The sequence below is a fragment of the Lethenteron reissneri genome, chromosome 7 (assembly GCF_015708825.2).
Source record: "Lethenteron reissneri isolate LAM-NWPU_2019-01 chromosome 7, ASM1570882v1, whole genome shotgun sequence".
Classification (NCBI taxonomy): Eukaryota; Metazoa; Chordata; class Hyperoartia; order Petromyzontiformes; family Petromyzontidae; genus Lethenteron; species Lethenteron reissneri.
This window is the reverse complement of record NC_083785.1, coordinates 10864670-11153027: the sequence shown is the minus strand read 5'-3', so window position 1 is coordinate 11153027 and position 288358 is coordinate 10864670. Positions and strand designations below refer to the sequence as shown.

Here is a 288358-nt window from a genome sequence, read left to right as displayed (position 1 = left end):
GTAGAAGGGAAATAATAAAATAATAATAAACCAATTCTCACGACGTTTCGGCCACAACGCAAGCAGCCGTCCTCAGGTGAAGAACAGGTCTGTGGGAAAGACAGCGTCTTTTATTATTTTATTATTTCCCTTCTACGTGACTTTACCCAAATAACCAAGAAGATGAATCCCTGCAGTCACGAAAGCTTTAAATCGAGATGGCCCAATATGTCCGCGTTTACTGGCCGTGTTGACTTTCCCCCCACAAAGGTTGTACGCTGTTTTATCGACCCCCGTAAGGGCATGATGGGCCGAGTCGACCCGTAAACAGGATTGTAACTCGTGATCTAAACGGGGGGAGATGAGCACAGCGTGAGTGATCTCACGAGCGGGAAATCACGTTGACCTTTTTGTTTTAATTAAAGGGTTCACATCGAGGGAGGATACAAACGAGACAGTGGGAACAAAAAAAAAACACAACAACCCGGCAGATAATCATATCGATTATTTGACACATCGATTATTTAATCGAAGGGCGTTGTGATAAACTTGACGACGAATCGAATCGCTGGAGGGGTAAATCTTCGCACGCTTACTTCGTAAGTAATTGCAATTGATGAAGGTTATGGATATACTTTTTATTTTATTTCGCAGCCACAGAAATGTTCTCACCAGTTCAATTCCCTGGCCAGGGCCGTCTAGAAGCCAACATTACCAAGAGCAGCAAAATGATCATCATCAATAGCAGCATCATCATCATCAGCAGCAGCAGCATCATCATCAGCAGCAGCATATTGAGCATCATCAGCAGCAGCATCATCATCATCAGCAGCAGCAGCAGCATCATCATCAGCAGCAGCAACATCATCATCAGCAACAGTATCCGCAGCAGCATCAGCAGCAGCATCTTGATCATCATCATCAGCAGCAGCATCATCATCATCAGCAGCAGCATCTTGATCACCATCAGCAGCATCATCATCATCAGCAGCAACATCTTGAGCATCATCATCAGCAGCATTATCATCAGAAGCAGCAGCATCAGCAGCAGCGTATGTATATACAGCATAGCACAATGTGTAACATTACCATTAAATGTGGCATAAGAATCGATATATAATGTTCATAAATAACTCATCTCTGCAGTGTGTACTGTGAGCGTAAACAACGATCGTTGCGATAATTCGCTTGTGTCATTCACACCAAACGAGCACGACACTGTGTGTGTGTCTGTGTATCAACCTCCGATTAGCACGGCTTGGCCACGTACGGCGCGAAAGAAGTTCAACGTACACACAAGCCATTATATAATTAACATATCCATAGATCACCCCACAAGCCGGGGGGCGGGTGGGGGGGTGGGTGACGCCGTGCGGTGTGGGTGCGACTCCTCCTGAAAGTGGCTGTCGCCGCTGCTGCTGCCGCTGCCGCTTCACGACGCACGCCTTGCCGGAGCGACCAACCCACGGCGCCATCAAGTCTGTACCTGGGGCTCTCTCACCCCCCCCACCCCACTAACACGCACCCCTCCCTTACACCCCCCCCCAACACACACCCCTCCCCTCCGCCCCCTTACACCCCCCCCCCCCCACTAACACACACCCCTCCCTTACACCCCCTTACACCCCCCCCCCCCACTAACACACACCCCTCCCCTCCCTTACACCCCCCCCCCTACTAACACACACCCCTCCCCTCCGCCCCCTTACACCCCCCCCCCCAACACCCCCTCCCTCCCATCCCCTGAGGTGGAGAGTGCTGCCTGCCCCTCGCTACCCGCCACCCCTCCCCTACAACTACCTGCCCCTACACCCCCCTCCCCTACAGCTCCCCTACAGCTCCCCTCCCCTACAGCTCCCCTCCCCTACAGCTCTCATCCCCTACAACTCCCCTCCCCTACAGCTCTCATCCCCTACAGCTCCCCTCCCCTACAGCTCTCATCCCCTACAGCTCTCATCCCCTACAACTCCCCTCTCCTACAGCTCCCCTCCCCTACAGCCCCCCTCCCCTACAGCTCCCCTCCCCTACAGCTCCCCTCCCCTACAGCTCCCCTCCCCTACAGCCCCCCTCCCCTACAGCCTCCCTCCCCTACAGCTCCCCTCCCCTACAGCTCCCCCCCCTACAGCTCCATCCCCTACAGCTCCCCTCCCCTACAGCTCCCCTCCCCTACAGCTCCCCTCCCCTACAGGTCCCTTCCCATACAGCTCCCCTCCCCTACAGCTCACCTCCCCTACAGCTCCCATCCCCTACAGCTCCCCTCCCATACAGCTCCCCTCCCCTACAGCTCCCCTCCCCTACAGCTCCCCTCCCATACAGCTCCCCTCCCCTACAGCTCCCCTACCCTACAGCTCTCCTCCCCTACAGCTCTCCTCCCGTACAGCTCCCCTCCCCTACAGTCAGGTGACGGAAGAGGAAGGTGGAGTCAGCGTCCAGAGTCAGCGAGAATGATCGAGAATGGGGGCGTGGCCTCGTGTCGGTATATAAAAGGGGAGATGCGCCGGAGACTCGGGGCTGTTGCGGTGGGGGTCTCCTCCGCCTGATGTCAAGTGAACGTGCCTTCAGTAAAGTGCCATCTCACGAGAAGTGCGTCACGGCGTCATTACACATCGACTAATCGATGACGCGTTCCACGCCACGAATGTCCATCGTGCCGATACCAAAGGTGGAGATGGACAGAGGGTGGGGGGGGGGGCGAAGATGAAGAGAGAGGGGGGGTCGTAGGGGAGCAGAGGGGATAAAAATAGAAGATAAAGTAGATGCACGCAAAGGTAAACATTCCTCGTGTAGCTCTTGCAAGCTGTTGGGGCAAGTGCTGCTAGAAAGCCTGAAATGGAATTCAAGATGGTCAACACGACGCACGGCCGCCTTTGTCTCTCTAGTTTTCAGTGACAAAACGTAACAAGGCTGAGTCGAACTCGAGAAGTCTGAGAACCCATTCAGATATTCGCCACCGATGTTGACAGTGGCCGTGAGCCGAACTCACGGATTGCCGGCCCAGGGATTGACAGCGCGGCGCCTGCGCTAACCGCTGCGGTCACGTGTTCCGTCACCTGTTGCGGAGATTCGCGCGGTTCGAACTCCAGCGGCCGCACCGATTACTCCCGCGGCTTGTGATGACCGCAATAAGTGACGACGACGATGATGACGATGGTAGCAATATTGATACATCGGTACTTCGCGCTACCCGCGCTTCACCTTGGACTTTAAATATTCCGTGACGTCATTCGCAAGAGTATGGCCGTCGCTGTTGTCCAAAAGTTTGTTTTATGAAAATGAGAAAAACTTACCACGCCGAACAATCAATTCGGATGTCTCTACGCAGCACTGGCATGCGGCTAGAACAAGTCTCGTCATCCTTTCGAATAAGAAAACGAAGACGATACATTTTTTTTTGTCTTTTACTAACGTAGTTGGAAGTGCCGCATCACATGCAGAGCCACCTGTACACAAACACAGCAGTGGGTATACAGCAGACGACGAACACATTCTGACTTAAATATAAACAATATAGGCGATGGAATAAATAGCGTCTAGTTCCCCCCCCCCCCCCCCCCCCCCGAGTTATTATTTCACGATACAGGTCGACTGTTGTGCATTGGTTATTTTTTATTCACAGTGACTCCATTCCCTGACATATTTAATCAATTATCTTGTCGTTAAATCACGTTTAAGTTTTACATCCCGAAGGTTGTCGATCCCTGCGCTAGAACTCGACAGGACCTTTTTGAAAATTAGTCTGGAGGCTGGGTGAGGTTTCACTGTTACAGGCGGCCCCCATCACCCACCCATCCTCCTCCCCACAGCGGCGAATTCACATTTAGGCGATTCATCTTCAAGGGACACAACTACAACTAAAAACTATTTTTTTCAGAAGCGGCCTGGCTTCTAGCTAAACTTTATTCTCTTACATCACACGAGTCTACACCATACTATATACTGCCAAAGACAAACCCAACATTAAATTATATACTGTATTGCTATACCACCTTATACATTGTAATATTACACTATGTATCATTCTACCTACCCTATTGTATATCACACTGCAGTATATTCACTATACAATTACGATACTATATATTACTTTTTACATTGTATAAAACATTACAATTGTATACTATTTATTATTATACAAACAGATATACACTATACCATTGACCGTCGCGTGAAAGATACTAAGAGGAAGCAACGAAATATGTCAATGGGAGAGTGGTGATAGGAAACTTGCAGCGGAGCAAAGAATCCATTCCCTGCGGAGAGGAATTTAGCATATTTATGGGAAACGCAGATATGCGATTAGTACTACTTGTTTAGCTGGAAGCATATTCTATTTTTTGCGACAGAGAATTGTAATGTATTACTTACTGTTAGTAGCTCGGCTTATTGAAGAGTATATTTAGTATACTGATGATACTATGTAGTTTATACTTTAGTCGTTTACGTGGTGGTTTAGTTACTGCAGCTACATACTATTAACATTCCTTCCCTTTATTAATGTTACCCCTATCCCCTCCCTTTGATACTGCTAATCCTGCATAATGCACGGGTATAATGACTTTAAACCCCTCGCCAAACCTCCTACGCATTTCACAAGTAGTACTAATCGCATATCTGCATTTCCCATAAATATGCTAAATTCCTCTTGATATGCAAATTATTTTGTCAAGACGCTCTTCGCCCCTCCAACCCAGCTTAAATAGTCGCTCCAAGCCTGGGGCGTGTCATTCAGACTGTCTTCTCGACAGACCTGTTCTACACCTGAGGACGGCTGCTTGCGTTGTGGCCAAAACGTCGTGAGAATTATTTTATTTTGTTTTATTTTTATTATTTTATTATTTACATTCTACGTGACTTTACCGAAAGAACCAAGAAGATGTTAACATTGTTACAAAGAGTTGCGTTCACGCGTATTTTGTAAAGCCAAGGGCTACGATAATGCACTGAAGTGTTACTTCAATGTTCTAGGGGAACGTAGAACATCGTACGCCCGTGGGGAGCAGCGGTGTTGCGTGCGTCGCGATTCGACCAACGCGCGGCTTTTCAAGAACGCGCGATGGCGAACAGAAGCCTGCCACGTGCTTTTGGTAAACGAGCGTGATGATTCAACTTTCGATTTAAAGCTTTCGTGACTGCAGGGATTCATATTCTTCGTTCTTTTGGTAAAGTCACGCAGAAGGGAAATAATAAAATAATAAAAATAAAACATAATAAAATAAAATTCTCACGACGTTTCGGCCACAAGGCAAGCAGCCGTCCTCAGGTGAAGAAACAGAGCTGTCGGAAAGACAGCGTCCTAATAAACACTGCTAAGCTTGGCAGCGTATTTAAACTGGGTGGGAGGAGGAGAGCGCCTTGACAAAGGAGTTTACATATCAACAGAGGCATTTAGCGTGATGATAATGTAATAAAGGACTCGACCACGAAGTCTGGCTTGGTGTCCTTTATTCGGTCCTTCCTCGTAACCCACACGGCTGTCCTTTTATTAGACTTCTATCCCGACACTGATACTGCTGTTAACTCCGTCACGCCAACAGTTCCTCTGTTGGTCTCCCGTCGTCGTTGTAGCCTTGCTGGCTGTTATCCTCACGCAGCCCCCACTGGCTGTTCTCTCTGCAGTTTCTCCTCTCGTCGCTCTCGTAGCCTCTCTCTCTCCTCTCGTCGCTCTCGTAGCCTTTCCCTCACACACAGCCTCGCCGGCTGTGTTCACTGCGGCTCCTCGACCGCCTTCTCTCCAGCAGCCCCACTGCTGTCTCTCTCTCTCAGCTCCGCTGGCTGTTCCCTTAGCTGGCCACCGCTGGCCGCCGTGCCACCCCTCCTGGCTTTGCCCACGTGGCCTTACTCTGGTCCAGTCTCACTCGTTCTCCCCTCCTCTTCCGGTCTCATCTCTTAAGAACCTTAACCTTGCTCCCACGTCACCTAACTCCACCTCTCCGTGACGTCACATCCGGGAGGTCGCCCGCGCCCGCATTACACCACCCTCCCCCGTGGAGAAAAACCCAGCCGACCTCGGCTGAACAACACCAACAGTAATGCGGGCGAACCCGAGCGTAACACACCAAAGGACACCAAGCATGCAATATAACAGTAAGAACAATCAACACAACTCAACAATCAAATAACGTAGCAGAAGCAGGCAATAAATACACAGTAAGAACAACGCAACATAACAATCAATGAAACACAAGGGATTTAGAGCGTGTGCGGGTCGCCGGCCCGTCCCGGACGGTCGGCGGCCCATCCGCGGAACGGGAACGTGATTGAGTTTGAGGAGCGACAGGGTGAAATCCGCCTGTCGCTGTTGGAAGTCCACCAACGTCCCGTGTCCCTAAAGGATCAGTCTTGGGCGTGTCCCGCGGATGTGTCTGCAGCGGGGTCGGAAGGGCTGCAGGGCTCGAAGGACCCGCAGATCTGGCAGGCACCCTCCGAGCAGGGCGCCTCGTCCCCTCCGGTGTCAAGGCCGGCCTGCCTGGAACAGGTACGACAGGCGCTCTAGCAAGATCAATGGACGCAGGCGGGGGAGAGTCGGCAGCAACAGACCCCGGCAAGGCAAGATTGGGAGATGAAGCATCATGTAGGGGAGCAACATACGGTTTCAAGCGCGACGTGTGAACAAACCAGCGGCGAGAACCAATCTGAACACGCGCCGACTGAGGGTTAGGAACCTCAATGAGGCGGACGGGCCCTTGCCAAGGTTTGTGAAATTTGGGAGAGGTACCCGGCCGCACCTGCGGGCAATGGAGCCAGGCCAGGTCCCCAACCTTCCAGGGGCACTCCCCCTTGGAACGCCATGCATACCTCTCATTCCGGGCCTGAGCTTTGGCCGTAGCCACACGGGCACTCTCCCGCACCTCCGAGACCCGGCGAACAGTGTCCCGAATGTAGTCAGGAAGCGGTTTACAAGGTCCCCTTACACCGGTTCCCATCTGCACATCCATCGGCGGCACGTTTTCCCGACCATACATAAGGTAAAATGGCGAATAACCCGTAGCCGCATGAGGAGTCATCCTGTACGCCGAAAGCACCCCCGGGATGTGCAGGTCCCAATCCGATTGTTGCTCACTCACCGTGTGGCACAGCATGGCAGACAATGTCCGGTTTAGCCGCTCAACCATACCATCCGTTTGCGGATGGTATGGGGATGTCCGGACCTTCTTAGTCCCTAGGCCCGCGCATACTTCCGCCAATAACTTAGAAGAAAAATTTCGGCCCTGATCCGTAAGGAGTCTCTCCGGCGCACCCTTGTCCATAACATATCCGAACAAAAAGGCGTCGGTAATGGCCGCGGCCGATTGGTCGGGCAACGGCCAGGCCATCGGCCAACGGGAGAGGTACTCAACCCCGACCAGCAAATATTTATTACCCCTCGCCGAAGGTGGGAAAGGTCCCAAAATGTCCAGTGCCACCAATTCATTGACCCGAGACACCTGAATTGACTGTAAGGGTGGCACATAAGGATGTTTAGGTGGCTTACGCCGGGCATAGTCAGGGCACGCGCGGACGTGCCCCACGACATCCGTCGCCATGCCGTGCCAAAAATAATGACGTTGCAACATCAACAAGGTCTTCTGCACACCCAGATGTAATAGCGTGTCACAATGGAGAGTTCTAATCAATTCGTATCGTAGGGACGCAGGCACTACTAGACGCCAGCGTTCCTGGAGACTTTCCCTCCACATAAGCAGACCATCTCGGACCGCGGTTTCCGGCGCACCCTCCGTAACCGGACCCCCAATCTCCACTTTGGATCGCTTCCGCAAGGACACTAACGACTCATCCATCATCTGCTCCCTTATCCAAACAGACCGTGGCAGATTCAAAACCCCATCAGTCGGCCCCGGTTCCACAGGAGCATCCGACTTCTCCACAGCCAATACCACCGGCTGAGGGGGGGGTAGGCTGGGCGCACATCTCTGCGTCCCCGACGCACATTTGCAAGGGGAGCGCTGCGGCAATCTAGAAAGTGCGTCTGCGTTCGCATGGCGCACCCCTTTACGATGGTGAATTTGAAATGAAAATTCTTGTAGCGTGTCCAACCAACGCGACAGCTGGCCAGAAGGTTGATCCATTTTAAGGGCATATTGCAAGGCCGCATGATCCGTACGTACAATAAAGGAACGGCCGTACAGGTACGGTCGAAACTGACATAGAAAAAAAACAACGGCTAGGAGTTCCCTGCGAGTGACACAGTAGCGGGTTTCCGCGGGCGACAAGACCCGGCTACCATACGCAACGACGCGCTCTACGCCCCCTTTAGACTGAGACAACACCGCGCCAATACCTGTGTCGCTCGCATCCGTATCAAGAATGAACGGTTGATTGAAATCCGGATAATCCAATGTTGGGGCGGTAGCCAACAGATTACGCAGACTCTGAAAGGCCGCCTCTTCTGGCGGTCCCCACGCAAACTTACGTCCCTTACCCGTAAGGAGGTGCAAGGGCCTCGCGATGGTCGCAAAATTCGGTACAAATCTTCGATAATACGAGGCAAATCCCAGAAAGCGACGTACATCCCCCACGGTGGCCGGAGTTGGCCAATCTCGGACGCACGCCGTTTTTTCCGGGTCCGTAGACACCCCCTCAGCACTCACGATGTGCCCCAAATAACGGACGGACCGTTGCAGTAGGTGACATTTCTTTGGTTTAAATTTCAAGTTCGCGGAGCGCATCCTCGCGAACACCATCTCCAGCCGCCTTAAATGTTCATCAAATGTGCGGCTGAAGACGATAATATCGTCCAAATATATGAGACATGTCTCCCACTGCAACCCCGTCAAAACGAGCTCCATGAGCCTTTGAAATGTGGCAGGGGCCGCATTCAGCCCCATCGGAAGGCAGTTAAATTGAAATAACCCCTGCGGCGTACGGAATGCGGTCTTCTCCCGTGAGGGCTCGTCAAGGGGAAGCTGCCAAAATCCCGAAGAGAGGTCCAGTGTAGAGAAAAACTTAGCCCCCGACAATGCGTCGAGGGAGTCGTCCATACGCGGCAGGGGATACGCATCTGCCACCGATATCTTATTCAATTTTCGAAAGTCAACACAGAATCGCAATTTGCCATCCTTTTTCTTAACCAAAACCCCAGGCGCGCCCCATGGGCTGTTTGACGGCGATATAATATCCGCAGCCAACATATCTTCCACTGCCCCCCGAACGTGTTCTCGCTCGGCGGGACTCATTCGGTGCGAATTCAACCGAATAGGGGCAGCGTCGCCTGTATCAATGTGATGGTGAAGCAACGAGGTGCGTCCCAAATCCAAATCATTGGAGCTGAACACATCGGAATACGTCAATAACAATTTGTGAAGCGCACCCCGTTGATCCACAGACAGGGAAGAATTTCCGTCACATAAGCTAGCAATCCAGCGGTCATCCGAAGCCACAGGCTCGGAAACACCAGCAACCACTCCCTGGCTATGCGAACAATCGTGAGCCGTAAATGCCGTGGTGGCATGTGCCACAACCGTGCCGGCCGGGACGCAAACATTTTCAGTACCCGCATTGAGCACCTGCAAAAACGGTAATTGATCTGGCCGGACGATGGTCTGCGCTCCAACCAGCGCCAACCCGGCCGTTATCGAGGCTGAAGGTGACAACAAGATCCCAACCGCTCCCAGCCGACCAGGCAGGGGCTTCCGATACCGCAGGGGAATAAGCATCTGTGAACCAGGTGGAATGTCAACAGATGCCACGGATAGCGCCTGCACTTGTACGGCCGAAGCAGGTCGCCCCCAGGGCGACGGCAGAAACGAAATTTGACGGCCACCCGGCAGTTCAATACAATTCTCATTAATTTTGATCAAAATAGGCATCTTAGCCAGAAAATCAGTGCCCAATAAACAAGGAACTGCCAAGGATCTTGAAATCAACACAACGCCCGAGGCCGACACATCCCCAATAGATATTTTAGCGTCCACCTGGCCCACGATGCCCATACTACCCCCGTTCGCAGCGACGCACGACCCGTAAACCGGACGCACGGCCCCGGGTGGGATGCCTAACAGATGAAAAATGACATCCGAAATAATAGTCGCGGACGCCCCGGAATCGACCAAAATGCGCACGTCCACCCCTTGTATAGACCCCGGCACGGTGGACGAACCCGTAGCGGCCGCGACAACCCTCCGTGCCAATTTGCGCCACTGCGTCACAGAGCGACAAGGCCCCGTCGAAGGTCTCTCTTTAACAACAACACTATGACCGCACAACGAAGGTGATGGGTGAGGTGTAAAGCCTTGCCGGGTGTCTGGTGCGTGCCGACTTGCCTGTTTCGGTGGATCCTTGGGCGGCTTGGCCGGTAATGAGGCCTCCTGTTGCGGCGGACCCGGGATGCGGGCCCAGCAGTCCTTTGCGTAGTGGCCCCTCCGTCCGCAGCGGAAACAATCGGCGTCGTTGCGCCGAAGCGCAGGCCTTGCATCGCGCCGGCCTCGTATCGGTGGTGCAGCACGAGAGGCCGGTCCACCGCGGCTTGACCATGGCCCCGAGGCGGCCGTCAGCTCCTGAGGGCCCCTCCCATCCGGCACGTATACCGACTTCGTAGGGTCCCATCCCAGAGCGCCACCCTCTGCAACGGGCCCCCCTGTCCACGCCGCAACTTGTTTCCACCGTCGTAGGTTGAATTGCGCATCGAGACATTTCGCCGCCGCCCGGGAGGTGAGCTTCTCATGCCCGCACACCGGCATGGGAATCCCAAGATCCCGCGACAGCTCGAGCATCTTGCCCAAGATGAGAGGCTCGAGCAGGTCAGGTGTTGTATCTGGATACGCGGCCATAGCCAAATCAAGCACCGCACCCCTGTACGCCACAGGCGACTCCTCGGGCGCTCGTTGTCGTTGAGCGAATCGCCGATGCGCGTCGTCAGGTGGCTCGTAGGCGTCGGCCATTTCTTGAAAAACTCCGTATAATGTCCTCTTCTTCTCGGCCTTAATGGAGCGAAAAAAACGAACAGATTCGTCGTCCAGAAGAGTCGGTAACACTTCTAAGGCCTCAGCATCGGTCCATCTCGCAGAACGGACCGCCGCCAAAAATCTGCAGGCGAAAGCGCTCCAGTCGCCCCCAATGGCGAATTCTTTGACCGTGGTGAGATGGCGACTCCGACTCCGCTTTACTCCGCCCTCCGCCGATGGTTCCTCCGGAGGCAAATTCAAAATGGCGTCGAACCGCGGCGTGGTCAAGATGGCGGTTTCCCGCCGCGGAACGCGCAAGATGGCGGCCTCCTGCCGCGTGGCCAATGGCGCCGGGAGTGAAGATACCGTGGCGGCCTGTGGAGCACTCTCCGCTCTCTCCGTCGCCGTCCTTGGGGTGACGAGATGACACAATTGGCCCAGGACATCCTTGAGAGTCTCCAGTTGCTCCGCCACCTGCAGCCATCGCAGATCAGCGTCTGATGTTGTCGGCGGCCCTGACACTGCGGCTACATCTTCAACTCCCGTCCCCGCACTCGTTTCAGCAGGGCACTCCTCCACCACCCCGGCAGGATCCATGTTTGGAGGGAAGTCTTCGTCTTCGGACGAAGAAGCCGATGCTGGCGCTGGAACATTTTTCTTTCTCACTTGTTTCGACATGCCGTTGCACTTCCGACACCAATGTAATAAAGGACTCGACCACGAAGTCTGGCTTGGTGTCCTTTATTCGGTCCTTCCTCGTAACCCACACGGCTGTCCTTTTATTAGACTTCTATCCCGACACTGATACTGCTGTTAACTCCGTCACGCCAACAGTTCCTCTGTTGGTCTCCCGTCGTCGTTGTAGCCTTGCTGGCTGTTATCCTCACGCAGCCCCCACTGGCTGTTCTCTCTGCAGTTTCTCCTCTCGTCGCTCTCGTAGCCTCTCTCTCTCCTCTCGTCGCTCTCGTAGCCTTTCCCTCACACACAGCCTCGCCGGCTGTGTTCACTGCGGCTCCTCGACCGCCTTCTCTCCAGCAGCCCCACTGCTGTCTCTCTCTCTCAGCTCCGCTGGCTGTTCCTTTAGCTGGCCACCGCTGGCCGCCGTGCCACCCCTCCTGGCTTTGCCCACGTGGCCTTACTCTGGTCCAGTCTCACTCGTTCTCCCCTCCTCTTCCGGTCTCATCTCTTAAGAACCTTAACCTTGCTCCCACGTCACCTAACTCCACCTCTTCGTGACGTCACATCCGGGAGGTCGCCCGCGCCCGCATTACAATAACAAGGGGCCGCCCATAAATGACGTCACGCACCTAGGGGGGGGGGGGGGGTCAGACATTTGTGACGATGTGACGACGGTGGGGGGTGGGTTGAGAAATGTGACGTCACATCAAAATGCGCAACTTTACATAAATAGAAAATTGTTATAACAACACTAATTGTTGTAACAACACTCCTACAACATCAGAGTTCATCACCACATTAAATACGCACTACAATGACAATAGTTTAAAGCGATTTGAAGCATGTTTTATTTGGGGGGGGGAGCAGAGCTTTGTGACGTCATATTTGAGGGGGGGGGGTCTGACTTTTTGTGACGCCGTGTGACGATGGGGGGGAGGGGTCAAAAATCGTCCAAAATCGCGTGACGTCATTTATGGACAGCCCCCAACAACAACAGCAGCAACAACAACACATCACGTGAACATAACACAATTCTCTCTCTCGGCAGCTCCGTGCACCACTCTCGCCTCGTTATGTCACAGCCCACCCCCCTCTCCCCACCCCCCCAGATGTTGGCGGACGTTCACACGACGACCGTTGCCTAACTCCGACAATTGCTGCTCGACACGGCCATTATGAACGCGCTCGTGCGATTACATCATCATCATCATCACCATCATGACCACCACGACCCTCATCATCATCATCATGGTCGCGTCTCTATCGCTCTGCCACTATTGATAGTGGCGTGGGGATAACCGTAGAGAGGCCCCCCTCTCCCCATCCCCTCTTGAGTAACAGTTACATAATTGCGTTTCCACGTTTTGAGTTCCCACCTCTGTACCCCCGCCACCCCCCTCTATGCCGCTTACCCAACATCTCTGCAACGTGCGTAATTTGCCCTCTGGCTCTAAATGACACAGAATTCGCCCGATGGTATCACCATCTCGGAAGTCTAAGCGGTGTCGTGTCTGGCTCGTACAATACTTACAACTCAACTATTCACTTCCACCAGGCAATGCCCACTCAAAAGTGTGCTACAAGGTGTGGAGAGATGCGTGCTTTGGAATTTACACTGAGAGACGGAGAGACTTTTGACTTTTCAACAACTTTTAGTACCGCCAGCAGCAACAGCACTGGAGGCGATTTCGATTGGAAATACACAGTCACCAGCAAACAAATGAAAAAATCTCTACAAATCCACGCGCTGTGGCGCTACAAGCACCGCGCACAACACGAAAGAAAAGTCACGTGGTGGTGGTTGTGGTGGTCATCGCGCACGCCACGGTGACGAGCGAGCGCTTCAGAAGATGAACACGAGGGTGCCGTCCACACTGGTACAGAGGGGGGCCTTGTCCGGCTCCCCAGCGTTCGAAGAAGACGTACACATCACCGACACGTGTGTGGTATGCTTGCTCCAGAGAGACAGCGAGAGATGAGGAAAACGTGGATTACTATTCTTTTTTAGTTTATATCATGCGGTTCTGCCATCCGGGAATACTTTTCGCACAACGTGCAATGTGCAACGTTGTGACGTGGAACGTGCATAGTTGTGACGTGGAACGTGCAGCGTTGTGACGTGGAACGAGCAGCGTTGTGACGTGGAGCGTGCAGCGTTGTGACGTGGAACGTGCAGCGTTGTGACGTGGAACGTGCAGCGTTGTGACGTGGAATGTGCAGCGTTGTGACGTGGAACGTGCAGCGTTGTGACGTGGAACGAGCAGCGTTGTGATGTGGAACGTGCAGCGTTGTGACGTGGAGCGTGCAGCGTTGTGACGTGGAACGTGCAGCGTTGTGACGTGGAACGAGCGGCGTTGTGACGTGGAACGAGCAGCGTTGTGACATGGAACGTGCAGCGTTGTGACGTGGAACGAGCAGCGTTGTGACGTGGAGCGTGCAGCGTTGTGACGTGGAACGTGCAGCATTGTGACATGGAACGAGCAGCGTTGTGACGTGGAACGAGCAGCGTTGTGACGTGGAACGAGCAGCGTTGTGACGTGGAGCGTGCAGCGTTGTGACGTGGAATGTGCAGCGTTGTGACGTGGAACGTGCAGCGTTGTGACGTGGAATGTGCAGCGTTGTGACGTGGAACGAGCAGCGTTGTGACGTGGAATGTGCAGCGTTGTGACGTGGAACGAGCAGCGTTGTGATGTGGAACGAGCAGCGTTGTGACGTGGAACGAGCAGCGTTGTGACGTGGAGCGTGCAGCGTTGTGACGTGGAACGAGCAACGTTGTGACGTGGAATGTGCAGCGTTGTGACATGGAACGTGCAGCGTTGTGACGTGGAACGAGCAGCGTGATGACGTGGAACGAGCAGCGTCGTGACGTTGAACGTGCAGCGTTGTGACGTGAAAGGTGCAGCGTTGTGACGTGGAACAAGCAGCGTTGTGAAGTGGAATGAGCAGCTTTGTGACGTGGAACGTGCGGCGTTGTGACGTGGAACTGCAGCGTCGTGACGTGGAACTGCAGCGTCGTGACGTGGAACGTGCAGCGTTGTGACGTGGAGCGTGCAGTGTTGTGACGTGGAGCGTGCAGCGTTGTGACGCGGTTCCCGAGCGGTCGACGACGAACCACTTTATTGAGCTGCGTGGCTGAGCGGTACGATGGAGTACGCGGAATGATGCAGCAACGTGTCGCGTACCCTCAGTTACTTGTCCCCGCCACCTTACCGTGTGTCTCCGTAGGTTTCATCGTATCTCGCCAAACTTCATCATTGCATCATTAATTATGGAGAATTGGTTTTCACTTAATGCGCTTTTCACTTAACTCGGCACTTTATAGGAACGCATCTACCGCGTTAAATGAGAACTGACCGTATGATCGTCGTCCTTATCACGCACGGCACCTGAGACGTTTTTGATGAAGGCCCTTCATAAATGAAAGTGATTATCATTATTATTCTGGAGATTGTGAGATTGATCCGTTCGCGCCATCACCTCACACCTCGTCCCATGCTCCATTGTGGATAAAGCAAAACACCGCTACTGCTGATCGATATAATTAATTTCCTTTTCCCATTACGCTCAAAGCTTAGCGACTCAAAAAGAAAATTCCAAGAATGAGCGTTAAACCAAAACAACAACAACGACAACAGCAAAAATCAGGACGTAATTTTTTTTCCCCATGATCAAATGTGAGCACACGTTTACCGACACATTTGCTCGATTTATTTTGATGGGGCCCTAAGACACGCAGAGCACAGTGCAGTTCTTCAGGAACTGCTGATGGTTCTTGCATAATGCACAAAGGCCGAGTGTCGTTGTAGAAGACGTTGCTTGCTGCGTGTTGTTTGAAACGTACCCTTAGCTGGCCCGCACTGATTCTTCTGCACGAATTGAGGCGGGGGGGGGGGGTATCGTCATTTACAGATTAGATTATTTTTTTGTTATCTGATGGAGCAATATCGCTTCTCATAAAGGCGGCGGGAGATGTAAGAATTTGTTTGGCTCGTTGACCACAGGGACCGCCTTTGTCTCTTCGGTGCAATTTGTGCGGTGGTGGTGATGATGTGGTGTGACCTGGGCGTCATCGTCAGAGTCGGTCAACCCAGCGGTGACCTCTTCATTTGAGTCTGACCCCGAGGCGCCTCCACGCTCACGGTGCGAAGGGGAGTGGGGGGGTGAGTTCGGCGGGGGATGGTGATGGGGGAGGGGGGTACAGAGATACGTGGAGAGAGACGCATCTGGAGGGATCGAGAGACAGGCAGACATGGAGATAGAGACAAAGAGAATGACTTGGAGACACAGAGAGAGAGAGAGACAAGATGAGCGATACGTGATGTTTATAGGGTTAGAGTAGGGGGGCGGATGTACAGGTGAAGGCGGAGAAAATGGTTGTTACCGGTGGTGACAATTCCACGTTCCTATTACGGGGCCGAGTTGATAGCACAGGACAAACCAGTGTTGACTTCGCCACGAAGACCCCCCCCCCCCCCCCGGGAGGGATAATGGGCTCAGTCGTCACCTTTCCCAGACCAGGGATTGGAACTCGTCAATCTTGCGACTGTGACCTGGGATTTGAACTCATCATCCTTGCGACCATGACCTGGGATTTGAACTCGTCTCCTTTGCGACCGTGACCTGGGACTTGAACTCGTCAACCTTGCGACCGTGACCTGGGATTTGAACTCGTCATCCTTGCGACCATGACCTGGGATTTGAACTCGTCATCCTTGCGACTGTGACCTGAGATTTGAACTCGTCATCCTTGCGACCGTGACCTGAGATTTGAACTCGTCATCCTTGCGACTGTGACCTGGGATTTGAACTCGTCATCCTTGCGACCGTGACCTGGGATTTGAACTCGTCATCCTTGCGACCGTGACCTGAGATTTGAACTCGTCATCCTTGCGACTGTGACCTGGGATTTGAACTCGTCATCCTTGCGACTGTGACCTGAGATTTGAACTCGTCATCCTTGTGACCGTGACCTGAGATTTGAACTCGTCATCCTTGCGACTGTGACCTGGGATTTGAACTCGTCATCCTTGCGACTGTGACCTGAGATTTGAACTCGTCATCCTTGCGACCGTGACCTGAGATTTGAACTCGTCATCCTTGCGACTGTGACCTGGGATTTGAACTCGTCATCCTTGCGACCGTGACCTGAGATTTGAACTCGTCATCCTTGCGACTGTGACCTGAGATTTGAACTCGTCATCCTTGCGACCGTGACCTGAGATTTGAACTCGTCATCCTTGCGACCGTGACCTGGGATTTGAACTCGTCATCCTTGCGACCGTGACCTGGGATTTGAACTCGTCATCCTTGCGACTGTGACCTGGGACTTGAACTCGTCTCCCTTGCGACCGTGACCTGGGACTTGAACTCGTCATCCTTGCGACCGTGACCTGGGATTTGAACTCGTCAACCTTGCGACCATGACCTGGGATTTGAATTCGTCAACCTTGCGACCATGACCTGGGACTTGAACTCGTCATCCTTGCGACTGTGACCTGGGATTTGAACTCGTCATCCTTGCGACTGTGACCTGGGATTTGAACTCGTCATCCTTGCGACTGTGACCTGGGATTTGAACTCGTCATCCTTGCGACTGTGACCTGGGATTTGAACTCGTCATCCTTGCGACCATGACCTGGGATTTGAACTTGTCATCCTTGCGACCATGACCTGGGACTTGAACTCGTCATCCTTGCGACCGTGACCTGGGATTTGAACTCATCATCCTTGCGACGGTGACCTGGAATTTGAACTTGTCATCCTTGCGACTGTGACCTGAGATTTGAACTCGTCAACCTTGCGACTGTGACATGGGATTTGAACTCGTCATCCTTGCGACTGTGACCTGGGATTTGAACTCGTCATCCTTGCGACTTTGACCTGGGATTTGAACTCGTCATCCTTGCGACCGTGACCTGGGATTTGAACTCGTCATCCTTGCGACTGTGACCTGGGATTTGAACTCGTCATCCTTGCGACGGTGACCTGAGATTTGAACTCGTCATCCTTGCGACCGTGACCTGGGATTTGAACTCGTCATCCTTGCGACTGTGACCTGGGATTTGAACTCGTCATCCTTGCGACGGTGACCTGGGATTTGAACTCGTCATCCTTGCGACTGTGACCTGAGATTTGAACTCGTCATTCTTGCGACTGTGACCTGGGATTTGAACTCATCATCCTTGCGACGGTGACCTGGGATTTGAACTCGTCATCCTTGCGACTGTGACCTGAGATTTGAACTCGTCATCCTTGCGACGGTGACCTGAGATTTGAACTCGTCATCCTTGCGACCGTGACCTGGGATTTGAACTCGTCATCCTTGCGACTGTGACCTGGGATTTGAACTCGTCATCCTTGCGACGGTGACCTGGGATTTGAACTCGTCATCCTTGCGACCGTGACCTGAGATTTGAACTCGTCATCCTTGCGACCGTGACCTGGGATTTGAACTCGTCATCCTTGCGACCGTGACCTGGGATTTGAATTCGTCATCCTTGCGACTGTGACCTGGGATTTGAACTCGTCATCCTTGCGACTGTGACATGGGATTTGAACTCGTCATCCTTGCGACTGTGACATGGGATTTGAACTCGTCATCCTTGCGACTGTGACCTGGAATTTGAACTTGTCATCCTTGCGACTGTGACCTGGGATTTGAACTCGTCATTCTTGCGACTGTGACATGAGATTTGAACTCGTCATTCTTGCGACTGTGACCTGGAATTTGAACTTGTCATCCTTGCGACCGTGACCTGGGATTTGAACTCGTCATCCTTGCGACTGTGACATGGGATTTGAACTCGTCATCCTTGCGACTGTGACCTGGGATTTGAACTCGTCATCCTTGCGACTGTGACCTGAGATTTGAACTCATCATCCTTGCGACTGTGACCTGGGATTTGAACTCATCATCCTTGCGACTGTGACCTGGGATTTGAACTCGTCATCCTTGCGACTGCGACCTGGGATTTGAACTCGTCTCCCTTGCGACCGTGACCTGGAATTTGAACTCGTCATCCTTGCGACTGTGACCTGGGATTTGAACTCATCATCCTTGCGACTGTGACCTGGGATTTGAACTCGTCATCCTTGCGACTGCGACCTGGGATTTGAACTCGTCTCCCTTGCGACCGTGACCTGGGATTTGAACTCGTCATCCTTGCGACTGTGACCTGGGATTTGAACTCGTCATCCTTGCGACTGTGACCTGAGATTTGAACTCGTCATCCTTGCGACTGTGACCTGGGATTTGAACTCGTCTCCCTTGCGACCGTGACCTGGGATTTGAACTCGTCATCCTTGCGACTGTGACCTGAGATTTGAACTCGTCATCCTTGCGACTGTGACCTGGGATTTGAACTCGTCTCCCTTGCGACCGTGACCTGGGATTTGAACTCGTCATCCTTGCGACCGTGACCTGGGATTTGAACTCGTCATCCTTGCGACCGTGACCTGGGATTTGAACTCGTCTCCCTTGCGACCGTGACCTGGGACTTGAACTCGTCATCCTTGCGACTGTGACCTGGGATTTGAACTCGTCATCCTTGCGACCGTGACCTGGGACTTGAACTCGTCATCCTTGCGACCGTGACCTGGGACTTGAACTCGTCATCCTTGCGACTGTGACCTGGGATTTGAACTCGTCATCCTTGCGACTGTGACCTGGGATTTGAACTCGTCATCCTTGCGACCGTGACCTGGGATTTGAACTCGTCATCCTTGCGACTGTGACCTGGGATTTGAACTCGTCTCCCTTGCGACCGTGACCTGGGATTTGAACTCGTCATCCTTGCGACCGTGACCTGGGATTTGAACTCGTCTCCCTTGCGACCGTGACCTGGGACTTGAACTCGTCATCCTTGCGACTGTGACCTGGGATTTGAACTCGTCATCCTTGCGACTGTGACCTGGGACTTGAACTCGTCATCCTTGCGACCGTGACCTGGGATTTAAACTCGTCATCCTTGCGACTGTGACCTGGGACTTGAACTCGTCATCCTTGCGACTGTGACCTGGGACTTGAACTCGTCATCCTTGCGACCGTGACCTGGGATTTGAACTCGTCAATCTTGCGACCGTGACCTGGGATTTGAACTCGTCATCCTTGCGACCGTGACCTGGGATTTGAACTCGTCATCCTTGCGACTGTGACCTGAGATTTGAACTCGTCATCCTTGCGACCGTGACCTGGGATTTGAACTCGTCATCCTTGCGACCGTGACCTGGGACTTGAACTCGTCATCCTTGCGACCGTGACCTGAGATTTGAACTCGTCATCCTTGCGACCGTGACCTGAGATTTGAACTCGTCATCCTTGCGACCGTGACATGGTATTTGAACTCGTCATCCTTGCGACCGTGACCTGAGATTTGAACTCGTCATCCTTGCGACCGTGACCTGGGATTTGAACTCGTCATCCTTGCGACCGTGACATGGGATTTGAACTCGTCATCCTTGCGACCGTGACCTGAGATTTGAACTCGTCATCCTTGCGACAGTGACCTGGGATTTGAACTCGTCATCCTTGCGACTGTGACCTGGGATTTGAACTCGTCATCCTTGCGACTGTGACCTGGGATTTGAACTCGTCATTCTTGCGACCGTGACCTGGGATTTGAACTCGTCATCCTTGCGACTGTGACCTGGGATTTGAACTCGTCATCCTTGCGACGGTGACCTGGGATTTGAACTCGTCATTCTTGCGACCGTGACCTGGGATTTGAACTCGTCATCCTTGCGACTGTGACCTGGGATTTGAACTCGTCATCCTTGCGACTGTGACCTGGGATTTGAACTCGTCATCCTTGCGACTGTGACCTGGGATTTGAACTCTTCATCCTTGCGACTGTGACCTGGGATTTGAACTCGTCATCCTTGCGACTGTGACCTGGGATTTGAACTCGTCATCCTTGCGACTGTGACCTGGGATTTGAACTCGTCATCCTTGCGACTGTGACCTGAGATTTGAACTCGTCATCCTTGCGACTGTGACCTGGGATTTGAACTCGTCATCCTTGCGACCGTGACCTGGGATTTGAACTCATCATCCTCGCGACCGTGACCTGGGATTTGAACTCGTCATCCTTGCGACCGTGACCTGGGATTTGAACTCGTCATCCTTGCGACCCTGACCTGGGATTTGAAATCGTCATCCTTGTGACCGTGACCTGGGATTTGAACTCGTCAATCTTGCGACGGTGACCTGGGATTTGAACTCGTCATCCTTGCGACCGTGACCTGAGATTTGAACTCTTCATCCTTGCGACTGTGACCTGAGATTTGAACTCGTCTCCCTTGCGACTGTGACCTGAGATTTGAACTCGTCTCCCTTGCGACCATGACCTGGGATTTGAACTCATCAATCTTGCGACGGTGACCTGGGATTTGAACTCGTCATCCTTGCGACCGTGACCTGGGATTTGAACTCGTCATCCTTACGACCGTGACCTGGGATTTGAACTCATCAATCTTGCGACGGTGACCTTGGATTTGAACTCGTCATTTTTGCGACCGTGACCTGAGATTTGAACTCGTCATCCTTGCGACTGTGACCTGGGATTTGAACTCGTCATCCTTGCGACCATGACCTGGGATTTGAAATAGTCATCCTTGCGACAGTGACCTGGGATTTGAAATCGTCATCCTTGCGACCGTGACCTGAGATTTGAACTCGTCATCCTTGCGACCGTGACCTGGGACTTGAACTCGTCATCCTTGCGACCGTGACCTGAGATTTGAACTCGTCATCCTTGCGACCGTGACCTGAGATTTGAACTCGTCATCCTTGCGACCGTGACATGGTATTTGAACTCGTCATCCTTGCGACCGTGACCTGAGATTTGAACTCGTCATCCTTGCGACCGTGACCTGGGATTTGAACTCGTCATCCTTGCGACCGTGACATGGGATTTGAACTCGTCATCCTTGCGACCGTGACCTGAGATTTGAACTCGTCATCCTTGCGACAGTGACCTGGGATTTGAACTCGTCATCCTTGCGACTGTGACCTGGGATTTGAACTCGTCATCCTTGCGACTGTGACCTGGGATTTGAACTCGTCATTCTTGCGACCGTGACCTGGGATTTGAACTCGTCATCCTTGCGACTGTGACCTGGGATTTGAACTCGTCATCCTTGCGACGGTGACCTGGGATTTGAACTCGTCATTCTTGCGACCGTGACCTGGGATTTGAACTCGTCATCCTTGCGACTGTGACCTGGGATTTGAACTCGTCATCCTTGCGACTGTGACCTGGGATTTGAACTCGTCATCCTTGCGACTGTGACCTGGGATTTGAACTCTTCATCCTTGCGACTGTGACCTGGGATTTGAACTCGTCATCCTTGCGACTGTGACCTGGGATTTGAACTCGTCATCCTTGCGACTGTGACCTGGGATTTGAACTCGTCATCCTTGCGACTGTGACCTGAGATTTGAACTCGTCATCCTTGCGACTGTGACCTGGGATTTGAACTCGTCATCCTTGCGACCGTGACCTGGGATTTGAACTCATCATCCTTGCGACCGTGACCTGGGATTTGAACTCGTCATCCTTGCGACCGTGACCTGGGATTTGAACTCGTCATCCTTGCGACCCTGACCTGGGATTTGAAATCGTCATCCTTGTGACCGTGACCTGGGATTTGAACTCGTCAATCTTGCGACGGTGACCTGGGATTTGAACTCGTCATCCTTGCGACCGTGACCTGAGATTTGAACTCTTCATCCTTGCGACTGTGACCTGGGATTTGAACTCGTCTCCCTTGCGACTGTGACCTGGGATTTGAACTCGTCTCCCTTGCGACCATGACCTGGGATTTGAACTCATCAATCTTGCGACGGTGACCTGGGATTTGAACTCGTCATCCTTGCGACCGTGACCTGGGATTTGAACTCGTCATCCTTGCGACCGTGACCTGGGATTTGAACTCATCAATCTTGCGACGGTGACCTTGGATTTGAACTCGTCATTTTTGCGACCGTGACCTGAGATTTGAACTCGTCATCCTTGCGACTGTGACCTGGGATTTGAACTCGTCATCCTTGCGACCATGACCTGGGATTTGAAATAGTCATCCTTGCGACAGTGACCTGGGATTTGAAATCGTCATCCTTGCGACCGTGACCTGAGATTTGAACTCATCAATCTTGCGACGGTGACCTTGGATTTGAACTCGTCATCCTTGCGACCGTGACCTGAGATTTGAACTCGTCATCCTTGCGACTGTGACCTGGGATTTGAACTCATCATCCTTGCGACTGTGACCTGGGATTTGAACTCGTCTCCCTTGCGACCATGACCTGGGATTTGAACTCGTCATCCTTGCGACCGTGACCTGGGATTTGAACTCATCAATCTTGCGACTGTGACCTGGGATTTGAACTCGTCTCCTTTGCGACTGTGACCTGGGATTTGAACTCGTCATCCTTGCGACTGTGACCTGGGATTTGAACTCGTCATCCTTTCGACGTTGACCTGGGATTTGAACTCATCATCCTTGCGACCGTGACCTGAGATTTGAACTCGTCATCCTTGCGACCGTGACCTGGGATTTGAACTCATCATCCTTTCGACGTTGACCTGGGATTTGAACTCATCATCCTTGCGACCGTGACCTGGGATTTGAACTCGTCATCCTTTCGACGTTGACCTGGGATTTGAACTCGTCAACCTTGCGACCGTGACCTGAGATTTGAACTCGTCATCCTTTCGACGTTGACCTGGGATTTGAACTCGTCATCCTTGCGACCGTGACCTGGGATTTGAACTCATCATCCTTGCGACCGTGACCTGAGATTTGAACTCGTCATCCTTGCGACCGTGACCTGGGATTTGAACTCATCATCCTTGCGACCGTGACCTGAGATTTGAACTCGTCATCCTTGCGACCGTGACCTGGGATTTGAACTCGTCATCCTTGCGACTGTGACCTGGGATTTGAACTCGTCATTCTTGCGACTGTGACCTGGGATTTGAACTCGTCATCCTTGCGACGGTGACCTGGGATTTGAACTCGTCATCCTTGCGACCATGACCTGGGATTTGAACTCATCATCCTTGCGACCGTGACCTGGGATTTGAACTCGTCAACCTTGCGACCGTGACCTGGGATTTGAACTCGTCAACCTTGCGACCGTGACCTGGGATTTGAACTCGTCATCCTTGCGACCGTGACCTGGGATTTGAACTCGTCATCCTTGCGACTGTGACCTGAGATTTGAACTCGTCATCCTTGCGACTGTGACCTGGGATTTGAACTCATCATCCTTGCGACTGTGACCTGGGATTTGAACTCGTCATCCTTGCGACTGTGACCTGGGATTTGAACTCATCATCCTTGCGACCGTGACCTGGGATTTGAACTCGTCATCCTTGCGACCGTGACCTGGGATTTGAACTCGTCATTCTTGCGACTGTGACCTGGGATTTGAACTCGTCATTCTTGCGACCGTGAGCCGCTCGCTGTGCCTCTGAGCTGGCTGGCCGGGCCTATACACGAAACTGTACGCCGTGGGCGTGATGAAGCAGGTGCCACTGACTGCTCCGCCGGCAAGGGCAGCTGATCCGCGAGCAGATGTGAGTGACCGTCAAGTGCCCTCGATAGCCACCGGAAGGGCATGGGACCCCGCGGGCAATAGGAGGAGTTTCCCGTGAGAGCCGATTTCAAGCTTTTGGGTGTTTTGTTTCGTTTTTTTTATGTTAAACCAGGTGAGAACTCACACGGCCATGGATGAGTCCCTTTAGCAAGTGAGCGAGCGAGTGGGTTGGGTGAGTAAATGATTGAGTGGATAGGTGAGTGAGTGAGTGAATGAGTGGATAGGTGAGTGAGTGAGTAAGTGAATGAGTGGGTGGGTGGGTGAGATGGTGGGTGAGTAAATGATTGAGTTCGAGGAACGAGAGAGCGAATGAGAACTCAGGAGTTACCTGGATCATGAAACTGACGAAAGCCAAGCAAATAGAAATCAGCACAAACACAACTGCTGCATCTCTCACTCGCAAGAGGAATTGAAAATGGTGTACAAACATTCCTCTGCACTGCAAATCGACTTGGGGGGGGCGGGGTGGGTGGAGGAGGGGGGGGGCATATTTATCTTCAGATAAACATGGCACAATTTACAAAACTAAGCTATAGAAACATTCAACGTGAAACGGACCTTGGGTGACTATTGTACAGACGATGATGCACGAATCAAATGCAATCGCAAATAATGTCATGAAGAAATCGACAGCTCGCCATGTGAATAGCGATCTACGGGTGGTCGTCGTGTCATTTACAACACAACGCGTTTTTTGTAAATCCCGTCGTTAAATCGGACCTTCGTTAAATCGGACCGTCGTGAAATCGGACCGTCGTTAAATCGGACCGTCGTGAAATCGGACCGTCGTTAAATCGGACCGTCGTTAAATCGGACCGTCGTGAAATCGGACCGTCGTTAAATCGGACCGTCGTTAAATCGGACCGTCGTGAAATCGGACCGTCGTGAAATCGGACCGTCGTTAAATTGGACCGTCGTTAAATCGGACTGTCGTTAAACCTAATACGAGAAACATCGCTTGTCGAAACGTGCTTTTACCATTTTTTTTATCGGCCACAGGTAACGGGGTTTAACAAAAGGCAAACATCGACACAAACACTCGAGAATAACAAAAGCTCCATGCCAGTCTGCGTCGGAAACCAGACCGACTCCGTTTGGTCACGTGGGTGGGGGGGAGCGGCGCCTTCCCGGTCGTGTGACGTCACAATAGAAATCTCCCGCACCGCGCACGTGCTCCGCCGCAGCTGTCCTCAGCCCTCTCGGTCACGTGGGAGGGGGGGGGGGGCGTCTTCCCAGTTGTGTGACGTCACAATAGAAATCTCCCGCTCCGCGCACGTGCTCCTCCGCAGCTGTCCTCAGCCCTCTCGGTCACGTGGGGAGGGGGGCGGCGTCTTCACGGTCACGTGACGTCACAATAGAAATGCCAACTCCGTGGCGCTCTTCACGGCTCTTTCCATTCCAGCATTTGCCTGCCATTCCGTCACCATTTCCCCAGCCTCGCGCAGGGTCTTGCCCGCGCCATTAATGGGACCCGCGTGTGTCTCTCTGCGCCGCCAAAGTCGTAGCGCGTGGAATCTTCTCTGGGCCGCGCGCCTCTCGCTCCATCTCTCGACGGAGTGGAATGCGGTAACCCCGCCGACGGGTGAGCGATTCGTCTTGGCGGGAGAGTTTATTATTAAAAGCAAACGTCACTCACTTACACGGAGACCAATTATAATTAAAGTGACCGCCATTCACTTCCATGGGGCTCTATAATTAAAGCTACATTGTGCGCGCGCTCGCTCGCTCGTGTGTGTGTGCGTGTGTGTGTGCGTGTGTGTGCGTGTGAGTGTGTGTGCGTGTGTGTGTGCGTGTGTGTGTGTGCGTGTGTGTGCGTGTGTGTGTGTGCGTGTGTGTGTGTGTGTGCGCGTGTGTGCGTGTGTGTGTGTGCGCGTGCGTGCGTGCGTGTGTGTGCGCGTGTGTGTGTGCGTACGTGTGTGCGTGCGTGTGTGTGCGTGTGAGTGTGTGTGTGCGTGTGTGTGTGCGCGTGTGTGTGTGTGCGTGTGTGTGTGTGCGTGTGTGCGTGTGTGTGCGTGTGAGTGTGTGTGCGTGTGTGTGTGCGTGTGTGTGTGCGTGTGTGCGTGTGTGTGTGTGCGTGCATGGGTGTGTGTGTGCGCGTGTGTGCGTGTGTGCGTGTGTGTGTGTGCGCGTGCGTGCGTGCGTGTGTGTGCGCGTGTGTGTGTGAGTACGTGTGTGCGTGCGTGTGTGTGCGTGTGAGTGTGTGTGTGCGTGTGTGTGTGCGCGTGTGTGTGTGTGCGTGTGTGTGTGTGCGTGTGTGCGTGTGTGTGCGTGTGTGTGTGTGTGCGTGTGTGTGTGCGTGCGTGTGTGTGTGTGCGTGTGTGTGCATGTGTGTGTGTGCGTGCGTGTGCGTGTGTGTGTGCGTGTGTGTGTGTGTGCGTGTGTGTGTGCGTGTGTGCGTGTGTGTGTGTGCGTGTGTGTGCGTGTGTGTGTGCGTGTGTGTGTGCGTGTGTACGTGTCTGTATGTGCGTGTGTGTGTGTGCGTGTGTGTGCGTGTGTGTGTGCGTGTGTGTGTGCGTGCAACTGTGTGTATGTCAGAGGAGGGTGGTGAGTGTGGGGAGCGGTGGTGTAGCAGTTAGCGCTACGCTGCGCTACGAACCTGGCGACCCAGGTTCGATTCTTGCTCACGGCCAACACCGGTGACGATTATCTGAACCGGTCCTGGGCCTCCCCTAGGTCGACTCAGCCTCAAATGAGTACCTGCTGCGGTGTGTAAACAAAAGGCGGCCACCCACCCCCTCGTGTACCGTTCCGGCCTTCATAGGTGCTCGCTAACAGCACTTGCCCCTACAGTCTGTTAAGGCTATATGGGGGGATCTCTGTCTTTGTGTGTATGTGCGTCTGTGAATTCACGCGTTTGAATGTGACTGAATGTGTATGCCTGTGTTGACAGGTGCTCGCTAACAGCACCTGCCCAACAGTCTGTGAAGGCTATACGGGGGATCTCTGTGTTTGTCTTTTGTGTGCCCACAACTGTGTGTCTGCGTGCGCGTGTGTGTGAGAAGCGGTAGCGTAGCGGTTAGCGTTGTGCACCACTACGAACCCGGCCACCTGAATTCGATTCCCGCTCACGGCCACCAAACACCCGGTGACGATGATTTGAACCGGTCCCGAGTCTCTCCCTAGGTCGACTCAGCCTCAAACGAGTACCTGGCGCGGTGTGGTAAACATCGCCACTGGGGAGACAAAGGCGTTCGGGCGTGGTGCCGGCCTTCATAGGTGCTCGCTAAGAGCACTTGCCCCAGGGCTATACGGGGGATCTTTGTCTTTGTGATAGTTACTCTGCGTGCACGAGGAGGGGCGAGGGTATGGATGAAGAGGTGGAGGGAGAGGGGGGGGGCACGTGTAGTGTGGGGTAGACGTAAGGGGGAGGGCTGGGAGTGGTGGTTGTGGCAAGGGGGGGGGGGGAAGAGGGGGAGGGGGGCGGCTGGGTGTATCAGGGGGCAATTTTCTGGCTCCAGTGGTAATTGACAGATGAGTTGTACTGCGCTGAATCGTCTGCTGGAGGGATTGTGGTTTGGAAACTGTCTGCTGGAGAGGTATTATTACCGAGATGACCTCACCTCAAAAGCATGTACGCGGCATGTCCACTTACTCCTTTCCTTCCAGTACACAAGGCGAGCCGGAGGCGGCGGTGGTGGGGGGGGGGGTGAAGATGGGTGGGGTCCTTGTAATCAAAACTGGCTTTGAGACACATTCGTTTAATTGCGGCGGGCCGCTTTAAAACAACAAGAAATGCTTGCGAGGGCGCGAGATCATTAAACGACAATAAAAAAAAACCCTCTCTCCTAACTTCTGTCCCGACGCCTCGAAAGGTGCCGCGTGGAATTCCCCTTCCAACTTGCCCCGAGCGGTCGGATCCACGCTGCCGCTGCTGCTGCTGCTGCCGCTGCCGCGAAGTCTTTAAGTAAATGAATGGTTTCGTGATTGGAGGTGGAGGTGGAAGGGAAGGAGGTAGGGGGGGGGAAGATCCTTTGATATGTCTGTAAGGGTTGGAACTCCATTCGGGATCCCCGCCCTATCCTCGCCCGCTCATCAGTTTACGCCGAAGCCACTCTACGGAGTTTGCGTTTAAAAAAGAAAACTGTTAAAGACAAATCGCCGTGCACCCCGCTTCTGCTGCTGCTGCTGCCCAAACTTAACGACTCTCTACCCCCGCGGGGGGTTGCGTGCGTCCTGCCCGTGTCGACTCAGCCTCAAACGAATGCGGCGTGGAGTGCACATCGCCACTGGGGAGACAAAGGCGGCCGAGCGTGGTTGCTGGCCACCCACCACCTCGTGCGCCGCGCCGGCCTTCGTGGGTGCTGCTCGCTAACAGCACTTGCCCCAATAGTCCGTTGAGGCTACACGGGGGAGGGGGGAGGCTTTGTCTTTGTTGTCTTGTGTGGGTGTGTTGGGGAGTGGTGGTGGAGGAGAGGTGAGCGCCCTGCGTTTCGAACCCGGCGACACGAGTGCCACTCACGCAACACGACCTCATTTACGGCGGCCAATATTCGAACGGGTCCTGGACCCCTCCACTAGGTCGGCTCAGCCTAAAATTAGGAGCGGTGGTGTAGCGGTTAGCGCGTTGCGCTGCTAATCCGGCGACCCGAGTTCAATTCCCGCTCACGGCCAATACCAGGGACGAATATCTGAACCGGTCCTGGGCCTCCCCTAGGTCGACTCGGCCTCAAATGAGTGCCTGGTGCGGTGTGTAGTGAACATCGCCACTGGGGAGACAAAGGCGGCCGGGCGTGGTTCTGGACGCATCACCCCATCGTGTGCGCTGTAAGGTGATATTCGCTAGAAGCACGTACCACAACAGTCTGCATTGCTCTGCGTGTGTGTGCGTGTGCACGTGCGCGTGTGAAAAAAAGAATTGAGTAGGGAAGACAGCGTATTAAGTACATAAGCACATTTGGACAATTGGATGCAACAGGGTAGATCATCAAATGCACGTGCGTATGTTGAACTTCTTTCGCACCGTACGTAGCCAACCGTACTGATCGGATGTGCGTGAAAGTTATTGTCGTTATTAAATGCAAAGTTGTTGATCGGTGCCGTCGTTCCAAAAGAGTCGCGGTACGGAAATCGGGAGAGATGGATGTCAAATGCAACGAACGACCGTTTCGTAGCAAACGATAACACAGAACCGCATCCTCCAATTCGCAAGTTTGTCACTGACATATTTAAACTTATACACGCGCGGAAAATGACGCTTGCAAATCCTCCGAAAATAAAAATATAAATATACATCCCCCAAAATGACTATGAGACGAGGGGCTAAAATTATTAAATAAGAGCGCACGCTGGAGAACAATGAAACATAGAATGGGTTTGGTGGAGCTCTTAAGATTAAAATGCCACCACGAGATCGCTTTGAAATCGGATATTCGGAATTACCGATGCACTAAAGCAAACCGTTTTGACATTCCTCGGTCCTTAAAAAAAAACACACCAATGATAAACGTCCCTCTCTTTCTTTTTTTGGAGTTTGCGTGCGCGTCTCGGGCTCAACGAGTCAACAACAAACCGTGTGTCTTTCGCCACTCTCAATTTAATGTATTTGCGGGGGGGGGTGTGGGTGGTGGGGGCTCATTGCTCCCTCTAGCCCCCCCCCCCCCCCCACCACCAACACCTCCATCACCAACGACAAAGATCCCCCATGATGTAGCCTTCAGGAGAATTGGAGGCTGCTGCTGTGGAGGGCAAGTGCCGTTAGCGAGTGGCACCGATGAAGGTCCCGCCGTTGAACACGAGTGCGGGGTTGGGGGGGGTCAGCACTACGCCCAGCCACCTTTGTCTCCCGAGTGGCGATGTTTAATTGACAGGTCGCTCCAGGTACTAGTTTTAAAGGCCGAGTCTACCTAGGGTACAGGCCCAGCGCTGGCTCTGATTATAATCCGTCACGGGTGTTGGTGGCCGTGAGCGGGAATCTAACTCGGCTCGGCGGGTTCGTAGAGCAGCGTGCTCAACGCTTTACGCCCCATCGCCATCACTGCGACCATCCCCATCACCATCACCACCATCACCACCACCATCACCACCATCTCCACCACCACCATCATTACCACCATCACCACCACCACTATCATCACCCCCATTACCACCACCCCCATCACCACCCAAATCCCCACGTCCATCCCCATCACCACTATCATCCCCATCAGCATCACCACCATATCCACCACCACCATCATTACCACCATCACCACCACTATTACCACCACCACCATCACCACCCAAATCCCCACGACCATCCCCATCACCACTATCATCCCCATCAGCATCACCACTATATCCACCACCACCATCATTACCACCATCACCACCACTATTACCACCACCACCATCACCACCCAAATCCCCACGTCCATCCCATCACCACTATCATCCCCATCAGCATCACCACCATATCCACCACCACCATCATTACCACCATCACCACCACTATTACCACCACCACCATCACCACCCAAATCCCCACGTCCATCCCCATCACCACTATCATCCCCATCAGCATCACCACTATATCCACCACCACCATCATTACCACCATCACCACCACTATTACCACCACCACCATCACCACCCAAATCCCCACGACCATCCCCATCACCACTATCATCCCAATCAGCATCACCGACACCACCACCACGATCTCCACCACCATCACCACCACCATCACCACCCACATCCCCACGACCATCCCCATCACCACTATCATCCCAATCAGCATCACCGACACCACCACCACGATCTCCACCACCATCACCACCACCATCACCACCCACATCCCCACGACCATCCCCATCACCACTATCATCCCAATCAGCATCACCGACACCACCACCACGATCTCCACCACCATCACCAGCGACATCACCACCCCCATCACCACGACCCTCCACATCACCACCACCATCAGCCAATGTTGCCTGGTCGATGGTGCGATGTAAGTGGTTGTCGCATCAATCAATATGAATTCATTTCACCAATTTGAATCATTAATCAAGGGGGGAAACTCTCTCGGTCCTAAATTTATTTGGGGTCCAGTTGGTGGCCCAGTTGCGTGTTGGCGCCGACTGCACATTTAGTTTTGTTCTTTATAAACCGGTGGCTCTGAGTTCGATTCCCTGCCACGGCTATCCTCAGCGTCATCACCACAGCGAGCCAAGCCAGCCCTGACTACTTGGTATATAAGATGATGCCGGCAGACGCTTGCAGTAATAGTGAGCCAATATGAAATAACTCTACTGCGCCTCTTGGCGTCATCTGGTCCAACCCATGTGAGACTAGGCTCTAAGGAAAGCTGTCTCGGGTGTGGAGCAATCAACTTCAAGGACAGTGCATATATTATCAGAGTTATGTTTTTTGTTTGCATTATGGCTGCAGGTATTGTGGTTTATGCAAACATGACTTCTTGTTAAAAAGGTGTCAGTTTTATTGCCAGATAGAAGGGTAAAAAACCAATTGTCATATTTTTTACTGGCAAATGAGGTTCCAATGGTGTAAATGCTTACCCCGAGCTCTCATACTCTGATGGTGCATTGTCTTTGAGTTGTGCACCTTTTGGCGTCATCTGGTCCAACCCATGTGAGACTAGGCTCTAAGGAAAGCTGTCACGGGTGTGGACCAATCAACTTCAAGGACAGTGCATATATCATCAGAGTTATGTTTTGTTTGCATTATGGCTGCAGGTATTGTGGTCTATGCAAACATGACTCCTTGTAAAAAAAGTGTCAGTTTTGTTGCCAGATAGAAGGGTAAAAAAATAATTATCATCTTAACTCTACCGATGTTATATTTTTAATAAGTATGAGTAGTAGTGGTATTAATGAATAGGAAACTTTTTGGGAGTTGGTAAATTGCGCAATTCCGTTTCGCGAGCACCCCCCCCCCCCCTCGTTCCAGTGTCTCTGCGCTTGGCTACCAGTCCACGTATCGAGTGGACCGCGAGACACCGAAATAGACTCGACGGGGTTAGCCCCGCGATGTTGACAGGAACCGATGCCATCGTTATACTCCAACGAGGTTCCCCGAGTTCTTGGGATCGCCTTCTTCTAAAGTGCTCCGAGGTCGAGGACTCTTATTCTTAGGTTTTTTTCGGTAAAGTCACGTAGGTAAAAAAATTAAAATTAATAAAAGTAAAATAAAAATAAAATAAAAATCACGACGTTTCGGAGGCAACACAAGCCTCCGTCTTCAGGTGGAACCGTCACAGCACGATAGCTGTATCAAGTGAGAGGATTTTAATTTTTTTACCTACGTGACTATACCGAAAAAAACCTAAGAATATGAATCCTTGCAGTCACGAAAGCTTCAAATCTCGAGGACTCTGTTCGCGGGGCCATCGCTCTGTTCGTCACCGCGCAGCTGCCAAGCCCTGGGACTGCTTTAACCCCTTGCGTATGTAAAGTAGTAACTCGGCAGGAGACGACTTCACGGGTAGCACACTCTTTATTTTCACCAACTTGTAGTTACACGGATGACTAACACCCTACTTCGTTACACGGGTGACCAACACCCACTTAGCTACACGGGTGACGGACACCCACTCAACTACAACTTCGTTACACGGGTGACCAACACCCACTTAGCTACACGGGTGACCAACACCCACTCAGCTACACGGGTGACCAACACCCACTCAGCTACACGGGTGACTAACACCCACTCAGCTACACGGGTGACCAACACCCACTCAGCTACACGGGTGACTAACACCCACTCAGCTACACGGGTGACCAACACCCACTCAGCTGTACTGACACGGGCTCTTACGCCCTGTAGCCTTCCGGGACACACCCAGCCGGGGTGCCCGTCTCGGCTCTGGGTACCACCGTCCCGACCCACACGGGCGTCGGACTACGGTCCCCCCAGTCTCGGCTCCGAGCCACACAGGGCCCCTACCTCCTCCACCCCGTCTTCGGTCTTCAACTGGTTAACACTGACCACGAGTGCTCTCGCGCGTCCCCCTTTATACCCCTCCTGCGGACGTCGCTGAGAGTACTCACTTATCTGACCAATCACTGCGCACTCGCTACGATCCTCTTTTCCCAGCTTGTGTGAGCGCGCCTCACCACCGGCGCGCGCGTCCATGCCACGCCCACACCGCGTGCCCAACCCCGCGCCCCGTGATCCATCACTGCCGGCGCACGTCAATACCACCACTACATCACCCCCTACCACATAGCTCGCAGCCGACCCGGCTGCTAATAAAACCTACAACACCCCTTCACCCCCATGTGTGCCCCGTAACATAACACAAACCCTAACAACACAACATGAACACCGCAATCCGCAAAACCCAGCAACCGCCACACCCGCAACAAGAACAACATGCACAATCCAGCGAGTGGCAACGATACTGTGTATGCGGAAAGAGTAACAATAAAAAAAATTTCTTTAATCATTTTCTCTTCTTTTCTCTCCGACTCATGCAGCGTCCCAATGTCCGAGCGTCCCTTGAACGGGACATTACCCCGGCAGAGGGGGAAGCCGGCAACGAAGTCGGGCTTTAACAAAAAAAGAATTTTTTTTTTTTTTTTTCATGAAAAGTGTTGCGTCCTTGACCGAGTCCGCCTTGCCGGACCGTCGTACGGCACAGGACGCAGTTGGCCATCCGGCGGCGCCGGCAGTTCAGGAAGGCATGGGCCAGGCATCGGGGCTCCGTGCGAGCCGCGGGGTTCCGGTTCCCGACGGTCAACAGCCGTCAGGTCCGAGACACCTGGGGGTGGGTCAGGTGGAGACACGTGAGGATCAGCCTGCGACACATCCCTCCCCGAGTCGACGGTCACATCACACGCTCGGTCGTCACGGCACAACCCGGGGTCACGCGGCGCCGCGTAGGGTTTCAGTCGGGAGGAGTGCACGTACCAACGGCGTTTTCCCCATTTAATCTGTATACTCTGGGGTCGTGCAACCCGCACAATTTCCACCGGTCCCCTCCATGGTCTCAACAGTTTGGGGGACGTAGCCAACGGTGCGTGTGGACAATGCAGCCAGGCCTTATCGCCCGGTTCCCAATTGTGCGTATGCACCTTCCGTTCATGCAATCGCTCGTTCGCGATCTGCCGAGAGCGTGAATTCAATCTCGCAGCCTCTCGCGCCTCAGCCAATTTGGCGATGTTAAACTTAATGTGGTCTGCCAATTTAGATTTCGCACGTGGCTGTGAAATCCCCAGTTGGACGTCCATGGCCGGATCAGCCTCCCGCCCATACATCAGAAAAAATGGAGAAAACCCCGTCGCCGCATGGGGTGCCATCCGATAGGCCGCTAGTACCCCCGGTACCTGTAAGTCCCAATCCACCTGGTCGTCGCATACCTGTTGGCACAGCATAGACGTAATCGTCCTGTTCAGACGTTCAACCATACCGTCAGTCTGCGGGTGGTACGGGGAGGTACGTACTTTCTTTGTACCCAACAGGTCGCACACCTCGCGCAACAAAACACTCGAAAAGTTTTTCCCTTGATCCGTCAGCAAGCGTTCGGGGGCGCCTTTGTCCAAAACGTAACCTTGGACAAAGGCGTCCGCCACTGCCGCAGCCGACTGGTTGGCGAGTGGCCACGCCATGGGCCAGCGGGTGAAGTACTCTACGCCAACCAGCAGGAACTTATTTCCCCGAGGTGTAGTGGGAAAGGGCCCCAAGATGTCTAGCGCGACCAATTCGTTCGTGCGCGAAACTTGAATGGATTGAAGCGGTGGATTAGCCGCTATTGGTGGCGGTTTTCTTTTAGCGCACCCTACACACCCCTTAAGAATGTTCGCCACGTCACTGACCATCCCAGGCCAATAGTAGTCTCGCTGAATGAGGGCGAGCGTTTTGTGAAACCCCAGATGCATGAGTCGTTCATGGGCAGCCAGGACGACCTTACCCCGTACAGCAACCGGCACCACAAGCATGTGACGCCGGGACATGGAGTCCCACTTCATCAAGAGGCCCTGTCTGCACACCCAGGAACCGACCCGCGTTTCCCCGCCCTCGGGAACGTTAACCTTCCGACGTAGCGCGAGTAGGGAGCTGTCGGCCATTTGCAGACGGCCCCACTCGATGAGAGGCAATGCTAACAGCGAGTCCCTCCCCGTGGGGGCGTCGACCCCCGTAGTATCCGTGGCGGCTAGCACCACTTCCGCGGGGACATCGACAGAAGGTTTACACCGCGCCGATCCCAACTGACATGCGCATTCCGTACGCGTCGGCAACCGTGACAATGCATCCGCATTCGAGTGGCGCAACCCCTTGCGGTAAATCGTCGTGAATTGGTAGTCCTGAAGGACCTCCAACCATCGGGACAATTGGCCGGATGGCTGCGCCACCCGCATAGCGTATTGGAGAGCCGCATGGTCCGTGCGAACCGTAAAGTGACGGCCATACAGATACGGCCTGAATTGCCGTATAAAAAACACAATCGCCAGCAATTCACGCCGTGTCACGCAGTAGCGTTGTTCCGCGGGGGACAGAACCCTGCTACCGTAGGCGACCACCCGTTCGACCCCCCCGACCACCTGTGAGAGCACTCCCCCGATACCCGTGTTACTGGCATCCGTGTCGAGCACAAACGGTTGCGTGAAATCGGGGTAACACAAGGGGGGAGCCTGCACCAAGGCGTCACGAAGGGAGCAGAACGCGGCCTCCTCCTCCGGCCCCCAGTGAAACCGCACCCCTTTAGCCGTCAAGGCGTGCAGGGGCCTGGCTATGGTGGCAAACTGTTTGACAAAACGACGGTAATAGGAGGCAAATCCTATGAAGCTGCGGACTTCAGTAACAGAGGTCGGTGTTGGCCATGAGCCGACGCATTGCGTCTTAGCAGGGTCCGTCGAGATCCCCGAACGGCTAACGATATGGCCCAAATACCTGACCGATTCCCGAAGCAGAAAACATTTAGCCGGTTTAAATTTAAGCTTCGCGGAACGCATCCTGAGAAACACTGCCCTCAGTCGCTGGAGGTGCTCCTCAAAAGTTCGGCTGAAAACGATGATATCATCGAGGTAAATCAAACAGGTGTCCCATTGAAGGCCTGACAAAACCAATTCCATGAGCCTCTGGAACGTGGCAGGAGCGGAATGTAAACCCATGGGCAATCGGTTGAACTCAAATAGGCCTCCCGGTGTCCGGAAAGCGGTTTTAGGTTTTGATTCGTCATCGAGGGGCAATTGCCAAAATCCCGAAAGCAAATCGAGCGTCGAAAAAAACTGTGCTCCTGCCAAGGCATCCAGCGACTCATCCATCCTGGGGAGCGGATACGCATCGGCCATTGATATTTTGTTTAGGCTGGCGGAAATCAACACAGAACCGCAGGGATCCATCCTGTTTTTTAACCAAGACGATAGGAGCACCCCACGGACTGGAAGAGGGCGCAATGATGTCGGCCGCCAACATGTCATTTACTGCCGACTGCACATGCTCCTTCTCGGCTGGACTGAGCCGGAAGGGATTCTGTCGAATAGGGGCCGCGTCCCCAGTCTCTATGTGGTGGCGCAACAGGTCTGTGCAGCCAATGTCGTACTTGTGCCTGCTAAACACGTCAGCGAACTCGAGCAGCAAGCCCCTCAATGCACCCAACTGCACACTGGACAAGGTACTGGACCCGGCACACAACGAGTCCAACCACTCCGTCCCCTCCTCACTTTGGGGATGCGTATCGACATGCGAATCGGCGTGAGCAACGAGCTGTTCCTCGACGGGTAGCGGCGCGGCGTGAGCGAGCACCGTTCCCTGCGTAATCACGGCCGGCCGCGACCCCGTATTCAGGACCACAACGAACGGCTCACTGTCCCCCCTCACCATGGTCTGGGCCACCGCTAAGTCGAGGTCCCCTTTAGCCCTGTTAGACGGCCCCAATAGAACTCCCTGCGCCCCCGCATCCGCCCCAAGGGGTTTTCTCAACCGAAGGGGTACCAACATTTGCGATCCCGGGGGCACCCGTACAGTCCGGGTTGCCAGCGCCTGCACCGTCGCACAAGCCGTGCGTATCTTATTTGGACTCTTCAAAAACTCAACCCGCCGACCCGACGGAAGCTCAATGCAGGCCTGGTCTATGAGAATTTTTATGGGCATTTTAGACAGAAAGTCCGTGCCTAGTAAACAAGGAACGGCCAACGATGATGATACAAAAATAGGACCCGCCAATTTAATGTCGCCAATACAAATATTCGCCCGAATCTGGCCGATGATTCCCAAAGATCCCCCGTTTGCCGCGTAAAATGGTACGTCCACCGGCAGAAGTGGTCGACATTGTACGGGAAGAATATTATAAATAAGGTCCGAAATAATAGTGGCCGACGCACCCGTGTCCACGAGCACCCGGACCTCAACCCCGTCAATGTACCCCGTTACCACGGACGACCCGGCCGACGCAGCCACAATCCTGTGGGCCAATTCGGACCACTCGACTGCCTTCGGGCCGTACGCGGACCCCTCTCGCCGAACCGAACCCCCGGCGCCCATACACGGTCCCCCCACCGCTAAGCGGCGACCCGAACGTGCCGTGCGTGTGGACCGAACGTGTGAGGTGCCGCGACTTGCCGGGTTCAGTTGGGATGTCTTGAGTCCCTGGTCGTCGTCCGGACGTGGTCCCGCGGTGCGTTGACGCGGGGCCCGGCACCCGGACGCGACGTGGCCCCGAAGGCCGCAGTTGTAGCAGACGACGAGGGACGTCGTAGGTTTCGGTTGCTCCAGCTTGCGGGAGGAGCGTGTGGGCGAACGACCTCCCGTTCTCCACTCCCCCGGCCTCGAACCAGCGAAGGCCTCCTCCCGAGGCACAGCAGGCTGAGGTCCGATGATCGTGGCGGCCGGTGCCCCGTTCTCCACCGATGCGCAGACGACCGTCGGCTTCCGCTGTAGGACCTCGTAAGCGTGGATACTCGTGGCAATCCCCAGGGAGCAGATGTCCATCTCGTCCGCCGTATTAATGGGAACTCCCAATCCGTGAGCCAGCGCCAGCAGCTGCTCCGTCACCATGGCGTCCTTCCCCTCCTTGTCCATGCGGGGAAAAGCTGAATCCGCCAGGGCGAGCAGCGCCGTGCGATAGGCGAGCGTTGTTTCTCCAACCACCTTCCGCCGATCGTAGAACTGGTGGCGACAGGTCGAGGGCGGCCCGAACACCTTGGCCAACAGGTGCAGCGCGGCCTGGAGCGTTGAGCGGGACGACCTCGGGGCAGACGTGAAGGCCGCAAGCGCGTCGTCGTCGAGCATCGCTGGCAGCGCGCGCAGGGCAGTGGTGTCGGACCACCCCGACATTTCTTGATGCGCGATGAACCGTCGCTGGAAGGCTCCCCAGTCGCCCCCGTCCGCCTTGAACACCGACAGCGCGGGCAATCGTTGCTGGAGAACTCGATCGTCGTCGTCGTCGTTGGAACGATTTTCCCGCGCGCCGCTGTGGTTGTAGAAAATGTCGGCTCCCTCTGCAGGCGCAAAATGGAGAGCTCCGGCGCTCGCCGATGACGCGGGCTGCGCTGTGTGGAGACCTCTGGCCACGTGGTGTCCGCGTTTCCCGCCAACCGGAGGCGGACCCTCAAAAATGGCGCCAACTCCCAAACTTTTGGCGCGAAACGCCTTATGGCGGGAACCCTCCAGCCGCGCCGCCTCTTCCAACCCCGCAGGCGTTCCACCGGCCGCTGGAACGGAGATCTCCGCCAAGATCGCAGCGGCGGCGAGCAGCAACTCCGCCAGGCGGGAGTGTGCGTCCTGCAGGCTGGTGTCGGAGGCGGGCGGAGCATCGGCCATTTCCGCGAAGTGCTGCATCGGCGGCAACTCCTCGTCCTCTCCTCCCGAGGGTGGTGTCACCGGTACGTCGTCGTCTCCCCGGTCTTGCACGTGGGAACGAGAAGTCTTCCTTGTGTCCATTCTCCTTGAAGACAGGTTTACTTCTGACGCCAGTTGTAAAGTAGTAACTCGGCAGGAGACGACTTCACGGGTAGCACACTCTTTATTTTCACCAACTTGTAGTTACACGGATGACTAACACCCTACTTCGTTACACGGGTGACCAACACCCACTTAGCTACACGGGTGACGGACACCCACTCAACTACAACTTCGTTACACGGGTGACCAACACCCACTTAGCTACACGGGTGACCAACACCCACTCAGCTACACGGGTGACCAACACCCACTCAGCTACACGGGTGACTAACACCCACTCAGCTACACGGGTGACCAACACCCACTCAGCTACACGGGTGACTAACACCCACTCAGCTACACGGGTGACCAACACCCACTCAGCTGTACTGACACGGGCTCTTACGCCCTGTAGCCTTCCGGGACACACCCAGCCGGGGTGCCCGTCTCGGCTCTGGGTACCACCGTCCCGACCCACACGGGCGTCGGACTACGGTCCCCCCAGTCTCGGCTCCGAGCCACACAGGGCCCCTACCTCCTCCACCCCGTCTTCGGTCTTCAACTGGTTAACACTGACCACGAGTGCTCTCGCGCGTCCCCCTTTATACCCCTCCTGCGGACGTCGCTGAGAGTACTCACTTATCTGACCAATCACTGCGCACTCGCTACGATCCTCTTTTCCCAGCTTGTGTGAGCGCGCCTCACCACCGGCGCGCGCGTCCATGCCACGCCCACACCGCGTGCCCAACCCCGCGCCCCGTGATCCATCACTGCCGGCGCACGTCAATACCACCACTACATCACCCCCTACCACATAGCTCGCAGCCGACCCGGCTGCTAATAAAACATACAACACCCCTTCACCCCATGTGTGCCCCGTAACATAACACAAACCCTAACAACACAACATGAACACCGCAATCCGCAAAACCCAGCAACCGCCACACCCGCAACAAGAACAACATGCACAATCCGGCGAGTGGCAACGATACTGTGTATGCGGAAAGAGTAACAATAAAAAAAAATTCTTTAATCATTTTCTCTTCTTTTCTCTCCGACTCATGCAGCGTCCCAATGTCCGAGCGTCCCTTGAACGGGACATTACCCCGGCAGAGGGGGAAGCCGGCAACGAAGTCGGGCTTTAACAAAAAAAGAAATTTTTTTTTTTTTTTTTTTTTCATGAAAAGTGTTGCGTCCTTGACCGAGTCCGCCTTGCCGGACCGTCGTACGGCACAGGACGCAGTTGGCCATCCGGCGGCGCCGGCAGTTCAGGAAGGCATGGGCCAGGCATCGGGGCTCCGTGCGAGCCGCGGGGTTCCGGTTCCCGACGGTCAACAGCCGTCAGGTCCGAGACACCTGGGGGTGGGTCAGGTGGAGACACGTGAGGATCAGCCTGCGACACATCCCTCCCCGAGTCGACGGTCACATCACACGCTCGGTCGTCACGGCACAACCCGGGGTCACGCGGCGCCGCGTAGGGTTTCAGTCGGGAGGGGTGCACGTACCAACGGCGTTTTCCCCATTTAATCTGTATACTCTGGGGTCGTGCAACCCGCACAATTTCCACCGGTCCCCTCCATGGTCTCAACAGTTTGGGGGACGTAGCCAACGGTGCGTGTGGACAATGCAGCCAGGCCTTATCGCCCGGTTCCCAATTGTGCGTATGCACCTTCCGTTCATGCAATCGCTCGTTCGCGATCTGCCGAGAGCGTGAATTCAATCTCGCAGCCTCTCGCGCCTCAGCCAATTTGGCGATGTTAAACTTAATGTGGTCTGCCAATTTAGATTTTGCACGTGGCTGTGAAATCCCCAGTTGGACGTCCATGGCCGGATCAGCCTCCCGCCCATACATCAGAAAAAATGGAGAAAACCCCGTCGCCGCATGGGGTGCCATCCGATAGGCCGCTAGTACCCCCGGTACCTGTAAGTCCCAATCCACCTGGTCGTCGCATACCTGTTGGCACAGCATAGACGTAATCGTCCTGTTCAGACGTTCAACCATACCGTCAGTCTGCGGGTGGTACGGGGAGGTACGTACTTTCTTTGTACCCAACAGGTCGCACACCTCGCGCAACAAAACACTCGAAAAGTTTTTCCCTTGATCCGTCAGCAAGCGTTCGGGGGCGCCTTTGTCCAAAACGTAACCTTGGACAAAGGCGTCCGCCACTGCCGCAGCCGACTGGTTGGCGAGTGGCCACGCCATGGGCCAGCGGGTGAAGTACTCTACGCCAACCAGCAGGAACTTATTTCCCCGAGGTGTAGTGGGAAAGGGCCCCAAGATGTCTAGCGCGACCAATTCGTTCGTGCGCGAAACTTGAATGGATTGAAGCGGTGGATTAGCCGCTATTGGTGGCGGTTTTCTTTTAGCGCACCCTACACACCCCTTAAGAATGTTCGCCACGTCACTGCCCATCCCAGGCCAATAGTAGTCTCGCTGAATGAGGGCGAGCGTTTTGTGAAACCCCAGATGCATGAGTCGTTCATGGGCAGCCAGGACGACCTTACCCCGTACAGCAACCGGCACCACAAGCATGTGACGCCGGGACATGGAGTCCCACTTCATCAAGAGGCCCTGTCTGCACACCCAGGAACCGACCCGCGTTTCCCCGCCCTCGGGAACGTTAACCTTCCGACGTAGCGCGAGTAGGGAGCTGTCGGCCATTTGCAGACGGCCCCACTCGATGAGAGGCAATGCTAACAGCGAGTCCCTCCCCGTGGGGGCGTCGACCCCCGTAGTATCCGTGGCGGCTAGCACCACTTCCGCGGGGACATCGACAGAAGGTTTACACCGCGCCGATCCCAACTGACATGCGCATTCCGTACGCGTCGGCAACCGTGACAATGCATCCGCATTCGAGTGGCGCAACCCCTTGCGGTAAATCGTCGTGAATTGGTAGTCCTGAAGGACCTCCAACCATCGGGACAATTGGCCGGATGGCTGCGCCACCCGCATAGCGTATTGGAGAGCCGCATGGTCCGTGCGAACCGTAAAGTGACGGCCATACAGATACGGCCTGAATTGCTGTATAAAAAACACAATCGCCAGCAATTCACGCCGTGTCACGCAGTAGCGTTGTTCCAGCGGGGGACAGAACCCTGCTACCGTAGGCGACCACCCGTTCGACCCCCCCGACCACCTGTGAGAGCACTCCCCCGATACCCGTGTTACTGGCATCCGTGTCGAGCACAAACGGTTGCGTGAAATCGGGGTAACACAAGGGGGGAGCCTGCACCAAGGCGTCACGAAGGGAGCAGAACGCGGCCTCCTCCTCCGGCCCCCAGTGAAACCGCACCCCTTTAGCCGTCAAGGCGTGCAGGGGCCTGGCTATGGTGGCAAACTGTTTGACAAAACGACGGTAATAGGAGGCAAATCCTATGAAGCTGCGGACTTCAGTAACAGAGGTCGGTGTTGGCCATGAGCCGACGCATTGCGTCTTAGCAGGGTCCGTCGAGATCCCCGAACGGCTAACGATATGGCCCAAATACCTGACCGATTCCCGAAGCAGAAAACATTTAGCCGGTTTAAATTTAAGCTTCGCGGAACGCATCCTGAGAAACACTGCCCTCAGTCGCTGGAGGTGCTCCTCAAAAGTTCGGCTGAAAACGATGATATCATCGAGGTAAATCAAACAGGTGTCCCATTGAAGGCCTGACAAAACCAATTCCATGAGCCTCTGGAACGTGGCAGGAGCGGAATGTAAACCCATGGGCAATCGGTTGAACTCAAATAGGCCTCCCGGTGTCCGGAAAGCGGTTTTAGGTTTTGATTCGTCATCGAGGGGCAATTGCCAAAATCCCGAAAGCAAATCGAGCGTCGAAAAAAACTGTGCTCCTGCCAAGGCATCCAGCGACTCATCCATCCTGGGGAGCGGATACGCATCGGCCATTGATATTTTGTTTAGGCGGCGGAAATCAACACAGAACCGCAGGGATCCATCCTGTTTTTTAACCAAGACGATAGGAGCACCCCACGGACTGGAAGAGGGCGCAATGATGTCGGCCGCCAACATGTCATTTACTGCCGACTGCACATGCTCCTTCTCGGCTGGACTGAGCCGGAAGGGATTCTGTCGAATAGGGGCCGCGTCCCCAGTCTTTATGTGGTGGCGCAACAGGTCTGTGCAGCCAATGTCGTACTTGTGCCTGCTAAACACGTCAGCGAACTCGAGCAGCAAGCCCCTCAATGCACCCAACTGCACACTGGACAAGGTACTGGACCCGGCACACAACGAGTCCAACCACTCCGTCCCCTCCTCACTTTGGGGATGCGTATCGACATGCGAATCGGCGTGAGCAACGAGCTGTTCCTCGACGGGTAGCGGCGCGGCGTGAGCGAGCACCGTTCCCTGCGTAATCACGGCCGGCCGCGACCCCGTATTCAGGACCACAACGAACGGCTCACTGTCCCCTCTCACCATGGTCTGGGCCACCGCTAAGTCGAGGTCCCCTTTAGCCCTGTTAGACGGCCCCAATAGAACTCCCTGCGCCCCCGCATCCGCCCCAAGGGGTTTTCTCAACCGAAGGGGTACCAACATTTGCGATCCCGGGGGCACCCGTACAGTCCGGGTTGCCAGCGCCTGCACCGTCGCACAAGCCGTGCGTATCTTATTTGGACTCTTCAAAAACTCAACCCGCCGACCCGACGGAAGCTCAATGCAGGCCTGGTCTATGAGAATTTTTATGGGCATTTTAGACAGAAAGTCCGTGCCTAGTAACAAGGAACGGCCAACGATGATGATACAAAAATAGGACCCGCCAATTTAATGTCGCCAATACAAATATTCGCCCGAATCTGGCCGATGATTCCCAAAGATCCCCCGTTTGCCGCGTAAAATGGTACGTCCACCGGCAGAAGTGGTCGACATTGTACGGGAAGAATATTATAAATAAGGTCCGAAATAATAGTGGCCGACGCACCCGTGTCCACGAGCACCCGGACCTCAACCCCGTCAATGTACCCCGTTACCACGGACGACCCGGCCGACGCAGCCACAATCCTGTGGGCCAATTCGGACCACTCGACTGCCTTCGGGCCGTACGCGGACCCCTCTCGCCGAACCGAACCCCCGGCGCCCATACACGGTCCCCCCACCGCTAAGCGGCGACCCGAACGTGCCGTGCGTGTGGACCGAACGTGTGAGGTGCCGCGACTTGCCGGGTTCAGTTGGGATGTCTTGAGTCCCTGGTCGTCGTCCGGACGTGGTCCCGCGGTGCGTTGACGCGGGGCCCGGCACCCGGACGCGACGTGGCCCCGAAGGCCGCAGTTGTAGCAGACGACGAGGGACGTCGTAGGTTTCGGTTGCTCCAGCTTGCGGGAGGAGCGTGTGGGCGAACGACCTCCCGTTCTCCACTCCCCCGGCCTCGAACCAGCGAAGGCCTCCTCCCGAGGCACAGCAGGCTGAGGTCCGATGATCGTGGCGGCCGGTGCCCCGTTCTCCACCGATGCGCAGACGACCGTCGGCTTCCGCTGTAGGACCTCGTAAGCGTGGATACTCGTGGCAATCCCCAGGGAGCAGATGTCCATCTCGTCCGCCGTATTAATGGGAACTCCCAATCCGTGAGCCAGCGCCAGCAGCTGCTCCGTCACCATGGCGTCCTTCCCCTCCTTGTCCATGCGGGGAAAAGCTGAATCCGCCAGGGCGAGCAGCGCCGTGCGATAGGCGAGCGTTGTTTCTCCAACCACCTTCCGCCGATCGTAGAACTGGTGGCGACAGGTCGAGGGCGGCCCGAACACCTTGGCCAACAGGTGCAGCGCGGCCTGGAGCGTTGAGCGGGACGACCTCGGGGCAGACGTGAAGGCCGCAAGCGCGTCGTCGTCGAGCATCGCTGGCAGCGCGCGCAGGGCAGTGGTGTCGGACCACCCCGACATTTCTTGATGCGCGATGAACCGTCGCTGGAAGGCTCCCCAGTCGCCCCCGTCCGCCTTGAACACCGACAGCGCGGGCAATCGTTGCTGGAGAACTCGATCGTCGTCGTCGTCGTTGGAACGATTTTCCCGCGCGCCGCTGTGGTTGTAGAAAATGTCGGCTCCCTCTGCAGGCGCAAAATGGAGAGCTCCGGCGCTCGCCGATGACGCGGGCTGCGCTGTGTGGAGACCTCTGGCCACGTGGTGTCCGCGTTTCCCGCCAACCGGAGGCGGACCCTCAAAAATGGCGCCAACTCCCAAACTTTTGGCGCGAAACGCCTTATGGCGGGAACCCTCCAGCCGCGCCGCCTCTTCCAACCCCGCAGGCGTTCCACCGGCCGCTGGAACGGAGATCTCCGCCAAGATCGCAGCAACTCCGCCAGGCGGGAGTGTGCGTCCTGCAGGCTGGTGTCGGAGGCGGGCGGAGCATCGGCCATTTCCGCGAAGTGCTGCATCGGCGGCAACTCCTCGTCCTCTCCTCCCGAGGGTGGTGTCACCGGTACGTCGTCGTCTCCCCGGTCTTGCACGTGGGAACGAGAAGTCTTCCTTGTGTCCATTCTCCTTGAAGACAGGTTTACTTCTGCCGCCAGTTGTAAAGTAGTAACTCGGCAGGAGACGACTTCACGGGTAGCACACTCTTTATTTTCACCAACTTGTAGTTACACGGATGACTAACACCCTACTTCGTTACACGGGTGACCAACACCCACTTAGCTACACGGGTGACGGACACCCACTCAACTACAACTTCGTTACACGGGTGACCAACACCCACTTAGCTACACGGGTGACCAACACCCACTCAGCTACACGGGTGACCAACACCCACTCAGCTACACGGGTGACTAACACCCACTCAGCTACACGGGTGACCAACACCCACTCAGCTACACGGGTGACTAACACCCACTCAGCTACACGGGTGACCAACACCCACTCAGCTGTACTGACACGGGCTCTTACGCCCTGTAGCCTTCCGGGACACACCCAGCCGGGGTGCCCGTCTCGGCTCTGGGTACCACCGTCCCGACCCACACGGGCGTCGGACTACGGTCCCCCCAGTCTCGGCTCCGAGCCACACAGGGCCCCTACCTCCTCCACCCCGTCTTCGGTCTTCAACTGGTTAACACTGACCACGAGTGCTCTCGCGCGTCCCCCTTTATACCCCTCCTGCGGACGTCGCTGAGAGTACTCACTTATCTGACCAATCACTGCGCACTCGCTACGATCCTCTTTTCCCAGCTTGTGTGAGCGCGCCTCACCACCGGCGCGCGCGTCCATGCCACGCCCACACCGCGTGCCCAACCCCGCGCCCCGTGATCCATCACTGCCGGCGCACGTCAATACCACCACTACACGTATAAGACGGAATCGTTCGACATTTAAGTGCTGTCTTGAAAACTCATCTCTCTAAACTGGCCTTCGTTCTTTTAGTTCTGGCCGTTGACACTCCTGGCTCCCCTTCATGTCACGCTCTCCATGTAAATTATTATTACTATTCTTAGGTTTTTTTCGGTAAAGTTACGTAGGTAAAAATTTTAAATTTATTAAAGTAAAATAAAAATATCGTATTATTTTATTTTTATTTTACTTTTTATTTTACTTTTATTAATTTAAATTTTTTACCTACGTGACTTTACCGAAAAAACCTAAGAATATGAATCCTTGCAGTCACGAAAGATTTAAATCTAAAATTATTACTATTAATTTGATGGTGGAGCGGTGGCGCAGTGGTTAGCGCAGTGCAGTCTGTGGATCTGGCGACCCAAGTTATTTTCCCGGCCACGGCTACCACACGTGGCCAGTGAGATCTGCACCGTTCCACGAGCTGGTCCTCTACTCACCAACCCGCACTGACCAGCCTGGTGAGGTATTTTCAAACGACGCCCGTCATCAACACGATGTAGGGAGGTCATCATCTAGCAGTGGATTACCATGGCTTGTTGTAATCCCCCACCCCCCCTCCCCCAAATGTGTTTGTCCTTCCCCCGCCCCTCCCACGAGCACGATTGGCTTACTACGTACGGTGCGAAAGAAGTTCAAGTTACGCATCATCAGCCATATGTATGGCTGATGACACGGGGAGAAAAAGATACTGGCTGATAAATAATTAATGCGTAATCCCTCTGCGTCTGCTCTGAAGACGAGATATTGCTTTAAACGTCTGTTTGATACATACATATGTGCGTGTGTTCCATAAGGCAGTGTTAATTACGAATGTGTGAGATTTCAAACACATTTGCTCCTAAACTTGTACAGCATCCTAGAGATCGATGCGTTACGTGATCGAGAATCGATGCTGGAGACACTGACGCGCAAGAGGCACCGCCGCTCTTGTGAACGATGCCACGGGCTCGCGTGCTCGCTGCTATCGTTGGCGGCGATGGCTGTCGGGTGTGGCTGAGTGAGTCGCGCTGACACGAAACCCGCGTGCGGACACGTGACGCACCCTGCGCCCTCATCCTCGCGACCCCCCCCCCCCCCCCGACTGGCCGACAACCCGACCCCCCCCCCCCCCGCGTACTCCACCCCGTGTTGTCCTCCTCCCAGTGTCCTCCTCCCCCCGTGTCCTCTTCCCCCCGTGTCCTCTCCCCCCATGTCCTCCTCCCCCGTATCCTCTCCCCGTGTCCTCCTCCCCCCGTGTCCTCCTCCCCCCATGTCCTCCTCCCCCGTGTCCTCTCCCCCCCCACCATGTCTTCCTCCCCCCGTGTCCTCTTCCCCCCGTGTCCTCTCCCCCCCATGTCCTCTTCCTCCCCATGTCCTCCTCCCCCCGTGTCCTCTCCCCCCCCCCCCCATGTCCTCCTCCCAGCGTATTCCTCCTCCCCCCGTGTCTTCTACCCCCCGTGTCTTCTCCTCCTCCTCCGAGTGTACTCTTTCTCCTCCCCGTGTCCTCTTGCTCCCAGTGTCTTCATCTCCCCGTGTCCTCCTTCCCCCGTGACCCCCCCCCCCCTTCTACTCCGTGTCCTCCTCCTCCTCCGACCCCCACCCCTCCATGCCCCCCTCCCTCCCGGCCGCAGCAAAGTCTCGGTGCCGCCCGCCCGCGGATGAAGAAAGCGCGCAATGCCCTCAGCGCGAGGAGAGCGCGTCACGCACTTAAGCCCTTACATATGTTGGGTCGCGCACGTTTTTGGCAAAGAGCCCTTGTGCTCTGAGCTCGCGTGGGCTTGTGGATTAAAATCCTTCTCGCGCTCTCTACCACAACCACCCTCCGCCCTGTCCCTAACCCCACCCCACCCCCGCCCGCCCGCCCGCCCGCCACACCAAACCCCAAATCTATCACGGAAAAAAACTTAAATATGCCTGCAATAAACCAGTTCTAACTTGGACTCTCGAAAAAACGAGGTGATTATAAGAATGAAGGGGAATCACAGGTTATCCACCCACCCATCCACCCCTCCGCATCCTCCCCCGCCAAAACCTACACCGTCCTATTGGGGAACGCCCCCCACCCACCCCCTCCCTCCGCGCAGCTGCACCGCCTGCACACCACCGCCACACGAGAGCCGTCGTCGCAATGCGCTGCACGCAGCGCACTTTTGCTATGCGCGTCGCGTCCCCCTGCCGTCTCCCTGGCACGCGGTGCGACTGTTGCACCCCCCACCGCCCCCCCGAGCAATAGCAGCAACGGAAGATTGATTTGCAACCCTCGTATGCAGGTGAGAAGGCGGGATGCCCGTCGCGGACAATATCGGCTGCGAGAATATCCTACCGCTACCCAGCCGCGGTGTCAAGTGCCGGGGGGCGTGCAAGATGTGCAATTTCACGGGAAACGATATATATGTAAATTCCGAGGGCCGCCGCTGCGAGTCCTGTTATGATGATATTGGTTTTTTTTTATTTTATCGTGCCAGACTTTTTCAAGTTTATTTTTTTCTTTCTTTTTCACGCGGTCACGGTTCTTTTGGGATAGGAGCGACGTATTGCTTACCTGTACATTTCTCACGATATTTATCTAATGTGTACGGTATATATATATTTGTTTGGAAGTAAGCAGGTGTTTTGCTGTGGGCGTCACGAGAGAGAAGAATATATTGGGAAATGTTGGAGAGCAGTGCAAACCCCTCCCCCACTCCCGTACGGGTTTTATGGAGAATGGCCCGCGGAAGTGGACACAGCAGAGGTAGAGCTACCTTTAAGTGGCAGAGGCGTGCGATTTCCCACCCGCGCCGCCGCATGAGAGGAATGTTCGTGGTGGTGGTGGTGAAGTATGGTCAAGATGAAACCTCCCATAACCGCCTACGGCGTTGTGAGACCTTCACATTGAGCGGTCCTGCAAATGGATCGACGACAAAGGACTGATAGTGATGATCTTCTTGTTTCTTTCGGTAAAGTCACGTAGAAGGAAAGTAATAAAATAATAAAAATAAAACATAATAAAATAATTCTCACGACGTTTCGGCCACAACACAAGCAGCCGTCGTGAGAATTATTTTATTATGTTTTATTTTTTATTATTTTATTACTTCCCTTCTACGTGACTTTACCGAAAGAACCAAGAAGATGAATCCCTGCAGTCACGAAAGCTTTAAATTGAAATTTGATAGTGATGATGATCAGGACTCCATTTCTCTTCACATGTTTTCCGGAGCCCCCCCCCAATCGGCTAATAACCCCCCCCCTCCCATCCTACTCACTCTCTCTATCGAGAAAAATAAATAACACTATAATTACAAAGCTCAGCCCTGGAACACTCCGGCTACTGAAGCGAAATCCCGTATTTAAAACAGACGAAAAACTATTTTATTTATGTTTGCAGGTAAGGCCGACTGAGCTGTGTAGCTCTTTTCCCGACGCGATTTAGCCACAAATTATCGCTCAACGACGTGGGCTTATCACGTGGAAATGTGCAGCATCCAAATACTCTCAAACGTGGAGGGAAACGCCGGAGGACCCGGAGAAAAATCCACGCGACCACGGGGAGAGAGAGAGACACGCAAACTCCAAATATACAGCAGGCGTCAAGGTCGACAATGGAATCGTCGACCTCCTGTATACCAGGCGAGGGAGTTACGATCTCGCCGCCACCATGATGGTGACGATGGTTGTGATTCATCAATTAAATCCCCCATTAATGGAATGCGATATCCACCGGGGAGATGAAATCAATGGGATTTGTGCTCGAGGGGTTAGTTGCATCGCAAGATCGTGAGCGGAGGTGACTGCGGCGGCATTGGGACGCAATCATCCAGCAGTGGATTAGCCATAGCCGATGTTGCTGCAGCTGCCGTAGCAGCTGCTGCTGATGATAATGTTGTTGACGATTGACCGCGTGACATTCATTTATTGCGTTGTCTCGTCTCGAAATCTTCTTCCAAACTCCACGACAAAGAGAGAAGGGAGCGAGAGCGCGCGCGCGCGAGAGAGAGAGAGAAAGAGACAGAGACACACAACAACAACAAAATACAATATTAATAGCAAGAAATAATTCATCATCACCATCACTTTAATTCTGCCCCTACGTCCGTGGCGGTGGGCGGATCTATCCGGGGCACGCAGATCCCAGCGCCCCGCGCGCGATGAGCGAGTGGGTCTCCAGCGGCGATAATGAACACGCTCCCTGTTAATTCGCGAGACCTTGTGTAATTACAGGCAGCTGCTCGGCAATGAGGCCACTATTTAGGAGCGAGTCCCGCTGCGAGGGGTCCGCGTTCTCTGTATAACCCCCTCACCCCCCCCCCACCCCCCACGCTTCTATTGTAAGGTGGCGGTAGAGAACGACGGATCTGCGGCTGATGGTGATGACGGAGGTGGCTATGCGGTGTTGGCCACCCAGCCAACTTCGTTGTACCGTTCCGACCGTCGTAGGTGTTCGCTCGCTCGCAGTAACCTGCCCCCAACGGTCCATTGAAGGCTGGTGCGTGGTGGGGGGGGGGGGGTCGTTGAGCTTTGATGTGGCGAGGGGAGCGGTGGCGCTGCGGTTAGGTTGGCTGGGGCTTACGAACCCCGGTGACGCGTGTTTGTGTCGCGCTCACAGCAGCCGCTGCCACCACCACCGCGGCCACCACCACCACCACGGCCACCAACACCGCGGCCATCACCACCACCGCTGCCATCACCACCACCACCACCACCACCGCGGCCACCACCACCACCGCGGCCACCACCACCACCACCGCGGCCACCACCACCACCGCGGCCACCACCACCACCGCGGCCACCATCACCACCGCGGCCACCACCACCACCGCGGCTACCACCACCACCACCACCGCGGCCACCACCACCACCATCACCGCTGCCACCACCGCGGCCACCACCACCACCGCGGCCACCACCACCGCCACCACCACCGCGGCCACCACCACCACCGCGGCCACCACCACCACCGCGGCCACCACCACCACCACCGCGGCCACCACCACCACCGCGGCCGCAAACATCAGTGGCGATTGTCTGGACTGGTGCTGGGGCCTGACCCAGGTCGACTGGACTCAAGTGCCCGATGTCACCAGTCGCCGTTCGGGAGACAGAGGCGGCCGCGCGGGCCTGGTGCCGGCCAGCCCACCGTCTGCGATGTGCCGTGACGGCCTCCGTCGTTGCTGCACGCTTTACAACAGATGCACTTGCCCCAGCAGTCCGTGGAGGCTATGTGGGGGATCTTTGTCTTTGGTGGTGGTGGTGGTGGTGGTAATCTAGTGGTCAGTGCGCTGCGCTACGCATCCGGCTACCCGAGTCGATTCCCGCTCACGGCCAACACCCAGTGACGATCATTTGAACCGGTCCTGGGCCTCCCCTAGGTCGACTCGGCCTCAAACGAGTACCGGGAGCGAAGTGTAAACAATCGGCAATGGGGAGACAAAGGCGGGCAGGCGTGGTGCTGGCCCACACACCTCCCTCGATGTGCCGGCCTTCGTAAGCGCTCGCTTACAGCACTTGCCCCTCTAGTCTGTTGAGGCTAGACTGGGGAACTTTGGTGGTGGTTGTGGTGGCGGGTGGTGATCGTAGTAGTGGTGGTGGGCAGGGGAGCACGTGGCAAGAGGCCGTGGGGAACAATACGATGACGAGTCATGGCAGATGATCACGGGGCTTTGTTGTTGTCGGTAGCCACTTCATAAAGCACCTCGACTCCCCCCCCCCCCCCCACCGGGTATTGTCGCATTGCAGCTCCGGAGCGAAACAAACGGCGGCAAGCGATCGGATGCGCCCATGGACGGGTTCTGAATGGAAATGTGGACCGACAGGGAGAGAGGGAGCGAGGAAGGGAGAGAGTGATGGAGGTGGGGGGTAAGAGAGAGAGAGGAAGGGAGAGAGTGATGGAGGTGGGGGGTAAGAGAGAGAGAGGAAGGGGAGAGAGTTTTGGCCGATGCCGTCTTCGTGAGATACAAACGGCGGAGGTGGCCACTGGCCTGTGTGTGGACTGTGGCCTGTGGGGGTGATTGTGTGTGTAGGTGTGATTGTGTGTGTAGGTGTGATTGTGTGTGTGTAGGTGTGATTGTGCGTTGATGTGATTGTATTTAGTGTAGGTGTGATTGTATGTGTGTAGGTGTGATTGTGTATGTGTAGGTGTGATTGTGTATGTGTAGGTGTGATTGTGCGTTGGTGTGATTGTGTGTGTGTAGGTGTGATTGTGTGTGTGAAGGTGTGAATGTGTGTGTGTAGGTGTGATTGTGCATTGGTGTGATTGTATGTGTGTAGGTGTGATTGTGTGTGTGTAGGTGTGATTGTGTGTGTAGGTGTGATTGCGTGTGTGTAGGTGTGCTTGTGTATGTGTAGGTGTGATTGTGCGTTGGTGTGATTGTGTGTGTAGGTGTGATTGTGTGTGTGTAGGTGTGATTGTGCGTTGGTGTGATTGTATGTGTGTAGGTGTGATTGTGTGTGTGTAGGTGTGATTGTGTGTGGGTGTAGGTGTGATTGTGTGTGTGTAGGTGTGATTGTGTGTGTGTAGGTGTGATTGTGTATGTGTAGGTGTGATTGTGTGTGTGTAGGTGTGATTGTGTATGTGTAGGTGTGATTGTGTGTGTGTAGGTGTGATCGTGTGTGTGTAGGTGTGATTGTGCGTGGGTGTAGGTGTGATCGTATGTGTGTAGATGTGATTGTGTGTAGGTGTGTGCGTGTGATTGTATGTGTGTAGGTGTGATTGTATGTGTCTAGGTGTGATTGTGTGTGTAGGTGTGATTGTGTGTGGGTGTAGGTGTGATCGTATGTGTGTAGATGTGATTGTGTGTAGGTGTGTGCGTGTGATTGTATGTGTGTAGGTGTGATTGTGCGTTGGTGTGATTGTGTGTCCGTGTGTGATTGTGCGTGCGTGTGATCGTATGTGTGTAGGTGTGATTGAGTGTGTGTAGGTGTGATTGTATGTGTGTAGGTATGTGTGTGCGTGTGATTGTATTTGTGTGGGTGTGATTGTATGTGTGTAGGTGTGATTGTGTGTGCGTGTGATTCTGCGTTGGTGTGATTGTATGTGGTGTAGGTGTGATTGTGTGTGCGTGTGATTGTATGGGTGTAGTTGTGATTGTGTGTGTAGATGTGATTGTGCGTTGGTGTGATTGTGTGTCCGTGTGTGATTGTGCGTGCGTGTGATTGTATGTGTGGGTGTGATTGTAGGTGCACATGGCCTGGCACAAGCGTCGTGGTAACGTCACCGCCACTTAGTGGTGAATGGCGGTTGTTGTATGTGCGTGGGTTTTATTGTGTGCGGGTGTGATTGTGCGTGAGTGTGATTGTATGTGGATGTGGCACAGTAGGGGGGCACAGGTGGTGCATCGGCCACTCATCTCAGTCAGTCGACCCGTTGCACCTGCTGGGTCTGCCCCGTGACCTCCTGCCAGCGGACGTTCGACACTCCACGTGGCCTCAACGTGCACATGGCCTGGCACAAGCGCCGAGGTGACGTCGCCGATTGTTGTTATTGTTGTTGTGTGACTGTGTGTAGGTTTGTGGGCGTTCTTTGAGTGTGATTGTTAGTGTGGGGAGTGGCAGGGCAAGGGCGAGCGCGTTGCGCTACGAACCCGGCGACCCGAGTTCGATTCCCGCTCACGGACACCACCGGTGACGATTATCTCGAACCGGTCCTGGGCTTCCCCTAGGTCCACTCAGCCTCAAATGAATACCTGGCGCAGTTTGTGAACATCGCCACTAGGGAGACAAAGGCGGCCGGGGGCGTGGTGTTGGTCACCCACCACCTCGTGTGCCGTGCTGGCCTTCGTGGGTGCTGCTCGCTAACAGCACTTGCCCCAATAGTCCGTTGAGGCTATACGGGGGGGAGGGAATCTGCGTCTTTATCTTCGTAGCATCATTGCGCGTGTGTGAATATCTCGCAATGCAGGAAGAGTGGCAGCACCGCATGCGTTAAATGGTGCGCGGCTGCTGCTGCCGCTGCTGCTGCTGTTATTGTTATTACGCAACTGACGAGGCAGTAATCTCTCAAAGGAGGGGACGTCCCGGGAGAATCGGGACAGGTGGCATCCCTCCCTACCTCCGCAACCCCGTGTGTGTACATATATCAACAATGTCCGTCTTGTACGCACTCGCCTTAACGCCAGCCACATTGAGGTAATGTCGTAATTTTAGTATCGCGAGGTTGGTATAATTAAAACCACGACATTGTAGTCGAGAGGCTGAGTGCGGGGTGGGGGTGAGCCCCCTACCCTCCCACGCCCCCCCCTTGGGGCCCCCCACAGTTAAAACAACTTATTTCTCACTGCTACTTATTAGAGAGAGGGTTGGGAATTATACAAAGGATTTTGCCAGATCTGTTTTCATCGCGCTAATCGGAGCGCTGCCGTAAGCCAGCTGTGAGTTGTTGCAACATGAGGTGATATGGAGAAGTTATAAACACTCTCCCTCCCTCTCTCCTCCCTCTCTCTCTCGCTCTGACCTCTCTCCCCTCACCTCTACACCCCGGGTGACTTCTATTGCACGTGTCTGTCGCTCTCACTCCCCTCTCACGTCACACTCACGTCACACTCACTTCACACTCACGTGTCTCTCACGTGTCTCTAGCTCTCACTCCCCTCTCACTTCACTCTCTTTTTTTTACGATCAGAGGAAACAAGAAGATGCTCGGTGTAGTCGGCACTTTGCTTCGTTCATCATTTCGTTTTTTTATGCTTTGCTTTATGTGCCCCCCCCCCCTTTTTAAATGAAAGATTTCACGAAATATTTCACGCTCTACTCTCCTCCTTCTTACCCCTCCCCTCTCTCTCGACCCCCTCTCTCCCTACTCCATGTCTATGTTCCCCCTACGTTTTCTATGTAATATTTGTAACAAACAAAAAATTACTACGACAAGTGCTGCATCTGCACCCAGCCCTTTCTCGCAGTCCTATGGCCTCGCTCATATCTGCATGCAAAGCTCTCCGTCTTCTGCCACTGAGCACACGGCCTCCTCCAGCGCCCACTGCTCCTTGAAGGCCGGCACGGCGTGGGTCAGCCGTGCATGGCGAACTCCAGCCCACACACCCTGGCTCCGACCAGAGCGCGGAAGATGCCCAGGCTGCTGGCCGGACGTTTCCCCCCCACGGCCACCTTCCTCGCCCTGTAAATGGCGAGCTTGGCGTAGCCGACGAGCACGTTGACCAGCCCCTGAAGATGTTGGGATCCGTCGCCCTTCGGGTATCCAAAGATGAGGACCGTCGGGGAGAAGTGGAGGCTGAACTTTAGGAGGATGTTTCTCAGGACCTTGACCAACAAGTCCAGGCTCTTGCATTCCACGTATTGGTGCGCCACCGTCTCCACTTTACCGCAGAACCGGCACTCCGGGGACGTGTCAGTGAAGCGCGCCAGGGAGGCGTTGGTGGTGACGGTGCCGTGGGCGATGCTCCAGCTGAGGTCGCCGATGCGGTTGTACATCGTAGAGTAGCCTCCAGAGAGGCCTCTCCGGAGAGATGCAGGGCAGGGCTTTCCTCCAGGCATGGTCCTTGTGGCTCCTCAGGGGTTCCTGTTGGTGAAACCGGAGCATGTAGGAGTAGAGCACCTTCCTCTTGATGTTTGCGAAGGCCACCTCCGGTAGGTCTTCCAGCCGGCAAAGGTTGTGATCTGCCTTCATTTGTCGGCATTGGCGATGCAGTGGCACGACGGAGAGCTCCGGTGTAGGGGTACCGAGAGGGGCCTCGTCATCCCCAATGCCGATGGGGGACGTTTTCCCTTCTCGCAGTCCTTGGCTTCGGCCAGGATCCAGGCAGCCATCCGGAGCGACTGCAGCCCTGTCGTTGCGGCCATGTTTGCTGGTCCGAGCCACTGGCCTGGTGTTCCAGGCTCCACCAGATCTCCCAACCTGGTGAACCGCGCATTGGCGAGGCGCCTCTCCATGCCGGGGGTGGCAGTGGTGGATGGCAGCTTGTCTGTGGGTTCCTGAGGATCGGTTCGAAGACCAGATCCTCGGCCAATCGCGGCTGGTTCAGCCTCCTGACGGCGAGCGAGTTCCATGTCTGCAGGACGCTCCTGTAGAAAGGTGGCAGCTGTCCCAGTGGGAGACCCTGCAGGTCCATGTAGAATAGTTGTTTGGAGCTCTGCAGACCCCCCAGCTGTTTCAGGAGGAAGGAGGCCGTGACGCACGAGGCCGGTGCAGGGGCAGCGTGCAGGAACTTTTGCGCGGCCTGCAGTTGGAAGGTGGCCAGCTGACTCCGCACACACACCAGCCTGTGACCGCCCTCGTCCCCCATTGACGAGGCTCATGGGGGGTGCAGGGAGAAGAGTCGGTGCCACAGCATGGACGTCACCAGCTGGTTCACCACCAACGTCTTTGTCCTGAAGGTGAGGAACTTGCACAGGCGACTCCAGGTACCCAGCCGCTCCTTCACCTTCTCCTCCAGCTTGACCCAGTTTCTCTGCGGTGGTTCCTCCTCTGGTCCGAGGAACACCCTCAGGTGGTGCAGCGATGCTGTGCTCCAATTGATGGCTTTTGCCTTCTCGGGACACTCGGTCATGTCCCACGCTCCACTCTCACTTCACACTCACTTCACTCTCATGTCACACTCACGTGTCTCTCACTCCCCTCTCACTCCCTCTCACTTCACTCTCACTGCACTCTCCCCTCTCTCATCGTCACTCCCTCCTCCACCTCACCCCTACCCGTGTCCACCCCGGCTCATTAGTGACGACACTCCGTCTGATCACGTGTCACTCTCGCGTGATCACGTGTCACTTTCGCGTGATCACGTGTCACTCACACTTGATCACGTGTCACTCACACTTGATCACGTGTCACTCTCGCGTGATCACGTGTCACTCACACTTGATCACGTGTCACTCTCGCGTGATCACGTGTCACTCTCGCGTGACCACGTGGCATTCACTCGACGCGCATAATAACGCACAACTTAAATTAACCTAAAATGTACCAAATTAATTGTTCGCAAATATTTTTTTAGGGTGAATAAAATCTCCCCCCCCCCCTTTTTTTAGGTAAATGGCGCATTGCGGCTGAATCATAGGGGGCTTCACATCACGGTGTCCTCGAAATCCCGGGGCTGCTTCTTTACAATCCCGTGATGGTACTGGTTGGCTACGTACGGTGCGAAAGAAGTGCAACGCACATACCTCGCACTGGTTCGCTTTGGAATTTCCTCCTCCTCCCATCATCATCATCATCGCCTCTATTCGCAAGTTCTTAGAATAAGCTCGCTCGATTCCAGACACGTGTGGAACGGTTGCATCATTGATCGTTCTACTTGTTGCTGGCCGCATTTTTGGGGGGGGGCTTTTTGTGTTTGTTCTCAGCAAGCGTGACATGCACTTTTTGTGTAATGTGTAAATCCCACCACTCCCACCTGTCTCGAAACCTGGGGTGCACGCACACCTGGGGGGGGGGGCGAGGTGCGGGATGACCTTTCTGGGGATGCAAGACATGACCACGTTTTTTTTATGAAGGCAAATCAACAAAAATACAATGTAAACACGGGCACGTAAGTTACAACTTACTTCGTTTCATCAAAACCTATGTAGGTATTAACATTACACTTTGTTTTTACGATTGAGAACCAGAGGTGAAGCACCACTTTTATAAACCAAGAAGAATATCCCGGTGTATGCGGGACGAGGGTAAATCCGAGGCACCACAAACAGCGACTCGCTGGCCGGTTTAGCTCAGACACGAATTCCACGTGAAGTTCAAATGTTTGGAAATAAATTCGTCCGTAACGCTGCCTTGAAAGAAGATGAAAGTGTCTGTGTTGTGTCTATCTCTGTGTGTGTCTCTGTTATGTCTCTCACTCTCTCTGCTTGTGTGTCTGTCTGTGTCTCCGTGACTGTGTTTTGTCTCTCTAAAATTTAGTTCTACCTGATGACGGTTACTGGTGTTGCAATCGAAACGTCGTATTCTATTATTTAATTTATTTTGTTTCTACGTGACTTTACCGAAAGGACCAAAGAGTAAAATATATATATATAAAATTTTGTATATAAATTTAAAAAAATTCAGAATCTATACATATTGCATATACAATATTTTATGTATTCCATATATTTACAAATTGTAATTTTCGATTTTTTATAATACTATCTTTATTGTATTTATTGTTTATACTTAATATATATAACATTTAAAACCCACAGGTCCCTCTCTTCTGAGAGTCAATCTACAATGTACTATATATTTATTATAATTTTCTTCATTTTAAGGCCAGGCCGTGTTATTGACACGCAACGTATTGAGTGGTGTGGTTATTATTATTGATCGTGCTTGTGCGCCACTGCTAACGCGACGACATCATCATCATCAAATAATCATCATCACCCATTAATAATAATCATCACCAATTCATCATCAGCAAATCATTATCATCAGGAAATCATCATCATCACCACCAAATCATAATCATCACCAAACCATCACCATCGTCATCACCAACACACCATCACCAAATAATAATCATCACCAATTAATAATAATCATCACCAATTCATCATCACCAATTCATCATCACCAATTCATCATCAGCACTACCACCACCAAATAATAATCATCACCAAACCATCACCATCGCCATCGAACACATGACCATCAAATCATCATCATCATCATCACCACATCATCATCACCAAATCATCATCACCACCACCAAATCATCATCATCATAACAATACATTGTTCACGTTCGGAAGGGAGCTCACGAGCTAAACTTTAACATTCACTAGCGAGGGGCGGGAGACAACCTGTGTCGGAGTGGACCCAGTGAAAAAATTCGCTCTTCTATCACCTCCCTCTCGTCTTTTGAAAACAAGAAACCTCCCCCCTCCCTCCCTCCCTCCCTCCCTCCCCCAACCCCCCACAATAAAACTCACGGGGTCCCTCTCTTCTGAGAGGCATTCCACAATTTATTTGCGACTTTAAAAAAAAAACAATCTTTGCTGCTCAGCCAACCATTCCACACCTGCCAGCCACGGAGACACGTGAGAAAGGCTTTGCCATGGGAAGCTGAGAGCAATTTTCTCCTGAACGTTTTATTAGCGCTGGCTTTAAACAATGAGATGGGGAGGGGGGTTTCGCTGCGTCGGTCTCTGTCCCCCTTACCTTGAGAGTAGATTTACTAAAAAGTAGATTTACTTTTTTTTTAAGATCTTAAACAACAACCGATTGGTGTTTTTTTTTCAATGGTTTTGTTTCTGACTGGTCATGCAGTTGTTCTCTGCTGTTGTTGTGTGTGTGTCGGTGCCATCGTGGTTAGGAGATGCTAACTCTCTTGCCTGGTGTGCAGGAGGTTGTGGGTTCGATCCCGGCCCTAACGCCTGCTGTATATTTGGAGTTTGCGTGTCTCTCTTCCCGTGGTCGCACGGATTTTTCTCCGGGTCCTCCGGGGTTTCCCTCCACATTTTGGAACCAACATCACGCGTTTAGACTATTTGACTGCTATACATTGCCATGTGATGATGATGATGGGCCGCATCGTTGAGCTATCATTTGCGGCCAAGTCGCTTCTGAAAAAGTGTTGCATAGTTCAGTGGGCCTTACCTGGTCAAATAAAACATTATTTAATTTAGTTTTTAGTATTGAGGTAAGGGATTTTTTTTGGAGTGGTTAGCACACCCACCGCGTGACCAATTCCGGTGGCCTGAGTTCGATTCCTGGCCACTTGCAACGTCACGAGTTGACGAGTGATCTCTGATTCGGTGTTCGGCATCAACCCGTTGACAAATACCGCACTCACTGACCAGCGTGGTGAAGTATGGTCGAACAACGCTGCCCCCCCCTCCCCCGCTCGACCTCCGATGACAGACACGGCATGGATAAGTCTTCATCCAGCAGTAGATTGACCATGGCTGAGCATTATGATGAGTATGCATACACGAGGATGCCCCTGGCAGGAGGACTAAGTCTACTCAACCGTTTGGCGAGATTGAACTTGCACCACCATCAACAGCGTCATCGTGGTCAGCCATGGTCAATCCACTGCTGGATGAAGGCCTTCCTCTCGAAGCCGGCTCCCTTGGTAACCCTTCCACCTTCTTGGTTCTTTCAGTAAAGTCACGTAGAAGGGAAATAATAAAATAATAAAAATAAAACATAATTAAATAATTATCACGACGTTTCGGCCACAACGCAAGCAGCCGTCCTCAGGTGCAGAAACGTCGTGAGAATTATATTATTATTTTATTACTTTTTTATTTTGTTTTATTTTTATTATTTTATTACTTCCCTTCTACGTGACTTTACCGAAAGAACCAAGAAGATGAATCACCTGCAGTCACGGAAGCTTTAAATCGAAACTCTTCCACCGTCACCATGCCGCACTTACCAGCGTGGTCTAGTATGGTTAAACAACCATGACACTTGATGCGGTGTCGGGGAAGGTGGGGGTGAAGTCTTCAAATACGCGAATCGACAAACGGACTGTGCATGTTGTCGTGTAGTCATAATGTACAGGGCCTCCTCTACTTACGAACATTCGACTTACGAACTTGTAGAGATACGAACAAACCTGGTACGTAAGCCCAGTTGCCTGTTCGGACCTAGATTCGTAAGTTCAACCGCCGCGCAATAGATGGTGGTGGTGGCATCTACATCAGCAGAACGTGAAGAACCAGTGGTATTTACAGGAGATTATACAACTTTTAAAGTCATTCCCCGTATTTAGTGTGCATGCTAAACACAAACATGTTCGGAATGTTCAGGAGTAAAGTTGGACTTACGAACCAATCGACACTTACGAACAAATAGACACTCACGAACAGATCGACGACTCTTACGAACAAATCGACTCTTACGAACAAATCGACTCTTACGAACAAATCGACTCTTACGAATAAATCGACACTTACGAACAGATCAACACTCACATAACACCGCATCAACTTTTAGTTGGCCGCTCGCTCTTAATTGCCCCAATCATTGCCTTAATGTGCCAAAGTATGCCGCCGCACTGGGTTATGGACGCACCGCTCGACTTTGCAACCAACCCAGGAGGGGCCTGGTTCGATTCCATCTCGCGGTTGAAACAAATCGGGTGTGGGTTCCTCGGCTCGCGGGAGAGCAACGCTCGTCTATGTAAAGGGTGCGAAAATAATGTCTACATACAGACTACACATACATGGCCATGATGGTGGGGTAACGTGTGCATGCGTGTTTGTGTGTGTTTTGTGGGTGGGGAGCGGTGGTCTAGCGGTTAGCGCGCTGCGCTACGAACCTGGCGACCCAAGTTCGATTCCCGCTCACGGCCAACACCAGTGACGATTATCTGAACCGGTACCTGGGCCTCCCCTAGGTCGACTCAACCTCAAATAAGTACCTGGTGCGGTGTGTAAACATCGCTACTGGGGAGACAAAGGCGGTCGGGCGTGGAGTTGGCCACCCACCCCCTCGTGTGCCGTTCCGGCCTTCATAGGTGCTCGCTAACAGCACTTACCCCTACAGTCTGTTAAGTCTATAGGGGGAGTCTTTAGTCTTTGTGTGTGTTTGTGCATGCGTCTCGGTCAAAAGTGGAAGAGTAGGCCAAATTACCCGATTCAAAGGAGGCCTCGAAAGCTCCCTTTCAAGCGCGAAGAGGCTCTTCTGCCAGCAAGTGGCGTGAGCGGGCAATTGCAGGGCTGCTCCTTTATCTTCACTGGCGGTTCATCACTCCGGCAGGGCGCTGCGTTTTGTCGCCAACGTCGTCTTTCGCTGGAAGTAATTTCAGGTGTTTCTCAGCCAAGCACAATCACAACAGCGGCAGCGGCGGCAGCAGCAGCCACCGCTATTGTGTGAGGATTAGAACTTTCAAGTCTTTGTTGTGGTGGTTGTTGTTGTCGTTTCGTGAGTGTTTTTTTTATTCACAATCCAGGAAGCTACCGCAAAACGAAAGCACGACAAAAGTAGAATAGGAAGGGGACCCCCCCCCCTTTCTCCCACCACCGTTAATAATCAATCATTTAACACAAATGCGTAATTACGATCATTATCTGTGTAAAGGTGTCACGCCGGGGAGCCCAAATCTGGGATTTCAATTTGCAAGGTGGAGGGGTGGGGGGAGGCGAGGGGGGGGGGATCCACCACGCGCTGCATTTGAATGACCAGGTCGGGCCTTCAGGGGAGGGTGTGGAGGAGAACTCATCCCTCTGAGGTTCCCTGGCCCATTCATCACCCCTCCACTCCCCTCATTAGGGCCTCCATTCTCATGCGGTGCGCCTAATCCGGTTCAAAACACACACACGCACAAACACACACACACACAAACACACACACACACAAACACACAAACACGCATGCACAAACACACACACAAAAACGCATGCACAAACACACACACAAACACGCATGCACAAACACACACACAAACACACACACAAACACACACACAAACACGCATGCACAAACACACACACAAACACACACACACAAACGCGCATGCACAAACACAGACACACTAGCACACACACACAAACACGCATGCACAAACACACACACACACAAACACGCATGCATAAACACACAAACACGCACACACACAAACACGCATGCACAAACACACACACAAACACACACACAAACACACACACAAACACGCATGCACAAAGACGAAGATCCTACCCCCCCCCCCCCCGTAGCCTTTGGATGACTCTTGGGACAGGTGCTGTCACCCAGTAGCACCTGTGAAGGCCGGCGCGGTAAACGAGAGGGTGGGTGTCCAACGCCACGCCCGGCCGCCTTTTGTCTCCACGGTGCTGGTGTTGATGCACAACACGCGAGCTCCTCGTTTAAGGCTGAGTCGACCTAGCGGAGAGATTCGCCGCTGGGTTTTGGGCCGTGAGCTGGGAATGGAACTCGGCCCGCCACGATCGTAGCGCAGCGCGCTAGCAACTCGACTTCCGCTCCCACGATACAAAGACAAAGATCCCCCGTGTAGCCTGTAACAGACCGTCGGGGCCAAGTGCTGTTAGCGAGCACCTACGAAGGCCGGCACGGCACACGAGGGGGTGGGTGGCCAGCACCACGCACGGCCGCCTTTGTCTCCCCAGTGGCGATGTTTACAGCACCGCACCAGGTACTCATTTGAGGCCGAGTCGACCTTGGGGAGGCCCAGAACCGGTTCAGATATTCGTCCCTGATATTGGCCGTGAGCTGGAATTGATACTCGGGTCGCCGGATTCGCAGCGCAGCGCGCTAACCGCTGCACCACCGCTCCCCACACACGCACGCAGACGGACGAGCGGAGCGGCGAGGAAAATTACGAATTCGTTTCTTGACTTCGTGAACTCGTGACGAGCAGGAGATTATGAAGGTGGGCTGAGCGGCTTCGAGGGGAGTGCGCCGTTCCGGCATCCGCTCGGAAGCTCGGTTCCTCTCTGGGTTCCGCGAGTGTGGTGAGGTTACCGGCTCAGCCATGGCCATCAATGACTGCGCGCACTTCAATACATGTGCGCACTTCCTTGCGCTGTACTCCGTCTCTGAGAATTCAGATATGGGATTGACCCTTTCTCGTGTGTTTTTGCAGAGAATCATGTCCGCGTTAGCCACACGCACGCGTGGCAAATCACACGAAACAAACATCCTCCGATCATTAATAAACGCAATCGCGGATAATGATGCTGGTGAGACAAGGCTGTGTCCGGTGTAAGGCTGATACGTTTCACATTCAATGCATATATTATGAGGAATGGCCCATCCTCATAAGACAATATACTACTAAGAAGGGCCATTGCCCGAAACGTCTATTTTTTGTATTCTATTAGTGCCACGCAGTATAACCGACGGATACGTTGGGGTTTTCCCCCCTCGTTAACTTGGGAAAAATGTTTAAAGTCGTCGGAAGCACGTACCACGTGAGATGGCACCAGTGAGAGAGTCAGCTGACGAAACGCGTCCCTCCCGTCACCTCCTCACCCTCCCCTCCCCCTCCACCCCTCCCCCTCCACCCCTCCCCCTCCACCCCTCCCCCTCCCCCTCCACCCCTCCCCCTCCCCCTCCACCCCTCCACCCCTCCTCTGCCCACCTTTTGTGAAGGTAAATCACTCTCGGGGGGGATGAAAGCGTTGAGATGGGTCCCGCCGTGGGCTCCGTTAAAACCAAATTGGTCACGCAAGCCCGGCCCGTGTTCCCGGCAGTTCTTCTTTTTGTTGTTGTTGGTGTCTCTTCGTTCCCAGGGTTGTTATCTGCCAAGTTAATTGATTGAGCGATCTGTCCAGTAATTGTTTTATTTCTGTCATTCCCGTCCCACCAGAGATCCGCGCTTCCGTCATCACGCCCATCTGCACGAGTCAACGGCGCGCGTTTGTTACGTGTGTGCCTTTATTATTCTTTTAAAAGTTAATCCTCTCGTGAGATTCATGTGTATGTACGTGCGTTGGATTTCTTTCGCACCGTACGTAGCCAAGCGTGGTGGTGGTGGTGGGAGGTGGGTGCCGTACTCGTGGTTCGGTCACGAGAAGGCGGTGCAGCAAGGTTTTGCCGACTAATCGACCATCTGTTTCTATCTGTACGGGGTTACAGAGTGTTGCCCTCCCCCCCCCCCCTAATCCTCCTCCCCCTCCTCCTCCTCCCCCTCCTCCTCTTCCTTCGCGCAAGACTTGCGGTTTTCTCCGGCCACTCCGGTTTCCTCCTCCGCACGTGAATGATAAAGTAACAATAATAATAATACTAAAGCTTTAAGTCAAGATTTAATCATACTAAACTCATTCATTGGCTGAAAGGAACTTGTAATAAATAAATAAATAAAAACCCCAATGTGGCAGGACCCTCCTGAAAGAGAGTCATTGGCTCTTCTGAATAAATGTGTAATTATGATAACAGTAAAAATTATATTTTAAAGTGGAACAATGGGGAGCGGTGGCGCAGTGATTAGCGCACCGCGCTATGGAGTCGCCTGCCTTTTGATGTTCGCTAAAAAAAAGATCGGATCATCATTCTGATGATGATGGTTTACTCGTAAGATTACATAATGATAATTGCTCGAATTTGCGATGACGATGATGACGCTGCTGATGTGTGAGAGTTATTTTTCTTCAAATGTGAGGTGGTGATGATGATGATTATGATGATGGGTCTTTGATCAAATCGCGCGGTCATAACAGTTATGAAAGAGATGTTGGCAACGATGAGTTCAGTTCGTGCGCGGAAGCCAAGAAATCAATTGTCGCATCTCAGCACCATGAGTGGCAGCGGCGGCGGTGATGGCTGCAGCGGCCCAGGGGAGGCCTCCATCCAGTAGTCATTTAGTGTATAGTGTAGTGTATAGTGTAGTGTATAGTGTAGTGTATAGTGTAGTGTATAGTGTAGTGTATAGTGCAATGTAACGTGTAGTGTATAGTGTAGTGTGTAGTGTATAGTGCAGTGTAACGTGTAGTGTATAGTGTAGTGTAAAGTGTAGTGTATAGTGTAGTGTAGTGTAACGTGTAGTGTAGTGTGTAGTGTAGTGTGTAGTGTAACGTGTAGTGTATAGTGTAGTGTATAGTGTAGTGTAGTGTGTAGTGTAAAGTTTGTAGTGTAGTGTATAGTGTAGTGTGTAGTGTAGTGTATAGTGTAAAGTGTAGTGTATAGTGTAGCGTAAAGTGTAGTGTATAGTGTAGTGTGTAGTGTAGTGTATAGTGTAGTGTATTGTGTAGTGTATAGTGTAGTGTTGTGTGTAGTGTAATGTGTAGTGTAGTGTATAGTGTTGCGTGTAGTGTAGTGCGTTGTTTAGTGTAGTGTATAGTGTAGTGTATAGTGTAGTGTGTAGTGTAGTGCATAGTGTAGTGTAATGTGCAGTGTATAGTGTAGTGTATAGTGTAGTGTATAGTGTGTAGTGTAGTGTATTGTGTAGTCTTGTGCGGTGGTTCTTAACCTTAATTGCAGCCTTGCACCCCTTTGGTTCTCAATCGTAAATTGAAAATGCTAATAAATAAACCTCGGGTTTCGAAGTCATCATCAACAAAATGTAGATGTAATGAAAGGGGAGTCAGCCTGCAGTGCGAATGGACTGGTGACCACGTGATGTAATGACAGGGGAGCCACCTGCAGTGCGAATGGACGAGTGGCCATGCAAGGTAAGACAGGGGAGTCAGCCTGCAGTGCGAATGGACTAATGGCTACGGGAGGTAATGACAGGGAAGTCAGCCTGCAGTGCGAATGGACTAGTGGCCACGGGAGGTAATAACAGGGGAGTCAGTTCACAGTACGAAGGGACTGGTGGCTACAGGAATGATCGAGAATAGGAGCATGGCCAGGTGATGGAAGAGGATGGTAGAGTCTGCTGGTGGAGCGAGCGGTCTAGAGCCAGCGAGAATGTTCGGGAATGGGGGCGTGGCCTCGGTCCGTCTATAAGGAAGATGCGCGGGAGACTCGGGGCTGTTGCAGTGCGGGTCTCCGCCTGTTCGAGTGAACGTGTCTCCTCACTAAAGAAACCATCTGCAGACAAGTGTGTCAAGTCGTCATTGCATAGAGGAGGTCGTGGGTTCGATCCCGACCCTGACGCCTGATGCTGCATATTTGGAGTTAGCGGTGTCTCTGTCTCTCGCTCTCCCCGTGGTCGCGTGGATTTTCCCCTCCACTTTTAGAATCAACATCAACACACGTTTCGAGTATTTGCCATAAATATCCACGCGATGATGATGATGATGATCCACTTCGTTGAGCTATCAATTGTGATAGCCAGGTCGTTTTTGAAAACAAGAGCTACATAGCTCGGTGGGGCTTTTTCCTGCTGAAATAAAACCTCGTTTAGTTTTTAGAGCGGGGCGGGAGTGGCACGTGCCAGAGAGACAGCGGCTTGTGCAGTCGACGGGGCTGGCAGAAGGAAGGAAGCGATGGGCCAAGTGAGGATCGACCGTGATCCCACACCAGAGGTCGCAACCGGGTACCCGATACCCGTACCCTACCCGATTCCCGGCGACCCTGGTGCGGCCGGGTACGGGTAGGCCGTGAGTCACTGGTGAGTAGCCGTTTGTCACTCATTTCAGGTAGGGTGCGGGTAAGGAACGGGTACCCGTACCCGGCCGGGTACGGATACGGGTACCCATTTGCGACCCTGGTGCGGCCGGGTACGGGTAAGGAATCAAAACCCGTTTGCGACCTCTGTCCCAAACTGCCCACATTCTTCACCGTCACCTGCCCGAGCCTCCAATAGAGGGGTGAGCTCTCGAGTGGCTAAATTAACTCGACGTTCACACGAACAACGTTGCTAATCTTGCCCCCCCCCCCCACCCCGCCCAGAGCCCCCACCTTCTCCATACGAAATAAAGACACCGACTTATTCGTTCCACTCACAGTTATATATTTGATATTTTTTTCGCTTAATGAATGATGATGATGTGGATAGCGGTGGGTCGGTGCTCTAACGTAAGATGATGCTCACCTCTATAGATCATGACAGTTGTGCAAGTCTTTCGATGATGATGATGATGATGATGGTGATTACGATGACATGTTTAGATGATAATACTTGCTAAAATCTAATATGATCACCATCGTCGTTGTTGCTTAAAATATTTTGATGACTCTCAGATATTGATTGTCGTGGTGCCAATCCTCTATCAATACTGTGGCTTTATATAGAGAGAGATAAATAATTGGTGATTCGATGCCAATGGCCCTTCTAAATAGTGCAATAGCCCTGACTTCCATGTGCGGTCAAGAAAAATCTCAAAGTGGCTTCCATCTCAAGAGCGCGTGGTGGTGGTGCCGTGACTGTCGGCCATATAGAGCTCAAGCTGAGTCCATGGTGTTAATTCCACGTTCCCGTGGCGGGAGATAGGTTTCTTTGGAAGACCAACTTATGTTTACGTCCCAACGCTCGCAGGTAAGAAGGGGAGGGGGGTATCTAAGTGATAATCGCAGTCACATGTGCAGTGAGGTTATTCGGTTCCGGACGCTGCCGATGTTTTGTAATGATGGTTACAGTTCGGGATGTTCAGAGATGTGTGCAGTGATGTGTGCAGTGATGGGTGCAGTGATGGGTGCAGTGATGGTGCAGTGATGGGTGCAGTGATGGTGCAGTGATGGGCGCAACAGTGAGTTCAATGATGCTTTCTTGAGTGATGTGTGTAGGTTGAGTCTCGGCGATGGGTGCGGTGATGTCTGCAGTGGTAGGTGCAGCGATGTTCAGTGATGTGTGCAGTGATGGGTGCAGGGATGTTGTTCAGTGATGTTGTTCAGTGTTGTGTGCAGTGATGGGTGCGGAGTTTGGGAGGCCTCAGTGATGTGTGCAGTGATGGGTGTAGTGATGTTGTTCAGTGATGGGCGCAGTGCTGTGTGCAGTGATGGGTGCGGAGTTTTGGAGACCTCAGTGATGTGTGCAGTGATGGGTGCAGTGATGTTGTTCAGTGATGGGCGCAGTGCTGTGTGCAGTGATGGGTGCGGAGTTTGGGAGGCCTCAGTAATGTGTGCAGTGAAGGGAGCAGCGAAGGGTGCAGTAGCAGAATCAGCAGCGCAGTTGACCCTAGGCAGGGCTGCCATCCCCGTGATGGAGGGGGCCGTGGGCTTTGAAGTAGCGGCCGTGTGTTTTGGGCGCGGAAGAGGGCTCATTACCCCACTCCTCTTTCTTGTCTGAGGCTTAAGTGGACACTCAATGCTCCGTGCTTAACGCAGTCGAGCCCTCGGGTCCGTTGTAAACCTTGCAGCTTCAATACATCCTCGCCTTTTATTTTTTTGTGGGTGATTCTTTTTTTCCTACTCCCTTCCCCGAACGTAAAACTTTTACGATGCACAGCAGACAGGTTTTTTTTGTGTGTACGTTTTTCATAATATATTTTTAGATGTCATGGTTTTTTTAGTTTCTGCAGTTGTGTGTGCCTATTAGTTATGTTGAGAGTAGTGGCGCAGTGGATAGCGCATTGCACTTTATTTATACGTGTTTTTTTATCCGAAAAACGTAACTTGCACTCACCACTTGAACTCAAACACCATCGCACCTTCTGGCTGTCACGTTCCTCCTCCTCCTCCTCCTCGAAGATACCGGGAGGTGGAACCACGAACGGGATCAGAGCGTGAACAGCGTGCCTCTGCGCACATTTCATTCATAATTGGAGAAATAAAAGACACAATCCACAGGTCGTGCCATTGTGGCCATGAAAACGAAACTCGACGGACCACAACGGTAGACTCTTAGTGACACGCACAGAGAAACGTAGATGGCCAGAGCGATCCGTAGAGACCAAGATTTCCATATAGCCCCATAGAGATACACAAGGACTCGTATACATACTCAGACTCTTAGGTTTTTTCGGTAAAGTCACGCAGGTAAAAATAAATAATAAAAATTGAAATAAAATTATAAATCACGACGTTTCGGAGGCAACACAAGTCTCCATCATCAGGTGGGACCGTCACAGCTAGATTTACTGTATCAAGTGATATCAAGTGATACAGTAAATCTAGCTGTGACGGTCCCACCTGATGACGAAGACTTGTGTTGCCTCCGAAACGTCGTGATTTATTATTTTCTTTCTATTATTTCTGTTATTTTTCTAATATTTATTATTTCTTTTTACCTACGTGACTTTACCGAAAAAACCTAAGAGTACGAATCCTTGCAGTCACGAAAGCTTCAAATCTAGAATACATACTCAGACACGTAGAGATACATTAACGACCAGCCATCGTGCGTGCGGTTGTGGCCATGCAACCCAAACTACACAGAGTACAACAAAACAAAAACCCTACCATGGTCTGCGCTCGTTCTAAACGACACCAACTCTCTGCTGAAGCCATCCCATTGTGGCCAGCAGACCTCAACATTGCCATCAGCTCCTGAACATCGCTGCTGCCATCATGCGCAGCAGGTGAATATACTCGCGAAGCCCATCACCATTGAACCCCTAAACTACAACCATTAGCATTGTAATTTATATTGATCTGTTGTTGATGTTGTTGGTGGGTTCTTCTTGGAGCAGTGGCGTGCACAGTGGTTAGCACGGTGACCTGTAAACCTGGCCACCCGAGTTCAACCCGGGGCCACGGCCGATAATCACTGGCGAGCAATAGCTGAGCTGGCTGGTCCTTGACTTCCCCTAGGTCGACTCAGGCGGAAATGAGTGCACTGGGGAAACATCGGCGAGGGATATCTGAAACAACTGCAAAAATTATTAATCTTGTACTTTTTTTTATCAAACTTAAATAAGTTCCGATTGAAGAGAGGATAGTTTAAAGGTTTTAAATTTATCAAGTTTTTCATCATCTTCTTGGTTCTTTCGGTAAAGTCACGTAGAAGGGAAGTAATAAAATAATAAAAATAAAACATAATAACATAATTTATTATTTTATTACTTCCCTTCTACGTGACTTTACCGAAAGAACCAAGAAGATGAATCCCTGCAGTCACGAAAGCTTTAAATCGAAAGTTTTTCATCATTTGTATTTTTTGTTCTTTCTATGTATTGCTAGGCACATGTAGTGAACCCAGTGCGCTATAAACCATATCTATGCCGTGTTCTCTCCTATGCCCGCCGATCCATCGTTAGGCTCCCATCACCTGGCCATAATGAAATGTCATCTGTATCTGGTGCTTGTCTATCTATATATGTGGTCATCTGAAAGAGCGGCATTGTCGCGGGTAGGACCCTGCGCTATGAATCCCGGTGGCCCGAGTTCGAATCCCACTCACGATGGCCAACACCAGTAACGATTATCTGCACCGGGCCTGGGCCTCCCCTAGGTCGACTCAGCCTCAAACGAGTACCCGGTGCGGTGTGTAATCATCGCCACTAGGGAGACACAGGCGGCCAGGGCGTGATGCTTGCCACCCGCTGCATCGTACGTGCCTTCATAGGTGCTACTTGCTAACAGCACTTGTCCCAATAGTCTGTGAAGGCTATAATACGGGGAACCTGTGTCTTTGTAGTTCTGTCTCGAGAAGCTACCGAGTGTGCAGGCGGTGCCACTGCACAGGGGCCACACACACACCGCTGAATGTACGACTCGTGACCGCATTTGCGTTAGCAACAGCACCGCGTGTGCGCTGTGTGACCGTTAACAAGACATCATCGGCGACGTTTCGGGCAATGGCCCCTCTTCGCGCACTTTACGTTTCTTTGAGGCCATACACACGGTGGTGTTATTGACAAATGTGTTGAGTTCGTTTTTGTTGTTGTTGTTGTTTATGATTGTACACCACTGTCAACGCAGCAAGTAGCAGCAGCCGGAGCAGCATCAGGGGGGCAGCAGGGGCAGCAGCAGGAACAGCAGCAGGAGCAGCAGCAGCAGAAGCAGCTGCAGGGGCAGCAGCAGCAGGAACAGCAGCAGGGGCAGCAGCAGCAGGGGCAGCAGCAGGAGCAGCAGCAGCAGAAGCAGCTGCAGGGGCAGCAGCAGCAGGAACAGCAGCAGGGGCAGGAGCAGCAGGAGCAGCAGCAGGGGCAGCAGCAGCAGGGGCAGCAGCAGGAACAGCAGCAGGGGCAGCAGCAGGAACAGCAGCAGGGGCAGCAGCAGCAGGAACAGCAGCAGGAGCAGCAGCAGCAGGGACAGCAGCAGGAGCAGCAGCAGCAGAAGCAGCTGCAGGGGCAGCAGCAGCAGGAACAGCAGCAGGGGCAGGAGCAGCAGGAGCAGCAGCAGGAGCAGCAGCAGCAGGGGCAGCAGCAGGAGCAGCAGGGGCAGCAGGAGCAGCAGCAGTAGCAGCAGTAGCAGCAGCAGCAGGAGCAGCAGCAGGAACAGCAGCAGCGGCAGGAACAGCAGCAGCTACAGCAGGAGCAGCAACAGGAACAGCAGGAGCAGCTACAGAGGCAGCAGCAGGAGCAGCAGCAGGAGCAGCAGGAGAAGAAACAGGAATAGCAGCAACAGCAGGAGCAGCAACTGGGGCAGCAGCAGCAGGAGCAGCAGCAGGGGCAGCAGCATGAGCACCAGATAATTTGTATAATTTCTAACCTCGCCCTTTCTCTGCAAAGGCCGCAGCCTTTCTCGTCTTGTCTGTAAGCCCGAGCGCTCCCGACCCTCCTTCCCTACTTTGGCGTTTTTTGTTTAGTTTTTTTCGTGTTTAGTTTTCTTCAACAAATCTCGGCGGATAACTGGGAGAGGGGCCTCTGAGCGTAAACACCGCTTTAGGACGCCTCAAAGCCGCCTTTCATCTCGGGGGCTATAGCACGGGATCACGTGGGATTATTATATTTTTTGTGTGTTTGGGAGGAAAATAAGCGGAGACAAAAAACAAAAGTGGAGTGGACAGAATGATGACGACGACGATGATCATCACCATCCCTCATTGCTGGTGGAGTATTTTATTTATTTGTTATAACCCTGTGAGCCATTCGGCTCTTGAGTCGGGCGCAACCGCAAGAAACAAAAATATGAACAAGAAACATCTTAAAGTGACTACGCGCAAACAGCAAAATCCAGGAAAAAACAGCAAATCCAGGAAAAAACAGTGTCAGTATATGTGTGCGATGTCCTAGGGGGAAGCGGGGGGGAGGTAAAGGTGCAGCCCTGCAAGTGCCAAAAATGCCTCCCCCTTCCGCTCGAGAGGCAACTCGAGTTGAGTTTCGTCGAGAGCAGGGGTCGGCAAGAGTCGAACAAAATTTCTAATTGAGTCACAAAAACAACAACAACAACCCTCCCCAATATTTCAAGGGCCACGCCACAGTGAACACCAGACGGTGGTTCCTGAATAAATAGCGTCGCGAAGTCGTGTGCTTTTTAAAAAGCCCCAAGTCACCGACAACCCTCTCAAATAGAGCAGTGTCCTTCATTGCAAGGCCCCGCGAGGCCAATGGCGGCCTCTGGTGGCCTGTAGTGAGCCCCCCCCCCCCCCCCCCCCACGTGCTACCCCAACAATATTTCTGGTTCTTTCGGTAAAGTCACGTAGATAGAAAACAAAAAATCTAAATTAAAAGCAAAAAAAATCCACGACGTTTCGCTCGCAACACAGGTGGAGAGAAAAAAATTGACAAATGTCAAAACACCCCCACCCCCCCCCCCCCATCATCATCGTGTTGCTGTCAAACTCAAATGGTTTCCAATGTGTGGAGGCCCTCTGATGTTGTCTTGCCGGCGTTAGTGGCTTCCCCCCGCGCCCCCCCCCCCCGTCTTAAAATTAGTGATACCTTTGGTGCCTACCTCGTCTTCTACCCACACTCTACCCCGACCACACGTGACCTGACTTGCCCCTGGCCGTGCCCCTGACGAAGCACCACACTGCCACAGCCTGGCTCAATAAGCCTCGGGTGTCCGTGCTGAGTTCTTTTCTTTTTTGCTAAAGAATCCTAAGAATCTGAAACGGGTCAAGCAATTTGTCCGAGCAGGTTTGACTGGTATGTCTCTCTCTGTCTCTCTCCACTCCTTCCCCTCTTCTCTCTCCATCTCTCTTTTTTTTACGATCAGAGGTAACAAGAAGATGCTCAGTGCAGTCGGCACTTTGCTTCGTTCATCATTTCGTTTTTGTTCATGCTTTGCTTTATGTGCACCCCCCCCCCCTCTTTTTAAATGAAATATTTCACAAAAGATGTCACGCTCTGCTCTCTTTACCCCTCCCTCTCTCTTTACCCCCTCTCTCTACCCCCCCTATCTCTAACCCCCCCTCTATCTCTAGCCCCCCTCTGTCTCTCTACCCTCCCCCTCTATCTCTAACCCCCTCTATCTCTACCCCCCTCCTCTCTCTCTATCCCCCCCCCCTCTCTCTCTACCCCCTCTCTCCCTACTCCATGTCCATGTTCCCCATGTTTTCTATGTAATAATTGTAATTTCTACTACGACAAGTGCTGCATCTGCACCCATCTCTCTTTCTCTCCCCTCTCTCTCCCTCGTTTCATCTCTCTCAAACTCTTTCCGTGTCCTCCTCTTCCTCTCTCCCTCTTTGCCACAATCGCCTGTGCTGGATCGTGCCCACCCACACACACATCCATCCCACACACCCACCCACACACATTCACCCACACACATTCACCCACACACACATCCACCCACACACCATACCCACACACACACACCCACCCACACACATCCACCCACACACATCCACCCACACCATACCCACCCACACACATTCACCCACACACAAAAAACACAGATCCCCCGTATAGCCTTAGCAGACTGTAGGGGCAAGTGCTGTTAGAGAGCGCCTATCAAGGCCAGAACGGTACTCGAGGGGGTCGTTGGCCAGTACCACGCCCGACCGCCTTTGTCTCCCCAGTGTCGATGTTTACACACCGCACCAGGAATTCATTTGAGGCTGAGTCGACCTAGGGGAGGCCCAGGACCGGTTCAAATAATCGTCACTGGTGTTGGCCGTGAGCGGGAATCGATTTTGGGTCGCTGGGTTCGGAGCGCAGCGCGCTAACCGCTACACTATCGCTCCCCACATACCCACCCACACACATCCACCCACACACATACCCACCCACACCATGCTTCACCACGTACGCAAGTCAGTGCCAGGTTGGTGAAGGATGCATAGGTGTGGGGACATAGGAGTACAGTACAATAGAACACAATACATAAATGCGTTTGAAGTTAATTTTCGACGAAAAAATCCCAGACATGACAACTCTTTAACGAGTGGCCTGGAACTCAATAAGATCTTCCGGTCAATTGCAACCTACTCTGCTATCAAATCATCCCAGCTGTGCCGGATCTTGTCGGATCTCGGAAGGTAAAGCCAGTTTCAGCCTGGTTGCTACTTGGGTGAAATTATACCCGTTGGGGGCTTGAACTGCGAGGTGGCTTGGAGCTTCCAGCAAAGCAATAGAAGCTTGGAATCCATCTGTGCGGAGCTGTGGGATCCTTTGGTTTCTGCCGATGAGCACGGTTGGCTGCGTACGGTGCGAAAGAAGTCCAACATACGTACGTACTGTATGTATACACACGAAGCGAGAGTCTCCGTTGATTAAAATGTGCAGACATCCCATTGTCGTAAACACCGTCCTGACAAAAGAGACTCGAGACTCATGTTGTGGCGGATTTAAAAGTATTCTGGGAGGATTAGAAAGATGTGCCACTACATTCTGCCATTTTCATCTTGTCATTGTCGTAAGATGTACGTGGACTATCTATAGTGCTGCATTTTTTTTTCACGAGTTGGGGGTTCTGTGTGTGTGTGGGGAGGGGGGGCCTTGTCCAATAAAAAAAATCCGTGACATTTCGTTTCATCCGAAAGAAAGTCATAAAAGCAAAGTTTCAGAGCGGCATTCGCTTGGGGAGCCGCAGCGGTTGTGGGGGTCTTAATCAGACGGAGAGAGACGGAGGAGAGAGACCCTCTCTCGCTCGGCTCGCTCGCGTCTTCCACTCAAGGGCAGCAAAAGCAGCAATGCAACAGCCGCCGGCCTTTGTTACCAGGGACAGCGCAAATTACGCGAGACAAAAAGAGACAGATTTTAAAACTAAAGAATCCTGCTTTCATTTTAACACGGACAAAAAAAATTCTCACTCCTCCTCCCCCCTCTCTCTCCTCTCTCTCTCTCTCTCCCCCACCCACTCCAGCCCCATACCCATGAGCCAAGTGCGAAGATTTTCTCGCGGAAGACATTTCATTCTCTCCTGCCCCGACAAACGATTTTGTTTCTTCCTGCCTTCCTTTCCTGCCCGGAACAAAATAAAATGTCACTTGAAAATAAAAGTAGCCGTGAAATGTAATGGCAAAAAAAAAAAACTAAATAGGTGAACGACACGACAAGGAGGAGAAGTGCTGGGGTAGGAGGATAAACGGGGGGTGGGGTGGGTGGAGGGGGGGGTTAAGGGAAGAGAGGAGGGGGGAGGAAGGAGGGGGGGGTGTGCATTGGAGGAACGGGAAAGAAATAATGTCGCAGATTTCAATGGCGAAGCGGTAGAGCTTCGCTATGTCACCCGGCGCAGGACAGAGCTGTCATTAGCGCTGTCATCCTCAATAAACGCTCTTCCCGTGTCTGTCACTCACGTGAGCGGCCCCCAAACAGCAGAGCCGCAGCCGATCCCCGGCGCCTTCGAATCCGACAGCCAAAACACCGCCTTGGCGCGCGCCACTTCCTCCTTGGCGCGCTGCGTTCGCTCCGTGGACAGGAGGAGGAGGAGGGAGGAGGGGGAGGGAGGAGAGGGGACCAAAGTGGGGGGTGGAGAAGGGGGGGAGGGCAATGCAGGGAGCGCCAGGCACAGAGCCACTCCGCCACTCACTCAGCACAACCAACCTCCACCATCCCCGACTCGCTCTCATCCCCAGCCGCTTAGCCGCGAGATCCAGACGCCCACCCACACATCCACCCACACAACACATCCACCCAAACACCCACACACACCCACCCACACATCCACCCACACACCCACACACATCCACCCACACACCATGCCCACCCACACACCATGACCACCCACACAACACATCCACCCACACATCCACCCACATCCACCCACACACACCCACACACATCCACACACATCCACCCACACAACACATACACCCACACATCCACCCACATCCACCCACATACACACACCCACACACATCCACACACATCCACCCACACACCACATCCACCCACACATCCACCCACACATCCACCCACACACCCACACACACACACGCACACACATCCACCCACAAAACACATCCACCCACACATCCACCCACACACCACATCCACCCAAACACCCACACACATCCACCCATACACATCCACCCACCCACCATACCCACCCACACACACACCCACCATACCCACACACACACACACCATGCCCACCCACACACACACCCACCCACCATACCCACACACCCACCCACCATACCCACCCACACACATCCACCCACACACCCACCCACCATACCCACCTACACACATCCATCCACACACCATGCCCACCCACACACATCCACCCACACACTATACCCACCCACACACTATACCCACCCACACACATCCACCCACACACCACTTCGCACCTCCGATTGGCACGGTTGGCTACGTACGGTGCGAAAGAAGTTCAACATAGTTTACATACTTCGTCAGGATGTCCGTGGTCACCACGTTCCTCGACATGGGGGGGTCACGGTTGTGTCGCTTACTGACAATGTGGGGGGGTGCTGGTGACTCCCCCCCCCCCCCCATCAAAGACAAAGATCCCCCGTATAGTCATAACAGACTGTTGGGGCAAGTGCTGCAAGCGAGTAGCACCCATGAAGGCCGAAACGGCACGCGAGGGGGTGGGTGGCAAGCTCCACACCCGGCCGCCTTTGTCTCCCTGACGGCGATGTTTACACGTCGCATCATGTGCTCATTCGAGGCTGAGTCGACCTAGGGGAGGCCCAGGACCGATTTAAATAATCGTCGTTGGTCGTCGTCGGCCGCGAGCGTGAATCGAGCCCGGCTCGCTGTGTTCGGAGCGCAGCGCTGCGCTAACCGCTGCACCACCGCTCCCAACACCACCACCGCAAAGCCGTCGCCAACCCCGCCCGCTCCCGTGGTCTCCGTTGCAGTTACACCGCCTGCGCACTCGACAGCTGTGCCGTACGCACTTTGTAGAGCACGATGCCTGCGATCCGCCGATTCGGAGGCTAGGGTTGGTGGCTCGCGTGTTGGTTTGGCACGAGGGGGGGGGGGGGGGGGCTTCTCCGGGAGATGTGCTGCTCAGAAGCTCCCACGCAGCTCGTTGGTGCGAAACGTCGGGCGTCAGGCCACGTGCAAGGGGAACCGGACGCTTGCGCGCGTGGAGCCGAGCAAGCGAGCCGGTGGAGCGGGACCCTCATGATGATCTAAAGAGGAGGCTTTGAGGCTTGCCTGGATCACACAAAAACAATAATTGGCGATATTTACAGTCTCGTACATGGGGGGTCGCGGCGAGCGGTGGTGCAGTGGTTGGCGCGCCGCGCTCACGAAACCCGGTGAGCCGAGTTGAATTCCCGCTCACGGCCAGCATCGGTGAAGACCACGTGAGCCGGTGTCAGGCTTCCCCCGAGGTCGATTCAGCCTCAAGGGAGTACCTGGTGCCGTGAGTAAACATCAGCACCGGGGAGACAAAGGCGGCGTAGTGTTGGCCGCCCAACCCCTCGTGTTCCGTGCCGGCCTTAAGAAGTGTAACTCGATTTCGATTTAAAGCTTTCGTGACTGCAGGGATTCATCTTCTTGGTTCTTTCGGTAAAGTCACGTAGAATGGAAATAATAAAATAATAAAAATAAAACATAATAAAATAATTCTCACGACGTTTTCGGCCACAACGCAAGCAGCCGTCCTCAGGTGAAGCACAGCTCTGTCGAGAAGACTCTGTCTTATTTTATTATGTTTTATTTTTATTATTTTATTATTTCCATTCTACGTGACTTTACCGAAAGAACCAAGAAGAAGTGTAACTCGCTTAAATAGCACTTTGCCACAACAGTCTGTGAAGACTGCGAAGGGGGAGGGGTTCTTCGTCCGTTTAAAAATACCAATTTTTATTTTTTCAAAAAGCGATTTTGGCTTTGGAGATGGGAGTGGCCCAGGCGTTGTACATGAATGCGCGTGGAGCGTTTGTGAGCGTGTTAGTTACATTGGTCAGTGTTAAGCGTTCCCAGGGCTACCGTAACGTATGCAGAGGAGGCCGGTTTCATAGGCTGGACAGATGACTCCACGTGCGTTTGTGTCGGCACCTGATGTGGTTCGTCAATGTACTGGTGAACATCATTATAATGTGCAGCCCTTTGTCGATTAATTGCAGGATGAAAGCCTCCGCTCCCCGTGCCATGTAAGTCATGGTGGCGTTTGGGGGGGAGGGGGGTTTGACCATACTTCACCACACTGGTTAGTGTGAGTTGGTGAAAACTGGAACGGGTGGGAGAGAGGGCACGGGTGGGTTGCCAGGTACGGTTTTGGTTTTACTAACCCTGGCTAGGAATCAAACTCAGGTTGTGTGGGATAATGGCACACAGTGTGCCATAACCTGTACTGTGTTAAGATGTTTGAACATCTGAAGATGCTAACACCTGCTTTATTACCAGAAAGGGTCAACACTCTTCTTGTTTTTTCATACTTTGATACTGACAAAACACATTCCTGCGGAGGGAGCTGGTAGGAACGTTGGGTTGCTCGGTCAATGGCCTGCAGGGTCAACGGCGGCGTGGTGTATTCCGCAAATATGGCCGACTGTGAGGGCGGGCACAAGCCGGCGTGAGTAGGTTAAACGTTGAGTTTTATAAGGGCACCACGTGGTGACCAGCCTCACCCCACCCAGCCCCTCCCCACCCTCCCCACCCAGCCTCTCCCCACCCTCCCCTCTCCACCCAGCCCCACCCCTCCTATTTGTGGATGGACGACGGACGGACGGACACAATAATCCCCTGTGGGCTGGTGTAACCAGGAGGTTCCTACCAGTAAGAGGTCTCCCATGATAAAGCTGCTCAACCCGATGTATGAATTGCTCTGACCGTGCATTGTCTTGGTACTGTCCGCCTGTTGGCGTTCTCTGGTCGGACACTGGCGAGCCAGGGCCGCAACAAAAAAGGCTGGCTCTGGTGTAGACCAATCAGTTTCAGAGACAATGTTATTATATTATCATCAGAGCATGTTTGTTTGCATGTTCGCCACAAGCACTGCGTGTGGCTAATGCAAACCTGATTCCTTGCAAAACGTTTTCCATTTGGTGTCTGGACATCGTAACACCTCCTGTTTGATTGCCAGGAAAGGATCAAACATTTTTATTATTATTTTTGTCATACGCTGGACTTCTTTCTCACCGTACGCAGCCAACCGTTTGCCAACGCGGAGGCGCCAAGGGACAACGAGTGGTGGAACGCCTTGAAGAAGGCGAGTTTTCCACGGTGACTTCAAATGGCACGCCACGCTAAGCCGGCAAGCCGAACCCCTGCGAAGGAATGCTTTGCGGGCCCTTGCTGTTTATTGACATTAGAGTGACGTGTTTTTTTTATGTAATTTTTAAAATGTTTACACGGTTGGTGCGGTGAGCTCCGTGAGATTTACACGAACTCAACGTAAGCCGCGTAAGTATTTGTGTTTTTTGCCCAAGGGGCCGATCATAATTGACGTCACGTGATTTTGTACGATTTTTGACCCCCCCCCCCACCCCCTCGTCACACGGCGTCACAAAAAGTCAGACCCCCCCTCAAATATGACGTCACAAAGCTCTGCCCCCCCCCAAAAAAATTAAAACATGCTTCAAATCGCTTTAAACTATTGTCATTGTAGTGCGTATTTAATGTGGCGCTGCACTCTGATGTTGTAGGAGAAAACGTTTATTTAAAAAGTCTATTTAATTAAGTAGAACGTGTTGTCTATATTTATTTAAAGTTGCGCATTTTGATGTGACGTCACAGTTCTCAACCCCCCCCCCCCTCGTCACACATCGTCACATATGTGTGACCCCCCCCCCCCCTAGGTGCGTGACGTCATTTATGGACGGCCCACAACTTGAAAAGGTGTTCAGCCCACAGGAGATGGGATGCTGGGGGGGGAGGAGGGAGGGCGGCGGGGGGGAGGTACGACACGGGATTTAGAGTTAATTTGTCACGATATTTACCCAAGAATGTCTGTGTGTAACGCGCGTGACGTCACTCCACGTCGACCAGCCCCCTTCATTAATAATCATGAGCAGGTGACGTCCTCCAAATGGACACCCCCCCCCCGCCATTAATAATAATTAGCGGGTGACGTCACTCCACATGGGGGGGGGGGGGGGTGAGGCGCCTCCTCCCCCCTCTTCAGCGTCAACTCACAACCCTCACTGCAAAGGCAGAAACCCTCACTGGCTTGTCCTGCCAGTGTCGTAGCTACGACAACACGTTCCTTCGGAGTGGGCAGGTATGAACTTGGTTGGACAGCGCATTCGTGCACGACAGACAGACAAATAATCCCTGGTGGGCAGTGTGGAACCTGTTGTTCCTATCTGTATGTATAAAAGATAACTTGACTTTAGGTAGCCAGGCAGACAGCCCCCTTAACTATCGCCCCCCCCCCCTCCCTTAGGCCCCTCCGCTGACCCCCCCCCCCCCCCCTCAGGCCCCTCTCCTGACTCCCCCCTTCCTTAGGACCCTCCCCTGACCCTCCTCCCTTAGGCACCTCCCCTCTCCGTACCCGGCAGTAGGTCTCCACCAATCAAAGAGCTGTTTACGTTATATATTTATTTATGCACGACAGACAGTCAGACAGACAAATAATCCCTGGTGGGCAGTGTGGAACATTGTTCCTACCTGTATATGTAGCTACTTCTTCATATGTAGTAGCTACTACGGGCCCCGCACGTTTAAGGGCCCCGCGCTAAATGCTTTCAAGCTATCAATTCCGGTTCAGCGACTCTGCACTAGCTCTATTACTGTAGTACTATACTACCTTCAACTTTTACGAACGACTGGGTGTTTAAGGTTAGCGATTTGTCGTATTGCCTGGCTGTATAGCAAATGAAAAAATACAATTACTTTTACAATGCTAGTAAAAAATCAGTGTTTTTATATTTACGTGTTTTTTATTTTATTTATGGCACCTTCATAACATATGCTACAGGCCCCACACTCGCTTAATCCGGCACTGCTCCGTCGCATGCTATATCCTAAGTTAGATTTTATTTAAAAATCCCGATCGAACACGGTACATTCTTAGCATTGCACTGCCAAAGGAAGCAGCGAACCGCCACGCGTGACGAGTCTGATCGCCCGCTCAGTGCCACCTCCATCACAATGTGTGGGTGTATGCTGAACTTCTTTCGCACCGTACGAAGCCAACCGTGATATGTGTGTATGTGGAACTTTTGTCGCACCGTACGAAGCCAACCATGCTAATCGTAGGTGCGGGGGGACAACAAACACTGAACACAAAAAGCAGTTCTCAGGAAATTAGTTTGTCGATCTAGATGATGATTTAAAAGTGCATAGCTCCCAGTGGCTTCTTGATATCGGAATGAAAAGAATTCCAGACGGCCGCAAAAGCGCACCTGAATTCACGACATGCGAGTTGCCGTCATCTTCGTGTCGATGGCTTAGCAACCTAAAAGCCACCGCTGCTGCGAGGACGACCGCAGTTCGCGTGATGGTTTACGCAGTTGTTGTAGTTGTTGTAGTTGTTGTTGCTAACAACAACAACAACAACGCACCCATCACCAGCAGCTGGGCTGACATCGCGTGCGTGAGGGTACGGGGGCTCGGGGAGGGAGGGGAGAGTTGTGGGGGGGGGCAGCAGGGGACTGGGGTTTGGGGGCATGCAGTCGAAGCCCCCTTTGTGATACCAAAACAATTTACCCGTAAAAACAAAGTTTTTCACTATAAATCCTTTATATGCGTGGCGGCTAGAGTGCTCTCGTCCTCTGGCTTGAGATGGCTGCCACCTATGGGTCAGATGATTGCCTGCCACCATTAAGCAATTGATAATTAAATATCATTTATTTTTTCCTAAAAAGTGTAAAATTTAGGAAAACATTTTTCACGAAAATAAATTGTCACGCACAACGAGTCTGTGTGCAAAATGTCAGCTCGATTGAAAACACAAGAACACGCTGATGGGGACCGAGGCGTGATCTCTACGTAAACAAAACCTCTGCCCGTGCCATTGGCCCCTGTGGGTTACTGCCCGCCACCCAGCAGCCTGACCCCTCTCTCTCTCTCCTCTCTGTCTGTGTTTTGCTTCTTGTTCGGCTGACCGCTACGGTGTGAGCGCGTGTCCGTTCGTCCGTGGGAGCGGTTGTTGCAGCGGTTAGCGCGCCCCGGTACGGAACCCGGCCACCCGAGGTCGGATTCGCGTTCTCGGCGATATCTCTGCATAGGAATCGTAGCTATGCCACGGCGCTAACCCCGCGACTGAACCAGCGTGGTGAACTATGGTCAAACGTACCCCCTTCAGTGGGTGAAGGGCTTCATCATCCAGCAGCGGATTGACAAATTGGGGCTGTATATCATTATAATTATCATCATCATCATCGTCGTTAGAGTAATGATCACAATTACTCGTTGAAGGTGCGTGGATGGTGGCAAGGCTGAGTGTGGAGGGTTCTGTGGTCCGTCTGCGTTTGACGGGACACTTTGCTGCCACGAGTGCTGTTTTTTTCTTCTTTCCCGTCTTCCGTAATTAGAGAACGAACATTATCCATCTGTATATATATAGAACAAAAAAATAAAAAAAATTCGCCGCCACTGCCGCACGAACGGAGTGCACGATGTGGCTGGCGGCGGCGGGGAGGGTGAGTCACGGTTCATCTGGGCGGTCGACTATCCCTCCCGCAGGCCCGCTCGTCTCGCATACCCGGGCCGCCGCTGCTGCTGTTGCCGCCGCTGCTGCTGTTGCCGCCGCTGCTGCTGTTGCCGCCGCTGCTGCTGTTGCCGCCGCTGCTGCTGTTGCCGCCGCTGCTGCTGTTGCCGCCGCTGCTGCTGTTGCCGCCGCTGCTGCTGTTGCCATCGCTGATGTTGCCGCCGCTGCTGCTGTTGCCGCCGCTGCTGCTGTTGCCGCCGCCGCTGTTGTTGCCGCCGCCGCTGTTGTTGCCGCTGCTGTTGCCGTTTGCGTTGTTGCCGCTGTGGCCACTTCTGTTGCCGCTGCTGCCACTGCTGCTGTTGCCACTGCTGTTGCCTTTGCTGCTGCTGTTGCCGCTACCGTTGCCGCTGCTGCTGTTGCTGCTGCTGTTGCCGTTGCCACTGCTGCTGTTGCCACTGCTGCTGCTGTTGCTGCTGCTGTTGCTGTTGCCGCTGCTGCCGTTGCTATCTAGACAGAATGAATTAACAGCGCGTAGCGAGAACTCGGCACATTCATCAAAAGCATTGCCCCCCAAAGACGAACGGAAATATAATCGGCAACGTTTCGGGCACTGCCCCTCTGATAGCGAAAGTTCGTTTCGTGGCCTTTTTTTCCCTTCATATTTCCTCTGCTATGAAGAAGGGTCAGAGACACCCCCCCCCAACCCGCCCGCGAACCGTGCGACATCAGTTCCCGGTGGCTTCCAAGCTTGCCGTGGGCCTCCTCTAGGTAGACTCGGCCTAAAATACTCCGACCGATTGGAAGGTGGGTAACGGCGAATGTCGCGGAACGTGGTCCGTCCCACGCAGTGCTGTCCACAGCACCCCCCCACCCCCTCACCCACCCCAACTCGTGTTCCACTCGCTTCGTGATAGGCGCTCGCCAACCGCGCTCGCTATTGTTCAGTAGCGGGTTTTGGAACCCTTCCTTTTGCTGCGTTTGTTCTAGGGCCGCGCGAGACAAGGAATACGGCCCCACGAATTGAATACAAAGGGAGGGGGGGGTGGGAGCAAAGACACGGACACGCGGCAGCCGGGCGGACAAACACAATTACAGCTACTCGGTAAACACCGCAACTCCCTTTCTCTCTTCTCTCTCTTTTCGTGACTGTGTCCGAGCTCTCAGGATGTCCCCCCACCCACCCCCCCCCCTGGCAGCTGAATTCACTGCCACGCGTGCGAGTGCCTGCGTGTGGCGTCAGCTGAGTAGGTGTCTGGCGCGGTGCGTCAAACGTAGCCACAAAGGCGGCCACGCAACCCGTCTCGTGTGCCGTACGCCGGCCTTCATAGGTTGCTCGCTAACAGCACTTGCCCCAACAGTCTGTCGAGGCAATACGGGGGATCTTTGTCTTTGCGTTTGAGTCAGGCCCCAGTTGAGTACCTGGTGCAGTGTGTAAAACATCGCCACCAGGGAGACAAAGGTGGTCGGGCGTGGTGCTTGCCACCCAAATTCCTCGTGTTTCGTGACAGCCTTCATAGGTGCTCGCTGACAGCACTTGCCCCAACAGTCTGTTAAGGCTATACGGGGGATCTTTGTCTTTGTTGTTAATGATGATGACGACAACGGCCAGGAACGCACCGCTTTGTAGGTACGGGGTTGGTGAACCACCGACAGATTTGTGAACCCCCCCCTCCTAAAAAAAACCCCACCAGAGCTGCTGCTGCTGCTGCTAAGTGCTCGTGACAATGGCAGTACAGCAAATAGGCTCGTGAAGCCGTTTACATTGGCCAACTCACCCTGAGTGTGTTCCATCTCATCAGATGCGAGAAGCTACGAAGGCGTTTTGGGGACCTGGATAACATGAAGCGGATGGGAGAGACTTGCGCTCGGGAACGCCAGGTGTTGTAACATCGGGCTGTGTGCTGGCCAGGATGTGGCAGTACAGCAAGCAGGTTCGCGAGCGTGTTCTCTGCTGTCGCTTTTCTGTCGCGTTCGTGGGCCCTGCTCTCCGGGTTCTACCAGTTTCCTCTCCACGCGAAGCCAAAGTTTAATTAGCGATGGGATTTTGCCAAGCCATCATCATCATCATCACAATCGTCGTCATCACCTCCTCCCTAACGTCCTCTGTCGAGAACGAGCCTTGAGACTCAGCGAGATCCTTGTGGAGTACAGGAACGACATCATCATCATCGTCGCGCACGTACGGTGCAAAAGAAGTTCACCGTACGAGAGAGATAGAGAGCGAGCGAGGGCACTAGTCGTGATTAACTCCACCGTGGGCGAGCGAAGGAGGGGGGGGAGGGGCTGCTGGGGGGTGGGTTGGTTGGGGTGAGGGAGGGGGCTAATTACGCGTGTAATTAAGCGGCGAGGGATCGATGGCAGCCCCCCTCCCCTCTCGCCCCCCCCATCACCACCACTGCACTCTGAGTCAACAATCAGTGCCCTTACATCAGCGTGATCGCCGCTCAAGGCCCAAGGTTCAATTCATTCCGTGGGCTTCGAAGCGCCCACAACGGACGCCCAACGCCATCCCATAAATCGGCGGCCACGCAGTTAAATTAAATGTCCCTGCCTCCCCCCCTCCCCTCCCTCCCCTGCCTCCCCTCCCTCCCCTCCCCTCCCTCCCCTCCCTCCCCTGCCTCCCCTCTCTCCCCTGCCTCCCCTCTCTCCCCTGCCTCCCCTCCTTCCCCTGCCTCCCCCCCTCCCCTGCCTCCCCTCCCTCCCCTCCCCTCCCTCCCCTCCCTCCCCTGCCTCCCCTCCCTCCCCTCCCCTCCCTCCCCTCCCTCCCCTGCCTCCCCTGCCCTGCCTCCCCTCCCTCCCCTCCCCCTCCCTCCCCTCCCCTGTCTCCCCTTCCTCCCCTCCCCTCCCTCCCCTGCCTCACCTCCCTCCCCTCCCTCCCCTCCCCTCCCCTTCCCTCCCTCCCCTCCCCCCTCCCTCCCCTCCCTCCCCTCCCTCCCCTCCCTCCCCTGCCTCCCCTGCCTCCCCTCCCCCCCTCCCTCCCCTCCCCTCCCCCCCTCTCCCTCCCCTCCCCTCCCCCCCTCCCCTCCCCCCCTCCCTCCCCTCCCCTCCCCTCCCCCCCTCCCCTCCCCCCCTCCCTCCCCTCCCCTGCCTCCCCTCCCTCCCCTCCCTCCCCTGCCTCCCCTCCCCTGCCTCCCCTCCTCTCCCTCCCCTGCCTCCCCTCCTCTCCCTCCCCTCCCTCCCCTCCCTCCACCCACAAACACGGCCGTGCTGAATTGGCAAATACAGAGAGGCACAACAATATAAAGATAAAGATACCCCCCCTCCCTCACTGCACCCCGTATAGCCATCACAAGCTGCTGGGCCACGTGCTCTTATTATGATGATTATCACGGGCGGAGTTTGGGTGAGTGGATGGGGGAGGCACGGGGTGGGGGGCATCGCCCCCTAAACCGGACACCTTTATTAATTTATTTTCAGTAGTTTAAAATTAAGATTAAAAATAAAGTATTGTATGCACCCGCGGTTTCTAATGTGAGTGACAAAGCGAACCCCTCCCCTCAAATATAGAAGTCAAACTCCGCCTGTGATTATTATAGAGGCGAGTGCTTATGTTTACACATCGCACCGGTTAGCCTCATCAGTTAAGGCCGAGCCGACCTAGGGGACGGCCAGCAACCGGTTCCGGTTCAGATAATTCGCCGTGGCCGGGAGAGAGGGGGAATAGAACTCGTGCCGTCGGGTTTGTCGGCTGGTGAGCTGCACAGTGTCCTAACCACGAGTACCCCCCCCCCCAGACCGATAATCAATACTCTGCAGGACCCACACACGCACATGTGCGTGTGTGCGGCAGCGCTAATGTTAAGTACAATTTCTCTTTACAGCGTCGTCAATTGCGACCGTCAACCTGCTAATCAGCGGTGACCCGCAAAAACCCACATCGCTCAGCAGGGTTTCATCAGGAAGTGGGAGAGATAAGTCAACTTGTTTTGGATCGTATTTGTCCTGTCTCGGTGTGTGTCGGTGTGTTAGTGCGTGTGTGTGTGTGACTGTGTGTGTGTGTGTGACTGTGCGTGTGTGTGACTGTGTGTGTGTGATTGTGTGTGTGTTTGGGGGAGCGATAGTGCCGCGGTTAGCGGTTAGCGCGCTGCACTATGAACCCGGCGACACGGGTTCGATTCCCGCTCACGGCCAACACCAGTGACAATTTTCTGAACCGGTCCTGGGCCTCCCCTAGGTCGACTCAGCCTCAAATGAGTACCTGGTGCGGTGTGTAAACATCGCCACTAGCGAGACAAAGGCGGTCGGGCGTGGTGCTGGCCACCCACCCCCTCGTGTACCGTCGCGGCCTTCATAGGTGCTCGCTAACAGCACTTGCCCCTACAGTCTGTTAAGGCTATATGGGGAATCTTTGTATCGTTGTGTGTGTGCGAGCGGTGGTGTAGCCGTTAGCGCGCTGCGCTACGAACCCGGCGACCCGAGTTCGATTCCTCCCGTTCAACGGCCGTCACCGGTGACGAATATCTGAACCGGTCCTGGGCCTCCCCGAGGTCGACTCAGCCAAAAAAATCTGAGTGCCTGACACCAGGTGCGGTGTTTAAAAAAGAAACATCTCCACTAGGGATACGAATGTGACCGAGAGTGGTGCTGGCCACCCACCCCATCGTGTGCTTTGCCTCGTGCTGTTAAAGGCTATACGAAGTCTTTGTCTCTGTATGAGTATCCTAAGGTCATCTGCAGGTCATCTGCAGGTCATCTGCAGGTCACCAATGGGACGTAGATGATGATGTGGTCTCACGAGGTTCTGATCCAGCGGTGGATCGAGTGCTGTGTGGTACATGTGCTACCATGCGAGTGTGTTAGGCTGCCGTGTACTGCCACTTTGTCAATCCGCTGCTGGATGAAGGCGGTGGAAGATTGTCTGACAAAGCTGTCGTGGGTTCGTGGAAGGTCGGTGGCGGGTGTGGTGGAGTATTGGCGCGATGGGCGGAAGCCGCATGGCCTGGCTCGGTTATCAAATCGCCACTGATGGAAGCCGTCAGGTACATGAACATATAGAGAGGGGTTCGTAGCGCAGCGTGGTGCATTATCGTCATATCGCGATGAATGTTGATCACGATCAAGTTTTTAAGTATTACATTTTCAGTGCGCTAACTGCAAAGCCACGGACCCCCCCCCCTTCCCTCCACTCCTCCCCCCCACCCCCACCACCACCACCGCCGCCACCTCTAATCAATGCGCGTAATCAATTACACAAGAGTGCAATTGATCAAGCGTGGGTCACTATTATGTGACACGTGGAACACGCCACGTCCTTAACGTGTACAAGGAAGCCACTCACACAATTAACTCGGAGACTAGGGGGGTCGTTGTCGCGATATTGCGATACCGCACGATATATCTCACGATATATCTCACGATATAACTCACGATATGACTCACGATAAGACCACCTCGACCCCCCTCTCCAGCCGCCCCCACGATAATAATCTTATCGCCCCCCGTGTTGTACGATGTCGTCATACGGCGATTAACGCTGATCACGTAACATGTTTTTGTTCATCTTCTTGGTTCTTTCGGTAAAGTCACGTAGAATGGAAATAATAAATAATGAAAATAAAACATAATAAAATAATTCTCACGACGTTTCGGCCATAACGCAAGCAGCCGTCCTCAGGTGAAGACCTGTTCAGACTCTGTCTTCTCAACAGATCTGAAATTCAGACTCTGTCTTCTCGACAAACCTGTTCTCCACCTGAGGACGGCTGCTTGCGTTGTGGCCGAAACGTCGTGAGAATTATTTTATTATGTTTTATTTTTATTATTTTATTATTTCCATTCTACGTGACTTTACCGAAAGAACCAAGAAGATGAATCCCTGCAGTCACGAAAGCTTTAAATCGAAATGTTTTTGTTCATTAAACTATTATATTTCCCCCGCGATATATTTATGAAATAAGAAAAGCACATCAATGAACTGCCTAAGCTAAAAAGAGCTTTCGCTAATTAAATGAGTACAATCAGGTGATTGACTGCTCGAGTGGTTTGTATGACGTCGTCTTTTTGCGTCGCTCTGTAAATTGTTTTTGTTCATCATTTGTTCGTTGTGCCACCCCACATTGCAAAGCCGCGAGCACTGCAGCCTGCGAAGTCGCAGCGGTCAGAAGGTCCGTGGCAGATTCACGTTGCGGCGAGCTGCAGGTTTGAAGGACGTTGAGGCGCTAATCTCTACCTGCCCTGGAAGATGCAGCGGCGCAAACAGGAAGCCCACGAGGCTCCTGTAGACCAGGCGAGGTAACAAACATTCAGTTTTTTTCAGTTTTCAGTTATTTGGTATATCCCTGTGAGCCATTCGGCTCTTGAATCGGGTGCAACCGCAACAAAACAAAAAACATGAACAAGACAACATCTTTAAGTGACTATGCGCAAACAGAAAAATCCAGGGAAATACTGCAGTCTTCCAGAAAAAGCACCGTGCACCAACGCTGTGTGCAAAAATCCCAGTGGGATGCAAGTCAAACAACAACAACAACCACAAGACAACTTAGATCAAAGCCATCAGTCTAACTCCGTACTACAACAAACGAAGCATGACCAAACCAAAAAACTTTTCGAAATCGCCAAAATAAAGCCAATAGCAATGTAATAGTGATCATAGGAACTGTGACCGAATTTCCATAATAAACGACATAAACAACATGTACCAACCAAACCCTGTACCATCCCACCACCGCGGCGACCCCCTGTAACACACCAGTCGCCTGCAACGCGAACTGAGTTCATTGCTTCCGTGGCCTCGGCACGAGAAAAAAAAATTAACCCGTAAAAACAACGTTTTTCACTATAAATCCTTTATATGCGTGGCATCGGTTTTATTTTATTATTCATTTCTGTTTTTCTTGAGTAAGAGTTTCATTTTTATCACATTGGTATTTTAAATGAAATATGAAAAAAAAATCCTAAAATGTGGAAAATTTTGGAAAAAAAATTTCACGAAAATAAATTGTCGCGCACAACGAGTCTGTGTGCAAAATGTCAGCTCGATTGGATCACGGGAAGTGGGTTAAAAAACGATCGAAAGATGTGCACGGTCGTAAGCGCGCAAGCAAGCACGCAAGTGAACTTAATATAAAGGATTTAAAAAGAGTTCGAAATGACCCCGGACGTGTTACTGTGGAGCATCAGCTCGACACGGAGTGGGGAGGCCTTCATCCAGCAGTGGACTGCAACGTGTGATCGTAGAGAGCGCGTCCTCACCATTATTCAGACGCAAGCTGCAGACAGGGCGCTGTACACTTTGTACGGTAGGGCTTCTTTAGCACCGCACGTAGCCAGCCGTGCCAATCGGAGGTGCGGGGAAAGGACAACAACACTACAACGCAGAAAATAGTCGCTCCAAGCCTGGGGCTTGTCATTCAGACTCTGTCTTCTCGACAGACCTGTTCTCCGCCTGAGGACGACTGCTTGCGTTGTGGCCGAAACGTCGTGAGAATTATTTTATTATGTTTTATTTTTATTATTTTATTATTTCCATTCTACGTGACTTTACAAAAAGGAGTTTGTTAATCTAGTCGATTTAAAAGTGCACAGCTCCGGTGGCTTCCTGATATCGGAAGCAAGAGCGTTCCAGACGGCCGGCAGAAGCGCGTCTGACAGCGCGCTAAGGCATTTTTGTTCGACGATTGGTCAAAGCCGCTGCGGCGAAGATGACCGGAGTTCACGTGGTGGTGGTGATGATGATGATGGTGGTTTATGCTGCTTGACGAGATCTGTCGGGCACTTTGTGGCTACCATGGTGAGCAATCTCTAGTGCGAGTCGTGCGATTTATACACATTTGACCTTTTACAATGGTTCAGCGGTTTTTTTTTTTTTACGTGGCTGAATTTAAGTCGCTATATTAATCCAAGTTCCATTGTAGCGACGCGCGCAGAAAGCCCATAGATTCGCATAAGCCACCCGTGGATTAACATAGGAACGCATAGATTTTCATAGATTTAGACTCACACAGAGATCCATTAACCCATATAGAGACTCACAGATTCACATATCCATATATCACATAGACTCAGAGACCTATATAGATTTACAAGAGGCCAATATACCCATATAGTGACCCAGAGACTCACATAGTGACCCAGAGACTCACATAGTGACCCATATATACAGACAGGGACCCATTGTTTAACATAGAGATCAGAATACTCAAATACCCATCGATAAACACAGAGGCACATAGACTTACATAGAGACCCAGAGACTCACATAGCAACCCATATATCCACACAGGGACCCATAGGTTCACATCGAGATCCAAATACTCCATAGACTCATAGATTAGCGCAGAGACACATGGACGTTGAACTTCTTTCGCACCGTACGTAGCCAACTGTGCTAATCAGAGGTGCGGGCCATAGTGACACAGAGACTCGCACAGAGACCCACAGACCCACACAGGGACCCAGGAGACCCGCATAGCGACACATGCCCGGCTCCCCGTTCTTCTGGCTATACGATGACCATGCCCACTGCTTCTGTACAACGTCTTGAGGTGCGTATGCATCGAAGGCGCTACGTACATCCACAGTGCATCGCATTTCCTCTCCTCCAATCGCCACTGCAACGATTGGTTATCGTGTATGTACGCGCTCTTTTTTGTTGTTGTTATTTTTATTTTAACAGGCGAGGCCCACTGAGCTCTACAGCTCTTTTTTTTAGAAGCGACCTGGCCACGAATGATAGCTCAGCGAGCCGGCTTATCGCGTGCACAGCAGCCGCAATGAATCTGAACGCACGTTTCTAAATGCGGAGGGAACACCCGCTCGACCACACAGAGAACATCCACTCGACCACACAGAGAAATCCACTCGACCACGCTGAGAAATACACTCGACCACACAGAGAAATCCACTCGACCACACAGAGAAATCCACTCGACCACACAGAGAAATCCACTCGACCACACAGAGAAATCCACTCGACCACACAGAGAAATCCACTCGACCACGCTGAAAATCCACTCGACCACGCAGAGAAATCCACTCGACCACATAGAGAAATCCACTCGACCACACAGAGAAATCCACTCGACCACACAGAGAAATCCACTTGACCACGCTGAGAAATCTACTCGACCACGCTGAGAAATCCACTCGACCACACAGAGAAATCCACTCGACCACACAGAGAAATCTACTCGACCACACAGAGAAATCCACTCGACCACACAGAGAAATCCACTCGACCACGCAAAGAAATCCACTCGACCACACAGAGAAATCCACTCGACCACACGGAGAAATCCACTCGACCACACAGAGAAATCCACTCGACCACACAGAGAACATCCACTCGACCACACAGAGAAATCCACTCGACCACACAGAGAAATCCACTCGACCACACAGAGAAATCCACTCGACCACACAGAGAAATCCACTCGACCACACAGAGAAATCCACTCGACCACACAGAGAAATCCACTCGACCACACGGAGAAATCCACTCGACCACACAGAGAAATCCACTCGACCACACAGAGAAATCCACTCGACCACGCAGCGAAATCCACTCGACCACACAGAGAAATCCACTCGACCACACAGAGAACATCCACTCGACCACACAGAGAAATCCACTCGACCACACAGAGAAATCCACTCGACCACACAGAGAAATCCACTCGACCACACAGAGAAATCCACTCGGCCACGCAGAGAAATCCACTCGACCACACAGAGAAATCCACTCGATCACGCAGAGAAATCCACTCGACCACACAGAGAAATCCACTCGACCACACAGAGAAATCCACTCGACCACGCAGAGAGAGACACTCGACCACACAGAGAAATCCACTCGACCACGCAGAGAAATCCACTCGACCACACAGAGAAATCCACTCGACCACGCAGAGAAATCCACTCGACCACACAGAGAAATCCAACTCGACCACACAGAGAAATCCACTCGACCACGCAGAGAAATCCACTCGACCACGCAGAGAAATCCACTCGACCACACAGAGAAATCCACTCGACCACACAGAGAAATCCACTCGACCACACAAAGAAATCCACTCGACCACACAGAGAAATCCACTCGACCACGCAGAGAAATCCAACTCGACCACACAGAGAAATCCACTCGACCACACGGAGAAATCCACTCGACCACACAGAGAAATCCACTCGACCACACCGAGAAATCCACTCGACCACACAGAGAAATCCACTCGACCACACAGAGAAATCCACTCGACCTAGCAGAGAAAGACACGCAACCCCCACATATACAGCAGGAGTCAGGAGTCGGGATCGAACCCATTGACCTCCTGCCGACCAGGCGAGGCAGTCAACATCTCGCCACCGCGCCGTCCCATGTATTGTATGTAATGTGTCACGTGACCCCCCCCCCCCCACCTCCTCCAGCTCTACACCCCCCCCCCCCCACCTCTCCAGGCCGCTATATTTAACACCACTCCTAAGAGGAATCAATTCTGGAGTTTAACACAAAAAAAGGAATCCTGACGGTGCCATTGAATGGACACGGCGGTGCGCGCGCGCGCGTGCTCGCAGCCAGAGTTGGAGCACGTGGACCATCGCGCCCTCTGGTGGGATCCGCGTGGAATATTAAAAAAGAACCTCAAACGGCGACGCGGGATTAACGAGCTTTCAAAAGATTATTTGCTTAACCAGCCGATGAGAAACTCGAGAGGACACCAGGATAGGCTCTCATTCGCAGCAGTTACCTAAGGGGGGGGGGGGGAGCAGCCAGGAGGGGCCGATTATTGCCGCTGTGTGTGTGTGGAGCGGTAGGGGAGCGGTAGTGTAGCGGTAGGGGAGCGGTAGTGTAGCGGTAGGGGAGCGGTAGGGGAGCGGTAGGGGAGCGGTAGGGGAGCGGTAGGGGAGCGGTAGGGGAGCGGTAGGGGAGCGGTAGGGGAGCGGTAGGGGAGCGGTTAGCGCGCTGCGCTACAAACCTGGCTTAGCCGGGTTCGATTCCCGCTCACGGACAACACAATTATCGGAACCGGTCCTGGGACTCACCTAGGTCGACGCAGCGGCAAGTGGGTTCCTGGCGCGGTTTCTAAAACATCGCCGCTAGGGAGACAAAGGCGGCCGGGCGCGGTGTTGGCCAACAACCCCCTCGTGTGCCGTGCCGGTCTTCATAGGTGCTCGCTAACAGCACTTGCCCCTACAGTCTGTTTAGTCTGCAGGGGGGGTTATTGTAAATTCCAAATTGCGTAATTTTCGTTGTCATTTTTGAATTTTTGCTCATGTGTATGTATGTAGAACGTCTTTCGCACCGTACGTAGCCAACCGCGCTAATCGGAGGTGCGGGAGAAGGACAACAAACAAAACACAAAAATATCCGTTCTAAAGAAATGAGTACAGCTCCTCCAGTGACTTCCTAATGTCGGAAGGAAGAGCGTTCCAGACGGCTGCAGAAGCAAGTGACCGGTCTCGGCTGCTTGCGTGGATGAGCGGAGTTCGCGTGAAGGTTTTTGCTCCTTGATGAGATCAGCAAAGGGGTACGGGTACATGGGTGGTTCACTTGTGACTGGCACTTTGTGTGTGGAGAGAGCGCGACCTCGCGTGCCAATGACGTGACGCGAACGTCCATTGTGCGTGTTTTTAAATCCTTTATATTAAGTTCACTTGCTTGCTTGCGCGCTTAAGACCGTGCAAATCTTTCGGTCGTTTTTTAACCCATTTCCCGTTATCCAATCGAGCTGACATTTTGCACACAGACTCGTTGTGCGTGACAATTTATTTTCGTGAATTTTTTTTTTCAAAATTTTCCACTTTTTAAGAAAATTTTTTTTTCATATTTAATTTAAAATACCAATGTGATAAAAATGAAACTCTTACTCAAGAAAAACAGAAATGAATAATAAAATAAAACCGATGCCACGCATATAAAGGATTTATAGTAAAAAAAACTTTGTTTTTACGGGTTAATTTTTTAGTGGTATGGTCGGTAAGGCGAGATGTTAACTCCCTCGCCTGGTATGCAGGAGGTCGTGGGTTCGATGCCGATCCTGACGCCTGCTGCTGTATATTTTAAGTCTGCGTGTCTCTCCCTCTCTCTCTCTCTCCCGCGTGGATGTTTCTTCAAATCCTCCGGGTTTTCCCGTCCACATGTAGACTCAACACGCGTTTCGAGTACGTGTCTGCTATACAATTCCACGCGATAAGCCACTTAGTTGAACTATCATTTGTGGCGGCCAGGTTGGAGAGTAAACCCACAACATTTACAATCTGAGTACGACGTTTCGCCAGTAATTACAACTAGAATCGCCTGGCAAAGCGTCGTACTCAGATTGTAAATGTTATGGTTTTACTCTCCAACACACCGGTGTGCTGTACTAGTAACGAGTTGGCACGTTCTGTGTACGTGACAAAGATTACTAATTGGCTGTGTAGGGTGGTGGCGGGTTTAACGACACATTTATATTTACGCGATCTAACCAAAAAAACGAAATCTGTATTATGGAGTATTACAACGGCAGAAATAATCCGGGCGGCCGCTGGATTCGAACCGTGCGCAGAGTAAAAATAAAACACCTGGTTATCGATTTCCGCACATTTATCATACGATCTTTACCTTTTAGACTGCAGAGGGAATCTGCCGTGAAGGAATCGGCAGCACACTGAACTTGCAATTCAAAGCTCGCTGGTTCCATTCCAATTCTGCTAAATCTGCCCAGCGGTGTAAATGGGTTACACCACTGTCAGTCAATCGGCAGGGCACATCGAGTGGGTCAAAGTGTGGGTGCTCCCAACTCTTCCAAGACGCCTGGACAAATCCCCCCTATTAGAGAGCTTCCCCTCTTCCGCCAGCAGTGGCGTGAGCAAGGGAATTGCAGGCCTGCACCTTTATCTTCTAACTGCGTCTTCTGCCGTACGGCTGATGTAGACGGCAGGGCGACAACGACAATTCCAGGTGGTCAGGCCGGATCACAGAGTCGGGGAGTATCGAGGAGCGGGGTAGTATCCCTCTGATGTCTCCTTAGTACGCGTGGATCGTGCGTACGGGGGGGGGGAGGGGGGGTCTGTTCTGGATGACCGCAGTCGCTCTGTAAATGTTCCCCTCTGTGCGTCATCGGGTTCCCGCATCCACTGCCCGAGGTTTGTGCCAAGCGGATGCGGTTCATGGTGAGGAGCGAGGGCGGATCACGCCACGTGGTGACTTAGGCCGCCGTGCGGTTTGTACGTTCGGCGCGTCAATCACTGCACGGCTGGAGGCGGAGTTTCACTTTGACATTTGGCGAGTAGGGGGGTGGGGGTTTGCTTTGTCTCTCGAAATTAGGAATCCCGGGTGCATGTAATTAATGTATTTTTGTTGTTGTATCTTAATTGTAAACTATTGAAAATACATTTAATAAAGGTGCCCTGTTTGCGGGGGGCAATGCCCCCCCCTCTCCCAAACCCCGCACATGCGTGCATGCATTATTCAAATTTCACTGGAGATGGTTAGCGGTCTCTGGCTTTCTGTGGCCCGCGCAGCCTGAGTCGATGAATGGTGAACAATCGACAGGCACGAGTCGACTGCACATGATACATATCTTGGGGTTATTGAATGGATAAGGGGCTGTCCATGAATGATGTCACGCACATAACGGGGGGTCAGCCCTCCCCCCCCTATGTGCGTGAAGGGGGTTCTTTGTCTTTGATGGTGGTGGTTGTGGCGGCCCTGGAAGGACATGTGAACCCGCGTACCAAGATGAAAACTTGAAATCACATGGTGGTGGTGATGAGAGTGTAAGAGCGAATCCTCGATGACTCCATCACCGACTTTTGCAACGACTTTCGGAAGGATGCGATGGCGATGTTCTGCTGACATCGCCACCGACGGGCGCAGTGATCCCCTTCTCCGACTGGGTCACGCATCAGCAATTACCGCTTCGCACGGTGAGAGAGAGCTCTAGAGGGCAGCTTTCATTCGCTCATCGTCAACAGGGGGCAGTGTGGCGTCACGCGTCACCGATGCCGACCACGACGCAAGCGCACGTGGCCGACGATCCAGGTCTGCGTTCGACGGCGGCGAACGCAGACCTCCCTTCCGGTGCTCGAGGGGTTGCCCATACCCTGGCTCGCCGGGAGATGTCGGTACGGCGAAAATTGTGGACACGCCATCTGTTCCGTCTGCACGGGACTGAGTTGATCGGCGTGGATCTCTTAAAATCCCGCCCCCATTCGCCCGCCGCTACCGCCTCTATCCACCCGACCAATTGCAAGCACTCATTTATTTGGGCTGAAAATATATCAATATATTTAGGACCGCGGAAGTTGGCCAATTGTCGGGGTGCCACGATAGCGAGATGTTAACTACCTCGCCTGCTATGCAGGAGGTCGTGGGTTCGATCGCGACCCTGGCGCCTGTTGTATATTTGGAGTTTGCGTGTCTCTCTCCCCGTGGTCGCGTGGATTTCCCCCCCCCCCCTCCACATTTAGACACATACCCTGGGAGTATTCGTCTGTGAGAAATGACCGCATGATAAGTAAGCCCTGAGCTATCATTCGTGGCCCGGGTCGCTTGTGAAACTGCATTGTGTAGCTCAGTGGGTCTTACCTGGCGAAATAAAAAAGAAAATAGTTTAATAGGTGGCGGCGGGTCACCGACTGGCTGTCCGCTTTGTCTGTTCCTCCTCGTGCCTCTGAGTCGTTATATTTCTCTTCGCGGTGGTGTCAAACTTCTGCGGTCCTCTACATATGAAGACGTCATCGGCCAAGGGATGAGTGTTTTACATTAAAGAGACATCTCGTCGCTGGATTGTCACGATTACGTCGTCACGATTCCATGGAATAATTCGATAATTTTTTGGGTCTTTCGGTAAAGTCACGTAGATAGGTTCAAAGAAAATAGCATAAAAACTAAAATTACGACGTTTCGATCGCAACACAAGCGGTCGAAACGTCCTAGTTTTTGTTCTTTTCTTTGAACCTATCTACGTGACTTTACCGAAAGACCCAAAGAATATTAATCACTGCAGTCACGAAAGCTTTAAGTCAATGTTTAATAATCCCATTGTTTTATATTTACATGACGCGTACGTCGTGGACAATTAGAACGCAGGTTGGAATTGATTCGACTTTTGCCCATCAAAAACTCGATCGACTTGATAATCGGGTTTTGAAAATCACGGCACGACGGAGACCCGGATTTCAAACCCAGGGTCTCGCCGTCTCTCGCCAAAATTCACATTGCGAACTCTCCCATGCAAGTCACCGTCCGACAATATATCCTGAACATTTCGCAACGCCGGTTCGCTTGCACGGACTTTAGGGAGAGACATTTCGCCACGCGATTCCGGAGTCAAGATTGGCGTGTGTTGTTCGGACCCGTTTCTTGGATACCGGACTTCAGACCCGTGGGTCAGTTCCAGATCAAAGGCTGATTTTTGTTGTTGTTGGTTTGGGGGGGGTGGGGAACCGTTTTGTGATTGAGCTCGGCTCGTAACTGGTTGGGTTTACACAGCGATAAACACACACCGAGGCCGAGTAACGCTCGCGGTGGTGCTCACAGGCCGTTTGATTTCTCCACGCCAGACGAAAAATCGGCGAATCGCAAATGAGACCTGTAGCCGCAGGGTGGATGTGTTTGATATTCTTAGGTTTTTTCGGTAAAGTCACGTAGGTAAAACATTAAAATTAATAAAAGTAAAATAAAATAAAATAATTTTTATTTTAATGTTTTACCTACGTGACTTTACCGAAAAAAACCTAAGAATATGAATCCTTGCAGTCACGAAAGCTTCAAATCTAGAATGTGTGTTTGATGTTTTCGCTTTCGACGCCCGATGGTTGGCCGTGGAAGCTGCGCAAGTCGACGCTTGCGTACCATCGCAGGCAGCGACGTGTTGAGGAGTTCGATGCGAATGTCGAGGTCTGCTGGCCGCGATGAGAAGGTTTCAGCAGAGAGAGAAAGAGAGCTGGTGTTGTTCTGCTGTTCCTCCTCCGTTGAAGGGGCACAGGCCACCAGTGGGTTTACTGTGCGGTCGATAGCTTGGGTTGCGTGGACACAATCGCACGATTGTGGCTTATCGTGGCATTTCTATAAGTATATCTCTATGAGTCTATCTCTATGGGGATGTATCTCGGTGGAAAGATGTTAACTACCTCGCCTGCTATACAGGAGGTCGTGGGTTCGATCCAACCCTGACCCCCCCCCCCCCCGTGCTGTCTATTTGGAGTGTACGTGTCTCTCTCTTTCTCTCTCTCCCCGTGGTCTCGTACAATTTTCTCCGGCGCCTACGGTTTTTCCCTCCACATTTAAAAAACATGCGTTTAGAATATTTCGCTGCTTTACATTCCGACACGAGCTATCATTTATGGCCAGGTCGCTTCTGAGAAAAGAGGGCTATGGAAGCTGAGCGGCCCTTACCCGGTAAAACTAAAAAAAGTGTTTATATCGTTTGAAATATGTGTCCTGGGGCCGGCCTAGCACAGGCTGGTGGGACTGTCGCTCAGGAATGTACACACGTGTATAGTGTAGTTATATCATGGGACCTCCTTTGCCAGTACCAAAATATAAGAATAGGGTTGTCCACTTTTTTCTGGCAACAAATCTGAAACCTTTTTACAAAGAACTATGTCTGCATTAACCACAATACTTATGGTAAAAGGGTTTAAGTTTTGATGTCAAAAAAAAGGGGGAAACCCTATTGTTATATTTTGGTACTGGAAAAGGAGGTCCCATGATGTAGATGCTCACTCGAGCTCTCATTACTCTGATAGTGCATTGTCTTTGTGTTGTTCGCCTTTTGGAGTCCTCTGGTCTAACACCGTTTGAGACGAGGCTCTAAAGAAAGCTGTCTCTGGTGTGGACCAATCAGTTTAAATGACAATGCATATATTATCAGAGTATGTTTTTTAATTTGCATTCTGACCACAAGTATTGTGGTTAATGCAGACATGATTCTTTGTAAAAAGGTTTCAGTTTTGTTGCCAGAAAAAAGGGGAAAAACCTATTCTTATTTCTTGTATAGTGTAGTGTATAGTAGTATATAGTGTATTGTATAATAGTGTATATCAGTGTAGTGTATAGTGTAGTAGTGTATAGCAGTGTAGTGTATAGTGTAGCAGTGTAGTGTATAGTGTTGTAGTGTATAGTGTAGTAGTGTAGTGTATAGTAGTGTATAGTGTAGTAATGTATAGTGTAGTAATGTATAGTGTAGTAGTGTATAGTGTAGTAATGTATAGTGTAGTGTATAGTGTAGTAGTGTATAGTAGTGTAGTGTATAGTGTAGTAGTGTATAGCAGTGTAGTGAATAGTTTAGTATTGTAGTATATAGTGTAGTAGTGTAGTGTATAGTGTAGTGTATAGTAGTGTATAGTGTAGTCGTGCTGGAATCTATCACCAGGGCAAGGGAGGTGTGTTCTTGATACAGCAATTGTGCTGTGACGGTTCCACCTGAAGGCGGAAGCTTGTGTTGCCTCCGAAACGTCGTGATTTATTATTTTATTTCTATTATTTTTCTATTATTTTTATTATTTTTATTTTTTACCTACGTGACTTTACCGAAAAAAACCTAAGAAAGGTGTGGACCGTCACTTCTCAACACGCTGCTGTAGTGTAGTAGTGTATAGTGTTGTAGTGTATAGTGTAGTAGTGCTGTAGTCTATCACCAGGGCAAGGGAGATGTGGACCGTCACTTCTTAACACGCTGCCGCCGCGACCCTCAGCAGGACAAGCGGCCTGAGAGACGAACGAGCGAACGTGTCTCCATGGGTTTTGCGATATGGCCCGTAGCTTTGGGGTTACATGGACACATCGCTGGCGCTTTACCTCGTTAATTTGCCCCACTCACGATGAAGGCCTGATGTTGATGTACTGATGTTGATGTTCTGATGATCTGATGTTGATGTTCTGATGTTGATGTTCTGATGTTCTGATGTTGATGTTCTGATGTTGATGTTCTGATGTTGATGTTCTGATGTTGATGTTCTGATATTCTGATGTTGATGTTCTGATGTTGATGTTCTGATGTTCTGATGTTGACGTTCTGATGTTGATGTTCTGATGTTTTGATGTTGATGTTCTGATGTTGATGTTCTGATGTTGATGTTATGATGTTGATGTTCTGATGTTCTGATGTTCTGATGTTGATGTTCTGATGTTGATGTTCTGATGTTCTGATGTTGATGTTCTGATGTTGATGTTCTGATTTTGATGTTATGATGTTCTGATGTTGATGTTCTGATGTTGATATTCTGATGTTGATGTTCTGATATTCTGATGTTGATGTTCTGATGTGCTGATGTTGATGTTCTGATGTTGATGTTCTGATGTTCTGATGTCGATGTTCTGATGTTGATGTTCTGATGTTGATGTTCTGATGCTGATGTTCTGATGTTGATGTTCTAATGTTGATGTTCTGATGTTGATGTTCTGATGTTGTTGTTCTGATGTTGATGTTCTGATGTTGATGTTCCGATGCTGATGTTCTGATGTTGATGTTCTGATGTTGATGTTCTGATGTGCTGATGTTGATGTTCTGATGTTGATGTTCTGATGTTGATGTTCCGATGTTGATGTTCCGATGCTGATGGTCTGATGTTGATGGTCTGATGTTGATGGTCTGATGTTGATGTTCTGATGTTGATGTTCTGATGTTGATGTTCTGATGTTGATGTTCTGATGTTGATGTTCTGATGTTAATGTTCTGATGTTGATGTTCTGATGTTGATGTTCTGATGTTGATGTTCTGATGTTGATGTTCTGATGTTGATGGTCTGATGTTGATGGTCTGTTGTTGATGTTCTGATGCTGATGTTCTGATGTTGATGTTCTGATGTTGATGTTCTGATGTTGATGTTCTGATGTTGATGTTCTGATGTTGATGTTCTGATGTTGATGGTCTGATGTTGATGTTCTGATGTTGATGGTCTGATGTTGATGTTCTGATGTTGATGGTCTGTTGTTGATGTTCTGATGCTGATGTTCTGATGTTGATGTTCTCATGTTGATGTTCTGATGTTGTTGTTCCGATGTTCCGATGTTGATGTTCCGATGCTGATGTTCTGATGTTGATGTTCTGATGTTGATGTTCTGATGTGCTGATGTTGATGTTCTGATTTTGATGTTCTGATGTTGATGTTCCGATGCTGATGTTCTGATGTTGATGTTCTGATGTTGATGTTCTGATGTGCTGATGTTGATGTTCTGATGTTGATGTTCTGATGTTGATGTTCCGATGCTGATGTTCTGATGTTGATGTTCTGATGTTGATGTTCTGATGTGTTGATGTTGATGTTCTGATGTTGATGTTCTGATGTTGATGGTCTGATGTTGATGTTCTGATGTTGATGTTCTGATGTTGATGGTCTGATGTTGATGTTCTGATGTTGATGTTCTGATGTTGATGCTCTGATGTTGATGTTCTGATGTTGATGTTCTGATGTTGATTTTCTGATGTTGATGTTCTGATGTTGTTGTTCTGATGTTGATTTTTTGATGTTGATGTTCTGATGTTGATGTTCTGATGTTGTTGTTCTGATGTTGATGTTCTGATGTTGATTTTCTGATGTTGTTGTTCTGATGTTGATGTTCTGATGTTGATGTTCTGATGTTGATGTGCTGATGTTGATGTTCTGATGTTGATGTTCTGATGTTGATGTTCTGATGTTGATGTTCTGATGTTGATATTTTGATGTTGATGTTCTGATGTTGATGATGGGGTTTAACATCACCGCTGTCGACGCCGAAGAGCAGGGATGTCAAACACAGGGGCGATGTTTGTGGCGTTGAGTGGGATGTTTATTGTGGACGTCCGCGTTTTTTTCACATCTAAATTACCCGTGTGTGTGTGGACGCGTTGATATTTCTACTCGTGTGTGCTGTGCAGTTGTATGCACGTGTGCATGTATATAATGTGTGTGTAACTTGTGTGTGTAAAGGGGGAGCGTTTGGGTAGCGGTTAGAGCGCTGCACTACGAATCCAACGATCCTAGTTCGATTCGCGCTCACGACCAACACCAGTCTCGATTATCTGAACCAGGCAAGGGCCTCCCCTAGGTCGACTCAGCCTCGAATGAGTACCTGGCGCGATGTGAGAACATCGCCACCGGGGAGACAAAGGCGGCCGGGCGTGGTGCTGGCCATAGAGACAAATATTTTTGCGTGTGTGTTTAGTGTTGTTGTCCTAACCCCCCACACATCCGATTAGCACGGTTGGCTACGTACGGCGCGAAAGAAATTCAACGTACCCACCCCCTCGTGTGCCGTGCCGGCCTTCAGAGGTGCTCGCTCACAGCACTTGCTCCACCGGTCTGTTGAGGCTATGTAGTTTGGGGGGAGGAGGATATTGAATCTTTGTCAGGTGTGGAGCGTTGTTGGATTCCCCGCTGAAGGCCAACATCCAGTGACGGACTAAGCTAGTGCGGGGCCTGTAGCATATTATGTTATCAAGGGGCCCAAATAAAAAAAAACACGTAAATATTAAAACACTATGGTTTTTTAACTTGCATGGTAAAGTAATTGTATTTTTTCATTTGCAATACAGCCAGATAATACGACAGATCGCTAACCTTAAACACCCAGTCTTTCATAGAGGCTGAAGGCAATATAGTACTATAGTAATAGAGCAAGTGCAGACTCACTAGCGCGGGGCCCTTTGAAAGTGCGGGGCCCGTAGCATATGTAGCTACTCTTGCTACGAGGCTAATCCTGGACTGCCAACATCAGTGACGAATATCTGAACCGCTCTCGGCTCTCCTCCAAGGTCGGCTCTGCGTGAACCGATGAACCCTGGTGCGGTGCGTACAAAAAAACTGCATCAATACTGGGGAGACAAAGGCGGTCGGGCGTGGCCCCATGGCCCCACCACCTCCCATCGAGGTGTTCGCCAACAGCAACTCGCACGGACAGTCTGTAAAGGGCCACACGGGGGAATCTGCGTCTTCGTCTTCGTCTAAAGTATATTTATCTTTCTACACATACAGGTGCGTGGTGGTGCGCGCGCGCGTGTGTGTGTGTGAACGCGCGTTCACGTGCGTCAATATCGGTGCGCGTGTGTGTGGCTTTGCGTGTGCGCCTCTCTGTGTGTGTGTGTGTTTGTGGAGCGGTGGCACAGTGGTTAGCGCGCTGCGCTACCGGCGACACCGAGTTCGATTCCCGCTCACAGCCGCCAACACCGGTGACGATTATCTGAACCGGTCCTGGGCCTCCCCTAGGTCGACTCAGCCTCAAATGGGTACCTGGTGCGGTGTGGAAACATCGTCACTGGGGAGACAAAGGCGGCCGGGCGTGGTGCTGGCCAACCACCCCCTCGTGTGCCGTTCTGGCGTTCATAGGTGCTCGCTAACAGCACTTGCCCCAACAGTCTGTTACAGGCTATACGGGAGATCTTTGTATTTGTTTGTGTGTGGAGCGGTGGCACAGTGGTTAGCGCGCTGCGCTACCGGCGACGCAACTTTGATTTCCGCTCGAAGCCGCCAACACCGGTGGCCTCGTAAGCCCGGTGCGATGTGTGTAAACATCGCTACGAGGGAGACAAAGGCGGCCGGGCGTGCTGCTGGCTACCCCTTCGTTTGCCGTCTCGGGCCTTCACCAGGTGCTACTCGCCAACAGCACTTGCCCCAGCAGTCTGCCGAGGCTATACGGGGAATCTTTGTCTTTGTGTGTGTATGCGTTTCCATGCGCGTTGCGAAGACGCTCAGAGCACGTGGAATGAATCTCTCCCCTCCCCCTCTTCCCCCCCCCATCCTCTCATCCCCTCCCCCTCCCTGAAGCATTCATCACCACTCGACCTCCTCCAGCACCACCACCACCACCCAGCCACCCACCTCCTCCCCTCTCCAAACCCCTGTGGTCACAACTGCCGCCCAGTAGTAGCACAGACACGTTTCAAACTCACGCGGCCACCACCATCAACCACCACAACCAGCACCAACAACAAGAGACGACAACAACAACAACAACTCAAGCGAACTTCAACAACGCACCTTCATCCGGACTTCTTCACATCCTGGTCTTGGCCATCGGGCGCACATCGTTTGTACTCGGGGAGAAACGCTCTGCGAGGTAAAGGCGCGGCCCTGCAAGTGCTTGCTCACTCTGCACTGCCACCGGCAGGGCTTCCAGTGCGAGCGAGCGAGCGACTTCTCTCGCACCCTCTGGAGGGTGCGTTTGGTCTACTCTTCCACGGTGGCCCGGACGTCTTGGCAGAGGTGGGGAATAGCCACTGCTCGTCACAACAACCATTTTGAGCAGAATAAAGACGAGAATCAATCTCACACTTCCAAAGCGCCTTCGCGCGAGGCTTCAGAGGCAGCAGTTAAGACGCCCGCATTGCGTCGATGGAGTTGTCGACCAATGCTGTGGAGCTGTAATCCTACCCCCCCCACGTGCCCGCTGTTGATCCCGGGATCGCTGTGGCTGCAGGCCGTGTCAACGTCTACCAAATTGAATCGACGGCGATATCAATCGATCGACTTCTCATTCGCCGCAGCGACGTTCTTCGAACGCGACAGAGGCAAAGGGAGAGAGAGAGAGGAGACGAATTGAGAGGCGGTGGTAGCAGTTGAGTCGGGGGGGGGGGGGTGAGGGTGTGACCCTCTCTTTGACGTTCGGACAAAAAACAACAACTTCGAAATAAAAACGTGCATTCGCGACGATGTCGGACGAGGAGGAGGATGAAGAGGTTCCGGCGGTCGCGTTCGAGCGGGACGAGAGGGTGGTGTACTTGGAGCGGCGCGTCTCGCTGTGCCTCCGCGTGCGCGCGGACAGCTGGAGCAAGTTCGTCGTCGACGAGGAGAGCCAGAGGACAGTGTCCGCCTTCCTGGAGGATCCCGCACGCCGCGTCCTCGTGTTCCATCTCCTCCCGTCTGGAGCCATCGCCGCGTCCAACGCGGCAAGTGGGAACAGAGGGGGGTGGGTGGGGTGGGAGGGTCGCGGTGGCGATGATCATCGTCGGCATCCTCGTCGCCGCCGTCTTGTAACATCAGCAGCAGCATCATCAGTAGCATCATCAACAGCAGCAACATCATCAACAGGATCATCGTCATCAGCACCATCGTCACCATCAGCATCATCAGCGCCATTGTAATCAGCATTATCAACATCATCAGCAGTGGCAGCAGCAGCATCATCATCGTCATGAGCAGCATTATCAGCATCATCAGCAGTAGCAGCAGCAGCATCATCATCGTCATGAGCAGCATTATCAGCATCATCAGCAGCAGCATCAGCAGTAGCATCATCAACAGCAGCAACATCATCAACAGAATCATCGTCATCAGCACCATCGTCACCAGCAGCATCATCAGCAGCAGCAACAGCAGCAGTGGTAGCGTAATCAGCACCATTGTCATCAGCATTATCAACATCATCAGCAGCAGCAGCATCATCATCGTCATGAGCAGCATTATCAGCATCATCAGCAGTAGCAGTTTCGTCATTGTCACCAGCAACATCAGCAGCAGCTACATGTGCAGCAGCAACAGTACCATCATCATCAACACAGCCATCAGCAGCATCAGCATCACACTCATCATCAACATCAGGACAGCAGTATCATGATCACTATCAGCACTATTAATTATCACAGCATGTGCTGGGGCAAGACATTTGCTGAACCAATGTTTGAAAATTCACCAACTATCTCCTCTGTGAACTTACATCAAATCCGTCGTTTCAGACTTTGGGTGATGCTGGTTGTTTTTTGGGGTCGAGAGGTCATCATTACCGATGGGGGCGAATTCCACCACCCCTCGGCTCTCCGCTTCCCTTTGCCAGAAGGCCGAGTTAGGTGTCTTCCGCTCACGATGCTAATGACAATGTCACATTTATGTATCCATCGAGGAAAGCCTCACCGGGTCTCAAGACCCTTTTTGCCAGTAGGGGTCCTCCCAGAAAACGTGCAACGTTGAATCAGCGTTGGGCCCACCTCAGTCCAGTGGTGACGACTACCCGTGACCACACGTGACCACCGTTGGTGCAACGTGTGGGCATGTTAACTCGGGCTGCTGCGTCCGGATGTTTGGCCGATTCATTGCTGACGAGTGTGTGTTTGTGTGTTTGTGTGTTTGTGTGTTTGCCCTTCATCGTGTTGGAGGCAGCTGGAGAGTGCGGAGGAGAAGCCCAGACATACGAGGGGAGGGGGTGGGAGGCAACGGTAGCGTTGCGTGAATTTTTTAACGGGTTTATTTCGGTGGTTCTCCACCTGGGGTACACGCACACCCTTGGGGGTGCAAGATGCCCTTTCTGGGGGTGCCAGACGTGGTCAGATCTTTTTTATACGCTAAATAATCAAAACGCATATTGAGCACGGACACGTAAGTAACAACTACTTTAATTCTAGATTTGAAGCTTTCGTGACTGCAAAGATTCATATCAGACTGTGGTAAGCTCTCCAACCCCCCCCTCTCCACCTCCCTTCAACTTGCTTATAAGGGATTACATCTTGAATCATTGCTTCACTTGATGCAGCTAATTCGGCTGTGACGGTCCCACCTGATGACGGAGACTTGTGTTGCCTCCGAAACGTCGTGATTTTTATTTTTATTTTTATTTTGATGTTTTACTTACGTGACTTAACCGAAAAAAACCTAATAACAACTACTTTGTTTCATCAAACCCTACGTATTTATTAACACTATTTGTTTACGATTGAGAACCAAAGGGGTGCAAGGCTGCAGTAAAGGTTAGGAACCACCGGTTTAATGTGATCCCAAATCGAGTAATTTGCGGTGGAACCTTTTAAAAGTGTCCGTAAAGTTCGAACCGTGACGCCGGCACGCGTTTCGAACGACATCGCGGGGATCTTTAGCGCTCGCCCGTGAGACGAGAAGCAGAATCGGGAATCTTTATTTACCCTGGAAGATGAACCGATGAGCTACGAGGCTCTGTAGTTCACGGATGTCCATCGGGGGTTAGCGAGGTACATCGGCAAGCGATGCCAAGGAAGCAGAGAGCGCGTGGTGCGGTGCTGTTGTTACGGATCGCACACGCGCCCCGCGATAATGGCCCGTTGGGTTCTAACCGCGAAAGTCCTGGTTGGGGTTGGGGGGGGGGGGGTATGTCACCGACGCCACCCCAGGTCATTTGGATCAACACAGCAAAGTTCTCACCTGGGAGATCGTCGGCTCATGCAGGAAAGATCGGAGGGGGACCTGCTGACGATGACAGCGCCGTACTAATTAAGCACAGCGGCCTCAATTAAGCCTGTCACAACACAGCGCCGTGACACACAGAGAACGAGAGAGAGCGAGAGGCACGCACGCACGCACACGCGGCGTTTGAGACTTGGTCAAAAAAGAAAAAAAAAGATTGCGCGCCTAATTTGAGTGGGGGCCTCCCTGTTGTGCATCGTCTCGTGGTGCTTCTGTTTTCAATGATCTCGTACAAGTCGGAGACACAGGTCCGCGTACTTACATCTATAATTAACACATGTCCGCTTGTCATTATTATTATTTTAAGTTTGACTGGCTGGGGGGAGGGAGGGACCGGCGGTCACGTCCAAAGGATGTGCGTGCAGGCTAGTATTAATACAACTAAATTGGTATACAGTATATGCATCATCTTCTTGGTTCTTTCGGTAAAGTCACGTAGAAGGGAAGTAATAAAATAATGAAAATAAAACATAATAAAATAATTCTCACGACGTTTTGGCCACAACGCAAGCAGCCGTCCTCAGGTGAAGACCAGGTCTGTCGAGGCGACAGCGTGAGGACGGCTGCTTGCGTTGTGGCCGAAACGTCGTGAGAATTATTTTATTATGTTTTATTTTCATTATTTTATTACTTCCCTTCTACGTGACTTTACCGAAAGAACCAAGAAGATGAATCCCTGCAGTCACAAAAGCTTTAAATCGAAATTTATTCACCATGGCAGGACATTTTACAACGTGGCTTTTTTTGTTTGAAGAGTGAATCCACAACATTTAGAATTTGAGTACGACGTTTCGCTGGTAATTACATCCAGCATCTCCGGCCGATTTTGCCAGAATCGTGAAGCCACCCACCTTGGATGGTGCTGGATGTAATTACCAGCGAATCGTCGTACTCAAATTCTAAATGTTGTGGATTCACTCTTCCAACCCACCGGTGGGCTGAAGAAGTAACTAATTGGCGTTTTGTTAACGTGACACATGTTTTACTGATTGGCGGTGACGGGTGGTGGAAGGTTGCGACGCATTTATACTTACGCGATCGAACCCAAAAGCTTTTCATGTGAATAATACCGGTCGCGAAAGCCTACGCGTTAACCAGTGCCATTACACTGGCAAATGCACAGCTATCGAATTACAAGTTGCAAGTCGCAGTTGCCATTGTGGGCTGGAGTAGACATCAGAGGCACGAGTTTAGAACCTTTGGTGCCAAATACGTATGAGTGTTGAACTTCTTCCGCATCGTACGTAGCCAACCGTGCTAATCGGATGTCCTGCCCCCGCCCCTCAATTTTACCAACCCACACTGACAGCGTGATTAAAGGTATCGTTAACAGGGAGGGGAGGGGAGGGGGACCTTCATCCAGCAGTGGATTGACATCAAAGTCCTACAAATAAATCCCTGAGAATACAAACAGCGACACCAACAAATTACAGAGCCCACGGAGCGCTCGGGAGGTGTTTTTTGTTTCTTGGTCAATCGATGCCCGAGACTTGGGATTGGAGCTGAGCCACAGAGCGCGTCCAGTCGAATCGGTCCCCCGCTGTGCGCGGAACCAAAACGGCAACAGCTGGCGCCGGCGACGCATCGTTTTATGAAAAGTACACATTTGTTAAGTCCCAATTAGCGACCCCCTAATTAAACGTGACCTCGTCCATATGACGACGCCCGCTCTGGATTCATAGGCGGGGTTGCTCGTTTCCTTCTATCTCCCACCCAGCCACCGATCACCACCAACCACCCACTACCACTCACCACCACCACTCACCCACCACCACTCACCACCACCACTCACCCACCCACTACCACTCACCACTCACCCACCACCACTCACCCACTCACCACCACTCACCCACTCACCCACTCACCACCACCCACCCACCACCACCTACCCACCACCACCACTCATTCACCCACCCACCACCACCACTCACCCACCCACCACCACTCACCCACCCACTACCACTCACCACCCACCCACCTACCACCCACCTACCACCCACCCACCACCACTCACCCACCACCCACCCACCACCCACCCACCTACCACCCACCCACCACCACTCACCCACCCACCACCACCCACCACCACCCACCCACCACCACCCACCTCCACCCACCACTAGAAGTCAAACTCCGCCTATGCAATCCCCACGTTAAGTCCTCCGCAGACTGGTGATGGAGCGTAACATTGACGCGGGAACGATATAGGAATTTCTTGCGCTCTATTGCCCTCCAGCTTTGTCAGCCTGCGACACGATAACCTGCGGAGACGATCGCCCGGCGCGAATGAAACTTTGCGCGGAGAGTTTCGTGTGCCTTTGTTGACTAAAAGTCTACTCAAAACTCATCCATGCGGGCATGCCGCGTGCGGCTGTGTCGGCAGTGGTGTACAGTGTGGCCTGAAACAAAAAATATTGGGTGACGTTTCGGGCAATGGCCCTTATACAGTGCACTTGTGCCATGGCATTGCAAGAATGTGTTGAGTGGGGTTTTTATTTTTGTACCGTTAGAAACCGGGGCAAATTGATCAAAGCGTCGCCCAAAACTAGGAAACAGAAATTGGAATGCACAACAAAAATTACAATTTAGAAAACGCCTCCAAACGAGATTGGGCTCTGACAGCATCTGCTACGGAGCTAATTCAACACTTTCGAGTACAAAGACAAACATCCCTCGTATAGCCTTAGCAGACTGTAGGGGCAAGTGCTTTTGGCGAGTAGCACCTATGAAGGCCGGAACGGTACACGAGGGGGTGGGTGGCCAGCACCACGCCTGACCGACTTTGTCTCCCCAGTGGCGATGATTTCCAGGTACTCATTTGAGACTGGGTCGACCTAGGGGAGGCAGCAAGACCTGTTCAGATAATCCGTCACTTGGTGGTGGCGTTCATGGGTGGAAATTGAACTCGGGTAGCCGGGTTCGTAGCGCAAGGCGCTAACGACTCAGCCACCGCTCCCACACTTCCGAGGACACAAAATCACCCGACGACCCTTGCTCTAAGCCTCATTTCTCCTAACTCTGTCTTAGGAAACTGCTTTTGACGATGCCTGCGCGCGCGTGATTTCTCTCCGATGACTCTGGATCGTTTTGTGCCCCGCGGGTTGCAGCTGCCGGCGCAGGTGAAGGGCAAGGCGCTGTGCGTTCTGCGGCGCAAGCGCGGGCCCCCCGCGGTGTCCCCCACGGGGCCCCCCGTGGGGCCCCCCACGGGGCCCCCCACGATGCCCCCCACGGTGCCCCCCACGATGCCCACCCCGGCCGAGTGGTGCCGTGCCAGCCTCACGTTCTGCGAGCTCTCCCCCTCCGTCCTCCAGCAGCTCGCCACGCTCATCGAAGAGGTGCGAGGATGTGATGATGATGATAATAATGATGATTGATAATTATAATAATGATGATAATGATAATAATGATGATAATGATGATGATGCTTGATAACTATGATGATAATGATGATTTGGCTGATGAAGACGGCACCGAGGACGGAGATGATGATGATGTTCTATTCCATTCTGTTCTGGCGAACGACAGCTCGATGTTCAGGAGTTGATGCCAATGTCGAGGTCTGCTGCTAGCCATGACGAGAGGGTTTTAGCAGAGAGAGAGAGAGTTCGTGTCATTTTGCTGCTCCTCCTCCTCCTCTGTTGAAGGAGCGACGACTGCCACAGTGGTGTTTACTAAACATAGTTTGGGTTGCATGACAACGATCGCACGCCTGTGGCTTGGTGCCTTTAATTGTCCATTCGTGAAGCAGATGTGTGCATTCGCCTGTGCAGCAAATTCGACTGATGACGTAAATAATATCTATGGGACCAATTTTTTAGTTTCCGGTATCAAAATGATGAAAAAACATCAAGCATGTGTCGTTAATGCAGACGTGATGCCTTGCAATCGGTGTCTATTTGGTGTTTGAGCATCTTAACAACTCCCGTGACGTTGCCCGAAAGGGTAAAGCCAATTCTTTTTTTTCCATCGATGTTGATGATGGTGATGTTGATGATGGTGATGTTGATGATGGTGATGATGGTGATGTTGATGATGGTGATGGTGATGATGGTAATGTTGGTGATGGTGATGGTGATGATGGTGATGTTGATGATGGTGATGATGGTGATGTTGATGATGGTGATGTTGATGATGGTGATGGTGATGATGGTGATGGTGATGATGGTGATGGTGATGATGGTGGTGTTGATGATGGTGATGTTGATGATGGTGATGATGGTGATGTTGATGATGGTGATGGTGATGATGGTGATGATGATGATGGTGATGTTGATGATGATGGTGATGTTGATGATGGTGATGATGGTGATGGTGATGATGGTGATGATGGTGATGTTGATGATGGTGATGATGGTGATGATGGTGATGTTGATGATGGTGATGATGGTGATGATGATGATGGTGGTGGTGTTGATGGTGTTGTTGATGATGATGTTGATGATGGTGATGGTGATGATACTAATGGTGATGGTGATGATGGTGATGGTGATGGTGATGTTGATGATGGTGATGGTGTTGATGGTGATGTTGATGATGGTGATGTTGATGACGGTGATGTTGATGATGGTGATGGTGATGATGGTGGTGTTGATGGTGATGGTGATGATGGTGATGTTGATGATGGTGATGTTGATGATGGTGATGGTGATGATGGTGATGTTGATGATGGTGATGTTGATGATGGTGATGTTGAAGATGGTGATGGTGATGATACTAATGGTGATGTTGATGGTGATGTTGATGATGGTGATGTTGATGATGGTGATGTTGATGATGGTGATGTTGATGATGGTGATGTTGATGGTGATGTTGATGATGGTGATGGTGATGATGGTGATGGTGATGATGGTGATGTTGATGATGGTGATGTTGATGATGGTGATGTTGATGATGGTGATGTTGATGATGGTGATGTTGATGACGGTGGTTGGTCGTTGATCTGAATCTCCCACCGCACACGCTCACCCGGCGGCGGCGGTGGCGGCAACACCTCTTGACACCCAGAACGTTCCACTCGAACCTTGGATACCAAATCGGCCACGGTTCTGTGCGAGCGTTTGCCCGAACCGCAGCGGCAGCGGTAGCCGGCCGGACAGCCGGACCGGTGTGTGGAGGTCTGAGGTCACGGCGGCACCCAGTGGCAGCTGCCGGCCGATGGCTCCGCTGGTTGCTCGCTCGAGGGCTTTTGGCTCGAGTGGGCAAAAGGGCCCTGGGGCGATGAGTCTGGTGGGGTGTGGGGAGGAGTTGGCGTGCGCTCGCCCTGTGATCGCGTCCGCAACGCCGATCTGCTCGTACCATTCCTGTTACGGTGTTGCTTGGAATGTGTGTTTTAGATTTGTGGAATTATTTTAGATTTGAAGTTTTCGTGACTGCAAGGATTCATATTCTTAGGTTTTTTTCGGTAAAGTCACGAAGGTAAAAATTTTAAAGTAATAAAAAGTAAAATAAAATAAAAATGACGACGTTTCGGAGGCAACACAAGCTTCCGTCTTCAGGTGGAACCGTCACAGCACGCTTGCTCTATCAAGCTATCGTGCTGTGACGGTTCCACCTGAAGACAGAAGCTTGTGTTGCCTCCGAAACGTCGTGATTTTTATTTTATTTTTATTTTACTTTTTATTAATTTTATTTTTTTACCTACGTGACTTTACCGAAAAAACCTAAGAATATGAAATTATTTTGTTTGTCGCTTTGGTGCCGAGATGCACTCGCTTGCGACGATGCGTGCGTTGCGGCGGCGGTGGTAGCAGCCAGCGGCGGTGTTGGTGGTTGATTGAAAAAAAAATTGTTCACGGCGCCTTGCGGATCCACGGCTGCTGGATATGAGGGCCTCGGCAAGGCGCGTCGTTCGTGCGACTTCTTTTGCTTTGACTGTGCTGTTTTAGCGCGCATTAGTGACGGGCAGGAGGGCGGGTGGTGTGGAGGACGGGATCAGTTGTAACTCGCCAGCGATGTTCACCGTGGACGGAGAATCAAACCTCGGGTTAATAGGTTCGTAGCTCGGCGCACAAACCACCGCACGACGCCACTTCCAACGCGTGTCCGTGGTGCGTTTGATTAGTGAGATGGAGGGCTGCGGGGGGAGGGGCGCTCTTTATTTAGCGTCAACTGAGAGTCCATTGAGATTACAAGCACCGTTATTTAAAAAAAAAACAATAACATTTTAATACAAGCACCGTTTTTTTTTTATAAACAAGAAAAATAATAGAGATTTTTTTTTGGTGCCACAGCACCAACTGCCCAGCTCTGCGGACGGAAATGGTTGCGGTGGCCGAGGCTCCAAGCGAGCTCGCGTCCGAGGCTCCATGCGACCTCGGGAGCTGGAGCTGGGCGGAGCTGCGTGGAGCTGCGTGGAGCGTTGCAACTCAGACGCCACCCACACCGCTCGCGAGCCGAAGCGACAACGCTTGTAGCCGCGTGCTTCCACAAACAAATACCGCACTCGATTAGCCCCGGAGTGAGTGAGCTTGTGGCTAAGACCGGGCCGTCAATAGGGGGGGAGGAGGGGGGGGATGCGGGGCCCGGGGCACACCCCCCCCCCACTCCATCTGACACCGTGACGTCACAGGCAGGGGGGCGGGGCTTGCTGAAGGGGGCTCTTGAAGGAACGAGGCGAGAGGAATTCTCACCGGAACGGTTCGGAGAAGACAAAAGCTCTGAATTGGGGGGGGGGGGATGGTGGTCACGTTGTGAGAGAGGATGCCTCACTGGAGAGGAGGAGGCTCTTGAAGGAAGCAGGAGATCGATGTCTGATGGTGACAATGGAGACGAGACAAAACCTCAGACTTGTGCATCATTTTTTTGTTGTCCGAGGAGAAGGCTCGCTGATGAAGGGTGCACTAGAAGGACGGATGTTGGTGGGGGGTGGGGGGGGTGGTGGATAGGCCGCCGAGAGAAGGTGGTAGAAGGGGGAGGCTCTGCTCGACAGCGTGACGAGAGAGAGAGGGGGGGGAGAGATTGCCGTGGGGACGAGATGAAGAGCAACTGCACAGAATGGATGGGACTTGAGCCGTGAAACTTTGGCCTTGGGCGGAGAAATCCGAAAAGAGAGTTATTGGGACTGGCATGCAGAGTCTGTGGGTGACGGGGTGAGAACGGTGGGGCCGGGGGTGGGTGATTTTGTATGTGGCGAGATGTTAACTACCTCGCCAGGTATACGCCTGTATATTTGCAGTGTGCATGTTCTTCCCGGAGGTCGCGCGGATTATTTTTTTCTTTCCGGATCCATCCCGGGTTTTTCCCCGCACATTTAGGAACGCGCGTTTAAGGGCCGTCCATAAATGACGTCACGTACCTGGGGGCGGGGGGGGGGGGTCAGACGTTTGTGACGATGTTTGACGAGGGGGGGGGGGGTGAGAAATGTGACGTCACGTAAAAATGCACAACTTTAAATAAATATAGACAACACGTTCTACTTCATTAAGTCGACTTTTTAATAATTTTTTTATCCTACAACGTCAGAGTGCAGCGCCACATTAAATACCCACTACAATGACAATAGTTTAAAGCCATTTAAAGCATGTTTTTTTTTTGGGGGGGGGGGGGCAGAGCTTTGTGACGTCATATTTGAGGGGGGTCTGACTTTTTGTGACGCCGTGTGACGAGGTGGGGGGGGGTCAAAAATCGCCCAAAATCGCGTGACGTCATTTATGGACGGCCCCTTACCTGCTAAAACATTTTTTTTTAAATGGTCGTAGTGGTTAGAATGTTGACCTTATTGCGCATCGCCGTACGTAGCCCAACCGTGCTTATCTGATGTGCGGGAGTGGGTGGTTGTTGGGGGGGGGGTGCGTGGATGGGGGGAGGCCGTGATTGCGTGTGGCCCCGTGGCCTTCGTTTGAAGGCCGGCGTCAGCGAGTCGTTGCCGGGCAGTAACGCCGCCCAACGCTCCCGTCGCAAATCAGCACCGCAACAACCGCAGCAGCAGCAACAACTACAATAACCACCACAACCACCACCACCACCTCTCGCCGCTGCCGCTGCTGCTGCCGCCAGCACTGCCGCCTTCCCCGTATGTGTGTGTGTGTGTACCGTGTGTGTGTGTACCGTGTGTGTGTGTGTGTACCGTGTGTGTGTGTGTACCGTGTGTGTGTGTGTGCCACGCGTGTGTGTGTACCGTGTGTGTGTGTATCGTGTGTGTACGTACCACGCGTGTGTGTGTGCCACGCGTGTGTGTGTGTATCGTGTGTGTGTGTACCGTGTGTGTGTGTACCGCGTGTGTGTGTGTACCGTGTGTGTGTGTGTGTACCGTGTGTGTGTGTACCGTGTGTGTGTGTACCGTGTGTACCGTGTGTGTACCGTGTGTGTGTGTGTACCGTGTGTGTGTGTACCACGCGCGTGTGTGTGTGTACCACGTGTGTATACCACGTGCGTGTGTGTGGTTGCCATGGTGAATGCGTGAGCGATGATGGAGCGCATCGAACCCGGCGACCCGGGTTCGATTCCCGCTCACGGCCACCACCGCCGGTGACGATTATCTGAACCGGTCCTGAGCCTCCTCGTGGTCGACTCAGCCTCAAATAAGTATACGGCGCGATGTGTAAAAAACATCGTCACTCGGGAGACAAAGGCGACCGGGCGTGGTGCTGGCCACCCACCCACCCACTCCCTCGTGTGCCGTGCCAGCCTCCCCGAACAGCACTTGCCCCAACAGTCTGTTAAGGCTACGCTGTACGTGGGGGGATCTTTGTCTTTGTGTACACGCGTGTGTGGGTGGTTGCCGTGGTGAATGTGTGGCGGGTGAAAGATTGCTTCGCTTGTAGGAGGCGGTGTTTTCATAGTCCGTCTTTTTTAGAGACCCCCCCACTCTCTCCCTCGCCTTGTAAATCCTTCAAATACGCAAATCAGAGATGGGGGAGCTTAGCAGGGTTGCGGTGGTGGCGCAACGGATGGCACTGCACCGCAACACCGGCTCACCCGAGTTTGATTCCCGGGTCAAGGCTCGGCTGGCTTCATCAACCCGCGCTCACCAACTCCTATATAAGTACCGATAATAACCTCTTACCACGGCATTCTCTCTCCACTTCAGCAACAACAACAAATGTTTACACCATTGGAACCTCATTTGCCAGAAGAAAAAAAATGAGGTTCCAATGGTGTAAATGCTTACCCCGAGCTCTCATACTCTGATGGTGCATTGTCTTTGAGTTGTGCGCCTTTTGGCGTCATCTGGTCCAACACCATGTGAGACTAGGCTCTAAGGAAAGCTGTCTCGGGTGTGGACCAATCAACTTCAATGACAGTGCATAGCATTATCAGAGTTATGTTTTTTGTTTGCATTACGACTGCAGGTATTGTGGTCTATGCAAACATGACTCCTTGTAAAAAAGAGGTGTCAGTTTTGTTGCCAGATTAAAGGGTAAGAAAACAATTATCAACAACAAATGTCTTGCTGTGGTTTTCCCACCCGGTGATGATGATTGCTTGTGTTGCAATCGAAACGTCGTGATTTTTTTTTATTGGGAACTACGTGGCATTACCAAAAGAACCAAAGGGTATGGTGAAGTATGGTGAAAATAAACGACGCGGTGTCGAAAGGCCACGAAATCATCGCGTACGGGACAGGGCACACGGTTGCGGGTTTGCGTCGATGCAGCATCTAATGTTGTAATATAACTTAGAGAGCTCCCTCCACATTCAGAATGGACACGGGTTTAGAGTATGTGGCTGTTATAAATGGTCCGCGTGATCAGACACTTCGTTGAGATAGTCATTTGTGGTCGCCAGGTCGCTTCTGAAAAAGAGTTATACAGCTCAGTGGGCCTTACCTGGTAAAATACAATAACATAAACAATTTAGTTTTAAAACGTTCTGTACCTTGGGCACTAAACCCAAATATGATACAAATGTTAAAATGGAGAAGCTTAATTTGGTCATTTTTGGGTTTCCTGACCCCCCCCCCCCCCCCCCCCCAAATATTTTGGAATAAAAATCTTGAATGTTGTTATTTCTCAGCCTCGGCCTGAGTAAGGATGGGACTTTGAGATTATGAAGTGTTCTGAATCTCGGTGTAAATTCACATTTTTGCTGAAGATCAGTGGTTTGGGCACTCATTTGAAGAGTGCGACACGAATGCCAATAGAAAGCTGGTGACGGACAAGTCACATGAATCCTCTACGTGTGCCCAAAGGTTGCCACCTGTCCCGGTTTTCCCAGGAACGTTCTCTGGTTGAGAAATAAAACACTCTGTCAGTCTTTCCCAGGAAACATTGAAAGCCACGTTTTTTTTACATTTGCATAATAACATAATAATGCACCACTCACATTGTGAGATATTCTTCTTTTCCCACGACATGCCCCGCATTAAATTGATCTTTGTGGTGGCAACCGTCGGGTGCCTGGATCTTGATAAAATAATAAAATAACTTCAGCTGTTCAGAATCATCCGATGGTTGAAGGAATTCCCCCCCTCTCACCCCCTCCCCCCCCCCCTCATGTGATGCCAGGTGTATTTTTTTAACCATACTTCACCACGCTGGTCAGTGCCGGGGGGTGAAAGTTTGGAGGGGTGGGGGGTGGGTGTGCAGGATTGCCTCTTGTGTCAGTCGCCAGCGACGTTTGCCGTGAACTGGAGTCGAACCCGCGGGTTGGCCAGGTTCTTAAACAAAAACAACAAACGTGCAGGAGATGTTCTGCTCGCGCCACGCGATTAGCCGCGAGGTTATCACGAAGGAGGGCTCTGCTGCGGTTCACAAACGTAGGAAGTCGCGACACGTGTTTGCACAGTAAGGGGCAGTCCGAATCGGGATCTGTACGTATCACGGAGAAATCCGATGAGCTGTGAAGCTCTTTTTCACAGATGTCCAGTGGGGACGGGTTAGAAGGCGACAACAACGAAACAATGCAAAAGCATGATGGGAGTGCAAACGTGTGGGAAAGGTAAGCAAATCGCTAAAAATAATTGCGTGAAACTAGATGAAGAATATCAGTTCAAATCGCTCGATTTCTAGCTAGATTTACTGTATCAAGTGAGGCCTCACTTGAGACAGTAAATCTGGCTGTGACGGTCCCACCTGATGACGGAGACTTGTGTTGCCTCCGAAACGTCGTGATTTTTTTTATTTTATTTTATTCCTATTATTACTTTTATTAATTTTAATTTTATTTTTTACCTACGTGACTTTACAGAAAAAACCTAAGAGTATAGTTCAAATCGCGTTAGTACACCGATTCCGAAGCTTGGGCAAGGCAGCACATCACCAGCAAGAACAGTCCCAGACCAGGCCAAGACAACGCACAGTCCCGCGATAAAATAAAATAAAAACCCAGCAATGTCGCTGCGTGTCGTGTAATCCCAGTCGAGTAATTTGCGAGGCGTCATTCTGAGAAAATTTTGGCAAATTGTAGACCGTGACGCTGACGACGCGACTGGGCCCGCTCTGCGGCACGCTAACCGCTGCGCCACCGCTCCCCACCCCTAGTTTCTTTAAAACATATTCTTTGAAGCATATTCTTTGGGTCTTTCGGAAAAATTACGTAGATAGGGTCAAAGAAAATAACAAAAAAATACAAAAAACTACGACGTTTCGATCGCAACACAAGCGTTCGTCATCAGGAGCGCTTGTGTTGCGATCGAAACGTCGTAGTTTTTTGTTATTTTTTTGTATTTTTTTTGTTATTTTCTTTGAACCTATCTACGTGACTTTACCGAAAGACCCGAGGAACATGAATTCCTGCATTCAAGAAAGCTTTAAGTCAAAGCTTAAACCAAACAAAATCGCAGCGACGATTTCGTTTAAGAACGCTCCTTGGGTGGCTGACCGACTGACCGTCCGTCCTCGCTACCTCCCTCCCTCCCTCGCTACCTCCCTCCCTCCCTCGCTACCTCCCTCCCTCCCTCGCTACCTCCTTCCCTACCTCCCTACCTCCCTCCCTCCCTCTGGCTTGGGCCTCCCCGGGGTACACGCGGGCCGGTCCCCTAACAGCGGGTCGCGTATCGCGCGCGCGCACACGCGCACGTGCGGCCACTTGACGCCACGCGTGAAATATTCATTGTCGCTTTGGCGGACGAAGCCGCCAATGCCGCCAATGCCTCCGCCTCCGCGCGGTGAATTTCGTGTCCGCCCCATTTGTGCTCCGCGTTTGCTTTGGCAACTGTCAGACCGGGGGGGGAAGAGAGAGATAAAAAGAAACACAAACACAAATGGCCTCGGTCCAGACTGCCACCCGAACCCCTATTCGAGACTCGGCCACGCACGACACCCGCGTGCAATTTGTTACGTTCACGAAACGCGCCGAGCGAAACGCGACAACAATTGGTTTGTTGCCGTGAGAAGTGTTGAAAGCTACCCCCTCCCCACCGCCCTGCACCTCGCTCCCCTCCTTCCTCTCGCGTTACAAATGGGTTGTCTTAATCGAGATGTCGTAATCGAGCCGCCAACCGATGGATGCGGCCGTGCCAGGCGAACGCGTGGGTGGCACGGCCGCTGCTGCTGCTGCTGCTAATTCGAAGGTCGATGTTGACTTTCTCGCTGGGTATTCAAGACTCTGCCGTTGGGAACCACCCCCATCACCCCCGCTGCTTTGTTTGTTCGGTTCCTTTTGGCAAGGTCAGTTTAGTTTGCCGAGTGGGTGGGGGGCGGGGGAGGGGGTGCTCGTGGTGGTAGGAATATACAGAGCCTGGCAAGTTCATTTGACGACATGTCTCCCCGCTCCACCCATCCTACCACCCCGGTCGTGTATCCCTCGCAAGTGCAGGGGGTACACAATCATTACGTTTATTAGTTCACAGCTTTGCTGGCTGGCTGGAGGGAGCGAGGGAGGGATGGACAGACGAACGGTCAAGTCCTTATAAGTTGCAGGCTGCCAGTAGGAACAAAGCAATGTCTCAACGATTACAAACACGTGACGACCTTCGTGCGGTCGGGTCATACAGCGCGTCGTTCGGCACGATGACCGACTTTTTGCACCGCGTGCCGGGAGCTTCCTCGAGGGATGCAGAGAGCTGTACGGCACCACCGCTGAAAACCTACGGCAATCGCAAGAGAGTACGACACGATGAATTTCAAAAACAAAACAAAAAAAGTTCTACTCACCACCGTGTATTGTGCAGGTGACACGAGCAGACGCAGGAGGTGACTGCGTTAAACACACCCAGAGGGGCTTATTTAACCCCTTTTCCCTTTCCGAGACGTCTGCAATATGCAGGGTGGGGGTCCCCGTTCACTCACCGTAGAGAACTGTAGCGACACGGCCACACTCTTACGACAGAGCTGGCGTCAACTGATGATGTACACGTACGTCATCGGAACGGAATCGGATGAAAGACTGAGACTGATGATGTTCACGGTACGTCATCGGAAGGGAGAAGGGTTTATTGTCCCCACGGCGGTTGTGTGAGAGGAGAAGGGAGAGGCATAACAAGTGGCTGAGAGCAGCGCACGGCGGCTGTGAGTCGGGTCCTCGTGGGATCGCAGGTGGTGGACGTCGCTGCTGTGTTGAGTTACACCCGGTGGGTGCGATTGCCGGGCAAGGCGAATTCTACTCCGCGTCGTTGTGCCTCATTTGTAATTATTTATAAGGGCAAGGTCAAGAGGTCGTCACGGACAATGACGACGGTGACATCGCACACCCCCCTCCCCCTCACCACCGCTTCGTTCCCTCCTGCCAGAATCTCGTGGCCGATGCACGGTCAGTCGACGCCGACCTCCACGTTCTTCCTCTCGTTGCGCGGTTGACACGGCGCGCCCACCGAAAACTGCTCTGACGGTCTCATCATCATCGGCATCGTCGCCGTCGGGCTTTAGGTCTTCTCTTCCCCGTGTTCGCTGCCCCCCCCCACTTCCACGCCATCCTGCACACCGTGCCGCCCATCACAACCGCCTGCTCTTCCCGATCACACCCAGAACGCTACCTCGCCATGCCCCCCATTGCCAAACTACGAGGTGCTTCTTTACCCTATCGAGTGACATTGATGGGGTAAGCAACGTTGCGTACTGCGCATGCGCCTCTATTGAAAGAGGACGGAGCTTCTTTCCTCTGTAAAAAAAAATTGTTGTTGAATAATTTTCACTCAGAACTGATGTTTTATACACCCCGACCTGGGCTTATGGGTTCATACTCTCAGGTTTTTTCGGTAAAGTCACGTAGGTAAAACATATAAAATTCAAAGTTAATAAAAGTAATAACGGAAATAAAATAAATAATAAATCACGACGTTTCGGAGGCAACACAAGTCTCCGTCATCAGGTGGGACCGTCGCAGCTAAAATTACTGTATCAAGAAAAAACCTGAGAGTATGAATCCTTGCAGTCACGAAAACTTCAAATCTAGAACTTATGGGTTCAGCTGTCGAAGGAACAGTGCGCTAGCCACCCGTCGCGTGAAGACAAGACACAGATCTACGACAATGATTGCCCCGAACAGCTTGCAACAACCTGTGGGGTCAAGTGCTGTGATGGCCGGCCACGGCACACGAGAGGGAGGGGGGGTTGGGTGGCCAGCATCACGCACGCACGCCCGCCTTTGTCCCCGCAGTGGCGATGTTTACACACCGCGCCGGGTACTCATTTGAGGCCGAGTCGACCTAGGGGAGGCCCAGCAACCGGTTCAGATAATCGTCACCGGGTGTTGGTGGCCGTGAGCGGAAATCGACCGGGTTTGATGCGCTTCACCACCGCTCACGCATTCACCATGGTAATCACACACACGTGGCACACACACACACGTGGTACACACACACACACACACGGTATACACACACACACACACGGTACACACACACGCGGTACACACACACGCGGTACACACACACACGGGTATCGTGGCGCAGCGCGCTCACCGCTGCACCACCGCCTCCCATATTGCACAGACACAGATCCCCAGCACCGTATAGCCCCCAACAAACAAACTGTTGGGGGCCAAGTGATGTTAGCGAGTAGCACCGATAGAGGCCGGGCATGGGCACACGAACTGCGTGGGGGTGGCCAACACCACGCCCGCGCATAGCGCACGACTGCGCTCGCTGGACACTGCTTTGTGGGAGGGGAGGGGGGGTCCGTTGTTTGCTCTCACCGCTTGGGGTTGAGAAACAACATGAACAACAAAACAACCACGATTCCTCACCGAGGTCTCGCCTCGCGAGCCGGTCCGGCCCCCTGTTCAAATAAGAGCGACCGTCGTTTCGTTGTTTGCCCATAGGGTCGAGGCGGGCGCTCTCTCGCTCGCTCGCTGTTGACCGGTGTGTGCGCACTGGTGCCGAGGGCAGAAGACAACATCCTCTTCATCATGGGACCTCCTTTGCCAGTACCAAAATATACTGATAGGGTTTTTCCCCTTTTTTCTGGCAACAAATCTGACACCTTTTGCAAGGAATCATGCTTACATTAACCACAATACTTGCAGTCAAATGCAAACAAAAAACAATACTCTGATAATTTATGCATTGTCTTTGAAACTGATTGGTCCACACCAGAGACAGCTTTCTCTTGACTGCAAGTATTGTGGTTAATGTAAGCATGATTCCTTGCAAAAGGTGTCAGTTTTTGTTGCCAGAAAAAAGGGGAAAACCCCTATTAGTAAACCTCCTCTTCGTCGGCTCCACCCGGCGCCTCCAGCGCACTTTGGTCACGTAGCCAAGGAGAGGATTTCGCCACGAATCTGTCCGCCTGATGATGCCGGTTGTCATTAGCGGCGAAACGTCGTGCTCAGATTGTGAATGTTTTGCGGATTTGCTCTTCCAACACACCGGTGTGCTGTGCTAGTAAGGGATTGTCACTTTCTGTTTACGTGACGACCCTTACTAATTGACTGTGTCGGTTAGTGGCGGGTTTAACGGCACATTTATATATTTACGCGATCTAACCCAAACAAAACCTGTATTGCGGATAACCATTTGGTGGTGGTGAGATGTTTGCCTTCCCTCACCCTGGCACGCAGGGGGCAGGTCCGTGGGTTCGATCCCGACCCCATAACGCACGGTATATTTGGAGTTTGCGTGTCTCTCTCTGTCTCTCTCTCCCCTGTGGTCGCGTGGATTTTCCTCTAGTGTTTCCCCTCCACATTTAGAAACGTGCGTTCAGAGTCTTTGGCTGCGATAAACTCGCGCGCGATAAGCCACTTCGGTGAGCTATCATTTGCGGCAGCCAGGTCACTTGTGAAAGAGATGTGTATAGCTCGGTGGGACTTACCTGGTGAAATGAAACATTGTCAAGGTTCTTTTGGTAAAGTCACGTAGAAGGGAAATAATAAAATAATAAAAATAAACATAATAAAATAATTCTCACGACGTCTCGGCCACAACGCAAGCAGCCGTCCTCACGCTGTCGCCTCGACAGACCTGGTCTTCACCTGAGGACGGCTGCTTGCGTTGTGGCCGAAACGTCGTGAGAATTATTTTATTATGTTTTATTTTTATTATTTTATTATTTCCCTTCTACGTGACTTTACCGAAAGAACCAAGAAGATGAATCCCTGCAGTCACGAAAACTTTAAATCGAAAATTAAACATTGTCAAGGTCTGGTTTAGTTTTACCACGCAATGTTGCGAGTCTGTTTAAAAAAAAAAAAACATTAAGTAACAGGTGGTACTATTTTCATTTAAAGCTTTCGTGACTGCAGGGATTCATATTATTGGTTCTTTCAGTAAAGTCACGTAGAAGGGAAATAATAAAATAATACAAATATAAAATATTGTTTAATATTTGTATTATTTTATTATTTCCCTGTAAAATATTGTTTTATATTTGTATTATTTTATTATTTCCCTTCTACGTGACTTTACCGAAAGAACCAAGAATATAAGTGGTACTATTTCTAACTTCAGAAACACAATTTGATAACTATTAACATATTTTTGCTTACGTTTAAATAATTAGTGACATTGAGGTTGATGATGTTTCTTGAGGGAGGGGGGGGGGGAATTGGTGAATTTTCCCAATTCTGTAAATAGGATTCATCATCATCAGGATCATCATCATCGTCACAGATATTCAGTCAGTCGGTCAGTATCTGCTGAATGAAACGCTCACCACCACCATCATCATCCACGGTTGAAGCTTCGAGCAAAGATCATTGTCATCATCTAAAATCTCGGGTGATGATGATGATCATCATTCACGAAAGTCGAGAAAAATAACTGAGTGGCAGCTAAGGAATGGAATGCGTCGGAGAGGACGTCATCCAGTTCGTATGCCACGTACTCGTCAAGGAACATGACCCAGCATCATGCAAACTCCACTCATCCTCGCAGCGGCAGCGACGTTTGACTGACCATCGAACAAAGACGGTCGCTGCATCGCGCGTGCTCAGGTGCGCTTCTGCGGCCGTCTGGAACGCTCTTCCTTCCGATATTAGGAAGCCACTGGAGCTGTACACTTTTCAATAATCTACATCGAAAACTCACTTCTTGAGAACTGCTTTTTGTGTTTGCCGTATTTCCTCCCACGCACCTCCGATTAGCACGGTTGGCTACGTACTGTGCGAAAGAAGTTCAACACACACACATATATACTGCATGCTGGGTAGAGTGGTGCAACGCTGGATCGTGAGAGTTAGTGGTGGCTTGGGGGGGCCATCATCCAGCAGTGGATTGATCATGACTGATGATTATGATTATGGTCACCATCATATCAAGTTTAAAACGACCACTCCATCATCATCATCAAGGGGTGTGCAAACTGAGAACCAACTGCTTTCGGCTGCCCGTACCACGTTGGGAGAAATCTCCAGAACTCTCCGTCTTCACCGGCTCGCAACTTACAGACGTGCTGGTGAAGTATGGTCAGATGGGCTCTCACTCGGCAGCGATATTGACACAATGTCGACACTCCCTGGAAAGCCCCCACCTCCGCACCCCCAGTGACTGCACAGTGATTAATGTTCATTTCGTCTCTCTTGTCTCTCTCTATCTCTGTCCAATGTATAATGCACGAGCGCAACACCTCTCCGTGAAACACGAGAGCCTGGGTTTGTCTCGGTGGGCGCGTTGACGATTGCCGCGTGCATGTTCGTCTCAGTCGAGCCTCCTCCTCCTCCTCCGATGACACGGACGGTGCGTATCATCGGAGCGGTGGAATTTCAGCGGGGCGACGTAACTTGACGCTTCTCCTGCTGCTGCTGTTGCTTTCGAGTGGCGGTTGGCTGCGTACGGTGCGAAAGAAGTTCGACATACACACGAAGACAAAGATCCCCTGTATAGCCTTCAACATACTGTTGGGGCAAGTGCTGTTTGCGAGCACCTATGAAGGCCGTAACGGCACACGAGGGCGTGGGTGGCCAGCACCTTTCTCTCACAGTGGCGATGTTCACACACCGCACCGGGTACTCATTTGAGGCTGAGTCGACCTTGGGCAGGCCCAGGATCGGTTCAGATAATCGTCACTGGTGTTTGCCGTGAGCGGGAATCGAACCCGGGTCGCCAGGTTCGTAGTGCAGCGCGCTAACCGCTACACCACCGCTCCCCATGGCTGATGCGTACACAACAACAACAACCGCCATTCGCCACTAAGTGGCGGTGACGTCACCACGACGCTTGTGCCAGGCCAAGTGCACCTTGAGGCCACGTGAAGTGTCGAACGCCCGCTGGCAGGAGGTCACGGGGCAGACCCAGTTGCCACGGGTCGACTGACCGAGATGACTGAGATGACTGGCTGATGCACCACCTGTGCCCCCTACTGTACCAACTTGCTGTGCTTTAGCCACCCGGCGCTCCGCTCGTTGTTGTGAGCGTCGCTCCTCCGCCCTCCGTTGTTGTTGGAGGGCGACTGCCTCCAACTGCCCAGTAGTAGCGTCCTTCACGAGCCTCCTCCTCCACAGAGGCCGATCTTGACACCGCTGGTACCAGTCATCGGCAAGTCCACTCAGCTCCACGCGTACACACACACACTCTCACGTACATCTCCCCCCCCTCCCGTTCTCTCCGTCCCCAAGGTGGTGGTGCCCGTGCTGTCCAACGAGCAGAACCACGCGTCGTGGCCCGCCGCCGTGGCCCAGGACGTGGAGAGGCACGTGGAGGGCCTGCGGGGCCACGCGCTGGCGGCACGGGGCCAGGCCCAGGGCCGCACGCTGCTGCCGCTGCCCGGCCTGGCCCAGCGGTCGCGCTCGGCACGCAGCCCCTCCGTCCGCGAGATGCCCCACAAGTACGGCCTCCGGCGTGCACGCACGCGCACGCACGCACGCACACGCACAGACGCACGCATACACACATGCATACGCATGCACACACACACACGCACGCATATACACGCACACGCACGCATATACACGCACGCATGCACATGCACGCGCACGCACACACATGCACGCACGCACACGCACGGACGCACACACGCACGCACACACGTATATGCACACGCACGCACACACGCACGCACGCACACACACACGCATGCGCACGCACGCATACACACACATGCACACGCACGCACGCACACGCATGAATAGAAACGTCTCGGGCACTGCCATGGTGACAAGATGTTAACTACCTCGCTTGGTATACAGGAGATCGTGGGTTCGATCCTGACCCTGACGCCTGCTGCTCTATATTTGGAGTTTGCTTCTCTCTCTCTCATCATCACCACGGTGGCTCGGAGATGTTAACTACCTCGCTTGGTACACATGAGTTCGTGGGTTCGATCCCGACCCTGACACCTGCTGTATATTTGTAGTTTGCGTGTCTTTCTACCCGTGGTCGCGTGGATTTTTCTCCGAGTCCTCCAGTTGTTCGCCTCCACACGTTAAGAATCAGCGTCCATTTGGAGTGTTTGTAATACATGTCCACGCAGTTAGCCTCTTCGTTGAGCTATCGCTTGTGGCCAGGTCGCTTCTGATCAAGAGCTACATAGCTCAGTGGGGCCTTACCTGGTGAAATAAAAATCTAGTTACATTCTCTCTCGTCCGTTGCTCTTGCCTCTCGGTCTCTCGCCTGGCACGGTCCGTCCGCGCATCGCTCCGTGCGTCCCACGTTCTCGGTGATGTTCGCCATCGGGGTGCGTCACCCCGCCGCCACCACCTCTGTGTCGCGCGCTTCTCATCTCGTCTTCGAGCGACGAACGTCGTTCGTCGTCGTTCCTCCGATCTTCTCGTTTCTGAGTCTGCCTGCTCTCGCCTTTCCCCAAGCGGCACTTTGCACATTCTCATTTCCGCGGTGTGTGTGTAACATCCGTCTATAATGCCGCAAGAGGAAGAGATATATTAAAAAAAAGATTACCAGTATTAAAGGCTCTTTAAGAAACTGAGTTTGTTCATCATCATCAGCATCACGATCCATGAGCAGATAGCCCCCGTGGGTGTCCACTCCACATTTCGTCTTTTGTTTCCACTTTCCTCCATCCTGTGACATCTTTCTGGCACCAATGCTCTGTTGGGTCTTCCTCTCTTTCCGCTTCAATTTTTCCGAACAACACACCTTTAGTTGTCTTGTTGCTGTCCATCCTACATACTCTTAAATAATAACGCTAAGGCGGGGGGAGGGGCGGGGGGAAAATATAATCCCAAAGAGGCCGGCACCGCTGCTGGGCGTGAGCCGGCAATTGCAGGGCTGCCACCCCAACCTCAAACACATCACTCGAGACACGGGTGTGCGCCAGCAAGAGCAGTTCACGCGAACGCTGTCAGGGTGAGGGTCACGTGTCTGACGTGATGAACGAATTAACCCCTCTACCTCTCTCTCTTTCCCTCTCCGCGTCCGCGCGACTCCCTTCAACTTGTCGCCGATTGCCTTCCCTTCCCTCGCCGGCGTCGTGGTGGTGGTGGTGGGGCGCGCCAGACCCGAGCCGTACGACCGTCTCGTGGTGCACGCGGTCGAGTCGACGGTGGTCGAGTGGAGCCGTCAGATCCGCGCCGTGCTCGCCAGCGACTCGGCACAAGCGCTCAGGGCCGGAGCCCACCCGGGGCCTCGCGCGGAGCTCGAGTTCTGGTCGGCTCGTGCCGAAAACCTGCAGTGCATCGACGAGCAGGTGTGGCCACCACTACCACCAATACAATCACCACCACCACCACTAATACAGCCACTACCACTAATACAACCACCACCACCAATACAACCACCACCAATACCACTAATACAATCACCACCACGACCACCAATACAACCACCACCACTACCACCAATACAACCACCACCACTACCACTAATACCACCACCGCCATCATCACCTCCACCATCGCCACCACCATCGCCACCACCACCACCAGCAAAGACAAAGATCCCCCGTATAGCCTTAACAGATTATTGGGGCAGGTGCTGTGAGCGTGCAGCACCTATAAAGGCCGGAACGGCACACAGAGGGGGTGGGTGGACAACACCACGCCCGGCCGCCTTTGTCTCCCTAGTAGCGATGTTTACACATCACACCAGGTACTCATTTGAAGCCTAGGGGAGGCCCAGGACCGGTTCAGATAATCGTCACCGGTGTTGGCCGTGAGCTGGAATCGAACCCGGGTCGCCAAGTTTGTAGCGCAGCGCGCTAACCGCTACACTAACACCCTCACTACTGCTACCACCATCATCACCGCCACCACCGCCACTACCACCAACGCCAGTACCACCACTGCTTGCCACTGCCACCACCATCACCACCACCACCAGTCAACAAAGTGTCAAACGTCAAAGTGATTTGCTGCTCAAATGAGCATTGCCACATTGGAGCTCATCTCCTGTTGACAGCCCTGAGCCACTGGTGCAAATTCATATACCGGGGGGGGCGGGGGTGAGTCGACCAACACGACAACAACTGTTGACTTCTCAAATGGTCGCAGTCATTCTGTCGACCCCAGGGGGACGATGAGCCGAGTCCACTCCCAGCGAGGGTTTGAACCTCGCAACCTTCCGAGCGCGAGCCACTCGCTCTTCCGGTGTGCCACGCGGCCCCAGCGTCACGCATCTGAACCGTTGCATATCCGCCTCGACCAATTAACCGCCCACCGCCGCCATTGATCAATCGCGGTGGTGGTTGTGGGTGGTTCACCTTTGGTGACCACCTAGAGACCATCAACTTGGCGCTGCATTTGAGAACCCCCCCCCCCCCAACAGCCTGGTTCAAAAGCTACACGGGGGACCTTTGTATTTGTCTGTGTGTGTGGATAAATAAGTGAATAGCTATAGATGGGCTTTGCTTGGTCACGTAAAATAGTTTAGTTGTATTTGTGTATGTATTTATTTCAAAAGTATTTTATTAACAAGACGATTCAGGTAGACAACGCAGGCGGTGTGAAAGGGGGTTGACACCAGCACAAACACACATCACGGATTAGAGTGCATTGGAAGCTTGTCTAAACGGCACGTTTCAATCAACGATTTCAATAAACTCTACAACCACCTGGTGTCTTCCTAAGCTCTGATACCCCTGTAGGAAAGGAGGATGGAGTGCCTAAATGCCCTAATGAGTGCTCTTAAGAATCATTGCCCACTGGAGGAGACGTAGTGAAGGTGTTCCACTTGTGTATACATACTCTTAGGTTTTTCGGTAAAGTCACGTAGGAAAATAATAAAAATATTATTGCAATAATAATAGAAATAAAATAATAAATCACGACGTTTCGGAGGCAACACAAGTCTCCGTCATCAGGTGGGACCGTCAGCTAGATTTACTGTATCAAGTGAGGCAAAATTCCAAGAGTCAAGCTCTGAAATACAAGTTGAAGGGGGGAGGGAAGGGGGAGGGGCTTATCTGAATGTGGAAGCCAATGAGTGGAACGTGTTAGGGGGGGGGGGCGGGGCTAAAAGAGAACAGTTGGTGCATCTTGTTGATGTTTTACTCGATGTTGATTGACAAACCAAATACAAAAGGAGAGGAGAGTTGTTGGTTGGCAATCCAAATACAACAAAGGAGAGGAGAGTGCTGTTAAACATTGTGTATACATTTTCTGTTTTGCACTGTTTAATTGTCGTTGCTGTTGTTGTTGTCAAGTTCTGAACCCCGTAACCCCGACTTGACAACGCGTGCGGAAAAAAAAGAGCTTTTGACAGATACTCTTAGTTCTTTCGGTACCAAAAGAACTACGAGTATGAATCCTTGCAGTCACGAAAGCTTCAAATCTAGCTTTTGACAGCTTTATCGGATTCCTCCCGCGGCATGAACGAATGTCCCCGTGCCCACAGCTGAACACGCCGAGGGTGAGGGCGCTCTCCCGGGTGCTGGAGAGGGCAGAGAGCAGCTACTGCCCGGCCTTCCAGCACATCTGCCACGAGGTGGCCGCAGGCAAGTGTGTGGATTAGGGGGCCGCAGGCAAGTGTGTTGATTAGGGGGGCCACGGGGAATTGTGTCGATTAGGGGGCCGCGGGCAAGTGTGTTGATTAGGGGGGCCGCAGGCAAGTGTGTCGATTAGGGGGGGCACAGGCAAGTGTGTTGATTAGGGAGGCCGCAGGCAAGTGTGTTTATTAGGGGGGCCGCAGGCAAGTGTGTTGATTAGGGGGCTGCAGGCAAGTGTGTCGATTAGGGGGACCGCGGGCAAGTGTGTCGATTAGGGGGGCCGCAGGCAAGTGTGTTGATTAGGGGGGCCGCGGGGAATTGTGTTGATTAGGGGGACCGCTGGGAATTGTGTTGATTAGGGGGGCCGCGGGGAATTGTGTTGATTAGGGGGGCCGCGGGCAAATGTGTTGATTAGGGGGGCCGCGGGCAAATGTGTCGATTAGGGGGGCTGCGGGCAAGTGTGTTGATTAGGGGGCCGCAGCGGCGCATTGGGTAACAAGCACTCGTGCCTCGCGGCAAGAAGCGCCGGGGTTCGATTCCCGACTGGTGGCGCCTTTCCGTGCGGAGTTTGTACGCTCTCTCGCTTTCTCTCTCACCCGACTTCTGCACGGGTTTTCCTTCGGGTTCTCCGGCTTCCTGTCACCTTAACAGGCTGTAGGGGCAAGTGCTGTTAGCGAGCACCTACGAAGACCGGAACGATACACGAGGGGGTGGGTGGCCAGCACCACGCCAGACCGCCTTTGTCTCCCCAGTGGCGATGTTTACACACCGCACCAGGTACTCATTTGAGGCTGAGTTGACCTGGGGAAGGCCGATAACCGGTTCAGATAATCGTCACTGGTGTTGGCCATGAGCGGGAATCGAACCCGGGTTGCTGGGTTCGTAGCGCACACACACACACAATGTAACCGCGATTGGTCAAAACATCCCCAAATGCTGATGGATTGCACTGAAAATCACTCAACAGAGTAGCGGCATTATCATCACCTTCCCTCCCCCCCCCATGCCCCAACTACGCGAACGTGGCAGGACCCTCCCGAAAAAAAGTCTTGAGACTCCGTGAGGCTTCCCCGGTAATTCCAATTGTGTGTCTCCATGTCCTCCCCCGGCCCCCCACCCACGTCTCTCCCCCGCCGCTCTCATCGCGCGCCTCTCCGTCTGGCCGCTGGTTCCCGTCCCCACCGCGTTCCGCAGGCCTGGAGGAGGCACGCGACGTGTCGCTGCACCTGCGCCCGCTGGCGCGCCACCTGGACGCGCTGGAGCGGGCCGAGCTGCCGGCGGCGGCGCCGCTGCTGGCGCCGCTGCTGCGCGCGGTGACCCTCGCGTGGAGCCGCTCGGAGCGCTACGGCCGCCCCGAGCGCGTGGTGGTGCTCCTGCAGGAGATCGCCAACCTGCTCATCCAGCAGGCAGGTCCCCGCTGGGGGCGTCGTCAACGTCGCAATGTCACAATGTCACAAAGTCACGACGTCGCAACGTCACAAAGTCACGACGTCGCAACGCCGGTGCGGCGTGCGCCATTGTGCGTCTCTCTCACCATCTCTCTTTTACCATCTTTCTGTCTTTCGCCACGTCTCTCTCTCCATGTCTCCCTGTATCTCTCAATACATCTCTCCAACACGTCTCTGTCTCTCCCTCTCTGCATCTCTCTCTCGCTCTCTCTCCGTACGCCGCGGCGGCGATGACCCTCCCCCCCCCAGGCCGCGCTGCACCTCTCCGCCGACGGCCTCTTCACGGGCGAGGTGGAGGAAGGCCTGGAGCGCGTGAAGCTCGCCGCCGCCCTCCTGCTCGAGTTCCGCGACGAGTTCTCGCGCTGCCGCGACGCCCTCGCCCGCCCCCCGTCGCCGCCGGTGGCGACGGCGGGGGGGCGGCCCGCCGGTCCCGCCAGCAGACCCTGGGACTTCCCGTCGCAGCTGGCCTTCGCTCGCCTCGACCTAAGCCTGCAGCGCCTGCGGCAGATCCAGGTTGGGGATGTTGCTATTGCTGCTGTGTCTTCTGCTGCTGATGCTGCTGATGCCGGTGCTTCCACTAATAGGTATATTGTTTCTGCTTCTGCTGCTGCTCTTGCTGCCACTACTAAGTTTACTATCGCTGCTGCTGCTGCTGCAGGATGTTTTCCAGACGGCCCTGGAGTTCTCTCGCCTGGAGCGCCTGGAGTTTGGCGGCGTCAAGGGCCGAGCCCTGAGCGAGCAGGCCTCGGGCCTGGGCCAGGAGTTCCTGGAGCGATGGAAGGTGTTCCAGGAGAGCACCTACGACGCCCTCGACTGCGAGGATAAGGTACGTGACGAGGGGGGGGGGGGGGTTTCAACTCCATCGATTGGCACCCCGTGTGGCCCACTGAGGAGCTATGTAGCTCTTTTCAGAAGCGAGCTGGCCATCACGTGGAAATGTATAGCGGCCAAATAATCTAAACGCGCGTTGATTCTAAATGTAGAGGGAAAAACCGGAGGACCTCGAGAAAAATCCACGTGATCATGGGGAGAACATGCAAACTCCAAATAGACAGCAGGTGTCAGCGTTGGGATCGAACCCATGACCTCCTGTATACCAGGCGAGGTAACTGGTTTTTTACCCTTTTTATCTGACAATAAAACTGACACTTTTTTTTTTACGAGGAGTCATGTTTGCATAGACCACACTACCTGCAGTCATAATGCAAACAAATAACATAACTCTGATAATGTATGCACTGTCTTTGAAGTTGATTGGTCCACACACAAGACAGCTTTCCTTAGAGCCTAGTTTCACATGGGTTGGACCAGATGACGCCAAAAGGCGCACAACTCAAAGACAATGCACCATCAGAGTATGAGAGCTCGAGGTAAGCATTTACACCATTGGAACCTCATTTGCCAGTAAAAAATAAAATAAAATATGAACTCGTAAAAAAGGTGGCAGTTTTGTTGCCAGATAAAAAGGGTGAAAAACCAATTATCATATTTTTTACTGGCAAATGAGGTACCAATGGTGGACCAGGCGATCCCCAATGCCCAAACCCACGTCGAAATAAGACCTAATGTTTAAATAGAAATCTCGTTTAAAAAATAATAATTAAGGAATGGATTAAAACAGTTATGGCCAATCTACTGTCCTATGTCAATACACAGCTGCAAAAAGGCCTTCCTACTCGGTGTTGGTGATGAGAGTTTTTGACTATACTTCACCACGCTGGATCAGTGTGCGTTTGTGAAGCAGAGGGCTAGAAGATCCGTGCAACATTTAAATTATACCACCAGCTGTTGCTCTGTAGCAACATTGGTTGCACAAAGAAGAGGGGGAGGAGGAGGAGGAGGAAGGGAAAGTGGGAGGGAGGGAGGGAGGGGGAGGAGGAGGAGAAGGTGGGAGGGAGGGGGAGGGAGGGGGGAGATGATTTGGGACTGCCTGCCGTGTGCGCGACGATTCCACGCGGCGTGCGGGCACAGCCAACAACGAGTCACCGTCGCTTCAAGAGTTTTAGTTTTGTGGAAATTCGACGGATCGATGGACATCACGGCTGACGAACGCGGATGGCTCTCGGGCCGCGTGAACTTGAATTTCTAATTTATTTTCAGACCCCCCCTCCCCTCCCACCGGGCTCGTTCTAACGAATGTAGCAATAAAGCCCCCGACTTAAATGCGACATTTAATCTGAAGTGTAAAACATTTTTCATCGGGAGTGTGGTATGAAACCCATTTGAATGAAATTTCACTAAATTCCTCCGGTCATTGCTTCGCGAACTTAACTCTGAGCCGCTGCCAACCCTTGGCACAAATCATTTTCCGTGTGGGTAGGTCAGAGAAGGAATAAAAAAAACATGATCCTAAACCGAGCCCTAAATCTTTTCTCTCTTACCTCCACTCCAGGCACGATTGTTATTTTTGCAATCATCTTTGCTCTGCATACCCACCATGCATTGCAGGATGGTGGCACAATGTTTGTAAACTGTTCATTTGAATCCCAGTTGCGCTCTCGGCGTTGCGTCACGAGACAAATAAATGTTTCCGATCTCTAGCACAGCAGAGGGTGGCCTTTTGAGAGAACGGCACGTGGAGGAGGATATCAAAGAGCTACCTCTGAGCTCTCTTTAAGTGACCTCAGCATTTTCCCACCCGCTCTGTCATGTGAGAGCAATGTTTTTTATCACGTGATGGTCAAACCAACGCTTTAAGTTCTCAGAGTTGGAATCTAGCCAAATTAGGTGCAGAACCCAATACAATGGGTTATTTTAGTGCGGTGTACCTGATCACAACCGTGCGAGTCTATGGCTCCCTGTTTAGTATGCATGTTGAACTTCTTGTGCACCGTACATAGCTTACCGTGCTGATGGGAAGTGCGAGTGTAAATGCCTCAGTGTCTCAGTACGGCTCCCTGTGTGAGCCTAACAATCTCGACGTGGGATCTCGATGCGAGTTCTTGGTTACCCGGCCGACAGTGTCCACTCATCGTGCTTGAGAACCCGGAGATCACGGTCCTCGCTGGCTCAGCCATTTGACCTCCGACCTCCGTGACCACCGTGCCGACCCCCCGACCTCTGACCTCGTAGCCCTCCGATTGGCGCCGTCCCTTGCGGGTGATGCGCCACGGACTTTGGCGACTGCGAACTCTCCCGGCGCACGAAGCGTAAACCGCCGCTCCCACGGCAAAACACGCACAGCCAGCCAGTCGACCGAGCGCCACCAACGCACGCCGACCGAGCAGAGGAGACGACGAAAAAAAAATCACCGTTGGCATCTCGCCAAATATCCCGCCAGGCGGTCGCGACGCTTGCTTTGATGATGGGCGCGCACACCGTACCTGGCGCGGAAAGCACAGACCCCCCCTCCCCACGTCCGGGGGAAGAGAGCCACGGTGCTTGGGCAAGCTTGTTTACCCCACGGCTACGTGTACGCGCGGTCACGTTTGCGTCGCTCCCGAGGGAGACGACGCAGCGGAGTGTTTTTGTTGCGTTTGAATCTTTTGCTGTTCTCATTCCGCTTGAGCGTGCGCCGTGATTGGTCAGAGTCCTCGCCCCCTGAGGTTCGTCCTTCAAGTTGGGCTTTAAGTCGCTCTGAGCAGCGGACATCAGAGGGCACGCTCGGCCAATCCGGCCAAACGACCAACGCACCGCGAGAGAGAGAGCTTCAAAATTCCTAGACCCAGGGCTTCATTCTGCCCACCCAACCCAACGTCCTGATCACCTCCCCCCCTCCCCCCATACTCCACGTGTGCACCGCAGGCTTTTGTGAGAGACTACAAGGACTTCAAGCGCCGAGTGTTGGATCTCGACCGCCGCCTTGTTTCCATCCTCTGCCAGGCCTTCCAGGACTGCTCTGGGCTTGAGTCGGCCTTCAAGGTGCCATTCCCAGCATGCCACCCTCCTACCCCCCCCCCCCCACCCCCCCCCCCCCCCCCAGTCGTTTGGCTGTCTTATCTCCTTCACCTGGAATGCCGGAGGGCGTGGGTTTGATCCAATCCCCAACGCCTGCTGTATATTTGGAGTTTGCGTGTTCTCCCCGTGGTTGCGTGGCTTTTTCTCTGTGTCCTGCTGTTTTTCCCTCCACATTTAGAATCGACACGCGCTTAGAGTATTTGGCTGATATAAATGTCCACGTAATAAGCCACTTGAGCTGTAATTTGCTGCATAGCTCAGTGGGCCTTAATTGTTAAGATAAAAAATTGCAATAAAATAAAATCATTACGATTCAAAGTCCGTTCCGAGCGAAAGTCTCCGTGCTTGCACTGGCAACGAGTTCTGACTCACCTTTTCGCCGGCGGCCCTGAGCCCCCGCGGTAGGAAATTCTACATTGCCATGGCAGGGGGTTGGTCACATGGGTGATGTCCCCCCCCACCTCCCCATCAGCTCGTGGCCATCGCGACTGGCTTCCTGGAGAGGCCGGCGGTCGGTGAGATCTTTGCTGCCAACTTCGCAACGCTGATCGCCATGTTCGACCAGGAGCTCGAGGCCAGCAAACAGATCTACGATCAGCACGTGGCGCTGGTGAGTCACCCAGCCGTTAGCGCGCTCACCGCTCGTTTTGCCAAGGTGCGCGGTTCGAATCCGGCGGCCGCGCCGGTTATTGCCGTTGGGAGCAATAACCAGAATGCACACGTGCAATGTTGAACTTCTTTCGCACCGTACGTAGCCAACCATTCAAATCAGATGTGCGCATACGCTCAGTGCTTTGTTTTCTACAAAGCGATTCTTTCACTTTTTGCACAATGTGAAACGTGCGCCGTTATAACGCAGAACGCGCGCCGTTATAACACGGACTGTGCGCTGTTATAACGTGGAACGCGCGTCGTTATAGCATGGAACTCGCGCTGTTATAACGCGGTTTCGTGAGCGGTTGATGACGAACTACTTTCTTGAGTAGCGGTACAGTGATACAGTATGCAAAATTATACCGTAAAGCGGTGGCGTACCCTCAATTAATTGTCACGCCATCTTACTGCGTGTGTACGTAGCAGTACGTCTTCTCTCGCCAAATTTTTATCGTTCAACCAATTGATCTCCATGACGTCTGCGGCCACTCTTGCTTCCGTTCCTGAAGACGTTCCCCAGCGTCGTGGAGCGAAACGTCGGACGTCGTGCCAAACAACACTCGGCGCAACTGGAAAACCAGCCGGAGAGCTCCACAGCGCAACTGCAAAAATCCCGCAGTGGTCAGACTTTTATTGCTCTTTTTTTTTGTCCTTCCTCAGCTCAAGAAAGGACGAGGCCTCGTCAACAAGAACATGCCCGTGACTGCCGGGAGCCTGACGTGGGCCAAGCAGCTCGGCCAGAGGCTGCAGAAACACAAGAGGCAGTTTCGCTTCATCAGCCACCCGTGAGTGCCCCTTGAGAGACACAAAACACGTTCCTTCGGAGTGGGCAGGTAGGAACTTGGTTGGACAGCGCATTCGTGCACGATAGACAAATATGCACGACAGACAGACAAATAATCCCTGGTGGGCAGTTTGGAACCTGTTGTTCCTACCTGTATAGAAGATAACTTGACTTGAGGTAGCTAGGCAGCCAGCCAGGTAGTCAGCCCCCTTCACTATCGGCCCCTCCCCCTTGCTTAGGCCCCTCCCCTTACCCCCCCCCCCCTCCCTCAGGCCCCTCCGCTGACCCCCCCCTCCCTTAGGCCCCTCCCCTGACCACCCCCCCCCATACCCTTAGGCCCCTCCCCTGACCACCCCCCATATCCTTAGGCCCCTCCCTTGACCCCCCCTCCCTTCAGGCCCCTCTTCTGACTCCCCCCTTCCTTAGGCCCCTCCCCTGACCCTCCTCCCTTAGGCACCTCCCCGTACCCGGCAGCTGTTTGTATTATATATATATTTAGGCACGGCAGTCAGACAGACAAATCATCCTTGGTGGGCAGTGTGGAACATATTGTTCCTACCTGTAAAACTTTGGAACTGCTGGGCAGCCCCTCCCTCCGTCAGCCCTGCCCACTTTCACTTAACCACGCCCATTCCACCACTAGCCCCACCTGCACAGGGAGGGGCCTATTTCAATTTTTCAGATGTTGCTCATGTAGCCCCACCCACTGCTCATGTAGCTCCACCCACGACTCATAGGCCCCGCCCACTACTCATAGGCCCCGCCCACTACTCATAGACCCCAACCACTACTCATAGGCCCCGCCTACTACTCATAGGCCCCACCCACTACTTATAGGCCCCGCCCACTACTCATAGGCCCCACCCACTGGTCCGGTAGCTCCACCCACTTTTCTGATAGTCCCCACCCATTTCTCAGGTATCCCCCCACCCTTTGCCCGTGTCATGAACGTGGAACAAAATCCCAATTTTTGTCACGGTTTGGGAAAGATGTTTTGAAACCACAGCAAATTAGTAATGTTTGCCATGTAAACAGAACGTGCCAATGCGTTACTAGTACAGCACACCGGCGTGTTGGAGAGCAAGGCTACAACATTTACACAACATCCCACTGTGATTTTCTACACTCAACTGTTTTCCTTTTTATTCTTAGGTTTTTTCGGTAAAGTCACGTAGGTAAAAAATTAAAATTAATAAAAGTAAAATAACCCCTCCAAGCGCGTTCTTCCGAGTTGAGCCTCAAACTCTCTCCACGAAAAATAAGTTTCAGCATACACGCTCACAAAACCACACACGTGCTCCGGTGGACATCTTGCGGATTTCAACTTCAGAACTTCAGCTGCTGAAGTTTCCCGCAGTAAATGCGGCAAAAGCTGTGGAGAAGAAATTCCCACACACGTGGCCCAGCTCAGAAATCCGCACGTGGGTCACGGGGCGGCTCGGAAACTCGAGGCGCGATTGTGTAGGAGTTTATTGCTTTACTTACTTGACGCATCGAATTTCAGGATCAGCGTCTGTTATTTAGCCTGGAGGAATCCGATGAGCTGTGAAGCTCTTGTAGGGGCGGGTCAGCAGGTTGCAAATTTCCAACTAGTCGCTGGGTTCCGTTGAGATGAAGGTGATCATACTTTACATTTTGCCACCAACATTGTTATACTGTGCCATCCAACGCAGGTCTGGGTCTCCGCTTTACCACCCCGCACCGATCCAGCGTGGTGAAGCATGGTAAAGAACAACCTCTCATGAGTAGGGAAGCCTTTTTTTGCAGCTGTGTATCAGCATAGGACAGAAAATGGACTACAATTGTTTTCATCCGTTCCTTATTTTATTTCAAACGATATTTCTATTTAAACCCAACGTCTTATTTCGACAGAAACGTGAAGTCGTTAAGATCGCGGGATGATGACACAGAGGTTTGTGGAGGACTTCTTACAGGAGTAGATTGATCATGGCTGATGACGGTGATGACAGAAACGCTGCTATCGTTTGTGCACGGGCAGAATAACTCTAAACTAAACTATGAGAAGAGGTTTTCCCCTTTTTTCTGGAAACAAAACAGGTGTTAAGATGTTAGGCGTCCTCTGGTCTAACACCTTTTGAGACTAGGCTCTAAAGAAAGCTGTCTCTGGTGTGGACCAATCAGTTTCAAAGACAATGCATATATTATCAAAGTATGTTTTTGTTTGCATTCTGACCACAAGTATTGTGGTTAATGCAGACATGATTCTTTATAAAAAGGTTTCAGTTTTGTTGCCAGAAAAAAGGGGAAAACCTATTCTCATATTTTGGTACTGGCAAAGAGGTCCCAAACTAAAATCTTTTTACTTATCAGGTAAGGCCCACTGAGCTATATAGCTCTTTTTTATCAGCGACTTGGCCACAAATGATAGGTCAATGGAGTGGCTTATCACGTGGACATTTATTGCAGCCAAATACTCTGAACGCACATTGATTTTAAATGTGGACGGAAAATCCGGAGGACCCGGAGAAAAATGAATGCGACCACGTGGAGAGAGAGACACGCAAACTCCAAATATACAACAGGCGTCAGGGTCGGGATCGAACCCACGAACCTCCTGTATACCAGGCGAGGTAGTTCACATCTCATATTCTTAGGTTTTTTCGGTAAAGTCACGTAGGTAAAATTTTTCAATTAATTAAAGTAAAATAAAAATAAAATAAAAATCACGACGTTTCAGAGGCAACACAAGCTTCTGTCTTCAGATGGAACCGTCACAGCACGATAGCTGTATCAAGTGAGAGAAATTCCAAGAAAACAGTATTTGTATATATACTCGTTGAGGGTGGGAGGAGCCAAGGTAGGTCCTGAATATTATTTTTGTGAGGTTCGGTGCGGCTGAAGCACAATGTTAGGAATGAGCCTTTGTTGTGTAAACTAGGTGCGGATGATGTAAAGGTACTTTTATTAATTTAATTTTTTTACCTACGTGACTTTACCGAAAAACCTAAGAATATGAATCCTTGCAGTCACGAAAGCTTCAAATCTAGAAGTTCACATCTCGCCATGTGGAAGGGGGTGGGGGGGGATAAATCACCAAAAATCTCCGGACAAAACTCCGACAGAACAAACGACGCCGGAATGTCGCTGTCCCTTCAACGCTGCGAGGATCGGAGCTGATGTAGGTGCGACGCAAATCGAAAGGAACCCACGTGATCTTTTCGTTCTTTCACCAACCGCACCGTGAAATTAAAATTTCAAACTGAATGCGCATTATCATTTAATTTGAAAAGGTACCATTATGCCATCAATAATATGAAAAAAACACTGACCATGATTGTATCACCCTGACACGAGACATTGACCCGCCTGCCATTCCCTCGTACCCCCTTTTTTCTCCCAAAGTGCGCGCTAAAAAAAAAAAATACTCCGCGCTTTTCCACTCCCGAGATCGTTGAGCCTCACGTCTTTTGACCTACATTTCCAGCGGAATTACAGGATTATGATTGTTATTAAACGTTTTCAAATGTAGCTAGTCACTCTTTCCACTCAACCCCAGCCCCCCCTGACTCGACGTTTTCTTTTTCCTTTCCCGCGCGCACTCAAGAGATGGAAATTATCTCGCGAACAATTGGCAAATTGGAAAGGAAAAGAAAAAGTTGGGGCAGCCGCTACTTTGCCTAAGTAATGCGCGCCCCCACGGGGTCTCGCTCAAGGGCACGGTGCCTTTAGAAGTGCGGCTCGCAGCTAGCGGAAAGGGAACATCGCGCCGGGAGCAGATTTGAAAAATGCCGTGGGTTCTGCCGAAATGCCCGTGAAAGGCTTTTGTACCATAGACGTTTTTTTTTTGCTGTTTTTAACGGCGACTGCGGCGACGACGATGACGACGATTTTTTTTGCACGCGGGCCTCCGCCACCAATGTTGTGAGTCGCGGCTGATGTGTCGGGTCAGATCGCCGCGCGGAGCGAAGCGTGTCGCCCACTGTGTGTCGGACGAGGCCGGAGGACGTTATTACGCATTTCGGCATTCGCGCGACGATGGTGGCTGTGACGGACAGCGCGTCGTAGAACCCGATGTTTTTATTTATTTAAAATGCGCGTAGATCGCTCTCCACAAATTGGCACGTTTGTTGACATTGAATTTATCTATTTGGCTGCGTCAGGTGGAGGAGGGTGGACGACACACGTTCGGATTTTAATCGATCTATGGCATGTGAAGCTCTGACCCAAAGAACAATTATGGGTGGAAGGTGGTGATGATGATGGGGCAGTGATGGTTGTGGCAGGGATGATGATGATGGGGCAGGCAGTGATGATTGTGACAGGAATGGTGATGATGATGAGGCAGGCAGTGATGGTTGTGGCAGGGATGGTGATGATGATGGGGCAGTGATGGTTGTGGCAGGGATGGTGATGATGATGATGGGGCAGTGATGGTTGTGGCAGGGATGGTGATGATGATGATGGGGCAGTGATGATTGTGACAGGAATGGTGATGATGATGAGGCAGGCAGTGATGGTTGTGGCAGGGATGGTGATGATGATGGGGCAGTGATGGTTGTGGCAGGGATGGTGATGATGATGATGATGGGGCAGTGATGGTTGTGGCAGGGATGGTGATGATTGGGCAGGCAGTGATGGTTGTGGCAGGGATGGTGATGATGATGATGGGGCAGTGATGATTGTGACAGGGATGGTGATGATGATGGGGCAGTGATGGTTGTGGCAGGGATGGTGATGGTGATGATGATGGTGCAGTGATGGTTGTGGCAGGGATGGTGATGATAATTGGGCAGGCAGTGATGGTTGTGACAGGGATCATGGTGATGATGGGACAAGCAGTGATGGTTGTGGCAGGGATGATGATGGTGATGATGAGGCAGGCAGTGATGGGTTGTGGCAGGGATTATGATATGAGTTCTTTTAATTTTAGACACAACGCCTAGCCCGTACATCAAAACTCATCTTAAAGAGGGTGCTGCAACCTTGGGATGTTTTTCGGAGGAAAGCAGGGAACCTGGAGACCACCCACCACGCGTACGCGGGAGGGGGGGGGGGGAGAATGTTCATAGCTCCGCACAGATAGATTAAAAAACTACCGTTCTGCTGACATTTCCCTCATTCTGGGTGGATTGGATGTGGATAACAACGATGATGATGGTGAGGGGAATAACGACAACCCTGACGACGACGATGATCATGACAACAGTAATGACAGTTGTGATGATGATGACAGTAACGACACGTTCAATGGTAATGCTGATGAGGACAATTGCAATGACGATCGGTGATGATGATGATGATGACGACGAGGACGATGGCGACGATGGTAACAATGACAACGATGACGGTAAGAACAACGACCCTACGACGATGACGACGACGATGATGACGATGGCCACGATGGTAACGATGACGGTAACAGCGACAATGACGACGATAACGATGATGACGATGGCCACGATGGTAACAATGACAACGATGACGGTAAATCTTCTTGGTTTTTTCGGTCAAGTCACGTAGAAGGGAAATAATAAAACATAATAAAATACAATTCTCACAATGACGGTAAGAGCGACGATGACGACGATGACGACGTTGACGGTCAGAACGACAACCCTGACGACGGCGACGGCTTGGCAACAGTGGCCTGCGCGCGCTGCTCCACCTCGGCAGGTCGATGGAGAGCGAGGAGGCGCGCGTCGCGTTCGACAAGTACGAGGAGATGATGGCCCTGCTGGCGCGCCACGAGGACGAAGCCTTCGCCCAGTGGGAGCGCGGCGTCGACGAGGTCTGCCGCTTCAGCCTGGACCGCCCGCTGCTCCTCCGTCTCCACGGCGACGGCAGCCTCAGGGTCAACTTCAGCTCCCAGGTGAACCCTCCCGGCCTCGCCTTCCGATAACCACGGCGCGGTGGTTCGGAGATGTTAACAACCTCGCCTGGTACACAGGAGGTCGTGGGTTTCGATCCCGACCCCTGACGCCTGCTGCTATACATTTGCAGTCTGCGTGTTCTCCCCCGTGGTCACGCAGGTTTTTCTCCGGGCCCTTCGGTTTTTCCCTCCACATTTAGAATCAGCACGCGTTTACAGTTTTTTGTCTACTGCTATGAATTTCCACGTGGTAAGCCGCTTCGTTGGGGCTATTATTGATGGCCAGGTCGCTTCTAGAAAAGAGCTACATAGCTCAGTGAGACTTACCGGGTGGGACAAAGAAAAGTTGAGTTTAGCAATGTGATTCCTGATCAGCTTGCCTGATGGTGCTGGATGTAACCGAACGCGCGTGTGGATCGCTCTCCCAATCGCCCATTTCACCGGCGTGGTGGTGGCGCTGCTGCTGATGGGGACGGTAATAACTCGGCCATGTTTGTTCATCGCGCGACACCTTCACTATTCGGCTGCAGCGACGTTGCGGGGCGGAGCGAGGCGCACGACACGGAGATCTGACCCCCGGCGCGATCGTTTACGGATCTCAACGTCGGTCGCAGAATGCCTCGAGGCGTTCAATCAGTCGAGCGCACCCGGCGTCGGCCTTGCCGTTCTCATCGTGCTGCGCGAGGCCTTCGCCGCGACTGGCTTATCGCCGCGCCTCCGACGAGCGCGATTGGCTCCGTGCGGTGCGAGAGAGGTTCAGCGGACACACGTGCTCACGTGCGGATGCATGCCAAGCGTCTGCTGCTTTGCTGCCGTCCCCAGCTGTCCGCCGTGCTGCGCGAGGTCAAGTACCTGCAGCACCTGGAGCTGCGCGGAGCGATCCCCGCCGCGGCGCTCGCCATCTTCCACAAGCGGGGCGCCATCAACCAGGTGTGTCCCTCTCTCTCCTCTCTCTCTCTCCTCTCTCTCGCCACCGCCGTCGTCACGGCCGTGCCGTCGCGAGCAGCGACGACGCAGACACGATGCATCGCGCGTTGCCCGCGGGGGTCAGCGGTTGGCGCTGTCATTACGATCGAAATCGGACAGCCGACAGAAATCGCCGATCGCCGATCGGCCGTAGAAATGTGTATGTATCTCTGGAAGAAAAATCGGCGTTGGTGTTTGCCCGTACGATGTGAGCGCCACCATCGGAATGCCATTGCGTTTGCCCGGAGGGGAGAGACAGCCGTAGCCGCAAACCCCGTTGAGAAATGTTGCCCAATGGGACGATTTTTGCCGTGCGGCGACTTTTATTCCGCAAAAGGGATTGGCAAATGCGAGGGGCGTCAAAGTATTTCTCGCTCTCACCGTCGTTACCGTGCGAGAGATAAAACAGCGGTCTCCATTAACACCATTCTCTCACGTTGTCGCCGCTACATCCCTCCTCCTCCTTCTCTCCTCCGCCTCCTCTCCTTCCCTGCTTGCCCTTCTCCATCTTCCATCATCTTTCTCTTCTCTACTCCTCCTCCTATTCCCTCCCCTTCCTCCTTCTACTCCTGTTCCTCTTCCCTCCTCCCTCATCCTCCTCTCCTCCCCCTCCTCCTCCTCCTCTCTTTTCCTCCTTGCCCTTTTCTCTCGCCCTCCTTCTACTCCTCTTCCCTCATCCTCCCTCCTTTTCCTCTCCCTCTTTCCACCTCCTATCCTCCTCCTCCTCTTTTTCCCTCCTTGCCCATCTCCCTCTTCCCTCCTCTTCCTCCTCCTCCTACTCCTCTTCCCTCCTCCCTCCTCATCCCCTTCTCTCCTCCGCCTCCCCCTCCTCCTCCTCTCTTTTCCTCCTTGCACTTCTCTCTCGCCCTCCTACTGCCCCCTCCTCCTCCTCGTCGTGTGCGACGGCGCAGTTTGTGAGCAGCCTAGAGCTGGTGGCCGAGGGCTACAACCGCGTGCAGCGCTCCCTGCTGGAGGTGGAGTTCCCGCTGGTCGCGGCGCAGCTGGTGCGCGTCGACGACAAGCTGGGCCCGGCGCTCGCCGCCGTCACCTGGCAGCAGTGCGAGGTGCTTGGGGGGGGGGGGGGCGCTGCCACCACCGTTGATTTTGATATTTGTGGACGCGAGAGCGGTGGGGGGATGGCGACGGCTAAATTGGGCTCATTGTCGGGGGGGGCATGAGAGATGGTGGCAGCCCATGGAGGACCGTCACCCATCAGTTGACTAATCATGGTAGATGATGATGACAACGAGGACGATGATGATGATAGTGACGACGATGATGATGATGACGGCGATGATGGTGACAATCGCGACAATAATGATTACGGTGATGACGATGGATGTATGTTGACCTTCTTCCGCACCGTGCATAGCCAACCGTGCTAATCGGAGGTGCGACACCAAAAACAAGCACTTGATCAAGCACAACGACGACGACGACGACGATGTCGACGACGATAGCAAGTCTCGTGTCGCCTTGACGTGCGACCGTCGGCAACGGGGTCAAAAACAAAGAGACGAGGAGCCAGAGACGGCAGGACGAGCGCGAGAAGAGCCTCACCCCAGCGCGCGACCTCCTCCGTGGGCTTTCACGCCGCCATCGCCGCAGACGTGCCGCCCTTCGCTGGCCCTGACCCCGCGACCCCCGCGACTCCCCCCCCCCCCCCCCCCGTCGCAGAGCGAGGACAGCTGGGCGTACGTGCGTGACCTCTGCGAGCTCGTGGGCGACCTCGACTCGCGCCTGCAGCGCTCCAAGGCGAACGTGGAGCGCATCCAGGCGCTGGCGCGCTCCTGGGCCGACACGCCGCTGCACGGCCGGCGCGACGGCCGCGGCGACCCCCCGCCGCTCCTCCTGGACGGCCGCGTGGAGCGGCTCGCCAAGCGGCACCGCACCGTCCGCGACGACGCCGATGCCATCCACCGCCTCGTGCAGGTGCGCCCACGGTGGGGCCACGGTGCGGCCACGGTGGGGCCGGGTGGGGGGGGGTGTGACGTGCCACCCGATAAGGTGGTGGAAAGAACCTCGAGGTGCATGCAGTGGTGTGCTGCTGGGTAAGGTGGTGGGTAGTGCCTAGAGGGAGAGGGGTATGGTGGATGTGGTGTGCTGTGCTGCTGGGTAATGTGGTGGGTAGTGCCTAGAGGGAGAGGGGTATGGTGGATATGGTGTGCTGTGCTGCTGGGTAAGGTGGTGGGTAGTGCCTGGAGGGAGAGGGGTATGGTGGATGTGGTGTGCTGTGCTGCTGGGTAAGGTGGTGGGTCGTGCCTAGAGGGAGAGGGGCATGTTAGATGTGGTGTGCTGTGCTGCTGGGTAAGGTGGTGGGTAGTGCCTAGAGGGAGAGGGGTATGGTGGGTGTGGTGTGCTGTGCTGCTGGGTAAGGTGGTGGGTTATGCCTAGAGGGAGAGGGGTATGGTGGGTGTGGTGTGCCGTGCCCAGGTATGTGGCCGCTCGTATCTAGAGCCATATGAATACTGGATGCGGTAAATCGTTTCCAGGTCACTGGTAGACTGGAGTAGGTGGTGAGTGAACAGTAGCCGATGTCGTATCGATGGGAACACGGGATGCGGTGTGCCGGGTGAAGACCCAGACGGGCCAGGCCGTCATCGTAAGTCATGGGTGCGGTGCACGGCGGGAGGTGGAGGGATTGAGATGTCCTCTGCTGAAGACGACGGGAGGTTGGGGGGGGGGGGTGTGATTGTCATCTTAAACTGTGATGACTGTAAAATTGCGTGATAATCATTGCCGTCGTCGTCGCGAGCGTCATCATCAGCAAGGGTGAGCAGAGTCGTTATCATCGGCAGTAGCAGCCTCGACACGAACACCGCTATGGGCATCACCGTAATCTTCATCTTGGCTATTAGCAGAGTGACCAAGATCGTCACCAAAAGGACCACCACTAGCACCACCTTCAACACCGCCACCACCATTGCCGCCTCATCATCCACACGATTGCCACCACCTTCACCATGATCATCATCACCACCCTCGCCACCACCAAAGACAAAGATCCCCCATATAGCCTTTAACAGACTATTAGGGCAAGTGTTGTTAGCATACACCGATGAAGGCCGGCACGGCACATGAGGGGAGTGAGTGGCCAGGGCGACGCCCGGCCGCCTTTGTCTCCCCAGTGGCGATGTTTACACACCGCACCAGGTACTCATTTGAGGCTGAGTCGATCTAGGGGAGGCCCAGGACCGGTTCAGGTAATCGTCACTTACGTTGCTGGCTGTGAGCGGGAATCGAACTCGGCTCGCCGGGTTCGTAGCGCAGCGACGCGAACTGCTACGCCACCGCCCTCCCCACCACCACTGCAACCTTCACCCGGCATGCACATACATACGCACATACATATGCACACGTGAACGCACGTACATACGCACGTACGCACATACATACGCACGCATGTACATTTGCACGCACGTACATACGCACGCACTTACGTACGCACGTACGCACATACCCATGAACGCACGCACGTACATACGCACGTACGCACATACCCACGAACGCACGCACATACGCACGCCCGCACATACGCACGTGCGCGCGTTGTCGCCCGGCTCCACACAGGAGAACCGCTCGCTGCTGCTGCAGCTGGGCGAGGGGGAGGGCGAGGGGGGGGAGGGGCCGTGGCTCGCCTACCTCGAGTTCGTCGACGAGATCCTCCTCGACGGCTTCTTCACGGCGGCGCTGCGCTCGCTGCACTACCTGCGCGAGGCAACGGACGCGTCGCTGCGCCCGGCGCCGCTGCTGCAGGTGCAGCTGGAGCTGCGGGGTGGCCGCCCCCGCTTCTCGCCCTCGCTGGAGCCCGACGACGACGGCGGTGAGGGGCTCGCCGACGTCGTCGAGCAAATCCTGGACGACGTCTACGGCATCTCGTCGCTGTGCCCCCGCGTGGCCACGCACCTCGGCATGCCGCACTACCAGGTGGGAGGGCGGTGATGGTGGTGGTGATAAGGGTGGTGGTGATACGGGTGGTAATGTTGGTGGTGATAATAACGGTGGTTGAAGATGGTGGTGATGGTGGTGGTGGTGGTGACGGTGCTGGTGGTGATAAGGGTGGTGAAGGTGGTGGTAGTGGTGGTGATGGTGGTGACGGTGGTGGTGATAAGGGTGGTGATGATGGTGGTGGTAATAACGGTGGTTGAAGATGGTGGTGATGGTGGTGGTGATAAAGCTCGTCAAATTGCTCATAGTGACGGTAGTGGTGGCGGTCGTGGTGGTGATAAGGGTGGTGAAGGTGGTGGTAGTGGTGGTGATGGTGGCGGTGGCGGTGATAAGGGGGGGTGAAGGTGGTGGTAACGGTGGTGATGAGGGCGGTAATTGTGGTGGGTGGCGGCAGTGGTGATAGTGGTGGTTGAAGTGCTGGTGGTGGTGGTGATGATCGTTGTGGCGGTGTGCGTGCATTTATTACACGAAACAAAAAGATAAAGATCCCCCATATAGCCTTTAATAGATTGTTGGGGCAAGTGCTGTTAGCGGGCACCTATGAATGCCGGAACAGTACACAAGGGGGTGGGTGGCCAGCACCACGCCCGACCGCCTTTGTCTCCCCAGTGGCGATGTTTACACACCGCACCAGGTACTCATCTGAGGCCGAGTCGACCTAGGGTGAGGCCCAGGACCGGTTCAGATACTCGTCACTGTCGTTGGCTGCGAGCGAGAATCGAACTCGGCCCGCCGGGTTCGTAGTTCAACACGCTCACGTCGCCCCCCCCCCGCCCCCCCCCCCCCCCGAGCAGCAGGACATGGAGGACATGTTGGACCTGGCCGAGCTGCGCCAGGAGATCTCGGCCCGCGCTGCGGCGGCGGCGGCGCGGGCTCGCGCCCAGCTGGGCGCAGCCGCCACGGCGCCCTTCGCCTTCCTCTGGAGCGACGACCGCCGCCAGTTCCTGCGCCAGTTCCTGCGCTATGGCCACGCGCTCTCCGCCGGCGAGGTCGAGGCCCACGCCGACGACGGCGTTCCCGAGGCCCCGCCGGGCCTGCAGGCCTTCAAGGAGCAGGTTAGCGGTGGGGGGGGTGGGGGTAGTGATAGGGGTGGGGGTAGTGGTAGGGGTAGTGGTAGGAGTGGGGGTAGTGGTAGGGGTAGTGGTAGGGGTAGGAGTGGGGGTAGTGGTAGTGGTAGGGGTGGGGGTAGTGGTAGTGATAGGGGTAGTGATAGGTTTGGGGGTAGTAATAAGGATTGGGGTAGTGGTAGGGGTTGGGGGTAGTGATAGGAGTTGGGGGTAGCGATAAGAGTTGGGGTAGTGGTAGGGGTTGGGGTAGTAATAGGGATTGGGGTAGTGATAGAAGTTGGTGTAGGCCTAGTCAAAGCTGGGGGTCGGGGGAAGGGAGTAGTAGCAGCAGGATGGGCTCGGGGTGTGAGATGGAGGCCGGTTCAAGGGAAGAACGGAAGCTGCAGCTCGTCGTTGTTGTGCTCAAGATGATTGCTCGACGTGGCTGCGGTCGGAATTGGTTCCAGCGGTGACGGGGAGCGAGAAGGGAGCCGGAGCGATCGAGCGAGACTGGGTCGCGCGCATCATCAGGGCGGCGGAGGGAGTCGCAGTCAGGGACGCTGGGAGCCCACGGCGGCGTAGAGGAACGCGCCGGGGGGGGGGGTCGGGTAAAGGAGCGTAGCCGAGAAACGTCACACCGTCGCACCCCCCCCACCCCCCCCCCCCCCGCAGATCGACGTCTACGAGCAGCTTCACGCCCGCGTGGCCGCGCTGGAGGACGCGCGAGTCATCGACTCGTGGCTGCGGGTCGACGTCCGCCCGTTCAAGACGGCCCTCCTCAACATCGTCCGCCGCTGGAGCTGGATGTTCAAGGAGCACCTCATCCATCACGTCACCGACAGGTTGCGGAGGTCGCAGGGGTCGCGGGGGTCATGGGGGTTGTGGGGGGCGGGGTGGGGACAGGTTAGGTCACCGACGTCTGATGCATCATCAGCGCTGCCGTTTGGTACGAGCAGAGGTAGATACGTGGAAACGTGGATAGGTCGGACAGGTGGATAAGCTGGCTCAGAAGGTAGTGTAAGGCACACATGTAGACAGGCAGTAACATACAGATCAATGGGTAACAGATAGACCAACATACGCAAATTGGATGAGAGAGAGATAGATTGGTAGCTACGTAGGCGGTGCGCGAGTGCCGAATAGATAGCGAAAACGATCATCACGCCGAATAGATACAAATAACAATCATCTAACCGAATAGATTCCGATCATCGCTCCGCATAGACAACGATCGTTATCATGCCGCATTAACAACAATCATCGTCGCATCGAATAGACACCTCTAATGATCATCATCATCATCATGCCAAATAGACAACAATCACTGTCTCTCCGAATAGACAACGGTAACGATCATCATCATCATGCTGAATAGACAATGGTAACGATCATCATTGTGCCGAATAGACAATGGTAACGATCATCATGCTGAATAGACAACGGTAACGATCATCATCATCATCATGCTGAATAGACAACAATCATCATCGCACCGAATAGACAATTGTAACGATCATCATCATCATCATGCTGAATAGACAATGGTAACGATCATCATGCTGAATAGACAACAATAACGATCATCATCATCATCATGCTGAATAGACAACAATCATCATCGCACCGCATAGACAACGGTAACGATCATCATCATCATGCTGAATAGACAACAATCATCATCGCACCGAATAGACAACGGTAACGATCATCATCATCATGAATAGACAACAATCGTTGTCTCTCCGAATAGACAACGATAACGATCATCATTATCATGCTGAATAGACAACAATCATCATCATCGTACCGCATAGACAACGGTAACGATCGTCGCCGTCGTCGCCACCAGCCTGGCGGAGCTGGAGGAGTTCATCGCGGTGACGGAGGCGGGCCTGCGCAGGGAGCTCCGCGCCGACGACTACGAGGGCCTCGTGGAGACCATGATGCACCTGATGGCCGTGCGCGACCGCCAGACGGCCACCGACTGCCTCTTCCAGCCGCTGCACGACACCATCGAGCTGCTGCTGCTCTACGGGCAGCGGCTGCCCGACAGCGTGCACGTGCAGCTCGAGGTGACCACCTGCCCGCCCGCCTGCCCACCTGCCCACCCGCCTGCCCACCTGCCCGCCCGCCTGCCCGCCTGCCCGCCCGCCTGCCCGCCTGCCCGCCCGCCCGCCCACCTGCCCACCCGCCCGCCCACCTGCCCGCCCGCCCGCCCGTATTCGCGGGCCGTTGGCGTTTGGCCTTGCCGTGCGTTGTTACGGTTGTTGTCGATGTTGTTGAGCAGTGGCGCAGCGGTTAATGAGCTGCTACGAACCCGGCGACCCGGGTACGCATCAGCCATGGGGAGCGGTGGTGTAGCGGTTAGCGCGCTGCACTACGAACCTGGCGACCCGGGTTCGATTCCCGCTCACGGCCAACACCAGTGACGATTATTTGAACGGGTCCCGGGCCTCCCATAGGTTGACTCGGCCTCAAGTGAGTACCTTGTGCGGTGTGTAGAAACATCACCACCTGGGAGACAAAGGCGGCCGGACGTGGTGCTGGCCACTCCACCCCCTCGTGTGTTGTGCCGGCCTTCATAGGTGTTCGCTAACGGCACTTGCCCCAACAGTCTGTTACAGGCTTTACGGGGGATCTTTGTCTGTTGTTGTTGTTGGTGTTACTGTTGTTCCAATGTTGTTGTTGTGATTTGTTCGTTGTACTCACACTCGCTCGCTCGCTCACCACGGTCTAGGACTGTGCTCAGCGTGGCCGTGTGTTTGGAGTTCTTCCCCTGCACCTCCGATGTAGAACGGTTGGTGACTTACGGTGCGAAAGAAGTTCAACATGAATACAGGATAGGGTCGCCTGGTGGTGTCTCGTAGTTGTTGTTGTGATCTGGTTGTTGTGATCTGGTTGTTCTTGCTGTGATGTAATTGTTGTGATCTGGTTGTTGTTATCTGGTTGTTGTTGTGATCTGGTTGTTGCTATCTGGTCGTTGTTGTTGTGATCTGGTTGTTGTTACTTTGTGATGTGATTGTTGTTGTTTTCATCTGATTGTTGTTGTTATTACTGTTATAATGTGGTGGTTGTTATTTCTGTTGTGATGTGATTGTTGTTGCGATCTGGTTGTTGTCGTTGTTATTATTATTATTTCTGTCGTCATGTAGCTACTGGTGCCGGAGTAACTTGCCTGCTGCTCATCTCATCAACATCGACAATGACAAACACCACATGGGTCTGAGTTGCCTTGTGTCGATGATAACGATGACGACAATGACGATGGCGACGACGATGACGACGATGATGACGACGATGACGTCGATGATGATGACGATGACGACGATGACGACGACGACGATGACGACAACCAGAACGACGATGACCGCATGCGATGGCGATGCCCGAGGATGGGACTCGCGCACACACACGCGGCGAAATGTGCAACAGCTTCCAGGGGCCTTCATCCAGCAGTGGATAGACCACGGTCGACGACGACGACGACGACGATGATTGACACTGTTGGCTACGTACGGTGCAAAGCTCTACAAACATACATGATCGATGATGACGATGATGATAACCGCGAGTCGTCGCGCCTGCGTGCAGGAGTTGCCGGAGAAGTGGAACGGGCTGAAGAAGATGGCCGTCACGGTGAAACACGAGGTGGCGCCGATGCAGAGCCAGCGCGTCACCATCATCCGGCAGAAATGTGTCAAGTTCGACGTGAGCCCTTGAGATGTTTCGATTTCGTTTTTGTCCTTGCACTGCTAAAGAAAACCGGTGGAAGAGAGAACGTACGAGCTCCACGAATGAACCGCAACACCTTTGCTGATTCTTTGGCTCTTTTGGTAAAGTCACGTATGAAGATAAAATAATAAATTAAATAATAGCATACGACGTTTCGATTGCAACCCAAGCAATCATCATCAGGTATAATGAAATAGCGACATATAATCTAACCAGAAAACTATAGACAGACATGTAAGCAGACAGATATCACCAAGATACACAGAGAGAGCAACACAGGTACAGAGAGGGGTGATCGTCTCTGTGGGGTGGCCTTAAATAGACAGAGGGGGGCGGAGGCAGCGAGAGGGAGGGGGTAGGGAAAAGTACGCAGGCTTATTATTTTATCTTTATACGTGACTTTACCGAAAGAACCAAAGAATAATTCCTGCAGCCACGAAAGCTCCAAAATTAAGATTGTACCTTTGCTGATCGCGTCAAGGAGCATAAGCCATCTTCACGCAAACTCCGGTCATCTTTCGCAGCAGCAGCGGCAGCGGCTTTTGGCTGCCATCGAACAAAGACGGTCACTTGCATCGCGGTCAGATGCGCTACTGCGGCGATCTATACCGACACTAGGAAGCCACTGGAGCTATGCACTTTTAAATCATGTAGATTGAAAACTCACTTCTTTAGAACTGCTGTTTTGCGTTTAGTTTGTTGTCCTTCCCCCGCACTTCTGATTATTGTGGTTGTCTACGTGCGGTGCGAACGAAGTTCAACACACGTACATACACATATACACACATACATACAGACACACACACACATACACACATACAGACACACACACACATACATACACACATACATACATACAGACACACACACATACACACATACAGGCAGACACACACACATACACACATACACACATACAGGCAGACACACATACAGACATACAGACACACACACACATACAGACATACAGACACACACACATACACACATACATACACACATACATACAGACACACACACACATACACACATACACACATATATACACACACACACAGACATACAGACACACACACATACACACATACACACATACACACATACAGACATACACACATACACACACAGACATACACACATACACACATATACACATACACACTGACACATACACACATACAGATATACAGACACACACACATACAGACACACACACACAGACATACGTGCGTTTGTTTGTTTACGCTTCTGCATTTTTCTTCTTCGTTTTCGTTGCGTGTCGTTCCGTCCCGTCGCCGTCGCTTTTGCGGAGCGTGAATCCGTGCGTTTGTTTTTTGTTGCTTACGCGAAGCTTTCAGTCGTGAAAACTTGTACAGCGTCGGTCGCCCGTCATATGCGTTAGCTCGTCGCCTCCGCTGAGTCGACGAGCTAACGCAACGTCGGATAATCACAGCCCTGGACTTCCCACCAAAATAATCTGGCCCCGAGCGAGCGTTGGTTGCGCTGGCCCCGAGTGATCGGTGCGTGCTCATACGTGCGTGTGTGCGCATGTGCGTGCGTGTGTGGTGCAGTCGAGGCAGCAGGGATTCCGCGAGTGGTTTCGAGCGGAGGCTCCGTTTGCCTACAACTCGGCACAGCCATACGCCACGCTGGACAAGGTGCGCGTTGACAACCCACACACACAAAACAACAACAACAACAACAACTGTGCCCATCCGCCACTGAGTGGCGGCGACGTCGCCACCGTAGAGCTCCGTGCCAGGCTCGGTGAACTTTGAGGCCGCCGCGAGAAGTGTGGAAGGCTTGCCGCTGGCAGGAGGTCACGGGACAGACCCCAGGTGTTTTGCGGGTTGGCTGAATTAGATGACCGTCAGACGTGCGCACACGCGCACTTGCCTCGGAGTCGCCAGGTTTGCCGCAGCCCGAACCCCGGGCGTACGTCCGAGTCGCCCTAGGGTCAGGGGTCGGCAACCAAAATAACAAGAAGAGACATTTTTTTTTGTTCGAATTCGGTGCAAAAATCTATTCGGGTGAATCAAAAAGTTTTCAAGAGCCGCGATGCACGTGAATAACGCAGCTCGTTAACCGCTGCACCACCGCTCCCCCCCCCCCCCGCCAAACCCCCCTTCCACCCCCAGGTGAACCGCGAGATCCTGGCTCTGGAGAGGGAGATGGCCTCCCTGCAGGAGTCGGCGGCGCTCTTCGAGGTCGGCGTGCCTGACTTCAAGGCCCTGCGGCTGTGCCGGCGTGAGGCCTCGCAGCTCAAGTCCGTGTGGGACCTCGCGAGCCTCGTCAGGGTGAGCGGCGGCGCAGACAATCCTCCCGGAGCCAGAGGTCGCAACCGGGTACCCGATACCCGTACCCTACCCGATACCCGTACCCTACCCGATACCCGTACCCTACCCGATACCCGTACCCTACCCGTACCCGGCCGGATACGGGTAGGGTACGGGTATGGCCGGGTACGGGTACGGGTACCCGTTTGCGACCCTGGTGCGGCCGGGTACGGGTACAGGTAAGGAATCAAAACCTGTTTGCGACCTCTGCCCGGAGCCCTGTGAACTATTCAACTTTTTAATTGTTTAGCAAGTCGGGCCCAACCACTGAGCTGCCACAAATTATAGCTCGACAAAGTTGGCCTCTCGTCTTGTGGAAATTTGTGGCGGTCAAATGCTCTAAAAGGTGAAATGGCAGCTGTTGTTCTGCGTCTACATTGGCAACACGGAAGGAGAAGACTCGAAACGCGTGACGTTGATTGTAAGTGTGGAGGGGAAAAAAGAAACCGGAGGACTCGGAGAAAAATCCACGCGGCCATGGGCATAGAGAGAGAGACACGCAAACTCCAAATATACAGCAGCAGGCCTCGGGGTTGGGCTCGAACCCACGACCTCCTGTATACCAGGCGAGGGAGTTAACATCTTATATCCACCGTAATCATGATGAGAGAGAGACGCAAACTCCAAATATACAGCAGCAGGCGGCAGGGTCGGAATCGAACCCACGACCTCCTGTATACCGGGCGAGGGAGATAACATCTTGCAGCCACCCCATGTCGCTCGCGGCCAAGTGTCGACAATTTCATCGCGTTATTGGGCGCCACTCACCTATGGTACTTTGGTGGTCTCGATGATGCAGTGGTGGAGATTCCACATTTGCATGGCGGGGATCGGTCGCGCCTGTTTTCCCACTCCAAGGTCGCAGGGCAGCGTCCACTTACACTTTATAGAGAGACAAATGTGGGAAGGAGGCATATTGACTGCTTATTTATGTTAGCCACCTGCCGTACATTATTGGTGGTCTTGAGCCCGTGGTGGAAACTCTACACTCCGATGGCAGGGACCAGTCACACCTTAGGACAGGGGTCGGGAACCTTTTTGACTGGACCCGTGACCCGTGAAATTTATCTTCAAAACTAATTTCTGTTTACTTTAAAATGACACAGTATTATTAAGCAATATCACAAGTATTTTAAAATCAGTTCCAAACTGATTTTATTTTTATTTTTATTTTTTTATTTTTTTCAACTCAAAATTGTCTGGGAGCCATATGCCGTCACTGGAAGAGCCATATATGGCTCGCGAGCCATAGGTTCCCGACCGCTGCCTTAGGATATACAGCGCTGTGTTTTCTCACTCACGTGACGACGGAGCAGAGGTCACCGAGACCTCTGTTGGGGCTCTTTCGCCACCGGTGAATCTTCCACATTCCTTTGGCAAGGACCATGAAATCTGCAGGAAATTCAGTTTTCTCCCCCCCCCCCCCCCACCCCGTGCAAGAAGTGGGGCTGGTACTCATCTCTCATTTACAACAATGAGCCTGTGGTGGAAATTCCACATTCCTACGGCATGCGCGAGTACTGTAATTCCATTGGGCAACCGATGCTGACTTCCCACAAAGTGGTGCTCATTTTAATGACCTCGGAGAGATGGTTGCCAAAGTGAATTCGGACATCGTGGCGATGTAATAACAGCGGGGGAATTCATTTGTTAATTTCTAATTAGCACGGTTGCCTAAGTACGATGCAAAAGACTTTCAACATCCAAAGACAAAGATCCCCCCGTGTAGCCTTAACAGACTGTTGGGGCAGGGGTCTGTCAGCGAGTAGCACCTATGAAGGCCTGAATGGCACACGAGGTGGTGGGTGGCCAAAATTACACCATGCCCGGCCCGCCTTTGTCTCCCCAGCGGCGATGTTTACACACCACTCCAGGTACTAATTTGAGGCTGAGTCGACCTAGGGGAGGCTCTTGCCCGGTTCAGATTATCATCACCGGTGTTGGCCGTGAACAGGGAATGGAACTCGGTTCGCCGGGTTTGTAGCGTGCTGAGCTAACCGCTACACCGCTGCACGGTTGCCTATGTATGGTGCGTAAGAAGTTCAACATGCATGCACACATCACGCTGACGTGCCCGCAGAGTAGAGCCCGGGCTTGCTTCGCGCGGTCACTCTGCACCGTTTGTGCCCTCAGACGAGCATAGATGACTGGACCGGGACCCAGTGGCGGCAGATCAACGTGGACCACATGGACTCGGAGCTCCGACGCTTCGCCAAGGTGAGCGAGCGGCCACCCCCCGGGGCGCCTCGGTTTCGCCGGCGTGTGTACGTTCAATCGCCCATTTATTTCGTCTGGATTTTTTTTCGTGCGACGAATTGTTCCGTATCAGTTTTCGAATTCTCTTTTGTTTTTATTCTCATCGGATTCGTTTTGCAAAGCAGCGACGACCCGTCCCCGGTTTTGATAACCATTACGCCAGAGTGGCATCCAAATCCAGGTGTTTCTTTCTTGTCTACATACGAATATAAATAAATATTAATTGTCCTTCCCGGTGACCGGGCAGGAGGTGCGCACCCTGGACAAGGAGGTGCGTGCATGGGACGTCTACGCCGGTCTCGACGCGCTGGTGCGGAACACGCTGACCTCGCTGCGAGCGGTCACCGAGCTGCAGAACCCGGCGATCCGCGACCGCCACTGGCTGCAGCTCATGGGCGCCTTGCAGGTGACACAGATAGAGGTCCCCCGTGTAGTCTACGCAGGCCTTCGGGGGAAAGTGCTCTGAGCGAGCGATGGGGTGGCGTGGGCAGCGTCACGCTCGGCAGCATTTGTCTCCCCGGCGGCAATGTTTTTAAACGCCGCGGCAAGTCCTCATTTGAGGCTGAGTCGACCTGGGGGAGGCCAAGGGACCGGTTCAGATAACCGACGCTGGTGTTTGGTGGCCGTGAGCGGGAGAGGAGCTTGGGTCGCCGGGTTTGTAGCGCAGGGCGTTAACCGCGACGCCACCGTGCACAAAATACACGCACGCACACACACACCCTGCGTTCGTACTTCTGCGTTTGTTCACATTTAGCTGAAGAAAGTTATGATCAAACCAATCCAAGATGATAGGTTAACCCAAAACCGATTTAAGCATATTCTTGGTTCTTTCGGTAAAGTCACGTAGAATGGAAATAATAAAATAATAAAAATAGACCAATTAAATTCTCACGACGTTTCGATTGCAACACAAGCAATCATCATCAGGTGTGAAAACCACAGCAAGAACATTTGAAAAAAGTGGCGGTTTGGAAGCAGTTATGACACTAGCCCAGATACAAAGCGCGATTCAATAACAAATATTTATTTTTGTTTTACCGAAACCGACAATTACCAAATCATTCGCTTGGGAGGTTTTGCTTCCGGAAGAACAAATCTTATTTGTGTTCGGCTTTCGGTTTCGGTTCGAACACACGAGCAGCAAATGCTGGTTTCAGGTTCTCATCGGTTATCATCATCACCATCATCATCATCGGCTTGACTCTCAGCCGATAATCTCTCGCAAACGAGCGAGGAACCCCGCCCCCCCCAACGTCCCGGCGACGTTGGTCACGTAACGTCGGCGTCGTCGGTGGCGCCACTCACGGTTGCTCCTCTGCCGCCAGGTGACGTTGGAGATGTGCGACGACACGACGCTGGCCGAGCTGCTCGCGCTGCAGCTGCACCGCGTGGAGGAGGAGGTGAAGAACGTCGTGGACAGAGCCGTCAAGGAGATGTCCATCGAGAAGGTGAGGGGTGGCGGTGGGTAGGGATGGAGCGATGGGGTAGGGGGGGCGGGGGTGATGGGGGGGACTTAGCTGCCTCGCCTGGTATGCAGGAGGTCGTGGGTTCTATCCCGACCCTGACGCCTGATGCTGCATATTTGGAGTTTGCGTTTCTTTCTCTCCCCGTGGTGAGATGTTAACTACCTCGCCTGGTATACAGGAGATCGTGGGTTCTATCCCGACCCTGACGCCTGATGCTGCATATTTGGAGTTTGCGTTTCTCTCTCTCCCCGTGGTGAGATGTTATCTACCTCGCTTGGTATACAGGAGATCGTGGGTTCTATCCCGACCCTGACGCCTGCTGTATATTTGGAGTTTGCGTGTCTCTCTCTCCCCGTGGTGAGATGTTAACGACCCTGACCTGCTGATATTGGAGTTTGCGTGTCTCTCTCTCCCCGTGGTGAGATGTTAACTAACTCGCCTGATATACAGGAGATCGTGGGTTCTATCCCGACCCTGACGCCTGCTGCTGTATATTTGGAGTTTACGTTTCTCTCTCTCCCCGTGGTGAGATGCTAACTACCTCGCCTGGTATACAGGAGATCGTGGGTTCGATCCTGACCCTGACGCCTGCTGTATGTTTGTAGTTTGCTTGTCTCTCTCTCCGTGGTGAGATGTTAACTACCTGGCCTGGTATGCAGGAGATCGTGGGTTCTATCCCGACCCTGATGCCTGCTGCTGTATATTTGGAGTTTACATGTGTGTCCGTCTCTCCGTGGTCGTGTGAATTTTTCCCCGGGTCCCTACCGCATTCAGGATCAGCGTCAAGTGTTCAGAGACTTTGGGCTGCTATACATTCCCACGTGATGATAAGCCACTTCGTTGAGCTATCATTTGTGGGCCAGGTCGCTTCTAGAAAATAACTATATAGCTCAGTGGGCCTTGGTAATGTTAAAATAGTTAACAAATAGTTAAAATAGACTTCCGTTGGACTTGACGGGGTGAAACGCACGGGCTCGTAGACGAGGCGTCGCGCCGTCGATGTTTTAAAGTGGATTTCCTAGGCCCATGGTAGTTGCATCGGGTTGTACTCGTGAGAGTGGATTAATTTTTACGAAAGCAAAGCGCATACACGAGTAACGCACGGCACATCGGGGGTGGTGCTGTGCGGTAATGACAATCCAGCCCCCACCAGTTCCGTCTCCCGGAATCACCCCGCACGCTTTTGTACACCCAGTCGCGTAAATTTGTCCGCCACACTCAAATTGGCAGGGTCGCGTGTGCCCCTTTCACGGTGTTTGGCCAGCGTGGAAGAGTAGGCCAAAATATACTCTCAGAAAGACTCTCTGGAGCTTCCTTTATTCGAGGCCCATGGCACCAGCACTGGGGTGAGCAAGCATTTGCGTGATCACACTTTGTTGTTAAAAAAAAGTTTTGCTGGCTGGCTGGCACGCTGGAGCACGTCCGTCACCGGCATCCAACAGTGTTGAGCCGGGTTTGCGCATCGCTCTGACGTCACCTGTTATATCATTTTCCTCTTAAGCCCACATGCGGTGTTGTTGATGAATGTGTTGAGGTAATTTTGTTGTTGTAATAAATCGAGATGGAGGTGGTGAAAATCGTGACCTTTCCGAACCAAGAGGTCAACATTCCACCAGCGAAGCTTCACCCGCGTCGCATCTTTAATTTGCCCTCTTCCAAGCTTTTCAATCTCAAATGGCTCTCAGTGACAGTTTTGAGTTTTGTTTATCTCTGCGTCAATTTCAGAAGTAGTTTCGTCGCGTCCCCTTCCGAGGTTTTTTTGTTCGATGCCCCCTTGTCGCTCCGCCGTCGTCGTCGTCGTGCGATCTCAGGTCCTCGCCGAGATCCGGCAAACGTGGACGGCCATGGAATTCTCGTACGAGCAGCACCACCGCACGGGGACACCGCTCCTCAAGTCTGACGAGGAGCTCATCGAGACCTTGGAGGAGAACCAGGTTCGGCGATTGTCATTTAAACAAAACCAAAAACTGTAACGACCGTTACTGATTGTTGGATGTGTGTGTGTGCGGTGGACAATCGTGGTGGACGCACGTACGCGGTGGACCTCTCTGGCGGAGTGATCACAGGCGGTGGGTGGTGACGTGTGGGCAATTGTGGACGCGTGTGGTGGACACGTGTTGCGGAAATACACGGTGGACACGCGTGTGTGCACAGTGGACACGCGTGTGCGAACAGTGGACATGCATGTGCGCGCGTTGGGCACGCGTGTGTGCGTGGTGGACATGCATCTGTGCACGGTGAACACGCGTGTGCGCGCGGTGGACATGCACGTGTGCACGGTGGACACACGTGTGTGCACGGTGGATCTGTGCCAATGTAGCGGTGGACACATGGGCATTTGTGTGCGTGCCTTTGTTTTGCTTTTTTTAAACACAGTTCCTGAGCACAGGCCCAGAGGGCCCAAAACGTCCAGAGGTCAGCAACAAACAGCACAATGAGAGTTGCTTTAGATAAGAGCGCGACACCAGTTTATTGAATCGTGCAAGGGCGAAACGAGCCGAGGAAAAGAGACGATGACGATGATGGGGAGAGGTAATTCCAAAAGTGGAGCGGTGCCGTGAGTGAGTGAGTGAGCGGGTAAAGTGGGTGGGTGAGTGAGCGGGAGCTTGAGTTCGTGACTGTGGGTGTAGAGTAGGTGGGTGAGTGTGTGAATGGGTGAGTGAGTGAGATGGAGGGTGAGTGAATGGGTGAGTAGGTGACAGTCGGGTAGACCAAGTCCTGACCGACACAGGTGAAGGAATCATTGAGTGAAGTTCACGGGGAAACAGTACTGATTGTCGTAGTAGGAAGGAAAGAGTGATTAGGAGGGGGTCACCTGACCGCTGGTGAGTGAGCGAATTGGTGAGTGAGTCGATTGGTGAGTGAGCGAATCGGTGAGTGAGTCGATTGGTGAGTGAGTCGATTGGTGAGTGAGTCGATTGGTGAGTGAGTCGATTGGTGAGTGAGCGAATCGGTGAGTGAGCGAATCGGTGAGTGAGTCGATTGGTGAGTGAGCGAATCGGTGAGTGAGTCGATTGGTGAGTTAGCGAATCAGTGAGTGAGTCGATTGGTGAGTGAGCGAATTGGTGAGTGAGTCGATTGGTGAGTGAGTCGATTGGTGAGTGAGTCGATTGGTGAGTGAGTCGATTGGTGAGTGAGTCGATTGGTGAGAGAGCGAATCGGTGAGTGAGTCGATTGGTGAGTGAGTCGATTGGTGAGTGAGCCGATTGGTGAGTGAGTCGATTGGTGAGTGAGTCGATTGGTGAGTGAGTCGATCGGTGAGTGAGCGAGCGAATTTGTGAGTGAGTGAATCGGTGAGTGCTGGATTCATCAATCAACCCGACTGACTGGCTTCTAATTGCAAGGCGCCACCGTGGCGAGATGTTATCTCTCTCGCCTAGTATGCAGGAGGTTGTGGGTTCGATCCCGACGCCAGACGATGCCTGCACATATAGAGTTTGCGTGTCTCTCCCCCCGTAGCCGCGTGGATTTTTCTCCGTATCCTCCGGTTTTTTTCTCCGCATTTAGAACGGGCGCGCTTGGATTATTTGGCTGATATAAATTTTCACGCAATTTAGCCACTTTGTTGAGCTATCATTTGTGGGCATGTTGCTTCTGAAAAAAAAAGTACCCCTCACCAAACGGAATTTATTCCCTGGCCAACCGCTCTGGGCTTAGATCAGGGGTCAGCAACGAAACAACAAGAAAAGCCATTTTGTCCGAATTTGGTACAAAACTCAATATTTCAAGAGCCGCAATGCACGTGAATGAACACGCGCACACACACACATAAAGAGGCCCACGCGGCTCCTGAGCTGCAGATTGCCGACCGCCGGAGCCGTGTCTCCTCCCAGTTGCCATGTCTCCTCCCAGCCGCATTCGAGCCACCGTGCGCCCGTCAGCAGCGCGACCACCGCAGCTGCTCGACAGCTCGTCTCCCGCGCTCCGCCCGCAGGTGGCCCTGCAAGCCATCCTGGCGAGCAAGCACGTGGAGTTCTTCCTGGAGGAGGTGTCTACGTGGCAGCGGCGGCTGACGGCGGCCGACGCGGTCGTGTCCGTTTGGCTAGAGGCGCAGCGCACCTGGGCGCACCTGGAGAGCATCTTCATCGGCTCGGCCGACATTCGGGCTCAGCTGCCTGCCGACAGCAAGCGCTTCGAGGGCATTGACGCCGACTTCAAGGTGGGCTCAGGGAAGTTGTACCCCGCCCCCCTCGCCCCCCCCCACCCACCCCGCCCACCCACCTTTGTGAGTGGTGATGATGGGGGGGTAATAAACCCAGGTGAGTAAACCATCCTCGCAGTGGCGATTTTTGGCTGGACGGTCACTTGCATCGTGCGCTTTCAGATGGCCTTCTGCGGCCGTCTGGAACGCTCTGCGGCTGTCTGGAACCTTCTGATATTAGGAAGCCACTGGAGCAATGCTATTTTAAATCATCTAGATTTTTAAAAAACGAGTTTCGTTTGAACTGCTGTTTGTGTTTCGTTTGTTTTCCATCCCCTGCACCTCCAATTAGCACGGTTGGCTTCGTACGATGGTGCGAAAGAAGTTGAACATACAAACATAGCCCCCACCACCCTTCAGCCAGCTCTCGCGGTCGAGGCATGCACCGCGGTTCGTTTGACGTTGGCTGTGTCGTGCGATCAGAATATTGCATCGCAGGGTTGTGAGCGTTGGGGGGGTGGGGAGGCCTTCATCCAGCAGTGGGTAGACAGATGATGAGGATGATGACGACGAATAATGAATCAACACTTCCTCCCCCCCCCCCCCTGTCGTCTCGTCGTCGTCGCCGCACGGCAGGAGCTGATGACCGAGTCGGAGAGGACGAGGAACGTGATCGCGGCCACGAACCGGGAGGGGCTGCTCGGGAAACTGGAGACGCTGCAGCAGAGGTGAGCGCTCACTCGCTCACTCGCTCGCTTGCTCGCTTGCTCACTAACTCGCTCGCTGACTCACTCGCTGACTCGCTCGCTCCCGCGGCACGCTGGCCGCGACGCGACGTCGTCGCCCATCGTCGCCGTCGGCATCTTGGGTTCACCCGCTGCCACGGCAAGCCACGGTGGCTGGGAGATGTTGTCTGCCTCGCCTGGTCTGCAGGAGGTCGGTGGGTTCGATCCCGATCCTGACACCTGTTGCATATCTGGAGTTTGCGTGTTTCTCTCCCAGTGGAGTTTGATGGTGATCGTGGTGATGATGGCGATGACGGTGGTTGTGGCAATGGTGGCAATGATGGCGATGATGGCGATCGTGATTGTGATCGTGATGATGATAGTGACGGCCACCGTGTCACGTGACCGCCGCGGTCACGTGCCGGGTTCCCCGCTGCCCCTCCAGGCTGGCGCTGTGCGAGAAGGCCCTGGCAGAGTACCTGGAGACGAAGCGCCTCGCCTTCCCCCGCTTCTACTTCGTCTCCGCCGCAGACCTCCTGGACATCCTCTCCAAGGGCACGCAGCCACAGCTGGTAGCGGTCGGCACAAATATAAATATCCCCCGTGTAGCCTTAGCAGACTGTAGGGGCAAGTGCTGTTAGCGAGCACCTATGAAGGCCGCAACGGTACACGAGTGGGTGGGTGACCAGCACCACGCCCGACCGCCTTTGTCTCCCTAGTGGTGATGTTTACACACCGAGTCGACCTAGGGGAGGCCCAGGACCGGTTCAGATAATCGTCACTGGTGTTGGCCGTGAGCGGGAATCGAACCCGGGTCGCCGGGTTCATAGCGCAGCGCGCTAACCGCTACACAACCGCTCGGCACACGCACACACACGCACGCACCGGTAGCTGTGAGTAAACAACAACAACAACGACGACGCGATCTCCGTACATAAATCAATTACAACTTCGTCAACAAGATCTCCATCGCTCCATTCCCCCCAACCACAGCTGGCAGCGGTCGGCACACGCACACACGCACGCACGCACGTACACACGTACACACGTACACACGCACACACGCATGCACGCACACACGCATGCACGCACACACGCACACACACACGCACCGGTAGCTGTGAGTAAACAACAACTCTATTTCATTTTTTTTTCACCTGAGGACGGCTGCTTGCGTTGTGGCCGAAACGTCGTGAGAATTGTTTTATTATGTTTTATTTTTATTATTTTATTACTTCCCTTCTACGTGACTTTACCGAAAGAACCAAGAAGAACTCTATTTCAATAATGCATATATTGCATGTATGTTTGTTGAACTTCTTTCGCACCGTACATAGCCAACCGTGCAAATCACAAAAGCAGTGTGGAGATGTGGCCGCCCGCCCCCTCCACCCCGGCGCTCCACTCTAAAGTTGTGATTATGACACCAGCGATGACGCCGTCCGTGTCCCCCGCGCAGGTGACGCGCCACCTGCCCAAGCTGTTCGACAGCATGGCCGACCTGCGCCTGGAGGAGGCCGACCCGGAGCAGGGCCGCGACGGGCGCACGGCGCTCGGGATGTTCAGCGGCGAGGGGGAGTACGTGGCCTTCGACGGCCCCTGCCACTGCATCGGACAGGTGCGGTGCCAGCGCCGGCGCTGGCGAGCCGCTGGCGCTTGGCCTGGCACCGTCGGTTCCCCCGCGGAACAATTGTCAACCACCAACATGATGTTCACGGGCCGTCGTGCACCAATAAACACGTATTTTTTATTTTTTTCAAAATTCAAACTTCACCGAAAGCGCGCGTGTGCGCGTGCGGGGCGGGCTGGCGGGCAGGTGGAGACGTGGCTCGGCCGCCTGGAGGGCGCGATGCGCGAGACAATCCGGCGCGAGATCGCGGAGGCGGTGGCGGCGCACGAGGACAAGGCGCGCGAGCAGTGGCTCTTCGACTTCCCCGCGCAGCCGGCGCTCGCCGCCTCGCAGGTCTGGTGGGCGACCGACGTGGGCATCGCCTTCGACCGCCTGGAGGAGGGCTTCGAGACGGCACTCAAGGACTACGGCAAGAAGCAGGTGCGGCGGACCGCGGTGGCCGTTGCCCGCCCGGGGCCGCCCTCGGTTCACACCGGGAGACGGAACGACTTGACGGTTGGGGCGGCAGGGTGGCAGTAGCGTGGGCGGTTACCGCTCGTGGCGACATGGGTCTCCTCCCCATCCCCTCCCCTCCCCCGGGTTCAATTCCTGACTTTTTGCGTGGGGTTTGTGTGCTCTCCCCCTGTCTTGCGCAGAGAGAGAGTGGATGTGTGAGTGTGGTGAGTGGCTGGGTGGGTGAGCGGCTGGGTGAGTGAGTGGTTGAGTGGGTGGGTGGGTGGCTGGGTGGGTGGGTGAGTGGGTGGGTGGTTGAGTGGGTGGGTGGATCAGTGGCTGGGTGAGTGGTTAAGTGGGTGGGTGGGTGAGTGGGTGGCTGGGTGAGTAGTTAAGTGGGTGGGTGGGTGGTTGAATGGGTGGGTGGATGAATGGGTGAGTGGGTGATTTGAGTGGCCCCAATTCAGCATATTGCAGCGCCTCATGGGGGTGCCCGCTGCGTGCGTGAGCGGTCCGTGTGTGCGTGCACGCTCGCGTGTCCAGGTGGCGCAGCTGAACGCCCTCATCACGATGCTACTGGGGGATCTGAGCGCCGGCGACCGGCAGAAGATCATGACGATCTGCACCATCGACGTGCACGCCCGCGACGTCGTGGCCAAGCTCGTCGCGCAGAAGGTGCCCCTCCAGCGGGCAACGATTTGCGCCGCGAGGATGCTATGGCTCGTGCAATGGTTCCATACCATGTCAACCCACACGGTTCACCCCGTATTCTTGTACAGGGAAATCGAGTTTTCAGGTCCATACGGCATACAGCCGTTTCAACACAGGCAAAAACAAGTATTGTCTATTTGTGTTTCTCTCTTGTGATGGGACTTTGTAGGATGAAACGTTGAGATTCATAAGGTCATGGGGTGGCCAATAAGATCCTGAATTGGTCTGTAATAAGGTAGGGCACTGATAAGGGGTTGACAGCCATGTGGTTACGATTCTTCAAGTTATTGCAGTTGTTTTTTGGGGGGTTTTCTGTCGATTTCTGTTAACTTTCTTGACGTACTCTTTGCATTGTATGTGTTGCTATTTGGTCGTTTTGGTGATGCAGGTCACTTGCATGTTAGAGTAGGCTCACCGGAATTTCCATCTCACTCGCTTGCTCACACGCTCGCTCATGAGCACACTCTCGCGAATGAGACCAAACTCATATCCAGGATCCAGAGCCGCGATATTATAATAATAACAACGAAATAATTTAAATTCCGAAAACACCGCCGCACAGCGTTCGCTCCTCGCTCTCGTAGAAGAGGGAGAGAGGGGAACGACTCGGAGTCACGACGATGAACTACAACCGAGCGGGAAGGCGGCAGCCACGCGGCAACCCTGCGCGGAAGATTTACCCGAGCTCTGCCAACCTTTATATATGAAACTGTTACAGGCCTTGTAAAAAAAGGTGTCAGTTTTGTTGCCAGATAGAAGGGTAAAAAAACAATTATCATATTTTTCTACTGGCAAATGAGGTTCCAATGGTGTAAATGCTTACCCCGAGCTCTCATACTCTGATGGTGCATTGTCTTTGAGTTGTGCGCCTTTTGGCGTCATCTGGTCCAACCCATGTGAGACTATGCTCTAAGGAAAGCTGTCTCGGGTGTGGACCAATCAACTTCAAGGACAGTGCATATATTATCAGAGTTATGTTTTTTGTTTGCATTATGACTACAGGTATTGTGGTCTATGCAAACATGACTCCTTGTAAAAAAAGGTGTCAGTTTTGTTGCCAGATAGAAGGGTAAAAAACCAATTATCATGTTACAGGCCGATCAACGAGCGTTTGCACGCGGTGCCGGCTTGACAACCCCCCCCCCGCCCCCGCCCCAACCGTGCGCTGCCGACACTGCTGCTTCTCCTGCTGCTGCTGCTGCTGCAGGTGACGAGTGCGCAGGCGTTCCCCTGGCTCTCCCAGCTGCGGCACCGCTGGGACGAGGCGGCGGGACACTGCTTCGCCAACATCTGCGACGCGCAGTTCCTCTACTCGTACGAGTACCTGGGCAACACGCCGCGGCTTGTCATCACGCCGCTCACCGACCGGTGCGGCTCCGCGTCACCGTTTGGAAGCCGGTTGAAACGATCGCACGGCGATGCCCCCCGCCGCCGCCGCCGCTGTTGCTGTTTGGCTCCTGCACCGGCGGCGGCAGCAGCGGTGGCGGTGCACAAGCGCGTTCGACAGACAGACGCGCTCGTCAACGATGCCGCGTGTGGCCCCGACGAGACAAGAGTCGGGCAATGGCACCGCTTCGTAGCACGGGGCTGTTTAGGAGTTTTGTTGAAAGCCATGAAAACTTAAAAAAAACTATTTTGGTTATTTTACCAGGTAAAGGGTCACCGAGCTGTGTAGCTCTTTTCAGAAGCGATCTGGCCATCACAAATGATAGGTCAACGAAGTGGCCGACCGCATGGCAATTTATAGCAGCAGCCATATACTGTGAACGCGTGACACTGATTCTAAATGTGGTGAGAAAAACCGGGGGACCCGGAGAAAAATCCACGCGACCACGGGGAGAACACGCAAACTCTAAATATACTGCACACTTTTCATTTAAAGCTTTTCTGACTGCAGGGATTCATATTCTTGGTTCTTTCGGTAAAGTCACGTAGAAGGGAAACAATAAAATAGTACAAATATAAAACAATAAAAATTTTACGACGTTTCGACTGCAACACAAGCAATCACACACCTGATGATGATTGCTTGTGTTGCAGTCGAAACATCGTGAGAATTTGTATTGTTTTATATTTGTATTATTTTATTGTTTCCCTTCGAAGCGACTTTACCGAAAGAACCAATAATATACTGCACACTTGTTGATAAGTGTGTTGATTTTTTTAATGCAGGTGTAGCCCTTTATTCTTTTTTACCCAAGGAAGCCTCGCTAAGCCTCAAGACTTCTCAGGAGGGTCCTGCGTTCGGACGTTTGGTCAATTCGACGGGCGAGTGTTTGGCTTCGCGTGAGATGCAGCGATCCATAAAAATACTCGCAGCGCGCACGCGGAGATAACACCCCAAGCACCGCACAGATGGGTTTGAGCCACTTGCCCGACTGCCATCTTCGCCAATCTGCACGCTCCACCACTGTGTGCATTGTTTGCGTAGGGGATCTCTGGCGGTCGCCTCGTTCTGTTGCATTACAATCGGCTTGTGGCATTGCAAGCGATGGTAATTCACCAACTTGGATTGGGGCGCCGTGGTGGCAAGATGGCAACTACCTCGCCTGGTATGCAGGAGGTCAACGACCGACTAAGACGCCTGTGACATTTGGAGTTTGTGCATCTCCCTCCCCGTGGTCGCTTGGATTCCCCTCCGGGTCCTCCGGATTTTCCCCCCGCATTTGGAAACACGCGTTGAGAGTATTTGGCCACTATAAATGTCCACACAATAAGCCACCTCTCACTGGCCTATCATTTGTGGCCAGGTCGCTTCTGAAAAAGAGCTGCATAGCTCGATGGGCCTTACCTGGTGGAATAAATGAAGTTGTAAACACATTTTTGCTTTGTTTTTAACTGATGGATGTCCACCCAAGGTGCTACATCACGCTGACTCAGTCCCTGCACCTGACGATGAGCGGGGCGCCGGCGGGGCCGGCCGGCACGGGCAAAACGGAGACCACAAAGGACCTGGGCCGTGCCCTTGGCATCATGGTCTACGTGTTCAACTGCTCCGAGCAGATGGACTACAAGGTGAGAACTCGTGTGTGTGTGTGGCACAATCGTCATGGTGACGTCACCGCCACTTAGTGGCGAATGGCGGTTATTGTTGTTGTTTGTGTCTTTGCCCCTGCAGTCTGTTAAGGCTACACAGGGAATCTTTGTCTTTGTGCGTGAAGTGGGGAGCGGTGGTGTAGCGGTTAGCACGCTGCGCTATGAACCCGGCGACCCGGGTTCGATTCCTGCTCACGGCCAACACCGGTGACGATTATCTGAACCGGTCCTGGGCCTCCCCTAGGTCGACTCAGCCTCAAATGAGTACCTGGTGTGGTGTGTAAACATCGCCACTAGGGAGACAAAGGCAGCCGGGCGTGGTGTTGGCCACCCACCCCCTCCTGTGCGTGCCGGCCTTGATCGGTGCTTCTCGCCAACAGTACTTGTCCTAACAGTCTATTAAGCTTATACGGGGGACCTTTTCCTTTGTGTGTGGTGGGGGGGGGTAGTGGAGTGGTTAGCGCACTACGTTAAGATACCGGCAACGTAGGTTCGATTCCCGCTCGCGGCGAACATCGCCGATGTTGAATATATGAACTCGCAGAAGATCGCTGGGCTTGATTTTCCACGAAGCTCATGGTCCACCCTGAACTGCATCCACTGCACAAACCGTGGCAGTAGACACGCAGATGGAACATGTAAACCTCTCCAGTAAGTGTGCGACTGTGGTCATCTAAAACAGATCATCACAATCTACAATGACGCAAATGCCCGATCCACAAATACGAAGGAGACATCACAGCGATGCTCTACTCCTGACGCGGTTATCCGGCTCGACCGCACCGAATGCGAAATTGTAGCTGTTGCTCTGCCATCTACACCATCAGCCGTACGACAGAAGAAGAGAAAGAAAAATAATTGCCAGACCCCCAGGCCGCACCCCTACGTGGCACTAGCAGAGGGGCACTAGCAGAGGGGCACTAGCATAGAGGCACTTGGCTCCCCAGTGCGCTAACCCCCCCACTCCCTCCCCCCCACAGTCCATTGGCAACATCTACAAGGGGCTGGCGCAGACGGGCGCGTGGGGCTGCTTCGACGAGTTCAACCGCATCGCGGTGGAGGTGCTGTCCGTGGTGGCCGTGCAGGTGAAGACCATCCAGGATGCGATCCGCAACAAGCGGAAACGGTACGGGGCTCGCACGCAAGCGCACGGATGCTTGTGTCCGTATGTATGGATGCGCGCGTCAGGGCTGGCAGTCGCGAGTTTGCGAGGGTATTGAACAAAAGGAAACAGAACTATTTTTATTTTGCCAGGTAAGGCCCACTGAGCTATTAAGCTCTTTTTCGGAAGCGTCTTAGCCATCACAAATGATAGCCCAGTGAGAAGTGGCTTATCATGTGGACATTTATAGCAGCCAAAAACTCTAAACGCGGATGCTGATTCTTAATGTGGAGGTGAAAACCGGAGGATGTGGAGAAAAATCCACACGATCACGGGGAGAGATACATGGAAACTCCAAATATTCAGTCGCCATGGTCGGGATCGAAGCTACGAACTCCTGTATATCAGACGAGGTAGTTAACATCTCACCACCGTGGACTGTGTCGCCGTGTAACCGTGTCGCCCTGTCACCGTGTCGCCGTGTGGCACCCCCAGGTTCCTGTTTCTGGGGGAGGAGATCGACCTGAAGCCGTCAGTCGGAATCTTCATCACGATGAACCCGGGCTACGCGGGACGCACGGAGCTTCCTGAGAACCTCAAGGCTCTCTTCAGGTTCGTTGTCATCATCGTCATCATCGTCATCGTTGTCATCATCGTCATCGTTGTCATCATCGTCATCATCGTCATCATCGTCATCGTCGTCATCGTCGTCATCGTCATCATAATCGTCATTGCCAACGTCGTCACAGTTGGCATTGTTGTACCCATCACCACGGTGTGGTTATCATCGTAGCAAGGCAACTCAGACCCACATCGCAATTGCAATTGTCAAGGTTGATGAGATGAAGCAGCAGGCAAGTTACCCCGGCATCAGCAACCACATCACAACAACAACAACAACCAGATCACAACAACAATAACAACAACCATTTATAATACAACTGCTTTACGTGTTTAGTTTGTTGTCCTTCCCTCGCACCTCCGATTAGCACAGCCGGCTACGTATGGTGTGAGAGAAGTTCAATATCCATCCATACAACCACAACCAGATAACTATAATCACAACCATCTTACAACAGAAATAACAACCAGATCACAACAACCACAACCAGATCACAACCAGATCACAATAGCAATAACAACAACAACCAGATCACAAAAACCACAACCGGATCACAATAACCACAACCATATCACAACAACCACAACCAGATGACAACAACCATATCACAACAACCACAACCAGATGACAACAACCACAAGAACAACAACCAGATCACAACAACAACCACAACCAGATCACAATAGAAATAACAACAACCAGATCACAACAACAACAACCAGATCACAACAACAACCAGATTACAATAGAAATAACAACAACCAGATCAACAACAACAACAACCGGATCACAGCAACAACCACAACCAGATCACAACAGCAAAACGACAAGCCGGTCACAACAATAATTAATTATAGGACCCTCCAACATCCCACCCCTCCCACCCCCCGTCTCCCCCCCCCCCACCACCACCACCACCCCCGTACCCCCGCCCCCACACGCAGGCCGTGCGCGATGGTGGTGCCCGACTTTGAGCTCATCTGTGAGATCATGCTGGTGGCCGAGGGGTTCCTGGACGCCCATCTCCTGGCGCGCAAGTTCATCGCCCTGTACACGCTGTGTCGCGAGCTGCTCTCCAAGCAGGTGAGCGAGCCACCTGGCACGCCGCCTGAACTCGCTAAAAGCACGACACCTTGGCTGGCCGCGTCAAGGAGCATGAACCATCGTCACGCGAGCTCCGGCCATCGTTGCAGCAGCAGCAGCGGCTTTTAGCTGACGGCGGTCACCGCATCGCGCGCTTTCAGACGCGCTTACTGCGTCCGTCTTGAACGCTCTTCCTTCCGATCTTAGGAAGCCACTGGAGCAATTGCACGTTCACATCCAGATTCAAATACTCATTTCTTCAGAACTCCGTTTCATGTTTAGTTTCCTGTCCTTCCCCCCCACCGCACCTTCGACTAGCCACGGTTGGCTACGTACGGAGCGAAATCAGTTCGACATGCACTACACATGTACGTACGTACGCCCACGTCATCTGGTTAACGTGCAAGGGCACAATCTGGTCGTGAATCCCCGCTTGGCCTTGCCGCCACCTGCCCCAGGACCACTACGACTGGGGTCTCCGCGCCATCAAGTCCGTGTTGGTGGTGGCCGGCTCGCTCCGCAGGGGAGACAGGACCAGGCCCGAGGACCAGGTGATGGCCAACTTTGCGCTCGCGAGCGTGGCGTGGGGGGGTTTTATTGCATCCCAGCGAACGCGGAAACGTCGCCGGGCCCCGTGCGCGCCTCGCCGTCACGGCGCGTTGACGGGCGAACGAACGAACAAACGCGTTGTGCGGACCGGCGGACGCGCAGGTGCTGATGCGGGCTCTGCGCGACTTCAACCTGCCCAAAATCGTCACGGACGACCTCCCCGTCTTCATGGGCCTCATCGGCGACCTGTTCCCCGCACTGGACGTGCCGCGGCGGCGCAACGCCGACCTCGAGCAGATGGTGCGGCGCTCGGTTGGCGAGCTGCACCTGCAGCCCGAGGAGAACTTCGTGCTCAAGGTGGGCGGGCGGGCGAGCGGGGCGGGTGGTGCCACCAAGGTCCATCGGCGTGTTGGGAAAGATTTACGGAGCCCGTGCGCGACGTCTTTGCCCTGTTTCTTTCCCTGCAGGTGGTGCAGTTGGAGGAGCTGCTGGCGGTGAGGCACTCGGTGTTCGTGGTCGGGAACGCTGGAACTGGCAAGAGCCAGGTGAGTAAGCGGCGGCGGTGGCTCGTGGGGTCTAGTTTGGTGAAGGTTAAAGCACAGCCCTGCAATTTCAGCCCGGCATTGACTAGAGGGAATTCTCAATGGTTATTTGAGCCTACTATTCCACGCTGCTCATATTTGTTGGAAGGGGTGGGAGTACTCACACTTTGCCTCACCCAAACGCGACCCACCGAACGCCTGTGGTGCACGCAGAAGTGCGGTGATGATCGCGTGACGATCACGTGACGATCACGCGACGATCAAGTAACGATCACGTGACGATCGCACGTCAATGTCCCTGACGATCACGTGACACCGCGCGCTCGCTGCCCCCGGCCACCTTCTCCCCCCCCCCCCCTCCCGGGCAGATTCTGCGAACGCTGCACCGGACGTACGGCAACATGAAGCTACGGCCGGTGTGGAACGACCTCAACCCCAAGGCCGTCACGACCGACGAGCTCTTTGGGTTCATCCACCCGGCCACCCGGGAGTGGAAGGATGGTGAGTGGCGGCACGCAGTCTGTCGCCGATGAGCCCCTGGGTTGGCGAGCTGAGCCGAACGTAGGGCCGGCACAGCGCTAATGCTCGTGCAACGTGGCAACAGGAGCCTGGGTTCGACTCCAGGTTCATGGCTGCCTTGCTGTGTGGAGTTAGTGTGTATCGCTCTTCCTCAACCGGTAAAGGCTAAAACATCCCAATGCTGAAATTACTCCATTGGGATTACACGCACTGCAGCAGAAAAACCGTGCAAAAATTATTTTGCATGACCCTCCTGAAAAAAAAGACATTGAGACTTGTCGAGGCGTTCCTGGATGAATAATTGGCATTGTAACCGTTCTAAACGGTTCACTTAAACCCACCCACAATCCAAGGGGCCAACCGCAGATCTTGCCACGCAGCATAGTGGCAGAGAATCAATTCTTGAATCACGACGGCAAATCATGGCAAATGCTCCGCGTTTGGAGTAGTCCCTCGGTTAAGATTTTTAATCCATTCCACGAAAACTAGCGTTAACCGAAATAACTGTTAATCGAAGAGAGAGCTGTTTCCACTGCCAAAACAGAACACAATGTAGACGAAGCCAGCCGAGGTCTGAATGCTCATAAATGGACGTCGCTGATTGGCTGAGGGCATGGTTCAGACCCACTTACGAGCGTTCGGATTGGCTGAAACTTGGAACCTGCGTGTATCACGCAAACGCACCGTTAATCAAAACGTTAACGTTAGTCGAAACTATGGGGTCCTATGGGAGGCGAAACGTTAAACGCAACACCATTAACCGAGCTCACTGTCAACCGACTTTATTCCTTTTGTTTACTCAGGACAGCCTCAAGCCTCTTCTTGAGGAGGGTCCTGCCAAGTGGTTTTTAGTCTTGCTTTGCAGTAGGAGGCGACGTCGTTGCTATGGTTGTAATCTAAATGGAATAATTTGCCGGTCATTTTTCAGCAACGGGATATTTTGACCCAATAACGGTTACAGTCAGATGGAGCATTTTTATTATTTCCAATTTTTTTGCCACGGGAGGACGACCGGTCGAACCCTGGAGGAACCCCATGCGAAAGAACGCTTGGGGAGAGATGACGTACAAACAAACCGCACAACGGAAAGGCGGCCCGAGTCGTCGGGAATCGAACCCAGGCCGAGGTGTGAGCGTTACCACCGGCGCCCTACCCCCTGCCGCTCACCGAAAAGCATCACGATGGCTTTTAACCGCCACGACTAGCGAGCTGCACGGCACCCATCGGCGATCGATTTTTCGTTTTTTTCCCCGTCTCAAGTGCCGAAATTGACCGCCGCGTAAAACGGCTATGATCTTAACGAGGGCATTTTTTTTTTGTACCTGCGCACCGCTTAGGGGGCCCTATTTGGGGCGTGAATCAATACCGCGAGAGCGTTTTTACGCCGGAGCGTAGGACAAGCACCACCCGGGACGTGGGAGCAGTGAGACGCAGAGATCCGGGTGAAGGCTGCTCACGACGGGGATAGGGGGAGGGTCATTTTAAATTGTCAGCGTTTTGCAGTCACGTGCGCTGGCCATGTGCAGTGGAATGGTGAACCTCAAAGGTGAATGTGTGGTAGATGTGTACGTGTGTGTACTTTCGCACAACACGTAGCCAACCGCGCTAATCGGAGGTGTGAGGAGGGGGGGAGGAAGGACAAAAAACTAAACACAAAAAGCAGTTCTAACGAAATTCGTTTTCAAATTCATATTTAAAAGTGCATAGCTCCAGTAGGTTCCTAATATCGGAAGAACATTCCAGACGGCCGGAGAAGCGCATCTGAAAGCGTGCGATGCGGTGACCGTCTTTGTTCGATGGTTAGCCAAAAGCTGCTGCTGCTGCTGTGAGGATGACCGGAATTTGCGTGATGACGGTTTATGCTGCAAGGTATCGCGGTTAATTTGTGGCAAAAGCATATTCTTGGTTCTTTCGGTAAAGTCACGTAGAAGGGAAATAATAAAATAAAATAAAAAAACATGACTAAATACAATTCTTATGACGTTTCGGCCACAATGCAAGCAGCCGTCTTCCGGTGAAGAACAGGTCTGTTGGAAAGACAGACCTGTTCTTCATTCAGACGCTGTCTTTCTGACAGACCTGTTCTTCACCTGAGGACGGCTGCTTGCGTTGTGGCCGAAACGTCGTGAGCATTATTTATTATGTTTTATTTTTATTATTGTATTATTTCCCTTCTACGTGACTTTACCGAAAGAACCAAGAAGATGAATCCCTGCAGTCACGAAAGCTTTAAATCGAAATTGTGGCAAGCACTCTGTACGTAATGGACGGTAGATGCGTGCAATTGACGTAGGGGACGCATGTGGGCGATGGTACATGATGGACTCTTTTTTGGTCGACATTTGTGATGTGTGCCTCACGGATGGTCACACGTGATGGTGGACATGCGTGGTGGATATATGCCGTGGAACTGTGTGATGGAACGCGTGTGCAGTGGTCATACGGAGGAAGACTCGTGCGCTGGACATGCAGCGGGAGGGACACGTGTGTGCACATTTGGTGGACAAGTTATCCTTATGGCGGTACCCTGGGGTACCAAATAATACACAATGACCGAGGCAATTCAATATTTTATTTCTGGGACACTAGTTTTCCCCAGGGGTGTTACTTAACTCCGCGACTGGGGTACCAATCAATCCGACATCAGTGCCACACTCCGCGATGTCGAAACGCAGCGAGGACGATTGCGCCGATACCCTGAACGCTCGTACGCGGCACCGTAGTGGTGCTGCATCGTGTACAGCTCGTCGAGATGAGTCGATTGCCGCGTCGCCGACCATCAACAGATTAAAAGTGACTGCATCACGAACATTATGCGAGAGCTGGGCTACTATGGTACACCCCGGGGTCCCGCCATGAGGATAATTTTCTCGAACCAGTTGAGACCAGGATGGGTCTCATTCCGAGAGGGACCTGGGTCGCCAAAGGGACGGTGAGCACAGCAATGATGCGAAGAGCAAGAGGAGCAAAGAAACAACTTGCGTCACGTCGCAAAGAGAACGTTCGCTGTACGCGTGCTGCGGAGGCGCGTGGAAAGCCAACACCGGTGACGATTATCTTAACCGGTCATGGGCCTCCCCTAGGTCGACTCAGCCTCAAATGAGTGCCTGGTGCGGTGTGTAAACATTGCCACTGGGGATGGTGTTGGCCACCCATCCCCTCGTGTGCCGTGTCGGCTTTCATAGGTGCTCGCTAACAGCACTTGCCCCAACAGTCTGTTCAGGCTATACGGGGGATCTTTGTTTCATTATTTTGCCACTCACACGGGCACCTCCGGTTCGCACGGTTGGCTACGTACTGTGCAAAATAATTTCAACGTACAAGAAAGATTCCCCCCCCCTCCGTATCGCCTTTAACAGACTGCTAAGGCAAGTGCTGTTAGCGAGCACCTGCTCATGAAGCGGTGGGTGGCCATCACCACGCCCGGCCGCCTTTGTCTCCCCCAGTGGCGATGTTTACACACCGCGCCAGGCGCTCTATTGAGGCTGAGTCGACCTAGGGGAGGCCAAGCACCGATGCACATAATCGAACTCGGGTCGCTGGGTTCAGAGTACAGCGCGCTGACCACCACGCCACTGCTCCCCGGACACGAAGACAAAGATCCCCCGTGTAACCTGGGCAGGCTGCCGGGACAAGCGCTGCAAGCGAGCACACCTATACGCGTATACACACACACACACGAGCGCGAGCGCGCGACGGGACCCACCTTTGTGTTGACGCGTTTGCGCGTGTGGTGGTGGCCAGGCCTCTTCTCCAGCATCATGAGGGAGCAAGCCAACGTGTCGCATGACGGGCCCAAGTGGCTCGTCCTGGACGGAGACATCGACCCCATGTGGATCGAGTCCCTCAACACGGTGATGGACGACAACAAGGTGATGACGCTGTTCGTCGCTCGCTCCTTCGCGGCGCTCATCGCTCGTTACACCTGCCCTGGACCCCCCCTCCCCCTTAACCTCGCCCCCCCCCCCCACGTGCCCCAGGTGCTAACCCTGGCCAGTAACGAGCGCGTGCCGCTCAAGCCCTCGATGCGGCTGCTGTTCGAGATCAGCCACCTGCGCACGGCCACGCCGGCCACCGTGTCGCGCGCCGGGATCCTCTACGTCAACCCCCAGGACCTGGGCTGGAACCCGTGCGTGCCTCCCACACATTGCACGCGCGCGCGCACATACAGGCAAAGTGCAAAAAGGTCCCCCCGGTTTGATAGTCTCAACGGGCTGTCGGGGCAAGGGCTGTTGGTGAGCGGCGCCTACGAGGTGCCGGTGCGGGCACACGAGAGAGGGGATGGTGCAGCCAGCCGACTTTGTGGCGATGTTTACGATGTGTCTCTGTGTCGAGTCCGCCTGAGTACAACCCCGCTGACCTGCAAGGCACTCGGCGTGGTTAGCCCCGCGATATTGACAGGCACCGATCCCATCGTGATTCATACTCTTAGTTCTTTCGGTAAAGTCACGTAGGTAAAAAATGAAATTAATAAAAATAAAACAATAAAAATCACGACGTTTCGGAGGCAACACAAGTCTCCGTCATCAGGTGGGACCGTCACAGCCATTTTTTCTGCAGCAAATCTGGCTGTGACGATCCCACCTGATGACGGAGACTTGTGTTGCCTCCGAAACGTCGTGATTTTTTATTATTTTATTTTTTATTAATTTTAATTTCATTTTTTACCTACGTGACTTTACCGAAAGAACTAAGAGTATGAATCCTTGCAGTCACGAAAGCTTCAAATCTAGAACCCATCGTGATTCTCCAGCGGAGGTCCCCGAGATATTCGGATCGTCTTCTTCCAAGGTACTCCGAGGGCGATCGTGCGGCTGCCAAGCCCTTGCTCGCAAGACAATCAGAATCGCTATTAGGCGAAATTCAAGTCTGTCTTGAAAACTCACCTCTCTAAACCGGCCTTTACCCCTCTAGTTCTAGCCGTTCACCCTGGTTATGTTTGTTTTCTGCTTTCCATACGTGGTGCATTGCGATCTACGGATTAAACGCGCCTTGCAAATATTAACTATTATATGATTATTAAATGCCACTGCATCTCAGGATGTATTGATGGGGGTGGGGGGGGAGGGGTGGGGGGTGTTCGGCCGCTGGGTAAATTTGATCGGCGGCGGGGGGCCCGACTTTGCCCGTGCCGCCGAGGTGCAGGTACGTCGCCAGCTGGCTCGACGGCCGCCGGGTGCAGTCGGAGCGCGCCAACCTCACGATCCTGTTCGAAAAGTATGTGCCGCCCTGCCTGGAGCAGCTCCGCTCCAATTTCAAGCCCATCACACCGCAGCCCGAGTGCAGCATCATACAGGTGTGGCTGGACCCCCCCCCCCCCTCCCCCCACCCCCACTCATTGCTTTATTTTGGTGATTTCGAAAAGTTTTTTGGCTTGGCCATGTGTGTTTGTTGTAGTACGGAGTAAGACTGATGGTCTTAATCTACGTTGTCTTGTGGTTGTTGTTGTTGTTGTTGTTTGACTTGCATCCCACTGGGATTTTTGCACAAAGCGTTGGTGTACGGTGCTTTTTCTGCAATATTTTGCTGTCTTTTCTTGGATTTTCTGTTTGCACTTAGTCACATATTCACTTTACGATGTTATCTTGTTCATGTTTTTATTTTTTGTTTGTTGCGGTTGCACCCGATTCAAGAGCCGAATGGCTCACAGGGCTATACCTAATAAATGAACTCGAACTAATAAATGAACTTGAACTTGAACACTCGGGCTCACCCGTGTTTCACGATCCTGGTCTTTCTTGAGTTCTCGCCAGATTACAATGTTTTTAATGACTCGGCCTCAAATGAGCACCTGGTGCGGTGTGTCGTAAACATCGCCCATGGGGGAGACCAGGGCGTGCGTGGTGTCGGTCATGGGCCACCCACCCCGCAGTGCTGGCCTTCAAAGCGCTCGCCCCAACATTCCGTTAGGGCCATACGGCGGTGGGTGGACCTTTGTCTTTGTCTCGTATCACCGTGCCAGACGCTGTGCTCTCTCCTCGACTGCCTGCTCACGCCACTCAACTCCCCGGCCGACTCTCCGCGCGAGCTCTACGAGCTCTACTTCGTGTTCGCGTGCATCTGGGCGTTTGGAGGGGCCCTCTTCCATGACCAGGTATTCCCCCCCCCCCCCCCACAGTGTACACCGCCTCGACCCTTCGGCGCAAAAGAAGTTCAACGCACGTTGCGTAACATAGACGGGGGCAGGACGCGACTCGCGAGTGACGTGGGACGCGTCGGTGCGTCGCGTTGTCTCTTGCCGCGGTCTGCGGGGGCGAGCAGCTGATCGATTACCGCGCCGAGTTCAGCCGCTGGTGGCTCAAGGAGATGAAGACGGTGAAGCTGCCGTCTCAGGGCACCGTCTTCGACTACTTCATCGACCCGGCCTCGCGGCGCTTCCTGCCGTGGAGCGAGCGCGTCGGCAGCTTCGACATGGACCCGGAGAGGCCGCTGCAGGTGGGCGTCACGCGTCGCATTCCAACGCTGAGCTTCTTTCACACCGTGCGCAGCCAACCGTGCTGATCGCAGGTGCGGGGAACAGGGAACGGCAAACTAAACGCAGAAAGCTTCTTCTTGGTTCTTTCGGTAAAGTCACGTAGAAGGGAAATAATAAAATAATAAAAATAAAACACAATAATTTTTTTTTATTATTTACCTTCCACGTGACTTTACCGAAAGAACCAAGAAGATGAATCCCTGCAGTCACGAAAGCTTTAAATCGAAAATTAAACACAGAAAGCAGCGCTCAATAAAAATGAGTTTCTGAAAGCGCACGGTGCGGTGACCATTTGTGTTTGATGGCACCGAGGAAGCCGCTGCGAGGATGACCGGAGTTTCCGTGATGGTTTATGCTCCTTGACCGGCACTCTTGTGTGTAATGAGCAGCTCAGGGGAGCACCTGACAGACATGGTCGGATCTTACGGTACCCGTTCTGACACTTGTGTGCGTGCGTGGGCGAGCGTGCGTTGCGTGTGTGACGTCGGAAAGCCAGAGAGTAATCTTGGGCCAGTCGGTTAGCATGTCTATCGATTGTCACGAGTGTCCGTTACGATAGGCACAGATCAATGGTAAATGTAGAGCCCTGGAATTGACTTTGGATTTGAATCCAGGATCTCAGTTCCACGAGTTGAGCACTCTGACATCATCCGATGGGCCACCCATCTAACAAGAAACAAGAGCAGTCGTTGGTTTTGCAAAAGCACTGCACTGGTGATGGGGCCCACAATGTTGAAGCCAGACCAGAAGAGGTCAGCAACTCTTGCACAAGACCATCTATCAATGTAGCGGCAATTGCTTTTTATTTTAAAATGTTTATCCGCGAAGCAATGCGGCAACTGATGCATGGAAGGGTGTTTTTGTTGTTGTTGTTGGGTCACACCTCCGCATCAGTCCTCCGGGCGTGCCGAAGCAGTAATCACTTGGCCACGTTTGTTCATCACGTGACAGCTTAATGAATTGGTCGTGCCGAGTGAAGGAGGGGGGCACGGCAGGACAAGACAAAGATTCCCCGCATAGCCTCTCACGGACTGTTGCGGCAAGTGCTGTTAGCGAGCACCTATGAAAGCTGACACGGCACACGAGGGTGTGGGTGGGTGGTCAGCACCACGCCCGGTCGCCTTTGCCTTCCTGGTGGCGATGTTTTACACACCACACCAGGTACTCACTTGAGGCTAAGTTGACCTAGAGGAGGACGCCCAGGACCGGTTAAAAAAATTCGCCACAATTATTGATCGTGAGCGTGAATCGAACTCGGCTCGCCGGGTCCATAGCGTAGCGCGCTAACCGCCATGACATCTGTCGCGAAGATCCTTGCGCGTCAATCTTCAGCCGTGCGCCTTACACGTCTTTGCCCCTTTTCAGACATCATCAGCACTATGCCAAGACCGCGCAGCGTAGCAGTACCTACGCGGCGTGCGGATGTCCCCGCAGAGCGATTGGTTTTTTAACAAAGGCGCTGATGGGGCTCGCCCAAGCGTGTTCGTCCAGCCCGGCTGTTCGTCCTTAACCCCCCCCCCCCCCCCCCCCGGTTAACGCGGCGTCACGGCCGAACGAGAGCAGGGGAATGGTCACGGCCGGCCGTAAAATTAATTGGTTTAAATAAAAGCTACCTGTCGCGGGGAGATTTTTGAAAGTCAAGGCTCCTTGTGGCCCGCACTCAGCCCTCCCCCCTCCGCCCCCGCCCGCCCCCTCCCCCCACGTCCTCAATGGTCAATGGCGATGGATGAGCGTCCCCCTTTGTCTCACCCCCCCCCCCCCCCCGTGCCGTGATGGAGGGATAGCTGAACAGACGCTCGGAGCTTCACAAAAAAAGAATCAAAAGATCCCCGGAAAAGCCGCAGAGTTTTCCACCACTGTGAATGTTTCCTTATTTGTATTTCTTTTTTCTCTCTCTCTCTTTTTGTCCAGTCGTGCCGTTGTCGTCGATGTTGCATCCCAAAAGAAGGCTCCGCACCCTTTGAAAAATTGACGAATCTGGCACACGAACCCGGCACAAACGCGCGCAATGAAAACATGAAATGAAATCCCGCGCAGCCAAAACGCCGAACATTGTGCCGTCACGGCACGCGGCACAGCCTGAAAAACGCGCAGTACAGTTGCGCTCCTTAAGTGTGACAAACAATGGCAATGATTCAGTAGCGGGGGGTGACCGAACATCTCAATGCAGGGGACCCGATGTATCGTCATCGTCATTTCTCCACTCACAGCTCCACTCACTCACAGCTCCACTCACTCACAGCTCTACCCACTCACATCTCCACTCACTCACTCACTCGCAGCTCCACTCACTCACTCGCAGCTCCACTCACTCACTGACATCTCCACTCACTCACAGCTCCACTCGCAGCTCCACTCACTCGCAGCTCCACTCACTCAATCAATCACCAGCAGCGTCGTGGCGAGCTGCCTGGCATGGGGCAAAGCACTTGTTGCACTCGAGACTCGTGGATCAAATCTGGCAGGCGTCCTGGTTATTACCGCGTTGAGTATTAACCAAAACAATAATAAACATCATGCGTCCTCTACTCACGGTGAACATTCAAGATCCCACAACGTGATTTGCGAGAGTCGGCCACCGCATCTGTGTGTGTGTAAGTTGAACTTCTTTTACGCCGTGCTGTAGACAAACGCGCTAATCGGAGGTGCGGGGGAAGGACGACACAAAACACACACAAAAAACACATTCCTGCAGAGGGAGCTGGTAGGAACGTTGGGTTTCTCGGTCAATGGCCAGGGTCAACGGCGGCGTGGTGTATTCCGCAAATTGCCCGACTGTGAGGGCGGGCACAAGCCGGTGTGAGTAGGTTAAACGTTGAGTTTTATAAGGGCACCACGGGGTGACCAGCCCCTCCCCACCCAGCCCCACCCCTCCCCCCACCCACCCAGCCCCTCCCCACCCTCCCCACCCAGCCCCTCCCCACCCCCCCTCCCCACCCAGCCCCTCCCCACCCAGCCCCTCCCTGCACGACGGACACAATAATCCCCTGTGGACTGGTGTAACCAGGAGGTTCCTACCAGTATAATCCCAATACCTTGGCTGGTCTCGTCAAGGAACATAAACTATCACGCGAACTCGGGTCATCCTCGCAGTAGCAGCTTTTGGCTAACCATTGAACAAAGACGGTGGCCACTGCATCGCGCGCTTCCAGATGCGCTTCTGCGGCCGTCTGGAACGTTCTTCCTTCCGATATTAGGAAGCCGCTGGAACTGTGCACTTTTCAATCATCTTGATTGAAAACTCATTTCTTTATAACTGCTTTATCTGTTTCATGTATTGTCCTTCCCCCGCGCCTCCGATTAGCATGGTTAGCTATGTCGGTGCAAAAGAAGTTCAACATAAATTTCGACTTCAGACTCTGTCTACTTGACAGACCTGTTCTCCACCTGAAGATGGCTGCTTGCGTTGTGGCCGAAACGTCGTGAGAATTATTTTATTATGTTTTATTTTTATTATTTTATGATTTCCATTCTACGTGACTTTACCGAAAGAACCAAGAAGAAAAAAGTTCAACACACATGCATGTAAACACAAAAAGCAGTTGTAAAACGAGAAGCCGTTCTATAATAACGCTGGCGGCTCTCCCCTCTCTCTCTGTCTCGCGCTCTCTCTGCCGCCCGTGTGGCAGTCGGTGGTGGTGCCCACCGCCTGAGACGGCGCGCCTGCGCTACCTGCTGGGCCTGCTGGCGTCGCGCGGCAAGCCCGTGCTGCTCGTGGGCAACGCCGGCGTGGGCAAGACGGCGCTCGTGGCCGAGCACCTTGGCGCGCTGCCCGACGACTACTGCGGTCACGAGCGTGCCGCTGAACTACTACACCACCTCCGCCATGCTGCAGCGTAAGTGTATCTCCTAACTGCCCCCCCCCCCCCAGTCCCTTCCCAGCCAGGAGCTGTTGCTGCTGTTGTTGCTGTTGTTGTATTCGATCATCGCTTTGCAATAGCAATACAAAAAAAAACCTCTCCGGCAGTGTGCGACCGTTGTCATCCAGAACAGACCCGTACAACGTGTAACGACGGGAGTGTGTCGTATCGTGTTGTAATTATCATAACAAGCGCCTCGTGAAAGAGCTCACGCGGAAGATCCCTTGGTTTCGATCTTCCCACGAAGCGCACGCACGTCCACCCTAAACGGCAGCCACTGCACAAACCATAGCAGTAGGTGCGGGATACCTGATGCACAAATGAAAAACTAAAAACTCTCGTGTCGTGTGCGACCGTGGTCATCCAGAACAGATCGTGCAACGCGTGACGACGCAATGCCCCCATCCACAAATACGAAGGAGACGTCATGGCGATCCAACTCCATGCTACTCCTGGCGTGGTTATCTGGCTTGACCACCTGAATGTCAAATTGCCATTTTGTTGTTCTGCATCTACATCGGACCGTACGAAAGAAGGATAGCTTTCCATCGAAGGTTGAACAGGTCAAGGCGTTGGCTGGTGCAGTGCGTTGTAAGAATCGCCCATTGGGCAATTCCCCGGATTCAGGCCAGAGAGAGAGAGAGAGAGAACGACAGGACGGGTTAGGAATGAAATTCTGTTCGTCTGTCTCCCACGGCGTGTAGCGATGCCACGGATGCGTCAATTAAAAATGGACTCTGCCAATTCGTAGCGATGCGTGTGTGGAATCGCGCGTGTGAGGGTCGATTCCGTTTGTTGTTCGTACGCACTGAACGCATCGGTTCATGTGACTCCCCCGACAGAACACGAGCTGCCCGTCGATCCTTCGTCAGTACCCCGACGTCCGGTCGCGAGCAGCCACCATTGCCCTTCATGCGGAATGCCGTGTCGGGCCGCGCTCCATCCTATTAAGATTCTCTGTGACCTTTAGGCTCTCCGCCGGCAAAGAAAAGAGGAGGTTGCGCATTAGCAAAGCGCGTTTCATTTTTTTTGCTACCCTCCCGCATCGACGCCACGTTTGGGGGGGGGGGGGTGTAAACTGCGCGCGAGGATGCTTTGGACGCGCGGGGGCCGCGTGCAACTTTTTTCGACGAGCCGTCTCCGCCAAGGTCAAAAACACAAAACAGTTCATGCTCCGGACCCCCCGATCCCCCCCCCCCCCGTGCTGATTAATATGGTGATGTAGGGTTAATTAAATTAGAGCAGTCATGCTCCACTGGCAAAAGCCTTTTTGCCCCTTAAAGGTCCTTTAATGTCACCGGAATAAAACAGAACATCAACTTCCACGGGAATACATTTCGCCGGCTCTTTATTTCCCCAGAGCGGCGCTTGTAAAGATAGGATCGGTCTTAATGAAGCACAGATAACGCCGGCCAGTTGAGTATGCAAGTGCCTTCAACGGACGCGCGGTTTTTTTTTTAATTGGTTTCCACGAAATTGCTTGTCGGTACTTTTTTTTTTCTGCTGCTGCTGGTCGACGGGAGGATACGCTACTCGCTGAGCGAGGGTTGTCACCTCCCGAGGTACAAAAACACCGGTAGTCCTCGACTCACGATGGAGATGCGTTACGACGACCGCCATCGTAAGTCGAAAATATCGTAAGTCGAAGATGGCCTAGCTTAACCAAGAAGTCTTAAAGAATGGTGATAATTTAGCAACACAGAGCAATTTACAGTACCGTGCTGTATAAACAATATACTGTATGTATTTTATTTTATTATGTTTTATTTTTATTATTTTATTATTTCCCTTCTACATGACTTTACCGAAAGAACCAAGAAGATGTATGTATTTATTAATTACAATACTGTACTGCACCTATATGAACTGCAATTGAATATAAAGTTTTTTTCAGGAAACAATCCTATCTGCTATAAAAACGTTTCACATGCATTGAACGTATCGTATCGTGGTAACCTTAAAATGAAATCGCTAAAGCTACGTGTCATACATGCATTGTACGTATCGTAACGTATCATATTGTGCTGTACTCACCAAGATTCTGTCCGTCGTCTGCATACTTGAACGATGTTAGGTTGTTGATGGCAATTTTGTCGTATCGATTATCGCCATCGTAAGATCGAAATATCGTAAGTCGGACCATCGTAACTCGGGGACTACCATCGTAACTCGGGGACTACCATCGTAACTCGGGGACTACCTGTACCGGGGGATGTATCGTAAGCAGAGGAAGGGGATCTCGCAACGCCTGCAGTGGACAGGAGGATGGGCACGCATGTGCGTATGCACGTCTGGAAGCTCTGTCGTGCCGCACGTGGCCGACCGCGCCAATCGGATTTGTCCTCGAGTGGTGCATGGTTCCACATGTGAACCGGAGAAAGTGCGTGACGCTCAATGTCCCGGGAAGACGGACAGATTTCTGAGGGCAGCTACATCAGGGAAGGACGATGCTGGGAAAAGCAGGACAGGTGGCGTTTCTGTCCCCATCGAGAGCCGTAGACTCACACAGAGAGTCATAGACTCACACAGAGAACCATAGACTCACCAAGAGAGCCATAAACTCACACAGAGAGTCACAGACTCACACAGAGAACCATAGACTCACCAGCCATAGAGTCACACAGAGAGCCATAGAGTCACACAGAGAGCCATAGAGTCACACAGAGAACCATAGACTCACACAGAGAGCCATAGAGTCACACAAAGAGTCATAGACTCACCCAGAGAACCATAGACTCACACAGAGAGCCATAGAGTCACACAGAGAGTCATAGACTCACACAGAGAACCATAGACTCACCAAGAGAGCCATAGAGTCACACAGAGAGTCATAGACTCACCCAGAGAACCATAGACTCACCCAGAGAACCATAGACTCACCAAGAGAGTCATAGACTCACACAGAGAGCCATAGAGTCACACAGAGAGTCATAGACTCACCCAGAGAACCATAGACTCACCAAGAGAGTCATAGACTCACCCAGAGAACCATAGACTCACCAAGAGAGCCATAGACTCACACAGAGAGCCGTAGACTCACACAGAGAACCATAGACTCACACAGAGAACCATAGACTCACCAAGAGAGCCATAGACTCACCAAGAGAGCCATAGACTCACACAGAGAACCATAGACTCACACAGAGAGCCATAGAGTCACACAGAGAGTCATAGACTCACCCAGAGAACCATAGACTCACCAAGAGAGCCATAGACTCACACAGAGAGCCATAGACTCACCAAGATAACCATAGACTCACACAGAGAGCCACAGAGTCACACAGAGAACCATAGACTCACCAAGAGAGCCAATAGACTCACACAGAGAACCATAGACTCACCAAGAGAGCCGTAGATTCACACGGAAAGCTATAAATTAGCAGAGTCATAAACGCACTAATGTTGCCATGCGTCCGAGGTACAAGAAAACCGGCGCTTAACGTAGCGGCAGGATTTCTCTCAATATCGAAATAGGGGAGAACTATGCGTCAAATGCACTCGATTCGTACACAACTGGCGAGATTTCCCGCAAAAAGCAGGGGGGGCGTCCCCGGGGAAACCAGGACGGGTGGCAACCCCTTTTACGGACCGACGCCCACCACCCTGCCAAACTGCGTGAACAGTTTCAATGAAATGGAAACGCGTCAATTAATATTGGTGTCGTAAATAAAATAAAATGATGCATAACTTACGCGAATTAGAACAAAAAAATCTTCGTAAAAAAAAGGGCAATTTTTCTTTATTTATTTTTTGCTGGGAAAATAAAATTGTAACTTTTTTGACGTTGGCTCTCATGAGCTGATTTAGAAACGATAATTGCCTCTTGAGTTTCAGACGTTCAACGTCTTTTTTGCAATTTCCTAATCCGTTAATTAATTCCTTGACGAGTGAGCGTTTGTTGTTCTGTTTTTCAAACTCTGCTTTGCAACCGACGTCGTTTAGACGTCATTGACGATAATTATAACCAGATTCATGTCGAGCCCTTCGTCCCTCCTCCACTGCCCCTCCCAGTGTCATGTTAGTCACGCCGGGGGTGGGTGGGGGGGATACGAGTTGTTTGACCATACTTCACCACGCTGGTCACCGAGAGAAGTGTTCTTAAAGTCTTAAAGTCACTTTATTGTCAAGTGTGTTACATGCATGACATACAACACAGATGAAATTACAGTCCTCTCTCTTGGTCCCACGGTGCAACCACGCAATCAAAAAATTAATCACAATTAACAGACATAAATAAACAATAAACAATCGGCGATTGTTTATTGTGTTGTGACCTGCGGTGTGGTGATGGGGTTGGTGTCTGTGTGGGTGGGTGGGTGACTGGGTGGGTGGGTGAGTGAGTGAGTGATTGGGTGGGTAGGTGAGTGGATGAGTGAGTCACAGGGTGAGCGAGCTACTGAGTGAGTGAGTTGTTGAGACCTGCAGCAGTTCGTGCGCAGTGTGACGGATGAGACGCAACAGTCAGAGTCTGGTAGAGACTGAGCCCACACAATGAGTGGAGGATGAAAAAACTGAGTGTTCCAATGGGCCTTATCCCACCAGGAACCGGACGAATGGATCATAGAGCATCCCTCTGATCAAACACACGTTTGGAAATCGTTGCAGAATCCACACACGTGGCCTCTCGTTCTCCCTCTTCTCTGCATCAACTTTTATTTTCTGGGGAGAGACCAGGACGAGTCAGATGGCGGGCGATGATGATCGATCGCTGTGTCTACAGGAAATGCCAACTTGGCCACTTTGCTGTGTCATTTTCAAATCTTAGACCGTGGTGTCACTGGGACACGATGGCCTCATACTCTTTTCGATTTAAAGCTTTCGTGACTGCAGGGATTCATCTTCTTGGTTCTTTCGGTAAAGTCACGTAGAATGGAAATAAGAATAAAATAATAATACAAATAAAACATAACAAAATAATTCTCACGACGTTTCGGCCACAACGCAATCAGCCGTCCTCAGGTGGAGAACAGGTCTGTCGAGAAGACATAATCTGAATGAAAGGCCTCATACTCGTTGCGAACCACGGATCTTTAACGGCCCCTGTGAAGCGTACGGCACCGCGTACGTCTCTGGCCACGGAGGCGAGATGTTAACTACCTCGCCTCGTATGCAGGAGGCCGTGGATTCGATCCCGACCCCGACGCTTGTTGTATATTTGGAGCGTGCATGTTTCTCTCCCCGTAGACGTGTTGATTTTTATCCGGGTCCTCCGTTTCTTCCCCCCCCCTTCCACATTTAGAATCAACGTGTGTTCAAAGTACTCGGCTGCGACTATGAATTCCCATGTGATGATGATAATAGGCCACTTTGTTGAGCTGTCATTTGTGGGCCAAGTCACTTCTGAAAAAGTGCTGTGTAGCCCAGCGGGCCTTACATGGTAACATAATAATTTCGTTTTATTAGTAGGTTTTTACCTTTAAACTGGTACAAAACTGACACCTTTATACAAGGCATCATGTTTGCAAGTTGACTTCAAGGACAGTACATATAATTACCATTATCAGAGTTGTTTCTTTTTGTTTGCATTTTGACTGCTTGTGTTGCGGTTATTGCAAACATGATGCCTTGTATACAGGTGTCAGTTTTGTACCAGTTTAAAGGGTAAAAACCTACTACTATATTTTGCCACTGGTAAAGGAGGTCTCATAGTGTAAATGTAGTTTTAGTTGAGTAGTTTTGCCGCATTCGGAATCCCAATATTTGTTGATACTGGAGGAATCCCGATGAGCGCTAAGAAACTCTTTCTCACAGACATCCAGAAAGTCACGAACGTCCAGTGTTGCCCACCCACTCCCAACTCTCCCTTCTTGTTGTTCTTAGGGGTGCTCGAGAGGCCTCTGGAGAAGAAGGCCGGACGCAACTACGGCCCCCCGGGCAACAAGCGCATGGTCTACTTCCTGGACGACGTGAACATGCCGGAGGTGGACAACTACGGCACGGTGCAGCCCCACACGCTCATCCGCCAGCACCTGGACTACGGCCACTGGTGGGCATCCCTCCGGGGTGGTGTGCTCTTGGCGTGTGCCGCACTTCGGCGGCGGTCGCGGTGTCGGATCCGGCGGGACAACTCCCCCCGGGTTAACGCTGTGGGCGTGCGTGCGTGTGTGCGTGCGTGCGTTACCTTCACGTGGCCTCAAGGTGCACTTGGCCTGGCACAAGCGTCGTGGTGACGTCACCGCCACTTAGTGGCGAATGGCGGTTGCTGTTGCTGTTGCGTGCGTGCGTGCGGCAGCCTCCCGCTTAGCGGTGGACGCTATGGGATCGCGTAGCGTAGTACGCGGCGATTGACGCGCCCCCCCCCCCCCCCCCCCCCCAACATTCGCAACGCACACACGCAATGAGTATCGTGAACGTCGCACGTCGGCGTTTCACGGTCCAAATTTGTACGAGCAGAGTCGCTCGATTTGGGATTTCACACGCACGGCAACGTAGCCTCGCCCCCCCCCCTCCCCATGGCGAAACCCCCCTATAACTGCAGACTGCGTCTGTGAAACACAGCGGCACCTTCGTAATATCTGTCCAACTAGAGGATTAAATTATCACTGTTATTGACTGTGCGTGCCTCTGTGTGCAGCGGTGTGTACTTAGTGTAGCGGTCGTGTATTGGTTGGCGCGCTGCACTATGAACCCGGCGACCTGAGTTTCATTCACGCTCAACGCGAGTGACGATTATCTGAACCGATCCAGGGCCTCCCCTAGGTCCACTCGGCCTCAAATGAGTACCTAGTGCAGTGTGTAAACATCACTACGGGGAGACAAAGGCGGTCGGGCGCGGTGCTGGCCACCCACCCCCCTCGTGTGCCGTTCCGGTCTTCATAGGTGCTACTCGCTTGACAGCACTTGCCCCAGCAGTCTTTTAAGGCTACACAGGGGATCTTCGTCTTTGTTGACCGGCTGCTTCCACGAACCCTCGTTGACCAGCGTGGTGAAGCAAGTTCAGTGGGCCGGGCGGAGGGGGGCAGCCCTGGTGGGGTGGGGGGGGGCCTCGTTCCAGCAGTGGATTGGCCAACGTGGCCACGCTCGTGCACGGGGTGCCCCTTTAAAACCAGCGAATTGCCGTTGTGCCGACGTCGCGTGACCACAGGTACGACAGGCAGAAGCTGGGCCTCAAGGAGATTCACGGCTGTCAGTACGTGGCCTGCATGAACCCTACGGCCGGCAGCTTCACCATCAACCCCCGCCTGCAGGTTCGCCTCCTGCCACCTGTCTCACTCGTGGGATATATATTATTTTAAATATATTTGAATGTTTTATTTGGAAGATGGAAAGGGTGATTGGGCTCCTGAGGCTCTTGCCTTGAGATGCCATCCGGGAATTTGGGCGCCCTGGTGGCAAGATGTTTACTCTCTCGCCTGGTAAACAGGAGGTTGTGGGTTCAATCCCAACCCTGATGATGCCTGTATATTAGGGGTTTGCATGTTCTTCCCTTGGTCGCGTGCATTTTTCTCCGGGTCCTCGGTTTTTTTCCCTCCACGTTTAGAATCGCTCAGAGTATTTGAGCCACTTCGTTGAGCTATCATTTGTGGGCAGGTCGCTTATGAAAAAGAGCTCTACAGCTCAGTGGATAAAACCTGGTAAAATAGAAATCGTTTAGTTTAGTACCACTGCTATCTAATGTGGATTCTCGTCCAGTAAAACGTGCAATGTTGGACCCACGTAAGCCCAACGTCCGCCCAACGTCGGCCCAACGTCGGCATGTTATTAGGTGGGTTGTATTGATGCACCCGCCCTCCGCCCCGCCCTCCTCACACCCCCACCGTCAACGTGCTCGGGCAATTTGACAATTTGAAAAGTACCTCGGACACATTTGTAGTTGTTCATTTGGTTGTAGTGATTCTACAACTTGTCAACCCCACTACCGCCACTACAGCCACTGCAAACAAAGCACAGCTGAGAGAGTGTGATTCGCCGCGACGGGAACTGCGGGTAAGACAAACCGACCCCTTGGCTGAGGATGAATATTCCAGAATTTGCATTTAGTGAGCGCTCGGGAGGTGTTGGAGAGCGCTCATCTTCATTGGTGAACCAGTGGTGTAAATTCCACCGTGCAAATTGGCGTCGATAATTTCTCACGCGGCGACGGGAATCGGGCGAACGGGGTCCTAACCAAGTGCCATGGATTACATGTCGCGTCCACTCACCAGCCTGCCCGTCTGTCTATCTGTCCGTCTGTATGTCCATCCGCCCATCCCCATCCGTCTGTCCGTCCGTCTCTCCATCTGTATGCCCGTCCGACCCGCCAGCGCCACTTCACGGTGCTGGCGGTGAACTTCCCCGGCGCGGAGACGCTGGAGGGCATCTACAGCCGCATCCTGGCGGCACACCTCCAGCAGGGCGGCTTCGTACCGGCCGTGGTGCGGGCGGGCGCCAGCCTCGTGCAGGCCGCCGTCGCTCTGCACCAGCGCGTGGCCCAGAACTTCCTGCCGACCGCCGTCAAGTTCCACTACGTCTTCAACCTGCGCGACCTCTCCAGCGTCTTCCAGGTCGGTTGCGGAGCTATTTAAAAACCAAAAAAAATTGGAGACGAATCTCTGTGACGGTGCCGTGGTCCGAGCGATTAGCGCGCTCGCCGCGCTTGCTGCAGTTCGAGCACCCGAGACCACCCTGGTAAACGCTGCAGCTGCTACTCACTGCAAGTCTTCTTCGGCTGTCCCATCACGAACGACGACTGCGGGGAACGGCGGAGCAGCGTTCTCCCTGCGCGCCGGTGGGATGGGATGCCAGGGCTTGAGTGGAAGTATTTGCCGCACTGTGGGTGAAGGAAAGCTGAAAGCTACTGGGTTAAAACCCCTGTAGATCGGGGTGGGGGGGGAAACATACAAACTCTGCACAGAAAGGCAGTCCGAGTCAGGAGTCGAACGCGGGGATTCTGGCTGTGAGGAACGAGTGTTACCACCGCGCCACCCGATTGCATCGCATTGCTGAAACAATTCACTGCGGTGGCGCAAAGGCACGAATAGCAACAAAACTCGACACATTTGCCAACAAGACTGCGGCCTTAAAATTATTATAATAATATATAAATGGGGGCGATGTTTCGGGCAGCGATCCTTCTTCACAGCTCATTAAACAGGGAGGCCAGAGGGTGTGTTGCATCACATTGCTGTGTGGCGTTATACTTATCATAAACATGCACCTCGCAGAAGATCGCTGGGTTTGATCTTCCACGAAGCGCACGGTCCACCTGTTGTATGTGTTGTGATTATGAAATTTTGATGAAAATAATAAAAATTAATAATTTTCCGAAAAATGCGCAAATCGCATTAATTATGATAGTGTGTGTATTAATACGCATAAATTATGATAATGCGTGTAATTATATGCATAAATTATGATAATCACGGAGATAATCGTAGTAATTTATGCGGAGGCTTGCGATTATGTTAATGTGTGCAGTTATGATAATTTGCTTAGTTTCGTTTATCCAGAGTTATCAATCAGGATAACACGATTATCATAGATTCATTTACCGATTATCCTAGTGTGTGTTATAATATTTTAGGTCTCCATTTTCATATCTCATCGCAGGATACAGCTCTTATGAATAAGATGGTTTTGCATGGACTTGGAAGGAACACTCGATATGCTTCTGGATTACAATTTTATTCTAACAAGCACGTGACATTCTATCATGCAGGTCAAACATGCGTCAATAATTCATGGGCAAGATTATGCAATTAACTAATATGAACGACAAAAACTTATGCAGTTGTGACATTATGCAATTATGCAATATGAATAACGAAAACTCTTATGCATTTGACTAAAATGAATGAATAAACACTTATGCATTTAGCTAAATTGAATAACTAAAAATTCTTATGCATTTGCGATATTATGCATTAACTAATATGAATAACCAAAACTCTTATGCAATTACGAGATTATGCATTTGACTAAAATGAATGAATAAACACTTATGCATTTGCGAGACTATGTATTTAGCTAAATTGAATAACTAAAATTCTTATGCATTTGCGATATTATGCACTAACTAATATGAATAACCAAACTCTTATGCATTTGACTAAAATGAATGAATAAACACTTATGCATTTAACGAACTGAATGACTAAAAACACTTCTATCAATTGTACCCTCTACTTTTCCTACCAGGCATCATTAGTTCGCCCATGTATTGATCACAATCGGCGACTGGTCGAGTTTGAAAACAAGCATGACACACTTCATATGGCGGTAATAAAAAGCACTTATTGTATCCCAGAGGCGAAAGTATATGTCAATAGATTCATCGGCAAGTCTAAAATCCTTTTTAACGGAATGTTTGATACAATGGTGGGTGAGGGCGTGTGGGCGCGAGAGCGAATCTGGCTCTGTTTTAATTAACTCTTCGGCGAGATTCTGGGACAAAGGAAACTGGTTTGACAAGATTTCTCTGTGTTTTCTTGAGTCTGTATGTGGGGAGCGATACGACCTCTGTTGTTTGTGCGAGCGGCAGCTGAGACTTTCTCCGCTGTGAGGTGAGCGGCGGCGCTCGTTCAGAAGACTTTGACTCTTTTTCTCCACGGCGGGATGACGAGTCGGTTTGGGTTGATGCTGGTCGATCTGGGTGTCGCTCGTTGTCGCTCGGTGTCGCACGGTGGCGCACGGTGGCGCACGTTCAGCGCAAAGTGGTGCACGGTGGCGCACGGTGGCGCAAGGTGGCGCAAGTTGGCGCTCGTTCAGCGATCTCCGCCTTTCCTGCGGGTTGTTCGCTGGTCGTCACTCTGACGAGGAGCGATGCTTCGTTCGTGGCAGGGTGGACGTTGGCGTCTTTGTTGGCTTCACTCGCAGCTCTGCGACTCAGGGTAGCGATTCTTCTCAGGTGGTGCAGACCTCGGCTTGTAGCTACGCGTCGCTACTCCGCGACCCTCGTCATTCTCAATGATGAAAACTTCTTGACGATCTGTGGTGGAGCCGAAGATGGGCTCGTGGCCCGGATGATCTCTGGTGGAGCTCGTGGCCCGGACGATCTCTGTGATGGGGGCCAGAGCCCCTGACGATCTGTGATGGAGGCCAGAGCCCCTGTCGATCTGTGGTGGAGCCGAAGATGGGCTCGTGGCCCGGATGATCTCTGGTGGAGCTCGTGGCCCGGACGATCTCTGTGATGGGGGCCAGAGCCCCTGACGATCTGTGATGGAGGCCAGAGCCCCTGTCGATCTGTGGTGGAGCCGAAGATGGGCTCGTAGCCCGGATGATATGTGTGTTGGAGCCGAAGCCCGGACGATATGCTTTGTATGGATTTTCCTTCGGTTTATATCGGAAAATTCCACTCGGCTTCCCGAGTTGTTCAAAGGCTGTGTCATAAAACCTTCCTGTGGGGGTGGACCATCTGCGTCCGTGTGTGTGTCCGTCCGTGTGTTTCGCGTGCGTGTTTGTCCGTGTGTTTATTAGCTTTGAAGACACAGCTGTGTGTGTCGTTCTGGAAGAAAGGGGTGGGGGTCTCGTGACGGTGCCACCAAAGTTATCCATTAGCCAGACCGATGATTCGCGTCGAGTTATAAAAAAACATTCGAATCCATGTTTTGTTACTGAATAATATTTGTCGCGAAAACTTACGCGTTAAGCGAGCTTAATTATTACCTCCCTTGCTCTGGGATCACATCCTTTGTCTCACACAGCTTAAGTTGGTTTGGTTTGGAAGTTGAAATGCAACTTATTTGCTGCTTGGTTCCATCTGCACAGTTATGCCGAAACCGTGTTCACGATGTTTCATCGGGACCCAACCTTTATGGGTGTCATTTCCTGGCTTGGTGCCTGTGTGTGGAGATCCTCTCGGAAAGACAAAGGCGGTCGTGTTGCTCGCTTCCCATGGGTGTTGTGTTTGGTTAATTTTGAGAGCCTTCTCCGCCCTTGATTCCTCTTCTATTTTAATTCCGTACTTATTATTCGACTTCTTGTGATTATTTGATCTGATATCCCGGCTAGGAATTTGTTTTGGAGCGAAATAGATGCCCTAATTATTCTTTGATGCTTCGGCCCGGCCGTGTAGATATTCTTTAAAGGTAAATAATGTCAGTACTTAATTAACAATGATGGGTCGCGATTCTGGTGCAGATTGTCTTTTGGTTTTCAATTGGAGTGAGGATGGATACTGTTTGCTTAATCTTTATGGTTGAGTTGGTAACTTGTGTATTTAACATGGTTCAAAGACCCATCTGTGCTTTTTGTTGTCGATGCTGTTTCTTTGTTAAGAATATAATTATCTCTTCCTCCGTGTCTCCTGGTTCTGCAACCCCCCGCCTGCAATTCCCCCCTCCCTTGTTCCTCTTGTGTGAATTTAGGGGAGTTTATTACCTTATTGCCCCCCTTTCATGTCCTGTTTCCTTTGAAATGAGGTATGCGCGCATCTGTGGAAGTGTGGGGGCCTCTGTGGAAGTGTGGGGGCGTGTTCGTTCCCACGTGGCCGCGTCTATTAAAAAAAACGATATTATCTATGTTGGCAGAATAATTCTTAAAAAAAAAATATTAAAAAAATAAAAAGGGGGCATATACACAACAGTCCGCCCTTTTGAAAATTATCAGGGGTCGATTTGGCCACTGGCGAATTTTCAAACAAAGTAATGCCCCCCCTTTTTTTTTTTGTCATGAATCCCATCAGCCGCCCTTACTCTCGGCGGTTATTTCTTACGACGCGCGTGCACGTATTACAATCTTAACCTGGTTACATCTGAAATAAGCAAAGAAAATAACAACATGTTAACATTGATATTGCGTTACATCGGTTCTCATACATCATAACTCCGGCGAATATTCATTTTTGTTTTTGTTAAATCCTGGTTACATTTGAATTAAGCAAAGAAAATAACACACGTTAACATCGATATTGCGTTACATCGGTTCTCATACATCATAACTCTGATGAACATTCATTTTTGTTTTTGTTAAATCCTGGGAAACGCTAGGTAGCGGTTTCGAACGCATTTATGCGTTACCTTCCTCATGTTGCCTGGTTTACCACTTATCACTTTGATAATTTGATCACGGTTTTCGGGTTCGTTTTTGTAGTTTCCTCTCTCACTCTCTCGCGTCGTGGGAGTGTGTGGTGAAAAATTGTGCTGCACGTAACCAGAATTCGCGCACACGACCCACTTTGACACTTGGTTCGTGGCATTCGCTCTCTCTGCGATTACATGCACATTTGCCGAGTCAGTGTGTCGATTTAATTCTGTCCTTCGTAATGTTGCCCTCTTTGTTTTTACGAGTGTGTTGGATTTCAACACCATTCCCGATACGTCATGGACATTCGTCTCCATTTTAGCACTCCGATCCACATAATTTTTGGTTTCCCTTGGATATTTTCCATTCAAAGGCTCACGCCTGCGCTCCTCAGGGCGTGTCTCTGTGTTCTCTCTTTGTCTCTGCTGTCTGCTATCCACCGTCCGATCACTCTTCCATTCAGCCCTGTCACTTGCAGCCTGCTCAGGGTTTAACACCTCGGCGGGTGGGGCGCGTGTTGGCCGCTCGCTCGCACTCACTGTGGATGGTTCATCACGTATTTGGACCGCATTCTGTGTTATTCCTCTATTCCCTCCTGGTATAGCCGGTGGAGGAATTGGTCGGAATTGGATCGATTGTGTTTGACCTCCCATCCTGCGATTCTCCTGAATGTTCGCATCCATACCTCCGCGGTCTGTGTAACACCTTCCCGCTAGGTGGTTATCTTGCCATCTCTGTGCGTAATTTGAACCTTGCGTGTGTCGTGGGATGGGGTGTTGATATGGTTCTGCTCTGAACCTCTCCCTCCTGCGATTCTCGTACATTTTTAGCCCAGTATTTCTCCCATTTGGGTGCCAAATTTTTCCTGGATTGTTACCTCGCCATCTTTGTGGGTAATTTTGATCTTGTGTGTGTCGTGGCATGGGGTGTTGGTATGGTTCTATTCTGAACCTCCCCCTCCTGCGATTCTCCTGAATGTTCGGCTTTGTGCCGCTCTCATTCTCGTGCCAACCTCTCTCTGGGTTATTTTGCCATGTGTGCGTGCGTTTCTGCTCCGTCCTGCATGGTGGGACTGCTCGGTGATTTTTATTCCTCTCTGAGAGGCTGGGTTCCTCATCCCTCTCCCTGTGTTCTGGATCCGAATTATGATTCTTAGCTCTGTATAACCATGCCATGTACGCCTTGCTCTCTATGCGGCGTAAGGATGCGGTTTCTGGATTCAAAACCATTCTCACCCTTTCTGTAATCTCTGGGCTCAAGGATTCAAAAAACATAATTTTGAACATTTTATCTCCTTCGTGGTATTGATTCACATCGCCTGCGTAATACGCTCTTTTAAATTGGACGAGGTAGTCACGTGGATCTTGGTCCATGCCCTGGGTCATCGATTTTACAGCATAAAACCCCTCAGTGAGTGTCGAATATTCTCCAAACTTCCGAATCACTGCCAGGCTCAGTTGTTTAAAATCATTTCTAACCTTGCGTGGCAGTGACTTTACCCATGGAATGGATTCTTTATGTAAGGTCCGTTTCAACAAACTCGCTTTTTCATCCCGTCTCCTCAGCCCTCTAATCATTGCCTCCTCTTCTACGGTTGCGATATGTGTGTGGATATCCATAGTCTTATTGTGGGGGTCAAAATCGGGAATTCTGACTAGAGCCTTGTCCATCAATTTAAGGGTTTTACTGGTGAATAGGTATTCCGAAAGTTGATCGCCGACAGCGTCATCATAAAACAAGTTATCATCAGGCAATCTGTCACTTTGGTCTGTGCCGTGTCGGGCGTGTTGCCATTTCCCTTCAGTTTTTGCCTCTGCCCTTAGTGGAGCATGTCCTGTCGACTTTATTTTAACATTTTTCCTCCCTCTCTCGAATTGTGAGGGTTTCCCTTTGTCAAGGATTTTTTGTTCGATATCCATAATTTTTGTGCGATCAATCCCTGGACTCTGTCCACGTACCCAAGAGTGTGATTTAATGTCACTTCCATATTTATTCTGTGGATCCACGTCTGTGAGTTTCGCTGGTGTCGCGAGCACTGATTTCTCTCCCGTTTCCTTTCCAAACTTTCCCTCATTCCACAATCCCTGTCTGTATGCCTGTGTGAGAAGGAATGAGTCCTGTCCTGCCTTCTCTGCAGTTTTTGCATCGTGTTCGCCTTCGTTACATTTTATCCAGTCAATTAGTTTCCCCCGAGGTGTGTTCGTGTTATCGATACAGCTCCCTTCCCATATGTCTCTCTGACTGTACTGCTTTGTAACAGATTGGTCGGTACGTTTAAATACGAGCTCCCCGTATCCCGTAACCCATTCAAAAATTATTCTTAATCCCAGCATCTCAAGGTGTGGCGGGAGTTACTTTGGCATTCCCTTTCAGAGTGCATATAAAACAATTATCTCACAGAGTGTAGTCAATTCGACTCGAGCTATCTGTTATTTTCCGATTCAGAGTGCGTACCTCTAACACCATTTATCACAGGATGCAATTGGTTTGATACGATATTATCTTAATTCCACTGTCTCTGTTTTAACCTGCTATTCTGGGTTTTAACCTTAGAGGGCGTTTTTTGTTTTCCGCCCGTTCACAATTACCATGCAATGTTCGATCCTGATATTCTGGTTAACACGAAGTGATTCATTCCATCATCCATGCAAAACACTGTCTGTGAGAGATCCCGGACGACGCCGCCCATGATGTTGTATGTGTTGTGATTATGAAATTTTGATGAAAATAATAAAAATTAATAATTTTCCGAAAAATGCGCAAATCGCATTAATTATGATAGTGTGTGTATTAATACGCATAAATTATGATAATGCGTGTAATTATATGCATAAATTATGATAATCACGGAGATAATCGTAGTAATTTATGCGGAGGCTTGCGATTATGTTAATGTGTGCAGTTATGATAATTTGCTTAGTTTCGTTTATCCAGAGTTATCAATCAGGATAACACGATTATCATAGATTCATTTACCGATTATCCTAGTGTGTGTTATAATATTTTAGGTCTCCATTTTCATATCTCATCGCAGGATACAGCTCTTATGAATAAGATGGTTTTGCATGGACTTGGAAGGAACACTCGATATGCTTCTGGATTACAATTTTATTCTAACAAGCACGTGACATTCTATCATGCAGGTCAAACATGCGTCAATAATTCATGGGCAAGATTATGCAATTAACTAATATGAACGACAAAAACTTATGCAGTTGTGACATTATGCAATTATGCAATATGAATAACGAAAACTCTTATGCATTTGACTAAAATGAATGAATAAACACTTATGCATTTAGCTAAATTGAATAACTAAAAATTCTTATGCATTTGCGATATTATGCATTAACTAATATGAATAACCAAAACTCTTATGCAATTACGAGATTATGCATTTGACTAAAATGAATGAATAAACACTTATGCATTTGCGAGACTATGTATTTAGCTAAATTGAATAACTAAAATTCTTATGCATTTGCGATATTATGCACTAACTAATATGAATAACCAAACTCTTATGCATTTGACTAAAATGAATGAATAAACACTTATGCATTTAACGAACTGAATGACTAAAAACACTTCTATCAATTGTACCCTCTACTTTTCCTACCAGGCATCATTAGTTCGCCCATGTATTGATCACAATCGGCGACTGGTCGAGTTTGAAAACAAGCATGACACACTTCATATGGCGGTAATAAAAAGCACTTATTGTATCCCAGAGGCGAAAGTATATGTCAATAGATTCATCGGCAAGTCTAAAATCCTTTTTAACGGAATGTTTGATACAATGGTGGGTGAGGGCGTGTGGGCGCGAGAGCGAATCTGGCTCTGTTTTAATTAACTCTTCGGCGAGATTCTGGGACAAAGGAAACTGGTTTGACAAGATTTCTCTGTGTTTTCTTGAGTCTGTATGTGGGGAGCGATACGACCTCTGTTGTTTGTGCGAGCGGCAGCTGAGACTTTCTCCGCTGTGAGGTGAGCGGCGGCGCTCGTTCAGAAGACTTTGACTCTTTTTCTCCACGGCGGGATGACGAGTCGGTTTGGGTTGATGCTGGTCGATCTGGGTGTCGCTCGTTGTCGCTCGGTGTCGCACGGTGGCGCACGGTGGCGCACGTTCAGCGCAAAGTGGTGCACGGTGGCGCACGGTGGCGCAAGGTGGCGCAAGTTGGCGCTCGTTCAGCGATCTCCGCCTTTCCTGCGGGTTGTTCGCTGGTCGTCACTCTGACGAGGAGCGATGCTTCGTTCGTGGCAGGGTGGACGTTGGCGTCTTTGTTGGCTTCACTCGCAGCTCTGCGACTCAGGGTAGCGATTCTTCTCAGGTGGTGCAGACCTCGGCTTGTAGCTACGCGTCGCTACTCCGCGACCCTCGTCATTCTCAATGATGAAAACTTCTTGACGATCTGTGGTGGAGCCGAAGATGGGCTCGTGGCCCGGATGATCTCTGGTGGAGCTCGTGGCCCGGACGATCTCTGTGATGGGGGCCAGAGCCCCTGACGATCTGTGATGGAGGCCAGAGCCCCTGTCGATCTGTGGTGGAGCCGAAGATGGGCTCGTGGCCCGGATGATCTCTGGTGGAGCTCGTGGCCCGGACGATCTCTGTGATGGGGGCCAGAGCCCCTGACGATCTGTGATGGAGGCCAGAGCCCCTGTCGATCTGTGGTGGAGCCGAAGATGGGCTCGTAGCCCGGATGATATGTGTGTTGGAGCCGAAGCCCGGACGATATGCTTTGTATGGATTTTCCTTCGGTTTATATCGGAAAATTCCACTCGGCTTCCCGAGTTGTTCAAAGGCTGTGTCATAAAACCTTCCTGTGGGGGTGGACCATCTGCGTCCGTGTGTGTGTCCGTCCGTGTGTTTCGCGTGCGTGTTTGTCCGTGTGTTTATTAGCTTTGAAGACACAGCTGTGTGTGTCGTTCTGGAAGAAAGGGGTGGGGGTCTCGTGACGGTGCCACCAAAGTTATCCATTAGCCAGACCGATGATTCGCGTCGAGTTATAAAAAAACATTCGAATCCATGTTTTGTTACTGAATAATATTTGTCGCGAAAACTTACGCGTTAAGCGAGCTTAATTATTACCTCCCTTGCTCTGGGATCACATCCTTTGTCTCACACAGCTTAAGTTGGTTTGGTTTGGAAGTTGAAATGCAACTTATTTGCTGCTTGGTTCCATCTGCACAGTTATGCCGAAACCGTGTTCACGATGTTTCATCGGGACCCAACCTTTATGGGTGTCATTTCCTGGCTTGGTGCCTGTGTGTGGAGATCCTCTCGGAAAGACAAAGGCGGTCGTGTTGCTCGCTTCCCATGGGTGTTGTGTTTGGTTAATTTTGAGAGCCTTCTCCGCCCTTGATTCCTCTTCTATTTTAATTCCGTACTTATTATTCGACTTCTTGTGATTATTTGATCTGATATCCCGGCTAGGAATTTGTTTTGGAGCGAAATAGATGCCCTAATTATTCTTTGATGCTTCGGCCCGGCCGTGTAGATATTCTTTAAAGGTAAATAATGTCAGTACTTAATTAACAATGATGGGTCGCGATTCTGGTGCAGATTGTCTTTTGGTTTTCAATTGGAGTGAGGATGGATACTGTTTGCTTAATCTTTATGGTTGAGTTGGTAACTTGTGTATTTAACATGGTTCAAAGACCCATCTGTGCTTTTTGTTGTCGATGCTGTTTCTTTGTTAAGAATATAATTATCTCTTCCTCCGTGTCTCCTGGTTCTGCAACCCCCCGCCTGCAATTCCCCCCTCCCTTGTTCCTCTTGTGTGAATTTAGGGGAGTTTATTACCTTATTGCCCCCCTTTCATGTCCTGTTTCCTTTGAAATGAGGTATGCGCGCATCTGTGGAAGTGTGGGGGCCTCTGTGGAAGTGTGGGGGCGTGTTCGTTCCCACGTGGCCGCGTCTATTAAAAAAAACGATATTATCTATGTTGGCAGAATAATTCTTAAAAAAAAAATATTAAAAAAAATAAAAAGGGGGCATATACACAACACACCCTAAACCGCAGCCACTGCACAAACCGTGGCAGTAGGTGCGGGGATACCTGATGCACAAATGGAAAATGAGAAAACTCTGTGGTCATCCAGAACAAATCGTGCAACGTGTGATGACCACAAATACGAAACAGACATCGCAAGCGACACCACTCCGCTGCTCCTGACACGCTTGTCTGGCTTGACCACTTGAATGTGAAATTGTAGTCTGTTGCTCTGCGTCTACATCAGCCGTACGACAGAAGAAGTGGTCATTAATTATAGATTTGAAGCTTTTCGTGACTGCAATGAGTCATACCCTTTGGTTTTTTCGATGAAGTCACGTAGGTAAAAAATAAAAATGAATAAAAATGTAGTTGTTTTCATTTATTTATATTTTTTACCTACGTGACTTTACCGAAAAAAAGAGTAAGAAGTGCTCATGCGATCACACCAAGGTGACTTTTAAGAACATCTTTTGAGATGCCCTCAAGTCACGTGATTGACAGTAGCAGCACTTACTCTCCAAGCGGCATTTCCACCAAGAGATGTCTGGCGCATGGCAGTCCAAACTGATATTTGTTTTAATTCTTAGAAGTGGAATTTTTGCCAAATGAAAATTATGATAATGACATTTATGACTCGCCAAGTCAACAAAAAAAAACTTCTTGGTTCTTTCGGTAAAGTCACGCAGAATGGAAATAATAAAATAATAAAAATAAAAAATTATAAAATAATTCTCGCGACGTTTCTTCAGGTGGAGAGCAGGTCTGTCGAGGAGACAGAGTCATTCAGACGCTGTCTCCTCGACAGACCTGCTCTCCACCTGAGGACGGCTGCTGGCGTTGTGGCCGAAACGTCGTGAGAATTATTTTATAATGTTTTATTTATTTATTTATTATTTCCCTTCTACGTGACTTTACCGAAAGAACCAAGAAGATGAATCCCTGGAGTCACGAAAGCTTTAAATCGAAAAAAACCATCAGCCGCACGGCAGAAGAAGATTGTTGTTGTTGTGCTGGCGGTGCCTTTGGCAGGGCCTGTTGTTTGCGGGCGGCGAGGCGGTGCGCTCCCCGACGGCGCTGGCGCGCCTCTGGCTGCATGAGTCGGCGCGCGTCTACGGGGACAAGCTGGTGGGCGAACGCGACGCAGACTCCTTTGGCCGCCTGCTGCTCGACACGGCGCGCAAGCACTTCGAGGTCGGTCGCACATGCCGCATGATTGTTCGTCCGTCCGTCTGTTCGTCCGTTCGTCCATCCGTTCGTTCGTTCGTTCATTCGTGTGTCTGTTCGTCCGTTCGTTTGTTCATTGAGAAATTTGTTTCGTTCGTTAATTCGTTCATTGGTGATTGTGTCCGTAAATGTGTGAATTAGTGAATTTGTTAATTGACTTGTTTGTTTGGTCAGTGTTTTATTCATTCGTTATACATTTTATTTTTGTTCATTTTTTTTTCTCCTGTCGATCATTTAATGCATTTCTTTGTGAATTGTTTTATTGGTTTGTGCAATCTTTTCGTAATTTGTTAATTCGGTTATTTCTTCATGTATACATTCACTTATTCGTTTGGTCACTCAGTCCTAAATTAGGTTTGTTCATTCGGCAATTTGTTCATTCATAAAATTGTTTATTTATTTATTCCGAAATTAACCTATTACTTAATTTATTCATAGTAATTTCTTCATTCATTTAGCCGTTCATACGTTTGTAATAAAAAAAAACGCAATTCATTCTTAGATTTGTACATTAATTAATTAAGCTGCGTGCCATTCCCTGAGACCAGGCGAGCATTGTAGCCGCCAATCTCAATTCGGTTTCACGAAGAAGCTCCCAGCTCACGGAGCGAAACGTCAGACACTGCGCCAAACAACCACCGCACGGTACAACCCCGGAAACACGCCCAAGGTGCAACCACGCAAAAAAAAATCCTACGCGCTATTTCGAGATGAATTTGCAGCGGCGGTAATTCCACCATGGTTGTTTGTTTTACTCTGACAAGTTCCGTTCAATCTTCCCGAGCTGCTGCGTCACCGGCCTTTGCAAGGAGCCACGCGCGGGGCGTCTTAACATCTACGAGCGCGCGTGTGTGCGCGTGTGTGCGCGTGTGTGCGCGTGTGTGCGTAACGTACGCTGAACTTCTATCGCGCCGTACGCAGCCCGACCGTGCCAATCGGAGGTGCGGCAGCGAGAACGCTATGTTTATTTATTTATTTTACTAATACGGGCGCAAACTGATCCTTGTTTTCAATTATTATTATTACGTGCATGAATAAACGTGGCTCGTTTTTATTTCGCCTCGTGGGATGATTAAACATTTGAGCGGGCCGCATCCACAATTTTTCATTCCAAGGGAACAGATAATTGAAATTGATCGCGCCGGGAATTTGTACGCGATTGCGACGGGGACCGAAAGAAAAAAAATCTCCGCTCCCCGATTTTTTTTTTGTTCAATCATCCCACTCCTTCATTGTTATTGTCTCTATATTTAAGAAATGCTCGAAAAATTACCGAAAAGGAGAAGAAAAAATCCAATCTTAATTTTTTTTCCCCCCCAAAATTTATACTGTCATAAAGCTTTCATCGTATTTCAGATAATTTTGACATTTTGAATGCTGGGCTGTGACATTTGCCATAGTTGCGTTAAAATCGGGCGCCAGCCCTGTCAGTAATTATAATTTAAGACCTGCTGACAGTCAAGGACAGCTGGGTCATGTAGTACGCCGCTCCTGCTGTTCCCAGAGCTGGTAGCAATAAATTGCTCTCTCTCATCCCGCCCATTAGACTCTATTAGAGAGGAAATGATTTTCGCGTCATGCGCGCGGTGTCCCGCTGCTGATTTTGCCCATCCGTTATTCCACGGGAGATTTGCCATGATAAGTGAACGTCGCCGCCGCTCCCATGAATCACTTCGTCGCACGGCCCACGGGCCCCGCTCCCGTTAGCGTTGGTGCCTTGGGGATGGGGGGGGGGGGGTTACTGGTTATCTTTTTTTTCCTTCCGGAGCAGCCGTCGCTGCGAATGGCAGCCAAAGGAGAGAGCGCGTCCCAAGACGGCCACCATCCACGCGGAGACGGAGCGAGGGGTTGGGGGTCTTTTATTTTTTTTCTGCTGTCATGCCACGGGGAAACTCCCGCGGTCGTTTTTCGCGTTGCGTGGACGAGAGTTTAGCCAAAGGAGAGAGCGCGTCCCAAGATGGCCACCATCCACGTGGAGACGGCGCGAGGGGCTGGGGGTCTTTTTATTTTGTCTGCTGTCATGCCGCGGGGAAACTCCCACGGTGGTTTTTCGCGTTGCGTGGCCGAGAGTTTGCCACCTTGCGAGGTGGCAGAATAAACTGCGGGGCATGTCTTGGGACGAACGAGGAGGAGGAGGAATATCTGACTAATGGCATGAGAGTGGGACAACTGCACGTCGCTGTCGCTGTCTTGAGTGGTGTGCGTCGTGTTATGTCGCGAAAGTGACCAGAAAAAACCGGGGGGCTTTTAACGAGAGACGGAATTTCCCATGACGATGGCTGCCTCGAAAAGAGGACGATTCCCGGGAAAAGCAGGACCGGTGCCTTCGTTAGTAATCCCGCATGTCGTATGGCGTGTTGTTTGGCATGATGTCCGACGTTTTACTCCCGTGTGCTCCCAGCATTTGAAGCATGCCCTCCCCCCAGCCGCCCCCCCCCCCCACCTCATGCTCCGTGACGGTCGCTGTGAGATGTCTGTCTCTCGGTGACCGCATCTCGTCGCATCTTTGTGATTGTGTCTCATTGCGTGTGTCGTTGTGGCTGGAGCATTACGTCCCCGTGACTGTCCCGTCATGTCTCCGTGACTGTTTCTCGTCTCGATTTCAAACTAATTTCTTTAGAACTGCTTTCTGTGTTTAGTTTGCCTTTCTTCCCCCGCACCTCCAATTAGCGTGTTTTACTACGTACAGTGCAAAATAAGTGTGCCCATGTGCCCATGTGTCTATGTGCTGGTGTGCTCGTGTCCCCGTGTGCCCATGTGCCCATGTGACTATGTCCCCGTGTGCCCCTGTGCCCGTGTGCCGGCGACATCGTGCAGGGCGTGGAGGATGACGCTCTTGCCCAGCAGCCGCTCCTCTTCTGCCACTTTGCGGGCGGCGTGGGCGACGCGCGCTACGCGCCGGTGCCCGGCTGGGAGAGCCTGCGGCGCACGCTCGCCGAGGCGCTGAGCGCCCACAACGAGCTGAACCCCGCCATGAACCTGGTGCTCTTCAACGAGGCCATGCAGCACGTGTGAGTGCGAGAGCACCCGGCGCGGTGGGTAGTCAAACGTCGGCGCTGGGGAGACAAAGGCGGCCGGGCGCGGTGCTGGCCACCGCCACCAACCCCTTCACGTGCCGCGCCTGCCAATGTAGGTTCTACTTGCTAATGGCACCTGCCCCAGCTGCCCGTTAAGGCTGTACGAAAGATCTTTGTATTTGTACGTGTGAGTGGCGAGCGGTCGCTTGCCACGCTACGATACCCGGTGATCAGAGTTCAATTACCCGAACCACTCCTGGGCCTCCGCTAGGTTGACTCGGCCTAAAATAAGTACCTGGTGCGGTGTCTAGAAAACATCAGCACTGGGGAGACAGGGGGCATGCAGCTGGCCACCCACCCCCTCGTGTGCTGTGACGGACTTCATAGATGTTCGCCAACAGCACTTGCCCCAACAGTCTGTGCGAGCGTGTGGGTGGGTGGGTACGCGCCACTCCACGAACCCGGCGACCCCGAGCGCCATTCCCGACCGGCGGCCTCAACACCGGCGGAGAATAATCCGAATGGTTGTCGATGAACCAAGGTGACCGTCGGACGAACGACCTCAAGCCTCCAACAACCCCCTTGCGTGCCACCCTCCCTGTTGTGGCCACCACCCCCCCCCTCCCTCCGCCGCCACCAGGTGCCGCATCAGCCGCATCCTGGAGGGCCCGCGCGGGAACGCCCTGCTCGTCGGGGTGGGAGGCAGCGGCAAGCAGAGCCTGGCGCGCCTCGCCGCCTTCATCGGCGGCCTCGACGTCTTCCAGATCACCCTGCGCAAGGGTTACAGCGTGCAGGACCTGCGGGTACGCGCACGGGCACACAACAACAACAACAACAACAACACCACGGCGCTTGTGCCAGGCTATGTGCACGTTGAGGCCACGTGAAGTGTCGAACGCCCGCTGGCAGGAGGAGGGCACGGGACAGACCCAGCAGGTGCCATGGGTCGACTGACTTAGATGACTGGCCCACGCACCACCTGTGCCCCTACTGTGCACACACACACGTGTGTGTTCGCACGTGTGTGCGCATGGCCGCGTGTGTGTGTGCATATCCTCTCGTTCTTCACCAAGCACCCGCCGTTGACAAGATTGCCGTAGTCTTAAACAAAACTTTGATTAGCGCATCGTGTAGAGCTCGTCGAGAGGAATAGATTGCCGTGTCGTTCGCCTTCAACAGACGTAAAATGACGTCGCAACGCAGTTTATGCGAGAGCCGAGGGCTTATGGGAACCTGGAGTCCCACCATAAAGTAAATTTAATGAAAATAACAATGTTTTTGTTCTATATAGCGTCGTGGTCATTCGTGCGAATTACAATCTCACAATCGCCGGGGAAACCACAGACGCGAGCTGGAATGCGCCATCCAGGTGGTGGCCTGGCACGACCAACAAATTGCCCGAGCTCTGCAAACCAGTCAAGTGTATGCCGAGATGCTTTCGGCCAATAAACGAGCGTTCATACGCACGGCAGGAGAGCTCCAGCAGAAACCTCGGATGATGTAAACGGCGACCGCAGTAACCAAATCCCCCGCCCCCCCACGCGCTTTTGAATCAAGTTTGGAGCGTGACGCCGGCGCACGCGGCCTGGGTATTTTTCGAGCGGTTTAAGCGACGCGGTACGGCCGTGGCCGTGGGCCCCCGTGGTGACGGTGTGGGGGTGACACCCCGTCCGTGCCGTCCATGCCGTCCGTGCCGTCTGTGCCGTGCGTGCCGCGCAGGGCGACATCGCCGGGCTGTACCTGAAGGCCGGCGTGAAGAACCAGGGCACGGTGTTCCTCCTCACCGACGCTCACGTCCCCGACGAGCGCTTCCTCGTGCTGCTCAACGACATGCTCGCCTCCGGTCAGTCGCTCGTCCCGCTGCGCCGTGGCCTTGCTCGCTCACTCGCTCGCTCACCACCGTGTGAATTCGCCGTCCTACTAGCCGCCGCCGACTTTCTCACTACCCCGTTCGGCATCTTTGTTCCTAACTACTAACTTGCTCTCACTACTCATGTTAATTACTCACTAGCTACCTTATTATTTACAAACTTGCGAACTACCATCCACACAAAGTAACTAACTAGGTTACGACCAATCCCATTACTATCTAGTTACCCGACCCACTCGCTCACCCGCGGTGTTCTCGTTCATTCGTTGCTGCACGGAGCGTCCCGGTGTAGCGGGGCCCACGTGCAGAGAGATTCTTGAGTCGTGCGTGGACAATCGGGAGGATTGCCACCATCGGCGCTGTCTTGCGTTTGCCGGGTTTGTGCCACGTGGGCGCGATGTCCGACCACCTCGCCCTGGTGTACATGAGGATCGTGGGTTTGATCCTGACCCCGACGCCTGCTGTATGTTTGGAGTTTGCGGTGCCTCTCTCCCTCCGTGGCTGTGAGTCGGAATTTGGTTCCACTGGATTAATCCTTTTTCCCATGGGGCGCCATGGTGGCGAGATGTTAACTACCTCGCCCTGGTGTACATGAGGATTGTGGGTTCAATCCCAACCCTGACGCCTGCTGCTGTATGTTTGTAGTTTGCGTCTCTCTCTCTCCCCGTGGTCACGTGGATTTTCTCCAGATCCCCCGGTTTTTCCCTCCACATTTAAAATCAACATCACGCGTTCAGAGTATTTGGCTGCCAAAAGAAAATCACGCGAAAAGACACTTTGTTGAGCTATCATTTGTGGCCAGGTCGCTTCCGAAAAATATCTCTATGTAGCTCAGTGGGCCTTACCTGGTTCAGACAATGCACAGTCCCTGCTCATTGGATTCCCCCAGGATAAAGAATGATTCTGATTCTGTAGTGCAGCACGCTAACCGCTACACCACCGCTACCCATACCATACCACTTACAAAGCTCCCCCGCATAGCCTTTAACAGAATGTTGGGGCAAGTGCTGTTAGCGAACATGATTGCCGGCACGGCACACAAGGGGGTGGGTGGCCAGCACCACGCCCGGCCGCCTTTGTCTCCCCCAGTGGCGATGTTTACACACCGCACCAGGTCCTCATTTGAGGCCGAGTCGACCTAGAGGAGGCCCAGGACCGGTTCAGATAATCGTCACCGGTGTTGGCCGTGAGCGGCAATCAAACTCGGGTCGCCGGGTTCGTAGCGCAGTGCATTCAACGCTAACACAACAACAACCACTAAGTGGCGATGATATCACTACGGTGCTTGTGCCAGGCTCTGTGCACTTTGAGGCCACGTGAAGTGTCTAAAGGCTCGCTGGCAGGAAAGTCACCGGACAGACCCAGGTGCCATGGGTTGACCGACTGGAGATGACTGGCAGATGCACCAAGCTTTGGCCCGCCTACCGTGCCATCCACTCGCACGCAGAAAAAGAAACAAAGACACACACACGCGTTCACTCTCTCCCTTCAACAAACACGCGTGGGACGACACCCTGTCGGAAAACTCGCAAATCCCGCAGGCGACGGACGCCTGCCTCTCCGTCGGTTAATTCGTCGCAACCGCACCGGGGCACACCGCCCGGCACGACCGTGAGGGCAGCGCAGGTAATTGGTATTGTGATCGGCATCGGTGCAATCGGCGCCGGTATTGGACCCATCGTTTGTTTTTTCATTTCTTTCCTCCATCGTCCTTTGACCGAACCCGCTCGGTTCGCCCACCGCCCACCGCCACCACCGTCCCCCCGCCGTCGGCACCGGCACCGCCGCCGCGATGTTTTCGGCCGCACCTGCCGCCCGAGCGGATGCCCGCCGCTCCAGTCCCAGCGGGAGGCAAGAGGCCTCGCTGACGGTGGCTGGCGTGGCGTTACGCAGGCGCCGGCACAGCTGCATCCATAATTATTGTAATTTCCGCGCACACGCTCGCGCGGGCAATTAGTACTCTTCCCCCGCCACTTGTAAAACAATGATCCCTTTTGGCTGCGTACTTATAAAAATAAAATATACACACACAGACAGACACGTACGTGCGCGCATGTGCGCGAGCGTGCGTGCGTATGTAGAACGAAAAAGAATAAAGTTATGCTAGCGGCAGCTGTTCGCGACGGAACGCGTCGGTCAGCGTGCCACGGAGGCATCGCGTGGTGGGGGGTGGCGGACGTCGTGGGCGAGTGGGGGCAGCACCTCCTGTTGAAATGCAGCCACGTTGAGGGGTCGGATTTTTCCGTCGGTTTACAACCACTCCAAGATTCATAACCACGCCACGATCGGCACGATCTCTCCATGGTGCTGCCTTGGGTTCCTCCAAGTGTGCGCTGCTCACTCGCGAGCCGTGCCTAAGACATGCGGGCCTGAGTCTCTAGACGCGTGCTCCCCTGGTGACAACTCACCATCATGTTACGGTTCCGCCACTCATCCCGTCGGAAGCCAGCAACGGGAGGGAGCGAGGGAGGGGAGGGAGGGGGTGCGAGCGAGCGAACGGCGAGGTCGCAGACCGCGGTCGCTCCCGAAGGGCGTTGGAGCGACGGCGCCCAGAGGCCGCCCCTGACACTCCGCCGCGGTCGTGCGCTCGCGCTCGTTGACAGCAGGCGAGATCCCGGACCTGCTGAGCGAGGAGGAGGTGGAGGGCGTCGTGTCGGCCGTGCGGGCCGAAGTGCGCGGGCTCGGCCTCCTGGACACGCGCGAGGCCTGCTGGAGGTTCTTCCTGGAGCGGGTGCGGCGCCAGCTCAAGGTCGGCTCCGCACGCGGCTCGACTTCAACCTGCTCGCTCTCGATTGATTGACGCATTTTGTTTCGCCGGTGTCTGAGCCACACCTCTCGGGAGGTCAAATGCTTCTTTAGTCCCTGTAAACCCTCCCTTCGCATGCTAAACGCTGGCTACCATCCTACCAGCTGCTCAATGCAGCCCCTGTAAACCCTCCCTTCCCATGTAACTCGCTGGCTACCATCCTACCAGCCGCTCAATACAGCCCCTGTAAGCCCTCCCTTCCCATGTAACTCGCTGACTACCATCCTAGCAGCCACTCAATACAGCCCCTGTAAGCCCTCCCTTCGCATGTAACTCACTGACTACCATCCTACCAGCCGCTCAATGCAGCCCCTGTAAACCCTCCCTTCCCATGTAACTCGCTGGCTACCATCCTACGAGTCGTTTTGGCCAAGGAGTACTTGATAAAAAGTGCTCCAAGCTCAATGGGCCTCGTCTGAAATACACATAAAAATCTAAATATTTAGTTATACTGGAGAAATCCGATGAGCTATAAAGCTCTTTCTCACAGATGTCCAGAACGACTTAACGAGCGACACCTCTCCCCCCGTCAGGTGGTGCTGTGCTTCTCTCCCGTGGGCTCCACGCTGCGCGTGCGCGCACGACGCTTCCCGGCCCTCGTCAACTGCACGGCCATCGACTGGTTCCACGAGTGGCCTCGGAGCGCCCTCGAGTCCGTGAGCCGGAGCTTCATCGAGGACATCGAAGGCATCGCGGTGAGGACGGAGGGGGGAGGGGAGCGCGGTGGGGGGGGGAGGAGGAGGAGAGGGGGGGTTAAGTGTCGTCGCCTCTTGAGTCACCGTTACCGCGTTGTTGTTTTTTGTCGAGCGCGTTGGGCTCGCGAGGGTTGCCACCTCGTGAGATCGCGACAAAGAACGGAAGACATCGCGTGGGGGAGGGGGGGGAGAGGAATATCTCGCAACGCAGGAAGACAGAAAGACGGAGGGGAGCACAGGAGAGATACCTGTAAAGTCGTATTGCCTTGAGTGTCGTCTTGCGACGCATCTGACAATAACAACCCGCAAAGCTTACGGACTTTCCAAGACAGCCGCCTCACAAAAGGGTAGAAAAAAAGCCGAAGAGAAGCTACTTCGAAAGGATAGGTGGCAACCCTAGTCCGTGGGGGGGGTGAGGGGTGGGGGTGGGTACGATGGGAGGGGGGGGGGTCCTGCAGCCCAGCGAAACGCCGACATTGGGAGTCGTCGGCTTTTTTTTTCTTTTTGGTGTCGGGACGAAATGGAGCGATAATTGCGCCTAATTGGCGGCTGTGTCTGCAGTTCGTGGCGGTTAGCGGAGTGGCAGGGGGAAATGACTTCGGAGAGCGAGGAGGAGGAGAGAGTCAAGTTTGGTCGCTGCGTCTCCCCTTCCGTGGCCTTCGTTTAGCGGACTTCTCGCGAGGCCTCATTGTTGACCGGCTTTGTCGTTAAATTTCACGGACGGGTTTTTATTTTATTAACGCTTTTCGGGGTCGTAAGTGATATTACTTTTAGCCATGTTTCACAATTGAAGTCTTTTTTTTGTTTTAACGACGAATGTGCAAACAGAGCGAGATCGTAGATTCATTTCAATGGGAAATAGTTCACGCTTTTGTCAGGGGGTTTCGCCAAATGATTCGTGATGCGCTGCGTTTAAGCGCAACAATGGGAATGACAATAAATATTCCACAGCCCTTTCTCAACGCACTGCTGGATGAAGGCCTCCCCACAAAATGTCCCACTTGTACAGCTAGGTGGTAATTAAGATGGTTTGCTAGGAGGGTAGTTAGCGAATGGACAAGGAGGTTAGCTATCTGTAATTCCAGTTGCTCGTCTAATAATGAACACGATCATTTACAGCGCTTTGTCAATCCACTGCTGGGCAAAGCCTTCCCCACACCGCGTCGTCGTCGGCCATGGAGGTTGTTTCGACCATACTTCACCACGCTGGTCAGCGCGGGTTGGTGCATCGGTTGTACCCAGGACTGGAGTCACCCGCCACTGACGTTGGCCGTGGCCGCGAATGAGACTCAAAGTAACGGGGGGGGGGGGGGGGGGGGGGGGTTCACCGCGCGGCGAACGAACGGCCATGCCACCATTACGCGAGCGCCAGACAAATGTGAACCCTTACCACGTAATAACCAAGAGAAGGGCAGGACCCCCCCCCACCCCCCTAGACTCCCACGTGGTTAAATGAAGGCAGTATTGACAGACACAATTAACAGCGTTGTTCCCTGTGAAGTTCCGGCGTAATTTTATGTTTGTGTAGTGGGTTCAATGGAGGCGAACACTCAACTTGGAGGCAGCACTATTTATTAACGCACAACAACCAACCTGAACGTGACACACAGGGTGGTGACCACCGTTCCTAATCTCACTAACACTCGGGGCGGGAATGCCGCGTAACGTGACCAGGGCAGGTTAACGGGCTGCCTGGTCACGGACGAAGGTCGGAGCCTGGAGGAGTGTTGATGGCGTCTTCATCCCGGGGCTGAACAACCCAGCTTCCTGTTCACACCCCGCTTGTAACTCCCGTGGCGTGGCCGGATCCCCCCCAGGCCACGCCCCCCTTCTCGATCCTTCGAGAAGCTCCGTGCCCCCAACCACGTGACCCCCAAGCTCCGCCCTGGGGCCCCTAGCCCCCCCCCCCCCTTTGTCCGGTCACGTGTCCTGTTGGGTTCACGCAGAGTGTCACGGCCTGACGTGACCTCCGTGACACCCGCCTACGGCACCCATACCGAGCCAACACAGTAGTGACGTCATGTGTCACTACATTGGTATGCAGCGCCCTTGCGTCGTATCGGAGGCCATGTCTTTCTATCCAGGGGGTAGAAGTGGGCGGCGGACGTGGGGTTAGTTAGCACATTGTACTTACGAACCTGCTGAGCCGAGTTCAATCTCCCGCCCAGGGATAACACCGGTCATCTGGTCATGCCACCCCCTGCCCCCAACTTCCTTCATCTCCCTTCTCCCCCCCCCCCCCCCCCATTCACCAATCCGCACACCGACCGGCGGGGTTATGATGAAGTCTGGTCAAATACCGAGCAGCAGCACGGCATGGGGATGTCACCGTCCGGCGGCGGATCGGCAAAGAGCGAGCCTGCGGATCTGGCCGGAAATCGCGTCCCATCCGTTACAAATTCTGATTATTGTTGTGAAACTATAAAAAAAACACAAATCTGTAACCGCTGTGCGGCGGCGGTGGGCGGTGGGGGTCACCCTCCCCGGTCGACGCGACAGACCGGACTACAAAACGCCCGCTTTTTTTTTTTGGCGGGCGACGCCGCACAGCAGATTCTGAGTTGTGGGGGGGGGGAGGGGAGTTGGAGAGGGAGGGGGGTGGATGTAAATCTCTTTTTGACCGTGAGCACGATCGTGCAATTGTGTAAAGAGGAGGAGGAGGAAAAAGGAAAGAGAGAGAAAAAAATCGCGCCGATTCTTTGTCACCCCCCAAAGTGGCGATTTGGAGCTGAATTTTAAACGGGCCGGGTCGCCTCGCTCCTCGAACATTTACTGCGATCCTCTCATTGTATTGTTGGGGGGCGGGGGGGGGGCTGCAGGGGGGCAAGTGGGGGGGGGGGGTTGGTGGGAGAGAAATTAATGCCTTGAATTTCACAGCCATCAGAAGGCATAATGGGGTGTGAAATTTCAACAGACACGATGTTCAATTAAAATTAAGTGGAATGACACGGAATAAGGAACGTTATAAGTTAACATTAATGAGCCCTAACTTACCGTGCAGCTGGTAATTCACGGCGTCTGTGAAATTGGTTAAATTCATTTCGTTCGCCCGTGATGAAGATTCATCGTTATCAGGCGGCGTGGTCCGTCTTTGGTTGTTGTGCGTGTGCGTGCGTGTGTGCGTGCATCGCGATGTTTTGAGGGATGGAAGTTGCAACGCGTGCGAGTCAACATGAAACTTTTCCGACGATGGATGAGTTGCTGTCACGAGCGAGATGGCGCGCTCAGAAACATATCGAAATCCGTCTCGTTGAGGACCCTTTGAGACGCCGCGCTACATTTAACCGCCGCGACATAAATTAACAATAATAACGATTGGCCCTTTCTGAGTCCACCGCTGGATGAAGGCCTCTCCGATTTCACGTCGGTCAGTCGCCGCGGTTTGTTTGACCATACTTCACCACGCTGGTCCGTGCGGTGCGGGGTGGTGGAGGAGGCCGCTGATGGCGTTGGCTCCGGCCGGCAATCGAACTCAAGTCGCCGGAATCACGGCACGGCGCGCTAACCGCCGTGCCGACGTTCCGCCTCACGGCAGCGAATACCAATGCAATACATTTATTTTTTGCAACGTTTTACAAAGACGACCGGTATTAACACTGCAGTAAAATAGCGCCGTCGGAATTTACACGAGCAAATGTAATTTTGAAAAAAAAATTGCACTCGTGAAGATTGAAGTTTATTTCTGACGTGAGCTGCTGCGTAACTCTCAAGAGGGGATGTCAAACGATTGCCAGTGCTCCGAGTTGCAATGAGGCCAATGCTGATGTCTCCATTGGCAAGCCCTGACCCAGCAATGGAAATTCCACATTCCCATGGCAAAGCATCACAGCTTGGAATGGCCAAGCTGTTAGCGCGTTGTGGCTGCGTGCGGTGTGCGAAAGAAGTTCAACGTGCGCACGTACGTACACGCAGCGCCAACCAACGTCGCAACAAAGTGGCACCTGTTTTATCAACCCCGAATAAAATGATTGGGCAATCCACGCCACCACCGACGGTGAGGGGGGGGTGAATAGTCGAACCCTACGACTTCGCGTTGTCATCGATGGCGGGGTCTGTTGAAAACGCACGTTGCGTGCGGGCGGGCGGGCGGGCGGGCGGGGGGCACCGCTGGTTGACTGAGCGAGAGGCGGCGATTTGGAGGAATCTCGATTCCCCTCTGCACGCGGAGCTCGGTCTCTGGCGCCACTGCGTGGCCACAGCAGGAAATGTCACGGTGCCGCGTTACCCCCCCCCCCCCCCAAATATCTCCCCCTGCCCCCCACACCCCCCCTGCCCCCCCCCGCCCCCTGTCCCCCGCGTTGGACGGCCACGCGCGCTGCCGATGCGATGAACGTGGAATTCAGCGATACCCACGCGTCACTGACCGATTCATTCTTCCATCCTCTCAATCGTTCCACCGCTCATCCGTGAATCGATTGTTTCTTCCGTGTTGTTAGTCCCTTCGTTAGTTCACGCGCGTGTTAATCCATTCGCTTCGTTCGCTCACTCGCTCACTCTTTCACGCGTCAATCCCTTCACTCGCCCACTCATTCACGTGTTAATCCCTTCACTCCTTCACTCACCCGTCCATCCGTTCACGTGCCAATCTCTCTGCTCGCCCTCCCGCTCATCCCCTCCGCGTGTGCGCGCGCGTGTGCCTGGCAGCCAGAGGTGAAGGACTCGATCAGCCTGTTCATGGCGTTCGCGCACGCCAGCGTGAACGCGGTGGGCGAGCGCTACCGCCGCAACGAGAAGCGCCACAACTACACGACGCCCAAGTCCTTCCTGGAGCAGATCAAGCTCTACCAGGGCCTGCTGGGCAGCAAGCGCCGCGAGCTAGCGCTGCGCATGGAGCGCCTCGACAGCGGCCTGCACAAGCTGCAGAGCACCGCCGCGCAGGTGTGGCGCGCGTGCGCACGTGCGTGCGTGCGTGCATGCTCGCGAACGATTCAGCCCGGGTGTCGTCGACGGCGACGCACCGCTTTTCTGCCACGCGCCCGGAGCCGTGCCGTGCCGAGCCATGCTGGACCGGCCCAGCGCGTAGCGCGGGGGCTCGGTGCAGTTGCACCGCCTGCACACCACCCGATAGCCACGCCACTGCTCGCCACTCACTGCGCTCATCGCCACCGTTCCCCACTCACATCGTCGTCGCCACCGTCATCATGACGTCTTCCTCCACTCTGCACGGCGCCTAGATCCTGACACGGCTGTCACCCGGGACGTGACGACCCGCGCCGGGTTGTCGTTTTTCCACTGCGGATGTCCGAGCCGATGAGCGAGTGGAGACGCTTTGCGGCGTGATGCGTGTGACGCAGCGATGCCTTGTCCTCGCCGCGTGACCGGCTGACGGTCGCACTCTTGTTAATGTGACTGTGACCCGCTCTCTCGAGTTCTCACGAAACGTAAAACCTTATTGTTGTTGTTGTTGTTAAAACTTTAAACCTAAACAGTTTTTTTTTATTTTACCAGGTGAGGCCCCACTGAGCTATATAGCTCTTTTCCAGAAGTGACCTGGCCTCAAATGATCGCCCAACGAAGTGGCTGATCGCATTGAAATGCATAGCAGCCAAATGTTCCTCGCAACCACGGGGAGAACATGGCTACGTAGGGTGCGAAAGAAGTTCAACATACATACAACTCCACATATATATATATATATCGGCGTCGGGGGTCGGTCAGGGTCGAACTCATGACCGCCTGTAAACCAGGCGAGGCAGTTAACATCTCGACACCCGTGGGGCAGTAGGCGTGAGCCATCGTGCTGCCCGACGTTTTGATCCCGCTACTGTCGTTCGCTCGCTGTGCTGCGCTGCGCCCCGGCTGCCCAACCTCCTGCCCCCTCCTCCCACAGGTGGACGAGCTGAAGGAGCGTCTGGCCTCCCAGGAGGTGGAGCTGCTGCAACGCAACGACGACGCGGAGGCGCTGATCGCCAAGATCGGCCTGCAGACCGCGAGGGTCGGCCAGGAGAAGGCGGTGGCCGATGCCGAGGAGCAGAAGGTGTGACCCCTTCGAACCGCGAGAGTGTGACTTGACGAACGGGCGAGCGAATGAATGAGCGAACGGACGAGCAAGTGAGTCCGTCGTGCACGTACGAATGGAGGGAGCAAATGAGAGAATGGACGAAATTTAGGAAAGAAAAAATGAATGAGATGTATGATGAATGAGTGAAATGCGTTGTTAATGATTGAGTAAATTTTAAATGGTGAAATCAAGAAAAGTTAATAAATGATAGTGTGAATGAATTTTGACATTAATTGAATAATAATGTAAATGAGTGAGTGAGCGCATGACTAAATTTGTAAGAGTATGAGTGATTGTAATAATTAACGATTGTGACTATGATTGAATGAGATCATGAATGAGTGTTGGAATGAAGTATGAACGAAACTGAACGATTTGGCTAATGAATTACACAAATTAACGAATGAGTGCATAATAAATGGGAGTCTTAACAAATGAACCAAGTAAATGAAAGTCAGAACGAATTAATTAATCACTGAGAAAGTCTGGTTTGTGGCATGTATGTTGCATGTATGTTGAACCTCTTTCGCACCATACGCTGCCAACCCTGCTAATCGGAGGTGACGGGGGAAGGGACTACAAATGAAACACAAAAAGCAGTTCTAAAGAAAATGAGTATTCAATCAAGATGATTTGAAAGTGGATAGCTAAAGCGGCTTCCTAACATCGGAAGAGCGTTACAGACGGCTGCAGAAGCGCATCTGAAAGCGCGTAACGCGGTGACCACCGTCTTTGTTGAATGGTTAGCCAAAAGCCGCTGCCACGAAGATGTTCGCGTGATGATGGTTTATGCTCCTCGACGAGATCGGCGAGGTCCTCTTGGTTCATTTATGGAAAGCACTTTGTGTGTAATGAGTGCGACCTTGCGATGTATTCGTTGTGGTAGTAGTAGTTGTTGATGATGTTGTTGTCGTTGTCACCGTGGTCAGGTGGCGGGCATCCAGGAGCAGGTGGCCGCGCAGCAGCGGGAGTGCGAGGAGGACCTCGTGAAGGCCGAGCCGGCTCTCGTGGCCGCCACGTCCGCCCTCAACACCCTCAACCGGGTACGGGCAACGGCGCCAACAGCGGCGCCAGCGCCATGCGTACACGAGCAGCCCCCGGTCAGATCGCTAGCCTGCTACGGAGCCACTCGTCCGGGTATGGAGCCGCTGGCACCACCAGCGCCCAGCCACCAGGGTCGTCCTTTACGCGACCAACTCATAAGCCAGACAACCGGCTCAGCGCTCGAGTTGAGCGCACGGCTTTGAGCCGGCTCGCTCAAGCCAGAGCCAAGCCCGAGCTGAGCCGTGACTGGGAATACGGCCTTTAGAGTCCAGAACTGCCTTCTCTCCTCTGCCCCCCCAACCCCCCTCCGTTCCGGCTCAGAGGACAACCCCCTCGTGTCTATGGCTACTCACCCACCAGTGGCGTGGTACGGGTGGCATGGGCCCTGGGGCAATACATGAACTGGAGGCTCCCTGACCTGTCCTAACACCCCCCGTGCCTGTTCATAGCCCGGCGCCTGGGCCCTTCCAGCCGCTTGAAGACCCGGTGCAGTTGCACCGCCTGCACACCTCTCGATAGCTATGCGACTGCTCACCACTCTCTTCACTCATCACCTCCGTTCCCCTCTCACGTCTCATCGTGACGTCCTCCTGCACTCCACACGGCGCTTAGATCCTGACACACGGCTGTACCCGAGACGCAAAGGAAACATTCCGGATCGTTGCAGCGGTTGCGTTGGAGCAAACCGCCGATCCTGAACGCTGACCTCTGACCTCTGACCCCTGACCCCCCCCCCCTCCACACCGACTCGTCGCAGCTGAACCTGACGGAGCTGAAGACGTTCCCGAACCCGCCGGTGGCCGTGACCAACGTGACGGCGGCCGTGATGGCGCTGCTCGCCCCGGGCGGGCGGGTTCCGCGAGACCGATCGTGGAAATCGGCGAAGGTCTTCATGGGCCGGGTGAGACGAAAACCATCGTCGTCGTCATCGTCGTCATTGTCATCGACAGCAGCAGTCATGAGACATCCATCCACTGTGGGATGAAGGCGTTCTCTGTGTTGCTGCGCGTGCGTTTCCGGCAGCAAGGGACACATGGAACAATCCTGGCCGCATCCCCCCCCCAATTCACCATGCCGCACTGACTAGTGTGGTGAAATATGGTCAACCCCCCTGCCCCCAGCCCTCCCCCTTCCTTCCCCAACCTAAACCGCCCCGCCATGACCAACGCATTAATTAAAATATAACTTTCATTGCATTGCCAACCCAACTGCTGGACGCAGGCTTTGCCGTTGCCATGTCAGTTATTGAGGGGGGTTGTTTGACCGTACTTCACCACGCTGGTCAGCGCGGCATGGTGATTTGGATTGGTCCGGTGTGTCGCTCGCCGCCGGGAACGCGCGTTCAGCGTGGCCCCGGTGACGCTCGCCCAGCTCTGCGATGCCGCCCGCGGAATTGCCGCGGCGACACGCGCGCTGCGCCCCTCGCACGCACACACGGCGCTTTGTGAATTTGTGAATCCGCCGCCCGGATGGGGTGAGGGCCTCCCGCGCTCCACGTGGGGGCGGGGTCCACGGGAGGTCGTCAGCGCCGTACTTCACCACGCTGGATCTAACGCGCGTTTCTGCCCCCTTCTTCTCCCTGCGGGAAAAACCTCCGCCGCCGTTCGTCTGTCCGCCGAAACCGGGCCCCCTCCATCCGCCCCCCCCCCCCACCACCACCCCCGACCCAGGTGGATGACTTCCTGCAGTCGTTGGTCAACTACAACAAGGAGCACATCCCGGAGGCGTGCCTGCGGGTCGTGAAGGACGAGTACATCAGCAAGGCCGAGTTCAACCCCGAGCTCGTCCGCACCAAGTCGTTCGCCGCGGCGGGCCTCTGCGCCTGGGTCATCAACATCGTCAAGTATTACGAGGTCAGACGGCTCGCAGCTTCCAGGGGGAGGGGGCGAAGGGTAGGGGGCACGCTTCCCTCGGCGGGAAATTGCGGCGTCGCACCTTTAATAACTTTTTTATTTTTAAAACTCTTTCACGGCGGCGACACGGCCGAGATGCGGCGCACGTTTTAGCCGCGGGGGGCCGGGGGGTTCCACGGTTCGAGCCCAGCGGCCGCCCTGGTTAATATTGCTGGGCTGGACTGTAAACCGCACAGTCTGCTTTCCTGCGGCTGATGTAGATGGCAGAGCAACAGCTACGATTTCACATTCAGGCGGCCAAGCCAGATAATATCCGCGCCAGGAGGAGCGAGCGGAGTGTGTCGCTGTGATGTCTCGTTGGTATTTGTGGATCGCGAGGCATTGCGTCATTATATGTTGCACGCTCTGTTCTGGATTTTGCATTTGTGCATCAGGCATCCACATCTACTGCAATGGTTTGTGTGGATGCGGTTTAGGGTGGACCGTACATTTGCTGCGCGCAGATCACGGTGCCACGGTGGTGAGATGTTAACTACCTCGCCCGGTATGCAGGAGGTCGTGGGTTCGATCCCAACCCTGACGCCTGTTGTACATTTGGAGTTTGCATATCTCACTCTCCTCGAGGTCATGTGGAATTTTCTCTGGGTCCTTGTACTGTAGGTTGCAACGACGAGCCGGTGGAGTGATCGTACCTATGTTGAACTTCTTTCACACCGTACGTACCCCGTCGCACCAATCAGAGGTGTGCACGGTGGGGGGGGGGGAAAGGACAACAAACTAAACACGACTAAGAAACGAGTTTTCAATCTAGATGATTTAAAAACAGGTGTTAAGATGTTTGAACATCTTAGCAGAAAGGATAAAGCCTATTCTTATACTTTAATGCTGGCAAAAAAAGGACCCATGTTGTACACACATACTGTGAAATTCAGCATCTTGCTGCGTATAATAACCTTTCGCAAATCGCCGGACTTGATTTGACAGGCATCTTGTGAGCAGCAGACCTCTGGCGTTGTTGAATATCCTGAGCTGGTGGTCTAGACAAGGCTGACTGTGTGTGCAAATGCAGCGGTCACGTGACACGCACGCAAGGCATGATGGACGGGAGTCGTGCCTCCCTTGCTGCTCGTGAGCAGCTCACCTTTCACGTGTCGCTGAGTCAATGCTTCCAGTCGGCACACTGCGCGCACCCTCGTTGTGATGAGTTTTCTCATCATTTACACAGAGCATTGGGTGTAAAGCGCTCATCGTAGGCTACATGGGGAGGGAGGATAAATTTTATATATTTTTTTCTGTGTGCATCTGCGCGTGTGTTCTATGGGGAGCGGTAGTGTGGCGGTTAGCGCTACGCTGCGCTATGAACCCCTTGAGCCGAGTGCGAATCCCGCTCACGGCCAACACCGGTGACGATTATCCTCACCGGTCATGGGCCTCCCCTAGGTCGACTCGGCCTCAAATAAGTTCCTGGTGCGATGTGTAAACATCGCCACTGAGGAGGCAAAGGTGAACGGGCGTGGTGCTGGCCACCCACCCCCTCGTGTGCCGTGCCGGCCTTCATAGGCGCTACTCACAAACAGCACTTGCCCCAACAGTCTGTTGAGGCTATGCGGGGGATTGTTGTCTTATTTTTCTTACATTGAGAGTTTGCGTCTCCGCCGACGCTCCCCGGGGGGGGGGGGCGGGGGGGGGGCCCCCCCCCCCTCTCCATCCGCTAATTGTGGCTCGGTTCCACCGAAGTTGCTCGCGCACCCGCTCGCTCGCTCGCTCGACTCCGCGGGCGTTGATGAGCTTTCATTACGGCGAGTAACAGCGCTCGTTTGTCTGGCGTTATTAACGGGCGCGCGAGGTATTCATCATCGCCCACTTTTAATTAATACTCGCTTATTGGGCAATTTGTCAGCGCGGGGCCGGGGCGCGCCGCGCGCCAGCCGCTCGCGCAAACTCCTTCTTCGCGTCGCCCACCGGTCGTCGTCAAATCTCGCGCTCGCTTATTCATTCATATTTAATCTCATTTTTTTTTGTTTGCTGCCGCTGCTGCTGTTGTTGTTGTTGTTCCCACGGCGACGTTCGCTCCACCGACCCGTCCTCGAAAGATGCGCGTGAGTATCGCCTGCACCGCCGCGGCAGGGCGGAGTGCCGTGTTTTTTCTTTTTTTTATGCCGTGGCTCTTGGGATTGCAGTGCCGCTGCGAGCGTTTTGCGCCCCCACCCCGCGCGCTCGCACGAGCGCCACGCGCGTCCGACGGAATCGATCGGCTAAACAAAAAAGTTGCCGCGTCCGTTCGATTGCGAAGGTGGGGGGGGGGGTAGGTGGGGTGGTCGCCGGTGCACAGGACTTACAATTCAGAGGTCGCCCGGTTCGATTCCGTCACCCGCCACGGCCGAATACCTCGGTTGGCTACGCACGGTTCGAAAGAAGTTCAGCGTACACACCTCTACACGCGCCGTTGAAGCAACGGCGCAAGTTTCTTAAATCACCCTCCCACCCTCCAACAGCCGTCGCCAGCCCCACCACCTCAACCGCCCAGCAGTGTCAGTGGGTCACACCACAGTCAGTCAATCAGCAGGTCACGTGTGATAAGGTGAATTGTGGGTACTCCCAACTATTCCCGGATGTCTGGCCATAGTGGAAGAGTAGGCCAAGTTCAACTCCAGAACGGCTCTCGAGAGCTCTCTCTCTCTCTCTCTCTCGTCGCGCCCCCTTCCGCCAGCAGTGGCGTGAGCAAGCAATTGCAGGGCTGCGCTTTTACCTTTAAAGGCGCAGGCCTGCAACTGCGCGACCTCTGATGTGATGGCTTGATCAAACGTCGCCGTTATTTGCCGTGCTCTAAGATTGACGTGTGCGTTATTCTGTGACTTGTGAGCTTTGTTTTTTCCTATTGTCCGTTTCCAGTGCATAGAAAAAAGTATTGTTAGTGTACCCTTTTACACGTTTTGCGACACCTAACGGAGTGAATGGAAATCGGTCGTGGACAAAACAACATCGAGCAATTGATTTGTTCAATTTATTTGTTTGTCTTATTATCCCAAGAGCAATGGAAAATAATTGTGTAAGAAAAAAATGTCAAGTACATCGGCCCTTTCTACTAAGCATTAGCCAATGTGCCGCGAGGAAGTAGAATAAGCTCGGGGCATTCTTAAACTCTCGTTGTTACGATCCGTAATAGATGTTTGGGTTAGGCCGCCACGTAACGATTCAGACGCAATCCGTATCGTCAGGAACAAAATAAAAACGCCGCGTGGTGTACGGGCGTTGAACACTGTGGCGGTTGTTATCATTTCGGCTCGCTCACTCGAGGAATCCGATGAGCTATGAAGCTCTTTTTTCACAGATGTCCAGTAGGGGAGGGTCAGAACGTTATAGCAGCAGACGATACAAACAAAACACACGATAGGAGTGCAAAGTCGAGGAAAAGTTAGCAAATCACATTAACAAAAACAACAAAACTATTCTTATCTTACCAGGTGAAGCCCACTGAGCTATTAGCTTCTTTTTTTCAGAAGCGACCTGGCCACAAATGATAGCGCAACAAAGTGTCGTATCACGGGGAAATGTCTAGCAGCCAAACAGTCCGAATAATCGAATAATAACACTTAATAAACCCAGGTCGTAACAGCGTCTCGTTCTCTCCTTTTCCCTGCACGTATCTCTCTCTCTCTGATTCTCACTCGCCCTCTCTCTACGTCGTCCGTCCCGCTCTTCGTCTCTTTCCCCACCGTCGTCCTCATCACCCCCCCCCCGCCTCCCCGCGTCTACCGTTGCCGGCCGCAGGTTTACTGCGACGTGGAGCCCAAGCGGCGGGCGCTCGCTCAGGCCAACACCGACCTCGCCTCGGCCACCGACAAACTGGAGGCCATCCGCAAGAAGCTGGCCGTGAGTATCACCTCTGATTTCTGACCTCTGACCTCTGTGACACCACTGACCTGGCAGGGTGACATGTAGTGACCGGGAAAAATTACAGTTTGTAGAAAAGAAAAAAAACGATCCTTACACTCGCGATGCTTGCACGGAGGTCGCACGCACACGCGCGCGCGAGAATCAACTTTTTAAATGCCCCGTCGCGTATGCTACGGTTCGGCAGCCCTGGCACCGCAGGCGTGCCACGATTCGCCTCAAGATAACCACGAGCGTCGTTACGGAGGGTCTAAATAACAAAGGGGTTGAGCAGACCGAGGGTCGCTTAAGTACGCCCGTCTCTCCGCGCATAAAATAAAACCATTTCTCATCAAAACAACGCCATGGGCAAAACGGCCTTCCGGGAGTGCCCGTTAAACCGCGATGTCCGTCTTGATTCTTCGACGAAACGGTGATCCTGTATCGTGGCCACCTCCTGGGTATCCTGGGTGGGACTCAAACAAAACCCCCACGAGAGTTCGTCGTCCAGATAGTAGCCGGGCCGTGTGTTGTTGAGCTTGTTTTTGTTTTGTCACGCGCATGGTGACGGATCGCCTGCATCGATCGCCAGAGGTCGTGGGGGGCAGGGGGGGGGGGCACAAGGGGTCGCGAACACAAAGCTGTCAACCCCTCATCAGTGCCCTGCCTTATTACAGACCAATTCAGGACCTTATTGGTCACCCCGTGCCCCTTATACATCTCAACGTTCATCCTACAAAGTCCCATCACAAGGGAGAAACACAAACAAATAGACAATAATGTTTGTTGTTTTTTGCCCGTATTGAAACGGCTGTATGCCGTATGGACCTGAAAACGCAATTTCCCCCGTACAAGAATACGGGGTAAACCGTGTGGGTTGACACGGTATGCAAATACCAGCAACCTATTTGTGAGCGAGTGTTCGAAACGGGGAAATTGTGGCGTTTGAGGGGGTAATGGATAGTGGTGGGGGGCTGAGAGAGGGGGGGGGGCAGCCTATGGGGTCGGGCAGCAGCTGGCAGATTTTGGCGCGATCGCCATAGCCCATTAGTCTCTGATTAAGTCGACACCATATGGGGGGTTGCTTTTAATCGTCTCCCTAATGATGCAGGCAAGCAACAACAGAAAAAAAAGACCCTGCATTGTGATTGATTTAAATTGTAAATCGCGTTTAACCGTATGATCGCCGGGCGGCCCTGTCTGACTGGAGGGGGGGGGGCCTAATGAGACACCGGTAAGTTTAATTGCATTTTGTTAATTGACGCAGCGCTCATTATTACACCACGCGCACGCACGACACACGCACAACACGCACGACACACGCACAACAACACGCACAGCAACACACACAACAACACACACGGCACACACGACACACACAAGACGCACGACACGTGCGCAAAAAACTTATTGTCCTTCTCGGTAACTTTGAGAAAAAATTCACGGCAGTCACCCGATGGGCAAAACATCCGGCGCACGGGGGGGGGGGGGGGGGGTGCTGGGTGGGTGATTGAGTGGCCCGGTGACGCGACCTGCTGGCGTTGTGACCAGAGGACGAATGGGATGCATCCTCGAGAGGGAGAAGGAGACTTTCCAAACTTTCTAAAACTAAAATGGGGAGGTACTAACCAGCGGGGTTGCCACTTCTGATGCACCCGAGGGGACACATCATGGGAAGAAGACGATGAAGAGGGAGGAGGAGGGGGAGGAGGAGTAGGAGTATGGGAGGGACGGAGGAAGGGAGGGGAGGAATAGGGGAGGGAGGGATCTAGCAATACTGCAGGACGAGAGAACAATATTAATATACGTGCGTTGTGCTGATTTATGCGTTGTTGCGGCTGTTAATATTATTATCTACCGGACATCTGTGAAAACTACCGGACATCTGCGGAAATAAATTATGTTCGCAGCTCATCCGAGATCCTCCCGCATTAATTAATATTCTGGTTCTGATATTGTGGAGCAAACTGATACAAAAAAAACAACCCGAGGCTGTTAATGCATCAAGAAGAGGAGGGAGGTTCCTGCGAAAACCAGGACAAGGTGGCAACCATAGGTTTAACTTAAACACGTTCGTGTTGTTTGTGATGCTGCGTTGGCAGTGGTGGACAAGCACAAAGAACAAACACAATGACCTTACCCTGAACGGAATATATATATATATGTGTATAGTTGGTGAATGGTCCTTCTTAATAGCACAAGGTCGAACTGCTGTGTTACATGTGTTGTGGTGCAAGTGACGACGCTAACGCAGATCTTCGTAAGGGCTGATGCCAAGGTTTATTAGGGGCTTACGCCTAGGAACTTTTTAGGGGCTTACGCCTAACAGTGGACGGCTAATATATTTCTCCCCAGGGGAAGGGTACTGGGAATCCTAACACCCCCCGACTATCTGAGCTCTTCCCACTGCACCGACCGAGGGTTCAACCAACATCGGCCGGCCGGGGAAAGCAGCCACCCTAGCCTCGTGTAGGATCACCCTCGCCTCGTGTAGGATCACCCTACCCTCGTGTAGGATCACCCTAGCCTCGTGTAGGATCACCCTAGCCTCGTGTAGGATCACCCTAGCCTCGTGTAGGATCACCCTAGCCTCGTGTAGGATCACCCTAGCCTCGTGTAGGATCACCCTAGCCTCGTGTAGGATCACCCTAGCCTGGCTTCCGACTCCCAATCTCTCTCGTTCCCGGCTCCGACCGACGACCCCGGTCATGTCACGGGTCCCAGCTTAAATACCCCATGGTGACATGACGTCATCAACTACTCCTCTACACATGCACGCAATACGTATGCGTGTGTGTACGGGGAGCGGTGGTGCAGCGGTTAGCGCACTGCGCTACGACACCGGCGACCAGAGTTTGAATCCCGCACACGGCGACCAACACCGGTAACGATTAACTGAACCGGTCCTGGGCCTCCGCTAGGTCAACTCGGCCTCAAATGAGTACCCGGTACGTTGTATAAACATCGCCACCGGGGAGACAAAGGCGGCCGGGCGTGGTGCTGGCTACCCACCCCCTCGTGTGCCGTGCCGGCCTTCATAGGTGCTACTCGCTAACAGCACTCGCCCCTACAGTCTGTTAAGGCTACACGGTGGTGGGGGGATCTTTGTCTTTGTGTGCCGTGCGCTTGTCGCCACGGCCAGGAGCTGGACGCGAACCTGGCGAAGCTGACGGCCGCCTTTGAGACGGCGACGGGCGAGAAGCTGCGGTGCCAGGAGGAAGTGAGCCGCACCAACCACACCATCCACCTCGCCAACCGACTGGTGACCGGCTTGCAGGTGCGGCTCGAACACACCACACACACACCGCACCATACCACACCTCACACACACCGCACCATACCACACCACACACACACCGCACCATACCACACCACACACACACCGCACCATACCACACCACACACACACCGCACCATACCACACCACACACACACCGCACCATACCACACCACACCCACACCGCACCATACCACACCTCACCCACACCGCACCATACCACACCTCACCCACACCGCACCATACCACACCTCACCCACACCGCACCATACCACACCACACACACACCGCACCATACCACACCACACACACACCGCACCATACCACACCACACACACACCGCACCATACCACACCACACACACACCGCACCATACCACACCTCACACACACCGCACCATACCACACCTCACACACACCGCACCATACCACACCTCACACACACCGCACCATACCACACCTCACACACACCGCACACCATACCACACCGCCAACCGCCTGGTGACCAGGCTTGCAGGTGAAGGAGTTAGCCACTCACCTGCACACACAAACTCCTTCACCCGTACAGTCGGTCACGCAGGTACAGCTGCCACTGGGAGTCCCCATGGCTCGACTGCAGGAGGGCATTGGCATGGGTGAGATGGGACTGTGATGTAAGGTGCTTTGAGTTGCTGGGACAATTCGGGCCAGAACCCTACCATTGCAAATCTTTACACGCGTATTGTTTGCGCAGGAGAGTGGCGCAGTGCTAACGCTCGTGCCTCATAGAAAGAAGGGCCTGGGGTTCAACTTTTCTGCGTGGATTATACGTGGCAGCATTGTCCCCCCCACTGTAAAACAAAAAACCTGCCGTTTGTGAGTTCCTTTCGCTCCTGCCGTGCGCAATGTTACTACTGATTGCGAGCTAGATTTCCATTGCGCATCGTTCTGATTTCGATTTAAAGCTTTCGTGACTGCAGGGATACATCTTCTTGGTTCTTTCGGTAAAGACACGTAGAATGGAAATAATAAAATAATAAAAATTAAACATAATAAAATAATTCTCACGACGTTTCGGCCACAACGCGAGTAGCCGTCCTCAGGTGAAGAACAGGTCTGTCGATAAGACAGACTCTGTCTTATCGACAGACTTCTTAAGACAGACTCTGTCTTATCGACAGACCTGTTCTTCACCTGAGGATGGCTGCTTGCGTTGTTCAAGCTCAAGTTAATTTATTAGGTATAGCCCTGTGAGCCTTTCGGCTCTTGAATCGGGTGCAACCGCAACAAACAAAAAAAACATGAACAAAAAACATCTTAAAGTGAATATGTGACTAAGTGCAAACAGAAAATCCAAGAAAAGACAGCAAAATATTGCAGAAAAAAACACCGTACACCAACGCTGTGTGCAAAAATCCCAGTGGGATGCAAGTCAAACAACAACAACAACAACCATAAGACAACTTAGATTAAGGCCAAAAACGTCGTGAGAATTATTTTATTATGTTTTATTTTTATTATTTTATTATTTCCCTTCTACGTGACTTTACCGAAAGAATCATGAAGATCGTTCTGATTGTTCAATATTTTATCATTACTGTTGTTGATGAGTCATGTTTATGAATTGTCCCTGCCGTTGTTCTGCACACCCCCTGCAAAGCCCTCCCTTCCCGTGTGACGTGCTCGCGCCCGTCCGGTCAGCCGTTCTACGCGGCCTGTGACAGGAGCTTCTTGGCTCAGTGGGCTTCCCCGAAATAAACCGACCGACCCACCGACTCACTGACTGACGGGTTGGTATGCAGTCGGAGAAGGTGCGGTGGGCTCAGTCGGTGGCCGAGTTCCGGGTGCAGGAGCGGACTCTGTGCGGCGACGTGCTGCTCACGGCCGCCTTTGTCTCCTACCTGGGCTACTTCACCAAGCGCTACCGCCAGGAGCTGCTCGACGGCATGTGGGGGCCCTTCCTCCGTGCCCAGAAGGTGCCCTGACCGACTCTTCGTCAACCTCAATGTCGTCATGAATGTCGTCATGAATGTCGTCATGAATGTCGTCATGAATGTCGTCATCAATGTCGTCATCAATGTCGTCATCAGTGTCGTCCCGAATGCCATCATGAATGCCATCATCAATGTCGCCATCAATGTCGTCATCAATGTCGTCATCAATGTCTTCATGAATGTCGTCATCAATGTCGTCATCAATGTTGTCATCAATGTCGTCATGAATGTCGTCATCAATGTCGTCATGAATGTCATAATGAATGTCGTCATCAATGTCGTCATCAACATCGTCATCAACGTCGTCATGAATGTCGTCATCAATGTCGTCATCAACGTCATCAATGTCGTCAGCATCGTCGGCGTCAATCCCACCTCTGGTTGGGCGACGCGATGTTGGAATGCGTTGTGCCCCGGCAGTCAACTCGGCTCCCACTGACGCTCGCACGAGTGCACACACACACTGGGGCCCCCAATGGCCTACGTTTCAACGCCACACACAGGTACTCATTTAAGGCTGAGTCTACCTAGGGGAGGCTCAGGCCCGGCGATTCAATAATTATTCATCACCGATGTTGGCCGTGAGCCGGAATCGAACCCAGGTCACCGGTTTGGTCGCGCAGCGCGCTAACCGATGCGCCAACCGCTTCTCACACGCGCTCATGCACATATAAGCGAGCGCACACGCACGCAACAGCAACGAGGGCCGGCATTCGGGCACTCGGTGGCGGTGGGCGACCTCGCCGCGGCGCTTGTGCCAGGAGGAGGGGAATGCTCGCGTGGAGTGGGGAAAGTTCGCTTGCTGATGGGAGATCACGGGACCAGTGGCGTAGCTAGGATATTTTGCGCCCGGGGACGAACTATAAAATTGGCGCCCCCCCCCGTTTAATCACATACCAAAATGTAATTACATGATATGTAGGCTGTGTGTGGCGGGAAATATAAACTTTTAGGTTGAGGTGTAGATGTGTGCAGTAGTTTCAGGCTGCCGCGCCCGCCGCAACAAGTTATAATGTAACGTTGTAAGCCTCATTTTGGCGCCCCTTTACCTTGGCGCCCGGGGACATATGTACCCCCCTGCACCCCCCCCTAGCTACGCCTCTGCACGGGACAGACCCGGGCAAGCGGTATCGGTGTTCGTTTAATTCAGAGAGGCGTATTGCAGTAGTGGCGCCGTTGTTTTTAAAGGCGTTGTTGCACACTGCAGAGAACCGTAGCGACACGACCGACCGCATTCCACGACAGCTGCCGCCAACATTGTCTGCCACGCGCGCGTCCCCCGCGTGGCCTTCTTCTTCTGATTCCGTCACGACGACGTACGCGAGAAACCGACGCTGTACGCGTGCATCATCGTAACGCGGGGAGGGTTAACCGCCCGAGATATGCCCATCCGCGCCGACCCACCCGTTGCACCCGCAGGTACCCATCCCGATGAGCGAGGGGCTGGACCCCGTGAGCGTGCTGACGGACGGCGCGACGGTCGCGAGCTGGCAGAACGAGGGGCTGCCGCGCGACCGCATGTCCACGGAGAACGCCGCGCTGCTCGCCGCGTGCCAGCGCTGGCCGCTGCTCGTCGACCCGCAGCTGCAGGCGGCGCGGTGGGTCCGCGGCCACTTCGGCGCACGCCTACGCATCGTGCGGCTTGGGCAGAAGGGGTGAGACGACGCACCCCCACCCCACCACACACCGCACCCCCGACCGCCCACGTAGCTCTCTTCTCGTCTCTTCCTCCTCATCGTTGTCTCGTGGGGATGTTTGTTGTCCTTCCCTCCCCGCCGCCCCGCAGCTCCGATTAGCGGGGTTGGCTACGTACGGTGTGAAAGAAGTTCAGCACACTTACTGTACGTTGCAAGGACGAGCCGGCGGAGCGATCGTACCTATGTTGAACTTCTTTCACACCGTACGTAGCAAACCGCGCTCATCGAAGGCGCGGGGGAAGCACAGCAAACTAAACTCAAAAAGCAGTTCTAATGAGATTAGTTTTCGATCGATATGATGATTTAAAAGTGCACAGCTGCAGTGGCTTCCTAAATATCGGAAGGCAGAGCGTTCCAGACGGCCGCAGAAGCGCACCTGAAAGCGCGCGATGCGGTGACCGTCTTTGTTCGACGGGGAGCCGAAACCTGCTGCTGCCAGATGGTTCATGCCCTTGACGACGTTAGCAAGGTATCGTGGTTCACTTGTGGCAAGCACTCTCCGTGTGTAATGAGCGCCGCCTCGTGACGTCTTTGTTCGGCAACCAGAAGCTGCTAGTGCAGCTCGGCAAGCACAGGACAGACCCCCCGTACTTGCCATGAACTCCCTACGCTCCGGAACTTGGCTGAACGACGGTGGACGGCCGGAAGCTGTGTTCCAACTCGGCGGGGTCGGTGGGGAGGAGGGGGGGGAGGGGGTCTCAGCAGTGCCGGCGCTCTGGAACTCTGATCACGCCCGAGCTCCGACACCCCGAGAATTTCCGCTCTGGCGCGAACACTCACGGCGGGGCCACTTCTCTGTCCTGCGAAGGTACCTGGACGTGATCGAGCGAGCGATGGCAGCGGGTGAGACGGTGCTCATCGAGAACCTGGAGGAGACGGTGGACCCCGTGCTTGACCCGCTGCTCGGCAGGAACAGCATCAAGAAGGGAAAGTGAGTGGTGTTGGGGGAAGCAAGACAAACTCAACTACTCAATACAGACCTGTTCTTCACCTGAGGACGGCTGCTTGCGTTGTGCCGAAACGTCGTGAGAATTATTTTATTATGTTTTATTTTTATTATTTTATTATTTCCATTCTACGTGACGAAAGAACCAAGAAGATACTCAATACTCGTTGGTTTTTCCGGTAAAGTCACGTAGGTAAAAAAAGGAAAATAAATTAAATCACAACGTTTCGGAGGCAACACAAGCTTCCGTCTTCAGGTGGAACCGTCACAGCAAAATTGCTGTATCAGTAATACTAAAATGACTATATCAGTAATTACTGTATCATTAATTTTGCTGTATCAAGTGGTTCCACCTGAAGACGGAAGCTTGTGTTGCCTCCGAAACTTCGTGATTTAATTTATTTTCCTTTTTTTATCTAAGTGACTTTACTGAAAAAAACAAAGAGTATGGACCCTTGCAGTCACAAAAACTTCAAATCTATAATTAAACTACTCAATTTGATTTGAAGCTTTCGTGACTGCAGGAATCCATACTCGTTGGTTTTTTAGGTAAAGTCACGTAGTTAGTAAATTATACCTACGTGACTTTACCGAAAGAACCAAAGAGTATGAACTACTGAAGTCAACAATTGTTTTTTTATTCTATCAGGTTAGGTCCACTGAGCTATGTAGTTTTTTTTCAGAAGCGACCTGGCTACCACAAATGATAGCTTGCCGAAGAGCTTGGAAATAAATAGCTGCCAACTACTTTAAACGCGTGATGATGTTGATTCTAAATGTGGAGGGGAAAACCGGAGGACCCGGAGAAAAATCCACGCGATCACGGGGAGAGTGAACATGCAAACTCCAAATATACAGAGGTTAGGGTCGGGATCGAACCCACAACCTCCTGTTTACTAGGCGAGGTAGTTAACATCTCACGAGATTACCCCCCCCCCCCCCCCATGTAGCCTTAATAGATTTATGGGGTAAGCGACGTTAGCGAGAAGCACCTACGAAGGCCGGCACACGGAGGAGGCGGGCGGCCAGCACCACTCCCAGCCGCCTTTGTCTCCCCAGTGGCGATGTTTACGACACACACCGCGCCAGGCAATCATTTGAGGCCGAGTGGACCTAGGGGAGCCAGCGTCCCAGTGGAAAAGGGTTAACAACGCATTTACAATTCACGCGATCTCACCCCGAAACAAAATGCGATTATGATTCATATTGGTCGCGAAAGCCGACGGCAGGGGTGGCCAACCTATAACAGACCAAGCGCAAAACATTCCCCCGCGAGTTCTACAAAGAGCCAAGAGTGTACATATATATAAGCGCATTCATATACATGTCAGCAGTCCTCAGCACAGCACGGAAGACATTTCATTATTCGTTGCTACTGCCGTGGCAGTTACGGTTCTACGGCATGCCCCGTCGATAGATCCACCGCACGAGGTGGATTATTAAAGAGCCACTCGGGGAGACGCCGTTTGGGCCACCGGCTGCCCCCTACGCGGAGAACCCCCCCACTCATCCCCCCCTCCCCCCTCCCAGGTTCATCAAGATCGGCGACAAGGAGTGCGAGTACCACCCGGACTTCCGGCTGGTGCTACACACCAAGCTGGCCAACCCGCACTACCGGCCCGAGCTGCAGGCTCAGACGACGCTCGTCAACTTCACGGTGACGCGCGACGGCCTCGAGGAGCAGCTGCTGGGCCGCGTCGTCAGCCGCGAGCGGCCCGACCTCGAAGGGGAGAAGGTGAGGCCGCCCTTCCCCCATCCCCCCGCCCCCCTTCCCCCTCCCGTTGTCGTTTGTCATTTTTGGGCGAGACGTTAACTACCTCGCCTGGTACACAGGAGGTCGTGGGTTCGATCCAGACCCTGACGCCTACTGCTGTATATTTGGAGTTTGCGTGTTCTCTCTCTCATCATCATCACAGTGGCTAGGAGATGTTAACTACCTTGCCTGGTATACAGGAGGTCGTGGGTTCGATCCAGACCCTGATGCCTGCTGCTGTATATTTGGAGTTTGCGTGTCTCTCTCTCATCATCATCACGGCGGCTAGGAGATGTTAACTACCTCGCCTGGTACACAGGAGGTCGTGGGTTCGATCCAGACCCTGATGTCTGCTGCTGTATATTTGGAGTTTGCGTGTCTCTCTCTCGTCATCATCATGGCGGCTAGGAGATGTTAACTACCTCGCCTGGTACACAGGAGGTCGTGGGTTCGATCCAGACCCTGATGTCTGCTGCTGTATATTTGGAGTTTGCGTGTCTCTCTCTCGTCATCATCATGGCGGCTAGGAGATGTTAACTACCTCGCCTGGTACACAGGTCGTGGGTTATATCCCGATCCTGATGCCTGCTGCTGGATATTTTGGAGTTTGCGCATCTCTTTCTCTTCCTGTGGTCACGTGGATTTTTCTCCGGATCCTCCGGTTTTTCCCTCCATGTTTAAAATCAACGTGCATTTAGAGTATTTGGCCGCTGTAAATTTCCTACGCAGTAAGCCACTTCGTTGAGCGTCCATGTGTGGCCAGGTCGCTTCTGAAAAGAATAGCCATATAGCTCCATGGGCCTTACCTGGTAGCATAAAAATCTTTTTAGAGTTTAACTCCAAATGTACAGGCGTCAGGGTCGGGAGCGAACCAATGTCCTGAGGAATTGGAAGGTAATTGTAGGCCTTAATTTTCTACTTGAACCTTGCAGACTGAGTTTAATTCCCGTCCGTGGCTAATGTCCGTGGCAGGTGACATCCAAATGGGTCCTTGGACCTCCCCTTTAAGTTAAAGCAGCCGAAAATGAGTACCGCGTGCGGTGTGTAAACATCGCCACTGCACTCACAGAACTTGCCCCAACAGTCTGTTTAAGGCTATGCGGGGGATCTTTGATCGTTGTTGCGTGCCCATGTGCGTTTGTGCGCTTGTGCCCGTGTGCCCGTGTGCGTGTGTGCTTGTGTGCTTGTGCCCGTGTGCGTGTGTGCTTGTGTGCATGTGCCCGTGTGCGTGTGTGCGCGTGTGCGTGTATGCTTGTGCCCGTGTGCGCGTGTGCATGTGTGCTTGTGCCCGTGTGCGTGTGTGCGTGTGTGCTTGTGCCCGTGTGCGCGTGTGCGTGTGTGCTTGTGCCCGTGTGCATGTGTGCGTGTGTGCTTGTGTCCGTGTGCGTGTGTGCGTGTGTGCTTGTGCCCGTGTGCGCATGTGCGTGTGTGCGCGTGTGCGTGTGTGCTTGTGCCCGTGTGCGCGTGTGTGCTCACGTATGCGCTTGTGCGTATGTGCCCGTGTGCGTATGTGCCCGTGTGTGCGTGTGTGCGTGTGCGCGTGTGCCCGTGTGCATGTGCACGCGTGGCGGCGGGCGGCTTCAGTCGGAGCTGACGACTCAGCAGAACAGCTTCAAGATCGAGCTGAAGCAGCTGGAGGACGAGCTGCTGACGCGCCTCTCGGCAGCGCACGGAAGCTTCCTGGGCGACACGCAGCTCGTGGAGAAGCTCGAGGAGACCAAGCGCACGGCCGCCGACATCGAGGCCAAGGCGAGCGCAGAGCGAGGGGTCGGGGGGGGGGAGCGAGGGGTCGGGGGGGGGAGCAGGGAGGAAATTTGGGAACGGGGAGGGTGCGAGCGGGGAGCAGGGAGGGAGCGGGGAGCAGGGAGGGAGCGGGGAACGGGGAGGGTGCGAGCGGGGAGCAGGGAGGGAGCGGGGAGGGAAGGAGTGGGGAGCAGGGGGAGTGCGAGCGGCAAGCACGGAGCGGGGAGGGAGCGAGTTAGAAGTTGGAAGGGAGTGAGTGAGGAGAGGGCGAGTGGAGAGCAGAGAGGGAGCAGAGAGGGAGCAGGGAGTGAGTGGGGAGGAAGCAGGGAGGGAGTGGGGAGGGAGCAAGTGGGGAGTGAGTGAATTGAGCGTGGAGATGAGCTGACCCGGTGCAAGCACGACGCTTCTACTGGAGGGAGCTAGCGCTCACCCGGCAACTTGGCCTGGCCGAACAAGACAGACACACAGACAGGCAAATAGAGAAAGGCAGACTGACTGAAAAACAGACATGTGAAGTAACAGACGCAGACAGAGGGGCAAACAGTCAGACAGACAAAACAAAGTAACCACAAAACCACAGGAATTAAGTGTAAACCCACAGTGGAATAAGGATTTTATATTTTTGTGTATATATTTTGCTACCCCACCACTGCCCTGGCAAGGGGAAAAGAGGTGATCATGGGACTGAGATCATGGGGCCTCATTTCTATTAACCGAGCCATGGGGACAGACGACTAGGGCGTGTTTGGGTGTTCCCTAATCATTCCTGGGCCAATCCTGGACCATTCCTCGGCTATTCCTGGGCCATTCCCGAGCCATTCGTGATCAATTCCTGGGCCGTTCCTGGGCTGGCGAAATGGCCTTTACAAGAGGCAGTGTCTAGAGAGCCCTCCTCCAAGAGGGACGGTATTTTGACCTTCTCTTCCACATTGTCCAGACATCTTGGAAGAGTTGTGAGCACCCACACTTTACCCCACCACACCCACGTGACCTGCGGTGGCGTAGCGAGGTCGGCGCGCGGGTCCCCGGCGACCGGGAATAAAATGAGGCTGCCCCTCCCTGCCCAATTTCGCCCGCCCGCTCCTCTCCGTAATGCCGTCACACCGCCCGCACGCTCGATAGCCACGCTCGCGCGGCCTAATGAGCGGCGCTCGCAGTGTCCGTGACGACGATGATGACGATGGCAGGTGCTGGAGGCCAAGGTGAATGAGCTGAGGATCAACGAGGCGCGGGAGCTGTACCGGGCGGTGGCCGTGCGCTCCTCCCTGCTCTTCTTCATCATCAACGACCTCAACTCCATCAACCCCATCTACCAGTTCTCCCTCAAGGTGCGGAGGGGGGGGGAGGGAGGAGGGAGGAGGGTGGAGGTGGCACTGGTGCTGATAGTGGCCAGTGTGTGTTTCTGTATCTGTGTGCGTGTGTGTGTGTGGGGCGTCTGTTAAGGCTATACCGGGGATATTTGTGTTGTGTGTGGAGCGTGGTGGCGTAGTGGTTCACGCACTGCGCTATGAACCTGGCGACTCGAGTTTGAATTCCCGTTGATGGCTATCATCAGTAACTCGGTTGAATTTTTTTTTTCATAAAAAGATGTGCCACCTGTACTCTCTGCGCCAACAGTGCCCACACACAAAGGAAAATATCCCCTGTATAGCCTTTAACAGACTTTTGGAGCAAGTGCTGTTTAGGGAGCACTAATGAAGGCCGGTATGGTCCACGAGGATGTGGGTGGCCAACACCACTCCCAGCTGCCCAGTGGCGATGTTTACACATTGCAGTCGGTACTCATTTGAGGCGGAGTCGACCTAGGGGAGTCCCAGAAGCATTTCAGGTAATCTTCGCTGCTTTTGGCCGCGAGCAGGTATCGAACTCGGGTCACGGGGTTCACAGCGCAGCACGCTCGTTTGTTGTTCTCACCCCACACCTCTGATTAGCATGGTCGACTACGTACGGTGCGAAAGAAGTTCAACACACACACATGCATAGCCCGCTACACTACCACTCCCGTCCCATTCCACACACGCGCGCTTGTACACAAACAAAGACAAAGATCCCCCGTGTAGCCTTAACAGACTGTAGGGGCAAGTGCTATTAGCGAGCACCTATGAAGGCTGGCACGGCACACGTGGAGGTGGGTGGCCAACACCACGCCGGACCGCCTTTGTCTCCTAGTGGCGATGTTTACACATCGCACCAGGTACTCATTTGAGGTTGAGTCGACCTAGGGGAGGCCCAGGACCGGTTCAGATAATCGTCACAGGTATTGGTGGCCGTGAGCAGGAATCGAACCCGGGTTGTCAGGTTCGTAAGCGCAGCGCGCTAACCGCTACACCACCGCTCCCCACAAACATACGCAACACGCATGCACGCAGGCCTTCACGGCGGTGTTCCACAAGGCGATGGACCGGGCGGTGGCCTCGGACGACGTGCACGAGCGGGTGCTGCACCTCACGGACTGCATCACGCACTCCGTCTTCGTCTACACCAGCCGCGGGCTGTTTGAGCGCGACAAGCTAACGTTCGCCGCACAGACCGCCTTCCAGGTGCCCGTCCCGTCCCATGCTGTCCTGTCCCCGTTCCATCCTGTACCCGTCCCGTCACATTCCCATCCCATCCCGTCCCATTCCCAACCCCATCCCGTTGCTATCTCCGTACCCGTCGCTAGCGTGCGTTGCCACCTGCGCAATGCACCACTGCGACAAGGTTCAACGCAATGCCACCCGGGGCTGGGTACAGATCGGTTCCTGCCACCCGGGAATAGATGTGCCGGACTTCCGGCCGTCAGCGTCTCCGACCTCCGAGTGTCCGACCGACCACGTTGGGCAGCGCCACCGGTCCCGAAGTTTTCGGCGGCATCCGACGGAGACGTTTTTCGACCGCCCTCGCTAATCCACGCCCCCCGCCGCAGATCCTGCTCGTGAACAAGGAGATTGAGGCTGGCGAGCTGGACTTCCTGCTGCGCTTCAACATCGAGCAGAGCTACTCGAGCCCCGTGGAGTTTCTCTCAGAGCAAGCATGGAGCGCCATCAAGGTGCGGCGCCGCGGAGAGGCCCGCTCGTGGGGTGACGGGCAGCGGACGGGTGGACAGAGAGACGGACGGACAGGTGGACAGAGAGACGGACAAAGAGATGAACAAAGAAATACATGGATGGATCGAGACAGACTCATGGATTGATGATCAAATGAACAGAAAGATGGTCAGCCTAATAGATGAAAAAGCGACATGGACAGACCGACAGATCAACAGATAGATGGATAAATATATATATGCATGTTGAACTTCTTTCGCACCGTACGTAGCAAACCGTGGTAATCGGAGGTGCGGGCAGACAGATCAGCACAGGCAGATGCAGCCATTCCCACTGATTGACAGAGAGATAGACAGACTCACGGAAAGAGTGGACGTTTGGATTGAAAGTTGGACAGAGAGATGACCTCCCAGTTGGGACTGGCTGGGAAGACGGATAAACAGGCAGGTGCACTTGCTCCCACTTGTGAACATAAAGAAGAGAACGGATGATGGGACCGACAGAAGGACTGATAACCCCCCGCCCCTCCCAAACAAACAATAACCCCCCGTGACCCGAGCGGGCGAGACCCTAGCCCCGTCCATCAGCTGACCGACCAAAGCGCCGCACGTGCAGACGTGCGGCGAGTGTCTCGCGTGCCGTTGACGCAACCGCCGCCGCCGCTGATGCCGTGCGCTCGCTCCCCGCAGGCCATGTCGCTCACGGACGACTTCCGCGGCCTCGACCGTGACATCGAGGGCTCGGCCAAGCGCTGGAAGAAGTTTGTGGAGTCGGAGGCTCCCGAGAAAGAGCGGCTGCCCCAGGACTGGAAGAACAAAACGCCGCTGCAGAAGCTGATCATGATCCGCGCGTTACGGCCCGACCGCATGACCTACGCCATCCGGTGAGACGCTACCACCGCCACCGCCGCCGCCAACACCGCCGTGGCGGGGGGTTCGATCCCGACCCTGTGACGCCTGTGGGTTTGGAGTTTGCGTGGATTTTTTTTCTATGGGTCCTCCGGGGTTTATTCCCCCTCCGCATTTAGTAGCGTGCGTTTAGGTTGTTTCGATAATTTGGGCCGCTTTTATTGAGCTGTCATTTGTGGGCTGGGTCGCTTCTGAAAATAAGTTAATGGCCGAGTGGGCTTTATCTCGTAGGATAAAAAAAATAGTTTAGTTTTATTTGTCAAATTTTGTTTACCTTTCTTATACTTTGCACTCCTGTCATGTTTTTGTATATCTGTGAAAAGAGCTTTATAGCTCATCGGATTCCTCCAGTTGTAAATAAATATTCTGATTCCGACGACGGTGGCAGCAGTGTCCTGCTCCACTGTCGCTTGAGTCAATTGGCAACCGGCGTTCTCTCCGATTGCACTGGTCAACACACTTCTTCTGGCATAAGGTATTCCAACGGTTTTAATGTAATTTTGGGGTGCTGATTCCAAATCTGGCATCAGTTGTTGTCTATCACAACAGGTTTATGAGATATTAAATATTGAATTTTCAATAAAAACTGCAGAAGAAAAATAGGAAATAAATGTGGATATCTACATAAAATTATATTATAAACACACTATCCTAAAAATACAGCACCATATTTTAAGACTAAAGCAGTCACTGACTCGCAACAACTTGCAATCATAAGTGACAGAGTTAATTTCGGGTAAAATCAATGGAAATGGGGTGTGCCGATAGCATAAAAATGAGATGTGATAGAGCAAATCTGACATCAGATTAGGAATCAGCACCCTGAAATTAGTCTAAAACAGCTGCAAAAGTCCAGGCCAGAAATGTTTTTTTTTGTTGACCAGTGTTGTCTTTCGTCTGCACGGTTGTTGTTGTTATTGTTGTTATTGTTGTTGTTGTGCCGACTTCTGTTCGCTTCGCTGCTGCCCTTTACCGGGGGATGGGGGGGGGGGTCTATCCCGTGGGGGGTTTCTCGTCGAGGGCTCTCGTGTCCCATGCTGACGACTTGTCGGCCCTCCTCCATCTTCGTGGTTTTTCCTTCCCGGCAAAAAACCAAAGGAACTTCGTGGAGGAGAAGCTCGGGGCGAAGTACGTGGAGGCGCGCGCCGCGGACTTTGCCGCGTCGTACGAGGAGAGCGGCCCGGGCACGCCGCTCCTCTTCGTCCTCTCGCCCGGCGTCGACCCCCTCAAGGACGTCGAGAGCCTCGGTGCGGGAGAGCGGTGACCCCCCCCCCCCGCCCCTCCTCGTCTCGGGACGTCGGAGCGATTAGCGTGAAGGCTGTCCATCCAGTGACGACGACGATGATATTGATGATGGCGGCGATGGCGGTAGTGGTGGCGGTGTTTCATCGTGAGCCCTTTGCTCTGTCCACTGCTGGATCGATGGATTTCCCCTACGCATTTAGAATCAACATCACGTATTTAGAGTATTTGGCTGCTATAAATTAACCTTATGGCGGGACCCCGGGGTCCCGCTATAAGGTTCAAATATCCACGTGATGATAATAAGCAACTTCGTCAAGCTCTGAAAAAGAGCTCCACAGCTCATTGGGGCCTTACCTGGTAAGTAAGTAAAAACAATGTAATTGTTTCAAGAGTTACAAAAGTTTTTTCGAGTTTTTTTGACTCCCGAGCCAGATTCAGATGTCTCGTGAGGACAGCATAGCACGATTTGGTTCCGGTTCGGCACGGCAAACAGCCAGCATGGAAAAAAAAAAAAATGACCCGTGCCATCGGAGATGGGTGGGGGGAGGAGGGGGTGAGGGCCGCGTGCTGCCCTGCGCCGTCTCGGCGGCCCGGAATCGTGCCGGTCGGGAAAACAAAACAAAATGGGTCGTCAGGCCTTCGTCTTTCCTCGCTCGCAGGCAAGAAACTGGGCTTCACCATCGACTCGGGCAAGCTGCACAACATCTCGCTGGGCCAGGGACAGGAGGCGGTGGCCGAGGAGGCCCTGGAGCGGGCGGCTCGCGAAGGCCACTGGGTCATCCTGCAGGTCCGGTCCCCCCCCCATCCCCCATCCCCCCCCCTTCTCTCTCCCCCCCCCCCCAGGAGCGACGCGCCCCCCGGTTGCCGTGGCAACGTTGGGCAACCATCGGCGGCCGGGAGCGCGTGCCGGGTAGCTTTTGGGCGGCAGAGACCGGGAGCGTAGAGGACGGGGTGGGACAGATGAGCAAGAGACGGAAGAAGCAAGTAGCGGTGAGGCAAGACCACGGAGGTGTTCGTCGACTGGAGTTGAGAAGTGTGAACGGACAGCGACGTTAGGCGGGCAACCGGTGTAGGCCTGACACGGGTAGGGGAGGCTTGGCGACAGCGGAGTGCCCACCCACGTGTTGATTGTTGCAGAACGTGCACCTGGTGTCGCGGTGGCTGGGCACGCTGGAGAAGCTGCTGGAGCGTCTGGGCGACGAGGACGGGGGCAGCAGCCCCGAGCTGCGGGTGTTCATCAGCGCCGAGCCGGCGGCCGAGCCCTCGGAGCACGTCATCCCGCAGGGCATCCTGGAGAGCTCCGTCAAGATCACCAACGAGCCGCCCTCGGGCATGATGGCCAACCTCCACGCAGCGCTGCTCAACTTCGACCAGGTGGCTTCGTCCGTCCGTCATTCGCCCGTCCGTCTGTCAGAGCAGAGAGACGGCGCTCTGAGCGTCCCCGGACTCGGGCAGCGCCCCGCGCTGGCGCCGCGAGGCGGGGCGGAGTGTAACGCTGCGGCCCCCGGGTCTCTCTGCCACGCAGGACACGCTGGAGACGTGCACGCGCGAGCACGAGTTCAAGAGCCTCCTCTTCTCGCTCTGCTACTTCCACGCGTGCGTCGCCGAGCGCCGCAAATTCGGGCCCCAGGGCTGGAACCGCAGCTACCCGTTCAACACGGGCGACCTCACCATCTCGTGCAACGTGCTCTACAACTACCTGGAGGCCAACGCCAAGGCACCGGCACCGCACCGCATCACACGGACCACGGCCACCGCACGCACCCACCGCGAGCACGATACATGTCGACCGGCGCCGCGCCAATCCCGTGCGGGCCCGGCACGAGGAAGTCGGGTGCCTCCTACTCACGGCGTCCCGTTCGTCACCCACATATTTCTTTATCTTTTTTTGCACCAGCAAAGGCCCAATGAGCTACGTCGCTCCTTTTCAGAAGCGCCATTGGCCACAAATGATAGCCCAACGAAGTGGCTTGTCATCGCGTGGACATGTACAGCAGCAGCCCAATGCTCTGAACGCTCGTTTCACAGCGGGGTGGGGGTTCAGGGTGGCTGTCGTCAACATGCTGCACCTGCTACACGTGCGCAGGTGCCGTGGGAGGACCTGCGCTACCTCTTCGGCGAGATTATGTACGGGGGCCACATCACGGACGACTGGGACCGGCGCCTCTGCCGTGCCTACCTGCAGGAGCTGGTGCACCCCGAACAGGTGTGTACGTGTGTGTACGTGTGTGTGCGTGTGTGTGTGTATCTTGGGGAGTGGTGGTGTAGCGGTTAGCTCGCTGCGCTACGACCCTGGTGAACCGGGTTTGATTTCCACTCACGGTCAATACCAGTGATTATTATCTGAACCGGTTCTGGGCCTCCCCTAGGTCGACTCAGCCTCAAATGAGTACCTGGTGCGGTGCGTAAAAACATCGTCACTAGGGGTACAAAGGCGGCCGGGCGTGGTGCTGGCCACCCACCACTCTCGTGTGCCGTGCCGGCCTTCATAGGTGCAACTCGCTAACAGCACTTGTCCATATAGTCTGTTAAGGCTATACGGGGGATCTTTGTCTTTTGTCTTTGTGTGTGTGTGTGTGTACGCCTGTTGAGCTTCTTTTGCGCCGTACATCAGCCAACCGCGGTAATCGGTGGTGCGCCCGCCGCCGACGGCCACCGTCGCCAGGACTTTGACGTGGCCGGCGGGCGAGCATCCCGCGCTCATTCACGCGCACTGTGAATCATTATTTCAACTTGGAGCGGGGCGCCACCGCGCAGTGGTACTCGGGGAACGGGCGAATGCTAGAGAGAGAGAGAGAGGACGACTCGGAGGCGCCATGAGGAGGAACCGATGGGACACGCTTCGTGTTGACATTTTGAGCTGAAAATTTGGCGCAACCCCAATGTTATCCTCACGAATCCAGGGTCCTCTCGATCTGCTTGGGGTCCCTGAGCTTCGGCTCGGTTCTTGGCTCACTTGCGCCGAGCGCTGATTCGGCCGCCTGCCCCCTCCCCCGCTCCCCTCCCCCCCGCCCCCCACTCCGTCACCTCCTCCGCAAGCTGGATGGCGAGTTTTCCCTGGCGCCCGGCTTCCTGGCCCCGCCGAACCTGGACTACCCAGGCTACCACCGCTACGTGGACGAATGCCTGCCCCCCGAGAGCCCCGCGCTCTACGGGCTGCACCCCAACGCCGAGATCGAGTTCCTCACCCTCACCTCCTCGGCGCTCTTCCGCACGCTGCTCGAGCTGCAGCCGCGCGACAACGCCGGCGGGGAGGGGGCGGCCGGCACGGCCGAGGAGAAGGTCAGGCCCGGGGGTCGTGGGCGTTTGTGTGTGTGTGGGGGTCGTGGGGGGTTGTGTGTGGGGGTCGTGGGCGGTTGTGTGTGGGGGTCGTGGGCGGTTGTGTGTGGGGGTCGTGGGCGGTTGTGTGTGGGGGTCGTGGGCGGTTGTGTGTGGGGGTCGTGGGCGGTTGTGTGTGGGGGTCGTGGGGTTATGAGGGTCACGTGGTCATGGGAGTCATGGGTGTCATGTGGGTCGTGGTGATTGTGGGGTCGTGGGGATTGTGAGGTCGTGGGGGTCGTGGGGTCATGTTGCGGAGGAGGGGGAACCCACCGACGACCCTATAGTGCTTTAGATGAGCGAGAGCAGTTGGGTTTATTTCATCTCCCAGCTGAATAAAGGACAAGAAGGAATAAACAAAGGAGACGGAATAGGAGAGACCATGGCACGGCTGATTTTTTATTTTAATTGCGCTGGAAACGTAGCGCAGTTACGGGAAGAGGTGTCGTCCAGACTGACCTGGGTGAGTGAGTGAGTGGGTGAATGCGTGAGCGCATGACTTAATGGGTGGGCGAGTGAGTGCATGAGTGAGTGAGTGAGTGAACGACTGATGTGATTGAGTGAGAACGAGTGAGCGAGTGTGTCAGCGAGCGCGTGGGCGAGCGAGTTTGTTCCTTCCTCTCGCTGGTGCCATGCGTGACGACCGTTGTGGATCACCGGGAGCTTCTCCGCGTCTCGCAGGTGAAGGGCGTCCTCGACGACATCGTGGAGAGGCTGCCCGAGGAGTTCCACATGGCGGAGGTGATGGGCAAGACGGCGGAGCGCTCGCCCTTCGTGCTTGTCTGCTTCCAGGAGTGCGAGCGCATGAACCTGCTCCTCGGGGAGGTGCGCCGCTCGCTGCACGAGCTCGACCTGGGCCTCAAGGTGACAACGGGTGACGCGAGACCGTCTTTATTCTGCTTCTTCTTCATATTCTTCTGGTTCCCAACAAGAGCCCGATGCAGCGACGGACAATCAACAAAAAGGAGGGGAAGAGGGAGGGAAAGTTGGGGTCGTCCGTTCGAATTCTTATTCTAAGGCATTTTGGAGTGGTTCTCTGATGAAATTACTACAAATGTAAATATAATTGTGTGTGTGTGTATATATTTTTGGGGCATTATTTTTTTGCGTCAGGGTGAGCTGACCATATCAGCCGAGATGGAGAGGCTGCAGAATGCTCTGTTTTACGACCTGGTTCCCGACTCATGGACCAAGCTGGCCTACCCGTCAACCTACGGCCTGGCGCGGTGGTACGCAGCCTCCTGCAGCAAACAAAAAACATAAACAACAAACATCAACAACAACCATCAACAACATCAACAACAAACATAAACAACAACAGCCGCCATTCGCCACCGAGCGGCGGTGACGTCACCACACGGCGCTCTTGTATGTGTGTGTGTGCGCGGTGGGAATGCGCTTCCAGGTTCGCGGATCTGCTGCTGCGATGCCGTGAGCTGGACACGTGGACGCACGATCTGGCGCTACCGGCCGTGGTGTGGCTCTCCGGCTTCTTCAACCCGCAGTCCTTCCTGACGGGTAGGGGACGCTCCTCCTCACGGCGCGGCCCCAACGCGAACACAGACTCGGGGAGGTCCACGCAGTCCACCCACGATCGACCGCCCATAAACCAAACCCAGAATCGACCGCCCATAAACCAAACCCACGATTGACCACCCATTAACAAACCCACGATCTACCGCCCATAAACCAAGCCCACGATTAACCGCCCGTGGTAACGGGTGTCGTTGGGGCGGTGCAGCGATCATGCAGGTAGCTGCGCGCAGGAACGAGTGGCCGCTGGACCGGATGACCCTCGCCGTGGACGTGACCAAGAAGGGCAAGGACGACGTGGGGCACGCGCCACGCGAGGGCGCCTACGTGCACGGCCTCTTCATGGAAGGTGCGGGGGTGGAGAGATCACGGGGATGGAGAGATCGGGGGGAGGGAGAGATGGGGGAGAGATGGACAGAGCGATGGGGGAGAGATGTGGGAGAGAAGGGGGGGAGAGATGGGGGTAGAGATGGGGGTAGAGATGGGGGAGAGAAGGGGGGGAGAGATGGGAGAGAGAAGGGGGGGAGAGATGGGGGGAGAGAAGGGGGGGGGAGAGGGGGGGAGAGATGGGGGGCGAGATGTGGGAGAGATGGGGGCGAGATGTGGGAGAGATGGGGGAGAGATGGAGGGAGAGATGGGGGAGATGGGGGGCGAGATGTGGGAGAGATGGGGGAGAGATGGGGGAGATAAGGGGGGGAGAGAAGGAGGGGATAGATGGGGGATAGATGGGGGAGAGATGGGGGGAGAGATGGGGGGAGAGAAGGGGGGAGAGATGAGGGGGGAGAGATGGGGGGAGAGATGGGGGGAGAGATGGGGGGAGAGATGGGGGGAGAGATGGGGGGAGAGAGGGGGGGAGAGATGGGGGGAGAGATGGGGGGAGAGATGGGGGGAGAGATGGGGGGAGAGATGGGGGAGAGATGGGGGGAGAGATGGGGGAGAGATGGGGGGAGAGATGGGGGGAGAGATGGGGGGAGAGATGGGGGAGAGATGGGGGAGAGATGGGGGGAGAGATGGGGGAGAGATGGGGGGAGAGATGGGGGGAGAGATGGGGGGAGAGATGGGGGGAGAGATGGGGGGAGAGATGGGGGGAGAGATGGGGGGAGAGATGGGGGGAGAGATGGGGGGAGAGATGGGGGGAGAGATGGGGGAGAGATGGGGGGAGAGATGGGGGGAGAGATGGGGGAGAGGGGGGGAGAGATGGGGGGAGAGATGGGGGGAGAGGAGAGATGGGGGAGATGGGGGGAGAGATGGGGGGAGAGATGGGGGAGAGATGGGGGAGAGATGGGGGAGAGATGGGGGAGAGATTGAGGAGAGATTGAGGACGAGATTGGGCCAATATGCATCAAGACGGAGGTGAGATCGTGGTGAGATTGAGGTCGGATCGGGGCACCAGCTGCGTCACCATCCATACATAACCGCTGTGCTGAGTGTTCTGCCCAAGGGCAGCTCCTTGGCTCAGATTCCCTCCATCGCATCCGATCAACGACGCTCTCGCGCTCTCCCCCTCGCAATGCCACGCGCTCGCTGCACGCTGCGGTTCTTGAGCCGTGGGCACAATGGGCAGCGGTGTTGTTGAGGTGACACCATCACCGGCTGCAGCCTAACGTCATTCGCCATTCCCAGGACGAGGGTCACGTGCAGGTCGAGTTTGTGTAACTGGGCGAGAAATCGAGAGACAAGGGAAGAGTCTCAGTTGCGAGCGTGAACGTCGCGTCACCAAAATGGCATTGGCAAAGCAAGTAAAATAAGAGTCGAGGGTGGAAAAGAGAATAGGCTTCACCCCTGTACGGCAATAATAATTACCACGAGCTTTTGTGTGCTTAATGCGGACTCGATGCCATGTAATAGGTGTGTCTATTCAGCATTTGAACGTCTTAACACCTCCTGTGCAATTGCCGGAGAGGCGTAGGGCCTAGAATGTTTTCATCGTCACTCCGTTGAGCTATCATTTGTGGCCAGGTCGCTTCTGAAAAGAAGAAGCTAATAGCTCAGTGGACTTTGCCTAACAGTTATTTTTTATTACCTTTCCTATACTGTGCACACTGCCGTCGTGTTTTCGCATCGTTTGTTGTCGTAACGTTCTGACCCCGTGCCCCCCACTGAACATCCGTGAAAAAAAGAGCTTCACGGCTCATCGGATTCCTCCTGCAGTAATACCGACTCCGATTCTGACAGAGGGTCTCTGTACGTAGAACTCCTCCCAACCACTCCCCCTCGGCAAGTCTCCCCGTCGCGTTGTGCGCGTTTGTGCCCACGCGCCCCCCCCCCCCCCCCCCAGTCTCAAAGTGTTAGAGCAGAGAACGCCAAAAGGCGAATCGCCGTTGTGCTTATTCTTAGGTTTTTTCGGTAAAGTCACGTCGGTAAAAAAATTTTAAATTAATAAAATAATAATAAAATAAAAATCACGACGTTTCGGAGGCAACACAAGCTTCAGTCTTCAGGTGGAACCGTCACAGCACGACAGCTGTATCAAGTGAGACGGTTCCACCTGAAGACAGAAGCTTGTGTTGCCTCCGAAACGTCGTGATTTTTATTTTATTTTTATTAATTTTTATTTTTCAACTACGTGACTTTACCGAAAAAACCTAAGAATATTAATCCTTGCAGTCACGAAAGCTTCAAATCTGGAATTAATCGTCGTTGTGCTGTTCGCGACGCAATCTCCCCTTTTCCGCAACCCCTCGCAGGCGCCAGGTGGGACGGGCAGGCTGGTCTCGTGGCCGAGGCCCGCCTCAAGGAGCTGACGCCTGCGATGCCGGTGATGTTCGTCCGGGCGGTGCCCGCCGAGCGGCAGCAGGAGGCGGCGCGCGGCCTGTACGAGTGCCCCGTGTACCGCACCAAGGCGCGGGGCCCCACCTACGTGTGGACCTTCGGCCTGCGCACCAAGCAGCGCCCCGCCAAGTGGGTGCTCGCCGGAGTCGCCCTGCTGCTCAACGTGTGAGGTGTCTCACGACGCCGGTCGGACGGACGGACAGACGGACGGCTGGTGGCGGTTGGTGGCGGCGGTGGAGGGGTCGACGGTGGGGCAGGCCGGCCCGACGCAGGCCGGAAGGCCCGTCGAGTTGCGGCAGCCGCACGGCGACCCGGCCGTTGCGTACAGACTTTACCCCTTCCGGCAATGCTACAGGAGGTGTTAAGATGATCACACGCCAAATAAGACACCTAAGTGTTTATTTGCATGTTTCACCGCAAGCCAGCCGCTCGGGCCGACAGCCACCCGAGCAGTTAGCCAGATGGTCAGATGGCCGGTGACCCAGTAAATAGCCAGCCCAGCCCCGGCAGAGCCACTCGGCTCGACGCTCATTCACACAGCTGCACGGCCACAGATCCGGTCAGCGAAATGCTCAAACGCCAATCCATGCAAACATCCATACAGACGGCTAGCCTGGAAGTCAGCTGGTCAACGCACCCTGGCCAATCACGCAGTGCAGTAGCCAGCCAGACAGCCAGACAGCCACTCGGACAACTGCTCTGCCAGACAGCCATCCAAGTACCCAGTTAATCATTCACAGACACTCACACGTCCAATCAATCATTGCAGCCAGTCATCTAGCCAGTCATCCAGCCAGTCATCCAGCCAGTCATCCAGTCAGCCATCCAGCCAGTCATCCATCCACCTTGTCAACTAACCAGTCAGGACAGCTAGCTGGCTAGTCAGCCATGCAGATAGCCAGCCAACCTCCGAAGCCACCCACCCAGTCACCAACACCCTCTGTGATGCTGGTCGTCAGCCAGTTACTCAGGTGACCAGCGCTCATCTATGACCACAGCTGTGAGACCCAATTCTATCCATGACACGTATTGCGCTGTGATGTACCACCAAGCTCTCCTGGGAGCCCAGAGCATAAATTACTTAGTTAATTAGAGTTGACTAAAGTTACTCCCAATTGATTGCAATTCCCTTAATAGCCATTACGAATCCTACATGGCACATGGTGCCCTCTACTTCATAATTTTACGTTTGATATCGAATAATCTTCAGCCCTTGCTCGATCCACTGCTGGATGAAGGCACCTCCACGCCTTGTCTGTCTAGGGAGTTGGTATGACCATACTTCACCGCGCTGGCCAATGCGGGGCCAGGGTGGGGGGAGTGTGGGGGGAGGGTGGGGGGTGACCCGTAACCAGTTGCCCGTGAACGGGGGAATTGAACTCGGGTCGCCGGATTCGGTTTGTGCACTGCGCCAAACTGCCGTGCCACCGAAGCGGGCCAAAGGTCCCGCGTCACTCCGCACGTTGCAACTCAAAGTTGCGCAAGCGAGGGGTTGCCCACCGCTGTCGGTCGCCCCGTGGGTTGCAGGCGCTGCCCTCTGGTGTCAACGGGTCCGGCACGCTGGACTCGTGCTCCAGAGGGTCGCCAGTTGGCTCCCATCTCCCCGTGCGGCAGCTGAGACGGGCCTCGTGCGGTGGTGGGGCGCGGTGTGGGTACTTCAACCTCTCCGCAACGCGTCCGGTTGATGCGGAACAGGGAGACCCGACAGCCCGTAGAGCTCTCCTCGAGCGGGAGACCCTTCCGCCAGCAGTGGCGCGAGCGAGAAATTGCGGGGCTGCGCCTTTGACCGTGATTTGTTTACGATAAGTTTGTGTATGTGGGTGCGCATTTTCAGACGTTAATTTATTCACCCTGAGCACATCTGAGACAAACGACAGCAAGCATTAGTTTTTTTTTCTTCAATGTACGGGGGTGGCGGGGGGGGGAGCGGGAATCCATTCATAGATAACCCACTAAAACAATGTGCATAAATTAACGTACAGAATATTTAAAAAGATGATTCGCGAAGCCTCAACGTGTCTCCCGCACATCTCAGTTCGCTTATTAGACCCCTTAACGCTCTTCTGCGAAAGACACGCCGAGGCCATCGCACTATTTGCATCACCTATTGAGAAGAAGTTCAAAGAGGGTCATTAGGGAGCGGTGGGGGTGTCTACAAATGGATCACCCTGTACGTGGCGGGTTCACGTGACCCCCCCTGCAGCCCGCTGCATTGAACACAACGTTAAACCGGGAAGAAACATCGCGCGTACGGCACGGATTCTTGGAACGCTATTGATTGAAAAAGCGCGGGTCAGCATCAGAAGTGTTTTGACTTTGCGATGATAACGGAAGGGGGGGCGGGGGTGCATAGTGCGTGCAGCTGACGCTTGGATCAGTGTGGGCCAATGTGGGCCGGGTTTCTCCAGGATATGTCCTCTAAACAGCAACGCAGCTACTCACACTACAGCTTCATTCGTATTGGATTTATCATGAGCGTGCCACCGACCTCCCTCCCTTTGCGGACGGACATAGCGAACGCATGAACACGTTCAACCTTAGCTGGAAAACTTTGGAAGTTAACCGAATCGTGACCGTGAATCGCAAAATGTAATGGCATCAACCGGGTTGTAGGGCGGGGGTATGAATCTTTTACACCGTATTTAGCCATAATTATTTCTGCTAAATCAAAAACTACGTGAAGACGGGTTTAAGGATGACATTTTATCAGCGGCATTGATTGCTCTTTGCATTGATTGCATGAGCGTTTTGGGAGTGTGGTTTCTGATTGTAAGTACTGTACAATAAATGAGAAAATTGACAATGCTCTTTATAACGCTCATATGTTGAACTAAATGTGGTTTGTCATGTTGTATGCCCAACGGTATTTTATTTGCGATTCGTCAAATGATCGGCCCGTGTTCCATTGGTCAAACAAACGTAGGTTTCGTGAGTGCTGTGTCAATGTGAAATGTAACATTTAATTTTTAGGATAAAACTAAATTCAATGCCATTTTGGGTAAAATGGCTAAAATGTACTTTATATTAATCTTAAAAAGAGTACATTTTTATCTCATTTGTACACCAAAATGATATTAAAATGTTAAATTAATGCTTAGTCTGTGTTATATTTTTAAGAGAAAACACAAGTATCTATTTGAATATATAAAAAATATGAACCAAATTTATTTGCTGAAAATGGGAAAGAGAAAGTTTCAATAGGGATTACCATCGATACGGCTATTTTAATAAACACAATAGACAGGAAGGACAATATCAAAGGGCTCGCATAATGCACATGCATAATGTACGTTGCCTCATTAAACCCCCCCCCCCCCCCCCCCACTTTACGTAAGAGCACAGAAGTGTGGCCACCACATCTACGCCTCTATATGAGGAAGGAAACAGTAAGACTTCTCCACAAATCTGGCTGTCGCCTGATGAAGCGAGTTGTAATTACTGGCAAAACGTCGTACTCAGATTGTAAATGTAGTGGCTTGGCTCTCCAACACACAACCGGTGTGCTGTACTAGTGACGAATTGGCCACGTTCTGTTTACATGACAAACCTTACTAGTTGGCTATCGGGTGGTGGCGGGTTTTAACGACACATTTATATATTTACGCGTCCTAACCCAAAAAAAACTCTATTACAGATGTTTTTTTAATAAAATATTAGTGCACTTATGTATTTACTGCTTGTTTACGCAGGCAATGCCTCGACTCTTTTTCAGGAGGGTCCTGCCAAGTATTCGCAGTCAGGGAGAGGGGGGCCCAATGTTGCTGTGTGATTGCAATTGAGTAGGCAATTGCAGGTACATTTTTTCGTGCGATGTTGTGGCCACTACCGGTTACAATGTGATCCTTTCCGCTATGGGAGGAAACCCATCCAGAACACGGAGGGGATGACGTACAAACTCCACACAGGCACCCGAGTTGGGAATCGAACCCAGACACTTGTGCCTGCGAGACAGGAGTGTTACCCACTGCCGCCCTCATCTCGTTTTCGTAAAAAAGGTTGAGCTATTTTATTTGAATGCATGTTCAATCTGGTATCATGATGAATGTTATTACAGAAAAAATACCAATCCTTTTCAAAAGGTTGTCTATAGTCAAATTTTATTAAAATACACCGGCTTATTGCTGTACACATGGCGACAAATACAGCTTTCCCTCGTTATTCACGAACTTGTTATCCGCGAATCGCATCTGGAACTCCACACAACCGCATCGAGAGTAGGGAAAGCGATGCGATAAAGTGATGAGATAGGAGCAGGAACGATATCACAATGATCATCATCATTGTCATCGTCGTCAGCATCATCATTACTGCATCCTACTGCGCAGCAGCATCATCATCACCATTTAAGGTAAGTTCATTTATAAACTATTATTTAATACTTTAATATTTATTCGTATTAACATTATGTTTATTTGACCAATTTTTTCGTGTTATCATAATTTTCCTGTTTTTCATAGCTTGTGTATTTCTTGAAGGTAATTCGTAGGCCAATACCACTGTCCGCGAAATGTTCCCATTCACAAGCATCTCCAGAACGTGTCCCCCTCGCGAAGAACGAGCGGATACTGTCGGCGCAATTCACACCGTGAAGATCTCAAAACCTGAAGAGGAACAACAATATGCACACTATTCATTCAACGCAAATCAAAAGTGCCATCCATTTAAACTCACAGGGTCATGCAAGCTTGCATGCAAACGTGGCTTATGATGATTTGCACATCGAAGCTATAGATCTCCTGGTATAGAGGAAGTTTCCATCATCAGCCATGGCCGATCCGATCCACAACTGGACGAAGCACTCCCAAGGCAGCTCAGATCTTGATTTAAAGCTTTCGTGACTGCAGGGATTCATCTTCTTGGTTCTTTCGGTAAAGTCACGTAGAAGGGAAGTAATAAAATAATAAAAATAAAACATAATAAAATTATTCTCACGACGTTTCGGCCACAACGCAAGCAGCCGTCCTCAGGTGAAAACCAGGTCCGTCGAGGCGACAGACTCTGTCGCCTCGACTGTCATTTATGAAACGTGTGCGTGTATGCAATGTAAATCAAACACCAGCCTTGGAGGAAATGTATTTTTTTTAAAAGGTCCTATCGATTAGCCCACATCACATTTTTATATTGTATTCACATATAGAACTGTAACAGTTATACGCAGACGATGATAAATACACGGTCAGCAGTTTCATGAATTCACTGCTGCATGAGGGTCACCCCACTGTGCTGGTCATGGGAGTTGTTTGACCATACTTCACCACGTTGGTCAGTGCGGGTTGGTGAAGGCAGAGAGCGTGTGCTGCACTGCCCTTTTCTGCATTGCGGTCGCCCATACAATCACTATCCAGGCTCAAACCTGCTTAGCTTCTGGGATCGGCGCATTTCATGTAATTTGGTTATCGGCGGTTATGTACACGTCATCAAAAATAAATACATTTATTAATTTATCTCAAATACACACTGAAAGTGTGTTCTACTTTAGAGCAGTATCTTTGAACAGTATAAAAAGATACAATCATTATTTCCACCAAATTCAGTTCAATGACTTCCCCTTGCGGACACGTATTTACATCGTGCAACACTACATAAATCCGAGCGGAGCGGAGGAATGGCACAACAAAACTCAAATCTTTAGAACTGCTTTTTGTGTTGAGTTTGTTGTCCTTCCCCCGTAACCTCCTGATTATCACGGTTGGCTAGGTGCGTCGCAAAGGAAGTTCAACATACGTACAACAAACATTGGATGAAAATGGCTTTTTGTCAAATGCCACTGAGTAAAGCTGTGGCATGGAAAACCCTGACGGTTGTCAAAAAGATATAACTGTTTGAGCAGCACATATTGTTGCAGTGGTTCCAGTGACGTATACAGTGCTTTTATTACACTGGTCAACACACTTGTTCTGGCACAAGGTATTCCAACGGGCTTAAGGTAATTTTGTGGTGCTGATTCCAAATCTGGCATCAGTTTTTGTGTATCACATCAGGTTTTTGAGATATCAAATATTGCATTTTCAATAAAAACTGCAGACGAAAAATATTAAATAAATGTGGATATCTACATAAAATGATATTATAAACAAACTATCCTAAATATACAGCACCATATTTTAACACCAAAGCAGTCACTGACTCGCAACAACTTGCAATCATAAGTGACAGAGTTAATTTCGGGTAAAATCAATGAAAATGGGGTATGCCGATAGCATAAAATGAGATGTGATAGAGCAAATCTGAGATCAGATTTGGAATCAGCACCCTGAAATTAGTCTAGAACAGCTGCAAAAGTCCAGGCCAGAATTTTTTTTTTTTGTTGACCAGTGTAATCATTACTACAGTTATACGAAACGCAAAAAAAACATTGTAAGTCTGACTTATCTGCAGCTTTGTTCTCTCGAGTTGCTTTTGGCATAAACTAATTAAATATCAGCTAAGTGCTTTACAAAGACGGGGGGGGTGGACCGTTCAGTAGTCTCTCCTGCCGCCGCCGTGCCTCCTGCCGGGCCCGACGGCCGGCCTCCTCGCGCTCTCCGTCCTGAACTGCCGCTTGTGCCGCTCCACCTTGATCCAGTCGCTGGCCTGCTCGGGGCCGCCCGGCGCCGCCCCGTCGCTCGCCGCCCGACCGCCGTCGACGCTGCGGTTCGGCGCCGTCCCGTAGTTCGGCTCCGCCCGGCCGGCCGAGTGCCACTGTCCCCGTCGGTTGTGGTGGGCGCCGGCTCCTCTCTGCGCGGGCCGACTCGGCCAGCCCTGCCGGGACACGGGCGGGTCCCCGACGCCGTCTCCCGTGTTCCTCCCGCCGCCACCGCCGCTTCTGACCCGTCCGCTCCACCGTCCCCCCCGCGACGGAGGGGGCCTGCCGCTGCCCCTCTGGTAACCTCCGGGCAGCGAGAGGCCCTGCGCGGAGCTCGCGCTCGCGCTTCGCCGGGTCGTGCCGACGCTGGCCGTCGACGTGACCCTTTCGTCGCCGCTGACGTAGCCGCAGCTGATCTGGCGGTTCGTGGAAGCCACGCTGTCCTCCGTGGAGATGCTGTAGCCGCTGTCCTCCCTGAAGATTCCGTGCTTCTGCTGCGCAAGCTGAATGGAGGAGAGCTGCAACTGCACACCGCCACGAAAAACACACACACACGTGTGTGTGGTTAAACGCTCGCCAGTGATGACAGGAACACTAGTGATGAACAAGCATCACAATGACACTTGGCGAAGGAATGGATTTGCTTCTTATGAGTTAGGGACTTCTACTTCTACCTGCGAGTCCCAACCGATGCAAATTGTTGATCTCACCTCCCAGTTGAGTGCAACTTGCCAACAAAAACAACAGTCCTTAGTTTACCATAGAGGACCTTATTGGACAGGCTAAGGGGTGAGCGAACGCATGCTCGGTCCATCCTGTGCCAACCAACACACAGTGCAACCCGTGCCTCCAATTCTCACACGACTTGAAAGGTCTTGTCCCTGCAACACCCGTGCGATGCCAAGAAGCAATAACAACCTCACCTGCAACCAGGCGAGCTCCGTGGGCTTGAGTCCGTCCTGCTGCGCCGCCGGAGCCGCCGCGGCTCGGGGCGACGCCGACGGCGGCAGCTCGGGGAAGAAGCCGTCCACCCCGACGGCGCGGCCCGGCTGGCTGGCGCGCCGCACCACCGACGCGTAGCTGTAGCGGGCGGGCGGCGAGAGCAGCGCGCCGGGCGTCTTGACCGGCGCGAGGTGCGGAGTGACGCACACCGGGCTGCCGCTCCTGCGCGGCGACATCGCCCCGCTGCACGGCAGGAAAATCCCGACTGCCGGGGCACAGAAAACGACGGACAGTTGGTTCGTCGTCACTACCGCGTGTGGGTGTTGCGCGGTCGTGCTGTTGCGGCTCTCCGGTGCCGAAACAAACCCCCGCGGCACAACCCAGAAAAATAAAAACACGTGAGCGCTCGTTTAAGAGCGTACAACAAGCCAGCTGCCCGTGACCAAATCAGCCGGAACGTGCCTGATCTCATCGCATTTCAGAAGCTAAGCGGAGTCGCGTCTCCGACCCAAAAGCAGTCATCGGCGACCCCCCATGCGCGACACGTTGTTATAGGCCGTCACACATCTCGAAAAGCACAGCACTTCGTAAGCAATGGGGACAGGAGGGGGGGGGGGGATAGGGGCAGTGATGAGGGGTGCTCCTCACCTGGTGAGAGCGATGGCGACGGGAGTAGGTTCCCGCCGATACCGGGAGGCATGACGGCGTGCCTCTCCCAGCGGTCTCTCCAGCAGCCGTGCAGGTCACTCGGGGCGCCCGGCAGTGGACTCACTGCGCGACAAGAGAGGGAGACGGACAGTGTGAGAGGGAACGCGATCTGTGGTGGAGACACGCATACGGCAGAGGGAAATGACTCGCGACCCACGTTCTCGTGGCCAAGGCTCGAGTTTGTTATGTCATTTCACAAGTGTGGTGAAGTACGGTCAAACATATCCCATGAACCACACAGCATGGGGAGGCCTTCATCCAGCGGCCTATGGACGCTGTGTACATTAGTTTTCATGTACACAGCGTAGAGATGTAAAATGTTGCATGTACAGTAATCGTTTAAAATGATATTCCTTCGGTGAAGCAAGCGCATAGTGGTCAGTGCGCTGCGCTGTTAACTCTTTCCCGTTCCGAGATTTCTGCAAGTTGCAGGGTGGGCGTCCCTTTCACCTCCGTTAGTTTTATTTAAAGACATTGTTACTCACCGCAGAGACCTGCAGCGATACGACCGCACTCTACGATAGCTGGCGCCAAACTGTGCCACACGCCCTCCCCGCATGGCCTTGTCGAAGCCTCGATACCGATAAAGTTGTTTCATTTTAGCTTTTATTCCGATTTTGTTTTGACAATGGACACGTTCATCGTCGGAACGGGAATCGTGAGAAAAATTGATGACGTACACATACACGTATGTACTATTAACCTTGTTTTATTTTACGAGGTAAGGCCCACTGAGCTATATAGCTCTTTTGCAGAAGTGACCTTGCCACAAATGATAGCTCAACGAAGTGGCTCATCAAGTGGAAATTCATAGCAGCCAAATACTCAAACGCGTGATGTTGATTCTAAATGTGGAGGGTAAAACCGGAGGACCCGGAGAAAAATCGACACAACCACGGGGGGAGAGAGAAAAAGAACACGCAAACTCGAAATATACAGCAGCAGGCGTCAGGGTCGGAATCGAACCCGTGACCTCCTGTATACCAGGCGAGGTAGTTAACATCTCGCCAAAGTGGCGCCCCATGGTGGCGCGATGACGTACACGCACGTCATCGGAACGAGAAAAGAGGCCAACCCGGTGGCACCGAGTTCCGACTCCCGGCCGCAGTGGTTTGGGCTCTCACCGGAGCTGCGCCTGCTGTGGCTCGACGGAGTCTTGCGGCCACGGCTCGGCGGCGCCGGCTTGACACGCAGCGCGACGCTCTCGATGTGCGGCGCGGCGGCGGCGGCGTCGCCCGCGCGCACCGCGTGCACGTGCCGCGTGTACGTCGGCGACCGCACGCTGTCCTGCACCGCCGACAGACAAAGATCCCCCCCACGGCGTAGTCTCCAACGGACTTGTTGGGGGGCAAGTCCTGATGGCGAGTGCCTAATGTTGTTATTATTGAGGTCGGCACGGCACCCGAGGGAGGGGGTGCACGGCTTTCCACCAACGTGCCCGGCAGCCTCTAGCTTCCCGATTGCTGATGTTGTTTACACACCGCTAGGACCGGTTCATATAAATAGACGTGACTGATGTTGGCCGTGAGCGGGAATCGAACTCGGGTCGCTGGGTTCGCAGAGCAGCGCGCTAACCGCTGTCCCACCGCTCATACACCATCACTACCACTACCACTGGAACGGCATGAATGGAGAACCACACAGTGCAAGAAACGAGTAGGCATTCACGAAAACTGGAAGTTCCAAAAGGTGCCGTGCACATGTGTACGTGTACAGCCGTTTTGTCAAGCAACTGCTAAAGTTCCATAAATAAAAAAATAATAATGGCCGTCCGTAAGTACTGCGACTAATCTTTCCTTCATAATCTGCAATATAACGGAACTCAATGGGCTCCCGCGAGGTTAGACGGGCCCGAAGGTGGTGAGATGTTAACTACCTCACCTGGTATACAGGAGCTCATGGGTTAGATCCCGACCCTGACGCCTGCTGTACATTTTGAGTTTGCATGCTCCCCCTGTGGTCGCGTGGCTTTTTCTCCGGGTCCTCCGGTGTTTCCCTCCACATTTAGAATCAACGTGTGTATTTGGCTGCTATAAATGTCCTCGTGATAAGCCGCTTTGTTGAGCTATCATTTGTGATGGTCAGGTCGCTTCGGAAAAAGAGGTATTGTAGCTAAGTGAGCCTTACCTGGTAAAATAATAGTTTCAATAGATATGGGAGAGTGATTTGCTAATTGGAGGTGTTGGGGAAGGACAAAAAACTAAACACAAAAAGCAGTTCTAAAGAAATTCGTTTTCAATCTCGACGATTTAAAAGTGCATCGCTCCCAGTGGCTTCTTAATATCGGAAGGAAGGGCATCTTAAAAGCGCCGTTGTTTCGATGGCTAGTCCAAAAGCCGCCGCTGTTGATGCTGTTGATGCTGCTGCTGTGAGGATGACCAGAGTTCGCGCAATGGTTTATGCTCCTAGGTGAAATGGGCGGCGAGGCGTTTGCGAAACGTACCGCGTAGGTGACGACACACTCCACTGTCTGGCCCTCAGGCGAGACCCACGGTCCATCGCGACATCACAAACGGTGGCTGTGGAAAAAGCAGCGGCGATCCGCAGCAGCGCGTCAAGCACACGAACATTTAAGAAAACGAACGGTTTGTAATGCACTCATTGGTTTTTTCGGTAAAGTGACGTATGTAGAAATAAAATAAATTTTTCATAAATAAAATAAAATTCAATTAAAATAAATCACGACGTTTCGAACGCAACACAAGCGCTCATCATTAGGTGGAAATGGGGTAAAACACATAGCGAGGGAACACACAGGGGGACACCACGTACACAGCACGCAGAGAATGGCAAACTGCATGGAGGCAAATACAGCAAGATGGGAGACGAGAAATGAGTATAATTTCTGCAGTCACGAAAGCTTCAATTCGGTTTGTAATGCTTCACAATTCAAGTTAGAGGCTTTCCACGCATTAGCTCTGTTTTTCTGTGGTGAATGTGTTCATCTTTAGTGACTTCCCGTCGTTTTTTTTGTTTGTTGTTGTAACTTTCTGACCAGCCCCTATTGGACATCCATTAAAAAGAGCTTCATAGCTCATCGGATTTCTCCAGGATAAAAAATATTCTAATAATGGAGAGCGGGGGAGAGTGCGAGAATAAAGGTGTCCCAATTTGAATTAAATTTAAGCATGAAGTTACATTTATTTTTAATATTATATATTACTATATCTGGGGCTTATGCCATTTAAAACAAGCCAATTTGGTCAAACTCTGAAATACAAAGACCGTGCAAAAAGGACCGTTGGCAAATCTGCAAACAAGCTTTGCCCCTGACACCTACCCGTTCGGCATCCGTACCGATGATCAGATACTTCCTGGGGCACACGGTTGTTGGAAAGCATTCCGTAAATGCATACGTGTGCACGTGCAGATTTTCCCCTTACTCCCTCGGCGCGCGTCGATTCACCTGCGAGAGCTTGACGGTGTTCGACGCAGGCGCCGACAGGTGGAAATTCACTTCCTTGATGAAGGTGTCATCGCCATCGACCTCCACGTACATCTTCCACTTGCAGTCCTGCGACACACGAGCACGGTTCGTTACCGTAGACTAGGGAGGGTGGGGGAATACTACAACCGCACAATCCAGATATGGCCTGGACACTTCGATATATACCGCCTACGGTCGCCACATGAGGCCGCCAACCGCTTTCAACCGGCCCGCAAGCAGTAAGTTGTCCGTCACGAGATGCCGATGCTGAGAGTGCAAATAACTTACCGAACTGTGACCAACCTGCTGCCAATTAAAACATTTTCTTTGTCGGATCGCTGCAAAGCATCTTAGCAGCACTAATTGGCTACTATCAGGGAATATTTACAACCTGCCAAACACTCTCATTTCCGTGGGCTCAGTCACTTCTGCCACTGCGAGCGGCTTATGTTGTGACAGAGGTGTTTTAGCTTGTGTGTGTGTGTGTGTTAATGTGTGACCTGCCAAAACTATTTAAAAATCCTATTCGTGTCATACGCAATGCAGGCAGAAACTTTTTGTTTGCACGACGGACAGGAATCTGTAATTCCCAGGGCCACTGGAGGTCAGGAACTAGCAGTTGATGGAGACTTTGAAATCCCGGCTGATGACCCCACCACCTTTTTAGCAAGGCCCCCCTCTCTCTCTCTAGTTCTCTATCTAGTCTCCTTAGCCTCTCTCCCCGATTACTTGTCACTTATTCCTTCCCCCTTAACATGCGTGGCGCCCTGAGCTCCATTTTCAAGGGTGCCTTATAAATCCAAATTATTACCGTTATTAAACGATGGTGGATCCATCGTTTAATATTGATTCGGAAGATCGTGGCGTAAGAAGCAGTGTTTTCCGCTTCGTATATATGTTGCGCGTAATGTAATGGGTTCACCAAAATGTTAAAATGTACTCTTGAATCTAATTGTGATGAACTGCAAGACACAATGACAACCGTTCTCATTTGTAAAAATAGGATTCATGCACGTTCAATTCCATGCGTAAAATCAATGCATGAAGCAAATGTTATTCCTCTGCACAGATTCACACGACAGCAACGATCAGCTACATTACCCCCCCCCCCCCATCTTTATCTATATATTTATTTATTTAAAATAAATAAATAAAATCACCATTCTTTTTTTTTACTTACACGGCCCACGCATTTGCACCTGCTGTGCCAGTGAACAAACTTACTGAACTGTTAACAACCTGCTGCCTATTTCGGTTTTTTTTTTTCCTTTAATTTTATTTTTAAAAGAAGAAGAAGAAGAGAGCGAGAGAGAGAAGAAAAAAAAACAGAACAATAATTAGAAACCCGCTTCCAAAGCGTCGCCGCGGGCGCGCCAACCTCCCCGGGCGAACGGCGACACAAATGGGGGGCAATTACGCGACCCCACTCTGAGAGAGCCATCTCCCTGTCACCATCACAATGCCGGAAAGGGGGGGGGGGGGAGAGAGTGCCCCCCCCCCTCTTAAGAGGTGCGCAAGCCTCCAAAAAAAAAAACAGCTGCTCGCCTCCCAACAAAAGGCAGGCCCACGCACGAGCACGAATCGGTGTACGAGCGAGTCAGCGGCAGGCCGGAATGTTTGAGGAGGGGTGGGGGCGGTGGGGGGAGAAAGCGAGTGCCGCGGGTGGCCTGCTGCGTTAATCTCGGCGTGCGGTGGCGCCAGCCCAAGGGCGGCAGGCAGGTTGTCATCTAGTCGGATGGTGCGCGAGAAAAGGGTTCAATTTGCTGCAGGGAGGGATGGAGGGGGGGAAACAGGTGCGAGGGATGATTGCGCGCGTGTGTGTGTGCGTACGTACGCTGAACTTCTTTCGCGCCGCACGTAGCCAACCGCGTTAATCGGAGGTGCGGGGGGAAGGACAACAAACTCAACAGAGAAAGGAGTTCTAAAGAAATTACTTTTCAATCTAAATTATGCAAAAGTGCATGGCTCCAGTGGCCTCGCTGACATAGGAAGGAGAGAGCGTTTCGGACGGCCGCAGAAGCGCATCTGAAAGCGCGCGATGCGATGACCGCCTTTTGTTTCGACATTTAGCCAAAAGGCGCTGCGGCGACTTGTGAGACAAGACCGGCCGCCCGCGACGAGGCCGCGTCTTCCGTGCGGCGTTGGCAAAGGGGGGACGCCTGGCGCCGCTTGGATGAGCAGCCGAGGAGTGCGATGCGAGCGTAAGCGCGCGGTCGCTTCTTCAGAGCGAGAGAACGGAGGGCGGCGACCCTGCTTGGTTTTGATGAGTCAACCAATCGATGGCTGCTGCAACGTTTAACGTTTCATTGCAAAACAACGGATAGGAGATGCACCTGCAGTGTTTTTCCTGGGATGATGTGGTAGCCAATGACAAGCTCCAAGGTGACCTCTTCCTCGCTGGAATCGGGAGGAGAGACGGGTTCAAGCTCCTGCGAAACAAAGTTTCCAACGGCGACATCAGTGAAATGAGCAAGCAAGGCATATGCATCGTCCATGCCTGGCAGTTTAATTACCATAGTCATTAATTGAGAGTGTATAACAGCGTGCGTGTCCTTACCTGCATGAGAGGTGGGAAATGAACCAGGTCCATGAATTTCTGGTAGAGCTTCCCGATTGCTTTCTGTGAGGACAAAAATATAGGGTATCAATAACGGTGTCATGCATAATTAACTAATTATATTAAGACAGCTGTTTGAACTGCATGGTTGAAAGGTTGGCCACATAGTACTTTACGATTACGTTTTTTTTTTTTATCAAAAAGCTTTTTGAGCACTCTTCAACAGCGCATGACTGATGCGTGTGAAAGTCACAGCCGTCATGTTTTATGTGCATACTGTATGTTGAACTTCTTTCACACCGTACACAGCCAACCACGCTAATCGGAGGTGCGGAGATTTCGGCGAACACCTGTGACTCAAATCTCGGCACCCACGTGCGTTGCCAACACGCGGAGGTTTGGACAGATGGGTCTCGTGGGATGAAACCTTCACACCACCCAGCATGTCGGCGTGTGCGTGTAGTTTTATGCGTGACGGGGAGTGGCGGCGCAATGGTTAGCGCACTGCGCTGCGAACCCGGCGACCCGGGTTTGATTCCCGCTCGCTGCCAATAACAGTGACGGAATATTTGAACCCTGATCGTGGGGTTCCTCTCGGTCGACTCAGCCTTAAATGAGAATCTAGTGCAGTGTGTGTGTGTCTATATATACTAGTTCATAAAGCCTTTCTTTGCCAGGCAAAATAACAAATAAATCAAAGTTGTATTAGTTGTTATCACCAAATTTAAGTCAAAGATGTGTACCAAAAAATTGAAATACAAAAGTAACATTCTACTAAATAAATCTGAGAACTATATATATTGCATTGCATACATTTTTTTTAAATAGTATCTTTTAATAAAAAATGATTACGGTGATAGAAATATTAATGGTACATTTATCTTTGATTAGACACAAACTACGCCACCAATTTTTTTTTTTACACAAAAAAAAACTAATTGTTGACGACTTGATTCAACTTGTTATATTTAAAGACTTACCCATCAGAAACCACTCGATTTAAAGATTGGTTTTTTTGAAAGAACAAATTTATTAACATAATACTCTTTGAGGGGGAGCTCCTATCTTTTACCGTTTTCGAAATGCATAATTTTTCGTTCAAAACTGCTTTAATCCCAAATATCTCCAATAAACAATAGTAGATAGAACAATGGTTCTCGCTTTAATGTTATTTGCTGTTTAACGCTTTATCAAACTGAAAAAAAAAACGCAATCTTATATCTTGAACGGTTTCTGAATGACGCGCACAACATGTTTATGGGGCACTTAAAATCGAGATTTTGGGGGCCTTAAAATAAAAAATCTAGGATTTTCAGATGTTTCCTGTTGTTTGAGTCCGAAAAGCTACCTATGTACCAAATGTCAGCTTTATACCTTGTCGGGAAGTACCCTAGAGGTTTTTGAGACGTACGTACAGATGAAGGTCTTTATTTATATAGATATCAGCACAGGAGAGACCAAGGTTGCCAAGCGTGGTGCTGGCCCCCAACCCTCCCTCGTGTGCCGTGCCGACCTTCACAGGTGCGACTCGTTGCAGCAATTGCTCCCAACAGCCTTCTGCAGTTTTATCGACTCAGCAAAAAAAACCCCAGCTAATTGTAATTCTACAATGATGGAAGAAAACCCTTTATTTAAAATCACACAATCACACAAAGTGCATTGCGCCAACAGCGTCTACTACACGTGCCAACACCGTGAACGTCGGGAACGGGCGGGTTTGGCGCTAAGGTGTGGGATCTCGTAAAAAGAATGGCTCTCTTACAACGTGATGTTTAACAGTGTAGCATATTCAAAATGCGAATGCACAACGATGACGATCGCAGCAATGTTACGTCGTACCTGAAAGGTGCGATGACGAATATCGAAATCGCGTCAAAGCGATTTAGAGGGTAGGAGGAGGCGAAGGCCGAGAGGTGACGGATACTAGAAATGACGGACGACGCTGTCAGAGACGTGTGGGGTGGAGGCGACGCTAATCGGGTAGAGGTGTTCATAACAAAGTGACGACATATTTGCAAAACGACGTGAAAGGGGGAAGACGTAAATCGGGGTATTACTGCAACGGCAAAAGCAGCAAGAGTAAGATGGGCTTGAGGGGGGTCGCGGAGGGTCACGAGGGGTCACGAGGGGTCCACGACGGGTCACAAGCACTGCAGTGGAGTGCGGTGGGGGGGACGGTCACCTTGAGGTGCAGGATGTGGCCACGCGACTTGATGCCCATGGCGAGGAAGTCGCTGTCCTCCAGCAGCAGCAGCCTCTGCCCCGTGATGTGCTGCTGCTGGAAGAGCTCCGCGTACACCGCAAGGTCTCCGTTCGCCTCCGCTAAACACGCACGGCGTACGCATGGTGTGTTTGTGGGTTGGGTTTTTTCTACTTTCGTGGTCGTTTCCCAACCAAACTTTATCCCAAGCGTGCTATCCGCGTCACTCGGCCAGACGAAGTGTCTGTCCGAGAGCGGCGCGACCCCTTCGTCTTGTTGAACGGCCCACGGAAGCGGACACCACGGAGCTACTTCTGAGATACCTCCAAGTTCTCTCTGGTCCACAAATAAGAGGACTAGCACTTTGCATAACACTTCATAACAATACATCTCATGGCAGTCAACACAAATATTGTAATTCTTAAGAGCTTGAAATAAGCCAAATTAAAGTGCAGAACCAAATTTGTGGCGCAGCCTTTGGTGACTGTGCTGAAACTACAGACTCGCTACGTTTGAGAACGTGGTACTCCAGACGGCGGATGCCCGGATTTAAACCTAGGATGATATCTCATCGGTTTCCAGCTTAGCGCTCTGAACTGAGCGGCTCAGCCAGCTCACGCACACACGGCAGGAACACTCACGATCGTGAGCGACGACGGGCATTAACGCAAGCGTGCCCTCTACTGGACCAAATCAGACATGAGTGCATTGTCATTCATTTAATTTCCTTTGTATGTATGTTGAACTTCTTTCGCGCAGAAAGTAGCCAACCATGCTAATCGGAAGTGAGGACAACAAATTAAACACAAAAAGCAGCTCTAAATAAATGAGCATTCAATCTAGATGATTTAATAAGTATAACCCGTAAAAACAAAGTTTTTCATTCTAAATCCTTTATATGCGTGGCGGCTAGAGTCCTCTCGTCCTCTGGCTTGAGATGGCTGCCACCTATGGGTCAGATGATTGTCTGCCAGTATTAAGCAATTGGTAATTAAATATTTAATTTGTTTTCCCTAAACAGTGTAAAATTTCGGAAAAAAATTTTCACGAACATTAATTGTCTCGCACAACGAGTCTGTGTGCAAAATGTCAGCTCGATTGGATCACGGGAAGTGGGTTAAAAAACGACCGAAAGATTTGCACGGTCGTAAGCAAGCAAGCAAGCACGCAAGCAAGCAAGCAAGCGAACTTAATCTAGATGATTTAAAAATGGATAGCTACAGTGGCTTTCTAATATCGGAAGAGCGTTCCAGACGGCCGCCGAAGCGCATCTGAAAGCGCGCGATGCGGTGACCGTCTTTGGATGATGGCCAGCAGCCAAAAGCCGTCGCTGCGAGGATGACCGGAGTTCGCGTGATGATGGTTTATGCTCCTTGACGAGATCAGCGAGCGATTGTGTGGTTTATTTGTGGCGAGCGCATCGTGCGTTCAGTGCTCTTTGATTTGCGTTTTGAGTTCACCTTCACCATGTGCAAAAAAGCAGGCCGATGTGTGCGTGGCAGCATCAATACCTTAATCGCCGGTTTTAAAATTACTACTTACAACTACGACAAAGCATAAATGGTGCGCTCCTTTCTTTTGTGGAGCATATCAAGTTTTTTTGAGCTATCAATAACAAAATAAAAGTGCGCTTCACAGGGTCAGTCAGATTAAAGAGCAATGGCACGGTTTTCCTTTATCCCCATTAACAAGAGCTGACGCAAGACTGAATTGCTTTTACACGAGGCAAAGAAGGCAACGGAGTGATTTTTGCACTTACAACTAATTTGGCGGATCCAGTCGGCCTGCGAGAAACCAGGAAACAACCAATCAGCACACTTTATGACAATGAAGCACCGCACGCAAAATGTTTATTTAAGAACCCTGCCATCTGTGGGCTCACAATAAACGCCACGTGCGAGCTAAGTGCTCTGCAGTGGCTGTGCACAGAGTCCGGCAATTAAAATTCTACTCACCACATCCGTTTCGCTCCAGGAGTAAAGAGAACAGGATGTAGATGTCTGTAAACACAACAGCGTGAACCTTGAACTTCAAGTGGTTCATCCACACCTCACCCTGGCATAGCAACCGTGACCCACTTCAGTAAACGATAATCGTTCTATCGTCAATTCACGATATGCAGTACGTGTACATGTAAAGCCCTTTCAAGAAGCATAACAAACCATTCAGTTGATTTTCATTGGATATTCATGAAATGGCCAATGCTGCTGACATTGTGCACTTTCAGAAAGGCGTGTGTCTGACGGGATGTGTAAAGAAACACTTTATGCACAGAGACAGATGTGTTGTGAAGGAGGTGTATCATCTGCTTATTCATCTTAATTTGACAATGGATGCATGGTTCACATCGAGCAGCATCAGAGATAAAAATGCGATAATGCTAACGAAGAGTTGACGGTCGCATATTACACTTAAAACATTTACAAAAACACCCCAAGTTACGCGTGTCCTCTGTTTGCGACTGTTAAAAGTGGTTCAATAGAAAATAAACAACAAGCCTGCATCTCTCAATAGTATTACGGCACAGCAAGTCACGAACATATAAGTCCCCCATTGAAGTGAAACAGCGCAACGACGCTCAGTCCCACCGTCTGGGCTGCCGTCGAGGTTTGAGCCCTCTCCATATCCCTCCCCCCCCACGGGCACCCCTCTGCTCCGGCACTCACGTAGGACGAGCCCTGGTCTTTGAGCTTCTGCTCCCACATCTTGAGGCGCCGCTCCCGGTCCCGCAGCTCCTGCTCCTTGCAGCTCAGGTCTCGCTCCAGCTTCTTGAGTCGCTCCAACGTCGCCTCTATCTCCACCCTTTGGTCGGCGGCGCAGGCGGGCGGTCAAAAGCGGCGGCGGCAGCGTTAGCGGCGTCACCGCGGGGACACAAATCACGTGTGGCGAACGGCGAACGGCGAACGGGCGGTCAAGCGGCCGCCGCCGCGTTGCGCAAGTTTGCGTGTTCAAGCCTCGTGGCCTTCCTGGTCGATGCTGCGGGCGTGTTGACCAAAAAAATACCGCGCACTGCCTGCGTCACAGCGGATGTTAAAGATCCCGTAAAAGGAATAGGTCACGTGTGCTGGTGTCATCGTCTATATATCTTTTCTAATTTTCCCCTAATTTACTCAATATGGACACAATAGCTGACGGTGTGTGTACGCCTCGTACTGCATCGGGATCGCTGCTACCGGAGGTCCCCTTGGCTAGACGTCCGCAGGGCACTGGTTTGGTTGAGACAAGATGATGTCGTGTGACGGAAGGCACTTTGAGACGCTGAGGCATTTAAGAGAGCGCTCTATGTGTGAAAATCCTTTACTTACATGACCTCTCGGGCGTAGCAAGAAGCATCGTTGACCGCATTTGTCCACTTAGCATGTGTCGACCGCAACAACAACAGCCGCCGTTCAACACTAAGTGGCGGTGATGTCACCACGGCACTTGTGCCACGCTAGGTGCACTCTGAGGCCATGTGAAGTGTCGAAGGCTTGCTGACAGGTCACGGGACAGATCCAGGGGCCATTGATTGACTGACTCAGATGACTGACAGATCCACTGACTGTGCCCCGACCGCGTCGATCACACACACACACACCTCCAGACCGCCTTGTTGTGCAGAAAGGAGTTGCAGAGGCTGGAGAGGAGGGTGTCATGCTCCATGGAGTTCAGCATCTGCAGGATTTGCTTGAAGGTGGGTCTCTTCTGCGGAAGGGAGGTGCACGGAGGAAATGCGTCCACTTAACTCAGGAGTGGAGCTGGAAAATATAGTTTGTAAACACCGGCTTGGCTGACATCGCTCCACTGGGTTCTTAAAGAATATTTAAAAAGGAGCGGAGACACAATCCATAATGTAATTTGTATTTTATCTCATTTCATTATTCACACCATTGATGTCAATCCCTTTCGCGCACACCGCGTCGACTGACCAATACGTCACCGCGGCCGGTCGGCGCGGGTTGGTGAAGGGTGGCGGTCCAGGACAAATTCAGATAACCTTCACCACTGATGTCAACCGTGGCCAAGGGATTGAACTCAGGTCACCGCTCGCCCCCCACCTCCTCACCCTATCCCTTACACCGCTTTGAATCGGTCATTCTCATTTGCGTTGTGAAGCATTTTGAGATGCTGTTTCAATATTTAAGAACTCGACGCACGCAAATCCTATTCGTTCATATTATCACAGGCACACACGCGCGCACACACACGTGTGACTTGACTCAGTGAGGCTTACCTTTGGATCGGTCTCCCAGCACTCCTTCATGAGGTTTGCAAAGCTCGGCGGGCAGCTGCTGGGTATGGTCAGCCTCTGAACAAAGGAACGCCGTGCGGAAGGGAATGTATCGGACATATCAGGAGCAAGTAGAGCACAGCCGTTATCGTCTATAGCGACAATACACAAATGTGAAAACACCCAATGGCGGAGCCAGGATTTTCAGGTGGGGGGGGCAAACCCTCCAGCAATGAACAATGATAGAGGAGTTGTTAGTAAGTAAGGACTTGTCCCTTGCTTTTTATTTGACGCATGTGCGGCGATGGCGCAGCCATCGATTGAGGGTCGCATTTGAACCGCGTTGTGTGATCGGCATTGTGCTCGCTGAAGGTGAATGCCTTCAGGGAAGTCGTGGACTGTATACGCAACTGCTTTGCCGTTACTTATTGCCAATTATGGAATCAGACTATTGTCCTTTCATCTCATAGAGTCCCTGGCACATAATAATGCTACACAGTGGCAGTAGGGGTCGCAAAATGCCAATTTATTACTAATAAACCCCAATGATCCGATCAAAATGAGGAATATCTATCGGATCATTGGGGGGGCACGTGCCACCCCAACTCCACCGGCTCCGCCAGTGAAAACACCCCCCATCATCATGCTGTCAAACCCCAATGGTTTCAAAAGCGTGGCGGCCCTCACACTGATGATGTCTTATTGGCAAAAGTGGCCGCCTCTGAAAATTAGTGAAGAACACTGATCTATAATTAATATGCAGCACAAATACAGCCCTTTGTCATTGTACTAGTGGATTAAGGGACTGTTTGACCTTGCTTCACCCTGCTGGTCATTGTGGGTTGGTAAAAGGCCGCGAGCTTGAACGATGCAATTAATGAGTACAGTACAACAATGGGCATAGCCGTACTTCTGCTCATATTGTAGTCCCACAGCCTATGAGACCTGTTGTGCGTGCATTCGATGTTTTAAAGTCTCAGCTTGGACCCAACCAGACTTGATGACATTCACGTTCAAAGTGGCAATGTCAACACATTTTTTCTACTCCCGCTCACTTCTTTACGAACAATAAACAACCAAAAAATATGCACTTGTTCTTTCCAAGTGAAAATGGAGATCCAAAGCATCGTAATTGTTTGCTGCTGTAACTTCCTAAACCCGCCCCTACTGGACATCTGAAAAAGAGCTGACGTTTATTAGATTTATCCAGGATAAATGAAGATCTTGATTCTGTTATGTTACAACAATGTATCATGCAGCCTTACCGAACTATAAACTAAACTCTTTTTTTTATTTTACCAGGTAAGGCCCATTGAGCTGTATAGCAATTTTTTAAGCGACCTGGCTGCCACAAATGATAGCTCAACGAAGTGGCCTATCATGTGGAAAAACTGGAGAACCCGGAAAAAAATCCACGCGATCCCAGAGAGAGAGACATGCAAACTCCAAATGTACAGGCGTCAAGGTCGGGATCAAACCAACGACATCGTTCATACCAGGCGAGGTAGTTAACATGTCGCCACCGTATCAACCTACATCCATATCCTCATCACAACACTTCCCTCGCTTCGACTTAAGCCCCAGTGTTGTGGCAGTGTTAAAGCAACATTCGGCCAGGCCACTAGACCCGATCGCTCTACCTCGTTCTTCTCCACCACCAGCCAGGCGACCTGCAGACCCTCCAGGCCGTTGAAGGGGACCTCCCGAGTCAACATCTCCCACAGCACCTGAAGGAATAGCGACAGGCACACGAGACAATTCACCATCACGCTACGTCCTCGCCGGACGTGTGGTGTTCACGCTATCTACGCGTTTTTCGCTATAACGCAGTTCTTACAATTGGGGAGTACTTTTCGCACAACGCGGAACACGAGCCATTGTAATGCGGAACGCGCACGGTTCCAACGCGGAACGCGCATCGTCGGAACGTGGAACGCGCACTGTTCCAACGCGCAAAGTCGTAATGCAGAACGCGCACTGTTCCAACGCGGAATGCGCATCGTTGGAACGTGGAACGCGCACTGTTCCAACGCGCAAAGTCGTAATGCAGAACGCGCACTGTTCCAACGCGGAATGCGCATCGTTGGAACGTGGAACGCGCACTGTTCCAACGCGCAAAGTCGTAATGCAGAACGCGCACTGTTCCAACGCGGAATGTGCATCGTTGGAACGTGGAACGCGCACTGTTCCAACGCGCAAAGTCGTAATGCAGAACGCGCACTGTTCCAACGCGGAATGCGCATCGTTGGAACGCGGAACATGCACCGTCAAAACCTGCACTGTTCCAACACGGAACAAGCGTCGTTGTAACGCGGTTTCTGAGCGGTCGATGACGAATTACTTTCTTGAGCTACGCAGATGAGCGGTAGGATACAGTACACCGAATGATACAGTAATGTGGTGGCGTTCCCTCAGTTATTTATCTCACCATCTTACGGTGCGAACATACACTGTATGCTGTCAAAGTTCATTGTTACATTTATGTGGAAATAGTTTTCGCTTATACGCGTTTTTCGCTAAACGCGGCACTTTTCAGGAATGCGTATTAAACGAGGTCTTGCTGTATAGAGAATCACATTCGTGTTGCACGTTTAGTCCACCTGGGTATACATTAAAACTGTAATGATACAACTTCCATAGATTCAATGGGTTGCCGCGAATTAGGGTTTAGATTTGATTGAAGAAATATATCCGTTTTTTTTTTTAGACCGTGGTGAATGCAGTGGCCTTGAGTGGTTGGAGGGGTGGCCATATGAATCCATTCCATCTCACAGCCTTTTGTCAATCCACTATGAAGGCTTCCACCACCCATTGTCAATGGGAGATATTTGAAACTTCATCACGCTGGTCAGCGCAGGTCGATGAAGTTTGTGTTTAACCGATAATCGATCTTAAAATAACACAAATTTGCATGCAATTTTGAATAACGCCAGAACACCGAAATGAACAAACCCTCCATCTCCCCCGGTCTCCCCCTGCTCGAAGACCAACGGAGTGGAGCTATCGCCACCGAGCCACAACTCCTCGAGATGCCAGCGTCAATCCCGACTCCTATCCCCCCGGCGTTGCACTTACAACTCCGAAGGAGAATGCGTCGCACGTCTCGGACACGGGCAGGCTCTGGATGACCTCGGGCGCCATCCAGGGGAAGGTGCCCACCAGGCTCATGTGGGTGGTGTGCGAGTGCAGGCGTGAAGCGCCAAAATCGCAGATCTGGGCGGGGGGCGGACAGGCACGGCAGTCGCCGCATTGAGTACGCAACGTAATTTGACGTGAAATTATCTTACGCGGGTAAATGCTAGGTGTGAACCGCGTCTTTTTGAACGTTACTGGAAATGACAGGAACAACATGATATGACGTGTGAATTCATTGCATGCGATTGTTAACGTTTATTCATTGGGCACTGCTTTGACGTGGCTAAGAGGCTTGCAAGCCTCACAGACGATTGGCGCTATACTGAATAGGGCCTCTCCCTCTGCCGGTCAGGTACTCGGCGTGAGCTCACACAAAAAGTGCTCTCTTCACCAATGCACACGAACGCACGTGAACCAGTGTGGTGAAGTAGGGTCTGTAATGGTGGCGTATGGTCTGTGACATGGTGCAGGAGCTCGGTTGACTACCATGCTGACAATGGAATGACTGCCACGATTGAGAATTGTCCAGCAGTCAGAACACCCATTGGCGAGAGAAGAAATGCATGGCAATTGTGACTGAGCTGTGGATTGGCCTAACGTGCACGTGTGGGAAAATCGATGATCACTCATTAGGGCGGCAGAATTACCACCTGGCTCGCGATTGGTGGGACCTGCACGTGTGCAGGGGGTATGACTCATTTCCCCAGCAGGTGATTGATTGCTTGCTCACCATTGGTCAATTTTACATGCTCTTCAAATCACGCAGCTGATTGCAACCTATTGCACAGTCCTGCTTTGGATTAATTAAGTAGAGAGCCAGGTGTAATGGCTTAGGGTGAACCTCCTCTCCCATTGGCTAAGGAGGGCGAGGAGCTGTGTATAAAAGAAAAAGTCAAGAACATGGCCGGCTTGGAGACGCTAACAGCAACTTGCAGTTGAGGGGAACTACACGGTCGCCATTGGACGGTGCATCTGAGAACAAGTGGTGACGTCACATGTTAGGTTGTGTTTTTATTTAGCATTTACTATGACTCTTGATTAACAAAAATCGACTTTTAGTTATGGGATTTTTTTCTTTACACCACAGTTGCTAAGCACAGCCCCTTAAAGGCCCAAAACGCCACGCGGGCAGCAACAAACGGCACTTGAAGGTATAATAGATAAGATTATCTGATTTAAAGCTTTCGTGACTGCATGGATTCATATTCTTGGTTCTTTCGGTAAAGACGCGTAGAAGGGAAATTATAAAATAATAAAATGATAAAACATAAAAAAAATTATCACGACGTTTCGGCCACAACGCAAGCAGCCGTCCTCAGGTGAAGGACGCTGTCATTCCGACAGCTCTGTTCTTCACCTGAGGACGGCTGCTTGCGTTGTGGCCGAAACGTCGTGAGAATTTTTGTTTTATTTGTATTTCCCTTCTACGTGACTTTACCGAAAGAACCAAGAATAAGATTATCTGAGACGTACAATAACGCAACATGAATCGGGTTGTTACCTTGAGAATGTCGTCAGAACTTATCACAACTGCAAAAGAGGGATAAACAAAAAATATGTAGAAAATTATAATGCGTGTAAACGGTATGCATTTTGAATGTTGGCAAGTACACCCATGGTTGGAAGTAAATTTTAATACTAGGTGTACACGCATGCACTTTACAGAATAAAGATGACGTGTGCCTCCATCACCTACCATTCCGAGATTTCAAGTCCCTGTGGATGACCTTGACTGGAGCCTCTTCGTGCAAGTAGTTCATTCCTGCAACAACGGTCATCACGGTCACCGCTTATGATTGTCACCCTTTAACGTGTATTACGATTGCACAAGATGTAACTTCGCCTCGCCCACCTTTCCCTGCGCGTGCTCTTACGGAAGGATTCCGTGGTAAGAGCAACGACGTCACCGGGGTGTAGGCAACGTTTCGGGGGACGGTGACGTCGTGAGCAAACGTCCGCTTAAAATATAACCAATGGGTACTGAGCTTCTGGACGATTCTACAAATAAACCGTGGCGTTGCTGTTCCAGAGGATTTTGGAGGCCCCTGTTGGCTTGTATTGGACTGTGTGCTTTGAGATTTCCTGAAGGAAAATGTTGACCTGGAAAGGTGACAATTTTGCAGGAATGTCCTCTCCAAGAAAAACCTTTTTATGGGTTTTTTTCGCACCATGTACCATTGGTGAGTAAGAACGTGACGAATGGATGCTTGTGCGTTATATATGTATAGGTGGCTCCGAGGAGAATCGACTTCATGTGATGGGGAAAGTGGGCTTTAAAAGAATAATAATTTGCATTTGTAACTGTACTTGGAAGCATTTTGCAATCTAAATGATCGCATCAGATTTGCTGGGGGTAGATGGGCAGCGTGCCAGTCAACTCTCGCAGCTGAGAAGCGTCAATGACGCGACTTGTGTCGTTTATCGCTGGCTAAGGCAACAGTGTGCAAATGACGAGGATTACAAGCTGTGCGCCGGCGTGCTTTTTCATTGCCAGTGCAACGCCAGACAATAGATTGCCGATGCACAAAGTGTCGTTACAAACATTGAAACCGAAAGGCTGACAATTTCTTTCATGACAGTCTGGTGGGATGTGTGGTTTGTTTCAGTTTGGCTATGCAGGTAGAAGAAAGGTAAAATACTGCACTTCAAACAGAAGTGTCATGATTTGCTGCCCACCCCCCCACCCAAATGTTGCAATCCACGGTCACAATTTGCTTGTAAAAATTGTCTTGGAAAAACTTGATAACCCACACGTGATCATTATCCGCTAAGCGGGGTATTGTTGAGAATTGCTCAATTAAGCAGATGCAGTGAGTGAATTGTTAATCGTATTACCATCATTGTGCTCCTTTACTCAGGAGAGCCTCATGACTGTCAGGAGGATCCTGCCAAGTTTTTACGGTAGGGTGGGGAAGGGGTCGGTGGGGTGGATGGGTCGGTGGGGGGTGGGCGGGCAATGGTTGCTATATATACACAGCCTAAATAACATTTGGACCATGGCACCACATCACTGTGGCCTACTGATATGCACGTCAACGGGATCTTTAATGTCCACCGTTTACGGTGATAACGGCCGGCGATAATCGCCAAAGAGGGCAGCTGCTCGATTCGAACCGTGAACCTTCTCAACAAGCGGCCAACGCGCCGCCGATAGGGCCATGGCACTGACCCCAGGGAAACACGGTGTCAATTGTGGGGGGAAATAATGCACTAGCAACGATGGCAAGTTGTGGTCTGGTTTTTATTAAGGTAAAATAGCTTATCGAGCATGTATGTATAATGGGTAGTCGGGTTTTTTCAAGAACATACCTTGAAGTGTAGCAGCCAAATGTGGCTGCTGGGGCATGTGAACTCGATACATGTGCAAATTGCAAAATGTCAATCCGAGCACGTGTAATTATATTCTGGGAGTGCTGAAATGCCACGTGTCAAGCACAGTTGACCACGAACATTGCGAAAGAAGTTGAACATAGATGCATTAAGAGAAGCAAGTTAAAAGTACAGCTCTTCAAGCCACTGCTAGATGGGGACCTCTGGCTGTGTGGGTCACAAGGGGGGGGGGGGGGGAATTATTTGAGTGACGTATACTTCACCACAATAGTCAGTGTTTGTTTGGTGAAGCTGAGGAGCACGTGAGTGGGAGCACAGGGGTTCGGTACAAAAGCGGCATGTAATCCGTGTGTGTTAGTAAGGGATGCAAAACCGTCACCTCTCGCGATGTCCGTAGTCCAGGCAAAAATCTGGTCAATCTCCATGTTGTCGCTTTCCTTCTTTGCCAAGAACTCAAACAGGGACCCCTTGGCCGCAAACTCTGTTCCAGGAATAGCATGTCACGGCTTAGTGGTCTATTTATATTTTTAATTCTCCATGCTTTCGAAAAAATGGATGCCTTCCAATGTTTGAGGTTGAACGGCTTTTAAGAGATCATCGCCATAACATGCTCTGCTAAATGTTTGAATTTTTTAACAAAGATCCGTCAACTACAGTAATAAGATATTCGTGTTTTTTTAATTAACAGTAATGCATTTACACGTTAAACCCGTCCGTTAAGACTCACCAGTAACGATACAATAGTTTGGTGGATCCGTTACAGCGCCGAAAAACTTGATCACATTCTTGTGACTGAGAATGCTCAGTATTTCGGCCTGCGTTTATCAACAAAAACAAAACGCCACAACGAGGGCAACGTTAATTGCGATACATCGGCATCTCCCACGGTTCTGCGACGTAAACGTTCACTAGGCACTTGCGTGTGAGCCGAGCTGTTTTTACGATCGATTCTATCGGCAATAACGTGTGATTTGAGCCAAGACGAATTCCCCTTGCTAGATCAAGGCAGGCACACTCGGTCGCAGCAAGGGTCATTCTTGGGTTATTCATTAGCTTGCTCAGCTTTCCAAATGTGACCACACGATAATAACCCATTCTCATTGACAATGTACTTTGTCTGGTCCAGAATGTCAAAGCAGTACATTTGCAAGGGTATGAAATTGAAAGTAAACACTGCATTTCGGGGCAAGCGTGGTGTAATTACGTTGCCACATTTTAATATGAATTGCACTGCAGCCTCGCCACCTTGGCAGTCGTCATATCAAAATGAAACCGCTATCTCAATGTATGTAATAAACAAGCAACTTTACAAAATTACAAGTTTTGAATGGTTTGTTCGCCAATCATAACGAGTTTTTCGGTACTCTGAAGCAAATACGGATGATGTCATGTATCAAGCATATACAGTACATGCATCCCACGCAAAGATCTATCGTTGTTTTATAAACTGCTGGGGTAAATGTTGCGAAAGGAGCACTTAAGGTCGGCAAGGTGCGCGTGAAGATGATGTGGTCAGAACCACAGCTGTTTGCCCTTGCCCCACGGCGCTTGCATTCACACCCAGAACCAGGTTGTCCGTTTCGAGGGAATCGTTGACGCGTTTAGAGAAACACCAGATACTGATTTAAGGACGGGCCCCAGAGAGATACAGATACCATTTACAACTGATGTTGGCCCTTGGCCACAAACAAAGATTTGCGTCGCTGGGTCTGTAGCACAGCGCAGTGTGCTCACGATTGCACCACTGCTAACGACTCTCACATACGATTACGTGGTATACAGTATGTGACAACAATCGTCTGTGTGCAAATGTAACGAGACCCGACAGAGCCATTCGAGCCACCAGGTAATGAACAATTTTTTTCGGGCAAGACTCGCTGAGCTATATAGCTCTCTTTCAGAAGTGAGCTGGCCACAAATGATAGCTAAACTAAGTGGATTGTGGACATTTATAGCAGCAGCTAAAAACTCTAAACGTACGTTTCTAAATGTGAAGGGAAAAAGCGGAGGACCCGTAGGAAAAATCCACGCGACCACAGGAACAACATGTAAACTCCAAATATACAGGCATCTGGGTCGGGATTGAAACCACGGCCACCTGCGCGTACCAGGCGACAAGGTAATTAACACCTCGTCCAATGTGGTCCCGTCACCTCATTCTCGATCTTGAGCAGTTTCTTGACGGCGACTTCGCGCCGCTGAGAGAGCCACTGCGCGCGGTACACGCTGCCAAAGCTGCCGCCGCCGCAGTGCTCGTAGAACTCCAGGTCGGAGAAGGCGACGCGCACGAACGCCGGCACGCTGCCCGCCATCCTGCCCGGAGCGCGACGTTCCAACAGCAGGGCAAGGCACCGCCACGCGTGCGCGGCTGTCGAAAACCGCGGCGGCGGCGAAAGTGCACGTTGATTGCTGTTAAACACGTTAAGGGTTGGGTTCAACGAATACATTCAGCAAGAGGTTACGCAACAAGCCTTTATATAGCGACGGAAAGTGGACGCCGTTCAACAGTGTGCTTCAAGTGAGCGGATGTGTTTATCCCCCCCCCTCCTCTCCCTCTGTCCCCCATATTGACATGTCCGTAGATGACTCATGAGCTTTGAGCGCCGGCGGGTGGGCCATCCCTCATGACAAGCGATGGCGTTACCTGGTTGTGAGAACGCACATTAAAACTCAAACTCCGTGCGTCTAAGCGTCCTGTAAATCGTTTCTACAGCTGCCAATCCGCTGTTGGATCAAGGCCTCCCCCCACACACCGCGTATGTCGTGGAGATTGTTTGACCATACTTTACACAGGTCGGTGAAGGTGAGACTAATGACTGGTTCTGATATCACCACTTACGTTAGCTGAGGTCAAGAAAAACGTAGGTAGCCTGGTTCATAGGGCAATGCCATACCCACTGTAAAATAAAATTATATTTATTTTACCCCACCACCGTTAAGCTCCAGTTTAAGAGGCTGTACACTTCATTTCGAGTTTTCCAGTCTTTGGTGACGCATGCAGGTATATTGAGTGAATGGAAAGTGGCCGCTTTGAGGCTCTCTCCACCAGACGGGCATAAGCAGCTTCCCAGGAGAACGTGCCTGGGCAAGCCCAAAGCACTGACGCGTTTATTAAGTTATCACACATTGCCGTGGCATTCCAACGATCAATAAAGTTGGGAAAAACATAACAATCATCGCCCTCCCACCCCCCCACTGAAAAACTTCGCAGAACCTTCCAGAAAAAATGTCCCGAGACTTCCTGAATAAATAGTTAATAATATAAAAAAATAAACACGTAAAAATGTCGCATGAAATGAAAATGCGAAGGTGATTAATGTTACCTTCTCGTACCAACGCAGTTGCAATTCACACCGCAAAGCTGATGTGAATTGCCAAGCGGGAAAGGAAGTGTGCACTGAAATAGCAAGAATGAATCATTATCTCAAGAATTAGGTTACTGGGACAGACTTGACTCACGCCTGCTTTACTTCCCACCTCTAAATCCTGTTGCGACTAGCATTATCGTAGATGTTACATTGCCCAAGCGAACTATTTTAAGAAACAAAGGTCCCCAAAGCCTCCATGTGTGTTGGTAGTATTCACCATAATACTGTACTCGTAATCACCATAATACTGTACCCCAACCATGCGATGCTCGGTTACACAGCCCCAGCCCACAGTGCACACGTGTACAGGCTATGTAAGAAAATTAGGCTATAGAACATGTACAATACAATGGTACGCTTTCGATGCATAAGGGAGTCCAAATGCACCTGCCATCCCTCCAAAGCAAATATATGAAAGTGTCTGCAACTCTGGATATTTGTTCACGATACAAGTATAGTGGAAGAAGGTAAATAACTTTGCATCAGAGTCCATATAAAATTCCCTTTGCTTATCCACGAAAGCCTCCGTGAGTCTCAAAGACAATTTAAAGAGAACCCTCCATTGGAATATTTAGCAACTTCAAGTTTGACTTCATGTGGGAGGAAACCAGAGCAGCCACAAACCTACGCATACTAGTGAATAACAGTCAAAGATCCATGGATGGATTGGATAATCCATTGCTGTACTGGTCACCTAGCTGCACAGCAGGCTTGCAAGTTTCACAAATGTCTGATCTACCAACCCCCTTGCTGGTTTACAGCACCACCATGCCTGCCTGGCTCAAACTCGAAAACGGTGGGATGGTGATCCTCGCCTGAGCCAGTGGAGAAATTCAGCATTCCCATGGCAGGGAAAAGTAATTCCACAGAACAGCCACAGTTGCTATGCAACGGCAGTAGGATGAAGTTTTTGTAGAATACTCTAAATTAACCGAAATTGTTAAATGTATAACAAATGCACGTTTGCGGTGCCTCTGCCAATCCACTGATGGATGAAAGAATAAAGTCAATCGTGGGGGGGGGGTTTGGCCATGGGTAGCAATGATGTAGAGTACAATGAGAACTGTTTTTCACCATCCTCTGCTTGCCGATAGGCAGCCGGTTTATTTTTTGGGTAAGGCCCACTGAGCTAAGAAGCTATTTCAGTTTCGAGTCGGTCATTCATGATGATCGCCCATCCAAGCACTATCCATGCCGGAATCCTGCTTGGCTTCCGATATCTGACGAGATCGGCAAATTCCAGGTGATTTTGGAGGAAAATAGATCACATACGAACATAGTTTAGTGGAGATATTAAATAAGAAATGCTGCCAGGTTATGCATTCGTATAGCAATAGCCTGTTGCACAACTCCGGTCATCCTCGCAGCGGCCTTTGGCTAACCATCGAACAAAGACGGCCACTGCATAGCGCACTTTCTGATGTGCTTCTGGGGCCGTCTGGAACGCTCTTCCTTCCGATATTAGGAAGCCATTGGAACTGTGCACTTTTAAATCTAGCTTGAAAATTCATGTCTTTAGAACTGTGTTGTTTGTTGTCCTTCCCCAGAACCTCCGATTAGCACGTTTGGCTACTTACGGTGAGAAATGGGTTCTACACACATGTTCCCATTATTATATAGAGTCCTTTAACGGTCGAGGGATGAGATGTGTCGGACACGGCCCCCATGACTACCGACCAGCACTGACACAGCATGGTGAGGTATGGTCAACAATCCCGCACGACCGATGATGATGGGTTAATGATAAGAGGGCTGTGGATTTTCACTGAAGTGGTAGAAAGAACCACAGTTAAGGTATATTATGAAACTGGACACCGCAATATCATAAGGGGCCGTCCATAAATGACGTCACGCACCTGGGGGGGGGGGTCAGACATTTGTGACGAGGGGGGGGGGGATTTGAGAAATGTGACGTCACATCAAAATGCGCAACTTTAAATAAATATAGACAACACGTTCTACTTCATTAAATATACTTTTTAATAAATGTTTTCTCCAACATCAGAGTGCAGCGCCACATTAAATACGCACTACAATGACAATAGTTTAAAGCGATTTGAAGCATGTTTTATTTGTGGGGGGGGGGGATGGGCAGAGCTTTGTGACGTCATATTTGAGGGGGGGTCTGACTTTGTGACGTCATTTATGGACGGCCCCGAACAAAATTAATCCAGGTGACGTCAGACGGGGCGCGTCTCTTTTTTTTTAAAGCGTAAGGTCATAACATCGTTTTAAGAGGCCATAAACAAAATCGGTCAATCTTAAACAAATGTGCGGAATATGTGAAAGCTATACACCAATGTTCTGTGACCAAGCCGCATTCAGCGAGGATATTTTTTGGTTTAGTGACCTGCATACATCATTACAGGCGTTATAGGCTGCGGTGGGGGCTACGTGGTGGGGGCAGCAGAGGGGTTTGTGCAAAAAATGCAACGCGTACTTCGACACATCCAATGCTCTCCGCCTAAACCATGAGTTGGGCAAAGAAAATCAGATGGGGGAAAATGCAACCACGTACTTCCACACATCCAATGGTCTCCTACCTAAACCATGTGTTGGGCAAAAAAAATCAGATGGGGAAAATACAACCACGCACTTCCACACGGCCAATGCTCTCCGCCTAAACCACGGGGGGGAGTGGGGGGGGTAGCTAGCAATATAAGAAGATGCAGCAATGTTCGTTCGAATTTGTTACAAACAAAAAGGACTTTGATAATTGGTTTTTTACCCTTCTATCTGGCAACAAAACTGACACCTTTTTACAAGGAGTCATGTTTGTATAGACCGCAATACCTGCAGTCATAATACAAACAAAAGAACATAACTCTGATAATGTGCACTGTCCTTGAAGTTGATTGGTCCACACCCGAGACAGCTTTCCTTCGAGCCTAGTCTCACATGGGTTGGACCAGATGACGCCAAAAGGCGCACAACTCAAAGACAATGCACCATCAGAGTATGAGAGCTTGGGGCAAGCATCTACACTATGGGAACCTCATTTGCCAGTAAAAATATGATAATTGGTTTTTTACCCTTCTATCTGGCAACAAAACTGACACCTTTTTACAAGGAGTCATGTTTGTATAGACCGCAATACCTGCAGTCATAATACAAACAAAAGAACATAACTCTGATAATGTGCACTGTCCTTGAAGTTGATTGGTCCACACCCGAGACAGCTTTCCTTCGAGCCTAGTCTCACATGGGTTGGACCAGATGACGCCAAAAGGCGCACAACTCAAAGACAATGCACCATCAGAGTATGAGAGCTTGGGGCAAGCATCTACACTATGGGAACCTCATTTGCCAGTAAAAATATGATAATTGGTTTTTTACCCTTCTATCTGGCAACAAAACTGACACCTTTTTACAAGGAGTCATGTTTGTATAGACCGCAATACCTGCAGTCATAATACAAACAAAAGAACATAACTCTGATAATGTGCACTGTCCTTGAAGTTGATTGGTCCACACCCGAGACAGCTTTCCTTCGAGCCTAGTCTCACATGGGTTGGACCAGATGACGCCAAAAGGCGCACAACTCAAAGACAAGAGTTGTGCGCCTTTTGGCGTCATCTGGTCCAACCCATGTGAGACTAGGCTCGAAGGAAAGCTGTCTCGGGTGTGGACCAATCAACTTCAAGGACAGTGCACATTATCAGAGTTATGTTCTTTTGTTTGTATTATGACTGCAGGTATTGCGGTCTATACAAACATGACTCCTTGTAAAAAGGTGTCAGTTTTGTTGCCAGATAGAAGGGTAAAAAACCAATTATCATATTTTTACTGGCAAATGAGGTTCCCATAGTGTAGATGCTTGCCCCAAGCTCTCATACTCTGATGGTGCATTGTCTTTGAGTTGTGCGCCTTTTGGCGTCATCTGGTCCAACCCATGTGAGACTAGGCTCGAAGGAAAGCTGTCTCGGGTGTGGACCAATCAACTTCAAGGACAGTGCACATTATCAGAGTTATGTTCTTTTGTTTGTATTATGACTGCAGGTATTGCGGTCTATACAAACATGACTCCTTGTAAAAAGGTGTCAGTTTTGTTGCCAGATAGAAGGGTAAAAAACCAATTATCATATTTTTACTGGCAAATGAGGTTCCCATAGTGTAGATGCTTGCCCCAAGCTCTCATACTCTGATGGTGCATTGTCTTTGAGTTGTGCGCCTTTTGGCGTCATCTGGTCCAACCCATGTGAGACTAGGCTCGAAGGAAAGCTGTCTCGGGTGTGGACCAATCAACTTCAAGGACAGTGCACATTATCAGAGTTATGTTCTTTTGTTTGTATTATGACTGCAGGTATTGCGGTCTATACAAACATGACTCCTTGTAAAAAGGTGTCAGTTTTGTTGCCAGATAGAAGGGTAAAAAACCAATTATCATATTTTTACTGGCAAATGAGGTTCCCATAGTGTAGATGCTTGCCCCGAGCTCTCATACTCTGATGGTGCATTGTCTTTGAGTTGTGCGCCTTTTGGCGTCATCTGGTCCAACCCATGTGAGACTAGGCTCGAAGGAAAGCTGTCTCGGGTGTGGACCAATCAACTTCAAGGACAGTGCACATTATCAGAGTTATGTTCTTTTGTTTGTATTATGACTGCAGGTATTGCGGTTTATACAAACATGACTCCTTGTAAAAAGGTGTCAGTTTTGTTGCCAGATAGAAGGGTAAAAAACCAATTATCATATTTTTACTGGCAAATGAGGTTCCCATAGTGTAGATGCTTGCCCCGAGCTCTCATACTCTGATGGTGCATTGTCTTTGAGTTGTGCGCCTTTTGGCGTCATCTGGTCCAACCCATGTGAGACTAGGCTCGAAGGAAAGCTGTCTCGGGTGTGGACCAATCAACTTCAAGGACAGTGCACATTATCAGAGTTATGTTCTTTTGTTTGTATTATGACTGCAGGTATTGCGGTCTATACAAACATGACTCCTTGTAAAAAGGTGTCAGTTTTGTTGCCAGATAGAAGGGTAAAAAACCAATTATCATATTTTTACTGGCAAATGAGGTTCCCATAGTGTAAAAAGGACTTTGCAGCATTTCAACAGCCGACAATGCGCACGTGAATAAATGCGCGCGTACGGAGCGCCACGATGCATCGGATCCAGAGCTGCAGGTTACTGACCCCCCCCCCCAGCTTAAACCAATTCGCACTAAGCACGGCCAAACACCCCCCCCCCCCCAGCCACGATCTGCACGGCGTGTCGAGCCCCCCACCCCCATCCATCATCTAGCAGTGGATTGACAGCGCGGTCCGGTGGCGCTTGCGCGGTCAAAAGTTTGGGCCACGTTTCGTCCGCGGTGCTGCGCTACGATTACGAAAGGCGTTCATCCTCGACAGCCATGGGTGGTGGTGGTGGGGAATTCCCAATTGCCGTGCCTAACCATTTCGATTTAAAGCTTTCGTGACTGCAGGGATTCATCTTCTTGGTTCTTTCGGTAAAGTCACGTAGAAGGGAAATAATAAAATAATAAAAATAAAAAAATACAATAATTCTCACGACGTTTCGGCCACAACGCAAGCAGCCGTCCTCAGGTGAAGACCAGGTCTGTCTGTTCACCTGAGGACGGCTGCTTGCGTTGTGGACGAAACGTCGTGAGAATTATTTTATTATTGTTCTATTTTTATTATTTCCCTTCTACATGACTTTACCGAAAGAACCAAGAAGGTGCCTTAACCATGTCGGGCATGAAGATTGTCCGTCGATACTTCACCACTCTTGTCAAAGCGTGGGTTCGTTTAGGTCTGGGCGGGGGGTTGACAACCTACGCAGACTTTTAATCAAACACCTCCCCCCCCCCCATTCCAGAAGAATATCTCACGAAAGCCACCGGTCAGTGGCCACTTGATTTAAATGACGTTCGTGCCACTGCGAACATCGGCCACGAGCGGTGTCTCCGAGACTGTCCCAGGACAAGATGTGCTTGCTGTCCGCCTCGCTGTTACTTGTGGATTCTCCACAGCGACGCCGACTGTTAATGAATAGTGTTTATCTTTGAGTTAATCGAACTCGGGGGGGGGGGGGGGGGGGCGCTGTCAGAGGCGCCGGGTCCAGCGCTAACCGCTGCGCCACCGCTCCACGCCAAAGTGAGACTGCACTGTACCGAGGAGCATGCGTTCAGCACAGGAACGCTCAACGTGCATTCTGCAGACAAAGGTCCCCCGTGTAGCCTTAACAGACTGTAGGGGCAAGTGCTGTTAGCGAGCAGCACATATAAAGGCCGACCACGGGACACACGAGGGGGTGGGTGGCCAACACCACGCCCGGCCGCTTTCGTCTCCCTCGTGGCGATGTTTACACATCGCGCCAGGTACTCATTTGAGGCTGAGTCGACCTAGGGGGATGCCCAGGACGGGTTCAGATAATCGTCACTGTTGGTGTTTGGCAGTGAGGGGGAATCGAACTCGTGTCACCAGGTTCGTAGCGCAGCGCTGCGCTAACCGCTGCACCACCGCTCCCCTACACGACGACTGCTATGCACACAACACACGCGCCGAGATGTCTTCAATGCACAACACAAGGCGTGTTTGGAGACGCGTCTACAATCAATAAACATTATATTACTTTAGATTGAACGCCGCGTAATGGCTCGACAGTATATGCAGTATGCACTGTACGTAAACAAGCGTTGTACCACCCACCTCGTCGCAAGACTTTAGACGTTCGAACCCTGCGGCCGCAACTCCTCTCCTCGCAAGACACTCGACGACTTGAACAACGCCAAAGATAAGTTTTCTTTAACAACTTCCCCTGCTCCTCAACGTTGCGTGGAAGTTGTAATCGCGTGCGCGCCTTTCGCGAATCCGCGCACGCGACGCGGTGACGTCACCGAGGCACGCACGCGACGTCACCGCGGCGCGCGCGCGACGTCACCGTGACGTCACCGCGGTGCGTGCGCGACGTCACCGTGACGTCACCGCGGCGCGTGCGTGACGTCACCGTGACGCGTGGTCTGGCGGTGACGTCGCCGGAGTGCCACGTGCAAGAGCCGTCGCCGCAAACCTTTGGGGGGGGGCGCTGGGGGGCAACTGCGGGGTTTGACGTTGCTATGGGGAATGGGCCATTGCCCGAAACGTCGCCTATTTTTAAATCCTTTATTTTAAGTTCACTTGCTTGCTTGCTTGCGCGCTTACGACCGTGCAAATCTTTCGGTCGTTTTTTAACCCACTTCCCGTGATCCAATCGAGC

At 52.5% G+C, this 288358-nt stretch overlaps 2 protein-coding genes across 2 annotated transcripts; one reads left to right on the top strand and one right to left on the bottom strand.

The window, feature by feature from the left end:
* Nucleotides 1–104945: 104945 nt before the first annotated feature.
* LOC133357612 (dynein axonemal heavy chain 11-like) lies at nt 104946–252014 on the top strand. The gene is given in 85 exon segments (XM_061575642.1): nt 104946–106033; nt 111401–111628; nt 127161–127369; nt 128998–129187; nt 131332–131431; nt 132617–132828; nt 133120–133383; nt 133529–133696; nt 136615–136731; nt 137240–137377; nt 138082–138206; nt 143840–144035; nt 144858–144965; nt 145913–146065; nt 146679–146933; nt 148572–148928; nt 149744–150004; nt 150668–150837; nt 151845–152067; nt 153587–153703; nt 155299–155385; nt 155866–156024; nt 158197–158280; nt 158567–158725; nt 159645–159767; nt 161597–161719; nt 163720–163944; nt 164563–164654; nt 165097–165223; nt 166111–166269; nt 166468–166701; nt 167257–167388; nt 168632–168792; nt 170283–170439; nt 171441–171586; nt 172058–172174; nt 173129–173267; nt 173726–173818; nt 173979–174173; nt 174284–174361; nt 174727–174859; nt 178622–178749; nt 178858–179006; nt 180023–180173; nt 180840–180971; nt 181139–181312; nt 184982–185002; nt 185004–185135; nt 185137–185188; nt 191033–191198; nt 192297–192399; nt 193456–193695; nt 205177–205338; nt 208189–208382; nt 209029–209191; nt 210108–210231; nt 212865–213007; nt 213598–213759; nt 218404–218637; nt 219590–219736; nt 220690–220803; nt 221562–221705; nt 222475–222657; nt 226429–226530; nt 229673–229807; nt 231588–231761; nt 233199–233434; nt 234285–234407; nt 235953–236157; nt 237760–237924; nt 239106–239246; nt 240288–240458; nt 240824–240946; nt 241634–241827; nt 242951–243099; nt 243757–243884; nt 244235–244471; nt 244623–244814; nt 245184–245303; nt 246137–246379; nt 247097–247279; nt 247529–247644; nt 247821–247933; nt 248157–248297; nt 250636–252014. Coding segments are annotated over 85 exon segments (13614 nt in total). The 5' UTR covers nt 104946–105796; the 3' UTR covers nt 250890–252014.
* A 2786-nt stretch (nt 252015–254800) lies between these two features.
* Nucleotides 254801–287989, bottom strand: LOC133357605 (mitogen-activated protein kinase kinase kinase 20-like). Its single transcript, XM_061575628.1, is given in 23 exon segments — nt 254801–257809; nt 258209–258492; nt 258876–258998; nt 260060–260222; nt 261379–261414; nt 261416–261454; nt 262342–262449; nt 264696–264791; nt 264920–264982; nt 267102–267241; nt 268879–268903; nt 269075–269119; nt 269786–269921; nt 270697–270803; nt 271333–271407; nt 272970–273056; nt 274405–274542; nt 275966–275994; nt 276161–276226; nt 278174–278275; nt 278522–278609; nt 279948–280162; nt 287812–287989. Coding segments are annotated over 22 exon segments (2739 nt in total). The 5' UTR covers nt 280107–280162; nt 287812–287989; the 3' UTR covers nt 254801–257179.
* Between the last annotated feature and the right edge of the window lie 369 nt (nt 287990–288358).